This window comes from Microcaecilia unicolor, chromosome 6 (assembly GCF_901765095.1).
Source record: "Microcaecilia unicolor chromosome 6, aMicUni1.1, whole genome shotgun sequence".
NCBI classification, from domain to species: Eukaryota; Metazoa; Chordata; class Amphibia; order Gymnophiona; family Siphonopidae; genus Microcaecilia; species Microcaecilia unicolor.
Genome location: NC_044036.1, coordinates 45,707,524 through 45,995,881, shown reverse-complemented (window position 1 = coordinate 45,995,881; position 288,358 = coordinate 45,707,524). Strand labels below are relative to the sequence as shown.

The 288,358-nt window shown below is 44.3% G+C and overlaps 2 protein-coding genes across 2 annotated transcripts; both read left to right on the top strand.

The window, feature by feature from the left end:
* The first annotated feature begins 98,386 nt into the window (after positions 1-98,386).
* On the top strand, positions 98,387-200,214 carry DEPDC1 (DEP domain containing 1). The gene is made up of 11 exons (XM_030206014.1): positions 98,387-98,644; positions 101,720-101,985; positions 120,406-120,562; positions 137,829-137,944; positions 144,794-144,921; positions 150,163-150,210; positions 155,299-155,439; positions 167,411-167,583; positions 180,017-180,193; positions 195,677-195,862; positions 199,742-200,214. The coding sequence occupies exons 1-11, from the start codon at positions 98,513-98,515 to the stop codon at positions 199,880-199,882; spliced, it is 1,665 nt and encodes a 554-aa protein (XP_030061874.1). The 5' UTR covers positions 98,387-98,512; the 3' UTR covers positions 199,883-200,214.
* Positions 200,215-222,367: 22,153 nt separating this feature from the next.
* RPE65 (retinoid isomerohydrolase RPE65) lies at positions 222,368-261,739 on the top strand. Its single transcript, XM_030206409.1, has 14 exons — positions 222,368-222,410; positions 224,106-224,188; positions 231,117-231,267; positions 231,460-231,567; positions 231,675-231,816; positions 236,499-236,646; positions 237,824-237,905; positions 238,965-239,097; positions 239,188-239,327; positions 245,573-245,702; positions 248,501-248,615; positions 248,711-248,805; positions 248,897-249,008; positions 261,587-261,739. Exons 1-14 carry the CDS (start codon positions 222,400-222,402, stop codon positions 261,736-261,738), a joined length of 1,602 nt encoding a protein of 533 aa, XP_030062269.1. The 5' UTR covers positions 222,368-222,399; the 3' UTR covers position 261,739.
* The last annotated feature ends 26,619 nt before the right edge of the window (positions 261,740-288,358 follow it).

Here is a 288,358-nt window from a genome sequence, read left to right as displayed (position 1 = left end):
TTGTATTGATTTGTTTAATATGTTGTATATTTTATCTCATGTATATTACTTTTCTACACCTTTTAGGTATAGGCAGAATAGAAGTAAATAAACCTTAACCTTAAATTATCTTTAAGCTGCAGCATTGGAGAAGAGAGGTGCATCTGGAGACACTGCTCCATCCCGCATTGCAGGACATGTGCTTGTCAATGAGGCTTTTCCATGCGCACATACAAAGGTCAGAACACTGCAAAACACCTGCCATTGGGCTCATTTTCGAAAGAGAAGGACGTCCATCTTGCGACATAAATCGGAAGATGGACGTCCTTCTCCCAGGGACATCCAAATCAGTATAATCGAAACCCGATTTAGGACGTCTCCAACTGCACTCCATCGCAAGGACAGGCAAAGTTCAAGGGGGCGTGCCGGAGGCGTAGCGAAGGCGGGACATGGGCGTGCCTAACACTTGGACAACTTTGGCACATAATCGAAAAATCAAGGACGTCCCTGATGAACACTTGGACATTTTCACCCGGACGTGTTTTTATTACGAATAAGACACAAAAAGGTGCCCAAAATGACCAGATGACCACTGGAGAGAATCGGGGATGACTTCCCGTTACTCCCCAAGTGGTCACTAACCCCCCTCCCACCCTCAAAAAACATCTTTAAAAATATGTCTTGCCAGCCTCTATGCCAGACTCAGATGTCATACTCAGGTCCACAACAGCGAATGCAGGTCCCTGGAGCAGTTTTAGTGGGTACTGCAGTGCACTTCAGACAGGCGGACCCAGGCCCATACCCCCCCTACCTGTTACATTTGTGGAGGGAACAGCAAGCTCTCCAAAACCCACCACAAACCCACTGTACCCATATATAGGTGCCCCCTTCACCTATGGCTATGGTAGTGGTAAGGGCTATGGTAGTGGTGTACAGTTGTGGGTAGTGGGTTTTGGGGGGCTCAGCACACAAGGTAAGGGAGCTATGTTCCTGGGAGCAATTTATGAAGTCCACTGCAGTTCCCCCTAGGGTGCCCGTTTGCTGTCTTGGCATGTCAGGGGAATCAGTGCACTACAAATGCTGGCTCCTCCCACGACCAAATGGCTTGCATTTTTGCCGTTTTTGACATGGACGTCTTTGGTTTCAAAAATCGCCGAAAGTCAGAAACGTCCATGTCTAGGGACGACCAAATCTAGGGATGGTCAAATTTAAGGATTTGGATGTCTCAGACGTTATTTTTGAAACGAAAGATGGGCGTCCATCTTGTTTCGAAAATACGGGTTTCCCCGCCCCTGGATTTTGCCGTTTTGCAAGGATGTCCAAATCGCAACTTGGACGTCCCTTTCGAAAATGCCCCTCCATAGCACCGTAAAATAATTCAGGGTGTGTAAAAGTCAAATATAACTAATTTCAGCACATTGCAGAATATGTAGTTTAAAAAAAAAATAACAATCATTGCATGAATACAGCTCAGTTCATGTTTGCATTATTTCACCACAATCTCACCCCCTCACTTGATAGCTCACATGCTAATTGCATATGTCAGTTTACTGCAACTTACTAACTACTCCTCTGAGTCTTTCCTTGCAAGTCTGTGGATAGATTGGAGGGTATTAGGGCACATACCTTCAATATCATTTCTCAGGCTGTAATGATTTTTTTGTGCATGGCTTTTGTCAAATGTCTTTATAACTAATGCTGTTAGGCATTGTTTTCCCACAGATGTCAAAATTATTTTGGGTCAGTTGAGCAGAATGCTAAAATGCCTTCAGTACTGGAGAACTGTACTATAAATTAGGGTCAGTTACTGTACTAAATATCTTTTGATTGTCTTTCATGGTATTTTTTTTTTATTGTTTTATACTTGAAGAATAACCTTTTCCTAGAAAGATTCAAGATTCTTGTTTTTGTTTTTTTGTTTTTTAGTCTGGCGGTATTCTTCCTGTTTCTTTGAGCTTCCAGCTCAAGCAGAAATGGCCTCTTTTTTTTCCTAGGATGCCATATGCCTTCATTGTTGACTCCCTATTTCATATCTCAGCTCCATTTACAACCTGGCTGTGGACTATTAAATCCAGTCACTAGATATCATAGTTGCTGAGCACTGAGGCTCCTGGCCCTAAAGGGGAAGTGAATGCCTCCTCCACAGCTTCCCCAATCCTGACTGGGCCAGGGAGTGGAAGATCTAACCAGGTCCTCTGCATGACAGTTCACAGCACTGCCACCGGTGCAGTCAATAAGACTGACATTTACATATCGTACCATTTTACATTTTTGTCTGGTGAAAAGCAGCTCATAAAAGCTAGTGAGATCATTTTTCTGTGTCTAATTTATCCTTTTTAAAAATGAGAGCCAGTGTTCAAGTTAGCACTGTTGCAGAAAGGGCTTTGAAAAGTTATACCATAACTGTTAGGTAACACTATCTATTTATTTTATTTATTTGTTACATTTATATCCCACATTTCCCCACCTATTTGTAGGCTCAATGTGGCTTACATAGTACCGGAGAGTCATTACGGACTCCGGTGTAAACAAATACAAAGTGATGTTGTGGTAAGATCAAGTTCATGTGGCACAGCCACACTAGGGAATCGTACAACGGAAGTGTTGTGTTATGTCCATTACGTTCTTTAGTTTTGTTGTGTTGCAGAGATCAGGCATTTATGTTGGATTGGTAGGGTATGTCTTTTTAAACAGGTTAGTTTTTAGTGTTTTCCGGAAGTTTAGGTGGTCGTTCGTAGTTTTCAAGGCTTTTGGTAATGCGTTCCACAGACGCTCATAGCACATTTACCCCTAGATTCTATATGGTTGAGTGCTCAAATTTCCAACTTGCATGCAAATTTTTGCAGGCCAGTAATAGAATAGTGCCAGTTGAGCGCCTAGCTTAATTGCTAACTTAGGCAACAACAGGCCTTAAGTGCCAATTATAGATCTTACGTGGCATTAATTGGCACTAATTTGTAGTTAATGTGTAATTGCGCTTAGATATTGTTCAAAAACTATTTAACCATCCAGGAACGGCTCCTGGAAGGTTAAATGGCATTCTAGCACCTAGCTGTGGATTTTCAGCAGGAGATAACCGGTTATCTCCTACTTAATGTCTGTAGTTAGTGGCTAGCCGCTAACTAGCTATATCGTGTGACATAGCTTGCTAGGTGCAGATATTCAGCGCCAAACCAGCTATGTCTAGTGGTTAATTAGGCCTCATAAATAGCAGACTTATCTTTAACCGCTAAGCACTTAACTGGTTAGCACTGAATATTGGCTTAACCAGTTAAGTTGTCGAGTGGAAGTTGAGTGGAACGGTAGACGTAAATTGTTTGTTTAGTCTTTCCAAAATACTAGGACTAGGGGGCATGCAATGAAGCTACAAAGTAGCAAATTTTAAATGAATCAGAGAAAATATTTCTTCACTCAACATGTAATTAAACTCTGGAATTCGTTGCCAGAGAATGTGGCAAAAGCAGTTAGCTTAGCAGGGTTTAACAAAGGTTTGGATAATTTCCCAAAAGAAAAGTCCATAAGCCATTATTAAGATGGACTTGAGGAAAATCCACTGCTTATTTCTAGGACAAGCAGCATAAAATGTATTGTATTGTTTTGGGATCTTGCCAGGTACTTGTAACCTGGATTGGCCACTGTTGGAAACAGGATGCTGGGCTTGATGGACCTTCAGTCTGTCCCAGTATGGCAACACTTAAGTACTTATGTACTTAAGTACTTATGAAATCGGATATTTGATGACAGTCACTGTAAATGGCCCAGCATTGAATATCCAGGTTTAATTCTAGCAGCAGACAACAAAAGCACTTCCTGCTACTGGATGAATTTCATGGGGTTAGTGCCTAAATTTTATAGCACGTAACTACAAAAGGGCATGCACTTGAGTGGGTCAGGGAGGTGTCTTACAGCTGCACGTGTAAGTTTAGAATACTACTACTGTACTTACATGCACAACTGCCAATTTTAAGTGTGAGCATTTACATCAGCCTTAGGTGTGTTGTGTTCTATAACAGCAAATTCAAGCGCAATCGATGTTATAGAATTGGCTTAGTAAATGCTTGATACCTCGCCATTTCAGAATGCACACCATGGCGGCTAACAATAAAAACATTACTAGTTAAAAGTGAAATATGAAAGGAACGCCAAAGGTAAATAGGAAAGGATAGGAAAACACCAGTCAATGAAGAAACAATCATACATATTTAGGGGCCCTATTACAGCGCGGCGGTAAGCCCAACGCTGGCTTACCGCTCGCTGTTCCGGGGCTACTGCCAGCCCAACGTAGCTTTTACAGTGAGCATCCTAACATGGACATAAAACAACAAGAAATGCATGAAACATACAGGCAGATTGTGATGAAATGCACACAAAATGAAACTAGAAGATCATACAATAATTGCAGTTATTTAATGTAGGAACATGTGGAATGCAGAGCAGGAGCAAAAACTGAGTATGCATGGGGTGCCGGTGTCAGCGGATCAGGAATTCTGCTGCCGACTGCCAGGCTTGGCAGAAGGGAGTTTTGGGCACCTTCAAAGGATGGATTCCCACCAGCTATAGCAACGATGTGTCGCTGCTGGATGGATGGGCCTGAGCTCAAAGTGTTTGGGCCCCTGCCCACCCGAGCCCACCTGTGGCTAAGCCACTGCATGTAAGTGGCACTAGTGATTCTGGCGCAGACAAATTTGATGAAGCCCATAGGAACACCGGAATCTAGAGTGGCTTTGTAAAAGGACCCCAATCCAAGGCATGCCCATACCATTCCCCCTCCCCCCACGCCTCCCTGAACTCTCTGTGTGGTGTGGATCTCCACATGTTAATAGCAGCTTTCTGAAATCATCATTTACACATGTATCCAATTTACGGGTGCTAATGCTACTATTTAACTATAGAGATGCTTCTTCCATAACCCCTTTATAACAAAAGGCAGTAGTTCCCAAACCTGATCCCGGAGGCACCCCAGCCAGTCAGGTTTTTGGGATATCCGCAATGAATACTCATGAGAGAGATTTGCAAGCAGTGGAGGCAGTACATGCAAATCTCTCTCATGATTATTCATTGTGGATATTTCGAAAACCTGACTGGCTGGGGAGCCTCCAGGACCAGGTATGGGCACCACTGACAGGGCCTTGAGATATTGTCCTTAAGAAATATGTGACAGTACAGTTCAGTAGCTACCTTTGAATTCTTTCCTCAGATTTTAATTAACACTAGGTCTTTTCTGTTCTAGGTAATTATCATAATTATACGTTGTCAATCCTTTGCAGTTAGTGGTTCAATTTAAAATATTGTCTAATGCATATACAAGTAAATTCTAATCAGCTAGTTCCAATTAAACAGGATTTTTTAAAATACTTTTTTCAGATCATACTTAATTACGATCATTACTTTATTGCATGAGCAAAGAACACAGCCCTGTACAGATAAGGGACAGTCTTTGCAGAATATTTGTTCCAATTAACTGAGAATAACCCTCTGCTGGAAAAAAATAAGTCAGACATAAAATGATTTTAAGTTTCATTTAGAAAAATAACAAGATGTAAAATGGCTCCAAGAAAAAACATGCCTAGAATTAGTGTGCAATATAGGATTGTTAAAGAACCTAATTTTGGTATCAGAGCAATTTGACCCTTTCCCCTCCAATCTGTATGACATTTTGATAACCTGTTAATTTACTTTTTTCAACGTAGTATAAATCATCTGTGTTTTCTGGAAACAAGACAATACTTAGCCACACACTGGATAAGGTAAGTAGTGGAGTGCCTGAAGGGTTAGTCATAAGGCCGGTTCTGTTTAACATCCCCATGAGCAGTATTTCTAAATGGTTAGAAGGAAACATTTTACCAAGCTGCAATAAAAGGGAGCCTGTGATGACATTGGCGCATGGATTTGCCACGTGTTGAGGCTCCCTTTTACTGAAGCAGGTAAAAGGTTGTTTTGGGCCCAAAAAAATAATCACCCTGCGCTAATCATAGGGATTGGCGCACAGCCATTTCCAGAGGGGAGCCCTTACCGCCACCTATTTAAGTAATGGTAAGGGCTCCTGCGCTAACTCGGCGGTACCAAAATAAAAAATATTTTTGTCGAGCCAGAAATGGCATGTGCAGGGGGGGGGGGGTCAGAATTATCGCCAGGCTCCAGTGGTAGCCCAGCGGTAGTCCTTATTTGGCACACAGCACAGTGGTGGTACATTTTCCGCCGCTTTGTAAAAGGGGCCCTAAGATTTGCAACAGAGTGGACACCCTGGAGGGAGTGGGGAAAATATGAGTGACAAAAACTAGAGGACTGGTCGAATGCTTGGCAAGTAAACTTAAATGTGAAGAATTGCAGATTAATGCATTTCTGAAGTACAAAAACCCAAAGGTACTATATGCAATAGAAGGGGAAAGCCTGATGAGCACAGACCAGGAGAGACCTTGGGGTGATTTAAGGATCTCAAGGCAGTGAAACAATTTGACAAGGCTGTTACCAAAGCCAGAAGGTTTCTAGGGTGCCTAATAAGGCATATAACAAGCAGGTAATAAGCTCCCCCCTCCAGATTCTATGAAAAAAGAGTGTGCAAATTGATGCTTAGCACCCAAAATTGCACTCGCTGTTATACAATAAGCTCAGTTGTTTGTGCAAATTTATATAATAATCAGCTGTTAATTGGACTTAGCCAATTATTGGCTATAATCAGAGTTAATAGCACTAATTGGCACCTATTTGCAGTTGCACACACAGTCTGCCTTGTTGGGCAGACTGGATGGACCATACAGGTCTTTATAAGCCGTCATTTACTGTGTTACTATGCCCTTAGTCGCTATTCTATAACATGGGTGTTTAATTTCAAGGGCACGCATCTTCAAAGGGGGTGTGGATGTGGAAGGACCATGGGCAGGTCATGGGCATGCCCAAAATATGCACACATAGGTTACAGAATACCTGCATTTACGGGCGCATTTGGTACGTTTAGGTACCCGCATTTACAAAAGCCTTTGAACTGGCATAAGTGGGGACGCCTGAATGGGTGCCAATAAATGCAAACTTACTCACTATTCTATTGCAGAATGTATGTGCATACTTTCTATTATAGAATAGCCACTTGGCACATATTTTCCCAGGGCCTAAATGTGGGTGCCCTATACAGAATTTTCCCCAATTTGTCTGTACAGGATGTTGATGCAGTCTCACTTGGAGTACTGTCTTCAGTTTTGGAGGCCATATCTCACCAAGTCCAAAATAAGCTACGGTCAATATAGAAGAAATCGACCAAATTGTTAAGAGACCTCCATCAGAAGAAACTGTAGGTCCTACATATAAATACCCCAGAAGAGTGGAGAGACAGAGAGCATATGACTGAGGTCTTTAAATACTTTTGAAAGGAGTTATTGGAGTTACTGAACAAACAAGTCTTTTCCAAATGACAAGAAGCTCTAGATGTAGAGGACAAGATATGAAGCTACAGGGAGAGTCAAAAGCAACCTCAGGAAATACTTTTTCACAGAAAGGATAATGGATTCCTGGAATGCCTCCCAAAAGAGGTGGTGGAAGCAAAAAGGAGTGGGATATACACAGTGGCTGAGTACTTTCATGATAAGGTTCAAAAGATTAACCTTGAATTCTCAATCAGGTCACCTCCACCTCTCCTTCCCTAAGTCCATTTTCTCAACCCTCCAACCCCTGCCTCCTTTTCTGAAATCACTGAAGAGGAAAATACACATTTTATTTCCTCCTCGAAACTAACTACCTGTCCCTCTGATCCTATTCCCACCCATCTACTTAACACTATCTCTCCTATTGTCATCCCTTTTATCTGTCATATCCTCAATCTTTCACTGTCCACTGTGACTGTTCCTGATGCCTTCAAACATGCCATAGTCACACCACTCCTTTAAAAACCTTCATTGGACCCTACCTGTCTTTCCAACTATCGCCCCATCTCCCTCCTCCCTTTCCTATCCAAGATACTTGAACGTGCTGTTCACCGCCGTTGCCTTGACTTTCTTTCATCTCAAGGTATTCTTGATCCACTTCAATCTGGATTTTGCCCCTTCATTCAACTAAACAGCGCTTGCTAAAGTCTCCAATGATCTGTTCCTGGCCAGATCCAAAGGTCTCTATTCTATCCTCATCCTTCTCGATCTATCTGCTGCTTTTGACACTGTTGATCACAGCCTACTCCTTGATACGCTGTCCTCACTTGAATTTCAGGGCTCTGTTCTTTCTTGGTTTTCTTCTTATCTCTCCCAGCATACCTTTAGTGTATACTCTAGTGGATCCTCCTCTACTTCTATCCCACTTCATAGTTGGTGTACCTCAGGGATCTGTCCTGGGACCTCTTCTTTTCTCCATCTATACTTCTTCCCTTGGTACTCTGTGATCTCATCCCATGGTTTTCAGTCATCTTTATGCTGATGACTCCCAGATCTACCTCTCCACACCAGAAATCTCAGCCGAAATCCAGAAGTATCAGCCTGCCTGTCTGACATTGCTGCCTGGATGTCTCAGCGCCACCTGAAACTAAACATGACCAAGACTGAGCTTCTTATCTTTCCCCCTAAACCAACCTCTCCTCCTCCCCCATTCTCTATTTCTATGGATAACACTCTCATCCTTCCAGTCTCATCAGCTCGTAACCTTGGGGGTCATCTTTGACTCCCTCTCCTTCGCTGCACATATTCAGCAGACTGCTAAAACCTGTCGTTTCTTTCTCTATAATATCACCAAAATTCACCCTTTCCTTTCTGAGCACACTATCAGAACCCTCATCCACACTCTTATCACCTCTCACTTAGACTATTGCAACTTGCTTCTCACAGGTCTCCCACTTAGCCATCTCTCTCCTCTTCAATCTGTTCAAAATTCTGCTGCAAGACTAATATTCCACCAGTGCCGTTATGCTCATATTAGCCCTCTCCTCAAGTCACTTCACTGGCTTCCTATCCGTTTCCGCATACAGTTCAAACTCCTCTTATTGACTTAGAAGTGCATTCACTCTGCAGCTCCTCAGTACCTCTCCACTCTCATCTCTCCCTACATTCCTCCCCGGGAACTCCGTTCACTAGGTAAATCTCTCTTATCTGCACCCTTCTCCTCCACCGCTAACTCCAGACTCCGTTCCTTTTATCCTGCTGCACCATATGCCTGGAATAGACTTCCCGAGCCGGTACGTCAAGCTCCATCTCTGGCCGTCTTCAAATCTAAGCTAAAAGCCCACCTTCCTAACCCTTGTTCACTTGTTCAGAACCCTTATTTTATCATCCTCACTTTAATATTCCCTTATCTCTTGTTTGTCCTGTTTGTCCTAATTAGATTGTAAGCTCTGTCGAGCAGGGACTGTCTCTTCATGTTCAAAGTGTACAGCGCTGCGTATGTCTAATAGCGCTTTAGAAATGATAAGTAGTAGTAGCAGTAAAAAATAAGAGGATGTAAACCAAGCACAGAGCACTTCAACTCAAAACAAATACTTTCAGGAGAGTCAATTTAAAATAATGGTGCAGTCAATTATTTTGAGTCAAATGAACTATTGTAGCATTATATAGTTGGGATGTCCAAAACAACTTTTAAGAAGGCTCCAAACTATTCAAAACACAACATTCAATTTCATTTTCTTATTGAAGAAATTTGATAGCTTGTCTCAATACTATATTAAGTTCCACTGGCCACTGATTGATGCCAGAATTTTGTTTAAATTGTCATGTTTTTTTTATAAGGCCTTATATGACCTGGTCCCATTTTATTTCCATGGGCATTTTAAGTTGACAATAAATATTATGGACTCTAGGAAGGGATATGACAAAACAGTGGGGTTCTAAGCCTGAAAACTGTATTTATTTATTTATTTATTTATTTATTTATTTATTTATTTATTTATTTATTTGTTGCATTTGTATCCCACATTTTCCCACCTATTTGCAGGCTCAATGTGGCTTACATTATGCCGTAATGGCGATCGCCATTTCCGGAATGAGAAATACAGAGTGGTAGTGCATTAAAGTTCATAAGTGAAAGAGTAAATTAAGCAGTCATGTATAGAGAGTTCATTACCAGAATGAGAAATAAAGTGGTATTGCGTTAAAGTTCATTAGTGGCAAAGTATATAAGCAGTCAAGTATAGAGAGTTCGATTTTGTTCAGTTCTGGTATCAATTTCGTTGCCTGGTTTTTAGGATGGATCATTGTGGTAAGCCTTTTTGAACAGGTTGGTTTTTAGTGATTATTTCATGAAGTGTATTTCTCCTAATTGGCCAGCAGATGGTGCTTGCTTTGAGTTTTAAAGCTGTTCCAGAACCTGGGGTCTGATTGGCCCTGGATTTCAAATCTAGCCTGAAGGTACTAGATTCCCACCCACCCCACCCCCCACCCCCGTCTCAGCCAGGGAGCAGAGAGAGAAAGATCTCTTTACTGAAACCCTGTGAGCAGTTATATTTTATAACCTGTGAGCAGCTATATTTCCTGAACTCCCCAGGTACTATCCATGTAGTAAACAAATGTTTAGATAGTTTTATAATTGACCCATATTCAGTTACCTGTTATTGTTTGCTGAGTTCACCTTTCTCTGTTCACTGTTCAAGTTCTGTGAGAATAAACCTTTTTTAGTTTATTGACTCTGCTGACTTGAACTGACTAAGAATCCTGGTTTGTGTTTTTGGGTCTGTGGGTGCTTTCTGTGAGCTATGGGACCCCTAGGGTGTGGCCAAGCATACTAGAAATCACCAGTGAATAACTTGAGAGTAGGAGACTCGCCCAGAGGCAAGCGGGACCCAGTCAGTTGGAGGAGGGTGCTAGTATAGAGCACATGCTCAGGTGCAAGTGGGCCTGAGCAGTGTTAGGGAAAGAACCTCCAGGTGGCTGCAGGGTAAACCCCAGGTGGGTGCTAGGCATTTTGTGACACCCCTCCTCTAGAGTTATAAAAAGGCTGAAAATGTTTGAATATTTGTTATCCTTTCAAGCAGCTAGGTTTGGAAAACAAATTTCAAATATAGTCAGATTATCTGGCTCTTACATAGATATTGGCTCTTACATAGATAGTGTAATATTAAAACATTTTTATTTAGGAAATATGTACTGAATTTAATATAGTGTTAATTAGAGAGCTGAAGATTAGGATATATATTTTTATTTTACCACCCAGGAACACTAAAAGATCAGCATGCACATTCCTGAATCTCCATTTCCCCAGCTGCAAAGGACTAAAATACAAATTAACACATGCATCCAACTTTTCCTACATAAGCACGCAGCTATGGAATGCACTACCACTTGGTGTGAAAAATATACCCGACTTAACCAACTTTCGGAAATCACTGAAGACCATCCTCTTCATCAAAGCATACCGCAACGATCCATCATATAAACCCTAATGCACTACAACTTTTTCTCTGGTCCCGAATTGTGATCTCTTCATACTCGTTTGATTAATTTTACTATGTTACTCATGTTATCTATGTATCATCACTTGTATCTCTAACTCTGCAATGGTGATAGCCATGACGGAACAATGTAAGCCACATTGAGCCTGCAAATAGGTGGGAAAATGTGGGATACAAATGCAGCAAATAACTAACTAAATAAATAAATTAAATAATGACTTTAAATGTTAAGTGGAACGTGATGTAGGAAATATTTTTTACAGTTTTTATTATTGTAATTCCTGGATCTTGATAAACTGCTCTGAACTGGAAGGCTAGTATGGATAATAAGTTTTTGTTATTATTATTGGGGGAGGGGCTTCTGTGGATGCAGAATATATGTTCAAAAAGCAATAATGAGAAACAGTGCAGTTTATAACATCAAAATAAAATTAGTTGTAATCATTTTATTTTGGCATTATAAACTGCAATGTGGTTCTCGATTTTTCTTTTTGTACCTTAGTGTATGAGCACCTTGCATCTTCTTTTTTTTTTTTTTTTTTTGCAAAATATATATTTACATTTAATACCATGCCAGTCCACTGTGCAGTGTCAGGAGTAACTATGGGCCCTGTTTACTAAGCAGCATTATAGGCACATTAAAACTTTTAACGCGCATTAACAATGTATACTCAACCATGTACATGCCTACAATATTCCTATAGGCGCCTACATGGTTAGCACGTGCGCTAAGTATAGGCGCGCTAAAAACACTAACACACCTTAGTAAACAGGGCCCTATGTTTTACATTAAATTGCCAGGCTACATAAATAAACTGCTATAATTTTTGTTCTATATAAACAGCATTACAAAAATTTGTTTTGTTTTTTAATTATATGGGGGTCCTTTTACTATACTGCGTTAGGTGCTAATGTGCGCCTAACACAGCTAAAAATGGAGTGCCATGGGATGCACTCAGATGTCCTGTGGGAACTTCCAAATGTATGCATGCTATCCGTGCACTAAATATATATTTTTTTGAGTAGGCGTGTCAGGAGCGGAGTGTAGGTGTTTCTGTGCTAACCAGTTGGTGTAGAGATACCGTGTAAGCCCTTACTGCCTTCCAAATGAGTGGTGGTAAAAGCTCACGTGGTAAGTCTACTAAATGGCCACGCACTAATGGGTATTAAAAATGCAGATCAAATAAAGTAGAAAGAGAAGTGATTTATTAAAAGTTACTCAACGTGGCCACACTTCGCCCTCAAGCTGCATCAGGGGTAAAAACTAAAAAGGGATTATTACGAAGCATTCCTCTAAAAGTTAACTTATAAAAATACTTTGCACACTTCTCAGATCAACTCGCATTACTTGTATCTGTTTACCAGTAGTGTTACAGATAAAACTAATGCAAGTTGATCTGACGCTGCCTGAGGGCGAATCGTGGCCACGTCGGGTAACTGTTTTAATAAACCACTTCTCTTTTTACTTTATTTGATCTGCTTTTTTTATACTTGTATCTGAGCAGACCAATTGGTGCCTCTTCTTCTTTTTGTTTTTTCATGCACTAATGGGAACATTAGCGCATGGTCATTAATGCAAAAAATACAAAAAAAGGAATTTTTATGACTGCGGTAAAAATACTTTAGCATTTGGGACGGACCCTCATAAGGGCACGCTAAGGCCACTTTTTACCACACCTTTGTAAAAGAATCCCGTAGGCTGAAACTACATTGCTTTCTTTTTTCTTGAAACAATCCACCTGACTGGTGCTCTGAGTGAACGGACCCCTGTTTTCCTTGACTAGAGCTTTTTTGGGTGCCGTGGAGGGGCATAATCGAACGAAAACGTCTATCTCCATGGGCGTTTATCTCCGAGAACGGGTCCATGAAGGGGCAGACCGAACCGTATTTTCGAAAAAAATAGACGTCCATGTTTTATTCGACAATTTGTGAGCTGGGCGTTTTTGTTTTTCAGCGATAATGGAAAATGAAAGTGCCCAGCTCAAAAACGAATAAATCCAAGGCATTTGTTCGTGGGAAGGGCCAGGATTCGTAGTGCACTGGTCCCCCTCACATGCCAGGACACCAACCGGGCACCCTAGGGGGCACTTTTACAAAAACAAAAAAAAAAGGTAAAAGAGCTCCCAGGTGCATAGCACCCTTCCCTTGTGTGTTGAGCCCCCCCAAATCCCCCTCAAAACCCACTGCCCACAAGTCTACACCATTACTATAGCCCTAAGGGGTGAAGGGGGGCACCTACTGTACATGTGGGTACAGTGGGTTTGGGGAGGTTGGACGACTAATAAGCATTAAGCAGCACAATTGTAACAGGTAGGGGGGATGGGCCTGGGTCCACCTGCCTGAAGTCCACTGCACCCCCTAACAACTGCTCCAGGGACCTGCATACTGCTGCCAGGGAGGTGGGTATGACATTTGATGGTGAAAATAAAAAGTTGTGAAACATCATTTTTTTTGTGGTGGGAGGGGGTTAGTGACCACTGGGGGAGTCAGGGGAGGTCATCCCCGATTCCCTCTGGGGGTAATCTGGTCATTTAGGGCACTTTTGGGGGCCTTATTCGTGAAAAAACAGGGTCCAGGAAAAGTGCCCTAAATTCTAGCTACAAACGCATACTTTTTTTCCATTATCGGCGAAAGGCGCCCATCTCTGTTCGGGTGATAACCATGCCTCCAACACGCCCCCGTCAACTTTGTACGTTTCCGCGATAGAGTGCAGTTGAAAACGTCCAAGTTCGGCTTTCGATTATACCGCATTATTCGTTTTTGTGAGATAAACGTCCATCTCCCGATTTAGGTCGGAACTTGGGCGTTTTTCTCGTTCGATTATAAGCAGGCAAGCGATGCACTAGTTCTTTTCTCACCTCATGCAGCACATTGCCTTGAGCCATCTCTGATAAAGAATAAAGAAAGATTAAATTACTTTTCTCTGACATACCAGATCTTTAGATGATTACCTTTGATAGAGTGTTTTTTTAATCAGATGAGATGCTCCTTTGTGATAATATCAAGTGATGAAAGGAATAAAAGATAATTTTGCTAACTATACTGGTTGACACTTTTCAAGTAGGAAAGATACTTATCAGTATAAATGATTTCTTATCCTCTTATCAGCCAAATGCTTACGTATTTTAGGCTAAATGCTAGTACGACCTGTTAAGAGATTTATATCCATCCAACCATGCACTTCTCAGGCAGTGCATTCTACTCCAAATGCTACGTCTGTTTGCATGTAGAGGGTAAAAAGGTCATGGATTTGATATACCACATTTCTGTGGTAAAACCAAAGTGGTTTACATTTATTATTATATATATAGGTAGTTTCTCTGTCCTTAATGGGCTAACAATGTAAATTTTTGTATCTGAGCAATGGAGGGTTAAGTGACTTGCCCAGGTTCACAAGCAGCAACAGTGAGAATCTCACCCAAGTAAACTGGAAATCCTACTAAATAGAGGAATTACAACAAATCTGGATCCATAGTCAGCATGTCAAGCAATTTTGTTTTACTTTAGGGAGCAGCGATAGAGTGAGCTATACAAGGATTCATCTGGCCTGATGTTTCTGAACTTTTCATACTTTCAAACAGGGGCGTAGCCAGATACCAGATTTTGGGTGGGCCTAGTTAAGAAGTGGGTGGGCACCAAATGTTCTCTCCCCCCCCCCCCCCCCCCCCCACCACCAAAAAAATATCTCAGCTGGCAGGAAAATGCTTCTTTCCACCTTGGCAGTCTGCAACAGGCATGCGCTGAAAACTGAGTATGCGCAGGTGCCAGTATTGTGGAGAGTAGAATTTTGTTACTATCAGGGGAAAGTCTTCAGCTGACAGAGCTTGGGATCTCCACCAGCTACCGCTAAACATGTGCTACTGTTGGGTGGGCCTGAGCCCTAAGTGGATGGACCATGGCCCACCCAGGCCCACCTGTGGCTACACCACTGCTTTCAAATAAGTAAGGAAAGCATGTAGAGGCATGGCTTTGGGAATGATTTCCAACATATATTTATGGAAGGGGTGTGTGTGGCTATGGATGTGCAATGTGGATGTAGGAATCTGTGGTGATGTGTTTGATGTTGTGTGAGAGTGGGTATGTGTATGAAAGAGAGGGTGAATGGTTGTGTGTGGTAAGTGTAGGACACAGTGTCTTCAAATGGGTTAGTTGTATGCATTCTATGACAGTAATAAACCTCACTCTGAAGCTAGGGTATGTGCAGTATGATCTCAGTCTCTCAAATGTAATGCTAACACTCACCATAGTAGTTGCATAGTGCTAAAGACAGCTTCCTTTTGGAGATCATAATATGTAACATGCAAAGGCAACCTATCAGGATGTCCTTGAAAATTCCTCTTAATCAAGTCTGTTGTTTCCAGTACAATGGGAAACATTTCCGTATCTTTCTACCCCATTTTCTTGATTCCTGACTGCATTTCTTGTTACTACTACTACTACTACTACTATTTACCATTTCTATAGCGCTACAAGGCGTACACAGCGCTGCACAAACATAGAAGACAGTCCCTGCTCAAAGAGCTTACAAATCTAATAGACAAAAAATAAATAAAGTAAGCAAATCAAATCAATTATTGTGAACGGGAAGGAAGAGAGGAGGGTAGGTGGAGGCGAGTGGTTACAAGTGGTTACGAGTCAAAAGCAATGTTAAAGAGGTGGGCTTTCAGTCTAGATTTAAAGGTGGCCAAGGATGGGGCAAGACGTAGGGGCTCAGGAAGTTTATTCCAGGCGTAGGGTGCAGCGAGACAGAAGGCGCGAAGTCTAGAGTTGGCAGTAGTGGAGAAGGGAACAGATAAGAAGGATTTATCCATGGAGCGGAGTGCACGGGAAGGGGTGTAGGGAAGGACGAGTGTGGAGAGATACTGGGGAGCAGCAGAGTGAGTACATTTATAGGTTAGTAGAAGAAGTTTGAACAGGATGCGAAACGGATAGGGAGCCAGTGAAGGGTCTTGAGGAGAGGGGTAGTATGAGTAAAGCGACCCTGGCGGAAGACGAGACGGGTAGCAGAGTTTTGAACCGACTGGAGAGGGGAGAGGTGACTAAGTGGGAGGCCAGCAAGAAGCAGATTACAGTAGTCTAAACGAGAGGTGACAAGGGTGTGGATGAGGGTTTTGGTAGAGTGCTCGGAAAGAAAGGGGCGGATTTTACGGATGTTGTAAAGAAAGAAACGACAGGTCTTGGCAATCTGCTGGATATGAGCAGAGAAGGAGAGAGAAGAGTCAAAGATGACCCCAAGGTTTTGAGCTGAGGAGACAGGGAGAATGAGAGAGCCATCAACAGAAATAGAAAATGGGGGGAGCAGGGAGGTGGGTTTGGGGGGGAAAATGAGAAGCTCGGTTTTGGTCATATTTAATTTCAGGTGGCGTTGAGACATCCAGACAGCAATGTCAGACAAGCACGCTGAAACTTTGGTTTGGATGCAAGGTGAGATATCAGGGGTAGAAAGGTAGATTTGGGCGTCATCAGCATAGAGATGGTAGGAAAAGCCATGGGATGAGATTAATGAACCAAGGGAAGAAGTGTAGATAGAAAAGAGGAGGGGACCAAGAACAGAACCCTGAGGTACACCGACAGGCAGAGGGATAGAAGTAGAAGAGGATCCACCAGAGTGAACACTAAAGGTGCGGAGGGAGAGGTAGGAAGAGAACCTGGAAAGGACAGAGCCCTGGAATCCAAGTGAGGACAGGGTATCGAGAAGTATGCTGTGATTGACAGTGTCAAAAGCAGCGGAAAGATCAAGAAGAATGAGGATGGAATATTGACCTCTGGATTTAGCCAGTAATAGGTCATTGGCGACTTTAGTAAGCGCAGTTTCGGTTGAATGGAGAGGGCGAAAACCAGATTGTAGTGGGTCAAGAATAGCATGTGAGGAGAGAAAATCAAGGCAGCGGCGGTGAACAGCACGCTCAAGTAATTTGGAAAGAAAAGGAAGGAGGGAGATGGGTCGGTAATTAGAGGGACAAGTAGGGTCGAGTGAAGGCTTCTTAAGGAGAGGTGTGACCACAGCATGTTTAAAGGCAGCAGGGACAGTCGCAGTGGAAAGTGAGAGGTTGAGAATGTGACAGATAAAAGGAATAAGAGCAGGAGAGATGGCATTAAGAAGGTGGGTGGGAATGGGATCAGAGGAACAGGTGGTACATTTTGAGGAAGAAAGGAGAAGTGTAGTTACCTCAATAGTAACTTCAGGAAAGGAGGAAAGGGAATGAGGGGAAGGAGAGAGAGGGGAACGGACTAGTGGAGGGAGAGGTGGTGAGGTAGAGAAAGCAAGGTTTATCTTTTGAACCTTGTTGTGAAAGAATTCAGCAAGGGTCTGAGGAGATAATGAAGGGGGAGTTGGGGGAGGGAGCACCTTGAGGAGAGAGTTCAATGTGGTGAAGAGAAGTCGAGGATTAGAGCCAAGAGAGTTGGTCAGTTGGATATAATAATCCTGTTTGGCACGTAAAAGAGCAGATTGGAAGGAGGTCAGCATGAACTTAAAGTGTAAGAAATCAATAAGGGCCCGAGATTTCCACCAGAGGCGTTCGGCGGAGCGGGTACAGGAACATAGGTAGCGGATATTAGAAGTCAGCCAAGGTTGGGGTTTTGTACGCCTTACAGGGCGGGTCATCAAAGGTGCAAGAGTGTCTAAGGCAGAGGATAGAGTATTGTTGTAAGAAGAAACAGCCTTGTTGACAGACGTGTTATTTAAGAATCTCTTCTCTCTTCACCTGATTCACAGAATAATCACTTGGAACTGACATCTCTACAATTTGGAACTGACATCTCTACAATCGATGCCATTCTTGTATTTTTCTCTTTTACCACAATCTTTGCAGAAGGCAAGTAGAGACAGCATCTGGGCCTTCAAAGAGGACCGTCCCAGTTTCCTTGCATCCAGCTTCCTGGTTTCCTTTCTAGTTTCCTTGCATCCAGTTTTCTATAGGTCAGAATGGGGGATATCCCAGTTGGAGAATGAAGAAATAGAGAGTGTGACACAAGCTTCAACACAGGGAGTGTCTATCACAATTCCTTTATTGCACCAAGCAGAGACCCGACACGGGGCCGTGTTTCGACGGTAAGGATCGTCTGCTTCAGAGGTCAAAAATGGCTGTGGAATGGGTAGTGACTAGACCAGAAGTGGACTGACTGCCCCTGACGCTAAGAATTCCGGCCAATGTTGTGAACTTGCAAGGCTGACCTGGGTTACACCCGGAGTCTTTAAAGGGGTGCTGGTTAGGAGAACCAGTGAAGATTTGAAGAACAGCATCTGGATAGAGAGTGGAAGAGCAGCAGGTACCAAACTCCCTATGGTTAACAGGGTAGACCGGTATTTACCCATATGTGCCTCTGGCAGTAATGTGCTTGGTAGATGCCCAGAGAGAGATCTGGGTCAAGGACGAAATCTACTGCAGAATGACTCCTGATCTGACCTATCCAGTGGATTGAGAGGGACCCGCTATGCAGGGACACCTTTTAAGTCAGTATAAAGAATGGACTGTGGGCCAATCCATTCGATTGCATTATATGGAAGTGGTAGACTCTCAGTATACTCCTAAATATTACAGTGTGATCCGACCACTGAGGGGAGGCTTAACTGTTCAGAAACCAGATCCCAAGTGGTATGGTTAAGCTCCGGTCCAATTGAGACAATAATGCAACTATCTGTGTGTTCTGCTAAAATACTATTATGTAAGAAATCTCAAAATATTTGGAATATCATGAGAATGATGTGTTAAATAAAGGTTGGGTAATAGACCCTATGAAACAATGTTATAGAATTATGTTAAAGTAATACAGATAAATGTTAGTATTAATGTTAAGCAAAGATGAAGTATTTCATTAGTTGAAACTTGGTTTAAAAGTAAAGCCATAAAGCAAGAAAAGCATAATATGATAAATAAAAGTTATTACTGTTAAATAAAGCTGATTGCAAGAATTCAGATGTTGAAATGTTGAAACTATTCTGAACAATAATGAACATTAGTCATTGTTAAATGTTGAATACAGTTTGGATCCTTGAGAGCAAGTGGTTTCCGACTGGGGGGGAGACTGTAACTCTGAGTTGTTTAATAGGGTAGCAGGTCATTAGGAGAGTGACCGGAAGACCCAGGAGAGCCCAGAGGTTATAAAAGGGAAGCTCAGAGGAAAAGATTTGTCCCTGGTTCTGCCTCTTGACAGAGTAACTAGGTCCTTGGTTGCCCGAGTTCTGTATTACTTATAGCCCCCTGCCAGGAGGCCCATTGCAATTAAGGGGGGGCCCTGCAATGCTGTAACTGATGGATTGAAGCCATAGAGAGTGAACTGTTACATTGCACCAGCCATTTGAGGAGCCAGAAACTCAGCGGATTGGGGAGTCCAGCCATAACCGGGGCTTGGGTGGTCTACTCCTGGCTGAGGCGAGACTTTCGGGTTGGCAGCCCAAAGGGAGAAGACATTTACAAGGAGTCTAGCCCGGATGGCATTGAAGTATATCGGGAGAGTAAAATCTGTTCTGGGTTCCAATTAGGCCGCAGGACAGGCATGAGGGTTGTGCACATGTGTTATCTCAGTACTGTACTATTGCTGTAACCAGGGCTTTTTTGAGGGGGTACTTGGGGGTACTGAGTACCGGCACCTTTCTCATTGTCTGCTAAAACTGACCCATGGAACCCAAGTTTTAATGATAGAGCTCAGGCTCTACACACCAATTCTGTCTTGTCATAGATTCTGTGACTGGTTGCAGGGGGCCTGGCTATTATAGGGTGGGTCCCTCAGTGATCACCCCAATCCTGAAGGGTGGCCTAGCATTTGAGTACCGGCACCTTTTTTGATAGAAAAAACTCACTGGCTGTAACCATCTTGAAAGCAATTAAGATTTACATCTGAACTGTATGAAGATAAATGCAGTGAAACCATCAGTAAAACAGTTAAACAAATGTTCCAGTTACTTTTAATCCTCTTGTGGTCTTGTGGTTCCTGAGTGGATGAGCTGAAGGGACCTGGACCTAAGTAAGTGACTGCAAGCCTCTCGAGTCCCCCTCTAACCCGGGATAGCAGGACCAGGTTATACTAGGTCTGTTTGTAATAAGGTTCACTTATTAAGAGATCTTATAGATCATTCAGGGGTTGGTTTTACATTTATTTCATGGTTAACAGATTCAGATAGCCTAATCCTCCACAAAATATGTCCTGTCAGCTAAGATATTTGTCACAGCCCAAGATTAACCAAGCAAGGAGGAGGCTTAGCAATGATGTATAGATCATTTGTTAACGTACAGTATGTTGATTCACTTATATCAGAGAGTCTTGAGTTGCTGATATGTAAGCTCTCTGAGGAATCAAAACTTGGTCCTTTAGGGATTATATTGCTCTATCGTGCCCCCTCCCCCCAAGCAATTGTAAAAAAAAATTTGCTAATATACATGAATCAATTTACACACTTCTGCACAATTTTCAAGGTTACTAATACTAGGTGATTTAGACTTGCACATGGAAAATAGTTTTGATCATAATGGTAATGATTTTATTTCTTTGTTGGAATATCTTTATCTTGTACTGTCACCTATTGTGCCAGCCATTTCCCTTTCCATTTATTTAGTCATATATCCCACATTATCCAAATCAAGTTCAGTTCTATGTGGCTTACAGTGTAACAGAATCAGTTAACATGGTTTACATAAAAATAATGAACTGCAATCAACAGGTTTACAGCATAACTAATGATCTCCTGAACAGCCAGATTGCCCAGAACAGACCAACACAAAACATATATTCAAACAACCTACTGAAAACCCTAGATGTAATAGCATCAACTGAAATACCATCCACTGCAGATGAGCTCACACAATACTTTGAACACAAAATAGCGAAAAAAGGTCAAACCTAAAGAAATCACAAATACTCATTATAGACTTTCTACAAGAATGTGAAACAAGCGACGTCCACACCGTGGCACACAGAATATGGGCCTCCTTCAAATTACCCAAAGTAAACACAGTAACGTCCTTGCTGACAAAATATACACATGTACACTGCCTGCTAGACAAATGCCCCAACTACTTGATGAAAGACCCCTGGAATGGTTCAGCAAATGCCTCACCAAACACATCAAATACATGTTCTCAAAGGGACAATTCCCAACAGACAAAGGTGAAATTGTACTCACCCCAATCCCCAAGACCACAACCAGCAAGATCAGCGATATTACAAATTACAGATTGGTGGCCTCAATACCACTACTAACTAAAATGATGGAGAGTCTGGTAGCACAGCAACTCATGGAATACCTAACACAATTCTCGATCCTTCACAACTCCCAATCAGGTTTCAGACCACAACACAGCACTGAGTCAGTCATCATAACCACCCTGATAACAAAATTCAGAAGCCTAATCTACCAAGGACACACTATACTATTATTACAATTCGATATGTCAAGCGCGTTCAACCTTGTAGACCACTCAACACTAATGGCCCTACTTGACAACATGGGAATATGCGGAGAAGTGGCAGCATGGTTCAACAGATTCCTCAAGTCCAGATCCTACACTGTAAAGATGTCACACCAGTTATCAGTCTCTTGGACCCGAAATGTGGGGTACCACAGGGTTCTCCAATATCACCACTACTGTTCAATGTAATGATTGCACCACTCGGGGAAAAAATTGGAAGCACTGGGCTTCAACCCATTTGTATACGCAGATGATGTCACCATATACATCCTTTTAACAACAGCATCACAGAAATATTGGACAAAGTCAAAACAGGCCTGGACCTTATGGAAGACTGGGCAACAACTTTCAAACTAAGAGACAAAACCAAATTCCTGGTCCTATCCAGCCCACACAACCTCTCAGATCACCAAAACTTTACAATCAACAGTCAAACATACCAAATCGAGTCACAACTGAAAATACTAGGAATCATTCTAAATAAACATCTATCACTAGATAATCAAATATCAGCAGTAACATCAAAATGATTCAGAACACTATGGAAACTGAGAAGGATAAAAGATTACTTTCCCAGAAAATCATTCCAGGTAATGGTACAAGCGACCATACTATCACAACTAGAGTACTGTAACTCGGAATATGTAGGATGTAAGAAAAATATACTAAAATCACTACAAACCGTCTAAAACACAGCAGCAAGACTTATATTCAAAATGTTGAAATACGAAACAGCTACCCTACCACTCAAAACACTACACTGGCTAGCATTCAAAACTAAACTACTCTTTAAAGCTAGCACCCTCATCTTCAAGATACTATTTGGAATGGCACCCAAATACATGCAAGACATGATTGAATTATCCCCAAGAAACGCAAGCCCAGAAACCAGAAGCTACCTGCTGCTCCACCTACCCAACTGCAGGAATGTTAATCTGATCGTGAGCCCTTGTGTCTAGACCAAGGCTTAGGAAAGACCTTGGCCAAGGCCTAGGATAGACCAATCAGGCGCTAAGAAATACCACAAGCCACAGAGCCCCGCACACTCAGAACAATCAACAAGCACCTCCAGAAAAGGGAAGTAGACCATTCAGGCGGGCTGCAAGGCCGATCCAGAACTCACTCATACAGAGTCCAAGCGTATGGGCTGCAAGGCCGAACTGGAACCGAATCATACACTAGGGAAGGGAAAAGAACAACAAGGAGCACAAAAAGCGCACACGGCACCAGCCAGTGACACAAAGGGAAGGGCGACAGACAACACTGATGGATACAGACTATGACCAGAGGGAGAGAATACAAACAAAGACTACTCAGTAACTCAGGTAGTGGAGGGCAATGCCCACAGGGAAAAAAGGGAAAGCCGGGGTCAGAATGGGACACTATAAACTCGGAACCTACAAGAGCGAAGCTCCACAGAAATGGCTGCACAGGGAAAAACAGACTAAAGGAAAAGGTTGCTTTCAAATATAAGGACAGGAAAGAAGCAGGCTCACAAGAGTACTGAAAGGGCTAAGGCATAAACCAGAGAAAGGCGAATACCAAGTTCTGCACATAAAGGGTGAACACTGAGTAAAGGGAAACTTAAACAAACAAAGCAGAAATGAGCTTACCAGGGACAGAGCAACAGCACAGCCAGGGAGGGAGAAATGAGGCAGAGGACAGACCCCGCTGCCCTGCAGAGAAGCAATCAAGGAAACCCTGGAACAACCAGCACACACACACACACAGACCACAAACAAAAGGAGAGCAAGCAAACTCCTCAAAATACACACTGTGCCATCAGCATAGACTAAGTAAGAAAACCAGAGCTCAGCTGACAGGAATTAACGCTAGAGCGTTCACTGTAGAGAGAGGTAAGTTTAAATAAGGTCTGACGTCTGCTGCCTCAGACATCAGCTCAAACCCTGACAGGCCAATCAGAAGCGAGTCCCAGTCATTCCCCTGCCTGTCTCAGTAGAATCATAACAAGGAATATAACATAAAAAACCATCTACACAGCAGGTTTCAGCTACCTGGGATTCAAATGGAACTCAGTACCAAAAGCCACAAGAAGCATCACTAACTACCTCCAGTTCACGAAAGAACTGAAAACATAACTGTTCAAAAAATTCTATAGCTAATCACACAAGCCACAAAGGACCTCATTAAGTCACAACTGTAAAACACTACTGCAATTTCAATGTAAACTGTAAGCCACTTTGAACCGAAACTTGTTTTGAGATAACAATGGGATAGAAGAAAGCATAAATAAATAAAACAATCAAATAGAGAACTGCAATCATCAGGGTTACAGAGTAACAGGGGACCTACTATGACAACAAATTTACTGTGTAACAGTTGCATTGTAACAGAAAGGCTGCAATCAACAGGTTAACAGTGAAATTAAGAGCTATTGTAACCAATAGTCTATGGTGTAATAGAGAACAGACCGAATAATAGTGTAGCTGTTTGTTATTATGGAAAGCAAGATTCAAGATCTGGCAAATAGGGAGGTGTCATTGTTGAGTTACTTGTAGAGTGACTAGGAACCGTGGTTGGGTTGTGTGCTCAGTCTTCAGAGGCTTATCCTGTGTCGGTGAAAAATTTGTGAAGAGGTATGATTTTAGTATTTTGCAAAAATGTAAGGTAATCAGTTATCCTCCTAATGTTTGAGGAGAGGGTGTTCCAGGCCTGGGTTGCGAGGTAGGAGAAGCTTCTGTTGTAAAGAGATTTGTATATTACTCTTTTACAGTTTGGGAAGTGGAGTAAAAGGTCATTTCGAGTGTCTGTCAGGGCGTTTCTTGAGTGGGAGGTCGATTAAAGTGATCATGTAGGTGGGGGTTAATCCCTGGAGGATTGTGAAGACAAGCTTTAGGATCTTGAACTTTATTATGATCTTTATGGGGAGCCAATGGAGTGTTTGCTGAAGGGGAGAGACTTTTTGATAGCGGGGAGACCTGAAGATCAAGTGGGCAGCCGTGTTTTGGACAGTTTCTAATTTTTTTCAGGCTCAGATCTATGAATAAACTGTTACAATAGTCCAGTTGGGTTAATATCAGAGTTTGAACTAGGAGATGAAATGTTCATCTCCTAGTTGCGATGTTGCAATTGGGAAGAGATTTCTGATTCTTCTCAGCTTCCAGAGCGTTCTGAAGGCTTTCTTTGTGACTGAGATTATTTGGTTGTCAAGTGTCAGGTTTTGGTCTAGAGTGACTCCCAAGACTTTAAGATTGCTTTCTAGTGGGTAACTTGTTTGGTCAATTGTAAAAATGTGGTAGGGGATAGGACGGAAGGTGTTTGATATAACCAAGAATTTGGTTTTCTCTCTGTTTAGCTTTAACCTGAAGGTGGAGGCCCAAGTCTCCATTGTGTCTAGGCCAATCCAGATCCTATCTGTGATGTCAGTTAGGTCACCTGAGAAGGGTATGTATATTGTCACGTTGTTTGCAAAGATGTGTAATTTCAGCGCTATCTCTTCTAGTTTGCTGCCAAGTGGTGCCATCATGATATTGAACAGTGCTGGGGACAATGGAAAACCTTGTGGTACACCACAGCCTGGGGTCCAGTGGGGTGAGATGTTATGTGCTGATTTGACTTGGTATGATCTGGATTTGAGGAAACCGGTGAACCATCTGAGTGCAGGACCTCCAAGGCTGATGCAGTCCAGTAGGTAGAGAAGTATATCATGGTCAACTATGTCAAAAACACTTGATATGTTGAATTGGAGTATCAGTACTTTTCTTTGCTTGTCTCTACTTTGATGTCATTGACCAGTGATAGAACAGATTCCGTGCTGTGGTGGGGTATGAAACCTGACTGGGAGGGATGGAGGATTGAGTGCTGAGATAGGTAATCCATTGTTTGTTTGGTGACTACCCCTTCTATGACTTTGACTAGGAGTGGGATGAACCCCATCAGTCTGTAATTAACTATGTCATTCTTCTTGGCCGTGTTGTTTTTAGGATTGTGGTAAGCACAATGTTGGGATTAAGCGGTCTATAAGTAAACAGATTATATTTCTTTCCTCTACTCACGCACAAGTCCTGATGATTCAAAATTGAGAGCTAAACCATTTCAACTAGTTTGCATCCTGTAATATTATCCTGGCAACAATATCTATCCAGATGGTCCCAATTAGAGTCCCACCTCTCACCATCCCAGAGCACCAACAGTAGCACAGGCCTAGTGCATGTTCAATATGGACAATACCCTGGATATATTCTCTGAATATGTTCTGTTCTTTTAAATGTCATTATTAAAACTATTTAACTAACAGTTTAGAAAAAAAACCCAGATGATATCTTATTGTGAAATATGGCCTAGTTTACAGTAAGGTCAAAGACCCAGAGATCTGAAGTCACTAACACTGATCACCTGTCTGAAGATCTAGGTCATTATCCAGGCTTTTCATCGCTGTAAGAGTTTCACTACTGTATATCACTACGATAAATTTTCCAAATTCACTGAAAAATAATCAATGCTAGGTCACTGCTATAGTAAGAAATGACATGTTTTCATTTACTGCATTGGCAGCCCTGATGTGCTCTATTATCTCAGTAGAGCACAATGAATCAATTCTTTTAACCACATAAGGTCAAACCCCATTCCCTCCGCCCACACACATGCTCCACAGACACTGGGGGTGCTCTCACTTAAGGTCAATTGTTCAAACAAAATGCTTCTCACTCACCTCCTTGTTTTGGAATCCCACTTGAAACCAAACTTTGATTACAGAGCTGACCTAAAGCTCCAAAGATCAAATATTTACTCATTAGGGACTGCCCCCTCTCCCATTGTCAATGGTAGGACATGACAGTACAGCTCGTTACTAGGGAGAACACATCATCAGTGAATGTCATTCCATTTTTTTATTATTACTTGGCATTCCTCTCGTCTCCATGATAATAAAAATGATTTATATTAGGCATATGTTCTTGGAAACCCTAACCCCTACGAGTGGCATTTCAAAATATTCAAGAGCCGAATATTACTTGGCAGCTTTCTATTTAACTAAACAATTTGTTAGGTCCAAATGATTATAACCTATAATATGGGTTGAGCTTCTCAAACGTATGCTTGTAGGGAATTAATATTTTATAGCTTAGAGGTCCTGTGTGGGCTGGCTGTTCTACTGGAATGCTTGAGCACCATGGAAACACTAGGAGATATTTTCTGTTAATTGCATGAATGCTTGACAGATAACAGTACAGCACCATGGAATTAAACTCCTATAGCCGATGAATTCTGATGAGCTGGGACACTTTTCCCCTTATTTGTGGTTTTTTTGGTTTGTTTTTTTTAAATGCTTCAGCTTGCTTATCCATCATACTCTTAAGGCTCAGTGTATCAAACTCATTTTACTCTCTGGAGTGTGGTACGATTTTGCAGAGTAGCAATGGTTCTAAAAAGAGAAAATCAGCACAACAAAAATATTTTCGTCTTGGCCTGATAACAGAAAAACGTTCTGCATAAGAAGATGCCACTGTACGCAATCTATTCACAGCTGCAACTCAGCTCATCATCCAATCCACAGACACTTAAAGGGCCAGTGCAAAAGAACTGTGCACTCTAGACAAACCTTCAACCTTACACCCCATCAATTAAATTTCTTTGGGCGGGGGCAGTGGCGTAGGAAGGGGGGCGGGAGGGACGGTCCGCCCCGGGTGCACACGCTCGGGGGGTGCCGGCCCCGCTGGTTCCCTGCTCCCTCTGCCCCGGAACAGGTTACTTCCTGTTCTGGGGCAGAGAGAGCAGGGAACCAGCGGGGCCGACGCAACTCCGAGTGATGTGCACTCGGGGCGGATCGGCCCTTCCGCAGGTAAGAATGCGGTCCGGGGGGGATTGCGCTCCGGAGGGGTTTGCTCCAGAGGGGGGCTGCGCTGCAGAGGGGGGTCGTGCCGTGCTGCACCCGGGGGGGGTGCGCAGCGGCGACCCGCCCCGGGTGTCATTAGCCCTCGCTACGGCACTGGGTGGGCGCAATATTCAAAGCATTTTAAACAGCCAGAAATGGCTCCTGGCTGCTTAAATCACCTGTCTGGGGCTAATGGGGCATATTCAGCAGCATTTAACCAGAAAGTGCCGCTGAAAATGCTTGGTTAGCACCTAAGAGAAAACCAGCTACACTGTGGGGGGAGGGGTGGGGGAGGGGCAGAGTCAGCAGTTCGCTGGTTAAGTGCTAATATTCAACCCTTGGACAGCTAGGATAACTACATAAATAGAACTGCATAAAGCCCAGTCCTGTCTTTATACAGTTCGTTGTAGCTGGTTAAGTGCTGAATATCGTATGTAGCCAGCCATGTTTTATCCAGCTGTATATGCCCAGATATTCAATGCTGCTACATGGACATGACTCAGCACTGAATATTTGAGAATGAAGCCAGCGGCAGTCAGCAAAATGCTGACCGTGCCGGCTGAATATCAAGCCCGAGGTTTCTAGAACTGCTTTCTTTCCTCACCCGAGATTTTGATAGTTCAGTTCAACAATCATGATCACACCAACATCCTCTTTCCAGAAAAATATTGCAAACAAATGCATACATATACACAGAATGGGGGTAATTCTCTACAAGGCGCACACAGGATGTTACGTGCCATATGCGGATTCTATATCAGCAATTATGTGCATAATTGCCATTCTAGAATACTAGTGTAAGACCACACTTATGCACCTAACTTTTATGCACAAGCATTTAAGCTAGTTTCAATGGCTGCTATACTGCTCTAGGCAAAGTATAGTATAGCTGAACCAGTCAGCATAAATCATCCCCAAGCAGAAGCTTTTACCAGTAGACTCTCAATTCTTAAGCAAATCTTCTTTATTGCAGTACTCATAATAAACAAAGAAAATCCAACTTATAGTTCAGTTGCTTAGAAGAGAATTGCTGCCTTTTGCACATAGAGTCTGTATCTAGCCATCCCGGAGGCAAGGGGATGGCCAGAACCTCAGCCCAACTGAAAGGAAAAGCTGTAACACTCAAGGAAAATAAATGGGGAATGACTTGGGGAAATGGTGAAAACTCTTGATGGAATTATAGTAGATTAAGACGGGATCAGCCCCTAGAACAGTTGCTGATCACAAAGACATGCTAGGAAGACTGGGCTCTCTCACACAGTCCACAAGGGCAGAGAGAGAGGGCTGGCCCTAGCTCAGAGCTAACAGCCAATAGGGTTTGCAAGGAGTCACTCAGAGGATACTGCAAACTATTGGGAGGAGGGGAAGCCCCAGTACACAGATTAACTATTACACAAACAATACAATTGAATGGTAACAAACAATCAACAATGGTACAAACCAGAGTTCTATAGAACTTACTTGAAAGACTCTGAAAGGATATAGATAGAGAGCTTTATACAATCTCTAATAAACAAGAGTAATAATAAGTGCATATAAATATTTTGTGTGGAAAGGACAAATTCTCAGAGGTAAGACTCACCCAAGCGGACAGCCCAAAGTTTAAGGCTAATCCTAGAGGGTGGATGGGTTTATCTATCATCGAAAATCTCCAATTGTTCTAATGAACATCAGTGAGCAAACATGTGCTCCAAATCCAATAAAGTGATGGCCACAATAAAGACATGCCAAACATATTACCTATAAAGGAAACCCTCTCAATCTATATCCTAAAAGTAAGAAAACTCCCCTACTCACATACATTTACTTAAACATTCGCATCTCATTGAACAATTTTTTTCATTTTTTTCCTCTTTTGTTTGGTCACAGCATTGATACATGACTCACAGTATAGTCACATTTGTTTAACACACTTATAAGAAAAAATACATTTTAGATGTTAAATCTGAACTCATGTATGCCTCAAAGGACACAACTCTAATCCCTATAATGACAATGTGCATTCATTCATCGTGACATATATATAGAGGGGCATAATCAATGGGACGCCCATGTTTTGTTGAGGACGACCTCGCAAAACGTCCTGATAGAGGGGCGGGGAACCCATTTTATCGAAACAAGATGGACATCCATCTTTCGTTTCGATAATACGGTCAGGGATGCCCAAATCTTGAAATTTTGGTCGTCCTTAGAGATGGTCGTCCCTAGACTTGGTCGTTTCTGATTTTCGGTGATAATGGAAACCAAGGATGCCCATCTCAGAAACGACCAAATGCAAGCCCTTTGGTCATGGGTGGAGCCAGCATACGTAGTGCACTGGTCCCCCTGACATGCCAGGACACCAACTGGGCACCCTAGGGGGCACTGCAGTGAACTTCATAAATTGTGTGATAAGTATGAGACTGTCCTATATGGGGTAGGCCACTAGAGGGCGCTAGTAGGAGAATAGGTAGAGGTCGCTAGGACCAGGGAGAGCCCTGGGATGTCCACAGGTGTGGGAGGTTATGGGCTGGGTCCTGTGTAGCTAATTAACCACTTTATACCCCACCTGAGTTGTGAAAGGAAGAGAAGTGAGCTAGCAGCAGAAGAGGAGAGAGCCCCTGGAAGATACTGGCTAACCCTATGGACTTGTGGTGGACTGTGTGTCCAAAGGAGATTAGCAGGCTGAAAATCCTGGGGTAAGAAGTCCCTAAAGCATTAGTGTTTGACTGTGTATCCTCAGTACTTATAGGAACTGTGTGTTCAGTGAAAGGACTGTGTGTCCAAAGAAGAAAGGACTGTGTGTCCAGAACTGTGTGTTCAAAGAGGGGGGACTGTGTGTCCAGAACTGTGTGTTCAAAGAGGGGACTTTGTGTTCAAAGAGGGGACTGTGTGTCCAGGACTGTATGTCCAAAGTACTGAGAGAAGCAGGCTGCAAAGCCTGGGGTTAGAAGTCCCCAAAGTATTGAAGCTAGTACTGAGCCCATGTATCTGGGTGGGGAGGCTCAGTGTGAAGATCTATGAAAGCCTAAAGTATTAAGCTAGAAGAAGTGTGCCCAGGGGCTGGAATAAAGAGTTGCCTGAGAAAGATGCAGTTGGTGAGACCTGTTTAATTTGCTTAGTGGGAACCAGGTCACCCTGAGCGAGAAGGGGGATATCACAATTGCTCCCAGGTACATAGCACTGAATATTGGGGGGAGGAGGGAGGGGGGGTTAAATATCCTGCAGTCATTTTTTTAAACGGCCACGCGCTAATGCTAGCATTAACACATGGCCAGAAATAAAACAAATTGAGAAAAGCCCTTTTTGACAGCCACACTAAAAATGGGCTTAGCGCCTAGGAAAGGCCTATGTAAGGGATGGCTAAGCCCATTTCTTAGCACAACTTTTGTAAAAGGGCCTCTTAAGTGGCAAGATGGAGAGAGGAACAAGAAATAAGAGAGAGAAATGAAAAAATAGAGAATAGAACAGTAGGAAGTGTGACTGAAAGAGAAAAAGAGAGGGGACAAAAAAGCAGGGAAAAGAGAGTCTTGCCAGATGTCTGAGTGACCACAGCCTGTCGTTTTCACTTTGAAAGTAAAACTGCTAGCAAACATTTTTATTTATTCTTCCTAAATAGGCTTACTAAAGACAACCTTCCCTAAAGATTTCCTGCATAATTAAAACTCAAACAATCAAGGCTTATGGTACTAAAAAGCTTGACTCACTGGAGAAATTGCACAGTTCTTGGCAAACCAGGAAAACATTGTAGGGTACGACCTCATCCTCCTTTACAGAATTTCAATTCCCATTTAAAAGTCAAGAAATGATCTTGATAACGGGTTATGACCACAGCCCCCACGCTCCAGTGGCAGCTTAAGAGTAGTTTTTGCAGTAAGTGGAGTACTAGCATAGTGGTTAAAGCAGTCAACTGAGATCCAGCAAAGCCTGAATTCTACTGATGCCCCTTGAGTCCTTGGGTAAGTCACTTAGGGGGTCTTTTACAAAGCCGCATTAGCGTTTGTAGCTCGCAGTAAAAATCAACTGGTGGTAAACGCTGAGACACCCATAGGAATATAATGGGCATCTCAGTGTCCAGCTGATTTTTACCGTGAGCTAAAAATGCTAGAGCAGCTTTTACAACCCCTTTAATCCTCTATCGCCTCAGGTACAACAAATGTAAGCCCTCCAGGGACAGGGAAATGTTTACTGTACTTGAATATAACTCAATGATCTAAATAAAAATAAATCGATATTCTACAAAACCTCCATGGCAAATCTGCACATCAAATAATGTAAATTTTGTTTTCCTTTGTAAGAATCAAATTATTTTTAATCCTTTCTTATCAGATCAAAAACACTGGATAGCATGATTTTTTTTCCCATAATAAGATGTGCTTCTTATAGACTTTTGGAAGCTGATCACAGAAATGGTATCAACATTTTTCATAACATATGGTTTTCCAGAAATTTGTTATGACACATGTGCATCAACATAACATCCAGGGGTGTATCTACTATTGAGCGATCCTGGCAAAATGCTCAGGATTGCCCAATGGTAGTGGCAACCTGCATTTGAACCCTCATCCTCCCCTGCAAGTCTGGCATCCCTCCCCTCCTCTGCCTCCCCACCTCCATATGAATCGAGCATTCATCACCCCCCCCCCCCCACACACACACACACACACACACACATACTCACAAGGAGCTGACACCTATCCAGCGCTACCACTTGCAGTCCTTGAAACGCACAGCAGGTCGCCAGCAGAGGCAGCACTGATAACAGGCTGGCTCTGCCAGGGCCTTTCCTCTGCCATGTCCCACCACTCTGATGTAACTTCCTGTGGGAAGGATGTGGTAGAGAAAAGGCCCCGGGGGGGGGGGGGGCTGTCCAGGCACAGCCTTTCTTCAGCGCTACCTCTACTGGTGACCCGCCACATGTTTTGAGGACCAGTGGGGGAGGGGTTGGAGAGGTGTCAGACCTGCACGAAGGTTGGGGGTGATGAAGAGATACTGAGCTTGTGGGGAGGGGAGATGCTAGACCTGAGAGGGGAAGCAGAGGGAAGAGACCGGAAGAAAGAAAAGGAGATAGACAGACTGGATCAATTCATGGAGGGAGAAAGAGATCCTGGACCATGGTGTGGGAGGGGTGCAAGAGGAAGGGAAGAGAGAGGGGAGAAGCTGGACATGGAGAAGGACAGGAACACAGAGAAGAGATGCTGGGCACTGAGCAAGCATAGGGACAGGGACACAGAGGAGCAATGCTGGACACAAGGTGATGCATAGGGACATGGAGAGGAAATAGTGGACAGAGTAAGATAGAGATGTAGAGGACAGATATTGAATATGGAAAGAGGATAGCGACACTGAGAGGGCAGATGTTAAATATGGGAGGAGGATAGGGACAGGAACACAAAGGAGGAGACCCTAGACACGACGGATAGGGATGCAGGAGAAAGATGGATGTTGGATATAAATAGAGAAGAAAAGTTAAAAGGACAGGAGACCCTGGAAACAGAGTTAATAAAAAAAACAGACAAATGCAGACAAGAGACACAGGGACCAAAGCAATGCTCAAAGAACAAAGGTAGAAAATAGTAATTTTTCTGAATTTATTAATTGTAATATGTTGGCTTTGGGAAATGTGTATCTTTGATATTTTTCATTTCAATTTCTATTACAATGACAGGTTTTCTATATAGGTCTGGAATGTGATTATTGTTTTGCAGGATTTGTTTACTGGAACTCTGAAGGGATTCCTTCTCCTCCCCTCCCAACCCTTCCCACTGTCCCCACTGCCTTGAGAGCGATGATGTTCAAGGGGGTCCAGCTTAATTCCCCCCCCCCCCCCCCCCCCCCCCCGTATCAATTCAGTCCTAGCTACACCACTGATAACATCACTAGTAAATGAACACCATTCGGTTTAAATATATTATGATGTCATTTAGTCCTGTTTTTATATCTTGCTTGTATGAGAAGATGAGTAGCTAGTTACTGCATGACCTGATAGTTAAGTAAATTGAAAATGTCACAGGAGTTCTGTCTGAAGTTGCAAAGAAGAACCATGACTGTGTTGCTGAAGTAGGCCTATGAGCTATGTTTTGGATATAAAATGGATGTTGAAGACAAAAGCTGGGTTTGGATCGAGGGGGTGTTAGGGAGGATCAGTTGTCAGGATGGTGTTGGGAGATCAGATGTTGGAGGGAGCGCCACCGCAGAACCTCCATTAACAACACACGTACTACCTCCTCTTGAGTTGGTGGTAAGTGCTGATGTACATAATACTGCTCTGTGGGCTACCTGTCATCAATGGCCACTCATCTACTTTGCCCCTATCATGCTCACTCATTGCCCCTGCCCTTTAAGCAGCTAACGCAGGGGTTTTTCTTACCACTCTGGTTGGTTTTAGCACTTGTTAATGCAGACTTGTGCTAATGCCTACCATCACCAGCTGCTTAACGCAGCTTAGAAAAGAACCCCTAAGTTTGGTTTAGTGTAGTTAACTGTCATATTTGATGGTTCATTTATAATCAATGATCTCAAAGCAAGTTACAGTAAGTGCTTGTATACCACAGATACCTATAAATTTCACTGCGGATAATATTAGAAGAAATTAGGACATAACCTAAGCATTACAACGTATTACATGTGGAGGGGCATTTTCGATATGACGTCTAAAATCCAATTTTGAGTGTCCCTAGCATTAGCGCGTGCTAATTTTTAGCACATTAAAAACAATAATGCACATTAGTAAACAGGGCCCTTAGAGTTAACAGAGGAGCATTTAGCACTTCCTAAATAGAAGAAAGAAAGTGCTCCTGAGTTGGTTTTTGCAGGTTCTGTGAGCTGATGGGAAAATTAGTGCATGACCTGCAAAAAAAAAAAAAAAAGGAACGCCCCCCTCCCCCCCCCCCCCCCCCCCCCCCCCCCCCGCAAAAAATGTTGCATTAAATCTGAACTTAGTGCATGGAAAAATCCCTCATTACAGTGCTAAACCCACATTTTAGCACACATTAGTAAAAGGGCCCCAAGTGAAGCAGGACAGAAGCTGTTGAATGATGCTGGCAAAATTCATACTGGTCAATGCAAAGCAAAATGCTATTATCCAAAGAAAAGGTGAGCTGTTGCAACACTACTTTCTCAAGCAAAAAGAGATTATCTACCGGACAGTAACTCTCCACTAAGGACGGATCCAAAGGTTCTTTTTTTTTCAAAATATATTTTAAAGCTGCCATCTTTGTGAAAACGGAAAGACATCAGTATTTAGGGCAGCATCAGCATTAGGGGATTGAAACAAAAGGAGACAAACAGACCGTGCTGAATAAGGAGACATCTTGCAGGTGGTCATGCCCTGGCTAGCAGCTGAGAGATATGCTTATTGATGGGGGACAGAATAACTGAGCAGTCTGGATGCCGGATGGGTCTCTGTTCCATCCTTTACTATGTTACATAGTTCCCTCTGTTTTCTAGTGCATGGGAAAATATATTTGAAATTATTTTCCTCTTATGAAAAATCATGGTAAGCATTACTGTGCCACTTTCTTTTTTTTGTTGGTTTTGTGTTTTTACTTGTATCATATTCCATTTGCAATGCTTGGAATATCTAAAAAGCATGAGAACAAAGATCAAAGAAGTTCCTATTTAAGCAGCCTTCCTTCATGCAAATAAGCATTCAATACTCTCTCGTTGTTGTCCTTGAGTTTTGTTTTTTTTACAAGCACTTTGGCAAACTCTTTGAACAAAAAATGTGTATAACATATTCAGTAACCATACCAGCCCTTCCCTGTCAGTCCTATCTCTTCCTCTTCTCTTACAAGTATACACTACCGATACTGTACACACGCACTCAGATGCCTACACTTATAAACATTAATCAAGGTCACACACCATTACATTTTTAAAAACAAAACAAGAAAATGAAAGTTACTAAAAATAATACATTTCTTGGAATTGAAAGCAGAGGCGGACCGACCATTGGGACAGTAGGGCAGTGCCCATGGGCCCACGACTCATAGGAAGCCCAATCTCCCCTAGCTTCCATCTAGTTTAATCATTTTTAATAGGTGTTTAGGGGCCCATGACCCTTAGTGCCTGGAGGCCCAGATCACTGTCAGTGTGCCTCTGATTGAAAGCATTATGTTTTACCAGGGGCAGCCCAAAACAATCTGCTGCCTGAGGCGAGGGGATGAACTGTCGCCCCAGCTCAGCTTCCCTTAGGCTCTGCTCCACACCCCCCCCCCCCTCCCAGTCTAATGTCCCCCCTTCCTTCCTTCCTTCCCCCAAATTACCTTCTTTTCTGGTTTTCCCAACGTTGGGGCAGCAGCGGTTCCCATACGCTGCCCTGCCATCAGCTATAAATCACACTCACCCTGTAGATTTAGGCACAGTTTATAGAATACGCCTAGCAGATATGCCTGTGCCTAAATCTAGGTGCATCCATTTACGCCCATCAACAGTGTATAAGAACCGTCACTTCATGTACCCAAAGATAAAGATCTTAAAAGACAAAGGAGGCCATTCCAGGGGTAGAGATTAGGGCTCCAATATATTGGTCTAGAGAAGAATACTGGGGGTAGCCTGCACAGAATAGCAGCTGTAATCTTGAACAGCATTTAGAGTTGCCTGGGACTTCCAAGAAAACTGAGAGATGAAAACACAAACTTCAGTTAGTAAGGGGAGGTTGAATTTTAACTTGGAAGTGGGCTGGAGTGCCGCCAAGAGACAAAGTTAGAACTGGGGCAATCTTCGGGGCCCCGGCACCACTGCAACCCCCTCATCACTACTGTGCCGCCACCACTACTCCCCACCCCCCATTGCTACCATCATCTCCCCCCCCCCCCCCCCCACACACACACACACACACACAGCAGCAGCAAACAAGAGAGTGACAGTCTATTGTCTGGAATTTCTTTGAGACTAGAAAAAAAAGATGGCCAATGGATGGTTCTTTTCAGTCTGTGTCTTGGAAATCCTCCAAAGGATGGTAGCACGGTCTTGGAGATTTTTTGTTTGCTTGTTTGTTTCCTTAGATATCTTCTTTTTGCATCAGACACTTTCAGATTCTTTGGCATCACATCTTCTTAGCGGCTGAAGATGTGATGTGAACATTCCTGTTAACCTACTAGATGTGGGCAGGTCACAGTTGACTACTGGAATGTGGAAAAGACTCAACAAGGCTGCTTCAGGAGCTACAAAATGAATAATATAACATTGAAAAATATTAGTATAACATTAAAAATTAATAATAGACATGGTATGAATGCATATATTATATTGTGTGTATATTAGTTAAATATAAAGATATTACATATATATGTGTATATATTCATATTATGCATTAAAATATACATAAATACATATAAAATATAAGTGACACCAATATCCCAAAGATCATAACTTCTATAAATGACTTTTAGAGTAACAATAAATAAATAAATATGACACAAATCTCACAGTACTATTAAAATAGTCAAATGATAAAAAAGACATAACCATAGGAACTGCTACATGTATTAATTAATTTAGAATTAATGAACATATATCATAGAGGCATAGCCATGTGGAAAAACATATAACTCATATGCATGAAACCAATATTGTATTATGTTACATTATATTACAGGAATCAAATATATCTATGTTAATATGTCTAATTAAAAGACAGAAGATACCCACCTACATGATAATCCTTTACTGTCACAATATAATGGATATATATCAAAGAAAGCAACTGAAACAGACTGAAAAAAACCAAAAGTAAATATAAAAATATAAAAAAATACACGTATGAAAATATGAAATATGAAAATTAAAAACAGAAAAAATAGAAAAATATAGAAAAATATTAACTATATTTTGTCTCTTAACGTGTTTTTAATAATAAATTATATTTTGTCACTTAACGCATATCATGTCTATTATTAATTTTTAATGTTATACTAATATTTTTCACTGTTATATTATTTATTTTGTAGCCCCTGAAGCAGCCCTGCTGGGCGAAACACGGCCTGTGTCGGGCTGATTTGTACAAAGGTTTTTTAATAATAAATTATATTTTGTCTCTTAACGATCTGCTCTGATCATTTTCCGTCTTGGAGTTTGCAGATCGTCTGCCTTTCTGCTTTCTTAAAGACTCAACAATGCTGGGTTAAACTTAGTGACACGAAATTATAGCTCAGATGTTGGTGCAACTTCCTGCCAGGAGTTTATTCGTTAGTGCAAAAAGCATGCCCATGGGTGGAGAGTAGGTGTGCCTGTGCAAATCGGGTAGAACAAGCACATTACCACATTCTTTTTACCAACATCTACAAACGCTGAAGTTCTTTGATATTTTGAATTCGCTACTCAGCTGTTTTATTTGTACCCTCAAATTAGACTGTGTCCCGAGCATGGGAGAATGCTCCGCCCTTCCTGCTCTTTAACATCCAGCTTTGGGCATGGGAGCAAGCTCTGCCTTTAGTCTTTGGACACAAGCAGGGAGGGACCTTTAAATTGCTGCGCCTAGCGGCGCAAGTCGAAGGTGCACACTTTAGCACACACCTTTGCATGGCATCTGAAGTGGCGTCTGATATTGATACTTGATCTTTTACTGAGTAAGTTTTGATTTTACAATGAGTTGATTGTTGTTTTTATTTGTTTATACTTCTTATATTGGGAGGAAGCTATGAAAATGTAAATGTATGGGTGTGGGGTTTACCTACCCCATTGCATTTTAATTCACACTTATCCAATTTTATGGTTAGGCAATTGGGCATGTTAGACTGTTCTTACTATATGTCTAGATCTATTGATGTGTTAATAAGAACTAGAAAACAATGTCCATAGAGACAACGAATGAGGCACATTAATGAAAAGGAGAATGGTAGATATCTTAAACAGGTCTCCCTAGAAAAATATTCAAAATCCTGATTTTGTTCCTATCCCTGCTTTTTATGTGAATGCTCGCTCCTTGAGGAACAAGAATGATGTTATTAGAGACTGGGTAGTTGAGACTCAACTGGGTCTCATGTTTTTTACCGAAACATGGTTGTTATTGGATAATGATCCTATATCGAATGACCTATGTCCACTAGGGTATAAATTTTTGTCTTTAGTTCAGCAGGGGCAGAGGGGAGATGGGATTGGCATATTGTATTGAGACTTCTTCAGTGTTTCTTTGGAAAAATCCTTTACCTCTCCATCCTTAGAGGTCTTCTGTTGTAAAATTTATGACTCATCTTTAATAGTAGGTTCGCTATCCTGTATACTGTTCTACTGCCTCCCCCCCAGGTAAATGGCCAAGTGCTAAAGATGATTTTTATGATTTTATAGTGGAAAATCCACTTAATTCATAGTAACATAGTAGATGACGGCAGAAAAAGACCTGCACGGTCCATCCAGTCTGCCCAACAAGATAACTCATATGTGCTAATTTTTGTGTATACCCTACTTTGATTTGTACCTGTGTTCTTCAGGGCACAGACCGTATAAGTCTGCCCAGCACTATCCCCGCCTCCCAACCACCAGCCCTGCCTCCCAACCACCGGCTCTGGCACAGACCGTATAAGTCTGCCCAGCACTATCCCCGCCTCCCAACCACAAGCCCCGCCTCCCACCACCGGCTCTGGCACAGACCGTATAAGTCTGCCCAGCACTATCCCTGCCTCCCAACCACCAGTCCCGCTTCCTACCACCGGCTCAGGCACAGACCGTATAAGTCTGCCCAGCACTATCGCCGCCACCCAACCACCAGCCCCGCCTCCCGATCTTGACTAAGCTCCTGAGGATCCATTCCTTCTGCACAAGATTCCCCTTATAATTTACATTTGGGAAATGTAAATATACATTTTGAGCAACTGGAGAATACTAATGTGAGAGAATTGAGGGTTTTTAGATAACCTGAATCTTGTATTACCTACTACAATCTACTCACGAAAAAGGACACCAATTAGATTTGATAACTTACTTTCCAGATATTCTTGGGGAAATTACTTTTTCTAGGCAAATTTGGTCACAAATTATTTGGTCTGACCATTTTTTGGCATCTTTTAATATTAATCGATGGCCTTCATTGAGAAGTTTGAAGAGGTCTAGGCCAGTTTAAGGTCTTGCAGGCGAAAAATTGATCAGATTCAACTTTGGAACATTCTTGCACCCCAGATTCCTTCATTGAAAGATGAACAAAATATGTGGTTGAATAGGTGGAATAGGAATTGTTTGGTTGTGTTAGATGAAATAGTACCTATGTATGAGAAGAAAATTAAGAAATTGGGTAATAAGTGGTGTTCAGCAAAGTTGCTAAAATTAAAGCATGAATGTAGAATATTGGAGAGAATATGGAGAAAAGAGAAATCATCTTTGATTATGGTTAATTGGAGGAAGGCAATAAATATATATAAGAACGCTAAAGTCCTTGCTAAGAAGGAGTATTTTTCTACTATTATTGCTAAACATGTCTCCAATGTGAGTAAAATTTTCACATAGGGAATAACCTGACTGATACAACACACATTTATAAGAAGTCTGGAGAGGTATTACCTTGTGCTGATCAGCTGGCTGATTATTTTCAAACAGAAATTGAGACTTTTGCTTCATTGCATAATGATACTTTTATTAAAAGTAGAGCAAACTATATTTGTGATTATGGGGATAATTGGCAACCAGATCACTCTTGGAGTGTTTTCTCTAGTGTTTTGGTGGAGGAATTGAATTTTTTATGTATAAAGTTTGCTAAATCACACTGAGGGGCATAATCGAAAGGGACACCCAATTTTTGTTGAAGACGTCCTCACAAAACATCCCGATGGAGAGGCGGGGAAACCCGTATTATTGAAAGATGGATGTCCATCTTTCGTTTCGATAATACTGTCGGGGACGCCCAAATCTTGAAATTTTGGTCGTCCTTAGAGATGGTCGTCCCTAGACTTGGTCGTTTCTGATTTTCGGCGATAATGGAAACCAAGGACGCCCATCTCAGAAATGACCAAATGCAAGCCCTTTGGTCGTGGGATGAGCCAGCATTTCTAGTGCACTGGTCCCCCTGACATGCCAGAACACCAACCAGGCACCCTAGGGGGCACTGCAGTGGACTTCATAAATTGCTCCCAGGAACATAGCTCCCTTACCTTGTGTGCTGAGCCCCCCAAACCCCCCCCAAAACCCACTACCCACAACTGTACACCACTTCCATAGCCCTTATGGGTGAAGGAGACACCTACATGTGGATACAGTGGGTTTGTGGTGGGTTTTGGAGGGCTCGCTGTTTCCTTCACACACGTAACAGGTACGGGGGGATGGGCCTGGGTCCACCTGCCTGAAGTGCACTGCACCCACAAAAACTGCTCCAGGGACCTACAGTACATACTACTGTCACGGACCTCAGTATGACATCTGAGGCTGGCATAGAGGCTGGTTAAAAAATATTTTGAAAGATATTTTTTGAGGGTGGGAGGGCGTTAGTGACCACTGGGAGAGTAAGGGGAGGTCATCCCTGAATCTCTCTGGTGGTCATCTGGTCAGTTCGGGCACCTTTTTGTGTGTTGTAAGAAAAACAGGACCAGGTAAAGTCGTCCAAGTGCTCGTCAGGGACGCCCTTTTTTTTTCCATTATGGGTCGAGGTCGTCCATATGTTAGACATGCCCAAGTCCCGCCTTCGCTATGCCCGCAACAGAAAGCAGTTGGGGATGCCCAAAATCGGCTTTTAATTATAACGATTTAGACGACTCTGTGAGAAGGACGCCCATCTTCCGATTTGTGTCAAAAGATGGGCGTCCTTCTCTTTCGAAAATGAGTGTCATTTTACTAATTGTCCTACTTAATAAAAACAGCACCAAAAACTTTTAAGGAGGCCCTGCTCTACTGGATTGAAGATTTGTTTGCTTCTGGTACTTTTCCAAAAGATTTCTCTGAGATTATTCTTACTCCAGTATTGAAAAACGCTTTAAACTCTAAAGGTGATCTAGCCAATTATAGACCAGTGGCTTCAATACTCTATTTTGTTAAAATGGAGGCTTTGGAGACTAGACTGTTGGCGAGTTATCTGAAACAGTTTGAGTTACTACATGTATCCCAGTCCGGGTTTCGGGTTAACTATAATACAGAAACTCTAATGATCACACTCTTGAACCATGCTAGACATCTTTTGAGTAAAGGTCACAAAGCACTTATTATGCAACTAGACCTTTCTAGTGCATTTGATTTGGTTCATCATGAGGTACTACTTGAGGTCTTATATGGTTTTGGTATTAATGGTAAGGTGCTATCATGGATCGGAAGTTTTTGGAGTGGCCTAGTGGTTAGGGTGGTGGACTTTGGTCCTGAAGACCTGAGTTCAATTCCTGGCACAGGCAGCTCCTTGTGACTCTGGGCAAGTCACTTAACCCTCCATTGCCTGCTGCATTGAGCCTGCCATGAGTGGGAAAGCGTGGGGTACAAATGTAAAAAAAATTTAAAAAATATAGATCTTATAGAGTGAAGATACAAGGCCTGCTTTCAAAAAGTTGGGCTTTACCATCAGGGGTTCCACAAGGATCTCCCCTATCTCATGTTTTGTTTAATGTGCTTATGTCCTTGGGTAACTATCTGGAAAAGGAAGGTTATCAAGTTTATATTTATGCAGATGACATAACAATAGTTTTTCCTATTGTGGTAGATCTTAAGGAAGTATATAATACAATTTCTCGTTGCTATACAATCATCATTGACTGGATGGGAGCACACTATCTTAAATTAAATAAGGAAAAAATTACACTTCTGTTGTTGGGGACCAAGCAGAGTTTAATTTCCAATTTAAAATTCAGTACTGATGGCAATTCATATTGTTTAGAACACTCAATTAAGGTTCTGGGTATCTTGTTGGACGAGAACTTAAGAATGGAAAATCAGGTTAATTCCTTAGTACAAAGCTTTTTTTCACATGATGAGAAAGTTGAGGAATATTAGAAAATATTTATCAGAAGATTTGTTTAGATTGGTGGTACAGTCACTTATTCTCAGTAAATTGGATTACTGTAATATTGTCTTCCTGGGTTTATCAAAACAGATTCTTAGAAAAATCCTAGGCATGCAAAATGTGGTTGTTCATCTGATTTTCTGTCTCAAAAAATATGATCATGTTACTTCATTTTTTATTAAGTTGCATTGGCTTCCAGTTGAAGCTAGGGTACTTTTTAAACTGAGTTGCTTACTATATAAGATTGTTTTTGGTTTAAGCCCTCGATATATGCTCTCTTTAGTATGTTATTCAGATTCAGCTTTATGATATAATATTCACAAACAATCTTTTTTCTCCTTCCCTAATTCTCGGGGAATTATTTCAAAGACAGTGTTTACTAGACTATTTTCTTATCAGGCTGCCTCTCTATGGCCATTTTTGAATGCCTAGTTATGCTACCTTTAAGAAAGATTTAAAGACACTATTGTTTTATAAACATGTAGTGGGCAAGCAATTATAGTGCAATGTATACTGTTATGTTATGATTATGTACTGTTACATCCTAGATTATTTTTGGTTGTAACCCACTTTGAACTATTTTTTGGTATTAGCGGGCTATAAATGAGCTAACTATATAGGTCTTTCTTCCTGACGTGTCCTGACTCCTGTGAAGTAACTTCCTGTTTCCACATAGACAGGACGCAGCAGGAAGAAGGATCTGTGGCTGGCACAGCAGTCTCTTTTGATCGCCAGCACCGGGCCCTCCTTGGAGGCTGGGCCCAGGGAATCTTGCCTCCTCCCTCTTTGTGGCCCTGGCGGACTGAGGTGTTAATCTCATATAAAATTAAACTGAACCTAGCAAAACCTGAAGTTCCCTATGAGCAGGAGATGGAGATCATTATGGAAACAATTTTGAGCATGCTGCAGGAATATGGAAAAGTTGGATACAAAATATGGGAAGAAGTTGAGTTAGGCTCTATACAGGAACTTGTATGTGCCTCTACACAAGTGACGAATCTGAACTGGGCAGAGTGAATAAGCCATTTTGGTCTTTATCTGTCATCATCCATTCACTTATTATGATACATTTTACATAATGTTAGCCCTGAAAGATTGCAACACATCAGGCATAACTTGGCAGAAATAGTGGATGCATTGTGAAAACTACATGATACACGTGGAGGGGCATAATCGAACGGGCGCCCAAGTTTTCATGAGGGCGTCCTCACAGGACGGCCCCGTGAAGGGGCGGAGAAACCCGTATTATCGAAACAAGATGGGCGTCCATCTTTCGTTTCGATAATACGGTCGAGGACGCCCAAATCTCAACATTTAGGTCAAGCTTAGAGATGCTCGACCTAAATGTTGAGATGGTCAACCTTAGAGATGGTCGTCCCCGGTTTTCGGCCATAATGGAAACCGAGGACGCTCATCTCAAAAATGACCAAATCCAAGCCCTTTGGCCATGGGAGAAGCCAGAATTTCTGGTGCACTGGTCCCCCTGACATGCCAGGACACCAACCTGGCACCCTAGGGGGCACTGCAGTGGACTTCACAAATTGCTCCCAGGTGCATAGTTCCCTTACCTTGGGTGCTGAGCCCCCCAAACCACCACCAAAACCCACTCCCCACAACTGTACACCACTACCATAGCCCTAAGGGGTGAAGGGGAGCACCTACATGTGGGTACAGTGGATTTCGGGTGGGTTTTGGAGGGCTCACATTTACCATCACAAGTGTAACAGGTAGGGGGGATGGGCCTGGGTCCGCCTAGCTGAAGTGCACTGCACCCACTAAAACTGCTCAAGGGACCTGCATACTGCTGTCATGGAGCTGGGTATGACATTTGAGGCTGGCAAAAAAAAAAATTATTTTTTTTTTTTAGGGTGGGAGGGGGTTAGTGACCACTGGAGGAATAAGGAGAGGTCATACCTGATTCCCTTCGGTGGTCATCTGGTCAGTTCGGGCACCTTTTTGAGGTTTGATCATAAGAAAAAATGGACCAAGTAAAGCCGCCAAGTGTTCATCAGGGACGCCCTTCTTTTTTCCATTATCGGCCGTGGACGCCCATCTCTTAATCACGCCCCAGTCCCGCCTTCACTACGGTGCCGACATGTCCCTGTGAACTTTGGTCGTCCCCGCGACGGGAAGCAGTTGATGCCCAAAATCGGCTTTCGATTATGCCGATTTGGGCGACCCTGAGAGAAGGACTCCCATCTCCCGATTTGTGGTGGAAGATGGGCGCCCTTCTCTTTCGAAAATAAGCCTCATAATGAAATATACAGTTTCAGAATATTATGTTCCCTAGTGTTTTATGATCATTGGAATCCAGCATAATTATAACTTTTGTTTTTTGTTTTCTTCCAATGACCCCTCAAGCTGAAAGTGCAATTACAATAAATACAAGATACTGTTTGTCTGTCCTAATTAGACTGTAAGCTCTGTCGTTGCAGGGACTGTCTCTTCATGTTCAAGTGTACAGCGCTGCATATGGCTAGTAGCACTATAGAAATGATAAGTAGTAGTAGTAGTAATTAGACATCTGACTGTATAATTGTAAAGAAAAGTGGCAGAACACTTTAAAATGACAAACGCTAGGTTGAAAAAGGTATGAGTTGTTCTAAGCTGTGTATTGAGTTTTTCCAGGAGCTACAAGACCTGAATGCAGAATTTTAAACAGTTGAAAAGAATCATATCTCTCATTGAAAAATAAAGAAATAATTAAGTATCAGTGCTCCTAATGTGACATTGCTTTAAGGAAGGTAAATATGACAAATGGGTTGCCACCACCAACTGCCCTAGAAACTGAGGGACCTGTTTACTAAAGTGCGGTAATTCTTGGCATTTACCACACTTTAATAGCAAACATTAATCTGTGGTAAGTACAAAGTCTGTGCAATAATTGTTGGGATCATGCCCAGTAGGTTCTCTGCCATTGCCACACTGACATGTTCTTTACCACATGTTAAGACTAAAGATAACCAGCTATAATTAGCCAGTTATCTTATCCATTCAAGGGATTTTTGAATACTATTTTCCAAATATTCTAGCATCTAATTACTACTACTACTACTACTTATCATTTCTAAAGCGCTACTAGATGTACGCAGTGCTGTACACTTGAACATGAAGAGACAGCCCCTGCTTGACAGAGCTTACAATCTAATTAGGACAGACAAACAGGACAAACAAGAGATAAGGGAATATTAAAGCGAGGATGATAAAATAAGAGTTCTGAACAAGTGAATAAGGGTTAGGAGTTAAAAGCAGTATCAAAAAGGTGGGGTTTTAGCTTAGATTTGAAAAAACACACCCATCCAAGGTAGGAAATAACTTATTTTAGCCTCCATCTAAGCAGAACCAGGCTAATATTTAAAACATGTGCAGATTGGTGGAATATGTAGATGGAAGGAGAGATCCTTTACATTTGCATTATTTTTCTTTTAATGTAAGTGCAAAACCTTACCACAGTTTAGTTAAAGGGCCCCTTTAAGTTGTGATCCACATTGTATTGTTGTAATGATTGAAAACAGCAGAGTATAAGTTGTAATATTAAATTCAATGTTATGTATATCTACTTATTATAGTACATATTGAGTATTTTTTTTGTTTTGACGTCTAAACTAGTACTAAATTTGCTTTTAATTATACATTGTGATGCTGTCTCCATGTTTGTGCTGTGTACCTCATTGGGTAAAGCTTCTCCAAAAAGGCAGGAAGCAAACTGTAATAATAAATAAAAGTGAATACATTTTTTAAAAAAACACTCTATAATTCAGCGTTAACTGTGTACATTCATAAAACTTATATTTATCTTCTCTTGTCATTTCTGTAAAGGTAACTTCATTTACTTTTCAGCAGAGGCGAGGAAACAAAAGAAGATTAATGTAAAGAGGCAGCAGGTTACTGTAACAATTATTATTATCAAATATAAATTCTTTCCATACTCATTTGTACAAACATTAGCCACGATGAACTCATTTGCTGTTATTGTGGATGTAATAAAAGTACAGCACAGTATGTTAGTACTATAATCAACCTAACAATGTAAAGCCTTTGTTATAATTTTTATGCTCCCAATTCTCTTCAGCTAGCGCCATGTCATGCTGTCAAGAAAGCTTTTCGGCAAAATAGAGAAGCTCTATTATTAAAACAAAAATTAAGGGAAAAAATTTGTTTAATTTTGAATCCTAGTGTTCTCCTCCTACTCGTAAAAAGAGCTATAGAGTGTCAGAATAGGAAAGGAACAGTTTGGTTCTGGAGGGCAGGAACTAAGAGATTGCTTTACCGTACGCTTAGTGGATCAACACCAGAACAGATCATGCCAGCCAGACCAGAGTGTTTAAAGAAAGCTATTCAGAGGAATGGAACATTGGCAACCACAGCGCCCGTACACACGCTCAAAAAGTTTTATATCTCCTTTTCAACTGAAACAGAGTAAGCTAAAGAAATCCAGAGGCTACCATTTTCTGCACTTAGCTGGTCTTTTACAAAGGCGCGGTCATGTTTTTTTCTGTGCACTAATGATTAGCGTGCGCTAAACGCTAGAGACACCCACAGGAATCAAATGAGACTACCACCAGGCTAGCGCACCCTCCTGGCAGTAATTTCAGATTTGGCATGTGCCCATAACACCTGGATGAATCACTTATTTCCTCCTATGCCCGCCAGTTCCAGATCGGCACTTGGCGCACACCAACTGGTCACCGTGCGTGTAGCGCATGAGCTTTTACTGCTAGATCAATGGGTAGCATTAAGGGCTTAGGCCTTTTTTTGGGTGCATGCTGGTTTCATTTTTACTGCAGGCCCTTTTCCCGTCCCATTTTTTAAAAAACAGGGCGTGCGCTGGTTTCATTTTTACCGCGGACCCTTTTCCAGTCCCATTTTTTTTTTAAACTTTTTTTGTAGATGTGGTAAAAACTGGCCCGGCGCATGCCCAATACACACGCCTACACTACCGCAGGTCACTTTTTACTGCAGCTTAGTAACAGGACCCCTTAGCGGTACTTAGATGGCAACTCCAGTAATTGGGAAGCAAAGCCAGTGCCGGGTCAACTTCTTTGGTCTGTACCCTGTTCATGGCAGGACAGGTTTGGATGGGCTGAAGTGAGGCTTCGATGACAGCTTCAGTGGTTGGAGAACAAGGCCAGCACTGAGCAGGCTTCCATGGTCTTGACCCACCCCAATCTGGCTTTCGCCCTCTTCATTCAACTGAAACTGCACTTACTAAAGTTTCCAACAACCTGTTCCTGGCCAAATTCAAAGGTCTCTATTCTATCCTCATCCTTCTCGATCTATCCGCCGCTTTTGACACTGTTGATCACAGCCTACTCCTTGATACGCTGTCTTCATTTGGATTCCAGGGCTCTGTTCTTTCCTGGTTCTCCTCCTACCTCTCGCTTCGCACCTTTAGTGTACACTCTGGTGGATCCTCTTCCACTTCTACTTCTCTACCAATCGGTGTACCTCAGGGTTCTGTTCTCGGTCCTCTCCTGTTCTCCATCTATACTTCCTCCCTTGGCTCTCTAATATCATCCCATGGCTTTCAATACCATCTCTATGCTGATGACTCCCAAATCTACCTCTCTACCCCCGAAATCTCTACCACCATCCAGACCAATATCTCAGCCTGTCTGTCTGATATTGCTGCCTGGATGTCTCAGCATCATCTGAAACTCAACATGGCCAAAACCGAGCTTCTCATCTTTCCCCCTAAACCTACCTCCCCTCTCCCCCCTTTCTCTATTTCGGTGGATGGCACTCTCATTCTCCCTGTCTCATCTGCTCATAACCTTGGGGTCATCTTTGACTCCTCTCTCTCCTTCTCTGCTCACATTCAGCAGATTGCCAAAACCTGTCGTTTCTTTCTTTACAACATTAGCAAAATCCGTCCCTTCATCTCTGAGCACTCTTCCAGAACCCTTATCCACACTCTTATCACCTCTCATCTTGATTATTGTAACCTACTACTCACCAGCCTCCCTCTTAGCCATCTCTCTCCTCTTCAATCCAAAACTCTGCTGCACGACTCATTTTCCGCCAAAGTCGCCATGCCCACATTAGCCCTCTCCTTAAGTCACTTCACTGGCTCCCCATCCGTTTCCGTATTCAGTTCAAGCTTCTATTGACCTATAAGTGTATTCACTCTGCTGCTCCCCAGTACCTCTCCACCCTCATCTCTCCCTTTGCCCCCCCTTGGGTTCTCCGTTCTGTAGATAAATCTCTCTTATCTGTCCCCTTCTCCTCTACTGCTAATTCTAGACTCTGTTCCTTTTGTCTTGCTGCACCTCACGCCTGGAATAGACTTCCAGAGCCTGTGCGTCTTGCCCCATCTTTGGCCGTTTTCAAGTCCAAACTTAAAGCCCACCTCTTTACCACTGCTTTTGACTCCTAACCTCTACTCACTTGCCCTGTCCTTTATCCTCACCTATTTATTCCCTTACCCTTAATTGTTCTGTCTGTTTACTTGTCTTTCTAGATTGTAAGCTCTGTGAGCAGAGACTGTCTTTTTTATGTTTGGTGTACAGCGCTGCGTATGCCTTTTAGCGCTATAGAAATGTTAAATAGTAGTAGTAGTAGTCTATACCCTGAAAATGGCAAGGACAAATCAAGATCAAGTATGTATATTGTGACAAGGCTACAGCCCAGAGGTACAAAATGAAACAACAAAATCCTGAACTACGTCTCCCAGAATGCATTGCCCGTCCCAGCAAGGGGAGCCCCAGGGATAGACAAGATGGGTATATACCAACTCTGACCACAAGAGGGAGGGAGAAGGAAGAAGCCCAGTTTCCTGGCTCCGTAATCAATACATGATGCCTCCCACCTGTAGAGGGTGGGGTGAGAAGCAGGTGAAGGAGGGGGTTAAGGAGGCTGAGCAAGAAGCAGAAGGCAGGATGGAATGGGAGCTGGAGAGCCCTGAGGAAGGTAGCACCTGAAGGTGGAAAGTTATGTGTTTAAAAGTTTTTTTTGATTTAAAACCTGTTGTAAGGAAGAAGCCTGTTTTGATTAGAACTGTTTGCTGGGGGGGGGCAGAGGGCTGGAAGAGTTATAAGCCTGGCTCCCCAGCTGCTCCTGATTGTTGTGTAAGGACTGTGGGAGCTGGAAACCCTGGTTGGACAGGAGGGAACAATCCTGCTGAAAGGCCAGCACTGCTTGTGATACGTACTTTGAAAAGGAAGTATTTCCAAAGGGGACTAGGGCAGCCCTCAAGAAAGGGCAGAGACTTTGGATTGCTGGGTGAGGGGCAGCACTACCCTGCCTGGGGCAGCCCTAACCCAGGGCTGGACTGAAGCTTTTGTTTGTAACTTGGAAACAAAATAAAAAGAAAAGAATATTTGAAAGTATCTGCTGGTGGCAATTTGTGGGGCTTGGATTAATCCTGGGGAGGGGACTTCCTTCCTCCCTCCCCCTACTGGTGCAGCGGTCCCGTTTACAATATGTAGTACCACATTATACCTTAGGCTATGAATTTATCTTGTGTGCAAACTGGTTGGATCATACAAGTCTTTATCTGCCATCATCTACTACGTTACCACATATTCTAGATATTTACATATGCAAGGGGTGTGTAAATGTGGGTACCTAAATTATAGAGCTGCCCATTTAGTGAATACCCTACACACTGTCTTGCTACTTATGAGAAAATGTCCTATTCTCAACTGATATAATATTGAGTTCTTATAGTAATATGGGTCGTGAATTAAACTGAATATTTTGTAGGTTGTGAGAGTTTATTGGATAAGCACATGAATTATCCTAAGATGTTGCCGTACATAAGCTTTTGAGAAAGCACAAATTGTTCTTCAGATGAATATGAAGAGGGGACCCAGGTGGCTTAGAAAGCTCACGTACAACATAATCTTCAAATAATTATCAGATGATGACTGGGAAAAAAACACATCCATGCTCCCAGATGACCTCATTCTATTCTTTCATAGGAAAAGACTACAGTGTTTTATGGCAAGAGAAACAGAATATTCACTTTGGCTTTAAACTATCTGATTCTTAGGAACACAGGGTAATAATCCACATAAAATGTCCTGGTGAATATTTAGCTGGTGGTGGTTAATGTTCCTTTAAACGCTGGCCACTGTTGAATTATGTCCTGATATTCACTTCTGACCTGTACCTGGAATCAGCACTGACTATCCAGGTATTTGGCAGCTTGCAAGAAGTTACCTGGGAATCGCCAATATTCAGAGGCAGCTTTCCAGTTAGCGTATGACATCCTTTTTGAGGTCCAGTGATCACTGGATGGTGTGGTTCAATATTAAAATACTTAACGAAAAATGTCAAAATGTTTTCCACAAATAATATTACAAAAACTGCAACCCCAAGAGTGGACTACAGTTCACTAAAATAGCTCAATCAAAGTAAATGATGACAAGCAGTATGGCAGGAGGAGAAGACCTCAGAGATCGCAAAGAGTTTTCAGCCACGAACTCAAACGTGGCCCAACAGAACTACTTTTAGGGATAAATCAATCACAGGTCAGAAAAACCTCCTTACCACCAGCTCTACAAACTAATCTTGCTGGTTAGTCTAAAATCTACATTTCATTTCATTGAGACATTTTAATGTATTCATTTTTTCAAAAAACATTTTCAGAATTTTTTAAACTTTTAAATGCTTCAACACTCCATTTGTGTGCTTGATAAACTTCAATTGAAAGCATCAAAAATAGGCTAAGAACCCTGTTTACTAAGCCGCACTGTAGACGCGCAAACTTTTAACACATGCTAATGCTAGAGACACCCATAGGAATATAATGGGTGTCTCTATCATTAGCACATGCTAATTTTTAGCACACGCTAAAAAGGTAGTGCGACTTAGGAAATGGGGCCCTAAGATTTACATAGACAATTACCTTATGGGTATGAGCGAGCTGGATCTCAACAGGCACCCATTTTACTGAGGCTTCCTCAGGAGATCCTGTCCAGATGTCATGTTAATATTCAGCATCTACACAAACTGCCTTCTGAAGTGGAGCTTTGCTGTTTTCATGCCTACATGATTACATGCCCACCACTATCTTGTTACCCCTACAACTAAGTAGAGGAGTGTGGTAGCCGTGTTAGTCCACTCTTAAGGTTATCAATAGAAATCAAACAAAATAAAACATGGAAAAGAAAATAAGATGATACCTTTTTTATTGGACATAACTTAATACATTTCTTGATTAACTTTCGAAGGTTGCCCTTCTTCCTCAGATCGGAAATAAGCAAATGTGCTAGCTGACAGTGTATATAAGTGAAAACATTCAAGCATTACTGTGACAGTCTGACAGGGTGGGAGGATGGGGGTGGGTCGGAGGTATGCATGGGGACATCAAAAGGTATCATCTTATTTTGTTTGATTTCTATTGATAACCCTACAACTAATAACCACTACTTGGAAACTTGGGCATAATAAATGCCAGGTCAGCCAATAAAAAATGTGTTATGATTAATGATAAGTAAGTACATAAGTAATGCCATACTGGGAAAAGACCAAAGGTCCATCGAGCCCAGCATCCTGTCCCCAACAGCGGCCAATCCAGGTCAAGGGCACCTGGCAAGCTACCTAAACGTACAAACATTTTATATTAATGTTATTCCCGAAATTGTGAATTTTTCCCAAGTCCATTTAGTAGCGGTCTATGGACTTGTCTTAATTAAATAGCAACTAGACATCTTGGGAATAACTGAGACCTGGCTGGATAAAAGTGGAGGAGTCCAAACTATGCCCCACAGGATTCACCACTGAGCATTAACCAAGACTAGGAAGTGAGGTAGAGGAGTAACACTCCTGATCTGAGACACAAACTGCACAGAGTCTCTTTCTCCCACCTGTCTGAGTCGGAATGCCTCCTAATCCTGCTAGGAGATAAGGAACCAACGTGGCTGCTCATAGATTATACAACACCTCAGAACAACACATCCTCTGTGCAAGAACTCCTGGATCTAGTGACAAAGGTAACCCTGAGCTTCCCTAGGTTAGTGATCATGGGAGATTTTAACCTACAAAATGAAAATCCAGACACCACCACCATTGCTTTCTTGATACAATTGCAGCTCTAGGATTCACAAAGGTGATCAAAATCTCCAAACCATGAAAAGGGCCATATGCTAGACTTACTCCCCTGTTTACTAAGCTGAGCAGCAGTGCTGACACAGCCTATTCAAAGTGAATGGGCTGGGTTGGCATTATCGCACAGCAACTCTAGAGTGGCTTAGTAAACAGGGGGATTAGTGTTCTGCAAAGGGGTTGACATGTTTAAACACAAGGCTGGTGGCATCCAGATTAGAGAATAACACGGGGACAAAGTTTGTCCCCGTCCTATCCCCATGGGTTCTGTCTCCATCCCCGCCCCATCCTTGCAGGCCCTGTCTCCTTCCCAAAAGATTGGAAAAGGGGTCATACATGGGGGGGGGGGGGGAGGGGAAAATACAGCATATGGATAGAAGAAGATTGAGAAGAGATGTGAGGGGGATATGTTGCTCATGGATGGGAGGGAAAGGAAAAGGGGACATGCTCATGCATATTTGCTTTTTTGGAATTTATACCTGAGTCCTATTGTTTAAAAGCCACTGTACTGAGCACTAGACTGCTCTGCAGGGACGTCTGTGTGGCCATTTTTGTACAAATTATGCCAGACAGTTTTTGTGCCTGCTTTTTTGGCATTCATTTTGGACGTTTATTAGGATTTATTAACCGCCTTTAAGTTATCAATAGAAATCAAACAAAATAAAACATGGAAAAGAACATAAGATGATACCTTTTTTATTGGACATAACTTAATACATTTCTTGATTAGCTTTCGAAGGTTGCCCTTCTTCGTCAGATCAGAAATAAGCAAATGTGGTAGCAGATAGTATACATAAGAGAAACATCAAAGCATTACTTTGACAGTCTGACAGAGTGGGAAGGTGGGGGTATGCATGGGGACATCAAAGCATTTCATTGATATTCTAACAGGATGGGTGTTGGTAGGTGAGAGGAGGGTAATAGAGAAATAAACAGAGAAATACAGCTTTATGGTGTATAATGGGTTAGAAAACCCAGATCCTTATTAAGTCCTGTTTGTTGATCATTCTTATTTCAAAGGTCTTACGTTCCTGTGTTGTTTTAAAATTACCTTTCAGTATTCTTACTGTGAAATCACTGGTGCAGTGTTCTGGTCTTGTAAAGTGTTGTCCCCATGCATACCCCCACCCTCCCACTCTGTCAGACTGTCAAAGTAATGCTTTGATGTTTCTCTTATATGTACTATCTGCTACCACATTTGCTTATTTCGGATCTGACGAAGAAGGGCAACCTTCGAAAGCTAATCAAGAAATGTATTAAGTTATGTCCAATAAAAAAGGTATCATCTTATTTTCTTTTCCATGTTTTATTTTGTTTGATTTCTATTGATAACTTTAAGAGTGGACTAACACGGCTATCACACCTCTCTACTTAACCGCCTTTATTAACAGATTCACCCAAGGTGCTGTACAGCAGGTACAGCTTTACATAAAATTTACAAATTTGTTAACACCATAACAATAGTAAAATGATCAAACACAAGTATAAATACAATCAATGAATTAAATTTGGAGATGGCAAATTGTGTAGCACATAAATTACATTACAGAAAGATAAGCATTATGGGTTAATATTTAAAAAGGGTTTAACTGGGCACTATATGCCCAGACATATCCCGGCACTCAAATCTGGAGTTAACTCAGCCCCCACCTCTGTGTGAACTACAAGCCACTTACTGCCACGAACTGAATATCGACCCCTATATAGATGATAAATCAATATGTACAATTAACACAACAGAAAACATATTATGTACTGTGCATTGGGCAAGGATCCTTGGCCACTCACCTCCCCCCTCCCACCCACCCCCCAGGGATGTTCAGAGAGGCATTCATGTCTGGTGCAGTGACAGTAATACCTGGCTTGGCCACCATGGCTACATCTTGTTATGGAATTTGTCATGTAACTATGCTTCTTTGTGCTTTGTGAGTGTTTCTTCTGAGGCTTGTTGCTACAGACTTCAGTACATCCTGTTCACTGTAGCCAGAGGCCTGATAATGGTTATCTCTACAAACCAGTTTTAACTGGACTTATAAGAATAACGGTTGGTAAAACATGAGGTAATGACCAAGCACATGGGTGGAGCCCTGTGTATGTGCAGGATTCCTCATTGGGTAATTTATGTGGTGGTGCTCTGTGATGGAAGGTGTATATAAGTGACTGCAGACCTAGGGAATGCTGGAATATATCCTTCTGGTAGGTAGGGCATATTTCCTGGGGGGGGGGGGTGCGTGTGCTTTCCTCCCCCTGTAACTCTGGGTGGGGACTTGGTCTTTGCAGCTAAGAATCTTTCTTTCTTTCTTTCGTTTATTTCTCTCTCCTTTCTCTCAGCTTTGTGTCCTTCATATGATAGTTTCTATGTATCATACTCTGAAGAACTGCTGAATCTCAGAGCCAGTGATATGTCCTGGTGAGGAACAAACTTTGCTTCCTCTTTTTCCCTTTCTCTGAGTTCAGACTGATTCATTTACAACTACCAAAGTAACTGATGTTAGGTTTTGTGAGATTACTAATGTTTGCTACAGATACCAACTCCTGTTGTAGTGAGTAATAAAACCTCCCTTTTCCTGACTTTTGGTCTCTGTCTGACTTTTTCTGAGAATAGCATAAACCACGCAGCAGTACAATCTTAATTTCCCCACAGCTCTTTGAACCTCACATTTACTCTTCAGATTTCTGATGTGAAGTCTTATACATCTGTGTGTTTACGCACATGGAAACAATCAGATGTGTATGGGCAAACAGATGAGCCCTCCCAAGTAAGTGCTCCTGCTTAAGTAATGCACACCTTGAAATAGAAATGTATTTAGTATAATGAAATTTTGAGAGAGAAAACGGCTGAAAAGGATTTTTAAAAAAGAGCTGATATTCAGACCACGGGAGGCAGCCCTGCTAACTCCCGCGGTCGGTGGGTGAGACTGAAAATTCAATGATGGGCCATATCCAGTGACCTTGAATTGAATATCCGATTTATTTTTGGCCAGTTTAAACTTAATTGGCCAAGCCAATACTCAGCGCTGACCTGTTAAGTTTAAACCGACCAAAGATAGGCCTGCTATTTTAGTGGCCCAATTTGGCCGCCAACCTTAGCTGGTTATGCACTGAATATTAAAGGATAGCTGGATATATCACGTGATAGAACTGGTTAGCTGCTAACCCCTGGATTCTATATAGTGCAACTGAAATTGTGCATGCAAATCCAATCGTATTCTGAATTTACACACATAATTTAATTACTTGACAAGCCAATCAGTGCTGATAATTGCCACTTAACAAGCATTTATTGCCACTAATTGGCATTACATAGTAACATAGTAAATGACAGCAAATAATGACCTGTAGGGTCCATCCAGTCTGCCCAACAAGATACTTTATATGTATACCCGAGTTTGATTTGTCCTTGCCTTTCTCAGGGCACAGACTGTAGAAGTCTACCCAGCACTGTTCTAAGTTCTGGAGCTAACGTCGAAGCCCCTTAAACTTTACACTCCAGCCCATCCCTATCTATTCAGTCATTAATTAAAATTTACATGCACAACCTGATAGGCATATTCCATAAAGTAGTGCACGTAAATTCTAATGCGTACTGCCAAAAGGGGGCATGGCCATGGGTGTAGAATGGGCAGACTGTGGGCATTCTGAAAATCAATACACACGGTTATAGAATACACTTGCTCCATGCCTAAATTCAGCGCCAGAATTTACACCGTTTTGCTTGGCATAAATGGATGTGCCTAGATTTAGGTGCAGGCATGGCTGCTAGGCATATTCTATAAACCACACCTAAATCTAGGCACGGTTTACAGAATACACCTAGGCAGAAATATTTTTGGTGCAGATTTTTCACGCACCATATATAGAATCTAGTCCTAACGGCTGACCAGGAATGTTCAGCAGGAGATAACCAGGTAACTCCAGCTAAATATTCGTGCCAGCTAAATATTCGCTATTTAACTAGCCAGGAGATGTTCCTGGTTGGTTAAATATCACTGAATTTTGGGGGCAAAGTCAAAAGGTGACTTCTGCAGAAACAGCCTCAGACCAGTCTAGCCTTAATGTATATAGGCTGAACAGGCAGATGAATAATGATCTTCTTAAAAGAACTAGCCTTGAGAAATTTAGCACACTTAAATGCCTGGAAAGGAAGTACATGAAGGTTTATGGTTTATTTCAACATACTATATCCACCTTATAATTGAAAGAGAAAAATGCCTAGATTTCGACCCAAATCGGGAGATAGACGTTTATCTCACAAAAACGAATAAATCGGTATAATGGAAAGCCAATTTTGGACGTTTTCAACTGCACTCCATCGCGGAAGCGTACAAAGTTGACGGGGGTGTGTTGGAGGCGTGGCGAAGGTGGAACTGGGGCGTGGTTATCGGCCAAGGAGAGATGGGCGCCTTTCGCCGATAATGGAAAAAAAGTATGCGTTTGTAGCTAGAATTTAGGGCACTTTTCCTGGACCCTGTTTTTTCACGAATAAGGCCCCAAAAAGTGCCCTAAATGACCAGATTACCACCAGAGGGAATCGGGGATGACCTCCCCTGACTCCCCCAGTGGTCACTAACCCCCTCCCACCACAAAAAAAAATGATGTTTCACAACTTTTTATTTTCACCCTCAAATGTCATACCCACCTCCCTGGCAGCAGTATGCAGGTCCCTGGAGCAGTTGTTAGGGGGTGCAGTGGACTTCAGGCAGGTGGACCCAGGCCCATCCCCCCCTTACCTGTTACAATTGTGCTGCTTAATGCTTAGTCGTCCAACCCCCCCAAACCCACTGTACCCACATGTAGGTGCCCCCCTTCATCCCTTAGGTCTATAGTAATAGTGTAGACTTGTGGGCAGTGGGTTTTGAGGGGGATTTGGGGGGCTCAACACACAAGGGAAGGGTGCTATGCACCTGGGAGCTCTTTTACCTTTTTTTTTGTTTTTGTAAAAGTGCCCCTAGGGTGTCCGGTTGGTGTCCTGGCATGTGAGGGGGACCAGTGCACTACGACTCCTGGCCCCTCCCATGAACAAATGCCTTGGATTTATTCGTTTTTGAGCTGGGCGCTTTCATTTTCCATTATCACTGAAAAACAAAAACGCCCAGCTCACAAATTGTCGAATAAAACATGGACGTCTATTTTTTTTCGAAAATACGGTTCGGTCCGCCCCTTCACGGACCCGTTCTCGGAGATAAACGCCCATGGAGATAGACGTTTTCATTCAATTATGCCCCTCCACACCACCCTTCCTACATTTATCACATGGCGGAGCACCGTCATATAAAATCAATTAAATACAGTATCAATAATCATAGAGCAACCAACACTCATTCAAAGAGAAAAAAGAAAGAGGAAAGGGGGGGAAAAGGAGAAAATAGAGGGTCAGTGGACTGTCAGTACATGCTGCAATCTATGGAAGTATCGCCAAACGCTCTCTGAAAGAGATGTGTTTTTAGGGCTGTACAAAATGTTTCAAGACACATTTGAGGTGGTTAAGCATTACATAAGGATGGCGCTACTACTACTACTATTACTACTATTTAGCATTTCTATAGCGCTACAAGGCATACGCAGCGCTGCACAAACATACAAGAAAGACAGTTCCTGCTCAAAGAGCTTACAATCTAATAGACAAAAAATAAATAAAGTAAGCAAATCAAATCAATTAATGTGAACGGGAAGGAAGAGAGGAGGGTAGGTGGAGGCGAGTGGTTACAAGTGGTTACGAGTCAAAAGCAATGTTAAAGAGGTGGGCTTTCAGTCTAGATTTAAAGGTGGCCAAGGATGGGGCAAGACGTAGGGGCTCAGGAAGTTTATTCCAGGCGTAGGGTGCAGCGAGACAGAAGGCGCGAAGTCTGGAGTTGGCAGTAGTGGAGAAGGTAACAGATAAGAAGGATTTATCCATGGAGCGGAGTGCACGGGAAGGGGTGTAGGGAAGGACGAGTGTGGAGAGATACTGGGGAGCAGCAGAGTGAATACATTTATAGGTTAGTAGAAGAAGTTTGAACAGGATGCGAAAACGGATAGGGAGCCAGTGAAGGGTCTTGAGGAGAGGGGTAGTATGAGTAAAGCGACCCTGGCGGAAGATGAGACGGGCAGCAGAGTTTTGAACCGACTGGAGAGGGGAGAGGTGACTAAGTGGGAGGCCAGCAAGAAGCAGATTGCAGTAGTCTAAACGAGAGGTGACAAGGGTGTGGATGAGGGTTTTGGTAGAGTGCTCGGAAAGAAAGGGGCGGATTTTACAGATGTTGTAAAGAAAGAAACGACAGGTCTTGGCGGTCTGCTGGATATGAGCAGAGAAGGAGAGAGAAGAGTCAAAGATGACCCCAAGGTTTCGAGCTGAGGAGACAGGGAGAATGAGAGAGCCATCAACAGAAATAGAAAGCGGGGGGAGCGGGGAGGTGGGTTTTGGGGGGGGAAATGAGAAGCTCAGTTTTGGTCATATTTAATTTCAGGTGGCGTTGAGACATCCAGGCAGCAATGTCAGACAAGCACGCTGAAACTTTGGTTTGGATGCAAGGTGAGATATCAGGGGTAGAAAGGTAGATTTGGGAGTCATCAGCATAGAGATGGTAGGAAAAGCCATGGGATGAGATTAATGAACCAAGGGAAGAAGTGTAGATAGAAAAGAGGAGGGGACCAAGAACAAAACCCTGAGGTACGCCGACAGGCAGAGGGATAGAAGTAGAAGAGGATCCACCAGAGTGAACACTAAAGGTGCGGAGGGAGAGGTAGGAAGAGAACCAGGAAAGGACAGAGCCCTGGAATCCAAGTGAGGACAGGGTATCGAGAAGTATGCTGTGATCGAAATACACAAAATGCACCAGTTCTGGTTAAATCAAGCCACGCAGCTCTAGAGATGAAATATGAAGAATGTGAAGGAAAGATAGAACGTAAACCATTTTAATTATATGCATTCTACATAAGTACTGAATTTTTATCAGTGAACAAACATATGCAGACCAAAGTCATCTGCTCCATTTGTGGATGTTTTTATTTCAATAATATGATAAGAATTTTCTCTCACTAACATCATATCAGGGATATTTAAAGAACATCAATGACGCTTTGACTTGATTGCGTATAAATAATTAAGTAGCTGCAATAATATGGTTTTCAATATTTAATTAGTAAATGAAACAATATGCAATCAATTTTCATTATTTTATAACAATAGATGGGCTTTGTTTACACTGTAATACTGCAGCAGAACTACTGTATAATAAGATTTTGGATGCAAAATTCTACACATGTTTTTGAAGACTTCTTAAGACTAGGACATTCCCGTCCACTGATACCTCTTTAGGTTAAAAAGCCTTGGTTTCAGGTCCAGCCCAGTGCTGCACACTACTGTACTGGCAACCCAGTTTCATTCTTACACCCTGCTTCCTAGGACAGGCCATCGCACAACAACAATACATAGTAGTCAGACAAGGGCATGCATGCAAAATATGTTTAATTTGTATTGCTTTTTATGTATCTTTTTATTTCTTTTTGCTTGTTTGTAGTACATGCTATTTGCAAGTGAACTTACCCCTGGATTCTGTATAGGTTGCCCAAAGCTGGGAGCACAGTGTTTTGTGTGGATCACAGATCCACACGTACACTAACTGGCTAAATAGGTGATAACTACTGCAATGCACTTTACACTGGCTGCAAAGAGCAAATAATCAAGAAACTTCAAACAGCTCAGAACATTGCAGCTAGACTCATATTCGGTAAAACAAAATACGAAAGCGTTAAACCCCTATGAGAAAAGCTGCACTGGCTCCCACTCAAAGAACGTTTCACATTCAAAATATGCACCCTAGTTCATAAAATTATTCACGGAGACGCACCAGCCTACATGTCAGACCTGATAGACCTACCACCCAGGAATGCTAAAAAATCATCCCGTACATTCCTTAATCTTCACTTCCCAAATTGTAAAGGTCTTAAATACAAACTAACGCACGCGTCAACCTTTTCATACCTGAGTACACAATTCTGGAATGCGCTGCCGCGCAACTTAAAAACGATCTATGAACTAGCTAACTTCCGAAGCCTACTGAAGACCCATCTCTTTAACAAGACATACAACAATGATCAACAAATATGAACTCCTGTACACATACCCAGAACTGCTGCTACAATATTTGTTTGCCAAACTACTATCATGTTTTCGTTATTATGTTACCCAAAATCCTTCTGATATTACCAAATGTATATTTTCTTATATAATTCTTATATATTTCTTAAATATTTCTTACTATGTTTGCTTGTTGAAATACTATCATGTTTTATCATTACCATCTTACCCCAAATCCATCTGTTATTACTAAATGTATACTTTCTCATATATTTCCACTATTCATGATGTATTGTAAGCCACATTGAGCCTGCAAAGAGGTGGGAAAATGTGGGATACAAATGCAACAAATAAATAAATAAAAATAAATAAATTATTGGTATTAACGAGCACAAATTGGCAGTCATTAGTACGCACAAATCTGCCTTATGCTCCTATTCTATAACCTGCGTGCCTGACTTATCTCATGCACATCTCCAAAGGGGGTGTGGCCAGGGAAGGGGCATGGATGGGTCAGGGGCGTTCCCAGGATTTAGGTGTGCAATTATAGAATATATGCATTTCTGCACCTAATTGACAGTAGGGCATGAAATTGTGCGCTAAGCAAGTATTCTATAAAGACAGTTCTGCACAGAACTGCGTTTATAGCCAGTAACGATCCTAGGTCGGCTAACACCCAGAGCGGAATGCCGATGCGCACCCCCCCCCTCCCCGGTTGCATTTTTAGCTGCTGGGAGCAGCCGCGCAGCTCTCGGCTCCGCTAGCTCCCTGCTCCCTCTGCCCCGGAACAGGAAGTAACCTGTTCCGGGGCAGAGGGAGCAGGGAACCAGCAGAGCTGACAGGCGCGCAGCTGCTCTCTGCACCCCTCCAGCAGCGTACAGCCGTGGAGGACCGCCCCTACCACCCCGCCCTTGGTACACCGCTGTTTATAGAATTCACATTTAGCATGCATCATTCCGGCGACCTTTACTGAATTCTCCCTTTAGACCCAGATTCTATATATGGCACATAAAAAATCCACACAGTAAAGATTTCCGCCTAAGTGTATTCTATAAGCGGCATCAAGATCTAGGTGTGGTATATAGAATACGATCAGGCAGAAATCCTAGCACCTAAAACAATGTGCTTCCATGTAGGCCAACAAAAATGTGGCCTAAAACCCTGCATGTAGATTTATGCACACTGGGCCATATTCTATGACTGTGCGTGTAAATTTTGAAATGCCCACAAAATGCCCATTTCCCTGTCCATAGCCATGCTCCTTTTGAACTGTGCACATTAGAATTTAGGCACAGTTCATTACAGCATAGGCTTAAAGAGTTGTGCGCATAACTTCTAATTATTGCTCATTATTGATAAGTGCTGTTATCAATGTTGATTAGCTTGTTAAACCAATTAAATTATGCGCATTGTTATAGAATATGCCTAGATTTCGGCACGGAACTCTAGGCACACTATATAGAATCCAGAGGTTAGCACATGCATTTTGCAAATAGTGCATACTAAATTATCTTATTTTTTATTTTTATTTATATGAGCTTGATATACTGCTTATGCCAAGGACTGGTTTTTAAGCAATTTACTTAAAAACAATAGGCTGCTAGAAAGAAAGAGAAATATTAGGAGTGGGCAGGGTAAACAAGGTTGAAAAGGTGGGTCTTCAAGGACGATTTAAACATAATATAGAAGGGATCAGATCAGAGGTGAGCAGGCAGCGTGTTTCAGATTCTGGGACCACCATAGCAGAGGCACAGGGAGAGGCAGGATGGGCAACTGAAGTGTAGGGGAGGGGGGAGTTGGAGGAGACCAGCAGTTGCAGAGCGAAGTGAGCGAGATGAAGTGTAAGGGATAAGCAGATGGGCTAGGTAACCTGGAGCTGAGGGAAGGTGAGATTTGATGAAACAAGAGTTAAGAGTTTAAACTGAATGCGGGCTGAAAGAGGTAGCCAGTGTTCAAGACGGAGCAGGGGCATGACATGATCGAAAGGTTTAGAATGTGCATATATGTGCCAATGCCAAAATTCTATCCAAGCACCATTCTGTAAATATGCACAAATCTTACATACAGTACCGTGTATTTGACACTAGGTGTTCACATAGCCTGCCTGAGCAGGACTCACAAATGCCTAACTCATACAGTACTGTAACTGCACATATCTCTGGCATTTAGGTGCAGGCTCTTAAACCAACTCTATGGCTGGCCTAAGGGCTCATGACTAAGTTATAGGCATGTATTTCTCCTGTTAGGCTAGTATTTAAAAACAGAGTCATGGGTGCCTACTTTCCTTTATAGAATGGGTACCTATATGTAGGCACTCTGATATAGAATTACCCTCTAACCCCCTAATTCTATAAACGTCATTAAAAATTGAACACACAAATTTGGGTGTCTGACCAATTTGCGTGCCTAGTTTAATTGAATAACAAGCTAATTAGCGCAGATAAGTCACTTGTTAACAAGCAATTATTGGCACTAATTAGATTTAATTGGAATAGACATGCATAAATTTAGGTGCAGGATCCGCAGCTAAATTTTATGTGCAAGTTCAAATAGGGGACGTAGAAATAGGAGGGTCATGGGCGAAACAGAGGCGTTCCTAAAATTAACATGCATAGTTATAGAATATGTTAATTTTAGGAATGCCCCTATTCCGCCCATGACCCTCCCATTTCCACGCCCCCTATTTGAACTCACATATAAGGGGAAACGTGCCTAATTTAGGTGTGAAGATTTTCACCAAATTTCAGTTGGTGCAAATGGCTATGCCTAAAGTTAGGTTTAATTCCCGGGTGTAAGCGCTGTTTTATAAACCGCTCTTAACTTAAGTGCAGCTTATAGAATAGCACTTTTTCTGGTGCCATATATAGAATTCACTCCTAAATGCTTTGCTCGGTTTCAAAAATGCCATAACTTGAGGCTATAAAGATCCTAAATAATCAAATGACCTGAAAATAAATATGAGGACAATATTCATTGGCTGCCACTGTATTAATTTACTGCCAGTGCATGCATTTAAATTAATTTGTATATTCAGTCCTGCTACATATAGAATCAGCAGCATTTAATGTATGAATTATGTGGTCACTGTAGAAAAAAGGAAGAACCAAAAGAAATCCCACGTGGAACGTAGTCAGCAGACAAAGTGGGAAGTTGAAGAAAGCTTGAGAAAGATCAAGGACACGGGATGTTCATCAATGAAAAATCATTTTATTGCTGATACATGCAAGATCATGCAAGGTCCAACACGACACTGTGTTTCCGCACTATGTGCCTACCTAAGGGCCTTTTTACTAACGCGCGTAGGCACCCACGTGCATCCAATGTGCCAAATTGGAACTACCACCCAGCTACCGCATGCCCCGGGCGGTAATTCCATTTTTGACACATGTCCAAAACACGCAGTAGAAAATATTTTCTATTTTCTACCATGTGACGCTTACCCGGTGGTAATCAGCAGTTTACGCACGCTGGCCACCTACCACCCGGTTAGCGCGTGAGACCTTACCACTAAGTCAATGGGTGGTGGAAAAGTCTCAGGCTGAAAATGGACCCGCGCTAGTTTTCATTTTGCCACACATCCATTTTCGGCCACAAAAAAAATGCCTTTTTTTCCAGGCGCGCTGAAAAAATAACCTACACACGTCCAAAACACGCACCTACACCAGCGCAGGCCACTTTTAGGTGTGCCTTAGTAAAAATAGTAGTAGTAGTCTGAACTTGTTTAGGGTGAGACTAGGGCAGACCAGAAAAAATAGATATGTATTCCCCATTTCAGAAGGGGAATGCACATCGATGTCCAAAATCTTAAACATTATAATTTACACCTGCTCCCAGGAATGTGTACAGTATGTTCTAGAAAAGTGCTCTTTTTGTGCAGCACTCCACTGAAAGGATTATGAAGTTGCCTCCACTGTTCCCTCTACGCTGAGCGGGACTCCTCCAACAGCATTGCTGTCGGGTGAGGGTGGTTTTTCAATATTGTGTTTTTAGTCACTAGGGACAGGCAGGTTTCCCTGGAGTCCTGCAGAGCCTGTCTGTCCTTCACAATTGAAAATGTGATAGTGAAACAGCACCCCCCACTGGCAGGACTGTAGGTGGAGGACTCTCGCTCAGCTTAGAGGGAACAGTGGTTCCTCAATCCCCCAGTGCTTCTTCCCCCCGCCCCCCCCCCCCCCCCCCCCCCCCCCCCCAGAAAGTAGTATCAGCAAAAGATATCAGGCTATGACAGTTTTGGCAAGATAGATGGGTATGTTTGTAAAATTTTTATTTATTTTTTTGTTACATTTGTACCCCGCGCTTTCCTACTCATGGCAGGCTCAATGCGGCGGGCAGTGGAGGGTTAAGTGACTTGCCCAGAGTCACAAGGAGCTGCCTGTGCCGGGAATCGAACTCAGTTCCTCAGTTCCCCAGGACCAAAGTCCACCACCCTAACCACTAGGCCACTAAAATGGCTAACATACACGCGTGTGCCAGCACATAAACATATGTTCTGAAACACGAGCACATGTTTATGTTGCTGTGTTGTACCCGTTGGTATTGTTAGTGTTCATACATGTGAAATAAATGTTCTGGCCTCATGTAACCACAGCATACACATCTTTATTTTAGAACAGACCCTATGTTGGCAGATCCTGTTCTGGAACACCAGCAGAACTTGAGATGTCTGGACCTCTTGGTTCTTCTTTATACAACCTTTCCTAAATGCTGCTCTGCATGTTTAAAGTGACAAACCACAAAACACACAGATCCAAAAAAAAGATGCCTTCTGTTCCCTTTTCTTTTTCTACATTTTAATCGTTGAAAAAGAAAAGTAAATCATAAAGCACAGAGATCAATAACCCAAACAATCCATTTGTAGGCCATTTCTGCATCAGACAATGTTAAGGAATCATGCATTTATCACACTATACATGACAGTAATACAACCAAGATAGGTTGGCAGTAAAAAAAAAAAAAAAGGTCAATATACAAAGCAATTTAATCAAACAGAAACGGCTCCTGGCTGGTTAAATCTCTTGTTTGGGACTGACCCATCATATTCAGCAGCACTTAACCAGATAGAGCCAATGAAAATGTCTGGTTAGGGCTAGATTCTATATATGGCACCAAAAAAAGAAATATTCTGTACACTGTGCTTAAAATTAGGTGCAGCTTATAGAATAGTGTTTATGCCCAGGAATCACACCTAACTTTAGGCGCAGTCATTTGCACCAGCTGAAATGTAGTGTAAACGTACGCACCTAAATTAGGTGTGTACCCTCATTATTCTACAACAGCGTGTATTAATTTTAGAAACGCCCCCGTTCTGCCCATGCCCCTCCCATATCTGTGCCCTCTTTTTCAGATTGCGCATAAATTTACATAAGTAAGCATCAATTAAATCTAATTAGTGCCAATAACCAGAGGCAGAGTAGTAGCCTAATGGATAGTGCAGTGGGCTGAGAACCTGGGGAACTGGGTTCAATTCCTACCTTAGCACCCTTGATCCTGGGCAAATCACCCAACCCTCAATTGCCCCAGGTACAAACTCAGATTGTGAGCCCATTAGGGACAAAAAAAACCACCTGCACATAATATATGTAAACCTCTTTGGTTGTACCCACAGAAAGGCAATATATCAAATCCATGACCCTTTACCCTTTTACCTTTAAAAAGTCAATTACTGGCACTAATTAGCTCATTATTAAATTGTGCATGCAAATTGGGCACACGCCCAAACTTGCACACACAATTGTTGGTGACTTGTATAGAATTAGGATGTTACAGCCCAACTCGAAACCAGCTATTTTGGGGACATTCCAGGGGCAGAATCAACACTTGGCCAGTTATGTGCCAATATTCAGCACTTAACCAGCCAAGGTCACTGCTTACATAGGACTGCATAAAAGTCAGTCCTATCTTTATGTGACTCACCATAGCCCATTAAGTGCTGAAGCACTTAATTGGCTATGTTTTCACCAGCTCTATATACCCAGAAATTCAATGCTGGAACATGGACATGACCCGGTATTGAATTTCCAGGGCTAACGCCAGCGGTGCTCAGCAAAACGCTGATCGCCGCCAGCTGAATATCAGGCCTGAAACTTATCATAAGACCTTTGTTTATCAATAGCATCCAAAGTTTCCACAATCAATCCGAAACACAATTGCAAGACCCCACTTCACAATCAAACCTAGTACATTCACAGAAGCATGCATTAACTCTTTCTATTGTCTGTTACTGAACAACATGCCTGCTGCCTGTTCCTTCTCCTTCACCGACTCAATATCCTGAACCGTATGTCATTACATATTACTGACCTATTCCTTAATGAGCTGTCAGTTGTCAAAATAATTCAGATCATGGCCATGAGTACCAGGTACATATTTCTGACTCAGTCATTGTAACTATATTTGTCCAAACACTAACCTATTCATTTGACTTAAAAGCATTTTCTACTGATTCTGCTGGGATCTAGTAAAGTTTTCTCCTTAAATAGAAAAACAACATTGCCATCAAGTGGCAGGCAGTTGCTTCTATCTCCACCTACAAGGAGACAGAATTCTTCGATTATTAATTACAGCTAATTACATTAAGATACAACAAAATAAATCCAGGTTCTGGAAAAGCATGTTTTCAAAAATAAATTTAAAAATTAGATTGAACACTATTAGTTAATAAATAAAAATCATTGTTTTAAAAATAAAATAAGAAGCTACGTTAAATAAAAATCTATTTGTAAACGTGCTTTCTAGCTTTCATCTGAAATTTGGGCTCTGTTTGCCCAAAATTGTGTTAGTTTCCGGACAGCAAATAGCAATATACATTTAACTTTTGTCAATTAGCAACTGTTATTAATAAAAAAAAAAGCTATTGATGAGATATTGTTCTTAGTTTCAGGTAGGGACTGGTTCAGACTGATGATGGCTGTCGTACGAGGCAACTGATCACCCTTTCCTCTTTCCATGGTCATCCTTAGGCTAAGCTGCTCTGTATGGTGCTATTCTGGCCTGTCATACTATCCTAAGTTACAATGGGTTGAGTGGAGAATAAATCTTTGCAGTAGAAATTGGCAGATGTGTGTTGTTTATGAAAGGAATTTTCCTTCTTGATATGCTGCTGTTACGGCAATCAGGGCAAGCCAAAACAAACAGAGTGAGATTTGTACATAGGCGAGCCTTCCATAACTTCTGTATAGCTTTGTCTTTAACTTTCTTCTAATCATAACAGTATTTTTCTGTTTTCCTACTGAATTATACGGAGGTAGACCACAAGAGGAGACTCTATATATGGCGCCTAAAAAATTGGTGCTGAAATCAGTTCCAACTAAGTGTATTCTATAATCGGTGCCTAGATTTAGGCGCCGATTAAAGAATATGCTTAGTTCATATTTCAGCGCCTAAATCTACGTGCATCCATTTACACCAATGAAAACTTGGTGTAAATCCCTACGCATAGATTTAGGTGCTCTAGGCCATATTCTATAACTGGGCACCTAAATTTTGGAACTCCCATGAAACACCCATTTCCCCGCCCATAACCATGCCTTTTTTTGCCTGCGTGTGTTAGAAGTTCAGCGCACATCGTTACAGAATACGCTTAGCGAGTTGTGCACCTAAATACTAATCAGTGCCAATTAATGCTCATTATTACTTAAGTGCTGTGCTTATTAGCTTAAGATTATTAAGTTACTAGTAAAAAAGGCCCGTTTCGTAAACAAATCAAACGGGCGCTAGCAAGGCTATAGAGAGAGTGAGAGTGTGTATATGTATGTGTGTCTGTGTGTGTGTGTGTGACACAGAGAAAGTGTGTGTGTGTGTGTGTCTCTGTATGAAAGAGAGTGTGCACAGGTAGGGTGAAAATTAAGAGACAGCAGTGTAATTTTACTTAGGACAGCTGAACCATTTGAGGTGTGTCTGTGTGAGAGAGTGTGTATATGTGTGTGGGTGCGTGTGGGTGTGAGATACAGACAGTGTAAGTGTGTGTGTGTGTGTGTGTGTGCGTGTGTGTGAAAGTGAGTGTGAAAGGGTAGGGTCAAAATGAAGAGACAGCATTATAATTGTACATAGAACAGCACAAACATTTGAGGCAGTTCTTGCCTTATCTCCCCTGCCGCCCCCTCCATACCCAACGATTCGTTCCTTGTCTTCCATCCCCTCTGTGTCCCGTGTGTATGTGTGTGTGTGAGAGAGAGAGAGGTGCTAGCAGTCCCTGTGATAGTGACAGGTCAGTTGCTCCTTATAGCCAGTTAAGAGTAAGAGTGTGTGTGTATGTGCTGGTTTTTTTCCTTCCTTCATATGCCCTCCGTGTCCGTTGTTTGTGTGGAGAGCAGAGATCTATATGGTCCTTTTAGCATTGCTGTTGACGTCGCGTAGCAACTGTTGCTGCTGGTTTTCATTGTTCCGCGATGTGTCTTATGTCATGTTCCATCGCTTAGTAACGGGTTCACGATGCGATTGGTTGAGTGTCATTGATCCGCCCTCGACGTCATGACGTTTTATGTGGGGGCGGGGCCAACACTCATGGGTGAATTCCTGGTTTCACCACCATGCATTTGGAACTTTGGGACTTGTGGAGGCTTCAGAACGTTGGAGGTGTGTTTTATATAGAGAGAAGATGCGCATTGTTATAGAATCCACGCTGATTTCGGCATGGGTCTCTAAGGAGCTCATTTTCAAAGCACTTAGACTTACAAAGTTCCATAGATTCATAGGTAGCTTTGTAAGTCTAAGTGCTTTGAAAATACACCTCCACGTGCACTATATAGAATCCAGGGGAAAGTGGTTTGTTTTCAACATATTGAAATGAGGCAGCATAGTGATTCAAGGGTTGGCACATGCTCTTGACTTATTGCTCTTGTTTGAAATTACATTTCACAACCATGCTTCACAGGCTTTCTTGACCCAATTTCAGATATTGGTAACAGCAGCTCAGTGGTTAAGGTGTGTTATATATGCTGTAATGATGCTGTTAATAGTAATATAGCAAAATAAATAACAACAAACAAAGATCAAATTGGTTCATCCAGTCTGACCAGTAATGTGGTTAGGGTTGTAACTGCTAATCCATGCAAGTTACCTATTCCCCACCCCCCATGCCTTCTTGGAAGTGAAAAAAGTAATCTCTCATGTTTTCAGCTGACGCATTCAATGCTTGGCTTCCATACTCTTGCTGTTCCAAAGGACGGTCAACCTAAAAGAGGATTTATTCAGTTTTCCCAAAATATATAGGGCTGACCAACCATATATTTTAAACATAGGATCTTATTTTTTTAGGAACCCTTTTACTAAGCTGCATTATGTGCAATGATAAAGTGGATCAAAATTGGAGGGGAGGGTTGCGCTATATGTTAAAGAAGGAACTGAGTCAAACAAAATAAACGGCCTACATGAAACAGATAGCAGTGTGGAATCCTTATGGATTGAAATTCCATGTGTGAAGGGAAGGAGTATTCTGGTAGGGATGTACTACCATCCACCAGGACAGAACGAAAAGACAGATGAAGAAATGTTTACAGAAATTAGGAAAGCTTGCAAATTGGGCAACAGTATAATAATGGGTGATTTCATTTGAAAATTTGTCATAGCAGCATTGACACAGTTCTCCAGTCATTCCCTGAAGCAGTGGCAACAAAACAGGATATTTCTGTTGGGATTCTACAAGTTTGGTGCGATTTTTGGAAGTGCAGTTGATGGACAATTAACAGATAAGTAATTTTCACACTTTTTTAATGCACGAATTATGAAATGGACTGGTGACACTATCATAAGACTTTTCTTATTCTGTGGACAATGTTTTATAACCAAAGTGTTGGATTGAAGATCACCGGACTGTATTATTTCTAAGTTCTTCATTTTAATGGGGAGTTTTTTTTTCTTGCAACCAAAACCACAGGAACTGGAAAGAACACGAATGTCCCACAAAGAGTAACAGGAGAAGGCAAGGACTGGGAACAGGGTTAGGCTCTTCAAAACAGACCAGAGACGCTAGATGTAATTCAAAAGCATTATTGGAGGATGACTCAACAGGGTACCATGCAGTGGCGTAGCCAAGGGTGGGCTTGGGTGGGCCCAGGCCCACCCACTTTGGGCTCAGGCCCACCCAGTACCAGCATAGCTATAATGTGGCTGGCAGGGATCCCCAAGCCCCACCAGCCGAAAACTCCCAACAACTGTCCCTCCTGCATACCTTGTAAATAGCAGATCTTCATCTGCAGTGAGCAGTGACTGATGCATACTGCTCACACCGGCCCCATAGCCTTCGCTCTGATGTATTCTTGCCTAGGCAGAAACAGAAAGTTGCATCGGAGGGAAGGGTATGGAGCCAACATCAGCAGTGTGTATTAGTTGCTGCCTGTTGCCGGTGAAAATCTGCTATTTAAAAGGTATGTGGGGGGGGGGGGGGGAGAATGTTTGACAGACCATATGTATGCAGGTGAGAGAAGGAGAGACCACATCATCTGTGGGATGAGGCGGGGTTCTTCTGCCCACCCATCTTGAGCCCAGGCCCACCCAAAATTGGGTGTCTAGCTACGCCCCTGGTACCATGTTTCGGCACACATGGTGCCTTCCTCAGGAGCCTTGTTGTCTGTATATGGAGAAAAAGATCCTTGGTGTGTAGTCTCTAAAGGAAAGTGGTCTTTAAAAAGACCTTTATAATGCAGATTTTATGTAGCTTATGGACGTTGCTAAAAAGCAATTTTAGAGACATCCATAAGCAACATAAAGTCTGTATCATAAAGGTCTTTCTAAAGACCACTTTCCTTAAAACTACACACCAAGGATCTTTTTCTCCGTATATAGACAAGACTCCTGAGGAAGGCACCGCGTGTGCCGAAACATGGTACCTTGCTGAGTCATCCTCCAATAAAGAATTACATCTAGCATCTCTGGTCTGTTTTGAAGAGTTTTTTTCTTGACCAGTGATGACGGTGAGAGAGTCCCATGGTATTGCTGGCTTGTGTAACTGGCTCTTGTATCGAAGTCTTTTTTTTTTCTCCATGTTTTTTTAAGTTCAGATTTAAACTTTGATTAGATTCATCACTTCTGTGGGATGGGATTTTTTGGATGGTAGCTTTATGATTTCAATTACCCCAATATTGACTAGATAAATGTTACATCGGTGGGCACTAGGGAAGGAAAAATTCCTAGACATAATAAATGACTGCTTCTTGAAGCAACTGGTCCAGGAGCCAGCAAAAGGGTTCAGTCATGAGCAGGGCATAGTATGAGAGGTAACGGTGTATGGTCTTCCTGGAAACAGTGATCTTAACATGATCAAATCTGAGCTAATATCTGGACTGAATTCACAAAGGAAATCTACTGTTGCAGGCAGCATTTCATTTTCAAAAGCATGACCAATGAGGAAAATGGTTAAAAAGAAGTTAAAAGGATAAGCTGCAAACGTTAGGACTTTAAATCAGGCATGGACATTGTTTAAAAATACCATCTTGGAAGCCCAGACCAGATACAAAGTAACATAGTAGATGACGGCAGAGAAAGACCTGCATGGTCCATCCAGTCTGCCCAACAAGATAAACTCATATGTGCTACTTTTTGTGTATACCTGACCTTGGTTTGTATCAGCCATTTTCAGGTCACAGCACTAGCCCCGCCTCCCAACCACTAGCTCCGCCTCCCACCGGCTCTGCCACCCAATCTCCGCTAAGCTTCTGAGGATCCATTCCTTCTGAACAGGATTCCTTTATGTTTATCCCACGCATTTTTGAATTCCATTACCGTTTTCATCTCCAACATTCCACGTATTTACAAAGGTAGAAAGAAGAGCAACTGTGTTTTCCCATTCCCTTTGCCCCCCCAGGGAGAGGAAACACTTCAGCCCCATGGGCTGAAAAAATAAGAGAGACAATTTGGACTCAGTTGTTGGCGCAACCAGTAAAAGCTTTATTGGAGAGGGGGAGGAAGTGACGTCGCGGACCTGAATGGCTGCCTAGGTTCGTTGCTCCACTGCACCCCACTCCTTTAGTAGCTAAAATAAGCGTTATTTTGATCCTTTATCGGGATACTATTGATCGCATTGAGTAACACTTACTGTGCTGAAGCAGACGAGGCCATTCTTTACAACGGATATGGCGGCTGCGAGGAAGGAGAGTGAAAGACTTTCCAGTCGGCAAACCGCCAAAAATTTGCGCCGCCATGTGCTCGCATCTGATCCTGCTTCGCATTCCGACTCCGATTCGGCCCCGTCGCTGTCTGAGGCTGGTGCAGTTTCGGCGAAGCGTGGGCTTGCTAAGGACTTGACACAGTGTCTGAAGGAAATTCGGGAGGAAATTAAAAGCTCAAAAGATGAGATCCTGGAGAAAATGGACGCCCTGAGAGCGGACCTCCGAGAGTTGGGAGGCAGGGTAGAAGAGCTCGAGGCCCGAACGGATGAGCATGAGGCAAAGTTTGGCGAAGCAGAGGCGCGCAGCACGAAAATATTTGATCTATATACTGACTTGCAGTACAAAATAGACGATCTGGAGAATCGTGGGCGACGGAACAACCTGAGATTTCGGGGGGTCCCGGAAGTAGGGGACAAAGAAGATGCGGTTGCGATTGCGAAAACCCTGTGTAGCAAGCTGTTGGGAACGGAGGAGATTGCTATTGAAAGAGCCCACAGAGCACTGGGGAAAAAACTAGAAAATAGACCCAGAGACATTGTCGTCTGTTTTGCCTCCTTTATTGTAAAAGAGCAGGTGTTGCAGCATGCAAGACAGACCCAGCATATAGACTTTAATGAAGCACAAGTGAAAGTCTTCCAGGACTTGTCTGCCCATACTCTGTTTTTGAGGCAAGAAATGAAGCCAGCCCTGGAGATACTAATTAAGCACAAGATCCCCTATCGTTGGGCATTTCCATTTGCCCTTTGCTTCTTGGCTGGAGGGAAAATGCATCGAGCTCGTACTACGGCGGAGGCCTGGCAGATTTTGAAAAATGAGGGATTGGTGACAACAGAAGCACCTGTAGCGGAGTTGGCTGCTTCAACGCGCACCAGACTGCAGCAATGGCAGAGAGTGCCAAACAAATCCAAGAGCACCAGAGCTGTTTCTTGAATGGATTATAAACTTACGAGACCTTGTATCGCAGTTAACACAGCTGCTTGGGTACCTAAGGGAGCGCCTATACACTGTTACATGTTTCTGTTTACAGCATTATTTTTTCTCAGCAAGGATTGTTTTATATGCATGCATGGGAGACGGGATTAGTGAAGGCGTAGAAGGGTGAGTGTGTAAGAGGAGTACAGGGGGATGAGAGATCAAAATAGATCTGTTTGAAAACGAAGGGTTAGGAGTGGGGGTGGTGGACGGGGGGAACCGGGGGTAGTCTTTGGGGTGTGTGTTCTTTCTCTCTTTTCTCCTAGCTTAGGAGTGATGTCCTGGGCTAGTGGTGGGAGTCAGGGGGGGATGGGGATAGAGATGGCTAAAAAGCCGTCAGTAGGGGAGAGAGTTTTCCGAGGGAGGAGGGGGGGGAGGGGGGATTTGGTTGAGAGTCAGTTCCTTCTGTTATTCATGTTTGCTTACCGGGAAAAACCAAATGACAAACTTTAAGATACTTACATACAATGTTAAAGGGCTGAATTCTCCACATAAAAGACATGCTCTGTGGCGTGAACTCAGTTTGTTGCACCCACAAGTGGTTTTTGTGCAGGAGACTCATCTGTTAAAAAGGCATGAGGGGGTGGTATCCTCTAGACAATACCCGAAAATGTATTTTGCTTCTGATGTAAAGGGGGCCAAGAAAAGAGGGGTGGCCATTATGTTTCACAAGAATGTACAGGTGCAAATCCTGCACCAAAAGAGGGATTCTGAGGGCCGATTTCTCTTCTTGCATGTCATGCTGGAACAGGAAGAATATACCCTAGCTTGTGTGTATGCCCCAAATGAGAGGCAGGAAAAATTCTTTGTTCATCTTCAAAAGGAGTTACAGATTTTTGCTCGAGGCAAATTGCTGGTGGCAGGAGATTTCAATGCCACCATGCGGCCGGGGGTAGATAGATCGGCCTCTCCGACCCCTCTTGACTATAAAATTGCTCAGGCTTTAAGGAACTTTGTGGATGTTATGGGTTTGTTTGATTGTTGGAGGCTGGGGCACCCCAGGGGAAGAGATTACACTTTCTATTCACATGTTCATCTCTCCTACTCTAGACTTGACTATGTCTTTCTGGATAAAACTTTGACAGATGGGGGAGGTGATACTAGCATAGGCTCTATCACAATATCTGACCATGCTCCGGTCTGGGCAATTCTTCCTTCCCTGAGGGAGGAACACAGGGACTGCAGATGGACATTTAACAACTGTTTGTTGCAGGACCCAGACATTGTAGCCAATTTTATACCAGTCTTGAAGGAGTATTTTGCTAATAATTTGGACTCTGGGCCGCCTCTTGGCATTGTCTGGGATGCCTTTAAAGCAGTTTCGAGAGGATATTTTATTAAGTGTGCTAGTCAGAAATCCAGAGTGCATAAAGAAAGTTTGAAACAGTGTATGGAGAGAGTATCTGTCTTGGAGCAGGCCTACAGGGCCTCTGGCTCAGTGTCTGCCTATCGAAAGCTTCAAACGGGGCGATTGGAGTTGAATGCGTTACATGAAGACAGTTTGAAATTTGTGAATGCACGTTTGAGGCAAGCGCATTATGAATGTTCTAACAAGCCGGGGAGAGTGCTTGCGGCAAAACTTAGAAAGTTGAGAGTAGATAGACAAATATTGCGAGTGAAGGACGAGAGGGGCGTCATGTTGCATAGCTCTGCCCAGATTAGGGATCGTTTTGCCAAATTTTATGAGACTCTTTATGAGGAGGATGCCGATGTACAGACGGGGGAAATTGATGGATATTTGAAGGATAGGAAATTACCAGTTTTGTCTGCAAAACAGAAGTTAGAGCTGGATGCCCCTGTGACGAAGGACGAGGTGTTGCAGGTAATTAAAGCATTACCGACGGGGAAGGCGCCGGGCTTAGATGGCTTCACGAATGAGTTCTTTAAGATCTTTGCAGATGTGTTGGTACCCTATTTGGTGTTGATACTTAATTCGGTTAGGGAGGGAGTATCCTTCCCTAGGACGATGATGGAAGCTTGGGTGGCGGTTATCCCGAAACCTGATAAAGACAAAACGGACTGTGCTTCTTATCGTCCTATTTCTATATTAAATACAGACATAAAAATTTTAGCTAAGGTGCTCGCCAATCGTCTGGGGAGGGTTCTTCCTGAGTTAATCCACCCGGATCAGGTAGGCTTTGTTCCGCAAAGACAGGCAATGGATAATATACGCAGAACTATAGACCTGCTCTATGCGGCTCAGAGGAAGGCCTGTCCGATGGTGTTGTTAGGCCTGGATGCTGAAAAGGCCTTCGATCGGGTTCATTGGGGGTACTTAGACTCTGTCCTGAATAGATTTGGGATAGGTCCCTTCTATCGGGCCTGGATTCAGGCTTTATATACTTCGCCGCAGGCTTGTGTTAAAATTAATGGGGGGCTTTCAGGTGCGTTTACCTTGGGAAGAGGAACTAGACAGGGTTGTCCGCTTTCCCCATTGCTCTTCGCTATGGCTATGGAGCCGTTAGCGGCGGCTATACGAGAAAATGTGGACATTAGTGGTATACCTGTGGGAGCTCATGAGTATAAAATCGCATTATTTGCTGACGACGTGCTCATGTCTCTGACCAAACCACTGATCTCCTTACCCAATTTGATTAAAGAAATAGAGCGATATTCTCAGATATCTGGCTACAAATTGAATGCATCTAAGTCCATGGGATTAGAGGTGGGGATACCGCCACAGATGAAAGCAGTGTTGAAAACTTCATTTGCATTTAAATGGTCAGACAGAGACATACGCTATTTGGGGGTTAGGATCCCTAGGGATCTCTCGGAATTATTTGCACTCAATTACCTGGACCTTCAGAGGGCTCTACGTACAGATTTGGATAGGTGGGCTAACATAGGCTTGTCTTGGTTGGGCCGTATTGCGGCAATTAAAATGAATATTCTGCCGCGCCTCTTGTACTTATTTCAGGTTTTACCATTGCGGGTTTCTCGGTCCTTTTTGTCTAGCTTACAGGATATGTTGATTAGATTTACGTGGAATCAGAAGAAGCCGAGATTACCACGGGCCCTACTATACAAGAGTACACAGGTTGGAGGGCTGGGGGTGCCTAACCTATATTGGTACTACGGTGCTGCACAGGCCAGGTCAGCTGTTGAATGGTTCAGGTGTGAGGACCACAAGCTGTGGGTACACATAGAGCAGTCTTTGATAGGGTCTCGTAAGTTGGGGCATTTAATGTGGCTCGCGGATAAATACCGAGGACAGGTTGCTAGATTTCCTCCGCCGGTGCAGGCCACCTTTTACTACTGGGATCTTATGTTTCCAGAGCGATGCCCTCCTGTTTCGGGACTGGCGCCAATAGTGGACAATCCTCTATTCGAGCCGGGAGTGGGGAGCACGCCATTTAGCAAATGGGTGAAAGTAGGTCTTGATATGCTAGGGCAGCTTCATAGTGGAGAGAATTTGATCCCTTTCGCGACATTACAGGAAGATTATAAACTTAACCCTAACGACCAATATGGCTACTTGCAGTTGCAACACTTCCTGAAGGGGCCTATATATGGTAAGTGCTTAGGGAGGGAAGTGCACTCGATGGAGGAAATCTGTGTGACCCCTAGGAGTACACGTGGGATGATAACTTATCTCTATCGAGTGCTGGCGTCGCGACAAATTCCATCCTTGGTTCATAGGAGGAAGTGGGAGCAGGAATTGCATTTTGTCCTCTCGGATGGGGAGTGGTTGAAAATAGAGAGGGGGATACTGCGATCAGCCTCTGCTGTGTATATGAAGGAAAATGCCATTAAAGTGTTTTACAGATGGTATCTTACTCCGGCTCGCCTGAGTCATATGTTTCCTACAATGCCAAAAACATGTTGGAGACAATGCGGTGAAGTGGGGACTATGGGACACATTTGGTGGACTTGCTCTAAGGCAAAGGCCTATTGGAAGGGCGTGCAGTCACGTCTTCAGGTGTGGGTGGGAAAATCTGTGCATTGGCATCCGCTGGTCTTTATACTGGGGCAGAGGCCCGAGGGGTTGTTATCTCACCAATGGTTGCTAGTGAGGGGGTCCTTACATGCAGCTCGACTTAATTTAGCTCAACATTGGAAATCTCCAGTGGTTCCCTCTCTAGTAAAGTGGATCACCAAGGTACGCTATATCTGTGAGATGGAGAGACTGATGGCTGCTAAAAACAGAATGTTGCCGAAATGGGAAAAGATATGGACTCCCTTTTTGAATGCACGTTCTGGTTGACGGAGGTGTGGATGAGCGATGGAAGGAACAGACGGGGGGGGGGGGGGGGGGTTAGGGGGGTACACACGGGGGGGGGACATGACAAAAGTAGGGTGGGTTTGGGTTGGAGAGGGTAGGACCTAATCTGTAAAAATAAAAAATACTTGGAGTCAAAATGATAGTAGTTCTAGAGCGGACACAAATAATGTTCATGTTGACCTGTTTGTTTATTAGTTCCTGTTAGATACGCCATGCTTTGTACAAAATAGTACTGTATGGAACTGCATACGCTTTATTATGTGTTAACAATATCCAATAAAGACTTCTATAAAATAAAATAAAAAAAAGCTTTATTGGAATGTCATTAAGCCAAAATACAAAGGAATTGTTCTCTCTGGAGCAGGCTGTCAGACAGCAAAGCAAGACGCAAATCCTGAATAACAAAAACTGCTCAGCTAACACTGTCCCAGCTATCACATATATACCTGTTGTAAGTTTCGTTTCTCCTAAATCATGTGATTTCCCCTAAACTAGAAGCAGCAAAGCAGAAAGTAGCCTGTGCCATATATGGATTTTCCTGTATTATACCAATCTCTCCTGATGTGTGTTCACGTGAACACTCAGTGGCCATTGGCTAATTAGCTATCAGTTCTGCGTGTCTGTAGTCACAGAGCAAAAAATACATATAACAATGCCCTTTTGTCCTCTCACCCCAAGACTGAAACATTAGGCTCACTGTATCCTCAGTCTCTCAGCACGTCCCAAGGTTATATCCAAATTATATGAAAGGCATACTCAGCTCCAGCCAAATGTGCATCTTTGAAGTGTCTGTTCTCAGGTCCTGAGAAAGCACTGATTGTTAAAAAGATGCTGAGTTATTAGGCTAACATGTGAGAACCAAACAAAGCAATGTCAGGTGTAGGCCTTAGTAACAGGCCTAGCATAGGAAGGAATATACACAAGAAACAGCCAGCACGGTTAAAAGATGAAGTGAAAGAGGCTATTAGAGCCAAAAGAACATCCTTCAAAGAATGGGAAAAGGGCCCGAATGAAGAAAATAAGAATAAACATAAGCACTGGCAAGTTAGAAGCTACACTTTGATAAAGAAGGCTAAAAAAGAATATGAAGACAAATTTGCCACATAGGCAAAAACTCACAGTAACAACTTTTTCAGGTACACCAGAGGCAGAAAGCCTGTTAGATCATGGACTGTTAGATCATGCAGGAGCAACAGGGGTACTCAGGGAGGACAAGGCCATAGCAGAGATACTGATTCAATTCTTTGCTTCGGTCTTTACGGAAGAAGATGTAACAGATCTACCTGTACCAGAAATGGTTTTCAAGAGTGATGATGTAGAGGAACTGAAAGAAATTTTGGTGAACCTGGAAAACATGCTGAGCCAAATCAACAAATTAAAGAGCAGTAAATCACCTGGACCAAATGGCATGCACCTTAGGGTACTGAAATAACTCAAACATGAAATTGCTGATCTGCTGTTAGTGATCTGTAACCTGTCATTAAATCATCCATAGAACCTGAAGATTGGAGGATGGCCATTGTAATGCTGATGTTTTAAAAGGGTTCCAGGGGTGATCCAGGAAATTACAGACCAGTAAGCCGTGCTGGGCAAAATAGTGGAAACTATTATAAAGAATAAAATTATGAAAAACATAAACAAACTTTGTTTAATGGGCAGAGTCAGCATGGATTCAGCCAAGGGAAGCCTTGCCTCACCAATTTGCTTCATTTCTTTGAAAGTATGAATACATTTGTCGATAAATGTGAGCCGGTTGATGTAGTGTATCTAGCTTTTCAGAAAGTGTTTGATAAAGTTCCTCATGAGAGAATTCTGAGAAAATTAGATTGGAGGGAATGTTCTGTTGTGGATTAGGAATTGGTTATTGTACAGAAAACAGAGGGTAGGGTTAAATGGCCATTTTTCTCAATGGAGAAGAGTGAATAGTGCAGTGCCACAGGGATCTGTACTGGGGCTGGTGCTATTTAACATATTTATAAATGATGTGGTGATTAAAGGCTTCTTTTTCAAAGCCATGTTAGCGATTCCTCTGTGACAAATGAGAGGAAGTTTATTCAAGTCCTGTGGGCTTCCTCTCATTTGCCACATGGGAATTGCTAACAAAGCTTTGTAAAAGAAGCCCTAATTTGTAGATGACACAAAATTATCATTATTATTCAAAGTTGTTAAAACACTGTGTAAAATCGCAGGAAAACCTTAGGAAATTGGAAGATTGGGCATCCAAATGGCAGATGAAATTAATCTGGACAAATGCAAAGTGATGCACATTGGGAAGAATAATCCATAACATAGTTACCTGATGCTAGAGTCCACTTTGAGAGTCAGCGCCCAAAAAAAAGATCTAGGTGTCATTGCAGACAATACACCAAAATCTTCTACCCAGTGTGTGGCGCAGGGGCGTATCTGCGTGGGGCCACAGGGGCCTGGGCCCCCGCAGATTTCGCCCTGGACCCCCTACCGCCGTCACCTACCCCCGCCGAGGTCCGCTTCCTCCTGCCTGCCGGTGCCTTTTACTTCAGCTGGCGGGGGACCCCAACCCCCGCCAGCCCAGCCGAGGTCTTGTTTAAGTTTTCTTCCTCGTGCTGTGCTGTTAAAAGCTGCATCCCTTCCCTTCCAGTTTCGGATGGAGTCTGACGTCGCAGCACGTTGATGTCCTGCGACGTCAGACTCTGTCCGAAACTGGAAGGGAAGGGATGCAGCTTTTACAGTGCAGCACGAGGAAGAAAACTTAAACAAGACTTCGGCTGGGCTGGCAGGGGTTGGGGTCCCCCGCCAGCTGAAGTAAAAGGCACCGGCAGGCAGGAAGCGGACCTCGGCGGGGGTAGGTGACGGCGGGGGGGGGGGGGGGTTGACAGCGGTGGGGGGGGGGGTCGGCGGCGGGGGGGTGTTATAATGTGCCCCCTCACTCTAGCCCCTGCCCCCCCTACCGCTGAACCTCAGATACGCCCCTGGTGTGGTGGTGGCCAAAACATCAAACAGGATGCTGGGACTTATTAGGAAAGGGATGGTAAGTAAGACTAAGAAACTATAATGCCTCTGTAACGCTCCATGATGCGACCTCACCTTGAGTATTGTATTCAATTCTGGTTGTCATATCTCATAAAAGATATAGCGACTAAAATGATAAAGGGGATAGAAATCCTCTCATAGGAGGAAAGGTTAAAGAGGTTAGGGCTATTCCGCTGTGAAAAGAGACGGCTGAGGGGAGACATGATTGAGGTCTACAAAATCCTGGGTGGTGTAGAATGGGTAAAAGTGAAGCGGTTTTTTACTGTTTCAAAGAGTATAAAGACTAGGGGGCACTTAATGAAGTTACACAGAAATACTTTTAAAACAAATAGGAGGAAATATTTTTTTCACTCAATGAATAGTTAAGCTCTGGAACTTGATGCTAGAGGATGTGGTAACAGCGGTTAGCATATCTGGATTTACAAAAGGTTTGGACAAATTCCTGGAGGAAAAGTCCATATTGAGATGGACATGGGGAAGCCACTACTGTCCCTGGGATTGGTAACATAAAATGTGGCTACTTTTGGGGTTTTCTGCCAGGTACTTGTGACCTGAATTGGCCACTGTTGGAAACAGGATTCTGGGCTAGATGGACCATTGGTCTGACCCAGTATGGTTATTCTTATGTTCTTATGTGCTAATGCATGCCTAACACAGCAAAAACGGCAGAGAATGGGTGGAGAGTTGGTTTGGAAGCATTAACCAGCTAGGGCTTTGACATTACCACATGCTAACTAGTTAATGTGGACTTAACAAGGGAGTCCTTACTGCCTCAGGGCTCCTGCATTAATTTTTTTGCATGGCTAAAGTTAACATTTAGTGTGTGCAAAACACAAACAGCAAAGGTGACAAAAAAAAGTCCCAAAACAGTGGTGTGGTGCAGAATTTATTGATAGGTATCAGTGACTCAACACGAACTGTGTTTCGGCCATAAGGCCTGCCTCAGGAGTCAATACCAGAAAATTACACAATGGTCTAACAGCGTGTAATGCGATTAACTAACTGCACCCAAAGCACACATCAATGTAGCGCTGCAGGACAGCTTTGCAGTCATTGGTGTGTGGCCAGAAATGAAACAAATAGAGAAAAGACTATTTTACAGCTGCACTAGAAATGGACTTAGCACAAGGATAAGACCCATGTGAGAGCTCACTAAGCCCATTTACTAATGCAACGTAGTAAAAGGCCTATTAATTTGCCAAACTTGGTACATCTCTATTTTTGTTTTTCATGTCTTGTCACTATTCATCCAACCTATCTTCATCTTCTTTGCATAATCAAGCAAGCTATTCTAATGTATACTGGGCTCCACACCTGTTCTTCCCCACCAGTCACAGCAATGGGCATATCTTTGTCCAGCTGCTAGAACAGCATTTGTGTGTAGGGCCTTCTCTGTGCACACATTTATACTGCCAGAAGGGCCGGTGGTATACAGGTTGGGCTCAGGGCAGAAATTTGGGAGGGGGCTCCAAAGCTCACTGACAGGCTCTGTCTTGCTCGGTTTTGAGCAGGCTCGGGGCCCCCTGTTTGTACAACCCTAATGTCAACCATGACTGCCAGGGTCTTTCAGATGTACCTAGCACCTTACATGCTGTACTCCAATCACCTCTGCTTTAAAATGTGTAGATTACATATTACTGCCATGAATATAACAGTGATACATAAATCACAGACACTTTAATCAGATGTATTACTACTCATTACTGAACCCATAGCCAGTGGTAGAAGTGGATATTATAATAAGATGTATGTCTGTAGAGAAAGTTAGATAGTCTCTCTAATTCCCAAGGATTTCTGTCTCTCTCTCTCTCTCTCTCTCTCTCTCTCTCTCTCTCTCAAGTCCTGCATGTTTCCCTGGCAGATGGTGAATCATTCATACCAAAATACTGACTACATAACATCCACCAATGATATTCCCTAAAATTAATTTTCAACAACCATTTGAAACAATGATTAATAACTGTGGGTACTATTTTGAATTAAAGCAGCCTCAAAATCTTTCTGACAAAAGGTCTCCAAGCTACAGTACCATCTGTTACAACCCATTCAGCTGTTACTAAGTTAAATGTAATTTTTAGTACATACAGTGGGGGAAATAAGTATTTGATCCCTTGCTGATTTTGTAAGTTTGCCCACTGACAAAGACATGAGCAGCCCATAATTGAAGGGTAGGTTATTGGTAACAGTGAGAGATAGCACATCACAAATTAAATCCGGAAAATCACATTGTGGAAAGTATATGAATTTATTTGCATTCTGCAGAGGGAAATAAGTATTTGATCCCTCTGGCAAACAAGACCTAATACTTGGTGGCAAAACCCTTGTTGGCAAGCACAGCGGTCAGACGTCTTCTGTAGTTGATGATGAGGTTTGCACACATGTCAGGAGGAATTTTGGTCCACTCCTCTTTGCAGATCATCTCTAAATCATTAAGAGTTCTGGGCTGTCGCTTGGCAACTCGCAGCTTCAGCTCCCTCCATAAGTTTTCAATGGGATTAAGGTCTGGTGACTGGCTAGGCCACTCCATGACCCTAATGTGCTTCTTCCTGAGCCACTCCTTTGTTGCCTTGGCTGTATGTTTTGGGTCATTGTCGTGCTGGAAGACCTAGCCACGACCCATTTTTAAGGCCCTGGCGGAGGGAAGGAGGTTGTCACTCAGAATTGTACGGTACATGGCCCCATCCATTCTCCCATTGATGCGGTGAAGTAGTCCTGTGCCCTTAGCAGAGAAACACCCCCAAAACATAACATTTCCACCTCCATGCTTGACAGTGGGGACGGTGTTCTTTGGGTCATAGGCAGCATTTCTCTTCCTCCAAACACGGCGAGTTGAGTTCATGCCAAAGAGCTCATTTTTGTCTCATCTGACCACAGCACCTTCTCCCAATCACTCTCGGCATCATCCAGGTGTTCACTGGCAAACTTCAGACGGGCCGTCACATGTGCCTTCCGGAGCAGGGGGACCTTGCGGGCACTGCAGGATTGCAATCCGTTATGTCGTAATGTGTTACCAATGGTTTTCGTGGTGACAGTGGTCCCAGCTGCCTTGAGATCATTGACAAGTTCCCCCCTTGTAGTTGTAGGCTGATTTCTAACCTTCCTCATGATCAAGGATACCCCACGAGGTGAGATTTTGCGTGGAGCCCCAGATCTTTGTCGATTGACAGTCATTTTGTACTTCTTCCATTTTCTTACTATGGCACCAACAGTTGTCTCCTTCTCGCCCAGCGTCTTACTGATGGTTTTGTAGCCCATTCCAGCCTTGTGCAGGTGTATGATCTTGTCCCTGACATCCTTAGACAGCTCCTTGCTCTTGGCCATTTTGTAGAGGTTAGAGTCTGACTGATTCACTGAGTCTGTGGACAGGTGTCTTTCATACAGGTGACCATTGCCGACAGCTGTCTGTCATGCAGGTAACGAGTTGATTTGGAGCATCTACCTGGTCTGTAGGGGCCAGATCTCTTACTGGTTGGTGGGGGATCAAATACTTATTTCCCTCTGCAGAATGCAAATAAATTCATATACTTTCCACAATGTGATTTTCCGGATTTAATTTGTGATGTGCTATCTCTCACTGTTACCAATAACCTACCCTTCAATTATGGGCTGCTCATGTCTTTGTCAGTGGGCAAACTTACAAAATCAGCAAGGGATCAAATACTTATTTCCCCCACTGTATAAGTACATAAGTAATACTGGGAAAAGACCAAAGGTCCATCGAGCCCAGCATCCTGTCCCTGACAGCGGCCAATCCAGGTCAAGGGCACCTGGCAAGCTCCCCAAACATACAAACATTTTATACAAGTTATTCCCAAAATTGTGGATTTTTCCCAAGTCCATTTAGTAGCGGTCTATGGACTTGTCCTTTAGGAAACTGTCCAACCCCCTTTTAAACTCTGCCAAGCTAACCACTACGTTCTCCGGCAACGAATTCCAGAGTTTAATTACACGTTGGGTGAAGAAACATTTTCTCCTATTTGTTTTAAATTTACTATATTGTACTTTCATTGCATGCCCCCTAGTCCTAGTATTTTTGGAAAGCGTGAACAGACACTTCACATCCGCCTGTTCCACTCCACTCATTATTTTATATACCTCTATCATGTCTCCCCTCAGCCGTCTCTTCTCCAAGCTGAAAAGCCCTAGCTTCCTTAGTCTTTCCTCATAGGGAAGTCGTCCCATCCCCGCTATCATTTTTGTCACCATTCGCTGCACCTTTTCCAGTTCTACTATATCTTTCTTGAGATGTGGCGACCAGAATTGAACACAATACTCAAGGTGCGGTCGCACCATGGAGGGATGCAATGGCATTATAACATCCTCACATCTGTTCTCCATACCTTTCCTAATAATACCCAACATTCTATTTGCTTTCCTAGCCACAGCAGCACACTGAGCAGAAGGTTTCAGTGTATTATCGATGACAACACCCAGATTCCTTTCTTGGTCCGTAACTCCTAGTGTGGAACCTTGCATGATGTAGCTATAATTCAGGTTCTTTTTTCCCACGTGTCTGGTTTTTATTTATTCTAATCTGTGTTATTCTTCTCAGCTGAGGTTAAATGTGACTAGATCCCATCGAATATAAATGCCAACAAATAAACAAAGATTGAGAACCACTGATTGAGAAAAGACTATATAACCTGCCCGGGGAGCTCCTCCCCAGCGAGTCAGGTTTTCAGGATATCCAAATGAATGAGATTTGCATGCAATGCCGCCACTGCATGCAAATCTCTCTCATGAATATTCCTTGTGGATATCCTGAAAACCTGGCTCACTGGGGAGCCCCCAGGACAGGTTTGGAAGCCACTGCTCTTAGAAATGTGTAGTAAGATATGCTTAACGTTGGCAAAAGCACAGAGCAATCGACAACCAAAGTGAATAATAACATAAAGAACATAAGAATAGCTATACTGGGTCAAGCCAATGAACCATCTAGCCCAGTAACTTGCTTCCAACAGTGGGCAATCTAGGTCACAAGTGCCTGGCAGAATCCTAGCTTATATATCGTACATTATTATGTAACTTCACTGCAGTGCTATCATTTGGTCTAATTATCCATTCTATGTATATTTGTTCCAGTTGCGTATAAAAAGGACTTCTCTTTCTGATGTGAACCATTCATATTCTGTTTTCATTGGGAACTCCCAACCACACCTGACAATGGCTTTGTTTAGCAAAACCGATTCATCATAATGCAAAACTTTATTTTAAAAATTAAATTAGCTCTAGGCTGGTTCTGTGGTTCAATAAGCTGTACTCTGCAGGGTAGTGAATCCTAGTTTTGGATTTCATGGGCCTGATATTCAGACCGCGGGAGGTAGCCAGGCTGCCTCCCGCAGTCAGTGCCATGACCGGATATTCAATGCCACAATGCCGGGCTGTTTCCGGAGACTGGCATTGAATATCCAGTTTATTGAATATCCCTGGTGGTCTAGTGGTCAGGATTTGGCGCTCTGATTACCATGGCCTGGGAATTCCTGGCTAGGGAAGACAGCTGCTGCCTCTTCTTTGGAGTGGAGGAGTAGCCTAATGGTTAGAGCAGCAGGCTTTGATCCTGGCAATCTGTGTTTGATTCCCACTGCAGCTCCCTGTGACCTAACCCTAACCCTCCATTGCCCCAGGTATAAAAACTTAGATTGTGAGCCCTTTAGAGACAGAGAAAGTACCGTCATATAATGTGTACAGCACTGTATACATCTAATAGCACTCTACAAATTAGTAGCAATAGTTTATTTTTGGCCATTAAGAACATGGCTGGCCAAGCTGATATTCAACATTGGCCAGTTAAGTTCACAAACTGCTATTGACGTGGCCAGATTTGGCCTGCAATGTGCTGCAATCAGCAGATAGCTTGTTATATTGTGCGATATAACTGGCTATCTGCTAAGCACTAACCAGGGATATTCAGCAGGAGATAGCCAGCTAAATACCTTTTAGCAGGAAAGGGGAAGGGATTTGATACATCCCCTTTCTGTGGCTACAATCAAGGCAGTTTGTACATTATATACAGGTACTTATTTTGTACCTGGGCAATGCATGGAGAGTTAAGTGACTTGACCAGAGTCACAAGCTGCTGCTGCAGTGGGAATTGAACTCAGTTCCCCAAGATCAAAGCCCACTGCACTAACCACTAGGCATACTCCTCCTGACTGGTTAAATGGTTTTGAATATTGGCTGGCATGTTTATTGGGATATATCAGTCATCTGGCTGTGCCATCCAGGAAGCAATGGATAGAAGATGGGGAATAATCAAAAGAGGCAAAGGTGGGGAAAAAAAGCACGTCATTTTTCTGAGATCTTATATTTTTCTTTATTTCCCATGTGTCCCCTCTATTATTTAAGAACTAGAGGGTAAAGCATTATAGCCTTGCTCTCCCTTTAATACTTTATTGTAAGACATGTTATTGATTTGAATATTAATCATCAGCTGGGCTTAATTTCTGGGCAAAGGCCTGGAATGTAGTTTCACTTCTTTTCAGACTCCAGAGCAACAAGGAAGTTCTTCTGCTCCATCCAGCTCCGCCCTTCCAGAAGGCTTTACAGGAGCAGGAGGGGAGGAGGTGAGCCTGGGGAAGACCTGAGAACAATTCTGCTCCCTAAACCAGCCCCTGTTTTCCTTCTGTTCCTGGCCCTGGCCCTTCCCAGCACCACACTTCCACTTTCTTTATGGCTGTAAATTAATCCCTGATTATCAGTCAGAAAGGAGGTCAATCAACCATCATTAGGTCTCTTCATATGGATTCCCCACAAATGTCATCTCCTTCCCTAGAGGATAAAAGATTTTTTAAAAAAATCCTTGCTTGTAGGGAAGAAACAAGTTTCCATGGGAACAAGAAAGAACAGCTTGTGCTCATGGAAACAAAACTCAAGTTAAAGTGGCTTTTTATTCTCCAGCTAAATTCTTAAATATTTTAAATACAGGCAATTAATTAAAAAAAATCTTTGGCTTGCTTTTGTTCATTATAACCACTTCTGGTAGATCACTAGCTGCTTAATCCATACTTGATCCATACAGGCGTCTAGGTATAGGTGACACTTAGGGAGCAATTCAATAACCTAGGTGTCGATTACACGCAAAAATGTTTAGAATGTGTGTGAACACCTATATGTTAGCATGCAGCCTAAGTGCTATTCTGTAAAATACCCGCTTAACTTCCACAGTCCATATTTGAGGTATGAATCGTTGTTCGCTGTCAGAGAAGAATTTAAGGACATAAAAGGTACCGGAGGGAAGGGGGTTGGGGGAGTGCAGTTAAGAGTGCACCTGATCACCTTGAGGGGGGTGAGGGAGGGGAGGGAGAGATGCTAGATTAGGGGCGGGGTTCTTGTGCTCACATTTTGGCCTCAGACCCACCCAAAATTGCGTGTCTGGTTACACCCCTGCCTTTGCTGCACCTGTGGTCCGCCTAGGTGGAAACAGGAAGTTGCATCAGAGGTGGGGGCGGACCGCAGCAGAGGGAGAGTGTGCCAAGGAGACTGAAGGCAACATGATTGCATTGCTCCCATGCCGGAAATCCTCTGCGAAGAAAAATAACATTTTAAAGTTCTATGGACCGGGAAGATGAGAAAGACACTGGATGGGGGTGGAGAGAAGGGAAAGACATGCTGGCCCACAGGGGCCCCCTGGAGCTGTGGGGCCCAAAGCAGCTGCCCATTTGCCTCCCTCTAACACTGGCCCTGGGCAGAGGGAGAGTGTGCTGAGGAGGCCGAAGGCAGCATGATTGAATTGCTCCCGCATCAGAAATCCTCTGCGGAGAAAAGTAACATTTTAAAGTTAGACGGACCGGGAAGGTGAGGAAGATGCCGAATGGGGGTGAAGAGAAGGGGAAGACATGCCGGCCCACAGGGTTGCCCTGGAGCAGCTATTTTTTAATTACACCGGGGGGGGGGGGGGGGGTTTCAAAGAGAGGGTGGGGGGAAGGTGAAGGGGAAGAATTAATGGGCTTGGAAACAGAAGAGAATGAGTGAGATGGTGGACAGTAGGATGGAGGGAGGAAAGAGAAAGGGGGAGAAGTTGGACCCCACGGGGTGTGGAGGGAGGGGGGCAGAGATACTGGATGGGAGAGCAGCTGGGAAGAGAAAGGAAGAGATGGTGGATCTGGGGGTGGTGTAGAGGGAGGGAGGGAGAGTTACTAGATGGGAGAGCAGTTGTGAAGAGAAAGGGAGAGATGGTGGATTCGGGTGGTGGGGAAGGAGGGAGAGAAGTTGGGAAGAGAAACAGAGAGATAGTGGGGAATGAGGGAGAGATGCTGGATGGGAGAGCATTCTGGAAGAAATAAAGAAGCTGGAACTGGGGATAGGAGGGAGGGAAGACAGAGAGAAATGTTGAGTCTGGGGTGGAAGGGAGGGATACATGCTGAACAATGGGATGGAGGGAGGAAAGAGATGCTACATCAAGAGGGAGGGAAGAAGAACAGAAAGTGAAGGAGTAATGTTGGGCCATGGGGTGAGGAGAGAGAGGAAGAGAGATGGACTCATGGGGGGGGGGGGGGGGTCAGGAGGGAAGAGAGATGAGAGAGAAATATGCTAGAGGGTGGAGGGAAAGGGGCAGGGAGATATAGCCGACCCCAGTCTCATTGCCTGACAAGAGTGGAGAGAGAGAGAGGAGATTCTGGAAATGGTGGAACCATGTGGGAGAAGTCAAAGTAGGGTGGCAAGAAGATGAGTGAGAGGTGAATAGTGAGTACAGAGGTAGAAATGTGGTAATAGGGAGTAGATAGAAGGAAATAGAAGGCTGGGGAAAGAGTGAGATGGGAAGTAGGAGAGCAAGGGACTGAGAGGAGATGGAAAATTGATAGGTAGCTGAAAATTAAAAAGAAGAAGGTGTGAGGGAGAATGAAATTTGAGTGGACAGAGGCAGAAAAGGAAAAAAAAGAGCAAATGGCTGAAAGGGAAAAATCAATATGTTAGAGACAGATGTAATGAGGGAATGGAACAAGAGAGAAGAGAGAAGAAAATAAAAATGGACAGTGGACACTGGAAAGAGAATTTGCAGAAGACAGACAAGAAAGCAGAAAAAAGAGAAACTGGAACCAAGATGATGGAAAAACAAAATGTCCAGACAATAAAGGTAGAAAAAAGTGTTTTATTTTGAATTTATTAACTGGAATATGTTAGCTTGCATCACAGATGGTTTTTGTATTGTATAGCATAGCCAGATGGCTGATTTGGGAGAGGGAGGGGGCTTGAGCCCAAAATAGGTGGGCACCAAATTTTCTCCCCATCTGAATGCAAAATATAAATACTTGAGCTAGCGGGGGTCCCCAAAGCCCTACCAACTTAAGACCTCCTTCTCCAGTCTGGCAGCCACAAATTTCCAAGCTCTGCAGCTGATGGCAGTATCTCCAAATTGCCACTGCCCCACCACCATGTGTGTTTGGATTTCATGAATGTGTGAAAGATGAGCAGGTGGGGGGGAGGCGGCAACAGCTCTGAAATACTGCTGCTAGCTATAGAGCTTGGAGAGTTCTGGTTGCTGGATCTGAGGAGGGGAAGGAGGTGGTCATCAGCTGGTGAGGCTTAGGGAGCCACACCAGCCACAGCAAAGGAGATGTTAAATTTTTTTTTTTGGGGGGGGGGGTCTAGTCCACCCCCCCCCCCCCCTGTGGTTATCCCACGGATTGTGTACAGTACAAAATGAAATGCATTTCTATTTTTATTTCTCCAGCGTTGCAGTACTTGGTGATAAGGAAGGCTAAGAGGGACTTCGAAAAAAAGATTGCGTTGGAGGCAAAAACACATAGTAAAATGTTTTTAGGTATATTAAAAGCAGGAAGCCGGCAAAAGAATCGGTTGGACCGCTAGATGACTGAGGAGTAAAGGGGGCGATCAGGGAAGACTTTTCTTTAGACAACACTAGTGTAATAGGTCAAAAAACACCCCTATGTTTTAGGCACAATCACTTGCACCAGCCATAGAGCTGGTGGAAATCCTCCTAGCTAGAATGTTATATCTTGTGTGTGTGTGTTATAGTACTTTATAATGTATGTGTGTAAATGTACGCCCTGCCCTCCTGCAAAGTACATACCATTGAATACTGGCACATACTTCATAGCTGGAAAATGGTCATTTACACACATATGTGCAGAGCAGAGGAGTAGCCTACAGGCTGGAACCCCAAGCTTGACATCCAGGAGTGCCTGGTTCAAATCCTTCAGCTGTTCTTTATCATCTTGGGCAAGTCACTTAACCCTCCTTTACTATAGTTTGCCAATTGAGAACTCAAGATTGGTTGATTTTGCACTATACTTGTCTCCAGCTATCCATTTTGAGAGCTTTGATGACCCCTGACGCAGGCATCTTTGTTGCCGAAACACGTCCATGTCGGATCTTGCACGCAAGTTATATTATGGTGATTTGAATAAAGCCTGATTTTTGGAAACCGTCAGCATCTCCTCACTTCGTATATTTCTACTGAATATCCAGCATCACTATCCGCCGTAACACTGTCCAGGCAGTGCCATGATGGTCTGAGGGTAGATTCTGGATGAAATTTGGGTGGAGCCAGGACTTAAGCAGGCACCAGTAATATTTAGTTGCTGGTGCCCATGTGGAGGGGCATAATCGAACGGGGCGCCCAGGTTTTCCTGAGGACATCCTCGCAGGATGTCCCCCACGAAGGGGTGGGGAAACCCGTATTATCGAAACAAGATGGGCATCCATCTGTCGTTTCGATAATACGGTCGGGGACGCCAGGTCGACCTTAGAGATGGTCGTCCCCGAATTTTGGCGATAATGGAAACTAAGGACACCCATCTCAGAAACGACCAAATCCAAGCCATTTGGTCATAGGAGGAGCCAGCATTCGTAGTGCACTGGTGCCCCTCACATGCCAGGATACCAACCGGGCACCCTAGGGGGCACTGCAGTGGATTTCAGAAAACGCTCCCAGGTGCATAGCTCCCTTACCTTGTGTGCTGAGCCCCCAAAACCCACTCCCCACAACTGTACACCACTACCTTAGCCCTTAGGGATGAAGAGGGGCACCTAGATGTGGGTACAGTGGATTTGTGGTGGGTTTTGGAGGGCTGCCATTTACCACCACAAGTGTAACAGGTGGGGGGGGGGGGGTTGGCCTGGGTTCGCCTGCCTGAAGTGCACTGCAGTACCCACTAAAACTGCTCCAGGGACCTGCATACTGCTGTCATGGAGCTGGGTATGATGTTTGAGGCTGGCATAGAAGATGGAAAAAATATTTTAATTTTTTTTTTTTAGGGTGGAAGGGGGTTAGTGACCACTGGGGGAGTAAGGGGAGGTGATCCCGTCATCTGGTCATTTAGGGCACATTTTTGTGGCTTGGTCGTAAAAAAAAAAGGACCAAGTAAAGTCGTCCAAGTGTTCATCAGGGACGCCCTTCTTTTTTCCATTATCGGCCGAGGATGCCCACGTGTTAAGCATGCCCCAGTCCCGCCTTCGCTATGCTTCCGACACGCCCCCGTGAACTTTGGTTGTCCTTGCATTGGAAAGCAGTTGAGGACGCCCAAAACCGGCTTTCGATTATGCTGATTTGGGCGACCCTGTGAAAAGGACACCCATCTTCCGATTTGTGTTGAAAGATGGGCACCCTTCTCTTTTGAAAATAAGCCTGATAGCTAACCAGGCAAGCAGAACCACATAAATAGCCGTCCTATCTTTGCCCAGTTAGCTAAGCAGGAATGACACTGAAAAACATCTGTATTTGCATAATTTCCAGGTACCTCCATTAACCTGGATATTTAATGCAAGTGCCTGGATATGACCTAGCATTGAAAATCCAGGTCTAAATTAGCCAGCAGCAGTTAGCAATTATAAAAATGCTCAATATTGACTCAAGTAAGTCCCTTGTTGGTTTATTTGTATAATAAATAGTTGGAAGTTAAGAAAACAAGTCTTCTCTTTGGATGTCGAACTAGTTTAGCTCACTGTTGAGTAGTGCACTGGGATACGCATTATGAGAACAGTACAATGTCTACCACTGATCTGAACAAAGCAAATGCTCAAATCCTGTCTGCATGGCTCCTGCTCTGTGCTTATTGAAGCTTTTCCAGAGCAAAGTCTGAGATTTGTACAAGAGTGTGTGTGTCTCTCAACACTGCTACTGATAGAAACTGACTGCACCAGCACTAGATGAAATACGTTTTAACTAGTAAACTGTCAGTTCACAATGCAGAAATCATACAAAGTCAACAGAGCGTCTTCTTTATTTCAGATTTATTTATTTTAACAGGAACTGTGCATTCAGAGTTTCATCACATTCCATAAGTAGAGATGATTCCAATAACCAAATAACACACCCGGGTTTATCTGCACCTCCAGACACACAAGTGGTGGCCTAGATCATCATACATCAAGCAATGCCATCTGTATTCTGTACACACCAAACAAAGCATCTTTATTACATGACTCTCACCGGTTACTTTGGTACACCTACTGAATCTAATATCATGACCTGTAATAAGTAACATTAATAACAATAATTCAGGATTTCTAAAATATCTGTCATGTTTCACAAGAAACAAATATGTGGCTGCCCCTGAAATGGATAGTTAACCAACAGTACTCATGCCCAGGTCACACAGAGGTTTCCAAATGAGGGGCAAAAGGAGAGAGTGGGGATCACTCCTGCCCATTTGACCACAAGGGATTGTAAGGTAGGCTTTGGGGAGGGAGGAGGCATACAGATGGGTGGATTAGGGGAGATTCAGGAAGGGGTATCTTGTCTCTGGGGGAGACCTTGAGAGGTGTGTCTGATCTCTGGAGAGGGGGTGGGGTTTCAGTAGGGGTATCAGAATCTGCATGGGGGGGGGGGGAGAAAATAACAGATCCAATTCTGCGGGTCAAAGCCAATGTTCAATCAGGAGCCACCTTAATATCTTATTAATGGAGTGGAGGAGTAGCATAGTGGTTAGTACAGTGGACTTTGATCCTGGGGAAGTGGGTTCGATTCCCATAGCAGTTCCTTTTGATTCTGGGCAAGTCACTTAATCCTCCATTGCGCCAGATAAACCGCCTTGATTGTAGTTGCAAAAACCACAGAAAGGTAGAATATCAAGTCCCATTCCCTTTCCTTTCCTTTATGAGAGCCCCGGCTGAATATCAGTTGGGACCTACATGAGTTTGGGCGGCCAACAGCAGTCCAGTCAGACATGGATATTCAATGTTGGTGCCCAGACATGGACCGCATTCATTCAGGTCAGCAGACCACTGCCGGCTAAATATTGGCCGGTAAGAGTTTGAGTCTAGTCTATGAATATTAAAGCAGAGAAAAATATTGGCAGATAAAGACCTTATGGCCTATCCAATTTGCCCATCCATGCCATCTACTCTCCCTATCACTCCCTTAGAGATCCTATGTACTTGTCCCAAGCTTTCTTGAACTGATACTGTTTTGATCTCCTCCACTTCAACCAAGAGGCTGTTCCATGAATTCACCACCCTTTCTGTGAAGAAGTATTTCCTCAGGTTACTTCTGAATCTATCCCCTTTCACCTTCATTCTATGCCCCCTAGTTCCAGAGCTTCCTTTCAATTGAAAGAGACTCACCTCCTGTGCATTTATGCCACATAGGTATTTAAATATCTCTATCATATCTCCCCTCTCCCACCTTTCTTCCAAAGTATACATACTTAGATCTTTAAGTCTGTACCCATACGCTTTATGAGGAAGACAACTGACCATTTTATTAACTGCCCTCTGGACTGACTCCATCCTGTTCAATCTCCAGAACTGTACACGATATTCTGAATGAGGTTTCACCAGAGTCTTACACAGGGGCATTATTACCTCCTTTCTCCTACTGGCCATTCCTCTCCCTTTACACCCAAGCATACTCCTAGCTCTCACTGTCACCTCTTCTACCTGTTTAGCCACCTTAAGATCATCACATACGATCACACCCAAGTCTTGCTCCTCTTTTGTACACAAAAGTTCTTCACCCCCTAAACAGTACCATTTCCTCAGGTTTTTGCAGGCCAAATGCATGACCCTGCATTTTTCAGCATTAAATCTTTGATGCCAAATACCAGAACAGTGAACCAAGCCAATTCTGTTCCAGTTACACCGAAGGAAGAGAGATGAGAGAGTACAAGTGAATGGTTAACCAAATCAAAGGCGGCAGAAAGGTACAGTGAAAGCTAGGACAACATTATGTTGATCTAAATGGGAATAAATTTTGCTTAAAAGAGCCATTAAGACTGTTTCTGTATTAAAATGGGTTCTGAAACCAGATTGTTTGGAGTGAAGAGTCAGACTTACCGGCCTGTAGTTCCCAGCTTCTTCCTAACTTCTGCTTTTGTGGAGAGGATTCCACATCTGTTCTTCTCCAGTCCTCCGGGACCACTCCTGACTCTAGAAAAGCACTGAAAAGGTCAGCCAGCAGGAGCCACTAGAACTTCCCTAAGTTCCTTCAGTACCCTCAGATATATGCCATCTGGCCCCATTGCTTTGTCCACCTTTAGTTTAGCCAGTTCCTCAAGAACACAGTCCTCTGAAAATCGTTCAGGGACTGCCACCCCTAGTTGTGCTTGTCTTCTGTGGTCCTGCTTCCAGGCCCTTCAGCTGTGAACACAGAACAGAAACATTTGTTAAGCAATTCCGCCTTATCTTTATCATTTTCTATATATCCCCCTCCCTTCACTTTTGAGGAGGTTAGATCAGTTCACTGGAAGAGCTGAAGCCAAAAGAACAGCAGGCCCAGGCTTCATTCCTGCTCAAAAAACCACAGCAGCCAAAGTCCAGGAGCTCCACTGGAAACTCAAATATTTATGTATTTAAGGGTTTCATAGTGAGCCTATTTTTAATTAGCACTCTGACCCCTGTCCTTCAGTACTGTATAGACCAGATGGGGGGGAAATAACACCTGGTATAGTCAGGAGAAAGCAGGCTAGCAGAAGATGCCCTATAAAACCATCTTTATGATCTCTCGGTTTATGGCCTTCGATATTAGACGTTGGCTACTCGATGATTTTCCTGGACTGTGGCTGAAGGCACTGAAATCTTGGGCTTGAAGTGTCCTCAGAATATGGCAGTGCAAATCAGATGAGAGTTTCTGTTCTGGACCCGGGTGCTACCAGCTATATTAGGAATGGGCCACGGAAAAAGCGCTGCAAACTATTTTTTTACACACTTTCTTCTCCATTCGTGTAACCTGTAACGCAGCATTTAAAAATTATGCGCATCGATTTATTGGATTGATTTTTCCAATGGCCACAATTCCCTTGCTCTTCGGTGCACTATAATTTAAAAGTTGTCACCCAGGAGCATGTATGATGATGATCCCTAGTGAACTACTGAGAAAGGCGAGAGCTAAATACAAATTTAAAATCCCACTTCCAATGGGGTAATCCATACATACAGAGTGGCAGAATAAAGTTAGTTCTATGATTTCTTTAGGAGGAAGTTTTACAAATATGTTGATACAAAAGGATAAACTATTTGTTTTTAGTTCTCTATCTCTAAAACTGCTTAAAAAATTATTGTAGCTGGTAGCAGAACTAGTTATAAACTCTGTATTGTGTGCTCATTTTTATACACTGTTCTCTATACAATACAGATTACAGTTTCAGTGAGGATATCCTAATTCATGGTGGGTTCATCTTTACTGTTGTTGGGAAGCCTGGTGTTATAAAGATGGAAATATATTGAAATTAAATACCGTATTTTTCGGACTATAAGACGCACTGGACCATAAGACGCACCTAGGTGCTCCGGTGCGTCTTGTCCGAGTTTTGGACCGCCGTCCCGTACTTACACGGCGGCCATTTTGAATATCGCCGAGACCGTCAGAAAGCAGTGAGGAGCATGGAGAGCAGCGCGATGGGCAGGAAAGAGGGGGCTCTTTCCTGCCCCGACGTCACTAGACCACCAGGGAACATGGAATCGTGTAAGTACGGGACGGCGGTCCAAAAACGCTACCTTCGGACTATAAGACGCACCCCCCATTTTCCTCCCAAATTTTGGGGGAAAAAAGTGCGTCTTATAGTCCGAAAAATACGGTAGATTGAAAGTAAATTAAAGTAAAATTAAACTCTCCTTTCATTGAGGCACATGGAATCATATCTTTATCTGTTTTGTACTAGTTTACCTTTTAGATACACAAATGGATTATTCTGTTTTGTACATGTTTCAGGGGCAAGTGGTTTATAAGTCAAAATAAAAATAAATAATTTGTTTCATGCAGATCTTTTTTGTTTAAACATAACTAAATGGGCTATAAGCCCCTAATGCAGTCCATTGGTTTTTTTTCATGTGTTCTTCGAGGGCCTGAAATGTGCTTATGTTTCTTCATTCAGGACAAAGTTTAGCATTTTCTTTTTGTTTCATTAATTTTTATTACATTTTTAACTTCAAAAAATAGTTAACTTATCTTCTATCTCAAATCAAATCCACAATCGGCAAAAACCTCTTGAAGTATTGGAAATGTATGTTTTTGATAAATGTTTACTTGCTTTTCATGTCACATTTTTATTAATGTAAAAATGCAGCGTTTTTACAAGAAAATATTAACATGGAAGTAGTCTCTTTACAGCAGTAGATTATTTCCATATGAATTTTTATATGTGCAGAGTCAGGAAACCAGGGACTGTAATTATATAGTTACTTCAATAATGAAATGGTTTGAAAACTGCTGTTTAAAGAGTCGCAGTCCACTAAATCTGGAGCCGAGAGAGAAAATAATTTGATGCATGGAATAGAGAATGACGGGACGGTGACAGGGGACAAACTTTGTCCCCATGTCATTTTCTACTTTAAAGCCTAAATTCTACAGCCCTTGTCATTCACCTTTTATGGTAATGGGCTGAAAAAGGAGGCAGGGTGGGAGAAGGGAGAAAGGCATGCCACATGGGGGGGGGGGGGGGGGGGCGCCAACTGATAGTCTGCAGGGGGGCGCCAGAGACCCTAGGCACGGCCCTGAAGACCCTGCCAACGATAAAGAACGAGCGAGTGGGTCATCAGGTCAGGTGGGGTGGAGAAATTCCATTACCCCTAATACCCAAATATCATCGATATAAAACTATAATAACAACAGTTATCATATAAGGAAAATATTTCAGACCACAAATAAGATCTACGCTCCTTATTTAGATCAAAATATTAAATTATAATACAACAATATTCTGGGATACAAATGTGTTGAAGCGAATGAGATTGACTACGGTTTTTTACAGGGATATATTCTCTCTGCCTATCCCAACCGGGAGGTTAAAGACAGGGCTCTGAAAGACGCAGAGAAGAGAGAGCACAAACAACATCAGCCTGACCCCGGCCTTCATTCCATGCTCCTCCCTGCAAAACTACTAAAATGGAATTTCTCCTCCTGTGATGACCCACTCAGGCGCTTGGCTACGAGTCGACCGAGGAATGCGGGGGCGTGGTCCTCTGACGTAAGCCGCCTCAGTGCCGCCCATACAGTAGCCCGGGTGCCTGGTCACGTGCCCTTTCTCTTCTCCAATCACCTCCACCTGCATGCTCGAGCTCCCCGTTCAAATAGGCAGGAAGTTGGTGAAAAGTCTGACGGACGGTTATTAGCGAGTCGAATGGGAAGGTTCGTTGCTGCCGCTGTGCGGCATTAAACCCGTGGGTCCTGGATGGTGCTGGCGCTAAGCGCGCGGGGCTGCTGCGTCTCCTCTGCCCGGTTTCTTTTACTTCGGCAGGGATGGAAAGTCGCGTTCCTCCGGGACCCTACCGAGCTACGAGGCTGGTAAGAGACGATTGGTGTCTCACGCCCCCGGCTCTGGCTGTGGCTTTACAAGAACTGAGGTTGAACGAAGGAGACCCGCACTGCCAGGTCAGTCCCCGAGAGTGGCCGGGCTTACTCCCGTGGGCTGTGCCGGGGATGGCTTCATTCTCCCATATCGTTCTGTGCTACTAGGGCTTTGACCCACCCTCTCCTCCCTAGCAAAACTGAGATGATCTGTGACCTCCTTATATGAGAATATATGATGCAGCTATGACGAGGATCGTAGTTGGCACCAAACCATTTGTCGTGTGTTTTCTTTCAGTAATGTAGCTGAGGTGTAAAAGCCAGATCTGCGGGTTCCCCGGGATTTTCCGGATCTGTTAAATACTACCTTTCGAACTGGAGCGCTTCTTTGTTTTGACGGCCGCCACTGCTTTATGCAGCGATCAGTAGTTATAACCCAGCGCTTTGGTTCTCTAGTCCTCTTATTTCCAGGTTCTCCTGGGCCCTTTGTCGTGCACTATCAAGGAGGTGTAATAGACTGGAGTGGAAGTGAGCTATCGAATCCACTGTAAGCCTTTTGGTTAATCTCTGTTTCCACTCCCCCACGCAGTCGTCTATGCTTTCCCTTAAAGCTCTTCTTTTTCCCTTTACTTAACCTGTTTACATCACTAATTGTATCTGATATCCTGGAATGACATTGCCATAACAGGACTCTGTAAGCCACATTGAGCCTGCAAATAGGTGGGAAAATGTGGGATACAAATGCAATAAATAAAAATACAATCAAAACAAAGCAAGCAAACCTATGAGTTTGATCCAGGTTGTTCTTTATTGTTGGTCCATTTGTAACAAGTCTAAAGCTGTTTCAGTTGGATAGGCATGCCTTACAAGGGTGGAAGATAAGACATAACAGAATATCATTTAAAAAGCTTCAAAATGTATTGTAACTGGTAGAAACAGGAATTATAAACTCTGTAGTTTGTAGTCATTTTTCTTCACTGTTATTCTGTCCAATATAGATGGACAGATTTTAGTGAGGATAGCTTGTTTCCTAATGGGTTCATCTTAACTGTTGTTGCAATCTGTCTTGTGAAGTCTGGTGTTATAAAGATGATGGAATATATTGAAATTAAATGGAAGTAGAATTAAACTCTCCTTTCATTGGGGCACATGGAATCACAATCTGTTTTGTGGAAGATTACCTTGGTAGATACACAAATGGATTATTTTGATCATGTCAGGGGCAAGTGGTTTTATAAGTCCAAATAAATATTTTGTTTCATGCAGATCTCTTTTGTTTAAACATAACTACATGGGCTATAAGCCCCTAATGCAGTCCAGTGGTTTTCTTATATTTTGTTCTTGTGATGTCTTATACTATGCCAAAACTGAAAACTCTTATCTCCTTGAGGGGAAATGGAATAAGTATGAGACAGTATGACTATAAAGTTGAAGCCTGTCTCCTACAGCAGCCATCTCCGTTTGCCAAAAAGAATAGCAAAGTAGATTTGCATTCTGTCTTGTAAGGGGATGGGGGGGGGGGGGGGGGGGAAAGAACTAAGAGGAGTTGTAGGGGGCTGGTGGAATTTTCAAGGGTCTGTGAAGGGGGGGAGGGTTATTTTCAAAATATATTTGTCAGTACTGCAGAAGCTGCTTTATTTCCAGTGCTGCATTGTGGTTTTCATTGGAGCACTAGATGCCTGTTTTTTTCATCATGATGACAATAAAGATAGTCCTCTATAAAAATACTTGCAAAAGATTTAATGCCTGTCATTTTTTAAAATTTGACAAAAATGTCATTTATTTTAAAGCTTCCCCTATGAACATATAACATAAAATTTTAAATCAGCAAAACAGCATTAAAAATTATTGTACCTGCTAGACACAGCAGAAACTCTCTTTGCATATGTCCAAAACTTTCTGGAAGGGCTGCTCACACCTAAATCCAGCTGTATTCGTTGTCTGAGGGGCAGCAAACACCTAAGTTCAGCTCTTTATCATCAGAAGGGCCACATACACCAGGATCCTGGTGTATTCATCCCTTCTGATCCGAAAATACACCAGGATCCTGGTGTATTCATCCCTTCTGATCCGAAAATACACCAGGATCCTGGTGTATTCATCCCTTCTGATCCGAAAATACACCAGGATCCTGGTGTATTCATCCCTTCTGATCCGAAAATACACCAGGATCCTGGTGTATTCATCCCTTCTGATCCGAAAATACACCAGGATCCTGGTGTATGCGGCCCTTCTGATGAGAAACAGCTGGATGAATAGAGTCTTCTGTCTCTAATTAGAAAATGAATGGTATTTTTTTTTTAATTAAATGGTTGCATGTGTCTGCATGTCGAGTGGCACTTAGGTGGTGACTCTCGCTGTAAAGAACTAAGGCTGGTGCTGGGCAAACTTGTATGGTCTGGGTCCTGTATGTGGCAATCCAGTTTAGGATGGGCTGCAGAGGGCTTTGACAAACTCCAGTAATTTGGAATGAGGACAGTGCCACCCATACTTTATGGTCTGTATTCTACAAATGAGAGAGACTGATTTTGGACAGGCTAGAGTAGGCTTTGAAGGCAACTTCAGTAGTTGGAACTACAGGGCCAGGTGGACTTCCTGCAGTCTGTATTCTACAAATGACAATGATCAAGTATTTTATATCCTATTCATTGTTGCTTTAATCATGACTTGATAAATGTGTGACTGTTGGTAAGCTGGATAGATCATTCAAGTTTTTATGTGCTGTGATTTACTATGTTACTTTCTCCATCTGCTAGTCGATGGACATAACACCCCAAGGTGTGAATTGGTGTATGGCAAGACTAAAGGAAATTATTGCGTAAAACAATTTTTCCTTCTTAGCAATAAGACTCAGTATAAATGAGTCCATCAGTTTGCTCTTCCACATCTGCTTAGTTACCTAATCCACTCATACACTGGATTATGACTTATCTGGCAACTTCAGTGATTTAAAATGTCTGCTATTTTTTTTGTGTGGAAAGATAATGACGTATATAATAGCAGGAAGTTTAGAAATATTACCAACAAAAAAGGTTTAAAAAAAATGTGTAAACTTGGAATAAATGTTTGGTTTTTTGTGTGTGTGTAGATTCAGTTGCACTGATTTTGTACTGAGGACTGACACAAAAGTTTTTTTGTTTTTTTTTCTTGTTTTTATAGTGGAATGAAATAACAAAACATTTCAGGGCAGGAATGCCGCTAAGGAAACACAGACAACACTTCAGACTCTATGGAAATTGTTTTACTGCCTGTGAAGCTATTGACTGTCTTCACGAGTTACTGAGGAACAATAGCAATTTTGGCCCAGAAGTTACTAGACAGCAAACTATACAACTACTACGAAAGTTTTTGAAGAACCATGTCATTGAAGATGTGAAAGGTAGATGGGGGTCAGAAAATCTTGAAGATAGTACTCAGCTATACAGGTATTGTACATAGTATGTCCCAGCACACAATTTATTCCTATTGAGGTTCTTTTAATAAGCTGCTTTAGTAAATGGGCTTAGCACGCAGGAAAGTTCCATGTTAGGGCATGCTAAGTCCATTTCTAGCATGGCCATGCACTAATATTGGCATTAGCATGCAGCCATTTTAACAAAATTAATGCGGGAGCACTTACCACCTCCTATTTAGGAGGCATTAAGGACTTCTGTGGGTGCCAGTGAGGTATGCTAATTTTGTATTAGGAATAACTGTATTTTGCTTCATGAGTAACACAGTGGTGTTTAAAACTGGAGGAGAGCTGCCAATTATCTTCCCATGCAGGGCCACAGCACTGCTGACCAGTGTGTAGCTAACATCTATCCCTACCAGCCTAACTTCAAAACTCATTGCAGGTTATCCTTAAGGTTGTGAGCATTTCCAAATATATTCTCTTTTGTCTAATTGAGAAATGCCTTGTCCTTCAAGCATGTGCCTCTTTCCTCCCCCAATCCATTTTCCCTTTTCTGTCCTGAGCCTGGGTAGAGAGGCAGTGAAGGTGAAAAACAAATACAATGAGGGGCATTGGCGCTGGGCCTTGCATTGAAGAACACTGGTCTAACATTTCATTCCTTAGTGTCCCTCCGGACCAGCCCGGCCCAGAATGTGACTGATGGGTTGTGCATGCCTTCCAGCAGGTGAATACTGAACTCTCTAGAGAGAGCCAATAAGAGCCCATGCCAGCTACAGACAGATCTAGTATTCAGTCTCCAGAAGGTGGTGAGCCCTTCAGTCTCCTTATTTTCTGCTTTCTTTTAATATCTTTCTGTGTTAGAACAGCTAATACTTTAAGGCTAGCAGAATTGTATTGATCTCTGGAGTATTTTCTTCTCGTTCTGTGCATCCGCTGTCTTAGCCTGAGTGTGGAGGCTGAGGCCCATGGGGGTGTCGCACTCAAGTGGTAGGGGTCCTTTCCTCCCTGTTGTCAGCCAGGTACTGTGATGTAATATTAGCAGAGGTGTGAGCAAGCAAGGCAGCTCCCTTTTGTTGTGGCTGGCCTCTGTTTCTAATTTTGTTGGGAATGAGTCGATGCTGTAAATATTGCACTGCATTAGGAGTTTCACCAGAGGCAGGTCCTTCTCTTTTTTGGTCTCAGCAGCGGCAGCCTTGGGTAGTAAAGGATTCGGACAGTGGGAAGGATAAACTGCGGGCTCCAGTTTGGCGGGAAATGCCGCCATCTTCCCGTCTGTCAGCAGATTGGCCTCCCTCTCTGCCAATTCTTTCGGCAGAGCAGGACCAGGGAGTAAACCTACTGTACCAGCAGGGGCGGAAGGGGGGTTTCCTCCTGAATTTGTCCTGCCGATGTACAAAGATTTTCTTTTACACAAATCAGGCCCTCCTTCAGCTCCTTTGAGAGAGTCTGTGGAGGGTCAGCTTGTCTCTGCTAAGCAACCTAGGGAGTCTGGGACTTAGAGGAAGACCAGATTCTGATCCCAGACCAGGAGATGCCTTCTCGAGGAACAAGATTGTGTGGTGTTAAGCAAAGGACAGGTTCCTGTAGACTCGAGTGCTGAGCCTCTCCTCCCTGGGACTCTTCGGTGGTTTATAATTTTTCACAAAGAGAATTTCTTTGGTGTCTACTACGTTACGTTTTGAGGGAGAGCAGCCCCAGTTGGATCTCCTAGTGAAGGGCATTCGTTCTTATGCACCAGGATACCATGGCTGACATTCAGGCACAGTGGGACATGTCTGATTCTTCTTTAGACTCGCTAAGTCTATGGTTCGTTTCTATCCGGTCCCTGATTCAGACAAATTTTTTCTTAGCCTCTGGTTGTAGACACTGAATTGATGTACCGTAGACTGTCCATAAAGTCCCTGGTGTTGAGGGGACATATGACCAGTCAGCGGTAGGATTGACTAGAAAGCTTTTGTCTATAAGGTACCTTATGGCCATCTGACTCCTTATCACTGATGGGCTATCTGGACTCTTACTAGTACTCATGTCTGTCATAGGGTTACCGTAAAATCTTAGATTTTCTACAGGAATGAGAGAAGACAGATGGTAAAGTGATATATATTATTTATGCTTACCAATACAAGGCAATGCAATCAGAGACATCAATTGACTTCAGGACAGAGCAACAGCACCTCTGGCAGCATCTGGGTCTTCTGCCAGCCACTCCCAGATTTAGCCCTGCTGTTATACCCTCTCTCTCCATTGAAAGTAATGAGGCCCATAGACTGCTATGATAAACTTGTTTTTCAAAAACCTAGTCCACCACAAATCCCCCTCTCACCTGCCTTTCTTCTATTTCAAGTTCCTTAATTTTGCACCTGGCATGATAAACAATTTTTTCTAACTGACACGTAGCCTTACAGTTTCCATTTCATAACTCATGTTGCAATTCATCTTCCATTTTGTATCTTCAGACTACAACTGAACTTCCATTCTGATTAGTCTCCTTGGCCTAACTTTTCCATTTCCAGTCATCTAGACCTCCTTTTAAGCTTAATTACTAGGCCATGCTTTTCCAACAAGGCCTCAATTATACCAGCCATTGATTTTTAATATTACCTGTTGTTTTTAAGAGTCTAAACTCCAAGGTTTTGCCTTCCACCATTCCAGTGGAGGCCCAAGAAGGGCTCCTAGCTGTACCATATCTCTACAACACTGTAGTCTCGGTGTTACTAAGAGGAATACTGTTCTGTGGATGATGGCACTGCTGTTAATGTTCAGGATTGCTGTATGGAAGCTTTGTTTAAAGAGTAGTTTTGATTTAGTAGTACAGGCAGCTATTTGTAGCTCCTTGGTAGCTAGAGCTTGCTTTTGCAGGTCTGAGAAGGTCTTGGATAGAATTTTCAGATGATCCAGATGACGTGGCAAAGTTTCTGCACAGATTAGTGCCGGATGCAAGGGACTCCAAGTGTTGGGCTCCATGGCAATGACGATAGAGGCAGTGCCTTGGGCCAGAACACACGTGAGATCTCTTCAGGAGTCCCTTCTCTCCAGGTGGTTGCCACAGAGGGATTCCCTGCAGAGAAAATTGCCAGTAGGGGAGCACAGCAGCCTCCGCTGGTGGCTTTGGATGACCAACCTGTCCAAGGGGATGCCTCTGGATCCACCGTGCTGCATAGTAGTCGACAGATGCCAGCCTCAAGGGCTGAGGAGTGCACTATCATGGCCAGTATGCACATGGTCTTTGGTCTCGGCCAGAGATGTCATGTTTGATTAACCTGGGCATTATTAAATAGCCATAAAGGCTTTGCCATAACTACAGGGTTCAATTCCAAGTCAAGCGAGCATGATCGGACACTAGAATATTGTCAGTAGTTGCATCCTAAAGTACAAATTAAATCTTTTAGTAATTAAAAAAATAATTTATGCTAGAGAATGATTGGTTCTGCACCTGGGAGCAGAAAGTAAATTCTTGTCCCTGAGGATTTAATTTTCTCCTTATATGATAATCTTTGCCACTATTAGGTTCCCCATGAGATGTCAAAGGTGGGGGTCCTGTCCATTTTGTGTGGGGAAATCTTGCCTGACCCATTTACTTCAATTCTTTGAAGGAGTAAACAAACGTGGACAAAGGGGAGCCGGTTGATATTGTGTATCTGGATTTTCAAAAAGCGTTTGACAAGGTACCTCATGAAAGGCTACAGAGGAAATTGGAGGTTTATGGGATAGGAGGAAATGTCCTATTGTGGATTAAAAACTGGTTGAAGGATAGGAAACGGAGAGCGGGGTTAAATGGGCAGTATTCACAATGGAGAAGGGTAGTTAGTGGGGTTCCTCAGGGGTCTGTGCTAGGACTACTGCTTTTTAATATATTTATAAATGATTTAGAGATGGGAGTAACTAGCGAGGTAATTAAATTTGCTGATGACACAAAGTTATTCAAAGTCGCTAACTCGCGACAGGATTGTGAAAAATTACAAGAGGACCTTACGAGATTGGGAGACTGGGCGGCTAAATGGCAGATGACGTTTAATGTGAGCAAGTGCAAGGAGATGCATGTGGGAAAAAAGAACCCGAATTATAGCTACGTCATGCAAGGTTCCACGTTAGGAGTTACGGACCAAGAAAGGGATCTGGGTGTCGTCGTCGATAACACACTGAAACCTTCTGCTCAGTGTGCTGCTGCGGCTAAGAAAGCGAATAGAATGTTGGGTATTATTAGGAAAGGTATGGAAAACAGGTGTGAGGATGTTATAATGCCGTTGTATCGCTCCATGGTGCGACCGCACCTTGAGTATTGTGTTCAGTTCTGGTCGCCGCATCTCAAGAAAGATATAGTAGAATTGGAAAAGGTGCAGCGAAGGGCGACTAAAATGATAGCGGGGATGGGATGACTTCCCTATGAAGAAAGACTAAGGAGGCTAGGGCTAGTCAGCTTGGAGAAGAGACGGCTGAGGGGAGACATGATAGAGGTATATAAAATAATGAGTGGAGTGGAACAGGTGGATGTGAAGCGTCTGTTCACGCTTTCCAAAAATACTAGGACTAGGGGGCATGCAATTAAACTACAGTGTAGTAAATTTAAAACAAATCAGAGAGACTTTTTCTTCACCCAACGTGTAATTAAACTCTGGAATTCATTGCCGGAAAATGTGGTGAAGGCGGTTAGCTTAGCTGAAAAAGGGGTTGGTCGGTTTCCTAAAGGACAAGTCCATAAACCGCTACTAAACGGACTTGGAAAAATCCAAAATCCCAGGAATAACATGTATAGAATGTTTGTACGTTTGGGAAGCTTGCCAGGTGCCCTTGGCCTGGATTGGCCGCTGTCGTGGACAAGATGCTGGGCTCGATGGACCCTTGGTCTTTTCCCAGTATGGCATTACTTATGTACTTATTCTCTGAGGCCAAGAAGGCACCTTAGAGAATATATAGCCTGGTCTCCTCGGGGAAATACCTGCTACAGGTAAGTATCTTTGCTAAATTGGGCCAGTCACAAGCAACAATCATGGGCAGGTTACCACACACTCATGAATCAGGATCTGCAAATTTTAGAGAAAGATGGTCACTCCCTGTGATAAAGCATATTCGTTAACATTTAAGGAACCCATAGTAATATGTAATTGAATTCATCTACCATAAGGGTCTGTACACTATTACAGCGCTGTCGAGTTACCGGTTCCAGGAGAGAGATGTTTTGGCCAGTCCTGGATTTCTGCCAACCTCGTCCTGGTGCATTATGGGACCTGCAGCACTGATGTCAATGGATAGAATCATGGACTACAAGTCCCACACTGCTTTGGAATGTGTTTAAAACCAGGACTGGACAAAGTCTCCCTCCTGGAATGGGTAACTTGGCAGCTCTGCTATTATTTCACTACAGGGTTAGTAGTGTGATTAATCTTCTTCTTTCCTCCACCCTCACAGAGTACATTCATCAATGTATGGCTCTTTAGCTAGCTGCGTTTAATTGCCAGACTTTAGTTGATTGAGTGCAGGTAATTTTTTAGTGAAAGACTTCTGCTTATGAGATGGTTTCTAAATGGACAGAGCTTATCTTAAGTTGTAGACAGAGTCCACCTGAACTTGTTTTCACACCAGCACTAGGCTCAGCCTCACTCTGCATGTGAAGAGTCTACTTGCGATTGTTTTCACACCGGCACAGACAGAGCTTACGTTGGTGGGAATAGTTTTCAAGCGAACACAAGCATTATTGCTGACAGAGGAAATGTAAGTTAAAATAAAAGGGAGGTGAGACTTGATCGTATTATAAGCAGATTTGTGTTATTGTGGGGTGTGTTATAACGGGGGTTCCACTGTACACTATATAGCAAACTTACTAAGACCAAAACAGCCCTATCCCACCTTTGAAAGACACGGCTATAAATATTGCACTGGGCCCTAGAGCATCAATATACTCTGGGAAACTGGAACAAGCTGGACTGTTACAGATTGCTACAGTCAATACATTCAAGCAGAATCTTTCACCTCAGTTGCAGATGCAGAACATGATTCTAACCTGTTAAAAAAAACAAAAAAAAACATGCAAAGCAAAACTGAAATGTAGGTACAAACTGCAACCGGAGCTACCAGCCTCCAGAAAGAAATGCATGTCCTCCTACAGTGCAAAATAAAGCAGATAGCTGTCAATTGTCGGCATTGGTATAATTCAGTCACTAAACTGCCCAATATAATCGGGTTTTTTATACCTTTTGTTGGCTGATGATTTTTAAGTTTTCAAATAATCTTGTTCCTAGTCTCTGGGTCTGTCTCACTTAACTCTGTTTCCATGGTCGTCCATTTGCTATTACTTTTCTTACTTCCTGTACTAAGTCTGTTTGGCACTGATCTGTCACGTTCATCTTTCTCCCATTTTTCTGATTTCTTCTCAAATCTATCTTCCCATCCCTTCTCTTCATGTGCATCAATTCCCTCTTTCCATTCTATCCCTTCCCGTGCAGACTCTTCCCCCTCTTTCCCGCTCCTGTGGGCCAATGATCAGAAGCAAACGCAGGTGCTAAAGGCTATTAGCACCATACTAGTGCTCATGTTTGCTCCTGCCCCATAATCAGTCAGTGAGGGTCTGAAACAATGCGCTTGCCAGCTCTGACCGTAAGTAGCTCCAGGGGGAGAAGGCCACTAGACTGCCAGAGAAACTTGTTGAGGGGGGGGAGGGGGGCTACAGATCACCAGAATCTTTCTCCCTGTATTACATCTGGGTCATAGGATACACAAAGTTGTTTTGTAAAATTCTTTTAAGAATTGGAGGACTGACTTATCTATACAGTGTACTTGCCAGCAGTATTCCAGAGCTACACAACCACAACAGCACCAGAAGACACAGCTATCTTCATAGCAGAAGATGTCCTCCTCCTCTTGAACATGAACAGCATCAGTCCATATCATCTACCATCCAGTTGTCCAATATGGAGGACATTTCAGCTGTTCAGTGAAGCCTATCCTTTGCTAATGGATGGGTGATTTTTATTAATAATAAAGGTAGGGCTACTGCTTGAATTTCTCTGAAGTCTCTCTGAGCCTGTTCTCTTTTTCTCTGCTGGGTTACTTGTATAGAGCTGTTCCTTGTAGCAAGAAGTGGGTGCTTTATTAAAGAGAGAAAGCAATACCTTCTAAGCCCCCAAACCCAACAGGCTATTAATTCCAAAGCAAGCTGGACCAGCCACACCAATGTTGAATTTTGGGGACCTCAACAGCTTTGTTGTTTTGGTCCTTTGGGAAAAGTTCAAGATGAGTTCTTCCTGTGCTGGACAGAAATGTCTAATTATGCATTCTTGAACTTGTGGATGCATACTAATTCAACCCAGCTACAGGAAATTTATGAACTACTTTAATTCAAGAAACACAATAACCAGTACCATGCCCTCCCACGTAAGTTCTCAATGATGTGGATCAGAGAACAGGGCATATGCCACTTCAGTTCAACTAGTATTCAGGCTGTACAATTTAGCTTAGAATCTGTGGAGTTTATCAATGTTGCAACTAATGTAGTAAATAAATTACACTGGAGCCTTAATAGACATGCAGTTGGGAAGAATTTGTCTCCCTCAAGACAGGCCAGATGCTCTAATAAAGATTATTGTTAACTGATGCAAATAAAAAGTTATTCAGTTCATTCTCTTCTTTGATACTTACTAGGCCACATGGCAACTACTGTAGCTCAACTTTATTTTACTGAAAGTCACAATTAATTGAATGTAGTATGTGAAGTTTCATTGACATCAGCTGAGACCTTTGTCATTTCCAAAAGATAAATATGTACATTCTCTGTGCGCTTGTATAAAGGGAAAACAAAAGTGTTCCTCGGAGTAGCATTTCAGCATCAGATAATCTTAATAACAGATGTGCCAAAGGGCGGTGGACCTATACCTTGTCCCATCATTCTTAAGGGGCTTGGAACAAGGTAAAAATAATAAATCTTGTAAAATGAAGTCCTTATTCAGTGCCTAAAAATATTTGCCAGAGTTGTCTGGGAAGAGAAGACCAAGTACAATTCATAAATGAAGAGGTATAGGTTCTTATAGTCTATGCAAAGAGACTTTAGAAGGCTGCAGCTGGGCTTTGGCTTCGGGAATATGGCTAGAAACTTTAGCTCTGCCAAGTTTCCAAAACATAAATACATTTGAGCTTGCTCATTTTCTTTAGTTTCACAAAAGAATGCTAAATGGTCAGAGTTCCCTTCTTCCAGGATCTCTTCTGGCAATAGGGAACTGACAGTAGACCTTTTTACACCAGGAGGAAAAAACAGGAAACCACCTCTTTTCTTCTACAGATCTCTTTGGATGCTTTTTAATATATAGTGGGGGACAGATCTTGTTTATGCTTGCTTTCCTGTTTCATTAATATCTAGAAATTTTTGTAAAAGATAAAACCGGACAAGACTGCAGTAAATGTTATTGCTCCTACGTGGTCTTTTCAAATCTGGTTTCCACCCAAATCCCTGATTTGATTGATTGACTGACACTCTTTTTATCATTGATTTATTTTATTTAGATTTTGCTCAAACCTTTTTCAGTAGTAGCTCAAGGTGAGTTACATGCAGGTACTCTGGATATTTCTCTGTCCTGGGAGGGCTCACAATCTAAGTTTGTACCTGAGGCAATGGAGGGTTAAGTGACTTGCCCAAAATCACAAGGAGCAGCAGTGGGATTTGAACCGGCCACCTCTGGATTGCAAGACCAGTGCTCTATAACAAGATTAGGGCAGGATTCTTCACCTGAACATTCATTCACTAGCATAGATACTGAATATGTGGTGATTGCACCCCTCCTTTTTATCTACAGAATTACACAATATTTATGTTGGCATCTAGAAAACAGCCCCAGGGGGTAAACATCCATCTTTTAAATGAAAGAGAGGGTCACATTCTTTGGTATGCAAGATCTAGATAACTGCTTAACTGTTTTTTTTGTTGTTGTTGTTGTTTAATTGTAAACTGGCATGTTTGGTTGACAAGTGCTAAATAAAGGGTCATTCCATGCCAAGTGGTCTAAAATTAAAAAAAAAATGTTCCCACCATCATGTTCTCCAATTTTGTTCAAATTTTATCTGTTGTGCGAGTCAGGTGTTAAACGAAGTTTCCCAAAATTTGAGGTCTCTAACTGCAATAGTTGCAGATCTAGACCCCCTTTTCTGAAAGGTTGTCAGTCCATGAGCGTGCGCCATTTACCAAAATGCCATTTTTGGGGTCTAATAAAAGCCAAACACATTTATAAGAATGGCTAAAAAATTCAAAGCCTGTACAGTTTTTGATGCTAATTCTGATGAAATACATTTTAACATTATGGATGCAAAATCCAGTCAAACAAGTTGACTCAAAGTGTGCATCAGAATTGGTCGCGACTCATCAGAACATATTTGGACCAATATTCAGACCGCAACAACTTCCATGCAAACAAAGATACGGGCTTGAAATTTTGAACAAGCATTATGCTTGTGCTGGACATAATACTGCCAGATTTGCAACTAACCAGCATCTATAATCGCCCTGCAGGATCTCTTAAGTTGGCACCGTCAGCGCAAATGGTAAAATGTACCAAAGTTCAAAGCCAATTATTAAAAAAGAGTCTGCCTGAATCAGCTTGTGAACAGTATCATCTGAAAGAGAAAATTGTGCTCTAAAACACTGATATGTTTTTGTTTTGCAATGCCACCATTAAGTAGCCATTTACTCAGGTCAAAGTATGTTATATTTTGTGTGCGCGATGTATTGCTTTGGTCCATGATGGCTGAGCCATTACTGGTTATCACATTGAAACCAGCATCCCATAGGGGCCACGCCCGATAGCCATGCAGTAACAGCCATGGGTGGGTATCTTTACTGGAGGATCCCAAGCCTAATTATGGTTTTCTTTACTGCAGGTTCCCAAGCCTGCCTTCTTCAGTTACTTCACTGCAGGTTCCCAAGCCTACCTTCTTCAATTACTTCATCATTCTGAAAGCATCATTGATCTGCAAGAGAACGTTTTCAGGGAAACTATATTGCCGACCAGATGATGTCACTGATGGAGCTGGAATAATAGCAATGATAAGTTCTGGGATCCAGCAAGTATCGTGCCTTACCAGCCAATAAAATGAAGTAGCGGGACCATGAGGATACATAAAGCTTATGAAAGCATCCTTCTGTTCAACTGACGTTTCACAAACATTTCCAATCCACCATAACAGCGCACAATAAACGATTGGACAATCAACGAATAAAATACGAATGAATAAATATATCAATACTTTTAAGCGACTATTAAGACTCAATTTCCTAGAAATGAAGAAAAATTAGCGCATCAAGCGTACTAAATATACTTTGACCTAAGTAAATGACTACTTAATGGTGGCATTGCAAAACAAAAACATATCAGTGTTTTAGAGCACAATTTTCTTTTTCAGATGATACTGTTCACATGCTGATTCAGGCAGACTTTTAATAATTGGCTTTGAACTTTGGTACATTTTACCATTTGCGCTGACGGTGCCAACTTAAGAGATCCTGCAGGGCGATTATAGATGCTGGTTAGTTGCAAATCTGGCAGTATTACGTCCAGCACAAGCATAATGCTTGTTCAAAATTTCAAGTCCGTATCTTTGTTTGCATGGAAGTTGTTGCGGTCTGAATATTGGTCCAAATATGTTTCGATGAGTCGCGACCAATTTTGATGCACTCTTTGAGTCAACTTGTTTGACTGGATTTTGCATCCGTAATGTTAAAATGTATTTCATCAGAATTTGCATCAAAAACTGTACAGGCTTTGAATTTTTTAGTCATTCTTATAAATGTTTGGATTTTATTAGACCCCAAAAATGGCAAATCTCGTGTGCTCATGGACTGACAACCTTTCAGAAAAGGGGGTCTAGATTTGCAATTATTGCAGTTAGAGACTCAAATTTTGGGAAACTTCGTTTAACACCTGACTTGCGCAACAGATAAAATTTGAACAAAATCGGAGACATGATGGTGGGAAGGTTTAGATCACTTGGCATTGTGCCTCTTCATCAGCAATAAGCACTTCATCTAAAGTGTGTTTAAATGCACTAGCAGCATTCCAATCACAAATTCACTGAAGCCCTGTTTCTCTATATCCATTGATCTTGAGGTTTATGAAGAGGTTGTGATATTAAATCCCTTGTCAAGAAATTATCAGTACCATGGAACCTCTAATGTAGTCTTTGTTCAACTCATGGAACCACCTTTGGAGTCTATTCACCTGAAGATCCTGACATGGAAAATTGTCATCCTAAAAGCAATCATCTCAGCTAAGAACAAGTATACTTCAGGCACTTGTGTTCTCTCCATACCTCCAATTTTTCCATAATGGAGGACTCAGAATTTATCTGTAGTTTTATACAGAAAGCAAAAGCTGCTTACCTGTAATTGGTAGTGTGGGGGGGGGGGGGGGGGGGTCCTCTGTAGATAATGGGCTAATCTAGACACCACATATCTACCCACCATCCTGGGAAATTGACTCCTAAGCTATGAAAGAGAAGGAGCACGTGAGGTAGTGGTTGTACTGGAAGTCCTGTGCATCCTCCAGAAAAATCTTCTAATTTACTTTTCCTTGCCACAAACAGCAGATGAATCCAGTTGTGTCCATCTGTCAGCAGGTGGAGATAGAGATAACAGAACTCTTGGGAGTTATAGCAGACGGCCAGCCCCTCTATCAGTATATCTCTAGCTCCAGCAGGTGGATGGAGGGCTTCTCTCCAGCTCCTAGATTCAAGGCCACTGAGAGTACTCCTGGGCCGCTGGCCAGTTGAGCTGGGAGGAGGTGTGTGACTGAAGGTGACAGCTTTACTGCGAGGTCCCTGCCTCACCCTGTACGCTCTGCTGACAGGCTTCAATTCTCTCTTGTTCTGCTCTCTCTTTCCCTCCTCACTGAAAAAAAAGAGAACCATAGAATTTATTTAAATAAAACAAAAAAAGGAAACTTGTTGAGAGCTGCGAGGAATTGCTTCTGTCTACTATAACTACTACTATAAATCACTTCTGTAGCGCTACCAGTTGTACACAGCGCTTTACAATTGAACATGAAGAAAGACAGCCCCTGCTGAAAAGAGCTTACAATCTAAATCAGGACAAACAGACAGGATCAATAAGGATAAGGGAAGGACAGACAGAAGGACACATGGATAAGATAAAAGTGACAAGTCAGGAGTCGAAAGCAGCATCAAACAAGTAGGCCTTTAGCCCGGATTTGAAGGCAGCCAGGGATGGAGCTAGACGTAATGGCTCAGAAAGCCTATTCCAGGCATAAGGTGCGGCGAGATAGAAGGAGCGGAGTCTGGAGTTAGCGATGGAGGAGAAGGATGCAATTAGAGATTTGCCTAATGAACGGAGTTCTAGGGAAGGAGTGTAGGGAGAGATGAGGGCGGAGAGAGGTAGTGAGGGGCTGCAGAGTGAATGCACTTATAGGTCAATAAGAGGAGCTTGAATTGTATACGGAAACGGATAGGGAGCCAGTGAAGCGATTTCAGGAGAGGGCTGATATGGGCATAACGACGTTGGCGAAATATTAGTCGTGCGGCAGAGTTTTGAACAGATTGAAGAGGAGAGAGATGGCTGAGCGGAAGTCCTGTGAGAAGCAAGTTGCAGTAGTCTAAGCGAGAGGTGATGTGAGTGTGAATGAGGGTTCTGATAGTGTGTTCAGAAAGGAAAGGGCGAATTCTGGCGACGTTATAAAGGAAAAACAACAGGTTTTAGCAATCTGCCTGATTTCTGCTGCTGTTAGAGCCAGAGCGATTTCCCTTGGCTTCTGCTGCTTGATTCAGTGATGCAGGGGGGATCAGCTAGTAAGTGCTAGCTTCGGGTTCTTTTCCTTGTGGCATGGTGGCGGAAATGGTCAAAAGCTGTTCCCGCTGTGGGAAGCTGCGTTCAGTGGCGGGAAATTGCAGCGCTAAGGTGTCTGGGGCAGAGGGCTTTTCCTCCATTAGGGAGACGGCATTTTCCCGCACTGAGGTGCATGGTTCGTGCGCCATTTTGCCTAGCGCTACAGAAGCGGTTCCAGTAGCGCTTCCTGCTCTCCTGCCTTCTCCTTCAGTTGGGGCATTGTCGGGGGGGGGGGGGGGGGGGTCGGAAATGCGGACCGGTACCAGTCCTGCAGGGGAATTTTTTTTCTCCAGAATTTGTTTTATTGATGCATCAGGCATTTGTTATGAAGCGGGCCCTCCCCCTTTCTTGCTCAGGTCTCTCCTCTGAATTCTTGACAGTGCTTGGGACCGAGAACGGTAAATTGGGGCCCCTGACTGATGATGAGGCGGCGTTTAAGAAGAGAAGGATCTCTCCTGGTACTGAGGAGGGGTCCTTGGCCCCAGGATCGGCAGCTTCGTCGGTTGTGGCCCCCTCTGAGGGGTCCTGGAGACAGGCGGTGGGGGAGGAGATTGAGGAGCTCGATATTCCTCAGGATCAGGCGGATGATTCATCTTTGGTGCCGCTTTTCCACAAAGATGAGTTATCATCCTTAATTTTGCAAGCTTTAGTAACTTTAAATATTGAAGACCCAGATGTTGCAGCTGCACAGTCTGTGAATCCTAAGATGGCCAGCACTAGACGTCCAGCTAGGGCTTTCCCAGTGCATGAGGCCATTGATGAGTTGATTTCTGCTCAGTAGGCAGATCCAGATAGCGCTCTGAGGGTTTCCAAGGCCATGTCTTGTCTTTATCTGGTCACGTCGGGGCGATTAGAGCAGTTTGCCCTACCGAAGGTGGATGCCCTTGTGACTTCGGTCACTAAAAAGACTACTCTGCCAGTTGAGGGTGGAGTAGCACTCAAGGACATGCAAGATAGACGTCTGGAAGCATTGTTGAAGCGTTCCTTTGAAGTAACTTCATTGGCTCTTCAGGCTTCCATTTGTAGTTCCTATGTGGCTAGAGTTTGTCTGAGTTGGCTCCACTCCAGACAAGAGTCTCTTCAGGAGCCAGAGGGTTCCGGGGCTCCAGCTTTTGCTCAAATGGAGGTAGGGCTGGCTTATTTAGCGGATGCCCTTTATGACTTGGTTCATTTTTCAGCCAAGCTTATGGCTTTGGCTGTCTCCTCTCGGAGGATGTTATGGCTTCGTCATCGGTCAGCTGACATGGCTTCCAAACAGCGACTTATCCGTCTGCCTTTTCAAGGTAAACTCTTGTTTGGAGAAGACTTAGAAAAAATTGTTAAGGATTTGGGGGAGTCCAAATCCCAGCGCCTCCCTGAGGATAAGCCTAGGACGGCTTTCAAACAGGAACCCACTAAATCCCGTTTTCGGGATGCGCGCCGTTAGCGCCCAGATCGAACTTCTGGCTCCATTCAGCATCCCCGTTTCCAGCAAAGATCTTCCTTTCACAGTGAAAAGCGAGCTGCGGGAGCCCCCGGTCAACAGGGTCTGCTTCTCGCACCTCACAATGATGGGGCGCTGGCCTATTCTGGGGCGCAACAGATGGGGAGGCGCCTTTCTCTCTTTCTTTCAGAGTGGGTCAAGATAACTTCAGACCAATGGGTACTAGACGTAGTGCGAGATGGCTACAAACTGGAATTCAGTGCACCTGTCGCTGAATTTTTTTTCTGGAGTCTCAATGCGGAACACAGTCAAAGCGGGTAGCGGTTCTAGCTACATTGTGAGAACTTCTAAGGTTAGGACCCATAGTGCCCGTCTCACCTCCCGAATTGTGCAAAGGCCGCTATTCCATTTACTTTGTAGTACCAAAAACAGGCGGATCTTTCCAACCGGTTCTCGATTTAAGGGTCGTGAACAAGTTTCTGCAAGTTCGTCATTTTCGCATGGAGACATTGTGAGCTGTTATTGCAGCAGTTCAGCCGGGAGAGTTCTTGACGGCACTAGACCTCAAAGAAGCTTACCTGCACATTCCAATTTGGCAACTGCATCAGAGGTTCCTCAGGTTTGCGATTTTAGGTCTTCACTTCCAGTTTCGAGCTCTTCCCTTTGGCCTGGCCACGGCGCCATGCACCTTTTCAAAGGTCGTGTTGGTGGCGGCCTTCTTACGGAAGGAGGGAATTCGGGTTCATCCTTATCTTGACAACTGGTTGATTCGGGCCTCCTCTCCTCAGGAGAGTCGGAATGCCACCTCCAGGGTGATCTCTCTTCTTCAGTATGGGATGGATTGTCAACTTGGACAAGTCAACTGTGTCCGACTCAGACCTTGGAATACTTGGGGGTGCTCTTCGACACGAAGGTAGGGAAGGTCTTCCTTCCCAATGGCCGGAGAATAAAACTGATGGCACAGGTACACGCCTTGCTGTGTGTGCCTCGCCCTCGCGTTTGAGACTATGTGTATGGACTATCAATGGCGTCTGCCCTGGACGGATGCGGCCAGGGACAGCATGTATTGGTGGATCTGCCCGACCACTTTGCAGAAGGGCATGCCGTTAGCCTCCCTGAATTGGGTGGTGGTCGTGATGGATGCCAGTCTGGCCGTTTGGGGAGCTCATTGTCTACACAGAGTGACTCAGGGGACTTGGACCCCTCTCGAGGCGGCGTGGTCCATAAATCGTTTGGAGTTGAGAGCGGTGGTGAATGCCTTGGCTGATTTTCAAGATCTGCAAGGGAGACCTGTTCGGGTATTGTCTTACAATTCGACGACGGTAGCTTACATCAATCGACAAGGAGGTACTCGCAGTGGGTCTCTAGCGGTGGAGGCATCCTGTCTCATGGAGTGGGTGGAGACTCATGTTCTTTGCCTATCAGCGGCTCACATTGCGGGCCAGTCCTGTGTCCAGGCGGATTTCCTCAGTCGAACTCTGTGGGATGTGACGGAGTGAATGCTATCGGCGGCTGCATTCAGACTGGTTTCTTGTCGTTGGGGAACTCCGGTGATGGACCTCATGGCCACGGTGCCCAGATTCTTCTCCCGGAAAAGACAGCCCGAGTCTGCAGGACTCGATGCCCTACTGCAGCCATGGCCAAAGCAGGGGCTACTCTATGTGTTTCCTCCTTGGCCTCTGATAGGAAGAGTTCTTAATCGCATCAGTCGTCATCGCGGGCTCGTGGTCCTGGTGGCTCCAGACTGGGCCCGAAGGCCGTGGTACACAGACCTTGTTCGCTTACTGCACGACACTCCACTGCGGCTTCCGGTAACACCGGATCTACTGTGCCAGGGCTCTGTTCAGATGGAAAATCCCTCCCGCTTTGGTCTTATGGCCTGGCTATTGAAAGGAATCAATTGAGAAATAATGGGTTTTCGGAACCTGTGATTACCACGCTTCTACAAGCATGGAAACTGTCCACTTCGTACGCTTATGCCCGAGTATGGAAAATCTTTTCTTCGTGGCGTTGATTTCAGTGATAATGGATTTCCTCCAGGAAGGTCTTTCTAAGGGTCTCGCGTATAATTGTCTGCGAGTACAAGTAGCGGCTCTTGCTTGCTTTCGAGGTCGAATAGCCGGATTCTCCTTTAGCAGCTCACCTGGATGTGGTTCATTTTTTATAAGGAGTCCTTCATCTCGGCAGCCTTGTCCTTGGCGGCTAAACCTGGTGCTGAATGCTTTGAAAGTGCCTCCGTTTGAGCCTTTACAAAAGGCAATGGATAAGGATCTTGCACGTAAGGCGGTTTTTTTGGTGGCGATTACCTCAGCTCGGCGCATTTCTGAGCTACAGGCCTTGTCTTGTAGGGAATCCCTTATTACAGTTTTCAGATTCGGGGGTCTCTATTCGGACGGTTTCTTCCGAAGGTAGTTTCAGAATTCCATCTCAATCAGACTCTGTTTCTCCCATTGTTTCAGAAAGAGGATTTTCCAGGGGAGTTTGCATCCCTTCAACTATTGGATGTCCAGAGGGTGCTTTTATGTTACCCTCAAGTCACCAATGAATTTTGGTGATCAGACCACCTCTTTGTCCTTCTTTTGGGGCCGCGGAGAGGTGAGGCAGCCTCCAAAGCCTCTATAGCGCGTTGGATTAAGGAGGCCATTGGGTCAGCGTATCTGTCACAAGGTCGAGAGCCACCTTTGGCTCTACAAGCTCATTCTACTCGGGCATAGGTGACGTCCTGGGCGGAGACCTCTACTCTTCGTGTGGATGAAATTTGTCGAGCAGCAACTTGGGCGTCTCAACATACTTTTGTCAAACACTATCAGTTGGATGTCGCCTCAGCAGAAGATGCGCGTTTCGGGGCTCAGGTGTTGGTACGGGGGATGTCGGTTTCACACCCTTCTTAGGCTGGCCGTCTGCTATAACTTCCAAGAGTTCTGTTATCTCTATTTCCACCTGCTGGTAGATGGACATAATCCACCAGTTCCTGGATTCATCTACTGTTTCTAAAGGAAAGAAAATTATCAGGTAAGACCTAATTTTACCTTACTGATTGTTAATAGCACTTCATTAGATGACAGCACTACTTGTGCGTTTGATTTATTCTACTTCTCTGCAGAGAACTACAGTTACAAGCAAGCAGCTTCACTTTTGGAATTTTAGACACTACTTGAAAATGTAGTAATTCTGTAGCATTAGTTATTTTATTATAGCTGCTGTTTCCAGACATGTGTAATGTCTGTTTTCAGTAATTTATCAGAAAACCTCTGATACCACAGAGCTGTAAAGAAGAATTAGAATGTTGATTTATAAAGCCAATTGTTCTCTTGATCTACTATTTTGTGCATAATTAGCAATGAGGGAAGGCTTCAAAGGACGTGAGAGAATGTTGAATGCACTGTGAAATCACCAAAGTCACTAACTTCTATCTGCTCCATAGGATAATGATTTTGATGTTCCAGATCAATTCAGTACCACTTTAAAATTCACTTCTTATTAGAAATGTTACTACTTAAGTTCCTTGGTCTTTGTTACATATAAATCAGGATTTTGCCAGAAATCTCATTACCAAGGGAACATGAAAATGGCTTTAGCTTCTAATTCTATTCAGTGAGTGGCCAGATGACCATGAAACTCATGTTTCCACTTAACAGTTATCTTCTGAGCTAATTATGGGGTCCATTTACTAAGGTGCACTAACAGATGAGACACCCATAGGAACATAATGGGCTTCTTATCATTTAGTGCACGATAAATCCATTAGCATATCTTAGGCTACAATTATAGGAGTCCTTTTACTATCACATTTAAGATGTTGCTCACTTATCTGGACTGTCAGGTTAACTAGTTAGGGTTTAATATGTTTTTTTGTTTTTTCTTTAGTAAAGATGCTCAGGACCCTATTTACTAAGCCACGCTGTAGGCAGGCTAACTTTTTAGCGCACGTTAACGATAAGAGATACCCATAGAAATATATTGGGTGTCTATCATTAGTGCGTGCTAAAAAGTTAACACGCCTAGTAAACAGGGCCCTCAGTATTTTAATTGTTGGTACCACAACTTCCTGCTTGGAAAGCCTAATTGTAGTGTCTTTACACTACTTAGAAATTCAAGGGAGGGAAAGGAAATGGCTAGGATCTGTGTACTTGAAACGGTTATAGAGTCAGTAGTTTCTAATAGAAGGAATGCACTTTTTACACCGACACATGTAGCTTTTTTTTTTAATACAGATTTCCTTCAAATTCTCCACTCAAAACTGTGCCAAGTCGGCATCCACTGTGGAAAAAGAACAGCAATGAAAATGTTTCTAAAGAGAGAGAGAGCCTTTTTAAATTGACACCCTTCTCCAAAAGGATGCCAAAAAAACAAGGCCTTTCTGCATCAAAGGTAATAAGTATTTGATGATGGTGTTTATTTCTTCTTATTTCTCTCTCATATTTGGGTGGATTGTTCTACACCTTCAGTATTATATCTCCAATTCTAGCACTAACTACTCGTGAGAGGTTTTACCATTTTGGGAGTAATTTTAGCGTTTTACTACTCATCTTGCATGGAGAAGAGGGCTCTCTTATAAAATATGCAGGGGTATGCCCATGGAAAATATAGGTTAGAACAGGTATAAAAATGTGAGGCTGGTCTGGATAAGCCTGTATTTTAAAGGCACATAGGACCTCTTTTACATAGCTGCACTGCCGATTCTCACTGTGCAAATGAGAAGAAGCCCATTCAATTCCTGCGGGCTTCCTCTCATTTGTCGTGCGGGAATTGCTAGCGTGGCTTTATAAAAGAAGCCCATAGGCTCCTATGTTGCCTTTATAAATTAGGTGCCTTGTTGGACTTCTCATGTAGGAGCTGTCTTATAAAAGTACTCCCCATGTGTCTGACAAAAATGCTTAGTATATCTGGCCCTATATGTGTTTTTTCTGAATTTCACTCGTGACTGCCTGTATTAAGTAAAATGAACTTTTTAAATATAAGGTGGACTTAATGTTTTTTATTCAGAAAGTATGTTATTCAATAGATGCAATGATATTGTTGAAATTAATGTCCTGGGGATGCCTGGCCCCCTTATTTTGTAAGCCGCACTGAACTCAAGAGGCTAGTGTGGGATTCACATGTAATGTAATTCTCCGAGGACAAGCAGGCTGCTTGTTCTCACTGATGGGTGACGTCCTCGGCAGCCCCTCCAATCGGAATCTTCCTAGCAAAGTCCTTTGCTAGCTCTCGCGCGCACCGCGCATGCGCGGCCGTCTTCCCGCCCGAAACCGGCTCGAGCCGGCCAGTCTTCTTTCGTCCGCACTTGGTACGGCTGTGTTTTTGTCGTGTCGAGCCCCGGAGAGTCGACCTCGCGCGTCCGTTATCTAAATCGACGTGTTTTTCTTCGGAAAAGTTTCTTTTTCGTTCGGAAAGTGCTCCGGAAACCCCCTTGGGTTTCGTTTGCCCCTTCCCGTATTTCCAGTTTTGCCCCGGTAAGTTTTCTTTCGTTGTCGGGGTAGGCCTCTTTCGGCCTCGGTCGAGATTTTTTCTCCCTTAAAGTTTTGGTGCTCCAAATTCGTCATTTCGGATTTTGACTTCGCCGGCGTGATTTTTCCGCCCATGACATCGAAGCCTTCCAGCGGCTTCAAGAAGTGCACCCAGTGCGCCCGGGTAATCTCGCTCACTGATAGGCACTCTTCGTGTCTTCAGTGTCTGGGGGCCGAGCACCGTCCCCAGAACTGTAGTCTGTGTTCCCTCTTACAAAGGCGGACTCAAGTAGCGAGATTAGCCCAGTGGAACGTTTTGTTCTCGGGCTCTTCGTCGGCATCGGCACCGGGGTCATCGTGTGCATCGACGTCATCAGCGTCCAGACCTTCTTCCTTGGCTGCCAGTGCATCGAGTGCATCGAGGCATCGGCCCTCTGCATCGGCGCCGAGACATCGGATAGCTGCATCGACGTCGGTGGTACCGGGACCTCGTCTCCTGATGTCGTCGGACGGTGGTGCATCGAGTGGAGTGCAGGTGAGGGCTGTCCATTCCCCTGCTGGTGGCGGTGAGCCCTCGGGTGGGTCTCCTCCTACCCTGAGGGCTCCTGCGGTACAGCCCCCCCCCGAGATCGACCCCCTTCGGTCTCGGCCCCGAGGAAGCGACGGATGGATTCTACGTCCTCCTCGTCGGTGCCAGGGAGCTCCGGTGACATGCTTCGGAAGAAGTCGAAGAAGCATCGACACCGGTCCCCTCCCCGCGTCGGCACCGAGAGCTCTGGGTCGCCGAGGGAGTCGGCACCCAGCAGGCATCGGCACCGAGAGGACCGCTCACCCTCTGTTCAGGAGGTGTCGATGCGCTCCACTCTGGACAGCCCGGAACAGCCTCCATGCCCGGAACAGGTTCTGACGTCGACGCCTGCATCGACCTCCATGCCTTTCTCTGCAGCCGCTCTGAACGAGAGCCTCCGGGCCGTTCTCCCAGAGATTCTGGGAGAGCTGTTGCGCCCTACCCCTCCGGTACCGGCGGTGCTTGCGCCTCTGGTACCGTCGAGCGTGGCGCCGGCTGGCCCATCGCCCGGGGTGAGGTCCCCGACGTCGGTACCGCGTGCGGTGCCGACTGTGGCCACCTCCCAGGAGGGCTCCCCGACTACGTCGGCGGAGGGAGCTTCGCCGATGCGGGCGAGGGAGTCTACCTCTCGACGCCCCCATCGTGGACGTGGCTCCACGGAGTCGAGCCGGGCACGGTTGCAGACGCAGGTCCGTGAACTTGTGTCTGACACCGAGGGTGAGGCCTCGTGGGAAGAAGAAGAAGATCCCAGATATTTCTCTGACGAGGAGTCTGAGGGTCTTCCTTCTGATCCCACTCCCTCTCCTGAAAGGCAGCTTTCTCCTCCCGAGAGTCTGTCTTTTGCTTCCTTTGTCCGGGAGATGTCTACGGCCATCCCCTTCCCGGTGGTTGTGGAGGACGAGCCCAGGGCTGAAATGTTTGAGCTCCTGGACTATCCTTCTCCACCTAAGGAAGCGTCCACTGTTCCCTTGCACCATGTCCTGAAAAAGACATTGCTTGCGAACTGGACAAAACCATTAACTAATCCCCACATCCCCAAGAAGATCGAGTCCCAGTACCGGATCCATGGGGACCCAGAGCTGATGCGCACCCAGTTGCCTCACGACTCTGGAGTTGTGGATCTGGCCCTAAAGAAGGCTAAGAGTTCTAGGGAGCATGCTTCGGCGCCCCCGGGCAAGGACTCTAGAACCTTAGACTCCTTTGGGAGGAAGGCCTACCATTCTTCTATGCTCGTGGCCAAAATTCAGTCTTACCAGCTCTACACGAGCATACACATGCGGAATAATGTGCGGCAGTTGGCGGGCTTGGTTGATGCTCTTCCCCCTGAGCAAGCCAAGCCTTTTCAGGAGGTGGTCAGGCAGCTGAAGGCGTGCAGAAAATTCCTGGCCAGAGGAGTTTATGACACTTTTGATGTTGCGTCCAGGGCCGCTGCGCAAGGTGTGGTGATGCGCAGGCTCTCATGGCTGCGTGCCGCCGACCTGGAGAATAGACTCCAGCAGCGGATTGCGGACTCGCCTTGCCGTGCGGACAATATTTTTGGAGAAAAAGTCGAGCAGGTGGTAGAGTCTCTCCACCAGCGGGACACCGCATTCGACAAGTTCTCCCGCCGGCAGCCTTCAGCTTCTACCTCTACAGGTAGACGATTTTTCGGGGGAAGGAAGACTGTTCCCTATACTTCTGGTAAGCGTAGGTACAATCCTCCTTCCCGACAGCCTGCGGCCCAGGCTAAGCCCCAGCGCGCTCGCTCTCGTCAGCAGCGTGCGCCTCAGCAAGGCCCCGCGGCTCCCCAGCAAAAGCAAGGGGCGAGCTTTTGACTGGCTCCAGCAGAGCATAGCCGACATCCAAGTGTCAGTGCCGGGCGACCTGCCAGTCGGAGGGAGGTTGAAAGCTTTTCACCAAAGGTGGCCTCTCATAACCTCCGATCAGTGGGTTCTGCAAATAGTCCGGCAAGGATACACCCTCAATTTGGCCTCAAAACCTCCAAATTGTCCACCGGGAGCTCAGTCTTACAGCTTCCAGCACAAGCAGGTACTTGCAGAGGAACTCTCCGCCCTTCTCAGCGCCAATGCGGTCGAGCCCGTGCCATCCGGGCAAGAAGGGCTGGGATTCTATTCCAGGTACTTCCTTGTGGAAAAGAAAACAGGGGGGATGCGTCCCATCCTAGACCTAAGGGCCCTGAACAAATATCTCGTAAAAGAAAAGTTCAGGATGCTTTCCCTGGGCACCCTTCTCCCCATGATTCAGGAAAACGATTGGCTATGCTCTCTGGACTTGAAGGATGCCTACACACACATCCCGATTCTGCCAGCTCACAGGCAGTATCTGCGATTTCAGTTGGGCACACGTCACTTCCAGTACTGTGTGCTACCCTTTGGGCTCGCCTCTGCGCCCAGGGTGTTCACAAAGTGCCTAGCTGTGGTAGCAGCGGCGCTTCGCAGGCTGGGGGTGCACGTGTTCCCGTATCTCGACGATTGGCTGGTGAAGAACACATCCGAGGCAGGAGCCCTGCAGTCCATGCAGATGACTATTCGCCTCCTGGAGCTACTGGGGTTTGTGATAAATTACCCAAAGTCCCATCTTCTACCAGCGCAGAAACTCGAATTCATAGGAGCTCTGCTGGATTCTCGGACGGCTCGTGCCTATCTTCCAGAGACGAGGGCCAGCAACTTGTTGTCCCTCGTTTCGCGGGTGCGAGCGTCCCAGCAGATCACAGCTCGGCAGATGTTGAGATTGCTAGGCCACATGGCCTCCACAGTTCATGTGACTCCCATGGCCCGTCTTCACATGAGATCTGCTCAATGGACCCTAGCCTCCCAGTGGTATCAGGCTGCTGGGAGTCTAGAAGACGTGATCCACCTGTCCACGAGTTTTCTCGAATCCCTGTATTGGTGGACGATTTGGTCCAATTTGACTCTGGGACGCCCTTTCCAAATTCCTCAGCCACAAAAAGTGCTGACCACGGATGCGTCTCTCCTGGGATGGGGAGCTCATGTCGATGGGCTTCACACCCAAGGAAGCTGGTCCCTCCAGGAACGCGGTCTACAGATCAATCTCCTGGAGTTGCGAGCGATCTGGAACGCTCTGAAGGCTTTCAGAGATTGGCTGTCCCATCAAATTATCCAAATTCAGACGGACAACCAGGTTGCCATGTACTATGTCAACAAGCAGGGGGGCACCGGATCTCGCCCCCTGTGTCAGGAAGCCGTCAGCATGTGGCTCTGGGCTCGCCGTCTCGGCATGGTGCTCCAAGCCACATATCTGGCAGGCGTAAACAACAGTCTGGCCGACAGACTGAGCCGGATTATGCAACCTCACGAGTGGTCGCTCAACTCCAGAGTGGTGCGCCAGATCTTCCAAGCGTGGGGCACCCCCTTGGTGGATCTCTTCGCATCTCGAGTGAACCACAAAGTCCCTCAGTTCTGTTCCAGGCTTCAGGCCCCCGGCAGACTGGCATCGGATGCCTTCCTCCTGGGTTGGGGGGAGGGCCTGCTGTATGCTTATCCTCCCATTCCTCTGGTGGGGAAGACTTTGTTGAAACTCAAGCAAGACCGAGGCACCATGACTCTGATTGCTCCCTTTTGGCCGCGTCAGATCTGGTTCCCTCTTCTTCTGGAGTTATCCTCCGAAGAACCGTGGAGATTGGAGTGTTTTCCGACCCTCATCACGCAGAACGAAGGGGCTCTTCTGCATCCCAGCCTCCGGTCCCTGGCTCTCACGGCCTAGATGTTGAGAGCGTAGACTTTGCCTCTTTGGGTCTGTCAGAGGGTGTCTCCCGCGTCTTGCTTGCTTCCAGGAAAGATTCCACTAAGAGGAGTTACTTCTTTCTGTGGAGGAGGTTTGCCGTCTGGTGTGACAGCAAGGCCCTAGCTCCTCGCTCTTGTCCTACACAGACCCTGCTTGAATACCTTCTGCACTTGTCTGAGTCTGGTCTCAAGACCAACTCTGTAAGAGTTCACCTTAGCGCAATCAGTGCATACCATTACCATGTGGAAGGTAAGACGATCTCGGGACAGCCTTTAGTTGTTCGCTTCATGAGAGGTTTGCTTTTGTCAAAGCCCCCTGTCAAGCCTCCTACAGTGTCATGGGATCTCAACGTCGTCCTCACCCAGCTGATGAAACCTCCTTTTGAGCCACTGAATTCCTGCCATCTGAAGTACTTGACCTGGAAGGTCATTTTCTTGGTGGCAGTTACTTCAGCTCGTAGAGTCAGTGAGCTTCAGGCCCTGGTAGCCCAGGCCCCTTACACCAAATTTCATCATAACAGAGTAGTCCTCCGCACTCACCCTAAGTTCTTGCCAAAGGTTGTGTCGGAGTTCCATCTGAACCAGTCAATTGTCTTGCCAACATTCTTTCCCCGTCCTCATTCCTGCCCTGCTGAACGTCAGCTGCACACATTGGACTGCAAGAGAGCATTGGCCTTCTATCTGGAGCGGACACAGCCCCACAGACAGTCCGCCCAATTGTTTGTTTCTTTTGATCCCAATAGGAGGGGAGTGGCTGTAGGGAAACGCACCATTTCCAATTGGCTAGCAGATTGCATTTCCTTCACTTACGCCCAGGCGGGGCTGGCTCTTGAGGGTCACGTCACGGCTCATAATGTTAGAGCCATGGCTGCGTCGGTAGCCCACTTGAAGTCAGCCTCCATTGAAGAAATTTGCAAAGCTGCGACGTGGTCATCTGTCCACACATTCACATCTCATTACTGCCTGCAGCAGGATACCTGACGCGACAGTCGGTTCGGGCAGTCAGTTCTTCAGAACCTGTTTGGGCTTTAGGATCCAACTCCACCCCCCGAGGGCCCTGTTTGTTCTGTTCCAGGCTACACTCTCAGTTAGTTGGTAAATTTTTTAGGTCAATCTCAGTTATGTCCTCGCCGTTGCGAGGCCCAATTGACCATGGTTGTTGTTTTGAGTGAGCCTGGGGGCTAGGGATACCCCATCAGTGAGAACAAGCAGCCTGCTTGTCCTCGGAGAAAGCGAATGCTACATACCTGTAGAAGGTATTCTCCGAGGACAGCAGGCTGATTGTTCTCACAAACCCGCCCGCCTCCCCTTTGGAGTTGTGTCTTCCCTTGAAGTGTATTGTCTTGCTACATACTGGACTGGCCGGCTCGAGCCGGTTTCGGGCGGGAAGACGGCCGCGCATGCGCGGTGCGCGCGGGCGCGCGAGAGCTAGCAAAGGACTTTGCTAGGAAGATTCCGATTGGAGGGGCTGCCGAGGACGTCACCCATCAGTGAGAACAATCAGCCTGCTGTCCTCGGAGAATACCTTCTACAGGTATGTAGCATTCGCTGTATTGTAGGTCATAAGAACAAAGGGCTCCTACAAGATAATGTTCACATTAAAAACTTGTGTTTCTTTCTGGAGGTGGGGAGGTTTGGAGTGGGGCTACTATAAAAAAATCTTTTCTATGGAAATTTGAATGTAAAGAGGTGTTTGTTTTATAATGTTCTATACTTCTATCTGTTAACGTTTTGATTTAAGGTAAAACGTTTTATTGTGTAATTGATATATTACCTTTTCATCATAATCAAAGTAGTGTACAAATTAAAAACAAACAAATGGACACACAGAAGGAAAAGAACTACAATATGTAATAAGACAGTGAAGGAAAAACAAAAGAGGATAAAGGAGAGAGGAAAGAGCTCAGTACTGACTGAGGCCTATAAGCCGTCACTGAAAGCCAAAACAAAAGGGTGGGTTTTCAGAGCGACCTTAAATTTTAGTAAAGATTGTTCTGATAGAATGTCTAAGAGTAAAGAATTCCAAAAAGAGGATGCAGTGTAAAAAGAAAGCAGAACAGCACATTTCATTGCATCCCACAGATCAATCCAGAGACCGAGTGGGTTATGTCCCTCTACCAGCAGGTGGAGATAGAAAGAACTTCAGAGGTTTACTATATGTGGACGTGTGCAGCCACCTTAATCTAAGTATTCTCTCTATCTCATCAGGTGGATGGACATATCCTGTGCAGTTCTGAGGATCGACTTGCTCCTTGTCTGTGTCCTCACGCCTAGTTGAGTTGCCTTATTTGGCAGTCTATTAGGGGTACACTTGGTGGGGCCAAGTCTCTTCCCCCCCCCACCACCCCCGGTTCCCTCTTCTCTGGTACCACTCTGACTACAGTCTCCATTGGCCCTGGTTGTGTATTCTCCTGCCTCAAAAAAGAAAAAGCAAAGGACGAAATTTACAGTGAATGACCGGGTGCCTGGAAAATTTGATGCATGCACTAGCAATTTTATGACTCTATTACTTCTCCTAAGGTAAGCAAATTTGGCTCTTTTCCTGCCTTGCCAGTGTGGCGGTTGGGGTCTGCTCCCATTGCATGCCTGGTGAGCTTTGTTACAGCCTTGTGCGGCTCTTTTACCTGCTTCATTAGAACCCTGGCTCTTCCCGTGGACTGCAGGAAAGGTTATGGCGGATCTTTGGCAGGCCTTCCGCCTAGCGGTCATTTCGTGATGTTGGTGCCAAATTTTTTTTGTGGAGTGTGGTTAGGACAATGGGAACGCGGGCAGGCGAGCTTCAGATTCTTCTGTCTGCCCAGCTCCTGACTCGTTTCAGTGGCGCTCCAGTTTTTTTTTGCGTTACTGCACTTGTTTGATAGCAGAGTTCTCCTGGGGAGTGACTGGTTGTCCTTCCTGCCGTCTCTCAGATTTATGGTGAGCCAGACTTCCAGTTACTACCAGTCATTGCAGGCGGTCCGAGGCTACATGGTATTCGAACACTCGATGCGCTGGTCCGGGAGGCTTGACTGTACCAGTCTGTGGGGGGAGCTCACTTGTCTTTTGGCAGGCTCTGCGGTTGTGGTTTGCTGGCAGCCGCCACCCTTTTTTCTTTTTTCCTTGCATGCTATGGCTCTGTTTCTAAAAGATGGTAATCCCAGCCAGGGTCCCTCCGGCTCGCATCTTTTTCTACCCTCTGGTTAGGGCCTCATGGCTTTGAGCTATGGCCAGTACACTTGTTCTGCACTGGGTCCCGCCTTTTTTGTTCCTCTTGCCTTTCAGAGGGCACTTCTGCTAGTGCAGTAGTGGCCTAATAGATGTTGGAGATAGGACTCCAAGCGTTCCCTGTCTAGGGGGGCTGTGCTACCCTGTCCCTGGCTAGATCTGCAGGCAGTGGTGCTTTGCGGTATGCATCCTTTTTCAGTGCTTCTCTACCCTTGCCCCTGCCCTGTTCGGAACATTTTCCTCAGAGTGTCAGCTTGAGGCCCAAGCTTCTCTACTGGTTCAGGTGTTTTATTGTATTTTCCTTGTCCCCTTGGGCTCAAGGGCAGTCGTCCTCTCTTATCTTGGGGCAGGTAGCACTGACCATTCTGTTGTTTTGCCGGTACTGATGTGGTGACACTGATTACCAGGGGCATTCAGCCCCTTGGATTCTTCTCCCGGAAATTCTTGTGGCATTTTGTTTCTTTCCTCGGTGCTGTGGAATTTGCTAAGGCTTACACGTGCAGTTTCCCAATGTCCATGAGATCATTACTGGTTTCTGGCTCATGGATGACACAATAGAGTGTCAACCATGCGGTGGGCGAGTTGGTGGTGTTGGTTCAGTGGTTTTTCTCAGGGAACTATTTTACCTACCTGTTGTCACTGTGGAGTCTCAGTATCCGAATTGTCTTTGCTTTGCATAATATTGGGTATTGGCACATCTTCCTATGTTTACCATAGGGTCCATCTTCAGGTGTCCTAAGCTACCTACCCTGTCTCTCCTACATGGTGTTTCCGGCTTGAAGCAGTACCTTGGTGCCTCGGTGGTACCAGCATCTTCAGGACTGTGAGTGCCAACCTTTGGAGGACTCTGTTCTGGCAACGCAATTTACAGCTCAGGGTTATGGCATTCTTAGGGATGCATGGTAGCATTCCTGTAGCTGCAGTTGGCAGCGTCTTGGTTCCCTGGATGACAGCAGCACCTTCTATGCGGTGAGAGCCTGATTTGTGCGGGCTTTGTTCTGGTGGTGCACTTTATATCCTGGTACAGGGCATCCCTGTAGCGGCATTTGCCAGCTTTCTGGTAGGCTGTTTCATGCAAGATTCCTGGTATGCTACAGATAAGTTTCTACCTCCGGGAGCTTCCAGCTTCCTTGGTTGCCACTTTATGGTGGCGTCCTGGTGCACTACGCAGGGGCAGCATTGTTTTGGGTGGCATGGTAGCTCTATCTGTTTCTCTGTTCACCGCAGTGTGCCTGGGTTGCTCTGCCTGGTTCTGTCTTTGGACGTGGAGGCTTGCACCATCTTGGACATGTGGAGGGACATAATCGAAAGGGACGCCCAAGTTTTGCTGAGGGGCGTGGAAACCCGTATTATCGAAACAAGATGGGTGTCCATCTTTCATTTCGATAATACAGTTGAGGACGCCCAAATCTTGACATTTAGGTCATCCCTAGAGATGGTCATCCTTAGACTTGGTCGTTTCAGATTTTTGGCGATAATGGAAAATAAGGATGCCCATCTCAGAAACAACCAAATGCAAGCCCTTTGGTCGTGGGAGGAGCCAGCATTCATAGTGCACTGGTCCCCCTGACATGCCAGGACAGCAACCGGGCACCCTAGGGGGCACTGCAGTGGACTTCATAAATTACTCCCAGGTACATAGCTTCCTTACCTTGTATGCTGAGCCCCCCCCCCCCCAAAACCCACTACCCCCAACTGTACACCACTACCATAGCCCTTACAGAGGAAGGGGGGCACCTAGATGTGGGTACAGTGGGTTTCTGGTGGGTTTTGAAAGGCTCACATTTACCACCACAAGTTTAACAGGTGGTGGGGGTGGGCCTGGGTCCGCCTGCCTGACGTGCACTGCACCCACTACAACTGCTCCAGGTACCTGCATACTGCTGTGATGGACCTGAGTATGACATTTTAGGCTGGCATAAAGGCTGACACAACATATTTTTAAAGTGGTTTAAAAACTATGTTGTTTGTTGAGGGTGGGAGGGGGTTAGTGACCACTGGGAGAGTAAGAGGAGGTCATCCCCGATTCTCTCCGGTGGTCATCTGGTCAGTTCGGGCACCTTTTTGTGCCTTGGTCGTAAGAAAAACAGGACCAGGTAAAGTCATCCAAATGCTCGTTGGGGATGCCCTTTTTTTTCCATTATGGGTCGAGGATGCCCATGTGTTAGGCACGCCCAAGTCCCGCCTTCGCTATGCCTCCGACATGCCCCCGTGAACTTTGGTCATCCCCGCGATGGAAAGCAGTTGGGGACACCCAAAATCGGCTTCAATTATGCCGATTTGGGCGACCCTGTGAGAAGGGCGCCCATCTTCTGATTTGTGTCGAAAGACGGGCGTCCTTCTCTTTCGAAAATAAGCCTGTAAGCCATGCTCCATCTTTGAACGTCAAACCTTGCTCCGTCTTTGGCTGTCAGACCTTGCCCAGTCTTTGGACGACGGGCTTTCTCCGTCTTTGGATGTCAGGCTTCTCCCTGCCTTTCGGCATCGGTCTAGTTTTGACTTTGGGCAATGAGCGAGACAGGTTGTATTCAATCTCTAGTCCTCAATATTGGCTCCATCTCGGAATGGCACATTTTGTTCTGTCTCTGGACATCAAGCCTTGCTGCGACTCGGAGCATTGAATCTGGCCCCCATCGCTAAACATTGCACCTTGCTACATCTTGGGATGCTGAGACTTGCTGCTGTTCAAGACATTGAACCTTGCTCTGGCTGAGGCCGTTGAGCCTTGCTGCAATCGTCCACCTTTCTCCATCTCTGGACATAGAACCATACTCCCTCCCTGGACGTCGGTCCTTGTTCCATCTCTGGCTGGTGGACCTTACTTCATCTCTGGATATAGAGCAGTGCTCCATCCCTGGGATGTCGGGCTTTTTCCATCTCTGTCTTTGGACGTCAAGCCTTGCTTCATCTCTGTAAGTCACTCAATTTACCACTCCCATCGCTGGCACAGCATTCCTCTGTTTCTGAGTGGTGGGTCTGGCGCCGTCTGTGCTGGTAGTAGTGGCGCTGGCACCATCTCTAGGTGTCGAGGCAAGTGCAGCCGTATGAGGTCAGCTCTTCCCGTCTCTGGTTGACGAGTTGGACTATGTCTCTGGATATCGAGCATCATTCTGTTTCGGCTGGCTACTGGGCTGGTCCGGTTCCCAGCGGTATATCTTCTGCTGTTCTTGGCTGCCACTGTCTTCTCTGCTGGGCACATGGTCTCACTCCATCTTACACGTCGAGTCTGGCCCCGTCTTGGAGGTAGGCTTTGGCTCTGTCTACGGAAGCTTCCATCCTTCCGGCTCTAGAGACCAAGCCTTACCCTGTGTCTGGGGTTCAGCTTGCTCAGCTGTTCCAGGTGTACCCGACCCATATTGGCAGGTTGAAAATTGGTCTGATTCCTGGGAGTCCAGCTTTGCTCTGTCTCTAGTTCTCGGCCCTCCCCGGTTTCTGTTCTTCAGTTTCTGCCAGTTTACCTGGGCTTTGTCTCTGTCGCTCGAGCGTGCCTCTTTCTCTCACAATGAGCCGAGCTCCCTTTTTTCCTTTTGCACCTTGCTTCATTGTTGGCTGTTGATCATGACTCCTCTGTCGAGCCTAGCTCTGTCTGGCAGGCGAGCCTAGCCTTCTTGCCAGACGTTGCGCAGGAAGCCATCTGTGGCTGTGGTTCTGATGTTGGCTGTTGGGCCTTGGATCCTTACGGAAAGTCGAGCTGTGAGTTCTCCCTCACTTTGATATGGCTGACTGATAACCTTTGTTTTACCTCTGGTGAGTGAGCCAGGCATCTTCTCAGACTCTCGAGCATGATGTCCTTTCTGCCAGTCTGGCTCTGCAGTTCTAGCCGCTGTTCCTTCCCTTTTAGCGGATTAGCGCATCAGTGATCGCCCCTATCTTTCAGGCTTGACCGGTCTCTGGCTCTCGGGCCATCCCAATCTCTACTCTTTCGCAGTCTGTCAAAGCTTCCTCATATGTGGGATGATGCAACGGCTTTAGCTGTCAGAGGCCAGACTTTCTTCTGCAGTTTGGTGATCTGCGGTGGTTCTGGCTCGGGAGTTCGGGACTTCCTTCTCGCTGAGTGTTGTCCTTTCTCGGTCTTTTGGCTTCAGGATTCGAGCCTGTTTTACTTATCTAGCCTTCTTACATCCGGTGGCTGGATCTGACTCCTTTCTCATGGCTAGTTGGGCAATCCCTTTTTCTTCGCCCTAGAGGGAGTGTTTTGGCTCCATTTGGAGACGGTGAGTCCTCTTGGGGGTCTCATGACTACTCCAGTACTCGTCTTGGGGTCCGGCTCCAGCATTGGCAATCGGGCCTTGGCCTGTCTCAGAGATCCCACCCTCCTTGGGGACTGCTTTTGTACATCCCACTCGTCTCTGGATTGATCTGTGGGAGACTATGGAAGGTAAAATTAGTCCCTACCTGATAATTTTCTTTCCATTAGTCCCAGCAGATCAATCCAGAGGCCTGCCCTTTGCTGTTCTTGGCTTAGTATCTCTCCCTGTTTATGGGATCTCTGGAAGGCATGGACGGGTACTGGTACTGGTGGATGCTCTTGTCACAGTGGTCACCAAAAAGACTTCCATACTGGTGCAAGGGGGGCTTGGCTCTCAAGGAAGTGCACAAGAAGAAGGTAGAGCAACAGTTTTCTGGGTTTCTCCTCGGGCACAGTAGGAGTTCAGGCCACCGTTGTGGCAGGTACATTGCTAGGGCCATGTTGCACAGAGTCTCTAGATACCACCTAAATGGAGTCGGGGTCAGCTTAGTTGGCCAATGTACTTTATGATCTGCTACGCATTTCCTCTTATTCGTTGGGTTCCATCATAGTGGACTAGAGGTGGCTTTGGCTGTGTCATCAGGCTGTGAATGCTGCCTTTGAGAAGCTTCTTAGTCAGCTTCCCTTTAGGGACCAGTTGCTCTTTGGAGAAGCCAGTTAAGGACATGAGAGAGGCCTTTCTTCTTAGACTTCCTGAACTGACCAAAGCAACCAGGGCCTGCTGGGACCCAAGGAGTAGAGTTAATTCTGTTCTTTTCATGCCAGGGTCTTTTTGAGGCCCTAAAAGAACCAGGGACTCTGAGCCTTTCAGCTCAGCCAGTGAGGGTGCACTGGACCCCTTAGTGGCTCAATAGGGAACCAACTCCCTCTACTATCATAAGTGGTCCTGCATCACCTCAAATGTTGGTCAAGCAGGGTTACTCCCTAGAGTTGGCGCATCCTATTCCTGATGCCTTCATGGTGTTGCCCTGTGCTTCAGCGCCTCCTAGGCCGGGGGTGGTGGAGCCTGTTCTGTTCACAGAGCAAGCGTGGGGCATTACTCCATTTATTTCATTGTCTTGAAGAAAGGAGGCTCCTTTTGACTTACTTTAGACCTCTAAAGAGTAAATGCTTGCCTCAGGGTGCAGCATTTTAAAATGGAGACACTTTGCTCTGTCATTGCCATAGGCCTCTGAAGATCCAGAGAGGTCAAGAGCTTGTCCAGAGGGACCATCTCCACATTCTAATCCAAGAGGACCACGAGTGCTCCCTCCTGCTTTTGTGTTCTGGGCTGCCATCTTCAGTTTTGGGCTCTGCTCCAGTCTGTCTACTGTCCCTGCACCTTTTCCAAAGTGATGGTGGCTGCTCACCTATGCTGCTAGGGCATCCGGTTCATCCTTACTTGGACAATTGACTAATTCATGCTCACTTGGCTGAGGATTCCATGGTGGCTACTTCTCAGGTCATTCTCCTCTTGGAATGCTTGGGTTGGTTGTTGATCAAAGTGAAGTCTTTTGTCTTCCTCACAGACTTTGGAATACCTAGGGCTGCACTTCAGTACATCACTGGAAGCAGTCTCTTATGTGGGAGCATATGGCCAAATTGCAAGTCCAGAAGTGTGGCTTGTGCAGCCTACAGGCTCCTTGGGCCTGGGATTATCTCGAGCTGTTGAACTTCGTGGCACCAATCCTGGAAATGGTGCCCTGGGCTTGGGCTCATATGCATCCTCTGCAGATGGCCCTTCTGTCTCAGTGGGCACCAGTTTGCCAGGATTTTGACTACTGGATTCCGCACCATGCTAGAAAGCAATGAAGCCTGGATAGGTGGGACTGTCTCAGTCATGGTCTGGAGGTTATTATGGATCTGCCTGATTTTGGGTGGCTTTAAACACAGATGTGAGTCTCCTCGTTTATGGATGCACTGCTTGGGCAGAGTGGAGCAGGGGTGTTGGTGCCTCCTGGTCCATCAACCACCTGGATACCAGGACAGTAAAACTAGCACTAGAGGAGTTCCTCCTACTGATTCTCCTGTGTTATGGTGGGCAATGCAACAGTGGTGGCCTACATCAATAAACAAGAGGCACAGGGAGCCACACAGTAGCCTTGGAAGCAGCAGCCCTTTGTCGCTGGGTTAAAATGAATCTTCTGGCATGGTTGATGATTCACATAGTTGCAGACTTTCTCAGTCAGTTTCTACTGGACCAGGGAAAGTGTGAGCTAGGACAGGTGTCCTTTCAGCTTCTCTTAGCTCATTGGGGGGGAGTCAGTCTTCGTTCTCATGACCTTGAGATGTAATGCCAATACAAAATGCTTGTTCGGTCACAAGAAGGGCCTTGATGGGCATAGATGCCTTGGTACAGCAGTGGCCCCAGGGAGGGGCGCCTCTGTCATTCCACCATGGTCTCTGATTGGCTGGGTGCTATGCAGGATAGCATAGCCTTCCTTTCTGGCCCTTCTGGTTGCTCCCAATTGCCCCTGGAAATCATGATAAGCAGATCTGGTCTGTCAACTGGTGGATAATCACTTCTCCTTCCCAGTGGTGACAGCTTGCTCAAGCAGGGTCAGTAGAAATGGACAGTTCTGATCCCTTTTTGCTTACAGTTTGGCCCTTCAGAGGCGGCAATTTGCATGGATGGGATTCTCGCCTGCTATGATTGCCACCTTACTGAAGGCCTCCAAGTCTTCCACTCCATGGCTTATGTCTGGGTTTGGAAGGCCTTTGAGAGCTCGTGCAATCAGCGCTCCCTTTCTCCTTGAAAAGTGCAGGTTCCCTAGGTTCTTGGCTTTCTGCAGCAGAGTCTGATGCTGAGTTGTCTTAAAGTCCAAATGGAAGCCCTCTTTTTTTTTTTCCAGGGTCTCTCCCTAGCTGCTCATGGGCCCATTGCTCAGTTTTTGAAGGGAGTTACTCACTTGTGTCTCCCTGTCCATCTGTTCCCTCTCCCCCACCCCCCCCCCACCCCATTTGAATCTTGTGCTGAATGTCCTCACTGAAGCCTCTTTTGAGTCTGTGAGGTTGGTTTTGATTGAAGACCTAACCCCGAGGACTGTGTTCTTGGTGGCGGTTTCATCAGCCAGGAGGGTGTCGAAGTTTCATGCTGTATCGTATAGGAGGATTTTATGTCTATCCTTCCTGTTCCTCTCCTTTCGATGTGAACCAGTAGGTTTGTCTGCCCTTCTTTTGTGGATTGGAGTTCAATCTTGGCAGACAGGAGGCTTCACAAGCTGGATGTCCACGGAATGCCGTTCAAGTATTTCCTGGAGACCAATGAGTTTCAACTCTCGGATCATCTTTTTGTTTTCTTTCATTTCTTTAGAAAGACCAGGTGGCGTCCAAGACCTCCATTGAGCATTGGATCAAGGCGGCCATCAAGGTCACCTATATCTTCAGGAACAAATGAATGCCTCGCTGAGGGCACAATCAACTCAGGCACAAGTGACCTATCTTGAGATAGTGATTAGGAACCACTGCTCCTGCATTTTCTTTTATATAAAATATATTGCTTGTGTTGCTTTAAATTCCCAGTTTCAGAAAAGGAAAAAAAAAATATCTCATTTCTCTGAGCTGCTTAAGTTGTTTTTCTGTTGACAGATTTTTTTTTTTTTGTTTTGTATTGGTCTTTTGCCTTCTTATACTAAAATAAATAGTAAAACAAAAAAGATCCTATGGGCACACTTTAGTTTTGTATTTTTAGTTATATATCTGGCTGTTTTTGCTTGCTCTAGCTGTTTGTTGGAAATTTATTACTCTTATTTCCATATTTTAGCTGTCTCTCCAGAACTCTGAATTTTTTTTAAATTGGCCATGGTTTTTACCCTGAGCTATTATTAAAAAGGCCTGTCTCCAAAGGAGTAGCCATTGCATCAGCAGTACTTGAAATTCAGAAAGCACATGTGAACCTTGTTTTATTTCTGCCTGAAATAAATCCAGATGTTTTATACTGGAGTGACCACCAGTGCTTTCCAGATAGCTATGATGTTTAGCCTGCTAACCATATAGCAGGTAACACGTGTTTATGATTAGTGAAAGACCCCTTTTGTGTTTAACATGTAAGTTGTGTGCTTAAGTTAATTACACATGTAATGGACTAACCCCCCCCCCCCTTTACAAAGCCACGCTAGCAGCTGCCGGTGCAGTAACACCGACACAGTCCATTCAAATGAATGGACTGTGCTAGCATTGCAATGCGGCTTTGTAAAAGGGGAGGGGGGAATGATTAATTACATGATCTGGTAGACTTTGTAGCCCTGAAGGCATATTTGTCTCCATGAAAATATGTTTGCTTGTTTTTTTAATAAACTTACTGAATAAGCCATGCTCAAAATCACAATAGAGCATTCTCTGTATATTTGGAAGCAAAATGTTTTAGGGTATTAGTTATTTTCTGTGTTCCAGGTTCTCGTTGATGATTAGTTCAAGTGAAACCTAATACATACATAATCATTTCTAGGAGAACATAGAGTACATGAACACTGACAGAAGAGAGGAAAAAGAGCAGAATATACACTGTAGGGATGTGAGCCAAGAAGATGTGGAAGAAATCTGGAGAAACATTATTTTGATCCAGTAAGTCTTCATTGAGTTTGGATTCATAAGGGTTAGTTTTTTTTGTTTTGTTTTAATTTGAAAACTTTTAAAAATGTAATAGGCTCCAATGTGTATTTGAATAGACATCTAGAACTTTTATAGAATTCTTTTTTCAAAGTCAAATTCGAACACCTCAAAAAGGGTGATTAGCCAGATCAAAGATAGGTCAGTAGGTAGCTGATCAAGCAATAAAACATTTCTTCGCAAATGATTTCATGCCTACCATCTGCACTAGTCTGGATCAGCAAGAGGAGAATATTGTTGTATTGGGTTTTGTCCTCATCTACTACTAGAATTCAATTAGAGCTCTGAAATGCATAGCTCTCTGTGTCCTATGCAGTTCATAGTGCAACATTCTGGATTCCAATTGCAAGGAGAAAGAAACAGCCTGAATTACTGCATCTTACTTTTTCTGTTGGCCTAATCAGTGCAGAGGAAATTCATGAGTGTTGAAGAGGGGTTGTATTGTGAAAGGATTCAACTAGGGAATGTTAGAGAGAGTAGGGGCCTGAGAAATGTGTGATATTACTGGCTTGGGAGAGGGTAGGTGAAAGGAGACTTTTGGAGGAAGTTATAAGAGGATTCACATTGAGGGGGGGAGGTGAGAAACAGGGTTGGAGGAGGCACACTGAGGAGGAGGGGGGGAAGGGAGAGGAGGATCATAGCCAAGGGAGGGTCATCTCTTTACCACACCATAGACCATATTCATCTTTTCCTATCACTGAATTGCTGTTCCATTTCCAATCACTGAGATCCTGTCCTCTCCGAGGACAAACAGCATACATATATCCTCACATGTGGGCTGACGTCATCCAACGGAGCCTTTTGTTGGAACATCCTTCCATATTTATTCAATCTTTTGAGAGCTCTACTGCACATGTACTTGCCTTCCCGCCTGCTGCTGTCACATGCGACCTCACCAGTCGCCATTTTTCCAAAGAGCTCAACTATTGCACTTTCTTCTGCTCCTCCATAGCTCGTGTCTGCTATTTTTTGCAGTTTTTTACTGATATTTTCTCGTATTTATATTGTGTACCTGTCACTGTTGTGTAATTATTTTTTCCCGATAGCCACCTTTGGTTAAGGTTTTCAGTTGTTTCAGTTTTCTTTTATTTTTCGTCACCTTGGTTATTGCCATGGTAGGCTTTGAGCACCCAGTTGTGTACCTTTTCATCATCAAGTCGTTTGATTTCACTGCCGTTATTTTTCCAGATGTCCTAGTGACTTTAAAAAGTATTCCTGGTGCCTGCAATTCTTGGGATCTGATCATGGTCCCACTTACTGTATTCTTTGTTAACAGATGTGAAAGAGAGGAATCCTTAGTTGTGAGAAGCAACCCAACAAACGTTTGGCACCGATAGAACAGTCCATCGGCTTCGGAAGCATCACTCTCTCCATGGCCTCCTGGAACTGCAAAAATAAACTGATTGGCCAATCTAATACCATTCACTTAAAAAATTAACCCTATATTCAATTTCTTTCCAAAACACAGCAATATATACTGCGTAGAAATCTAATTACTAAATGAATCCTGCTTATCCTCAAAAAAAAAAAAAAAGGGCCCCTTTTACCAAGCTGCAGCAAAGGGGAGCCTGTGCCAGCATTGGTACGTGTTTTTTACACACACCGAGGCCCGCTTTTACCACAGCAGGTAAAAGGTAGGTCCTTTTATTCAGGAAATGGCCATGTGGCACATGAAGTACTTGCCGTGTGGCCATTTTGAGGAGGAACCCTTACCGCCACCCATTGAGGTGGCGGTAAGTGCTCCTGCACTAACCTTACAGTAACTGGGCAGCATACAGCACCGCCCAATTATTGCCAAATATTTTTGTAGCGCTGGTTATGATGCGCGCTGGGGGTGGGAACTACTGCTGGGCGGCTGCGGTGGCCCAGTGGTACTGTGTGGGGTCTGATTACACGTTAGACAATCACACTGCCTACAGCTGGAGCGCTCATGTCCCTGGATTTCTTACACTAATAAGACAAATAATACTGCTCAGAAGTGAAATAAAAGTCTATTCTGGAGACAAGTAAAATAGTGGCTCAAGCAGAGGCTTATTGCAAGTCTGAAATACAAAAAAGAAATGATTAGAGTAGCCATTTTTCTCCAAGCCTGTTCACTGCCTTGAGAACAAAGAAGCTCCCCGAACCCTTTCTTATTTATACAATAATCTGGAAATTAATTACCATCTAGCACATCCCACTACCCAATCATCTGATCACACATGCTTATGTCACCCAACTGCTAAAAACTTCTCTCTCACCTATACCTTTGTCACAATTTCCATGCCCCCCTCTTCATTCTACTTCAGCAGTTTTTGTATCACATATCTAAACTGTAAAAAAGTTTTTACTGTACAAGCTGACCATGTGGTTGGCTAGCAGACTTTTTCCAGCTTCCCATTTTCACTATCTAAATATAACGTGGTTTCAAACTGTATAAAACATAGGAAATCTGACCCAAAGATTAATATAAAATCTAAATATCCTTTAAGGTTATCTTAATTACATTGGACCACTCTATATACATGTTCTTATCTTCTAAAAGCGTGTAACAAAGTTCACAATCAATAAATTCTTAAGCTGTCTTGTACAGTATGTTGTGCTAGACATGACCTTAGCATTGGTCAGCAAAAATATAGAAAATAAAACAGGTTTTTTGTTCCATTCTCAAGATGCACCTCCCTCCCCATGATCTTCTATAACCGTCTCCATCTCCACACACATCTGTCTTCCATCGCTTGCCCAACAAATCACACTAAATGAATAAACATGTTTTTGGGTCCAGTCGAGTCAGGAAGAGTGTGAGTCCCAGCTGTCCTTTCACAATTTCATAAGGTCACCGTGCAGCCTGGTCTAGTTAGCAAGAATTGAAAACAGCACACAGAATAATTAGGGAGGAGGATGAAATAAATCTTACAGGTAATCCTTGTTTCATTATTTAGAGGGATGCTCTAAAAATACAAACATTAGGGGTCCGAGCCTTCCTCCTCCAGTTCCCTACAATACCTACTGTACACCACCTTGGCTGAATCTCTTCATAAAAGCAGTTAATAAGTCCCAATAAATAAATAAATAACCGCCACTTTCTAAAAGGAGCCCACAGTTTCTTGTAGCAGATGTTTGCCAAGGACAACAAGATACATGTCTTCACATAGCCTTCTTCTTTTCCTTGGAGTTTAATTCCATTAGAGACTTACGTAAGGCAGGTCCTGTGGTATGCCCAGCTACTGTGTGGGGGACCACTCACATAACATATAATTGATTGGAATAAAGGCTGGGACCAGTAAAAACCAGAAAGCCAAAGGCACATATTCCTGGCACGCTGCATACTTCACTGTCAGTAAGTCAGACTACTTCAGAGATGGTGTTCTGAACTAACTAGTTTACTTAAGAGTCTGTTAACAAACAACTGGGATAATAATAACAACAGAGGCAGTCACTTTGGTAGGGGCAGTACACAAAACAATATTTAGGGTCTTCCATTACACAGTGAAACAGGGTGAACCCCTGGTGTGAGTTTACCACTGGGATGGAGTCCAGGCTACATAATCTCTTCTGAAAGATAAGTGGCATTTAATTGTGTTGGAAACATTTGAGTGCTCTCCTGTTCAAGTAAGAGGTTTTCTTTTTGTGTGGAGTTTTTTTTTTTTTTTTTTAATGGCCGGTTGATTGAAATTTCCAACTATTGAGCCTTGTATCTGGGGTGGTGGTGAATTTTTTTTTTTTTTTTTTTTTTTTTTAAATTAAGGTCTTATTTTTTTTTTTCTCCACAGATTCTTCTTTTGAACGATTGATGATTTTTTTATTTCATATAAGAACAGGAGCATACCTAATATAACCAGTTTTTGAGACCCATCTTTGCAATTGCCATGGTGGTATTTCATGTTGTGTGAGGCCTAATGTCATGTTGCACAAAAATTTGCTTGTGCTTCCAGATTCTTCACAGGATTGCAGTATAATGCTTTGAGTGATCTTCCGATTGTCCTTTACAAGTTTGTCAGCCTTTCGCATGTGAGACTTGTCTGTTGCTGTTACAGGTCATACATTCATTTTTTATCACACAAATCAGCCCTTCTCAGTGCACAGTCTTTATAGTGGTTAGAGCACCAGTCTAGACATCCAGAGGTAGCCGGTTCAAATCCCACTGCTGCTCCTTGTGATCTTGGGCAAGTCACTTTACCCTCCATTGCCTCAGGTACAAACTTAGATTGTGAGCCCTCCGGGGACAGAGAAATACCTGAATGTAACTCACCTAGAGCTACAACTGAAAAAGGTGTGAGCAAAATCCAAATAAATATATATATAATTTTTTTTGCCCAGCAATGCACACTACTCACATAAACACAGTTATCACCATAAACAACCTGCATGCAGCAGTGAATTTCAATTGGAGGGACTCTACAGTCAGAATTTCTGTCACTGCACATTGTTTAAATTGCACTGACAAGTGCTAACTACATTTCACAAGCAATAACAAAACAGCCTCACTTGTTCTTTGAAATCTCTTTCTTCACCTCATTTGGTGAGCAGTGTCTGTGTGAACATGTGTAGCACATCAGTGGTGCCATCTGTTAATGATTTAAGGAGGTAGAGGCACTACTTTTCATTGAACCCTCGTAGTATAATTGTTTCAAAGATTACCACTTAGGGGCCCTTTTACTAAGCCACGGTGGGCTCTACGTGCGTGCAGCACACGTCCAAATGAGACTACCGCCAGGCCAGGTCACCCTTCTGGTGGTAATTTTAGATTTGGCACATGCCCATAACGCGTGGATGAATTATTTATTTATTTCCTCATACATGTACTGGTTCTGGCGGTAATCGGCTCTTGGCGCGCACCGACTGTCACCGCATGTGTAGCGTGTGAGCTTTAACTGCTAGATCAATGGGTGGCGTTAAGGGCTCAAGTCGGTTTTGGGCGCGCGCTGGTTTCATTTTTACCGCAGGCCCTTTTCCTGTTCTTTTAAAAAAAGGCCATTTTTTGTAGATGCAGTAAAAACTTGCCCAGCGCGCACCCAATGCACGCATCTACACTACCGGAGGCCACTTTTTACCGCGGCTTAGTAAAAGGACCCCTTAGACTCTTTGATAAGCTGTCTGGAGGACTCGGGTTCTGAAAATCTAGAATAGGGGTGGGCATCCTTTCTACACACAATGTCAGTACTGTCCCTTGCAGTTCGCAACATTACATAGTCAGAAGTGAAAATGCACAGCGCTCATAGACCACCTGTGATAAATAAAAATTTAACTAAGAACAATGACAACAAACTTCCAAAGTAGCTATTCTGAAAATATTTGCAAAATACACTATTTAAAGTTGCAAAACTCTGGTTAATAATATTTTCTGTGTATACATCTCACGGTCTCGCAGGCCGTACAAAATTCTATGGTGGGCTGCAAATTGCCTACCCCTCCTCTAGCGTTGTGCTCAAGCAGCTGGTCCTGGTTGGATGGTGTGTTGATCTCCAGAAAACTGGATGCTGTATGTGGTTTGTTTCTTCAACCTCAGGAGCTGAGCCAGAAACCTGTATGGACAGGTGATCTTGGTTATCCTGTTGGAAATACACAACTATACCCTGTTTCTCCTTTATTCCTTAGTGCTAAGAGTGGTGCAGCAGGTTCCTCATTCCCACTGGTCTGCTTTACAACACAGAGCTTAAACAGCTACTGTCGCTGTCCTTGACTTTTCCTTGTACACGGCCCTGACTGGGTTAGCCAGGTATCTCTAAACTTCTATAACTATTTGAGCTTAGATGGCTAGGGCCTTTAGGCTGGCTGACCCTCCCCTCACATGCAGGTCAATGGCCCAAAGAGGCAAGAAGCCAAAGACAAGAATCTGAATTGTGCACAAAATCATATCCTCCTGGGCAGTTCCCTCCAAAACCAATCTCCTCTCCTAATTACCATACTGGACACAGGGGTAATTCTTACTTTATAAAAACTGGAAATGCTGGGTCAAAAGTGTATTAACTGAGGGCGTCTTTTACTAAGGTGCGCTCAAGTTTTCAGCACGTGCTAAAATTGTGGGCGCGCTAAATGATAGACGCCCTTAGGAATGCATTGGCGTCTCTAACTATTAGCGCGCCCATAATTTTAACGCATGCTAAAAACGTGAGCGCGCCTTAGTAAAAGGAGGCCTAAGTTCTCCCAGCAGCTAATGATGTCACCAATAAAGTTAAACACCATACTGCTTTTATTAAGGCCTCTAGAAATCTTTGCAGGATTCCAAGGTCTCTACACGAGACTGGCAAGGTCCTATATGACAGCAGCATGCAGGAGGAAGGTGCGCGCATGTGTGGTAGAACTTTCTCAAAAGTTTAAGGAAAGTTGGAGAGCTGTTTTTGCACAGAGTTACATCAGGTGACATCATCCACATGTGAGGATATGTTTCTTGCTGGCCTCAGAACACCTGCCATAGGTAGGTAACTTTGTTTTCCATGCATAAAAGCAAAATACATTATTCAGACACAAATGTAAGGTTTTAAACCTACTTTAAATTTCTTAATGTAAAACAAAAGTTGTAATATTAGAAAATTCTGAAGCACATTTGCATATTTAATTCTTGCTGCAGCAGTCACTTCTGATTTACTGCAGGTTATCAATAGAAATCAAACAAAATAAAACATGGAAAAGAAAATATGATACCTTTTTTTTATTGGACATAACTTAATACATTTCTTGATTAGCTTTCGAAGGTTGCCCATGTTTTATTTTGTTTGATTTCTATTGATAACCTTTAAGAGTGGACTAACACAGCTACCACACCTCCCGATTTAGTGCAGGAAATTAGACTGTGATTACAGCCCTTTGTGTGTTTTCTTCTAGCTTGCAGAAGATTTTAGGGCTACCATCATTGGAAGTTTTGGATCCTGTGCAAATAAACCCTCGCTATGCAATGTACAGCATGACACACACAAGTAAACATGGAGTTGTCACACTGCAGAACAAATCAGGTTAGTTTTTTCAGTGTTCAATATGTGTACTGCTAGATTTTCACATGTTGTAAACAGATGGCAAATAGTAAGTATAAACCAAACACCCTTAATCTTCCAGTGTCAAAACAGATGCCAGTCAAAATTCACATATCAAATGGTATAAAATAAAATACTTATCTAAAACCATCATAGGTATTCATAGTACAAAAGGGCCACCATGTGGTCTTATAAAATAATGTTTTTATATAGTTTTTAATGTGTCTGTTTATGCTTTTCTTTAAAGTCCTGTGGACAAATGAAAAAAAAATATTAACAAGAAATATATACTTAAATTAAAATAATGCAAAAAATACAAAACCAAAAATACTTTGTCCAATACAAATGTTTCAGTAGAGAGACTAACCCTAATTAAATATATAATATTCTATTGAGTTGGGTTCTCAGTGTAGAAATCAAAATACTGAGATAACAGAAATACTGCTCTCAGAAGACTGGCCAGCCCTATCCCCGCCTCCCAACCACCAGCTCTGGCACAGACCGTATAAGTCTGCCCCGCACTATCCCTGCCGCCCAACCACCAGCCCCGGCACAGACCGTATAAGTCTGCCCAGCACTAGTCCCGCCTCCCAACCACCAGCCCCAGCACAGACCGTACATGTCTGCCCAGCACTAGCCCCGCCTCCCAACCACCAATCCCGCCTCCCACCCACCAGCTCTGGCACAGACCGTATAAGTCTGCCCAGCACTATCCCCGCCGCCCAACCACCAGCCCCGGCACAGACCGTATAAGTGTGCCCAGCACTAGTCCCGCCTCCCAGCCCCAGCACAGACCGTATATGTCTGCCCAGCACTAGCCCCGCCTCCCAACCACCAGCTCTGCCACCCATTCTAGGCTAAGCTCCTGAGGATCCCTTCCTTCTGCACAGGATTCCTTTGTTTATCCCACGCATGTTTGAATTCCGTTACCGTTTTCATCACCACCACCTCCCGCGGGAGGGCATTCCAAGCATCCACCACCCTCTCCACGTTAAATGACTACAGAAAAACTATTTTTTCTGTAGTCAGTCCAGGGTTGTAGAATGATCTACCTTTGAGGCTTAGAAAGATTCAAGAGGTTGGAACGTTTAAACGAGAATTGAAAACACATCTTTTTACTATAGTATATGGCACAGATAGTTTTAGCCGCTTCATATTGGGGATTTTACTGTATGGGAAGCCTGCTTGTTAGGATTAAGATTGTCTTTGTGTTTGTTTATGGTTGTTTTTGTTGATTTTTATATATGTTTCAATTCTAAACCGCTGAGAACATTGAGATTATGCGGTATATAAACTTTTAAATAAATACGAATCCATTCTCTTGATTTTGTTTAACAATTGCAAAGAGGTCTCCTAAGGGCCCTTTAACACACCTTTCTTTATACCTTCTTCAACACGCTACCTTTTCAGTTCCATCAGAGCTTGATAAGAACTTAGGGCCCTTTTACCAAGCTGCGGCACAAGGGGGGCCTGCGCTGGCGTTGGCATGTGTTTTTCACACGTGCCGAGGCCCCCTTTTACCGCAGCGGGTAAAAGGGAAGTCTCTCCTGCCTTCCGTGCCACAAGTAAAGCACTTGCCGCATGGCCATTTCAGGGGGAGCCCTTACCGTCACCCGGTAAGGGCTCCCGCACTAACCTTGCGGAAACTGGGCAGTGATTACCGTCGGGTACACTTCAGTGTTACAAAAATAAATATATTTTTGTAGCGCCGGATATGATGGTACGCTAAGGTTGGGAAGTACCGCCGGGCTGCTGTGGTAGCCTGGCAGAACTTCCTGTTAGTGAACGGTAAGTCCGTGTTGGGCTTAGTAAAGGGGGCCCTTAATGAGACAGTGGTCTGACCAAATAGCTGGAAGAGCCTCCAGCACTTGCATAGCCCCCTTCATTTAGTATTCAGAACTAGAAATGTGCAGTAAAGGTCTGGGTTACCTGGCAAAGCCCAGTCTACCAGCCCCCAAAGTCAGGAATGCTATCAGTTGCTCTTTGGTAGGATCAACTAGACTATTAGATGCCCCCAAATATTTGTCCTAATTGTATTAATTTGTAAACCACAATGAGCCTTGAAGTCTAGTGTTTCAGTAGCTTGATAAATGTTATATGTACCGAATATGATGTGAATTGCAGTGAGGTCAATAAGGGGCCCTTTTACAAAGGTGCAGGAGGTCTAATGCGTGAGTATCGAGTCCCCAATCAGAACTACCGCCAGGGTAGCGCGTGTGCCCGGTGGTAATTACAATTTTGGCATGCACCAAATCACGTGGTAGAAAATTAATTTTCAATTTTCTACCACAGAGGGCCCAACGGTAACTGGCCTCGTGCCCACGTTGGTAGCACGTGGATCCTTACCACTAGGTCAGTGGGTGGCGGTAAGAGCTCAGTCCATAAATAGGCGCACACTAGTTTTAATATTAGCACAGGCCCATTTCCCAGCCCATTAAAAAATTGCCTTTCTCCCAGCCATGGTAAAAAAAAATGACCCAGCGCACGCCTAAACGACGTGCCCTCACTACCGCAGGACACTTTTTGCTGCAGCTTTGTAAGTTCATGTATGCCAAAGAAAGTTTTAATGGTGTAAGCTGTAAACCTTTTTTTATTTGGTGAGTGGCTGGCAATAGAAATTCCATTATTTAAGATTAGAAAAGTGTCTTTTTCGAAGCAACTCTGTAGTTGGAACAAATTAGCTATATATGTGACTGAAAATACGATTGTCCAATTGGTTTAGTAAGCTTGATATCTGCCTGTACTCTTTGGAAGATATCCATGAAATTGCTACTGAAGGAAAAAGAAAATCATGTGATAGTGTATCTGAGAAGGGAGAAATTCTGCATTTATCAAATTATAGTGTAGTTTTTTTATACCGTAAAATTGAGACTATTTTAGCTATTATTGCAATAGGTACCCTTTTAATTTGTATCTTTATTAATAAATTCAATTTTCACAACAAAGTGTAAATATGCAATCGGCATTATTCTACAAATGAAATTCAAAATACAATTAAATAATTGAAAGAAAAATGTAAGTGCCTATTTGTCCACTAACAAAGAAATTTGGTACCAAGATAAAGGAATTAAAAAAGAAATTAAAGCATATTAGCGGCTGCTGCCTCGGGTTATCGACCCTAGCCTGCTTGTTAGGGTGGGCATACTACATTCACATCGGCTCTAGCATCAAGAAATTCTTTAAACTGTTTTGGGTCTACAAACTGAAACTGTTTACCCTCAAGCAGTACATTACAAATACAAGGAAAACATAATACAAAATTAACTCCCAGTGCCAACGCTCTAGGGCGCTGCTCCAAAAAAGCCTTGCGCCTTATCTGTGTAGGCCTCGAGAGGTCTGGAAAAATTCGAACCTTTGAGCCCAGAAACAAGTTTTCTAAATGTCTTAAGGAAAGTCTTAAAACAGCATTGCGGTCAGGCTCCAGTGCAAAAGTGACCAGCATAGTTGACCTCTGTGTAATTATTTCCAATGAATTTTCCAGGAAGGAGGTAAGATTCATCCCATCCCCCACCACTAGGGGATTTCCAACAGTCCCCTTCGGATTCCAGATGTAATAGGCCCGAGTAATGGGAGGTAGTGAGTCTCTATCCATTCCGAGAATTTCAACCATATATTTTTTTGCCATCTCAATAGGAGAAATTAAAGGAGATTTGGGGAAATTTAGAAACCTAAGGTTAAGTTTCCTAACCTGGTTCTCCAGGTACTCCATTCGTTTATGCATGAAATTATTGTCTTTAACCAATGCAGTTTCCAAATTCCCCATTTCTTGAAGCTCATTATTCACTTTATCTAGTTTCAAGGTCTGCTGTGCAGTCACTTGTGCTTGGAGCAGCGCAGCTTCAGACAAAACTTTAATGTCACCAGTATGTTCTTTCAAAGTATACTGCATAGAAACCTGAATGTTGTACACCATGTCCCACAGTGACTCAAGTGTCACTACTGCTGGTCTAACCACGCCACTGAGAGCTGGGAGAGATTGAGATTGGGCTTCAGTTCGAGATAGTTTTAAAACAATATCTTGAGGTAATACCTGTAAGGCTGATTGAATTAACTGCTCTCGTTCATGAGCTCCATTCTCTATGGCTGCAGACCTTCCCTCAGACAGGTTCGGTTGAGCCCCTTCGGCTTCAGTCGCTGTTCGGGCTGCAAACGCCTCTCTCCCAGGCTGAGGCGGAGCAATACGATCCACAGGGCTCAAGGAAGCCCTGTTAGGACTCTCGATCGGCGGCAAAGCGTCGAGAGTTGCAGTAGGGGTCGAAGTGCCCCGAGGCCCCGATTGTTGCTTGGAGAATTGCAGGGTCGTCTGCTTCAACGTTGGGATGGTCTCTGGAACCGAGGGAAGTTCCCTGACCTTTCCCTCCGCTTCCCCATCCGAAAAAACGAGGAGACAGAAGCACCAACGGAGCTGAAGACCGGAGCTTCCTCGAGAGCAACTTCAGGTGCGTCCGTTTAAAACGCCATCTTGGCACCGTATATAGGTACCCTTTTAAAATGTGAATTACTTTTATCTAAATTACTTTTTATTATAAAAATGGATTAGTTTTAAATGGGATATCTGCCAAGTTAATTTAGAACATGGAACATAATTATCCACTGACGAAAAGATAGGTGCCAATCAAAATTTTAAGAACCCAAATAAGTTCTCTTTATAAATTTATGCTTTATTCTTGTTTTTATGATCTCATATTATACCTTATTTCTGTACTTGGACTTACACCACTTTGAACTGGACATATCCTCGAAAATGTGGTGTATAAACCTGCTAGATTGCATTGTTTTTTGTTTAGTTTTTTTTTTTTTTTTTTTTGCTACTTTTTTGCCTTTGCTACTTCTCTCAGGCTATTCCAGTTCTTACTCCAGCTCCTTCCTCTCCCAGCCATATTCTTTAATTCAGGAAGTCTGATAGGGCTTGCATGAATCGAGAATCACTTTTGACATACCTTTGAACTGATGGCCAGGAAGGATTTCACCATGGTCGTCTGTCCTAGCAGGGGTATACCAGGCCACGCCTCTACGCTCATCTCCTTTGGCAGCTCCAGGTTGACACACATTCAGTACAGCATAACAGACTATATAGGGAAGGTGTGAGATGAAATTTTAATTGCCTAGGTGCCCAGGACTTTCCAGCTTTTAATATAACCTATTCAAATTATTTATTGTTGATATACAGATAATAGAAATATTGCGATATTAAGAAATCTGAAAATTTTTGTTTTTCTATAGATGATCTTCCTCATTGGGTTTTATCTGCTATGAAGTGCCTAGCAAATTGTAAGTGTCATGTAAAATTTAATTCAGATGTATACTTAATCACAGCAATGTTATTAGTTTTTCTGCATGTGAAACTGGCTTTATGTACAGAAAAGGTCTTCTTTTATAAAATGGTAGTGTTATTTATACCATTTTGTATGTGTGCAAACAAAGGACTCTGTTCCATAGCTTCCCACAGATCAATCCAGAGACTTGTGGGTTATGTCCCCCTACCAGCAGGTGGAGATAGAGAGAACTTCAGAGGTCTGCTATATATAGTCATGTGCAGCCATTTCAACCTCCATATTCTCTCTATCTAGCAGGTGGAGGGTCATAACTGTAAGCTCTGGAGTTCCAGCCCTGGTATCCTTGTGGGTCCAGTTGAGCCTGGAGAGGGGTCCCTGAGTGAGAATTTGTGGTACACATCTGGTGGTGCCCTGTGGGGTGAGCCTGCTGACTGTTCTCTTCTGCCTCAGAAAAAAAAAAGCGCAGCCGGCACAGTTCCTCAGCTGCGGAGGTAAGCCTTTCTATTTTTTAAAAATAGATCAGGAGGATCCCTGTTTTTAACCACAGTTTGGCATAGGGGAGGCTGTTAGGAGCAACTGAGCGATGCCAGCTCCTTCTGAAGCTGCGAAGCGCTGCTCCTGGTGTGGGAACCAGCACGCAGCGTCGGGGGGACTGTGAGACATGTAAGCGGCAGGCCGATCTGATAGGCAGCGCACTCCCAGTTCGTCGCGGTCAGGTAGCAGCGGGCCAGCTCCGGGGAATCCATTGGCAGGAAGCACGGGTTTTGTGGTGCCGCGGACACCATTTTTTTCTTCACCTTTGTGCATGGAATTGCATGTGGCGTTGGGGCAGCCGTCTGCAACCAGCCCAGCGGGACTGGCTGCTTTTTCTGGCAAGACAGTCTCTCCCAGCGCCTCTGAGCAGGCAGCTGAGCCTTTTTCCCCCAGAGTTTGTGCTGTTATTGCACAAAGCGTTTTTTCTGAAGCGAGTGGTGGGAGGGGGGTCCGGGGTCTTCTCCCTCCCTATGCCAGTCTTCCGCGGTTTTTTCTCCCCCTCAGCCCTTACCTAAACGGCCCCGCATGGATCATTAGTCCTCCATGGGTTTTGAACTGGAGGATGGGTCAGATGGGGTGGAGCTCCCTTTCCTTCCAGATTCTCCCGCCAGATTAGTGGATTTTGCGGATGACTCAGGCCTTTCTTCGGCTGAAGATTGGGATGATCTGATAGCGGCGTGGTTGTTCTGTAGGGATGAATTGCCCACTCTCATTATCAGGGCGCTGGAAATTTTGGACATTTCCTCGCCCAAAACCTCATCTGTCCCAGCTCCTCCTCCTTCCATCATGTCAGGTATTAAATGTCCGGCCAGGTCCTTTCATATCCATGAGGCTATGAAGGTCCTTATTGCAGTGCTGTGGGACTCTCCTGACGGGAGTCTCAAGGTAGCACGAGCTAGGAGTCGCTTGTATTTGCTTCCGGCGTTGGACTTAGAGGCCCTTAGGTTCCCCGCAGTGGACTCTTTGATTACGACAGTCACCAAAAAGACTAAGTTCCTGGTGGAAGGGGGCACAGCTCTTAAGGATCCACAGGACCGCAAGTTGGAGTCTGCTGTTAAGCTATCCTTCGAGGTAGCGGCCCTTAGTCTGCAGGCCTCAGTGAGTGGCTCCTACGTGACATGGGCGTGCCTGTCGTGGGTACAGAAGACCTGTTCATCAGAGGAGCTGGTGGGTTGTTTGCCAACACTGGAGTTGGGTCTCACCTATTTGGTGGACCTCCTGTATGACTTCTTGCGGGTCTCGGCAAAGGAGGTTTCCCTCACGGTCACAGCACAGTGGTGGTTATGGTTACGTCATTGGGCGGTGGACCTTGCCTCCAAATCTCACTTAGCCAGACTTCCTTTCAGGGGTAAGCTCCTGTTCGGGGAGGACCTGGAAAAGATCATAAAAGATCTAGGGAACTCCAAGGGGCAGTGACCCCAGAGGATAGACCTAAGTCTTCAAGGGCCAGTCTGCCAAGGCTAGGTTTAGGGAGTCTAGGCGTTACAGGCCGCGTTGGGACTTTTCAAAAGTCCCGCTTTGTTCCGAAGCCTCAGCCCTTTCGTGGGGAGCGCCAAGCCCCGGCCTCAGGCCCAAACAGCAACCGGCAGCTAGATCTTCACAATGATGGGGCCCTGGTCCATCCCCTGCCTGTAATCGGGGGACGATTGTCCCTTTTCCTCGGGGAGTGGGCCATGGAACTTCCGATCAATGGGTCTTGGAAGTCGTCTGAGACGGTTACAAACTCGAATTCGCTCATCCTTTGATGGACTTTTTTCTCGAATCACCTTGCCAATGTCCGACCAAGATGAGAGCAGTTCGTCAGACCCTGGATGGGTTGCTGCAGCTGAGGGCAGTCTGCCCAGTTCCTCAGTCAGAGGTTGGTCAGGGCCGTTATTCCATCTACTTTGTCGTTCCCAAGAAAGGCGGCTCCTTCTGACCAGTACTGGACCTCAAGTGCATAGACAGGGCACTGCGAGTCGCTATTTTCGCATGGAGACCTTGCGATTTTTTGTTTTAAAAGTATTTCCATGTAACTTCTGTCTTTGTACTTTTGGAACGAGTAAAAAATCGATTTACTTCGGCTTGTGCTACACTACTCAGGATTTTGTAGACCTCAATCATATCTCCCTTATCTGTCTCTTTTTCTAAGCTGAAGAGCCCTAACCTCTTTAGCATTCCTCATACGAGAGGAGTTCCATCCCCTTTATCATTTTAGTCGTACTTCTTTGAACCTTTTCTAATTCCGCTATATCTTTTTGAGATATGGCAACCAGAACTGAACGCAATACTCAAGGTGCGGATGCACCATGGAGCGATACAAGGCATTATAGTATTTTCGGTCTTATTCACCATCCCTTTCCTAATAATTCCTAGCATCCTGTTTTTGTTTTTGGCCACCACTGCACACTGAGCAGAAGATTTCAGCGTATTATCTATAACGACAACCAGATCTTTCTCTTGAACGCTGACACCCCAACCCCCAAGGTGGACCCTAGCATCACGTAACTGTGATTCGGATTATTCTTTCCAATGTGCATCAGCTTGCATTTGTTCACATTAAATTTCATCTGCCATTTGGACACCCAGTTTTCCAGTTTCCTACGGTCTTCCTGCAATATTTCACAGTCCACACGTGTTTTAACAACCTTGAATTTTTTCGTATCATCTGCAGGTTTGATCACCTCTCTCGTCGTCCCAATTTCCACTAGTACAGGTCCCAGTACAGATCCCTGCAGCACTCTACTGTTCACTTTCCTCCATTGAGAGAAATGACCATTTAATCTTACCCTCTGTTTTCTGTCTAATAACCAATTCCTAATCCACACCAGAACCTTGCTTCCTATCCCATTCTTTAATTTTCGCAGGAGTCTCTCATGAGGAACTTTATCAGAAGTTTTCTGAAAATCTAGATACACTACATCAACCAGCTCACCTTTATCCACATGTTTATTTACGCCTTCAAAGGATGAAGCAAATTGGTGAGACAAGATTTCCCTTGGTTGAACCCATGCTGACTCTGTCCCATTAAACCACGTTTGTCTACGTGTTCTATAATTTTATTCTTTATAATTGCCAGCACTGACGTCAGGCTTACCAGTCTATAATTTCCCGGATCACCCCTAGAACCCTTTTTAAAAATCGGCGTCACATTGGCCACCCTCCAGTCTTCAGGTACTATGGACAATTTTAATGACAGGTTACATATTGCTAACAGCAGATCAGCAATTTCATGCTTCAGTTCTTTGAGTACCCTTGGATGTATGCCATCCAGTCCAGGTGATTTACTACTCTTTAAGTTGTCAGTTTGATTCAGGGTATCTTCCAGGTTCACCGAGATTTCTTTCAATTCCTCCGCATCATCACCCTTGAAAACCATTTCCTGTACAGTCAGAACTCTTACATCTTTTTCTGTAAAGACAAAAGATGTACAGTATCTGAGAAATTCCGCCCTAACCAAACCAAAAATTTCCCATTGTTTTGGGTACCACAGGCTTGATCAAAAAGAATTTCCAAGCACACTTGGATACATTGCCTATATAGGTTGTGTCTTAGAATTCCAGAGGGAAACTGTCTTTGGCAGAATGCAAGTTCTATGGTGAGCATTAGAAGTAAATCTGAGAGCCCGAGCATATTTTACATACCCTGGCTTAGGAGTGAAGGTCATTCCTGTCATAAACTAAACTATTTGATGAGCATTTTTCAGAATACTGAGAGAATTTTAAAATAATCCAGAAATTTAATTTTGGCACCAACAAGAAAGGACTTAAAGATCTGGGTTGCCTATCACTTTATAAACTACAGAATTATTCCGCTTTGTTGCCTTCTAATCACCCACCTATCTCTCCCTGTTTCTCTCCCTCGCCCCATCCTTTCTCCTTGAGACTGTCATTGGAATGCTTTTATGTTCCACTTACATATTCTGATATTGTCATCTTTTGCTTGTACTGTTCTGACCTGAGGAAGAGGTTTCTGGCCTGTCAAAAAATGTGTCAAGTCAGTACAATAAAAAGGTATATTTTTTTTAACCTTTAAAATGGACTAACATGGCAACCACATTACTTTATCCAATGCCATGTAATGTAATATTAATTTTCTAAAGCATTCTACAGCATAAATGTACCATACTGGAAGTACCTTCTCCCAAAAGAATAATCTTATCAGTAGGAGAGCAGCAATTATAGGCAACCATGTGTATAAAATTGTGTGTATGTTATGATAAAAATTCATTACCATTTTATGGTTGTTCTCACTAATGACTTCATTATTTCATTTGTGGAAGCATTTATTGGCAAGAAAATGTAGCAAAATATTTACATAGTATATTCCTAAATACAGCTTATTCTGGAATTCATTTCAGGATTAATGTACATAATTACACTGTTGTCATTGGTACTATTAGATTTTGTCTGCAAAATAAATTGGATTGCCTTATCAGAAATATTAGACTGACAAAGTTCTTATTTTAACAGTGCCCTTAATCTTGTAGTGGCTATTTAAGTTGTTGAGGTCTGTGAAATGATTGCAGAAAAGGCTCATATTAAAATGCCTCTTTTTCCTCACCATTTAGGGCCTAGAAGTAATGACATGAGCCAGCCAACATATGCTGGTTTTGAACGGGATGTATTCAGGACAGTTGCAGATTATTTTCTTGGCCTTCCTGAGCCATTGCTTACCTTTGAGTATTATGAACTTTTTGTGAATGTCTTAGGTATGTACATAATATTTTGTTTTGAATTTCAAAAAAGAGTATTAGAAAGTTGCTCAGTTGCTATCAAAATATACTGCTTTATAGTCATTTACTGTGTGTTACTATACAAAATTCAGCTTCTTTTCCAGAAGGAAGGAATTCATGAGCCCTTTTTCCCTCTCCCCTCGCCAGTAACTTTTCTATTAGTGTCATGTCTACAACAGTGTTTTAGCACATGTCTGGGATCCAAGAGGATTCTGACGGGGTGGAGATTTTATTTTTTTTATTCATATATGGGCGACACATGAAGGGCAATTCTATAGTAGGTTACCTGATAAGAGCCTATTTTATAAAGAAATGGTGCTTAATTTCTCTTATAGAACGTTAATCTAAACAGGTATATATGCACCTGGCATTTAGGCTCAAGCACTTAGGCCTGCCACAGAGCTAATGTAAGTGTTTAACGCATAAGTACTGCAGATAATCATGTAATGTCACATGGATAGGCTTGAGCTCCACTCATATGCACAACCCCTTGCAATTAAGCGCTTTGTAAGTGATGCAGGTATTTACAGAATGGCGCTTAGGTGGAATTTTGGCAGTTAACATGCATATGTACACATACGCACATAAATGCCATTATTCTAAGCCCCTGATGGCGAACCTATGACACGCGTGTCAGTACTGACATGCGTAGCCATTTTCGGTGACACGCGGCCGCATGTGGCCGCATACAGAGAAGCAGTGGAGTTCCTTGCTGACACCCGGGGCGGATCGCCGATGCGCCCCCCCCCCCCCCCCAGGTGCAGCGTGACCTCCCCCCCCCCCCCCCCACCCCCCCCCCCCCCCGGTGCATGTTTACCCGCTGGGGGGGGTGCCGTGTGCGCTCCTATTGGTTCCCTCCGAGTCCTCCGCTTGTTCCCTCCCTGCTGCTCCCTCTGCCCCGGCCGTTAGGGGATCTTTGACCTCACTTCCAGCCGGCGGAGCAGAGAGCAGCGGAATGCCGTGGGGGACGCATCTCTGAGGGCCCTGTGATCACCATTACCAGCAACCATCATCCAAACTACTGTTCTGGGGTGTCGTGGATTTGTAATTGACCATCATTACTGAGATAGGTGAGGGGGAGGCTGGGAGAGGCGAGGGCATGTGCTATGGGTGCCGTTTCCCGCCATTAGAAATAGCGGCAGCCATCTTAATTTACATAAGGTGGTCAGTTAGGCTAGTTAACCCCTAATTGCCTGCAGGGCTAACAGGCTATCTATAATTCTATCTTCTGTCACTGCCCCCCTGATGGAGAACCCAAAAAATAAAAAACAAGGTTAAGTAAAGGAAGTGGTAGTAGCAGTAGCCGACCCTTTCAAGAGACATGGACCGAGATGTATGGCATTATAGAAAAAAATGGCAGATCATTTTGCGTTCTATGTACTGAAACGGTAGTAAGCAGAACTTGGAATATAAATAGACATTTTGAAACTAATCATTCCCAGCTCTTAAAAAAAAGTGAGGATGAAAAGAAGGAATACATTTCCAGGCAGCTACACTTTTATAAGAGCCAAACTAATTCCATCCTTACATTTGTAAAAGGTTCTACAAATTTAACATCTGCAAGTTTGAGCATTGCTCACTCCATAGCTCAGCATGGAAAAGCACTCAGTGAGGGAGGATTTATTAAAGAAACTCTCCTAAGATGTGCACCAGTTCTATTTCACGATATGCAGAATAAAGATGCAATTATTAAGAGAATATCTGAGTTACCAGGAAATTTGGAGTGCCTGGATCCGATTACCAGACACTTTTAGCACCCTGAAAAATATAGCAATGGCTTGCTTGGGCTTGAAGTGTACAAAATACCAACCTTCAATTGAAGATTTAGCCAATGAAATTCAGCAACAAAAAAGTCACTAATAGGCAGATTAGTTAAAGAATTCCCCCTCCCCCTCACTTATCTTAGTTCACGGCACCCCACACAAGTTAAATAATATCAAGACCAACAAAAGAAACCGACTGACAGATGAACAAAGAAGTCACTAAGTAGGTAAGTTAAATAATTAGTTTTTGGTTTATTAAATACAGTTATATATTACAATTATACATTTTTGTTATTTAAACTATGAATATCGCGAAATTATGGTTTTTTTCTCGAAGTGACACACCACCCGAGTTATGCTCGGTTTTTTGGCGAATTTTGACACACCAAGCTCAAAAGGTTGCCCATCACTGTTCTAAGCATTACTCATGTATTAGGGCCTATATTATAGAATCCCTCCTTGGAGCCTACTTTCTAGGATGCATTAGCACTATGTGGCACTTCTTGCATAAACTATAGGCCAGTGTTGTGGACATGAAACATTACATGACCAGAAACTGTTGCACTAAACCTAGCAATAAAAATCTGGAGCTTTTAACCTTTCCAAGTTCGCAGTGTGTGTCATAGAGGTTGGCCAAACCTGTTTCTGGAAGGGAAATAAAGCTATAACTTGTTAGTGTAGTTCATTATGGTCTCCCTTCTGCAGATTTCATGAAATAACGTAACTGATCAAGTTTATGAAGCATATTCTACAATAATTTTCTCCTGTTTCTCAACCCTCTCTTGGAGGCACACCGAAGCCAGTTTTCAGAATTATCACAACCAATATGCATGTAATAAATTTGTTTTCATATCCTGCTAGACCAGTCCAGACAAGTCAGTTTATGCTCCCCAGCCAGCAGATGGAGGCAGAGACCACCAACAGGTGTCATCCCTAATATAAGAAATACTACAGCCCTAAAACTTGCCAGTATTCTCTTCCTCCAGCAAATGATTGTGCAGGGGTTTCAGGAGACATTATATACAGACAAATGTACAGCTAATAAGTATATGTGGCCATCTCGCTAGGGATGTATTATATCCATTTGCTGACCAAGTTCACTACAACCCCCTATCTGCTGATAACAAGGACTAACCATTAGAATTCCATAAAGTATAATGGTTTATTTAGCAAAATAATTTAGAGACAGACAACAAGTATCAGAAATAGTTTCTTATAATTCTTATAACAGTGTCAAATAGTATAACTCGTACCCCCTTCTGGCATTATCTATCCCTTATTATTTGAGTGATCACAGAACTTAAACCGTATGACCTGTTGGTGTCAGCACTGCTGTCAGGGTGGTTTTTAGCCAGATGCTTAGGTGAGTTGCTTTGGTTTAACCCTGGGTCCATCAACTATATACTGAGGGAGGCAGAGATAAGAACAGCCATTCTGGGTCAGACCAACGGTCCATCTAGACCAGTATCCTGTCTTCAGCAGTGGCCAATCTAGGTCACAAGTACCTGGCAGAAACCCAAATAGAAGCAACATTTCCATACTACCAATCCCAGTGGCTTCCCCATGTCTGTCTCAATAGCAGACTATGGACCTTTCCTCCAAGAACTTGTCCAAACCTGTTTTAAACCCAGACACACTAACCACTGTTACCACATCCTCTGGCAACAAGTTCCAGAGCTTAACTACTCATTGAGTGAAATTATTTCCTCCTATTTGTTTTAAAACTATTTCCATTTAACTTCATTGAGTCACCCCCTAGACTTTGTACTTTTTGCAAGCGTAAAAAATTGATTCATTTCTACTTGTTCTACACCACTCCAGATTTTGTAGACCTCAATCATATCTCTCCTCACTAGTCTCTTTTCCAAGTTGAAGAGCCCTTAACCTCTTTAGCCTTTCCTCATATGAAAGGAGTTCCATCCCCTTTTTCATTTTTGATCACTCTTCTTTGAATCTTTTCTAATTCTGCTATATCTTTTTTGAGATGGCTGTAATCTCTTGATAGGTCAGCTGTTTTGCCTTCCAGGCCCTTCTTTGGTGCATGTTTCATTTGAGGAACTCTGAGGAAATGAATTCAGACTTTGAGTCAGGTGCTGTGAGGCCCCTGAGATTTATCTCCATCCATGGGAGGAGTAATAGGTTGCTCTCATTTAGTGGTGCAAGGATGTTTTGTAAGGCAAGAATACCGTTAATGTAGTTCATAATCCCTGGGTTGGCTTACAGTCAGACTTTGGAGTGGCCATAAGTTCTATGATGAGGTGCAGGGACCAGTAAATTATATGGAACCCGAGCTGCAGCAGGCAGGTTGTCAACTCTAATCTTCTCTAGCGGTGAGTAAGCGAGATGGCACTCTACCGTTGCAGAGCCCATGTCTGCCAGCTTCTGGGTTCTAGGGAGTAGTTGTCTCTTTTTTTTTTTTTTTTAAGAAGGTCACTAGGGAGATCTCCGCTTTAGCCCACTCAGCACTACTAGAGTCCTTCCCTTCAGGTTTTGAGTGGACTTTGAGCCTTAATACATTTCAGAATGGTGGCTGGGCTGAAAATAGAGGGAATTTGTTTTGATGTGAGGCTATTCGGTTCCAGGAAGAGAACGTCAATGCAGGTGTGTGCAGAGTGCTTTTAGGGTTAGAGCACCCTGGATGGTAGCGCTGAAAGTCCTGTTTACTTCTGTTTCCATCTCTTGGGGTTCCAGATGGAAAGGCCCAGCACATTTTGGCACAGGCTAAATTGTTTGGTGTGATACAAGTTGAGCAAGCTGCCTTTACTGCTTCAGGCTATTAATTTCACCAAAAACTGCAGACAATTTCTTCAGCTCATTGGCTCCATACCAGTGCCCCGGAAGTGGATCCCTGCCCCAAGACCTACATGAAATACAATACCTTAAGCAGTGCTCGCTGTCCTGTTGGTTGCCTTGAGCATTGTGGCAGGATATTTGGTTATCCCAAGCCTGCCTAGAGGACCCTCCATCAAAATGATAGATTCTGATTAGCATAAGGGCATAGTCTTGTTGCCATTCTATTGGGTAGTGCATACACTGTGGAACTTCCTGGCCGGTTGGCTAGTGTGAACAGGAGTGTCCTCCCCTTACATCAGGAGTGGCAATCTGTCTGTAAAATCTTACATTAACTCACAAAATGCTTTATACTGAATCTCCTGCCTACCTCTCTTCTTTGGTAATCCCTTATACACCTTCTCGAACATTGTGCTCTCTAAACGATAACAAACTGGTTCTCCCCCATCCCTCTAAGATGGGAATCAACAAGATCAAGTACATTTTACTTCTTATCCCCAGCACTTTGGAACTCCTTACCGCAGGATCTCTGCCTTGAAACTTCCTACACCACTTTCCGCACCCTTCTAAAGACTTATCTTTTTCAACAGACTTTTTAAATATAACTATAAATGATCCTGTGATGAGAGATTCAGGAATTGCTAGAATGTTGGATGTAATTATTTGGCTGGCTGTCTTTTTAGCATTACTTATGTATTTAGCTTGTTAATTCTTTCACGTCCTGTATGAGTGAAAGTAGTTAGCTCTTTCCTATCATAATTTGGTGTTCTTTTCTAGCTGTATGCATTATTTTTAATTTAATTTTTTATTAATTGTAAACTGCTTTGATTTGGTCACAACTAAGCGGTATATAGCAAACTTGATAAATGATAAATACATGCCACCTTGAGGACATCCAATAAAAGGTGGAAGTTTTAGTGTTCTGTGGTAGTACCAGAAAACAATAGGCTGTACCCAGAGACACATTACCATTTTAAGGTCCATATTGATGGCTATTTTAAATAGTGTGGGCGAATGAAAGCCTGCTTTCCTCAGTCAGTTTCCTGGAGCTAAGAGAATGAGAGTTGAGATTCCGAGAATGCCGGGGAACACTGAAGTGACAAGGTGGCCTGGCCTCCTCTTTGAGCATGATATATGGTAGCCTGAGAATCACCCAAATCTGCATTCACAAAAGATGGTCTGAAGGCATGAATCCCTGTGTTTCACTGTAGCCTTGGAAGTTTTGCCTTTTTCTTCCCCATGCCATGCTTGGCTCGAGTTTTCCATAGGGGAGTGCTGTCTTCCCCCTCCTCCGCGGCAGGTTTAGTCTAGTTAAGTGCTGCTATGGACCTCAACTTCAGGGGATGCTGGTCTTATTTTTTTTTGTGGGGGGGGGGGGGGGGGGATTGCAGCCTGGCCCTGGAGAGGGGAAGGCTTTTGTGCAAAGGCTGGGTACCAGGACTTGGATGGGCATAAGCCATTCTTTACTCTGGATAGTGTGTGTGTCTGGCATGCTTGGGGTAAGTCGCAGTGAGCATCGTGACTTGTTCAGTAAGCAGATCCTCCTTTAGTCTGGACTTTTTATCAGAGATTACACAACAGTGTCTTGGTCTTCAATTCTCTCTTGGTCTTCAGTTCTCTCAAGTAGTGCAAGCTACCACTTGCTGATTATAGGAGCTGCAGAACAGGTTTCTTTCTGGCAGTGCCCCAGGGGAGGCCTGCTGTATGTATTTTCCTATGTAGTTCTCCCCCTCCCCAGTTGCTCAGTGGGGGAATTTGTCTGGGTCCTTGTCACCTTGGTACAACCACCCTTGGCACCATCTTCCCCAGATTGATCTCGATGGTTTGCACTGATGGAAATTTCTAGGTAACTATCTGTCCTGTGGGCCTTCAACCCCAAGAAGATCCCCTTGTGTGCAGGTTCTTCTTTTTTTGTTGCCCCCCCCCCCCCCCCCCCCCCCCCCCCATACACACACACACAAACGTCTCCCTGAACAGTCCATTTTGTGGTCTAGGAATGTATATTCGTTGTGCTCTTTGAGCAAATCCCATCTCTCAAGCTTACCCGCATGGGGCAGGTTAGTTCTATGGATAGTCACATTTTGGTTGCTCTTGGGCCTTTATTCCAGTGTCTAATGTTAACAGTTCTTTTCTTTTGTAAGGGGAACTAGCTCCAAATCTGTAATATTTGGTGACTTTGTATGAATCCACAAAAACACTAATAGTCTCTCAAAGAACTCTTTCAGGTGCTTGGTCCTCTCCTCCCTGCCATGAAGAAGTAGGTGATTTCCTGAGCAAAATACAGGGTGTTAACTGGTGCATAGTTGCTCTCCTGCTTGACCTCAGTAAGTTAGATTTTGAGTTGAGAGAGATGGCAACTTGGAAAGGTGCTGTTCATGAGTGCCTTGTCTTCCTCCCAACCAGGGGCCCTAAAGCTTTGGTACTTCCTACCTATCTGGACTGGTCTAGCAGGATGATAAGGAAGGTAAACTTGTTCTTGCCTGCTAATTTCCTTTCCTTGGTTCCTGCCTGACCAGTCCTGGAAGGCTGTAACTTCAGGGCATTCTCACGATATCCATCGGTGCCTGTGTTGGGCCTTCACAGTTTTATTCTTTACGGGGGTTCCAGTAAATTGTATTCCTTGTCCTAGGAGGTTTAGATTCCTGATGGTTAGTCTATAAAGTTGCTCTACAATGGCGACATCTAATGTTGTGCAAGTGTTTGAGATTTGCAGTGGTAATGGTGCGTAACCCTAGCAGCGCTAGTAGTAGTAGTATATTGGCAAATTCCAGGGCTTCATCGTTCCTTATACTGAAAATCAGTGTTCTCTGTCTCCATCTTCTGGTTGAGGAGCATAAACACATTGGTCTAGCAGGAATCAAGGATAGGAAATTAGCAGGTAAGAACAAATTTCACCATTTATTGAGAGATCCACTGTATGCAAATCTATTATGCATGTTCTTTGTGGTAATCTTGAAAACCTAACTGGCTAGATGTGCTCCAGGAGAAACTTGAAAAAATATGGCCGGCCTTCCTACCAGCTTGCTGTGGTTTAGATTTCAAGGTGTCACCAGATTAGCAGAGGATGCCAAGCTGGTAGGAGGTAAAGGACTGTCCTGCTATTTTTAGCAGGGGGAGCCTTTCCAAGAGAGTCTTGGGGGGAAGAAGATTGCATGTTTTTGAGGGGTAGAGTCAGGGAAATCTTTCTGGGGGGGGGGGGGGGGGGGCTGGTGGTACTTAGAACTTTTTTTTAAATTGGAGTTTGAGGCCGAGTATATGGCCTCCCCCATTAGTTGTGGATCCAATTAGCATACTAGCAGTTTACTTCTACTCTCTCTAACAGGAACTGCATTTTAATATGCTAAATAGGTCTATTGCATGTTAATAAAGTCATACGCTTGCAAATAGACCTGTTTAAATTTTAAATGCACTTTCATGGGCTAAATAGTCACATTCCTTATTCTGCTAGAAGTTGTTCCACCCTACCAGCAGATGGAGGCAGAGAACCTGAGCTTTCCAGTGACATCTGTAGTATAAGGAGTGGTGCAGCCTGGAAATTGCTAGTATTTCTCTGCCTCCAGCAGATGGAACAGATTGGACTGATGCAGCAGGGTTGTTTTGGAGGCTTAACTTCCTTGGGCACAATCTGCAGCCTGTGTCCTATAGATGAGTCCTTAGCTGCATGGTATATTAAGGGATTGGTCCAGAAGCATTGCCATGAGGAAGGGGGGGGACCTGGGCCCCCTCACCTTCGGCTCGGGCCCCATCTGCTGTAATGGCTGGCGGGGTTGCCAAGCCCTGCCAGCCGAAGACGATATCTGTGCAAGTCCTGCCTGTGCCGTCTGAACAGCACTTAAGTCAGCAGGCACAGTGACTGAACTGATCATGTGCAGGAGTGCCAACATTGGCAGATGAAGTGTGCCGCTGACTCGAGCATTGTTCTGGCAGCACAGGCTGGATGTGCAGGAGACGTCAACTGGCAGGGCTTCGGTGGGAGGGGGGTAGAATTTCTGGCTCCCTCAGTCCATCTTTGGGACCCCCCCAAAAATGGACTCTTGGCTATGCCCCTGGATCGATCTACAGACCTTTGTCCGATTGAGCTTATTTTCCTCCTCAGCCCAAGCCGTGCACAAATTAAGGAACATTTTTTGAACATAAATGTCTTTGAAAGAAGGGTGTGATTAAATTACATATCATATTTATATTGCATATCTAGCAAAATAAATTTAGGATGAAACCACTTCGGAATCTTAAGAGGGGGTTTTTAAAGACATATTTTAATATGTTATTTTGCACAGAGATTGCACTGAGTTGGTCTAGATTATTAGCAAAATACTTATGCTATAGAGACAATATAGAGAATTTAAGATCCACTTTGCACCTTGCATGGCTGAGGACTTCTGTCCATTCTTACTTGTAATTCTGAGGTTTTTATCAACATAATCCTCACTGTTGAATAGTTGAATTTTGCTTTACATTGCTAATACACAGCCAGATCTTAAACACATACTGTATTTTAAGATCAGTGTGTTGGGATTGGATATTGCTAGGATCAGTGTGTTGTTTGAAAATTGTATATTGCTAAGCATGCACGTGGTCTTGAATGTCAGCCATTGTTTTTTTTGTTTTGAATTAATGCTTTTGTATGCTGCTAACCAATTTACTGCAGTAATGTCTGATGCTTGTTACACTCTTTACTTCTTTTGTATTTCCTTCTTGAGCACTTTCACACCTCTTTCAACTCAGTTGTTTTGTTTCATTTTCTGATAGTTTATGTGTGGCTACATACAGTTCCAAATAGATGCAAAGGGAAACGTAAATTCAGAGGAGGCTTTGGTCCACAGCCTACAAAGCACTACAACATGAGCAATACAAACGTTTCAGTCTACAGAATGCCTTCTACTTAGTTTAGTTCACAGAGAGAAAAAAGAAGAAATGACAGATAGATGCTGTTTTTTCAGAAAATCTAACAAATGATCATGAACTTCAAAAAGGATACAGCAGAAAAATACAGCAGTTATAATTCTGGGTGTAGAAGGGTCAGTGCTAATGACATAATGGGAGGAAGCTGTGAAAATCTTTCAGTCACAAGTGGCAACTGTAAATCACATCTCAAATTTAGACCAAGGTGCTACTCATCGAAAGGAATTGCAGAAGATAATTTGAACTTTCGTAAAACAAGAAGTCTAAATATTCTCTGTCAGTCTGAACCATAATAGCCATCAAATCAAGGTAATGAAGACCAATCTGGATGTAAGTCGAATTGGTTCTTGACCTTTGTTTAGACAGACAGAGGCCATAAATTGTCCAGTGCTTATACCAGTAGAGCCTTTAGAAGGAGTGTACATGATCCAGAATTATAGAATGGACAACATGAATTCAATCAGCGACGTAGGTCACAAACGTAGAAAGAGTGTTTGTAGAATAAATACACCAGTTGCAGAAATCACCGTAAAACCAAATGATATAGTTCAGCCTGAACAGAGGAAACTGGATGGGACAATGCAACTTCTATAGATGAAGACAGCTGCTGAAGTCTGATATAGCAGTTCTCAAAAAACATTACCCAAGCACTGTGAACTTTCGAAAATCTTGTGCCCCAGTTTCTTACTGCCAACTACCACACAAAGCTGCCATGTCACACAAAGTAAGGTTGATGCATGTTTGCATGGAGTTACTGGCTTGTTGTACTAACTATGTGCTGTGCTTCCCAGTTTCATTTGCTAACTGTTAGTTTTTAAATTGTTTTAAGTGGGGTAGCGTGTTAAGGTTAGGAATAAGTCAGATATTATTTAACACTAGGAAAGAGGGCCCGTTCTCAGAGCAATGACACAGCGCTAGCTTTTTTTGGGGTGGGGGGGTGACTCACATACAGAGACAGTGGTGATTTTCCTGGGCTGCCCTGTGGCTCGTCGCCGTTGTAGCTGTTCGTGCGCCGCCGCTGTTGTGAGCGTTGTCGTAGCTCTGTGTGGGTGGCGATTTTCCTGGGCCGCCCTCAATGTCATCGCGTTTGGCGCGGGGCGGAGCACAGGTACAGTAATAAACTCACCCTCGTTTGCTCCGCCCTCGATGTCATGACGTTTGACACGAGGGCGGGGCCCGGTGGCTTCACCACCACGAACCTGAAGGAACTGAAGTCAGTGGCTTGGCTTCACTGACGTCAGTGTCCTCAGAACGTTGAGGGTGAGTTTTATTATAGTAGATGGGCAGCTTTTTATTTTCTGCCCCATAAATTAAAGATGCTAGAAATCTTACCTAACTAATATTGTTTTTGTTTCCACATCTTTTCCCTATTAGAGCAGTAGTTCCCAATCCTGGTCCTGGAGGCATCCCAGCCAGTCAGATTTTCAGCATATCCACAATGAATATTCATGAGATAGATTTGCATGCAGTGGAGGGCATGCATGTAAATCTCTCTCCTGAATATCCTGTGGATATTCCTAAAAATCTGACTGGCTGGGGTGCCTCCAGGACCAAGTTTGATACCACTGTATTAGAGGGCAATTTCCAAAGCCATTTTCTGAACATAACAGAATCTTGTGGCAGTAATGGTGGTCTTGAAAAGAGTCTACCCCCATCTGTGCCATACCTAGGCATGTAGTAGTTCTACAAGATGCATAAATTTTACTTGGCAGATGCTTGGGGGAGGGGGCAGGAGCACACTTAATTGCCTACGCTTTTGGTTTTTTTTTCCAAAGTATGTGCTTAAGTTTACATGAGAGAATATGCACACAAATAATAAGAGCAGATTTCCAAATATAGTTATTTCTGAAAATTCAGAAGAAAACTGTTCCTATTGAAAACTGATGTAAAGTCTGCAGATAAAAATTACATCCAGTCTTATAAATAGCACACTTTTTTTATTGTCGAGTAAGGTAGGTTTTTGCCCTTTTTGCAGATTTTATGCATTTTTAGAAAATAAAGAAATTTGTAAACCTTACCTTAACAAATGCAGTTTTAAAGTACACAGACTAATTTTCTTTCTTTTTTTTTAACAGATCTTCTCGAGTAGCTTTTTATAGCACTACCGCTACAGTGCCATATTCTGTGTGCACTAAGTGCAAAAGATACATTTTAAATAAAAATTTCTTAAATGCTAACACATTTCAGTACATCAAAAGATACTTTTGGATTGATAACAGTGGTTAACTAAAGTTTAACTTATTGAGCTGGTAATTTTAACCATTTTTTTAAAAACTTGCCTCTCTTAAAATGTTGAAACCAATATTCTTGACATGAGTCTGAGAATCCAGCCTTCTCTCCCAAGTTTAAAAAGAGCATTTTGGCAAAACACTGAGTTGTTATAACCATAATGTTAGATTTATATATCTTAGTATATAGCAAATCTAACATAATTTAGTATAAAAAATATATTAAAATTATTTATATACTGTACTGAATTCTCTAACTTCTAGGTCTACTACAGCCTCACTTAGAGAGAGTTGCTATAGAAGCATTGCAGCTGTGCTGTTTGTTGCTTCCACCACCAAATCGTAGAAAGCTTCAACTTCTAATGCGCATGATTGCTCGAATCAGCCAAAATGTTGATATGCCACGACTTCATGATGCAATGGGAACTAGATCTCTGGTAAGGAATTTTCTTTACTAAAATCTATGTATAAATCAAATGTCTAATGCTTGTTGGTATGAAATATGACTTTAGGGGGAGGGGTCTCAATAATTGAACTCCTATTAATCCTTAAAGTTTAAGAGGGTCTTTTACTAAGGCGTACTCACGTTTTTGGGGGGCACTAAAATTGGGGTGAGCTAAACGTTAGAGATGCCAATGCATTCCTATGGGCATCTCTAAGGTTTAGCATGCCCAAATTTAGCGCGTGCTAAAAACATGAGTGCGCCTTAGTAAAATACACCCTCAGTTTGTAAGACGCATCAACAGCAATGTGGACTTCATACAGGAATCAGAATTTGATTCCCAGAACCAATTATTTAAGATCTAACCAGACGATGCTAGAGACACTACATGGGTACTATGTACAGCCCCTGGAAAAGAAAGTAGTAAACTCTGTCGGTCAAGCGTGACACCTATTAATTGGCTTAAGAACATACGTGTACTATTTTCTGTGGGTCAGAGCACTGTTATATAATGGAATGGGAATAAAAAATGTAGATGGATTTGGAGAAAAACCTTGGGTAGCTATAAATAGTTTTTTTACCATGCCTTATACCCAGTTAGGGGCAGGTTTTTTTTTAAGCTGAAAATCCAAAGCAGAGAGAGAAGCTACTCGGGCACATGAAACAATGTGATGTACTCTTTCAACTAAATAGATTTGGAAGTTTAGATTAGATAAAAACATAAGAAAAGCCCAGTTGGTCAGACCAAAGTCTGTTGAGCCCAGCATCCTGTTTCCAACAGTGGCCAGTCTGGCCACAATTCATTTCTCAAAGCTTTTTCCAGGGATGGAGCAATGGCTCTCCCAAGTCTGTACTGGTTAATAATTTGTTTGGAGGTTTTCCTTCAGAAGTTTTTCAAAGCCTCTCTTGACCTTGCTGTGCTTAGTTGCCTTGACCACCTCCTCTGGCAACAAATTCCACAGCTAAACTATATGCTTCATTAAAAAAAATTTTAACTAATGTGCTTGCTATCATGCAACTGCTTCCTTTTACTTTATTTTTCTAACTGATTTCCTCATTTTATCATAGCCTCACTTCTTAAGTGGCAGGGGAAAGGAAGAAACAGCACCAAAACTCAAAAACGTATAAAATCAGGTGTTAACTATATATGTTTGTAAATAAGATGTCAGATTACAACCCAATATGGCCATGTTTGCGCCCAAGGCTGCATCAGGACTGGAAAACAAAAATGCAAAATGATAACTGGAATAATTACATAGAAACATAAAAACTCAATTTATGAAATCTCAATAGATAACTCAGTACAAAATGGCTAACAAAAACTCATACATAAAGGGGCTCATTTTCAAAACAGAAAAAATGTCCAAAAAGTGAACTTTTTTAAAATGATTTTATTTTTTTTTGCCAAAACATCCAATCACTATTTTCGAAACCCATTTTTAAGACATTTTTCTATGCAGTTCGTCTGCAGTGCATCCAAATCACAAGGGAGCATGTTGGGGGCAGGATTTGGGCATTCCCAAAAATTGGATGTTTTTCTGCCATAATGGAACACAACAAAAACATCCAGGGCTAAAAGTTAGCTGGTTTGGTCTAGAACTGTTTCAATCACGCCTAAGTCGCAGAAAGCTGCCCTAAATAAACAGATGACCAATGGAGGGATTAAGGCATGACCCCTCCCACACCCCAAATATTTGAAAGAAACAGTATATACCAGCCTCTATGACAGCTTCAGATGTTATGGCCAGTCCTATTAGAACAGCAAGCAGGTCCCTGGAGTAGCCAAGTGGACAGTGCAGTGCACTGTAGAGATGGGAACCTAGGCCCTATCCCACTCATACACTTGTGATGGAAGGTTGAGCCCTCGAAAACCCACCAAAAACCTACTGTAACCACATATAAGTGACACCTGCAGGCGTGCTATTGTAGTGGTGTACAGTTGGGTAAAGTGGGTGTTTGGTGGGTTTGGAGGGCTTACCATACAATATAAGAGGTAATGGTGAGATGTGTACCTGGGACCTTGTTTATATGAAGTCCACTGCACTACTCTACTGGGATATCTGTGTGACCAGTCTACTAGGAATGCTGCCCCCCCCCCCCCCCCCCAATACATCCCAATGACTAGGTTTTATGCATTTTTCCCTTTTTCTTTTTTTTTTAATGGTAACAAAAGAAAAATGCACTAAGCCAGTGGTTCCCAAACCTGGCTCTGAAGGCACCCCAGCCAGTCAGGTTTTCAGGATGTCCACAATGATTCTCCAAGGACAAGCAGGCTGCTTGTTCTCACATGTGGGTCGACGTCCGCGTCTGCCCAGGAAATGGCAAATTTTTCCCAGCAAATTAAAAAGTTTTGCCAGAGTCTTCTGGCGCACATGCACGGAACGACTTCCCGCCCGTCACGTGAGCGTGCCTCTTCAGTTTTCTTTTCTCCGAGTTGAGGTGCGGTAGTTTTTTTTTCTGCGCTCCTCTCAGGCCCAGGAAAGGGTCCGCAAGTATTCACTATTTGCTCCTAAGTTTTTCTTTATTTTATTTATCACTTTAAAAAAAAAAAAACAGTTCCCATAGTATATTTTTAGTTTTGTCCCTTTTTAAAGTTTCCTTTGTTTTTTCGACGCGGCCGAGTTATTCCCTTATATTTTGTGCCCTTTTTCTTTTAACAGGCACAATCGCGTCTTTTGATTTCGCCGAAGCAGTTTCCCTTCATGTCATCGAAGACACCCAGCAGCTTCAAATGTACTCGTTGCAACCGGATCATCTCAGATACCAATACCCATGCCTGGTGTATGCAGTGCCTTGGCCTGACCATAGCCCAACCGCTTGTAGTCTGTGTCTTCATATGAAGAAATGGACCCAAGCGTCTTGAGAAGCCCAACAAGAAAAGCTTTTTGGGGCTCGGTCCGGTCCTTCGACATCGACTTCAGTACTGAGGTCGGCATCGACGTCTGGAGGAGAGGTAATGGCTGCTGAGAGACCAGCTCGTGCTGGGAGCAGTGCCAGTGCCATCTCATTCCATCTGAGTCTCTAGAGTACCTGGGGGTGATTTTCAACACCGGGCTGGGACTGTGTCCCTGACAGAGGCACATAGGCTACGTCTCCACATGAAGGTGGAGAGTAGTTGGAATCCGGCGCCACAAGCATGGGATTATGTGCAGGTGTTGGGGTCTATGGAGGCCACATCGGATGTGGTTTTGTGGGCCAGGAGTCACATGCGGCTCCTTCAATTGTCCCTGCTCAAGCAGTGGTCTCCACTGTACGGAGATTACCAAACCCGCATGCCGTGGTTGCTAAAGGCCAATTAGCAGTGCAGTGGTGATTGACGCCAGAATGTCTCTGGAGGGGTTTTCCCTGGGCAGCGCCAGAATGGATGGTAGTGAAGACAGATGTTTGCCTCACTGGTTGGGGAGGCCATTGTCAGGGGCATGTGACCCAGGGATCTTGGTCCCCAGTGGAGGCGTCTTGGTCGATCAACCACTTGGATATGTCTGGCTCTCAGGGAATTTCTGGGCATCCTGTGAGGGTGCCCTGTGAGAGTGCTCTCAGACAATGTGACAGCAGTAGCATATGTGAACAGACGGGGAATGAAGAGCAACTCTCTGGCGAGAGAGGCAGAATTGCTATGCCTCTGGGTAGATAGGAATCTCACTCTACTTTCAGCGCCTCATATTTCGGGATCAACCGATTTGCAGGCGGATTTTCTCAGTTGCCACGACTTGGATCTGGGCGAGTGGCAACTCTCACACTTGGCGTTTGAGCAGATCACAGCCCAGGGACCTGTTACTGGCTACTGATAAAACATGCAAGTCGTTTGGAATATTGAGCTCCTCCACTCCATGGAGTGGAGGAGTGGCCTAGTGGTTAGGGTGGTGGACTCTGGTCCTGGGGAACTGAGGAACTGAGTTTGATTCTCACTTCAGGCACAGCTCCTTGTGACTCTGGGCAAGTCACTGAACCCTCCATTGCCCCAGGTACAAATAAGTACCTGTATATGTAAGCCGCATTGAGCCTGCCATGAGTGGGAAAGCGCGGGGTACAAATGTAACTAAAATAAAATAAATGTTTAAGAAACCATTAAAAAGGATTGAGGGATCCAAGATAGCGGCAGACACACCTTTGAGCACGTCATAAATAAATATTTTGTTTCCTCCACACTTCCATTTTTAGCCTTCCTTCTTTCACTAGTTACCAGACTAGACTGACAAAACTTGTTTGGCTCCAGTGTCAGTAGGATACAGTTGTCCCGTTAGGTGATGATGGTCAGCTATTAAAGCCAAGAAGTCAAGACTACTGTAGCAATTCCCCTGAAAGAGGCAAAATATTAGATCAGATGAATAGAAAGGTTTCTATAGTGATTCTGGTTGCTAGAATAGTGGCACTCCATATGTATCATAGTAAGTGAGGGCAGAGGAAGACCTGTATGGTCCATTCAATTTGTTCAATAAGTTGACCATGGCATAGCTTACTCATACAATGTTGCGTTATGTTTTTTTCCAATATTCTAGCAACCAGAATATCATTATGGAATACTTTTCTATTCATCCAACTATTGCCAATTGGCTAGCAGACTATGCTCATACTGGTCTTATGTGGCAAGATAAAAAGCAAAGCTTGCAAAGTCAGAGCCATGGCAATATCAATGCCCCACCTAAAATTTGCTTATAGAGATCTGTAAAGCAGTAATTTGATCTTGTATTCTTATTTTTCATATCCCACTATTCCCTAGGTAATGTATTTCAGAAAAGACAATTTAGTCAAGCAGTTTTAAAAAGTCTATTTGTATAGGTGTTTCAGCTTTCACACCAATTATGAGCACAGTTTGCCATCAGCTTGGTTCTAAGTCATTAAATGGATCCCTTGTTCTCTTGAATACTACTTTAATCCCAGTTTTCTCATGTGTGTTTCTCAGCAGCCCTCAGCTTGGGAGTCCCCCAACTTGTGTGACTGATTCATCCTGGTCCATAGAGAAAGTAAAATGTGCTTGCCTGTAACGGGTTCTCTGTAGACAGCAGGCTAAAATGGCCACACAATCCATCTTACCTCTTTGCGAAAGAGTCTATAGGACACTGCCCTTCCCCTTAAGAATACTCCCTCACTGAGTCAAAACTACCTTAAGCCCCATAGTCCCAAAGAGGAAGTAGCACAGGAGGGGTGGAACCAGGAGGACAGCTGCCAGGAAGTATAAAAGGCAGGATCAGAGTTGAGTTATAGAGGCCCAGAAGGAAGCAGCAACATCCCAAATCTACCTTTCTACCCCTGATATCTCACCTTGCATCCAAACCAAAGTTTCAGCGTGCTTGTCTGACATTGCTGCCTGGATGTCTCAACGCCACCTGAAATTAAATATGACCAAAACCGAGCTTCTCATTTTCCCCCCCTAACCCACCTCCCCGCTCCCCCCGTTTTCTATTTCTGTTGATGGCTCTCTCATTCTCCCTGTCTCCTCAGCTCGAAACCTTGGGGTCATCTTTGACTCTTCTCTCTCCTTCTCTGCTCATATCCAGCAGACCGCCAAGACCTGTCGTTTCTTTCTTTACAACATCCGTAAAATCCGCCCCTTTCTTTCCGAGCACTCTACCAAAACCCTCATCCACACCCTTGTCACCTCTCGTTTAGACTACTGCAATCTGCTTCTTGCTGGCCTCCCACTTAGTCACCTCTCCCCTCTCCAGTCAGTTCAAAACTCTGCTGCCCGTCTCATCTTCCGCCAGGGTCGCTTTACTCATACTACCCCTCTCCTCAAGACCCTTCACTGGCTCCCTATCCGTTTTCGCATCCTGTTCAAACTTCTTCTACTAACCTATAAATGTATTCACTATGCTGCTCCCCAGTATCTCTCCACACTCGTCCTTCCCTACACCCCTTCCCGTGCACTCCGCTCCATGGATAAATCCTTCTTATCTGTTCCCTTCTCCACTACTGCCAACTCCAGACTTCGCGCCTTCTATCTCGCTGCACCCTACGCCTGGAATAAACTTCCTGAGCCCCTACGTCTTGCCCCATCCTTGGCCACCTTTAAATCTAGACTGAAAACCCACCTCTTTAACATTGCTTTTGACTCGTAACCACTTGTAACCACTCGCCTCCACCTACCCTCCTCTCTTCCTTCCCGTTCACATTAATTGATTTGATTTGCTTACTTTATTTATTTTTTGTCTATTAGATTGTAAGCTCTTTGAGCAGGGACTGTCTTTCTTCTATGTTTGTACAGCGCTGCGTATGCCTTGTAGCGCTATAGAAATGCTAAATAGTAGTAGTAGTAGTAATCCCATGGCATGCAACTTCATTACCTATGTGTAAACTACAGTCAGGTAGGCTAAGTCCAGTTTGGAACCTTGCAGACTTGTATTTTGACCAGGATACTTGATAGACTGCACTGGTAACTTGAGAATCAAGCCAGGGAAGTAGAATGTTCTATTGTGCCAAGAGACAGGAATGTATGTTGTGTCCCTGCAGGAGCAGGCCTCCTGAGGACATTGTCACATTCAAGGATTTTGCTTTGAGTTTACCTTCTTCCTCCCTATGACTTTAAACAGGATCCCTTCCTTGTCATCAACAACAGATGAATCCATTAACTGATGGGTTGTATCCGCCTACCAGCAGGTGGAGATATAGAACACTGAAAGACACAGTGACTCAGGACAGCCAGCCCCTTCTGCCTCAGTATATCTGTATCTCCCAGCAGGTGTGGACGTCCCTTTAGCAGCTCCTGGATTTCTGCCTGGGGAGGCTCCTGTGCTTTGCCAGTAGAGCGAGGGTGTTGTGGCTGGTGGTGCCCACTCTAAAGGCATACTTGGTTTTGTTCCCTGTCCCTGCCTTACCCCATACCCCCATCCTTCCGGAGTCCCTCTGTTGCTGCCTGCCTCCAACTTTCCTCACAGTGTAAAAAAAAAAGTGCACGCTTGTACAGCGTAGCTATTCTGTGGCTTTCTCCAGAGATTCTGGTACTGTGCAGCATGACCGGAGCTCGTTCACTCTGTCTTCTGAGGTGAGAGTGGTGCCCAGCTCCTCTGGGGAGGTTCCCGCGGACAGCGTCCTGTGCGGGGTAAGTTTTGGCGCGAATACGCCATTTTATTTCTATATTCTGTCCAGTCGGGCGATGGCTGCTGAAGGAGTTAAGCGCTGCTTCCGCTGTGGTAAACGCAGGTCAGCAGCGGGGCTTTGAAGTAAGTGCTCCTTAGACGCTCGTACTAGTACAGGCATGGCAAGCGGTGATTCTTCCCGCTCAATGGAGCTGGCAGCGAGCGCCATTTTGGAAGCGCTGCATGACTCGACCCTCGCGGTTGTGGAGGAGTCTGAGTGCAGGGGGATGCCTCGTTCCGAGGCTACTAGAGGAGCTCCTTTCTCTGCTTCGCCTAATTTGGGGCGGAGAGCCAGGGTGAGTTCTTCTCCCCGGAATTTGTGCTGCTAATTCACAAGGCCTTTATTTTAAAAAGAGCTCTGCCGGAGGTGGCTGACGCTTCGTTGCGGACTGGATTCCCGCCCGGTTTTGATAGCCCTGTGGTGGCTGCTGATGTTACTTCTTCCCCCGAGGGTTGGACTGACGCTAAACGTAGACGGTTAAATTCCCTGTCTGAGAGTGGCGTTCATCTCTTTCCTCCTCCTCTCCCCCCCCCCCCCCCCCCCCCCCCCGCGTGGTCTGGCTGTGGGGAGTCTGAGGGATCTGGCAGGCCCTCATGGACGGATGATTCAGTCAAGGATACTTGTTTGCCACAGGATTTGGATGATCCTAAAGCGGTTCGGATTTTCCACCACGACGAGCTACCAGCGCTCATTTCTGATGCCTTGCATGCCCTTTCTATTGAAGATCCGGCCAAGGGTGATGCCTCCTCTGTTAATCCTAGGATGGCTAGTACTAAGAAGCCTGCTAGGGCTTCTCCTGTGCATGACTCCATCCAAGAGCTTATTTCTGCTCAATGGGCTGACCCTGATGGGCCTTTGAAGGTGGCCAGGGCTATGGGTCAGCTTTACCCTCTGTGTGAAAATCACTTGGCCCCTTTTGGGATGCCTAAAGTAGATGCGTTGGTCACGGCCGTGACTAAAAAGACCACTCTCCCGGTGGAGGGAGGAGTCGCTTTGAAGGATATGCAGGACCAGCGGCTAGAATCCACGCTGAAGTGGTCCTTTGAAATCTCAAGCCTTTCCTTACGGGCGGCTATTTGCAGTTCCTATGCAGCCCGGGCCTGCCTTTCCTGGTTACAGCAGGCGGTTGATCAGCCCGAGGATGGTGCGAGGTCCCTCTCTGAGGTTGGCCCGCAGATGGAGTCTGCCCTGTCCTTTTTGGCTGATGCCCTTTATGATCTGGTCAGAGCTCCAGCTTAACAGATGTCTGTGGTGGTTTCAGCCTGCCGCCTTCTTTGGCTACAGCATTGAGCAACTGACATGGCCTTGAAACAAAGGCTGGTGAGGTTACCCTTTCAGGACCTTCTGCTATTTGGAGAGGAGTTGGAAAAGATTGTTAAAGACCTAGGGGACTCTAAATCCCAGCGGTTACCTGAGGATAGGCAGAGGCCTTCTTCCAAAAGTCCCGGTTTTCCCTCCTCTTCCAGGCCACGTTTCCGCAAAGCTCGCAGGTATCGCCCGGGCGCTCTGCTGGGTTTTCTCAACGTGCTTGTTTTCAGTGTTCCGCGGCGGCCAGGCCAGGAGTTCAGGGGCATCCTCCACAATGATGGGACGCTGGTCCACTCTTCAATTCCTGCAGTAGGAGGGTGTCTTTCCCTCTTCCTCGAGGAGTGGACCAAGATTTCTTCGGATCAGTGGGTCCTGGACCTGATCAGAGAAGGTTACCGATTGGAATTCGGTGCCCCGGTGAGAGGCGCATTCGTGGAGTCCCGATGCGGCACTGCCATCAAACGGGCGGCGGTAGAGGAGATCTTGCAAGTCTTGCTGCAACTTGGAGCGGTGATTCCGCTGCCTTCCGCCAAACACTGCTGCGATCGCTACTCCTCTATTTCGTGGTGCCTCGAAAAGGCGGTTCCTTCAGACCGATCCTCGACTTACGCAGAGTCAACGAGGCCCTAAGAGTGCGACACTTTCGCATGGAAACCCTGCGCTCCGTCATTGCGGCGGTACAACCAGGAGAGTTTCTCACATCTGGACCTCAAAGAAGCGTATTTACACATTCCTATTTGGCCCCCGCATCAGCGATTTCTCCGGTTTGCTGTTTTGGGCCAACATTTCCAGTTGGGCCTTGCCTTTCGGTCTTGCCACAGCTCCACGTACCTTTTCCAAGGTGATGGTGGTGGTAGCTGCTTTTCTCAGGAGAGAGTGTATCAGAGTTCACCCTTATCTCGACGACTGGCTCATCAGAGCGGATTCGGCAGTCGAAAGCCGCCTTGCCACAACCAGAGTTGTTACAGTTCTGCAGACTCTGGTCTGGGTGGTCAATATACCCAAAAGTCACCTGACCCCCTCTCAGTCTCTCGAGTATTTGGGGGTCCGCTTTGACACGGCCTCGGGGTTCATCTTTCTCCCCGACCACAGGCGATGCAAGCTTCAGAATCAGGTCCGTCTGCTCCTGTGGATGCCTCGTCCTCGAGCTTGGGACTTTCTCCAGCTTCTGGGGTCGATGACGGCCACCTTGGAGGTGGTTCCCTGGGCGAGAGCTCATATGAGGCTGCTGCAGATTGCTCTGCTTCAGCAATTGTCTCCGATTTCCCAGGAATACCAACGCAGGCTAATGTGGCTCCCTGCGGCCCGGCACAGTTTGGATTGGTGGCTCTCCGACAGGATGTTGCGACAGGGAATGCCGCTTGAGCTCCCTTCTTGGTGCCTGGTGATTACAGATGCCAGCCTTTTAGGCTGGGGAGCGCATTGCCAGGGAAGCTATACTCAGGGTCAGTGGTCACCCGTGGAAGCGGGGTGGTCCATCAATCGCTTGGAACTGAGAGCAATAGTCTAGGCTCTTTTGGCCTTCCACAAGACTCTGAAGGGGCTTTCTGTCCGTGTTCTGTCAGACAGTTCGACAGCGGTGGCCTACATCAATCGCCAGGGTGGCACTCAGTGCAGGGCACTGGCCGCAGAGGCCGCTCAGATTTTCCACTGGGCTGAGCTCCACTTGCAGCTGCTGCTGGCAGCGCACAAAGCAAGTCAGAGCAACATGCAGGCTGATTTCCTCAGCAGACATCAAATTGACCCGGCGGAATGGGAACTGGCAGAAAACGTTTTTCTTCAGATTTGTGTCGGATTGCATCTAATGGCGTCGTTCAAATGCCAAAGTCCCTCGTTTTTTCAGCAGAAGGAGAGATCCTTGCTCGGCGGGGTTGGATGCTCTGGCTCAACCCTGGCCCCCGGGCCTCCTGTATGTGTTCCCTCCTTGGCCCTTGATAGGCCGAATCCTTCTGCGGATTCGACAACACCAAGGTTTAGTGATTCTCATCGCTCCGGATTGGCCAAGGCGCCCGTGGTATGCGGACCTCCAGTGGATGCTGGTAGAAGCTCCACTTCCTTTGCCTCTGGTGCCGAACCTGTTGATTCAGGGTCCGGTGTCCATGGAGGATCCCTGCCGGTTTGGTCTTATGGCCTGGCTCTTGAGAGGGCGCAATTGAGAGGCAAAGGCTACTCTAACAAGGTCGTCTCTACTCTCTTGCAGGCCCGCAAACAGTCTACCTCTGCAGCTTATGCTCGGATCTGGCACAAGTTTGAGGCGTGGTGTGTTTCAAAGGCGATCACACCCACGCGGGCTTCAGTCTCACCAGTACTGGACTTTTTGCAGGACGGCTTACAAAAAGGTCTGGCTTACAATTCCCTGCCAAGTTCAAGTGGCAGCATTGGCATGCTTTAGAGGGAAGGTCTCTGGCTTGTCCCTTGCGGCACATCCGGACATTGTCCGATTTCTCAGAGGGGCGCTTCGGCTCCGGCCTCCTGTGCGTTTGCCGTGTCCGGCCTGGAACCTGGGGCTGGTGTGAAGGCTCTCCAGCGTTCGCCTTTTGAGCCGCTTAGGCGGGCTTCTGAGAAGGATGTGACTCTCAAGACAGTCTTTTTGGTGACCATGACATCGGCTAGACGTGTGTCTGAGCTTCAGGCACTTTCTTGTCAGGATACTCTTCTGCAGTTTTCGGAGTCCGGGCTAATGGTACGGACAGTGCCTTCCTTCCTGCCTAAGGTGGTTTCAGCGTTTCACCTGAACCAGCCCATTTTTCTACCTTCCTTTTCTCGGGAGGACTTTCCGAATTCCTTTGGGCAATTGCGTCTTTTGGATATACACAGGGCTCTGTTGCAATATCTACATATGTCAAATGACTTCAGGACATCTGATCACTTTTTGTATTGTTAACAGGTCCTCGGCGCAGGGGTCCGGCGTCTAAGGCCACTATAGCCCGTTGGCTCAGGGAAGTCATTTTTTCTGCATATCTGCTTTCAGGGCCGTCTCCTCCTGAAGCGTTTAAAGCGCATTCCATGAGAGCGGTTTCCTCCTCGTGGGCTGAGATGGGTGTTCTTTCTCTTCACGAGATCTGTCGTGCAGCTACTTGGGCTTCTCAGCTCTCGTTTGTGCGGCATTACAGGCTAGATGTTGCAGCGAAGCAGGACGCGCATTCTGATGTGCACGGAGTTGCCTGTTCCCACCCTACGTAGGGAGTGCTTTTGTACATCCCATCAGTTAATGGATTCATCTGCTGTTGATGACAAGGAAGGGAAAATTAGGTTCTTACCTTGGTAATCTTCTTTCCTTTAGTCACAGCAGATGAATCCATAATCCCTCCCTATATGACTTTGTTTTTTGTTCAGATCTTTCATGCAGATATTGTAGCTCCTCGGGAGGCGTTGAAGACAAGTTCTCAGAGTTTCTACATGCTGTTCTATTGCAGGAGGTTGAGATCGTCCCTCCTTTGTTTGGTTATTGCTCCGGTTCTGGGACATTTGTTCACTGTGAGGAAAGTTTGTGTTTTGATGTTTTATTTTTCACTCTGCTTTGGAAATTTCATATACTGAGGCAGAAGGGACTGGCCGTCCTGAGTCACTGTGTCTTTCAGTGTTCTCTATCTCCACCTGCTGGTAGGTGGATACAACCCATCAGTTAATGGATTCATCTGCTGTGACTAAAGGAAAGAAAATTACCAAGGTAAGAACCTAATTTTCCCTTGGCCAACACCTTCAATAAATATTTTTTTTACCTGCAACCGAGGTGGTTTGGCTTACCTGGGCTCCGGGCCCTCCCTCACGATACCACAGCTTCTGCAGTTGAAGCTAAAAGCATTTTACAAACTGAGTATTGATTACTTGAAAACTCCTGCAAATGCTCAAAGTTGGTTTTGTGCATGAGCATTTCTAGTACTCTCTAGTTCTGAGAGAGCTATGCTGTCAGTACAATCAGTTGTCACCCACTTGTTTGGCTAACTTATTCTGCTAGCTGCTGAGAACCTATTTTTACAGATAAACAAAGTTTGTGGTGTGCTTGATTTTTCATTTTGACCATTTTATTAACATATTTTCAGATGATACAGACGTTTTCTCGATGTGTGTTATGCTGTGCAGAAGAAGTAGATCTTGATGAGCTGCTTGCCACACGATTAGTTTCTTTCTTAATGGATCATCATCAGGAAATTCTACAAGTACCAGTTTATTTGGCTAATGCAGTACAAGATCATATAGAGTATCTTAAAAAAGTTCAGGTAAGACATGGTACAGTATTAAGAAATTAAATGGGTTATCATTGTAATACTCAAATACTGTGCAATATCCAAACACTTTAGAAAGGTTGCAGTTGGTTGTGGGATCTGAGATAGCATGAGTTTAATGGTAGATCATGTCAGATAAATCTGATTTCTTTGAGTGATTAGAAAATTAGTCAAAGGATTTTGTACTGGATATAGTTTGGTTTTCAGAAAAGCTTTTGGTTCATAAACTGAGCAATCTGGGAATGGACCTGAAGTTGAGGAAACAAATGAAAACCTGGTTGAGTAATAACAGAGGATAGTGGTAAATGGAATTCATTCTGAGAAAGAAAGTGATCATATCAGTCATATTCAGTGTCTTCATGTGAAGTTGCAGAGAGATTAGGGAATAATGCCACCTCTTTCTGAACGATGCTATTCAACATAGTGGACATGCCTGAGGGAAAAGTGTTGACCATTTGGCAGCTAAATTTCAGAACAAAAACATACAAAGCCATGTATTCTGGATGCAAAAATCCAAGAAAGTGATACATAAAAGGTGAGTTGCTAATATCCACAAAGCAGTAAATTGACTGGCTATATTTAGCTGCAATTCTGGCAAATTCTATGAGGCTATTTTATAAAAACAGAGACACATATATGTGTCTTATAATATAGCCTCAAAGTAAATAACTACTTGATCTCCTACCTCGGTGACCTGTTATAAAATTCCCTCCGCAAGGTAAGCCCTCAGCTATGGGATTACCCACTTATATGGCTGATTCACCTTACTGTAGGGGGATTTTGGATATAACTCGTGCCTTTCTCAGTAGCTTAAGGTGAGTTACATTCAGTTTGGATGGCTTACAATCTAATTTTGCATCTGAGGCAATGGAAGGTTAAGTGACTTGCCCAAGTTTAATTTAATTTTGGCATTTATAGTCCGCTTAACCTTGTAGTTCTAGACAGATGACAAATCCAAAGAACAGTTGTACATTGAAACTCGATTAAACCAAACTTTGTTACAATGAAAACAAGGTAAGTATTGGTACATAGAACATAAAATAGATGTCGGTACATAAGACATAAGGGAATAATATTATAATTAAGACTAAGCATGTGTGTTTTCATACCAGATAATGAAGGTAGTTCTGAGGTTAGTGCAGAAATTTGTGTCATGATGGGGAGGCGGTAGAAATAGACGACATTAATTGAGGTTGAAGGGAATGGATCAACAGAAGCTTAGTCGAGATTGGGTGGCAACACCAGTAGTTGGGAAGCAAAGCTAGTGCTGGGCAGACTTCTACAGTCTGTGCCCTGAAAATGACAAGGGCAATTCAAGGTCAGGTATACATATAAAGTAGCTCATACAATGAGTTTATCTTGTTGGGCAGACTTACATGTCTTTATCTGACATCATCTACTATGTTACTATGATATGACTGTCTGAGTTCTTATGTTAATATCCTTGGGAGGTCTTTGAATGTGAATTCTATGTTCCTGCGATTAGTGTTTGTGGAAAGGCCAGGTTTTTAATTCTTTACGGAAGGACAGTTTGGTATCTGTCTAAGATTTATTGGGAGTGTGTTTCATAGTTCTGCTCCCTTGTCTATCAGAGTCGAATTGGATGTTCTTTTGAAGTGGCAAGTTTTGTTTGGAGGTACCAGTCTAATATCGGTTAAAAATCTAAGCTTTCTTTTAGGTTGATAAACTTGGACAAACTTTTGGAGTTAGTTTGGGGCTATTCCATACAAGCATTTAAAGATTATGTTTGAACTCTATCCTTGCTTTGCATGGAAGCCAGTGTAGAAACGGAGTGGCGTGGTCTCTCCATTTTCCACTTCCTATTAGTTTGGCTGCTGCATTATGGATTATTTCTAGCTTCCTCAATAGCTTGTCTGGAAGACCTAGGTATATTTGAGAAATCTTGTGCTTTGGGTTAGCATCTTAAGGTGTCTCCTTTGTCCATAAACGATGAAACCTGCTGCAGGAAAACTTAACTTCTTTGAAAAAAGCCTTTGGGAGTCCTATTGTACATGCTCGCACGCCTTCCTGCCCACTGTGACTGCACAGGACCAGCTAGTCTCATCTTTTCTGCAGAGCTGAGAAGACGTTTTATTTGACTCAGATAGAGGACTATTACCCTGAGTCTGAGTCAGACTGCTCCTTGACATCTGAGAAGGAGCCAGAGAGTCCCTGGAACGTCTGTCGGATCCTTCCCCCACTGCATGAGAAGAGGATATCTCCTCCTGAGGAGCTCTCCTTTGCCAGTTTTTTAAGGGAGATGGAGGAGGTTGCCCCATTTAAGTTAGACGGCGAGGATGAGCCCAGAGCTGAAATGTTGGACATCCTTAACTTTGAGGATCCTCCTAAGGAGGCTGTGGCAGTGCCCTTTCACAGCATCCTCAAGGCTATTCAGATGAGATTGTGGGAGAACCTTCCTCTCTGTGTAACCCATACACAAGAAAGCCGACTGTATAGATTCCAAAAGGCTCCCAGATTCAAGAAGCTTCAGCTGCCACAACACTCTATGGTCATCTAATTCACTCTCAAAAGAGCACCAAGTCCCACTCCTCAGCTCCCTGGGGAGCACTGGTTGGACCTTGGATTCTTTTGGGAGGAAAGTTTATCAGAATGCTATGCTGTCCTCCTACATACATTCTTGCCAGCTCTTCATGAGCATGTACTGAAGTCCTTGGTGAACTGTGTGGTGGAATTTGTAGACACCTGAGCAGGCTGCAAACTTCCGCCAGTTATTAGCCAAACAGAAGGAGCATCAGAAGCACATAGCCTGGGCAGCTTATGTTTTTGATATGTCTTCCAGGGCTTTCACTTGGATACTGGAATGTGCAGACTTGCCTGGCTATGTGCTTCTGCCCTGGAACTAGCAGTTCAGTAACAGCTAGCAGTCATCCCTAGCCAGCGACATATTCTTTTTGACAACAAAGTGAAGGAGGTTGCAGACTTCATCAGGAAACGTGTTGATGCCATCAGATCACTTTCCTGGCCCACTCTAGCAGCCGCTCCCTCTTCTTACAGGAGATATCTGGTATAAGCCACAGGAGACCCTACTACTCTCAAAGGCGTAGTCTCCCCTCCCCCATCGTTCAGAGCTTGCACTCTTCCAAAAGCAGCAGAAAGCTCAAAAGACCCAGTCAACTCGCCATTCAAAGCCAGGGGTGAGCTTTTGACTGTCTCCAAGAGCATAGCTGCAGTCACGGTATTCGTCCCAAATGACCTACTGATGGGAGGGAGACTGAATGTTTTTCCAAGAAAGGTAGCCCCTTGTAACCTCAGACCAGTGGGTTCCAAAAAATTGTCCGGATGGTTTGCACACTTCATTGGTGAACACCTTCTCCAAATTGCCCCCTGAGATCATTGAAGCTAAACTCTCAGCACCAGGATCTGCTTTCTTAGGAGCTCTCTTCCTGTTTGTAGGCCAATGCAGTCGAGCCTGTTGCACCAGGGAAAAAAGGGAAAGGATTTTACTCCAAGTACTTCTGATCCCCCCCCCAAAAAACAGGCAAATTCTGTCCCATCCTAGACGTAAGGACCCTAAATAAGTCGGAGACCCAGTCCTCAAGTGGTTCGAGGGAGTCCTCACCACCAGATCCTACCAAGTAATAATAAACGCCGAAAGATCACCTCCATGGATACCAGAATGCGGAGTTCCTCAAGGTTCCCCCCTCACACCAACCATCTTCAGCCTAATGATGATACCTCTAGCCAAACTTCTAGCCGATCAAAACCTCAACCCTTACATATATGCAGACGATGTCACGATCTACATCCCATTCAAACACAATCTTAACGAAATCACCAACGAGATCAACCAAAGCTTCAGAACCATGCACAGTTGGGCAGGTTCATTCCAGCTAAAACTCAACGCAAAAAAGACTCAATGCCTAGTACTCACCTCTCAATACAACACAAACGATTACTCCTGTATAACTACACCATACTGCACCCTTCCCATATCAGAAAACCTGAAGATTCTTGGAGTTACCATCGACCAAAACCTCACTCTCGATACCCACGTGAAGAACACGACAAAAAAGATGTTCTACTCAATGTGGAAACTCAAAAGAGTTAAGCCTTTCTTCCCGAGAAACATTTTTCGTCCCTTGGTACAATCTATGGTAATTAGTCACTTGGATTACTGTAACACTCTGCATGCTGGCTGCAAAGAGCAGACTATTAAGAAGCTCCAAACCGCCCAGAATACCGCAGCCAGACTCATATTTGGAAAGACCAAATACGAGAGTGCGCAACCCTTAAGACAGAAACTCCACTGGCTTCCACTCAAGGAACGTATCGAATTCAAGATCTGCACGATCGTACACAAGATCATTCACGCAGATGCCCCACTGAAAATGTTTAACCTTGTGGACTTACTGCCCAGAAATGCCAAGAGATCAGCCCGCAAATTCCTCAATCTGAACTTCCCCAGTTGTAAAGGACTTAAATATAAGCAGGCATACGCCACTACCTTCTCCTACAGAAGTACACAGATATGGAATGGGTTACCCCCAGCCCTAAAATCTATGGATAATCTAAGCAACTTTCGCAAATCTCTGAAGACACCTCTTTAATAGAGCCTACAAAAAGACCCCTTAAAGACACAAATCACCTCCTAAACTTTTTTTTTGTTACATTTGTACCCCGCGCTTTCCCACTCATGGCAGGCTCAATGCGGCAGGCAATGGAGAGTTAAGTGACTTGCCCAGAGTCACAAGGAGCTGCCTGTGCCAGGAATCGAACTCAGTTCCGCAGGACCAAAGTCCACCACCCTAACCACTAGGCCACTCCTCCACTGCCTATTCTATTCTAACACCATCTTCTCTAACTCCTCATCCATCTTCTGCTTACTTTTGATTGTATCCAATATCCTGTCATGACTCTGTCATAACAACACTCTGTAAGCCACATTGAGCCTGCAAATAGGTGGGAAAATGTGGGGTACAAATGTAACAATAATAATAATAATATTTGGCCAAAGAAAAGTTCAGGATGGTTGCCCTGGGCTACTTACTCCCAATGATTCAGGCACAAGATTGGCTATGCTCTCTGGACTTAAAGGACACATATTCATATTCATTATCATCATCGCCCTCTATTGACTGAGGCAGATATGGTTCGCTCTACTTCTAGAGCTAGCCTTTAAAGAGCCGTGGAGACTAGACTACTTTCTGACACCCATCACTCAGAACAAGGAATTGCTTTTCTATCACAGCTTTCCGTCCCTTACCCTTATGACTTGGATGTTGAGAGGGTAACAATTGATTCACTCAATCTGCATGAGGGTGTTTCCTAGGTCCTGCTTGCTTCCAGGAAAGAGTCCATTAAGAGGTCTTACTACTTAAAATGAAGGAGGCTTTCCGCCTGGTGTGAGGGCAAAGCCTTAGACCCCTTTTCCTGTCCTACACAAAAACTTCTTGAGTGCCTTCTACATTTGTCAGAGTCTGGTCTCAAGATCAACTCAGGGTTCACCTCAGTGTAGTTGGCAATTTTCACCATGTAGAAGGCAAGCCCATCTCTATACAGCCTCTAGTTGTTTAATTAATGAGAGGTTTTACTGTTGCTCAGACCCCAATCAAACCTCCAACAGTATCAAGGGATTTCAATGTCGTTCTCATTCGGCTGATGAAAGGCCCATTTGAGCCACTTGATAGCTGCCAGTTTAAATTTTGACCTGGAAGGTTTTATTCTTGATGACAAGTCATTTCGGCTGGCAGGGACGGTGAGCTTCAGGCCCTAGTAGCTGATCCATCTTACAAAATATTTCATCATGACAGAATAGTTCTGCACATGCATCCTAAGTTCCTTCCAAAGGTTGTGTCAGAATTCCATTTTGATCAGTCGATTTGTTCTGCCAACATTCTTCCCCTAGACCCCATGCCCATTCTGACAAAAGACTGCAAGAGAGCCTTAGCCTTCTATCTGGAGCAGTCAGTCCACCCAGACTTTTATTTCCTTTGACCTGAACATGTTAGGAACAGCCATCGGCAAATGCACTCTATCCAATTGGCTTCTAGATTGCATTTCCTTTGCTGATACTCAGGCAAGACAGAGTTTAAAATGTCCAAGTCACGGCTGCAACAGTAGTCCACTTGAGATCAGCCTGCATTCAGGAGATTTGCAGAGATGCAACGTGGTCAACTGTCCACACATTCATATCTCACTGCTGTTACAACAAGATTCCCGACAGAACAATCAGTTTGGTCAATCAGTCCTACAGAATCCAACTCCACCACCCTAGTCCCATTTTCTTTCTGTTCCAGGCTGTTAAATATTGTATTAAAACAATGGGGGGGGGGGGGGGGCATGTTTATAGGCTTTTATCCTGTTGCAGGCCTCGTTCATTTTATCCCCCCTTTGTTTCAAGTAGCCTAGTAGCTAGGTATTCTCATATGAATTTTGTCCTACTTGTCCTCGGAGAAAACAAAGTTACCTGTAGCAGATGTTCTCCAAGGACAGCAGGACATATATTCACACATATTAGGAAAAGGAAGCATTAGTGGTTGTTGAGGATAGGCAGACTGGGTGGGCCGTTTGGTCCTTATCTGCCCTAATGTTTCTGTTTCTATTGCACCTTCTTTCCCTAGGAGTTGTATTCTATTAGCTTTTTAATAGACTGACTGGTCCCTTGCAGTTACGGGCGGGAAGGCATGTATGTGGAACTTCCAAAAGCTTCTGGAAAAGAAATTGGGAATTTCCATATCATCATGCTGATCAATCCATAGACTGGTGGGTTGTGTCCATCTACCAGCAGGTGGAGATAGAGAGCAATCCTTTTGCCTCCCTATATGTGGTCATGTGCTGCCGGAAACTCCTCAGTATGTTCTCTATCTCAGCAGGTGGTGGTCACACACAGCAGCAGCTCTGGCTAGGTCTCCAAGCCTAATTTTTATGTTTTGTTGAGTACCTGGGGTTGAGGGCTCTTCTTGAGCAAGTGCAAACCTGGTGGCGCCAGGTCCCTCCTTTTCTCCCCCCTCCCGCTGGCTCTGTTAAAAAAAAAAAAAAAATTTTGGACGTCCTTAAGGGCGTTTATTTCAACGTTTATTTAAACGTTTATTGCAGCTACTCACTGGGACACCAGTTCGTTACAGCTCGGAGCGAGAAGCAGGTAATTTTTACCTTTTTATAGCGGGCAGGGGGTTCCCCGATCGATCTCCTCGTGGCCTATGGCGTCGGAGGGCGATGACGCGAAGAATCGCTCCCCGGACCGCGTGTGCGCTTCTAGCGGGGATGCGGGGGTCTTAAAGTCTGATTCGCCCTTGTTGGGTGTCAGTTTGGAGGCCGGTCAGTGTCCCGGGTCTTCCTCCGGTATGGCGGTTTTTCCCGCCATAAACGCCCATCCCCCGCTGCTCGCCTCCGCCATCTTGGCCGGCCACTCTGCTCGGACGGCTTCTTCTTGGGCCGCCCTTGAGCTGGGAGACGTTAATGCCATGGCCGCCCTTGATTTGGGCGACGGCAAAAAAGAGGCTAAAGTTAAGCGCCGTTCTTCCCGCGCGGCTCCTTCGCGGAGTGTCGCGCCGGACGCCATCTTGGATGCGCAGCATGTTTCTCCCCCGCTCTTGCGAGCGCCGGTTGAGGGTGCGTCTAGGGCTGTGGCCCAGGCTGCTGAAGTGCACAGTCTGGGGGGTTTCTCCCCCGAGTTTATTTTGCTGCTGCATCAGGTCTTCCTTATGCAAAACGCTGCCCCTTCTCCCTTGTCCGATAAAGGGGTTGAGGCCCCCGGAAGTAAACGCCCTCGGGTGGATTCCCAGGCCTTAGAGGACTTTGTCTCCTCTGATGTAGATGAGGGCAGCGTATCTGAGTTCTCCCAACGGTCCTTTGGGGATTCCTTGGAGGAGACAGATTCCCGCTCGGATGGAGCGGATGACCCCTCTGCAGCGCGGATCTTTCGCTCAGAGGATTTGCCCAACCTGTTAGTGCAGGCCATGAGCATTTTGAAGATTTCCTCTCCAGAGGACGTCTCTCCCTCAGCCCCTGTTGGCTCCGCCATTATGCTGGGGACGAAGCGCCCGCCTAGAACCTTCCACGTGCATGATGCCATGCACACCTTGATTTCGGCTCAATGGGATGTCCCGGAAGCGAGCCTCAAAGTGGCTAGGGCTATGTCCCGCCTCTATCCTTTGCCTGAAAGTGAACGGGAAGCCTTTCTTTGGCCTACCGTGGATTCTTTAATCACTGCGGTGACTAAGAAGACGGCGTTGCCGGTGGAAGGTGGCACGGCCCTAAAGGACGCCCAAGACAGAAGATTGGAGGCGGCCTTAAGGTCGTCCTTCGAGGTGGCTGCCTTAAGTTTGCAGGCCTCAGTTTGCGGCTCCTATGTGGCCAGGGCGTGCCTGACGATTGTGCAGCGGGCTTCCCCCTCGGATCCTTCCTTGAGGGCTGATTGGCTGGCCCTGGAATCGGGCTTGGCTTATTTGGCAGACTTACTGTATGATGTCTTGAGAGCCTCGGCTAAAGGTATGGCTCAGACAGTCTCTGCGCGGCGGTGGCTTTGGCTGAAACATTGGTCTGCTGACCACGCCTCTAAGTCCCGCCTGGCTAAGTTGCCTTTTAAAGGCAAGCTGCTCTTTGGGGTCGAGCTGGACAAAATTGTGACCGATCTCGGCAAGTCTAAGGGCAAGAGGTTACCAGAGGTCAGGGCTCGGGCCAGTGCTCGCCCCGGTAACTCCAGAGGACGGTTTCAGGAAGCCCGTCGGTACCGCCCGGGCAAGTCGGGCTCCTCTGCCCCCTCTTCCTTCAAGAGGAACTTCTCCCCCAAGCAGCATTCCTTTCGCAGAGACCGCCGTCCCGGAGGTGCGCCCTCCGGTCCTCCCCCAGGGTCTCGTACCCAATGACGGGGCCCTGGTCCATGGCCCAGTGCAGATTGGAGGACGCCTGTCCTCGTTTCTGGGCGAGTGGACCAGGGTAACTTCAGACGCTTGGGTGCTGGAAGTCATCAGAGACGGCTACAAGCTAGAGTTCTGCCAACCCTTAAGAGACGGGTTTGTACTCTCTCCCTGCAAGTCTCCGGTCAAAGCTGTGGCAGTGCAACAGACCTTGGACAATCTGATCCGCCTGGGTGCGGTCGTTCCGGTGCCAGAAAATCAGCTTGGCAAGGGACGTTACTCCATTTACTTTGTGGTACCAAAGAAAGGAGGTTCTGTACGGACTATCCTCGACCTCAAAGGGGTCAATCGGGCCTTGAAAGTTCGGCACTTTCGCATGGAGACTCTCCGCTCTGTTATAGCGGCAGTGAAGGCAGGGGAGTTCCTGGCATCCTTGGACATCAAGGAAGCGTACCTGCATATTCCCATCTGGCCTCCTCATCAACGCTTTCTGCGTTTTGCAGTCCTGGGCCGACACTTCCAGTTCAGAGCCCTCCCGTTCGGGTTGGCTACTGCTCCGTGGACCTTCTCCAAAGTAATGGTGGTCATCGCGGCCTTCCTGCGAAAGGAAGGAGTACAAGTCCAGAGGACGTCTCTCCCTCAGCCCCTGTTGGCTCCGCCATTATGCTGGGGACGAAGCGCCCGCCTAGAACCTTCCACGTGCATGATGCCATGCACACCTTGATTTCGGCTCAATGGGATGTCCCGGAAGCGAGCCTCAAAGTGGCTAGGGCTATGTCCCGCCTCTATCCTTTGCCTGAAAGTGAACGGGAAGCCTTTCTTTGGCCTACCGTGGATTCTTTAATCACTGCGGTGACTAAGAAGACGGCGTTGCCGGTGGAAGGTGGCACGGCCCTAAAGGACGCCCAAGACAGAAGATTGGAGGCGGCCTTAAGGTCGTCCTTCGAGGTGGCTGCCTTAAGTTTGCAGGCCTCAGTTTGCGGCTCCTATGTGGCCAGGGCGTGCCTGACGATTGTGCAGCGGGCTTCCCCCTCGGATCCTTCCTTGAGGGCTGATTGGCTGGCCCTGGAATCGGGCTTGGCTTATTTGGCAGACTTACTGTATGATGTCTTGAGAGCCTCGGCTAAAGGTATGGCTCAGACAGTCTCTGCGCGGCGGTGGCTTTGGCTGAAACATTGGTCTGCTGACCACGCCTCTAAGTCCCGCCTGGCTAAGTTGCCTTTTAAAGGCAAGCTGCTCTTTGGGGTCGAGCTGGACAAAATTGTGACCGATCTCGGCAAGTCTAAGGGCAAGAGGTTACCAGAGGTCAGGGCTCGGGCCAGTGCTCGCCCCGGTAACTCCAGAGGACGGTTTCAGGAAGCCCGTCGGTACCGCCCGGGCAAGTCGGGCTCCTCTGCCCCCTCTTCCTTCAAGAGGAACTTCTCCCCCAAGCAGCATTCCTTTCGCAGAGACCGCCGTCCCGGAGGTGCGCCCTCCGGTCCTCCCCCAGGGTCTCGTACCCAATGACGGGGCCCTGGTCCATGGCCCAGTGCAGATTGGAGGACGCCTGTCCTCGTTTCTGGGCGAGTGGACCAGGGTAACTTCAGACGCTTGGGTGCTGGAAGTCATCAGAGACGGCTACAAGCTAGAGTTCTGCCAACCCTTAAGAGACGGGTTTGTACTCTCTCCCTGCAAGTCTCCGGTCAAAGCTGTGGCAGTGCAACAGACCTTGGACAATCTGATCCGCCTGGGTGCGGTCGTTCCGGTGCCAGAAAATCAGCTTGGCAAGGGACGTTACTCCATTTACTTTGTGGTACCAAAGAAAGGAGGTTCTGTACGGACTATCCTCGACCTCAAAGGGGTCAATCGGGCCTTGAAAGTTCGGCACTTTCGCATGGAGACTCTCCGCTCTGTTATAGCGGCAGTGAAGGCAGGGGAGTTCCTGGCATCCTTGGACATCAAGGAAGCGTACCTGCATATTCCCATCTGGCCTCCTCATCAACGCTTTCTGCGTTTTGCAGTCCTGGGCCGACACTTCCAGTTCAGAGCCCTCCCGTTCGGGTTGGCTACTGCTCCGTGGACCTTCTCCAAAGTAATGGTGGTCATCGCGGCCTTCCTGCGAAAGGAAGGAGTACAAGTCCATCCTTATCTGGACGACTGGTTGATCCGAGCCCCCTCTTATGCAGAGTGCGGCAAAGCTGTGGACCGGGTGATTGCTCTTTTGAGCTCCCTGGGGTGGATCATCAACTGGGAAAAAAGCCAGCTGCGCCCGACTCAGTCCCTGGAGTATCTGGGAGTTTGATTCGACACCCAAGTGGGCAGAGTGTTCCTGCCGGACAATCGGATTGTCAAACTTCAGGCTCAGGTGGACCAGTTCCTAGTAGCCTCTCCGCTTCGGGCTTGGGACTATGTGCAGCTGTTGGGCTCTATGACGGCTACGATGGAAGTAGTGCCCTGGGCCAGGGCTCATATGAGACCACTACAACACTCTCTGCTGCAGCGCTGGACTCCGGTGTCGGAGGATTATGCTGTGCGCCTTCCCTTGGACCCAGCAGTGCGCAAGGCGCTGAGCTGGTGGCTGAAGACAGACAAGATGTCTGCAGGGATGCCTCTTGTGACCCCGAAGTGGATTGTCGTCACGACGGACGCCTCTTTGACGGGCTGGGGAGCCCACTGCTTGGGAAGGACAGCGCAGGGGCTCTGGTCTCCTGCAGAGGCAAAGTGGTCTATCAACCTCCTGGAACTCAGAGCCATTCGGTTGGCGCTTTTGGAGTTCCTCCCGGTACTGGCGTTGAAGCCAGTACGGGTCCTGTCGGACAATGCCACGGCTGTGGCCTATGTCAACCGCCAGGGAGGTACCAAGAGCGCCCCTCTAGCCAAGGAAGCCATGAATCTTTGCCAGTGGGCGGAAGCGAACCTGGAACAGCTGTCAGCGGCCCACATTGCCGGAGTCATGAATGTCAAGGCGGACTTTCTCAGTCGCCATACCTTGGATCCCGGAGAGTGGCACTTATCGGCTCAGGCGTTCTTGGACATCACGAAGCGCTGGGGCCAGCCGAGCCTAGATCTGATGGCGTCATCGGCCAATTGCCAAGTGCCGCGCTTTTTCAGCAGAGGACGGGACCCTCAATCTCTGGGAGTAGATGCTCTTCTCCAACAGTGGCCGACACAGGAGCTTCTCTATGTGTTCCCGCCCTGGCCCATGTTGGGCAGGATACTAGACCGGGTGGCAAAGCATCCGGGCCGGATAATCCTGGTGGGTCCGGACTGGCCCAGACGTCCCTGGTATGCGGAGTTGATCAGGCTCTCAGTGGACGACCCTCTGCGGCTGCCAGTGGAGCAGGGCCTGTTGCATCAGGGTCCCGTGGTGATGGAGGATCCCTCCCCCTTTGGTCTTACGGCCTGGCTATTGAGCGGCAGCGTCTGAGGAAGAAGGGCTTCTCAGACAAGGTCATCGCCACTATGCTGAGAGCGAGGAAGCGCTCTACTTCTACTGCTTACGCCAGGGTTTGGCGTACCTTTGCAGCGTGGTGTGAAGCAGGCTCACTTTCTCCCTTCACTGCTCCAATTTCTTCAGTGCTAGCGTTCCTGCAAGAAGGTCTGGAGAAAGGCCTGTCGCTCAGTTCCCTTAAAGTCCAGGTAGCGGCTCTGGCTTGCTTCAGGGGCCGCCTGAAGGGTGCTTCCCTGGCTTCGCAGCCAGATGTGGTACGTTTTCTCAAGGGAGTTAATCACCTGCGCCCTCCTCTGCACTCAGTGGTGCCTGCGTGGAATCTCAACCTGGTGCTAAGAGCCTTGCAGAAGCCGCCTTTTGAACCCTTGTCGAGGGCATCTCTGAAAGACCTGACGTTGAAAGCAGTCTTTTTGGTGGCTATCACTTCAGCCAGAAGAGTTTCCGAGCTCCAGGCACTCTCATGTCGAGGGCCTTTTCTGCAGTTCACTGAGGCAGGAGTGACTATTCGCACAGTGCCTTCCTTCCTGCCCAAGATTGTTTCTCGCTTCCATGTGAATCAGCAGCTCTGTCTCCCTTCCTTTTCGTAGGAAGGACTACCCAGAGGAATACTCTGCGCTCAAATATCTGGATGTGAGACGAGTCATCATCAGATACTTGGAAGTGACCAATGATTTCCGGAAATCAGATCATCTGTTTGTCCTGTTTGCAGGTCCTCGTAAGGGTCTGCAGGCTGCTAAGCCTACAGTGGCAAGATGGGTCAAGGAAGCCATTGCAGCGGCTTATGTGGCCGCGGGGAAGGTGCTGCCTATTCAGCTGAAGGCTCACTCCACTAGAGCTCAGGCAGCCTCGATGGCAGAGGCCGGGTCCGTCTCCTTGGAAGAGATATGCAAGGCGGCAACTTGGGCATCGGCCCATACCTTCTCCAGGCATTACCGCTTGACTGTGGCTGCTCGGGCGGAGGCCCGGTTTGGAGCTTCAGTGTTGCGGTCAGGGATTTCAATGTCCCGCCCTGGGTGAGTACTGCTTCGGTACATCCCACCAGTCTATGGATTGATCAGCATGATGATATGGAAGGTAAAATTATGTATCCTACCTGATAATTTTCTTTCCATTAATCATAGCTGATCAATCCATAGCCCCTCCCAGATATCTGTACTGTTTATATTCTGGTTGCATTTCAGGTTCAAGTTTAGTCTTCAGTTCCTGTTCAGGAGGACTTCGTGTTCAAGTTTTTTCAATGGATTCTTCAAGAGTTGAGACGAGTTTGTGTTACAGTGAGCTGCTGCATTCCTCTCCCCTCCGTTTTACGGAGCTGGATTGAGACATAAATTCTGCCGGCGCTCCCTCCCGCTTCGTGCAGCTGTAGGGCAGCTTTGTACCCCTCCTGCTTCGGCGGTGTTAGGGTCAGTCAGCTCCTCCCGCGGTTGCAGGATAAGCCAGATCCCCCCGCATCGGCGGGGTGGTGTCCCTCCCCCGCTCCGCGGGGATGAGCTGGACGGATTCCCCTCCCCCACTTGTGTGGGGATGAGCTGGGTTAATTCCCCTCCCCCGTTTCAGCGGTGGTGAGCTGAGCAGAGTGTCCCTTTGTGGGTGTAATTCTCTAAGTGCTGAGTCCTGTGGATGGAGCTTGGATATCGACATACTGAGGAGTTTCCGGCAGCACATGACCACATATAGGGAGGCAAAAGGATTGCTCTCTATCTCCACCTGCTGGTAGATGGACACAACCCACCAGTCTATGGATTGATCAGCTATGATTAATGGAAAGAAAATTATCAGGTATGATACATAATTTTACCTTTCCTGTGCTAGGCTCAGTCAGATGATGTCACTGATGTGTGAATGTGTCCTGCTCCTAAATATAGAACAGGAAAAGTTCTCTACGATGACGAATCACAGAAGGCAAAAGTAGAGACTAATAGACGATTCACCACTGGAGACGTGAGTCCAACAGTCTTTATTATATCAAAGATAACGACCCGACACAGGCCGTGTTTCGACGCTAAAAAAGCGTCTGCATCAGGGGTCAATAAATACACCAAGTAGTGAATGCAAAACGAGGAGTCCTACTTGTATGTGTGTTGTCAACTCACTAAAAACATAGCACTAAACAGAAAATGCTGGACACAAACTATCAGAGCAAAAGTCATAAGAATGTGTCCTGCTGTCATTAGAGAATACCTGCTACGAGTAACTTTGGTGTATGTGCATATGTGGTCATTCTGCGTATAAAAAGAGCTTTACACCCAGAAAAACTTTATAAAATTACTCTCAATATGCATAATCTGAAGTTTAATCCCTCTGATTTAGTTTATGCCTTTTCAGTAGTAACTCAAGGTGATTTCCTTTCCCCAGAGAGTTTACCATCATGTATTAAACCTCTCCCCCTTCTCCTGGCCCTGAGTCTTTGGAATCCCAACTTCTAGAGGCCAAAAGACTGACATTCACTCATTTACAATATTCTGTGATCTACCAGTAAGATTCAAACAAATTTAATAATGTCATCTTCACCTATTCCCCATGAGCAGTTTTAACAAGCTATTATAATCATCAAATTGAAGGCTTCAGTTAAGTTTTAAAGACTCCCTTATATGGTCTGTAGCCCTGCCCAGCGCATGCCAGGATGCACTGGGAGGGGCTGGGCGCCGCCATTTTGCGGCGGCGTCAACCCAAGGAAGAGGAGGGAGGCAGGCTACCTCCCTCCTCCAACTAAGGTAGGGGGGCCGGGAGGGGATTCTTTTTAACGGCCACTTTTTAAGCGGCCACTGGACCACCAGGGACCATTTTCTGGTGGTTTGGGGGGGCTGGAGACCCACCGGATCTCCAGCCCTCCCTGAACCTGGGAGGATGGGATCATCGGGGGGACCGGAGGTCCGCCGGACCTCCAGCCCCCGTTGCTCGGGGCAGGGGTTGTCAGGGCCTGGTGGTCCCATGGACCTCCAGCCCATGTATTTGACAGGTTTGAGCTTTTGACAGCCCAGACCTGTCAAACAAGAGCGGAAAGATTGCGCTGAGCGCATGCTCTGCACAATTCACCCGCACTTCTACCCCATGATCAGAGATAATTGCGCTGCTTAAATTTGCATGCATTATCTCTGATCATAGTTCTAATAGCGCCCCGCGCTGTTCCAGGGCTAGTTTAGAGCGCTGTTTGGAACAGCGCAGGGCTTTTGATCATCTGCCTGTAATGAAGCATTCATAACAATGAAACTGTTTTCTTTGTTTCAGATTAAGTATCCTGAGACAGAACTGGGTGCCACATTGCCAGTTTACTCATTCTGTAAACAGATAAGCCCTCAGGAATTTGAAGAACAAAAGGTTTCTACTTCCCAAGCTGCAATTGTAGAACTGTTGGAAAGTATTATTAAGGACACAACTTTACCTCTTAAAGACAAAAGGAGAAAGCTTAAGCAGGTAAGAGGTGCTATATAATTGAACCTGGTGAATTATCTAACTTGTGAAAAGGAAGCCAACGATAACACTTGCATAGCAGTACCTATCAGAAATAAATAAAAGACTCCCAAAACAGAAAATATATTACTTAAGAAGCTAGCAACAATCCAGTTTTAAGACTGCACCGTAGTTGACCGTAGGAGTCAATAACCTGCAGTACATGAATAATGCAACCTGCAATCAACCTCGCAAGCTGCATTATCCTCCCCAGGAGCACTGGGCCACCAACTCGCAGCCTAATACTGCGAGGAAGAGTTCATAAAGCGGAACCCCCTAGACCACCAGGGATTGCAAAAGATCTCTACTTGGGGTGGGGGGGGGGGGGGGGAGTGTTCCCTGCTATCATTTTCCTTTCACTTGTGGCCCCAGTCTGCCAGTGCAACTATCCCCTCCCTGGCTGTACTTTGCAATGGCAACAATAAAATTGGGTTCTTACCCATTGGTTCATTGTAATTTTTATTTTGTGTGTAACTGTACAATGCCTACATAAGGTTTAGATAAGTAGATTCAGATGCTATGTTGATATTTAGGAGCACACATCATTGTGAGTATAAGAAGAATTTTCAAATACATTAAACATTAACTTCTTGGTAAGAAAAACAATCTCAGTCAACTAAAGTTGCTTTTCTGCTAGTATTGCTTTTGTTCTCCGAGGACAAGCAGGCCTATAATTCTCACATGTGAGTAACGCGAGTGTGCGTTGCCGGTCCAGGGCTTGTAACAAGCTTTAAACAGGTCTGTGAGCGCGAGATGTGCTCCACTGTGCATGTGCAAGTGCCATCCCGCCTTTTTTTTCCACTGTGAGGAGAGGACGCATTTTTCCCCTCTCCTATTAGATGGTTCCAGGGCCACCAAGAAACAAAGTCGGGCCTGGCGCAAACATCTCCCCTCCAGGCACTCGCAATATCATCATCACACCCCCGACCTGGGTCTGCTTACTTGCTTGTCTTTTCTCCTGCTAGCTCCACTGTGCTGCAAAATTGGCTGGCAGATTGCATTTCTTTCACTTATGCCCAGGCTGGGCTGACCATTGCTAAAACCTGTCGTTTCTTTCTCTATTATATCAGCAAAATTCGCCCTTTCCTTTCTGAGCACACTACTAGAACCCTCATTCACACTCTTATCACCTCTCGCTTAGACTATTGCAACTTGCTTCTCACAGGCCTCCCACTTAGCCATCTCTCTCCTCTTCAATCTGTTCAAAATTCTGCTGCACGACTAATATTCCGCCAGTGTCTTTACATAGTAACATAGTAGATGACGGCAGAAAAAGACCTCATGGTCCATCCAGTCTGCCCAACAAGATAACTCATATTTGCTGCTTTTTGTGTATACCCTACTTTGATTTGTACCTGTGCTCTTCAGGGCACAGACCGTATAAGTCTGCCCAGCACTATCCCCGCCTCCCAACCCCAGCCCCTCCTCCCAACCACCGGCTCTGGCACAGACCGTATAAGTCTGCCCAGCACTATCCTCACCTCCCAACCACCAGCCCTGCCTCCCAACCACCGGCTCTGGCACAGACCGTACAAGTCTATCCAGCACTATCCCTGCCTCCCAACCACCAGCCCTGCCTCCCAACCACCGGCTCTGGCACAGACCGTACAAGTATGTCCAGCACTATCCCTGCCTCCCAACCACCAGTCCCGCTGCCCACCACCGGCTCTGGCACAGACCGTATAAGTCTGCCCAGCACTATCCTCACCTCCCAACCACCAGCCCTGCCTCCCAACCACCGGCTCTGGCACAGACCGTACAAGTCTATCCAGCACTATCCCTGCCTCCCAACCACCAGCCCTGCCTCCCAACCACCGGCTCTGGCACAGACCGTACAAGTATGTCCAGCACTATCCCTGCCTCCCAACCACCAGTCCCGCTGCCCACCACCGGCTCTGGCACAGACCGTATAAGTCTGCCCAGCACTATCCCCGCCTCCCAACTACCAGCCTCGCCTCCCGATCTTGACTAAGCTCCTGAGGATACATTCCTTCGGCACAGGATTCCTTTATGCTTATCCCACGCATGTTTGAATTCTGTTACCGTTTTCATTTCCACCACCTCCCACGGGAGGGCATTCCAAGCATCCACTACTCTCTCCGTGAAAAAATACTTCCTGACATTTTTCTTGAGTCTGCCCCCCTTCAATCTCATTTCATGTCCTCTCGTTCTACCACCTTCCCATCTCCGGAAAAGGTTCGTTTGCGGATTAATACCTTTCAAATATTTGAACGTCTGTATCATATCACCCCTGTTTCTCCTTTCCTCCAGAGTATACATGTTTAGTTCAGCAAGTCTCTCCTCATACGTCTTGTAACGCAAATCCCATACCATTCTCGTAGCTTTTCTTTGCACCGCTTCAATTCTTTTTACATCCTTAACAAGATACTGCCTCCAAAACTGAACACAACACTCCAGGTGGGGCCTCACCAACGACTTATACAGGGGCATCAACACCCCCTTTCTTCTGCTGGTCACACCTCTCTCTATACAGCCTAACAACCTTCTAGCTACGGCCACTGCCTTGTCACACTGTTTCGTCGCCTTCAAATCCTCAGATACTATCAGATACTATTACGCTCATATTAGCCCTCTCCTCAAGTCACTTCACTGGCTTCCTATCCGTTTCCGCATACAGTTCAAACTCCTCTTATTGACCTATAAGTGCATTCACTCTGCAGCTCCTCAGTACCTGTCACTCTCATCTCTCCCTACATTCCTCCCCGGGAACTCCGTTCACTGGGTAAATCTCTCTTATCTGCACCCTTCTCCTCCACTGCTAACTCCAGACTCCGTTCCTTTTATCTTGCTGCACCTTACGCCTGGAATAGACTTCCTGAGCCAGTACGTCAAGCTCCATCTCTGGCCGTCTTCAAATCTAAGCTAAAAGCCCACCTTTTTGATGCTGCTTTTAACTCCTAACCCTTATTCACTTGTTCAGAACCCTTATGTTATCATCCTCACCCTAATATTCCCTTATCTCTTGTTTCTCCTGTTTGTCTGTCCTAATTAGATTGTAAGCTCTACACTTCATGTTCAAGTGTACAGCGCTGCATACGTCTAGTAGCGCTATAGAAATGATAAGTAGTAGTAGTATGTCAGGGCTTACAATGTCAGAGCCATGGCTGCGTTAGTAACCCACTTGAGATTAGCCTCCATTGAAGAAATTTACAAGGCTGCAACATGGTCTTGAGTCCACATATTCACATCTCATTACTGCCTTGAGCAGGATACCTGACGCAACAGTCAGTTTGGACAGACAGTTCTGCAGAATTTATTTGGGGTCTAGAGTCTAACTCCACCCTCCTAGGCCTATTTTGTTCTGTTCCAGACTGCACTCTCACTCAGGTTGTATACGGTTTCAGGTTAATTTATTTTTTTGCCCTCACCGATGCGAGGTCCACTTGACCACTGGTTGTTTTTCGATGAGCCTGTTAGCTAGGGATTCCCACAAGTAAGAATTATAGGCCTGCTTGTCCTCGGAGAAAGCGAAGATACTTACCTGTAGCAGGTATTCTTTGAGGATAGCAGGCCTATTCTCACTTACCCTCCCACCTCCTCTTGGAGTTGTCTCCTTTTTTTTCTTAGACTTTATATTGTACTGCTGGTCCTGTGCTCTCGCAGCAGGTGGGAAGTCACTTGCGCATGTGCAATGGAGCACCTCTCACGCTCAAAAACCTGTTTAAAGCTTGCTACAAGCTCTGGATCATAAATGCGGACCCATGTTACCCACATGTGAGAATTGAAGGCCTGCTGTCCTCGGAGAATACTTGCTACAGGTAAGTATCTTCGCTTTATTGAAAATTTAAACATCTTTGCTTCTATTTATTTTCATTTGTTTAGTTTCAGAAAGAATATCCAGAAATCTACAAGAGTCGATTTCCAACAACTGAAAGTGAAGCAAAATTGTTTGGAGACAAACCCACAATTAAGCAACCAATGCTGATCTTGCGTAAACCAAAGTTTCATAGTCTGAGATATTAACGATTTGATTCTTGATTTTTGTTTGACTATAACCGATATTGGTAGTTATTTTAGAAGCTCTATTCTTGTTTCGGACATTGGAAAACTGGCATTTAGACGTCCATATTACATGAATGTCCAAATCCCAATTTTACAAAGGCAGAATATGGATGTCTAACACTGCAGCAATAAGGGAGAAACCCACCTAATACTCAATGTCTAAAGACTATCCATAAAGCTAAGCCAGCATGAGTATGTCAAAATTAAATGCTGTGGTAAAACAGAGGAAAATAGACCTCAGACATCTTAAATCAATGTGTCTTACTGGGGCATATGTTTCATGGGTCAGAAACCTCTTCTTCCCCCCCTCCCCCCCCCCCCCCCCCCCCCCCCCCCCCCCCCCCCCCCCAATTTTTAAATTATTTACTTGCTGTGCTCTCAATGCTATCCATGTGTCTTTAAACTCAAAACTGCAACCTGTTGCAAAAAATTTCAATATGAAAACACTTTTCTGAACCCAATGATGACCATGCTGTTTCACTCAGCTGGCTTCTTCAGGGGTTGTTGTTCCCCACCCCCATTCATAGTGTTGCACTTCACATCACTTTTCAGGCTGGGTACAAAGTCCCGATCCTTCACAGGGATACAACGATATTAGTTCAGTTACTTTTACCAATTCTTGCCCGCTGTTGTGTCTCCTTGAAGAAGACAACTGAGTGAAACGACATGGCCACCACTGGGTTCAGATAAGTGTGTTTCATATTCGAATTGTTTTGCAATAGATTGCAGTTTTGAGTTTAAAGACTCATGAATGGCTGAGAGCACAGCAAGTAAATAGTTTTAAAAACTAAAAAAGAGGGTTTTGACTCATGAAATATACAAGTGCTCCAGTAAGACACATTGATTTGTATTTGGGTGACTGAGGTCTTGTTTCTTCTATTTTTAAGTTTACCACAGTATTTAATTTTGTCATGCTTACTCTGGCTCAGGTTTATGGATTATCTAACACTTCACTACATCCATATGGCAAGGGATGTGTTTTGGGCAGGACTAGGGAGTGCCCAAAATATGGACGTTCAACTCAATCACAAAAGGGGAAGAGACACCCGTGTCTAAAACATAGATGTTGTTATTAGACCTGGTACTTGTCACATCCAGATTACTGATATATGCTCTAATTGAACAGCAGTCCACTGGAGGGATTAAGGCACAACACCTCTATCCCCCAATGGTTTCTGTACCCCTTTCTCTCCCCTTAATGTGAAACCTGCAAGGGATACTAGGCTCTGACAGCTTTGGACATTCTTAAAAGAGCAGCATGCAGGTCTGAGGAGTAGCCTAATGGTTAGTACAGTGGACTGAGAACCAAGGAACCCAAGTTCAAATATCACTTCAGCTCTCTTTTTATTTATTTAATTGTGTGCTGTCTAAGATCACAAAAATACCTACTGTATCTGAATATATAAAACGCAAGCCTGAAGGACTATTGAAGTGGTGTACATTAGGTATTTATCTTTTCCTGGAGGGTTCACAATTTAAAAATTTGCAAACAACTGAAGTGGGATTTGAACCTGGGTTCCCTGATTTTCAATCCACTGCTCTAATCATTAGGCTACCCCTCTGCTCTGCGTGGACACTGTATGACCATTTAATAAGATGGATATTCCTATGCTGCCATACAGGTGTCCATGTCCCTTGTTTTCCTCATCCATAATTTGGACGTTTCAGTTGTAAAATGGATGTTCTGCTGGACATTTCCAGCACATGGACGTCCACCTCACATATATTTTAGAACAGGCTGTATCCTATTCTAAAATACATGGGAAATGGATGTACATTTGTGACATTCTAACTTGGACGTCCTTTCTAAAATGCCACTCATTTTTTCTACAGATTACAAAAACATCACGGGGGTCCTTTTGCTAAGCTGCATTAGGCACTAATGCACACCTAACACAGCAAAAATGGCCAATATGGGATGCAATAAAAAACATTGCTCATTAGATTTTTGCATGTACCTATGCAAACCACGTAGTATGGGGGTGGAGGGATTTTTTTAGGGGATGTGTCAGGAGCAAAGAGTGAGCGTTCCTGCACTAACCAGTTACTGCCTGCTAACTGGTTAGCGTACAGATATTGCAGGAATCTGTAGCATCTATAGAATAGATGGAGGTAACATTAGCACACAGCCATTAATGAAAGAAATAGAAAAATTGAAGTTTTTATGGCTGCAATAAAAATGCCTTAGTGCATGGAAATGATCCGCGTAAGGGTGTACTAGAGCTATTTGTCACCACAGCTTAGTAAAGGACTCCTTGGTTTGCTACATATTGGGAATTGCAGCATTTTAGGGTCCTGTTCTTTGCCAAAGTATCTGTTTTTGGACATCACTTTTCATCTAGTCAAGTGTTGACTGCAGTATTAAATTTACAGATACTGGTCACTCTGTTGTTTTTCAAGTAAAAATCAACTGAAGGGTAAAAAGAGGATGTATTGACTATAATAGCCAAAGAATAGTGTTTATATTTGAAAGTCTTATAAGCCATAGTAGCAAGCTAGTGCCTATTTCTACTTTGAATTTTAAAACTGTTTAGTTTTAAGTGGTTTATTCATAGATATTTTATAAGGGTACAGGAACTGTTTTACCTCAATTTAATTGAGGTAAAACAGTTCAGTGTACCTAATCTAAGTTATCTTCTAAACTTACAAATTGATATATCTGCTGTATTTTGCACTCATGTAAATACTCTTTATTTATACTGTAAATGATTTCCATTTGTAACTTCTATTTTGTGCTTTAGAAGTACTTGAAGCCTTATTTTTTTTTTCCCCCAAATTGAACTGGTGCAATTGTACTAACCAATTTCCTCCGTTTCAGGAGAGGGGTTTTTTGTTTTTTTGTTTTGTAAAACAGTTATTATGTTACATAGTCAGAACATTCTCATACTATTGAAATGAAGATCCTGTATATTAAGAAAAGAAAATATCTTCTATATCCTTGTGATATTTAATGTTCGTTTTGTGCTTGACTCCATTAAAAACTGAAAACAGCAGCTTATAATTTCAAGAGGTCAAAACAGTAAAACATGTCAGTTTTAAATGTAAGTTTAACTATTGATGTACTTATTTGGAAAAATGAATATTGTGCATAATTAGACATTGAAGATGTTATAATACTTTTGGAGCATCACTTACACCAAAAAGTTAAAATAGATATCTTGCTGTGACAAGAAAGCAAGAGGTCAATTGGTTTATGACTTTGTACAGGGACGTAATGGCTCAAAATATTGCTATTTCTGAAATATTAAAATTTGTGTTTTTTATTTGACTTTTTAAATATTCACTATTAATTTTGAGCATCCACTCATTTTCCAGAAGCTTTTAGTTAATATATACCTCTCAAAAGTTGATTCCATTTCTTTATTTTAAAACTGCTGACAGGCTCTAAAGTAAGTTTAGTGTAGGTTACATACTTGTTTTTTAACCTTGAAAATGGTTCATACAACCAACTGATAATTTTCTATTCCTTATCGTCCATGCCAGTCAGTCCAGATGAGTGGGTTATGTCCTTCTGCTAACAGGTGGTGCCAGAGAAAAACAGCTTGAGCTGAATTTACTTCCCTTTATAGGGGGCTGGTGCTGCCTTCAGTTCCCCAGTATTTCTCTGGCTCCAGCGGATGGTACAGATATGTGGCCTAATGCAGCAACTACAAGTAGGCTGCTCCTAGTACAGCACAAACCAAGTCTGGGGAGAGGGGGGTGCTACAGGTAACAGTCCTTTGAACTGATTTCCCTCCCCCTTGATAGTCAGATTTTCAGGATATCCACAATGAATATGCATGAACTTGATTTGCATACACTGCCTCTATTATATGCAAATCTCTTTCGTGCATATTCATTGTAGATATCCTGAAAACCTGACTGGCAAGGGGTACTCCAGGACTGGACTTGGGAAACACTGGGTTAGAGGGCTAGGATTAGTGGAGACCAATCCATAGACCCCAGTGGTGCCAAGTCTCTCTTGTTGCCCTACCCTCTGAACCTTTTTGTGGTTGTGGTTACAGTGTTTACTGTCCTCATACCCTACTCTTAGGAGGGGGCTAGAGGTACATTCCCTGAGTTCAGACTGATTGAGATTTTGGAAGAAGAGGAAGAAAAAAATGTTTTAAAGCCTTCAGTGAAACCTCTTTCATAGCCTGCCTCCTGGGCTGGTATGGTTTTGTGTCAGATTGGTATAGTCGGGGAATCTGAAGTGCTCACATGCTCCCTCTTTCCCTCCACTTGTTTCTAGTATGGCTGGAGGGTGGGAAAGGAGGTAATACGCTGCCGGTAAGATATGGCAGTTTAGTGTGTCTGCTGGTGGGAGCAGCAGGTGGACAGGTGCTATCTATGGAAGTTTAGCACCCAACCAAAAGTGAAGCTGAAGAGGTTCCCCAGACTAAACTGTGCCCTGTGTGGATTAAGACTTGGTCAACACTCCTGTTTTGATGGGACTACCAGCCTTTTCTTTACCGTTGTCCCAAAAATACATAAGTAAAGCATGTTGGGCCTTTTCTCCCTCTTTCCCTGAGATACAGATGGGGAAGCTCAAGACTACATATCTACCCTCAGGCATGGAAGAACCTGCATAAGCTCCAGTTCTCTGAATTAATGTTTCAGTAAGTAGTGCTACATGTATATCAAAGTTCCTGTCTTCCCTGCTGCCTCCCAACTTGGGGAGCAATAATGGGAACAGTCTATAGAACCTGCTGTCTGCCCCTCTACACAAGTGAAGACTCTCAGAGTGCCTTTAAGACTAAATCTATGCTTACGAGTCATGAAAAAACCCTGCAACCTGAAAATAATTTTTTTTTTTTTTTTTTTTTTAATCCTGGGTGACCTTTTTGAGCCTTTCCTAATCTGTTCCCCACATGGAAGGAAACACGGGTTTATGTGCTTTGTTTTACTTCAGGTCCTATGCTTGGGATGCTAGAGCATTTGGCTGACTCGGGCAAGGGAAAGAAGAGAGCTGGTTCAGCAAAGGGAGAGTATCCCTTTCAGAGCCGACTTTAACCATTGGACCAGATGAGGCAGTGGCTCAAGGTTTCGGCCGTAAAAGGCATCAAAATTCCCAGCCACTGAGGTCACTGCCAGTACCTCACCTTGTGCAATGGTTAAGCATTTCTGCCCCTCCCCTTCCAGCAAGTTCAGAATCTCTGGTCTCTCTTCACCCTACATGCCAGCATTGCTCCCTCTCCCCCTACAAACTTGCTGCGAGCAGCAATGTAAAAAGTGGCAGCTTCTTCTGCCCAGCCCCTGGTTTGTCACCTCAGCATCCCTTCCATAAGCAATTGCATCAGAGAAGGCAGGACTGACAAAGGGAACCATCCAGGATCTGGCCAGAGGCTGCCTCTTTTCACGATGCTGCCGCTAGCAAGACTGTGGTGGGGAGGGAACAATACCAAACCATAAGGAGAGGGGTGCCAGAGTGGGTAGAAGGGGATGGGGCACCAAAAGAAGTTGGCTAAAGGCTCCATGATCCCTTGAGCCAGCCCTGCTCACTTTCTGAGAAGGCAGTTCCTCCATTGGGAGGTTGTTTGGAAGAGAGAAGCTGATGACCCTTAAGACTTCCAGAGAGGGAGAGATCTTCATTTTAAAGAATTTGCTTAATGAAGCCTTCCTTTTGTTCTTCCTTCTCTTCTAAAACCTCTTAAGCCTTCATTTTCAACTGAGCCTAGCTGCCACACCATGTCTGCACTCAATTTGTTTTTTTTTATAAACTGCCTTTCCATGTGCACAAGACAGCAGACAACAAACAGAAACAAGATGTTAAAAAATAATGGTATTTTACTGTATGGCATTTGAGTCCTTGGACCTGCCCTCGTTCAGCAGCATGGGAGTGGAGGAGTGGCCTAGTGGTTAGAGCACAGGTCTTGCAATCCAGAGGTGGCCAGTTCAAATTCTGCTGCTGTTTCTTGTGATCTTGGGCAAGTCACTTAACCCTCCATTGCCTCAGGTAGCCTAGTGGTTAGGGTGGTGGACTTTGGTCCTGGGGAACTGAGGAACTGAGTTTGATTCCCAGCACAGGCAGCTCCTTGTGACTCTGGGCAAGTCACTTAACCCTCTCCATTGCCCCATGTAAGCCGCATTGAGCCTGCCATGAGTGGGAAAGCGCGGGGTACAAATGTAACAACAAACAAACAAACTTAGATTGTGAGCCCTCCTGGGACAGAGAAATATCCAGAGTACCTCAATGTAACTCACCTTGAGCTACTACTGAAAAAGGTGTGAGCAAAATCCAAATAAATAAATAAATGGTCTGATGCATCTAACTAACTATGCAACTGATAGGAATATAATGGGCCACATTTCATTGATCATGTGCTAAATCCATTAGTGCACCTTAGTAGCATAGTAAATGACAATAGATGAAGATCTGAAAGGTCCATCCAGTCTGCCCAACAAGATAAACTCTTTACATGGTATTTGATACTTTACATGTATACTCGAGTTTGATTCGTCTTTAAAAGGACCCCTTAACCTTGTAAGGCTATTTGACTGATTGGTATGATTGAAATTTGTCAGCAACTTATTCCATGAGCAACTTGCTCATATTGTCAACTTTCTGTCAATGTATTCATTAAAACAGGGGTGGGCAACCACACCTCGTGGGCCACAACCCAATCGAATTTTCAAGATTCTTTTGGGAGGAAGATGTATCAGGCCTCTATGCTTATCACCCGTATCCAGTCATACCAGCTCTTCATGAGCATCTACTTGTGGAACTCAGTGAGGCAACTGTCAGACTTGGGCCAATGCAGCCAAACCGTTTTGCCAGTTGGTCAAGCACCAGAAGGCATGTCACAAGTTCTTGGCCGGGGCACTTACAACACTTTTGACATAACATCCAGGATCTTTGCCTAACGTACAGCGATGCGCAGACTCTCATGGCTGCATGTTTCTGACCTGGAACATTCTGTTCATCAGAGGTTGGCGGATGCTTCTTGCCAGGGGGATAACCTTTTTGGAGAGAAGGTTAAAACTATATCTTCTCTGTCCTGCCAGGCTTCTGCATCTGGCTCCTCATCCAGGAGGTATTTTGGCAAGTCACGGGGTGCTCCCTATTACTATTCTAGGCGTAGATACACTCTGGCTCGCCAGCCTGTGCTCAGGCTCAGCCCCAGTGTGCTCATTCTTGTCAACAACGTGCACCTGAGGCCCTTGCTGTTCCAGCAAAAGCAAGGGACAAGCTTTTGATTGGCTCCAGCAGAGCATAGCCACAGTCCAAGTGTCTGTGCCGGATGACTTGCCGGTCGGGGGAAGGTTAAAAGTTTTTTACCAAAGGTGTCCTCATAACCTCCGGCCGGTGAATTCTTCAAATAGTCTGGCTCGGATATGCCCTCAATTTGATTTCCAGACCTCCAAATTGTCCGCCAAGAGCTTATTCATTAAGTTGCCATCACAAGCAGCCACTTGCAGAGGAACTCTCTGCCCTTCTCAAGGCCCATGCGGTTGAACCCGTTCCACCAGGGGAAGAAGGGCAGGGATTCTATCCAGGTACTTCTGCAAAAAAAGACAGGGGGGGATGCATCCCATCCTAGACCTAAGGGCCCTGACCAAATTCCTAGTATGAGAAAAGTTCAAGATGGTTTCCCTAGGCACCCTTCTTTCCATGATTCAGGAAAACGATTGGCTATGCTCTCTGGACTTGATGGATGCATATACTCACATCCCGATACTTTCAGCCCACCGGAAGTTTGTTCGATTTCGGCTGAGAACACATCACTTTCAGTACCACGTGTTGCCTTTTAGCCTCGCGTCAGCTCCCAGGGTCTTTACCAAGTGTCTAGCAGTAGTTGCAGCGTCACTACACAGACTGGGAGTTCATGTTCCCTTATTTCAACGATTGGCTGGTGGAGAGCACCTTGGAGGATGGTGCTTGGGAGTCCATGCGAATGACTTCGGGTGCTGGAACTACTAGGGTTTGTTTTAAACTACCCCAAGTCCCATCTTCACCCTGCTGAACAACTGGAATTCATTGGAGCCCTGCTCGATACACAGCAGGTTTGAGCCTTTCTCCCGGAACAGAGAGCAGACACTCTAGTTGCACTGGCTTCTTAGGTTCGGATTATTCTTTCCAATGTGTATCACCTTGCATTTGTCCACATTAAATTTCATCTGCCACTTGGATGTCCAGTCTTCCAATTTCCTAAGGTCTTCCTGCAATATTTCACAGTCCACATGTGTTTTAACAACCTTGAATAGTTTTGTATCATCTGCAAATTTAGTTACCTCACTTGTTCCGATTTCCATATCATTTATAAATATGTTAAATAGCACCGGTCCCAGTACAGATCCCTGCGGCACGCCACTGTTCACCCTCCTCCATTGAGAGAAATGACCATTTAAACCTACCCTCTGTTTTCTGTCCAATTATCAATTCCTAATCCACACCAGAACCTTACCTTACCTCCTATTCCATTTCATTTTCTCAGGAATCTCTAGTGAAGAATTTTATCAAAAGCTGTCTGAAAATCTAGATACACTACATTAACCGACTCCACATGTTTATTCACGCCTTCAAAGAAATGAAGCAAATTGGTGAGCCATGACTTCCCTTGGCTGAACCCATGCTGACTCTGTCCCATTAAACCATGTTTGTCTACATGTTCTATAATTTTATTCTTTATAATATTTTGCCCAGCACCGACATCAGGCTTACCGGTCTGTAATTTCCTGGATCACCCTTAGAACTGTTTTTAAAAATACACAAGAATATACTCAAGCAGAATATAAAAAGATCTTAACAAGCATTCCAGTCTGCCCCAAACAAGTATAAAGCAGGGTCCATCAAGCAACGCAAGAGGAAAATCCAAATTACAAGCTTATAATAGAGGATCAACATAGGAAAAGCTACTATATTTTGACCTTCCAGAAATCTAATCCTTGAGGGTCATCAAGCAATTTGGATCTTATGCGCACAATACATATTAAATTAGAGGAGCATCCATTTGCTTTACATCTGTATAAATAGGATTGTAAGAGATCTATTGGAGAGTAATAAGACTTACTGAGGGAGATACATTCAGAGAAGTCTTGTCCTTCCAGCAGGATTTCACAAGCTCTGTGACCCTTGTAATGATGTGGTCTGGCAGGGAGGCATGGGACCAGGGGTGTGCTGGGGAAGGACCGAGAGGGACTGGCAAAAGTACACCTGAGAATGAGGTGGATAGAGCGCCGTTCACAGAAGAGAGTGTGTATCAACAACTTGGAAAGCTAAAGGTGGACAAAGCCATGGGGCCGGACGGGATCCACCCCAGAATACTGAGGGAGCTCAGAGAGGTTCTGGCGGGTCCTCTTAAAGACTTGTTTAATAAATCCTTGGAGACGGGAGAGGTTCCGAGGGATTGGAGAACGGCGGAGGTGGTCCCTCTTCACAAAAGTGGGGATAGGGAAGAAGCTGGAAACTACAGGCCGGTAAGCCTCACTTCGGTTATTGGAAAAGTAATGGAAGCCATGCTGAAGGAAAGGATAGTGAATTTCCTGGAAGCCAATAAGTTGCAAGATCCGAGACAACATGGTTTCACCAAAGGGAAATCGTGCCAAACGAATCTCATTGAATTCTTTGACTGGGTGACAGGAGAATTAAATCAAGGACGTGCTATGGACGTCATCTACTTAGATTTCAGCAAGGCTTTTGACATGGTTCCCCACAGGAGGCTCTTAAATAAACTAGACGGCCTGAAGATAGGACCCGAAGTGGTGAACTGGATTAGGAACTGGTTGACGGACAGACGCCAGAGGGTGGTGGTGAATGGAGTTCGCTCGGAGGAGGGAAAGGTGAGTAGTGGAGTGCCTCAGGGATCGGTGCTGGGGCCGATTCTGTTCAATATATTTGTGAGTGACATTGCCGAAGGGTTACAAAGTAAAGTTTGCCTTTTTGCGGATGACACCAAGATTTGCAACAGAGTGGACACCCCGGAGGGAGTGGAAAACATGAAAAAAGATCTGAAGAAGCTAGAAGAATGGTCTAACGTTTGGCAATTAAAATTCAATGCAAAGAAATGCAAAGTGATGCACTTAGGGAGTAGAAATCCAAGGGAGACGTATGTGTTAGGCGGGGAGAGTCTGATAGGCACGGACGGGGAGAGGGATCTTGGGGTGATAGTATCTGAGGACCTGAAGGCGACGAAACAGTGCGACAAGGCGGTGGCCGTAGCTAGAAGATTGCTAGGCTGTATAGAGAGAGGAGTGACCAGCAGAAGAAAGGAGGTTTTAATGCCCCTGTATAAGACGTTTGTGAGGCCCCACCTGGAGTATTGTGTTCAGTTTTGGAGGCCGTATCTTGCGAAGGATGTTAAAAAAAATGGAAGCGGTGCAAAGAAAAGCTACGAGGATGGTATGGGATTTACGTTCCAAGACGTATGAAGAGAGGCTTGCTGACCTGAACATGTACACCCTGGAGGAAAGGAGGAACAGGGGTGATATGATACAGACGTTCAAATATTTGAAAGGTATTAATCCGCAAACGAATCTTTTCCGGAGATGGGAAGGCGGTAGAACGAGAGGACATGAAATGAGATTGAAGGGGGGCAGACTCAGGAAAGATGTCAGGAAGTATTTTTTCACGGAGAGGGTGGTAGACGCTTGGAATGCCCTCCCGCGGGAGGTGGGGGAGATGAAAACGGTAACGGAGTTCAAACATGCGTGGGATATGCATAGAGGAATCCTGTGCAGAAGGAATGGATCCTCAGAAGCTTAGCTGAAATTGGGTGGCGGAGCAGGTGGGGGGAAGAGGGGGTGGTGGTTGGGAGGCGAGGATAGGAGAGGGCAGACTTATACGGTCTGTACCAGAGCCGGTGATGGGAGGCTGGACTGTTGGTTGGGAGGCGGGAAATACTGCTGGGCAGACTTATATGGTCTGTGCCCTGAAAAGGACAGGTACAAATTCAAGGTAAGGTACACACATATGTGTTTGTCTTGGGCAGACTGGATGGACCATGCAGGTCTTTTTCTGCCGTCATCTACTATGTTACTATGTAACAGGGGGCTCTCTCTCGCCAGCAAAGTAAAAGAGAATTCAGGAGGGGCCCAAGCCCACATTTTGGGATCCATTTGTTAAAGTAGCCATGGAGAATCGGCTCCCAAAATTCTTAAAAACTTAACAAACGGCTCGTGAGAGCCTGCTCCAGCACACCACTGCATGGGACCCTCAGAAAACACACCAGAGGGCAGTTTAAAGTCAAAAGGAAAATTTTATTACTATGTGCATGGGAAATAAGCAAACCTGTTTCCTCACAGGTTCAATGCTCTTCATTACTCATAGCCATACTTCAGCCACCAAGGGATTCTGAGCCTACTTTGGCATCCATCTCTCTTACAAGCACTTAGCCCTGGATTTCCTTCATGCATAAACTCTAGACTCATTCAACATATAAGGTCTGGGCTAGGGTCACTCTTCCCTGAAACTCCACCAGGTACTTTAACCTAAGCCAGATTATCTTGTGAGGTTCCTTGCCCTCAGGACCTCTACAGGAGACCTCTTGCCTCAGGGCCACCCTGATCCACTCTGCTCCAGGGCATTTAATCTCATCCCTGCTTGAGCCCTGCCCCCTTGACTCAGCAGGGTTGTCCCACCTACCCTAAGTTGGCTTACTGTTTGCACCAGTGAGCTAGCGCTCCCTTCTGCAAGGTTACTTAATTGCAATATCCTTGAGGGAGTGCTCTCCACTATACCACTGTGACCAAAGGTTTTTGTAATAGCGGTATATCAAATAAACTATAACTATATACCACCTATTCCCTCATACTCCATAACAACTCAACTTTTTAACAATCTGCAATGAGTATGCATAAAATGTACTGGAGACCTAGTATATTGTGTGAACTTGTTTTATGCATATTTGTTGTGGATACGCTAAACATATGTTCTAGGATTGCCAGAATAGGTTAGGGATACCCTACTTTACAGACCTTTTCATAGGGGACTAAAGAGGTTTAATTTCAAACCCTGCTTGAACTCCCAATCTTATTGCTCCCTACTGTTTCAAGAGTCAAGGGACAGGAATTGGACTGCAGTAAGAAAAGCTCTTTTCAAACAGCATTTTTGGAACACATATCCCCAGGCAAAAGCAGGGTTTGGGAGACTTGAGAGGAATTCATCAATGAAAGAGAAGTGGGTGTTAAGTGTTGTAAAAGAATGTTACAGAATAGTTTATCTTCCACCACATTAAAATGTTCTTTTTGCCTTTTCACTTCAAAGTCCTAAGATACTAGAAGAAGGGAGAAGCCTGAGGGAGACAATAAAGCATCTGTTTCATTTACAATTGTAGACGAACTGATTTCCTGCATCAAAAGTAGATACATTTTCTAGTTCTATTTAAATTAATTTATGTTACTGAAAACTTCCTTGCACCACTAAGATAGACCAATGGATTTTCTGTGTCCCTTATATGTTAGGATGCTTTATCTCTGCATTTTCATTGTTCAAGTGTCACCAGAAGCATGGCCATGTTATGGTGAACAAAAAGTATTTTCAACTGCTTCTTCCGTTCAGCCTGCCATGAGTTCCAAGAATGCTCAGAAAGGAACTATCTGCCCTATTATTAATGCTTCAGCACAAGCAATTTTCAGTTTTCATCTGGATGATATGCTGATAAAATTCACATTCTTTTTTGTGGCAATAGGGATGAGAGGAATTGTGAAATCCCTAAATGGCTACCATTGTGGAAACTCCCCAGCTAACTCAGAATTCGTGTTGTCTGGGAGAAAAGTTTACTACTCAAAACAATATGGATAAAGAAGTATTGTTACTATGTTAATCCATTTTAAAAGTTAATGAAAATAAAACAAGAGAATACAAGGTGATACTTTCTGTTTTTCTGGACTCTTTTACCATCCCTAAACTATTATATACCAGCCACCCACAATTTGGAGTGATACAAGACCAGTTATATTTAGTCTGTTACTACCTCTCCAAACTACCCAGGTAAATTCTTGCTTGGAGAGATAAAAGACAAGGCTACGTGTATGAGAAAGCAATTAAATTCGTTCCTTATAAGAAAAACAGTTATTTTATTATTACTTGCCAATGCAGATACAATTGATTAGTTTCTCATGGGAGAGCAGCCCTGCTTGCACAAAGGTGCTGGCTGTGACTGTCTCCCATTCAATGATCCAATACCATTACTTTTATACATTTACTCTTGATTAACAGTTCATAGGCAGTTAATATGATAAATAGATGGTTAATACTTCTTGGAAAACCTAGTCACCTTACTCAGGAATTATCTTGTTCTCCTTTTGGCCATCTGTTTTGTTTTGAGCATGTTTCAAGGGCAAGTGGTTTTCATAAGTCAAATAATAAAATATTTATTTTTATTATTTGACTTATGAAAACCACTTGCCCCTGAAACATGCTCAAAACAAAATAATCCATTTGTGCAAAAGAGATTAGGTGAAGATGTGATTCCATGTGCCCCAACAAAAGGAGAGTTTAATTTTATTTCCAATCGTTATAATACCAGGCTTCCCAAAGCAGATTGCAACAGTTAAGATGAACCCATCAGTAAACAGGATATTCTCATTGAAATTTGGCCATGTATTACTGTATTGTATAGAAAAATGAGCACAAAATTCAGCCTTTATTAATGCTGTTTCAACCAGCTACAATCATTTTTGAAGCTGTTTTAGTGATATATCTACATATGGGATGCTGTCAAATAAATGTAAAAAGCTGTCATATACATAAAATATATATATATATAGTCCTCCACCTTTTAAGGCACTGCCTATCCAACTGGAACAGCTTTACACTTTTTACAGATGGACCACACATAGGTAGTCCCTTATTTCTTATAATTTTTTGCTATTTGTTTTCAATAGCATTTGCCATTTTTTTGTGTAAACTAAAATGGCAGCAAGCTTCACCTACTGCTTGGAAACTCCGCCTACTGGCTTAAGCTCATATAATGGACTGGATAGGTTCACGTGTGTCCCCTGGTCATCCAACCACCTTGACCAAGCCCGCCCTCGCAGAAATAGGATATTACATCAGACGAGGGAAGAGAAATAGTGGCAGCAGGGAAGGTAAAGTGGCAACAAAGCACATAGGCACCATTTTTGTTTAAAATCTGTTTGGGGGAGCAGTCACTCCCCTTGCATCCCCCCCCCCCCCCCCCCACACATACACACACAGCTATGCCTCTTGGTTACCTGCCCCTTGTACATGTAAATGCACCGTAAAATGACCACTTATGCGCATATGCACCCTCAGTGCTATTCAGTGGCACAGCTAGGATTGAATGGGTCCTGGGAAAAGAATTGAGATGAGTCCCCCATAACACCATCCCTAAGTTAGTGGGGACCAGAGAGAGGAAGGATGCACATTTCCCAAAGCTGACATATTACAATTAATAAATTCAGAAAAATAATACTTATTTTCTACTTTTGTTGTCTCAGGGTTGCTTTGGTCCTAGTGTCTCATCTGCTTTTCTGGTTTGTTTTTTTCCTTTTGCTCTCTCCAGGGTCTCCTTTTGATTTCTCTATTTGCACCATCCATCATTCTTATGTGTCTCTATCCGTCCTGTCTAGCGTCTCCCCTCTGTGTCCCTGTCCCTGTGCTTTCTCCGGAGCCAGCCTCTCTTTTGTGTCCCTGTCTCTCCTCATGACTGGCTTCTCACCTCTTTCCTTCCTCCTATGCCCCCCAACCCCCCACCCTCCTTCTGTAGTATGGCATCTCTCTCTCTCCTTCCATTGGGCCAGCATCTCTCCCCCCAGTCTAGCCTCTGTCTGTCTGTCTTTTTTCCTCTCCCTCTGTCCAGCATCTGCTTCTTCTCATTCGTCTCCACTTATTCTCCAGATCTCTCTCTCTCTCTCTCTTCCTTCCCTCAGGTCCCATAGCCCCAGGTCCAGCAACTCTCTCCCTCTCTTCTCCTTTGCACCAGGCCTCTATTTTCTCTGCTTCCCTTCCCCCCCCCCCCCCCCCACCATGCCCAGGTCTGGGTCCTGTCTACCCTTGGCCCCTCCCCCCGATCCTCCAAATCCTGTGGCAGAGATAGCGCTGAAAGCTGCTTTCTCTCTGGCAGAGCCTTTCCCCTGTCATATCCCACCCACAGGAAGTTGCATCAGAGAGGTGGGATGTGGCAGAGGGAAGGCATCGTAGGACAGAGAGCAGCTTTCAGCGCTGCCTCTGCCGTGACCCACTGTAGTGTTTGGAGGACCGGCGGGGGGAGGGGGAGGCAGATGTCGGACCTGCAAGAACACATGGAAGGGGGAAAGAGGAGAGGAATATCAGGTTACACTATTGTATGATGAAACTGGTGCCCAGGTGTTATAGAATACGCACTTATCATCCATTAATGGGACACCTAACTTGGAGTGCCCTATTGTACAACTGCCCCTTAAGTTTGTACCTGAGGCAACAAAGGATTTATTTATTTAAAATTCTTATGCACCACGACTTATCCAACAGAAACCGTTGAAGCAGTGTACAGTAAAACAATTAGATAATCCCATTACAAAACTAAAACCCTTCCCCATCCCATGCTTCCAAGATCACATTCATTCTTTCCAACACACATCTATTCTCTCATTCTTCAGCTGCATGCATGTGCACACACACGCGCTTTCATTCTTCACACATGCTACAGGCACACATGTACATGCATGCACTTTATCATTCAGAAACACTCTTGTGGTTCTGTGCAGCTGCCTTCACAGGCTCAGTCTGTACCCCACCCCACCCCACCCCCACCAATTAGCTCTACCCACCGTTTTGCATTTGCTGGCAGCAATTTTTCTCAGCCTGCAGCAGCCCCCTCACACTTCTCCATCCCTCTCCCATTCTTACTCCTTCTCAGCAACCCCCTTGTCTGTCAAAGGACAGGGTGGACTGCCCCACACAGGGGGAGGATTGGAGAGCTGAAAAATGTCCAGATACGTTTAGCCATTCTGGCATCTAAAGAGTTCATGGAAAAAATCTGTACAGTCCTGAAAAAAACCTAGACAGTTGGCAATCCTGGCCTCCTGTGTCATGAGCACTTCTGACAGGGCCTCCCTAAATTTTAGGGATCTAGGCACGTACCTAGTTCGCTTATGCCTTCATCTGACCCTGTTCTTATGCCTACTACATATGGTTTAAGGTGGTGGTGTTGATGATGATGACGATACTATGAGCCAGTTTATGACACTTGTACCCCGCATTATCCCAAACATGTTCAACGGGTTCAATGCGGCTTACATCAAACAAATTAAAACAGTAAGAAAACTAAAATTAAAATACAACCAGCAATAGGCATAATATCAGATTCACCAAAAGATTAACAATTGCCAGCAATGGTAAGGGATTCACTAAACAAGAATGCTTTCAGTAGTTTACGAAATTTCAAGTAATCTGTAACATATCTTATTGACTATGGTAGTCAATAGAAATAAAACAGGGAAAAGAAAATAAGATGATACCTTTTTTATTGGACATAACTTAATACATTTCTTGATTAGCTTTCGAAGGTTGCTCTTCTTCATCAGATCGGAAATAAAAAAATTGTACTGCTTTGTCCCCCTCCTGTCTCCATGCATATCTCACCTGTCCCTCTTCCTGTCTCTCACCTATCCACCCCCCATCCTGTTAGACTGTCTCTGGAATGCTTTGATGTTTCACTTATATATACTGTCATCTACCAACATCTACTTATTTCCGATCTGACAAAGAAGGGCAACCTTCGAAAGCTAATCAAGAAATGTATTAAGTTATGTCCATTAAAAAAGGTATCATCTTATTTTCTTTTCCATGTTTTATTTTTATTGATTACCTTTAAAAGTGGACTAACACGGCTACCACACCTCTCTACTGACTATGATAGAGAATTCCATTCTCTTAGTAGCTTGATAAGAAAAGCTAGCATCATGAATTGACTTGTAATACAGATTTTTGCAACACGGAAAATGGAGAAGAAGATCATTTCTCAATGTAGGATGGATATTACGTCAAGGCAATTCCAACAAGCTTTGCTTTACAATACACTAAGCCATGACACTATACTGAGTTGGAGAGAGAATTTAGAGAAAGGAAGAATGCTTGTTGAGCAAAACACGGGGGGGGGGGGGGGGTCGATATTCAAAGTGAATAAACCAACAAGAAACGGTTCCTGGCCGGTTAAATTATCTGTTTGGAGCTAACTGCTAATTTTCAGTGGCACTTAACTGGTTAGTGCTGCACTAAAAACCAGCTATTTTGAGGGCGTTCCAGGAGTGGAGTTGGCACTTAACCAGTTAAGTGCCGATATTCAGCACTTAAGCAGCCAGGGTAACCACATAACTAGGATCGCATAAAAGTCAGTCCTATCTTTATGTGTTAACCTATAGCTGGTTAGGTGCTGAATATTGCACTTAACCAGCTATGCGTTAACCAGCTCCAGAAACGCAGAAATTCAATGCCGGTGCTTGGACGTGGCCTGGCATTGAATATCAGGGTTTAACGCCAGTGGCAGGAAAATGTTGATTGCCACTGGCTGAATATTAGGCCCTGGGTACTCATTTTAATAAATGCAAGTTTGCCCAGATAGGGAGCCAGCATGTTAGAAATTGCAGCTCAAGGTCATTGGTCTTAGAACGAAAGCCTCCCAAACAAATAGGAATTTCTATTCCATAAGCTACTGGCAATCCAATATGGACTACAAAAGAATAACATTGAGCCTGCAAAGAGGTGGGAAAATGTGGGATACAAATGCAGCAAATAAATACATAAACTAGTAGACTTGCTTTTCTGAAGTAGGCTGTGAAAACCGTAGGACTGTTTATAGCTATTCTGCATGTTATTTTAGATTCTTTAATTTACTTTTTTTTATTTTTTAATTAACATTGCCTGAATCCAAGTAAATCCGAGCTTCTCAGGGTCTGTGACACAAGTGGATACATACCTGACAGCAAAATCTCTTTTGGGAAGTATGAGCTCCCCCTCAAATCACAAGTCAGGAACCTTGGAATACAGTTAGATTCAACACTTACTCTGATTCCCCAAATCCAAGCAACCTTCAAGAGCTGCTTCTGCTATTTGCGACAGCTACGCTGCCTCTCTCCTTACATCGAGAAGGTAAATCTTATCCCAGTTGTGCATGCCATGATAATATCAAGACTGGATTACTGTAATGCACTCTACAATGGTCTGACTACAAAGGGCCTGCACCAGCTCCAGTTGATTCAGAATGCTGCAGCAAGACTAATAGAAGGTTGCAAGCGATGTGACCACATCACACCATTTTTGCAAAAAACTTCACTGGCTACCAGTACAATCCAGGGCTAAATTTAAAACTCTATGTCTGATCTTCAAGACCCTTAAAGGAAATGGCCCCGAGTACCTGAATAATAGGATGATCCTCTACACACCTCCAAGAACATTAAGGTCCTCTCAAGGACTTTCACTAACCATACCTTCTCCAAAAGGCATTACATGATGTGATATCCACAAGCGAACCTTCTCCGGAGTAGCCCCCACACTATGGAATGCACTCCATGAAAGGCTCCGCTTAATACAAGCCTATCTCTACTACAGGAAGCAGGTGAAAAGCTTGGCTCTTCAACCAGGCCTTTAATGGAAGAAGTAACTAACTTGTTAGTCTCACTCACTCACTGACACACACACACACAGGGAATGACACGGGCTGCACATACTGCAGCAGGATATGATTATCCACTCTTACCCTAGCTGAGATAATGTTTAACCATTTCTTTCTGATGCATGTGTAACTTTCTTTAAATTAGTCACCTTATTTTCTAACTCCTCTTATTCTCTGAGTGGAGGAGTGGCCTAGTAGTTAGGGTGGTGGACTTTGGTTCTGAGGAACTGAGTTTAATTCCCACTTCAGGCACAGGCAGCTCTTTGTGACTCTGGGCAAGTCACTTAACCCTCCATAGCCACATTGAGCCTGCCATGAGTGGGAAACACGGCATATAAATAAAATAAATCTATATGTTCCATCTTTGCTTATACCCTACACTGTCAATTAAAATGTTTTATTACATATTATGTTGACATTGTAAGTAGTATACTATGTTACACTTTGTATTGTTATTTGAATATTTTTACTGATATTAATTGTCTATTGTTCATGTTTGATTTATTCTTACTGTGCGCCGCCTTGAGTGAATTCCTTCCGAAAGGCGGTAAATAAATCCTAATAAATAATTAATGTTGTAATTTTTCAATTTGCAGTTTGTATTTCTTATCTTTTCATTGATTAATCATGATTATAAATTTTAATCACCCAATTAATGGAATTAAAGGTATGTTAAGGTTTTTTCCCCCCACTGCAGATCATTGTGACTCAGGACAATAGAGGGTTAAATGACTTGCCCGAAGTCACAAAGAGCTCAGTGAGAAATAAATAACATACCTAATGGTGTGATTAATCACGAGTAAAATTTTAATTGAAATTCAGCCCTAATAACTAGAATAGTTCTAAGAATGTACAATATCCTCACTACTCACTCAAAATGCAAGTCACTAAAAAGAAGAATCAGTGAGACAAAATATCACACATCAAGGACTCTAAAATTTCCTAAATAACAGTGTTCTCAACTCCTTCCTAAAACTCCTTTAATCAGTTTCCAGTCTCAAAGAAGGTGGCAAAGAATTCCACACAAAAGCAGGGGAAGGGACTGTACCAAGTGTGATTGACACCTCGAAAGCACAACATTAAGATACTGAAAGGCCCTTAGTTGCATACGAAGAGGGCAATTATATAAAACATTGCTTATGTATTGCTTGTAATTTTTCCTTAATATTTTCTCTATATTTTTCTATATTTTCATGCTTGGCTGAATTTCTGTACAAGTAAGTTTTGCTTGGATTTATGTAAAATTTTAATAAAGAAAGTTTTTTTAAAAATCCATAAAGTTCTTGAGATGTCATATGTTCATGGTGATTTCTATAGATGTTAGTTGTATCTTGTATTAATGCTTCTAGATCCATTTAACTAACCATAGTTTTTCAGCAAACTATTTTCTGTATTTTCTTTATTTTCTCTCAGTTCCTTGATTTGTTTCTTCTCAGACAAATCATTTTTGCAAATACAAATTTTTCATTATAAATTAACAGGTAAGAAGTACATAATGTACACCTTAGATTACACTAATACACTCACAGTGCCAACAGGCAAGAAGAGGCAGCATGAGATTCAGAACAGTCCAGTGATGGAAGTCCTTCACCATCCAGCATGTTAACAACCCTAAAGGGAATGCTACACTTTGCTGCTGTTGTGAAAATGTAAAATTTAACTGGTTATACTAATTTGTATTTTAGATTTCTATACTTGCCTTTCCAAATTGAAGCTCAAAGAGAGCTATATTCATGTACTGTAGGTATTTCCCTGTCCCCAGAGGACTTTTGATCTAAGTTTTGTACCTGAGGCACTACAGGGATAAGGGGCCCTTTTACTAAGCCTCGTAGGTGCCTACACTCACCCAACGTACATCAGTTTTGAGTTACTGCCCAGCTACCACGTGGCCCTTGCGGTAATTTCATTTTTGACACGTGTCCACTAGGTGCACCGGAAAATATTTTTATTTTCTGGCGCGCAGGCGGTAATCGAGCCATAATCATCATTCTACACACGTAGAACATTACCACCCAGTTACTACACGAGACCTTACCACTAGGTCAATGGCTGGCAGTAAGGTCTTAGACCCAAAATGGACACGCAGTAATTTTCATTTTGCCGCAAATCCATTTTCAGCAAAAATTTTAAAAAGGCATTTTGTACAGGTGCACTGAAAAATTATTCTGCGCACACCCAAAACATATATCTATAATACCGCAGGCCATTTTTTAGTGCGCCTTTGTAAAACGGCCCCTAAATGACTTATGCAAGATCACAGGTAGCATCAGTGGGAGATTTGAACCTCTGGCTTCCTTCATTCTCAGCTCATTGCTCTATCCTCTAGGCTACTCCTCATCAAGTGATTGATAAATGTCATAGAGTTGAGTCCAACTGATAGCTACTCTCTGGATTGTTCTACCATACAGCATTTGATTTTCTACGATCTACTTGATTGCTCTTACGGTGCTTTTCATCACTGTTGTTAAATTAGTCAATTATACTCAAAATATAGAAATTAAAGAGATAACAAACAACAGCAGCGCCTGCTTCCTGAGGAAAAAGGCCTCGAGAGGCCCCCAGCCTACGTGTGGCTCCGGGGACTGGACTTCATCATCATTGGCCAATGATGATGAAGTCCAGTCCCCGGAGCCACACGTAGGCTGGGGGCCTCTCGAGGCCTTTTTCCTCAGGAAGCAGGCGCTGCTGCTGTTGTTTGTTATCTCCTTAATTTCTATATTTTGAGTATAATTTACAAATAAAAAGAGATAAACCTCGCCATACATATCTTTAGGTTAAATTAGTCAATGCCATTTTGCTGCTGTTCTTCCTCTTTTATGTTGTCCTTCCATCTTTCCCAGCATAATATCCTTGTACAGTGAGCCTTTTCTTCTCTTAATAGGAGCAAAATATGAAGGTCTACGTTTATTCATATGGGCCTCTAAGGAGCATTTCAGTTGTATTTCATCCCAAATCAACTGATTTGACCTTTATTCAGTCCACGTAATCTTCTCCCGCATCATCATTCAAAGGCATCAACCCTTTTCCTGTCCTGCCTCTTCACTGATTAGCTGTCACATCCGTATGATGTGATTGAGAAAAACATGGATTGAACAAGTCGTATCTTTGTGTTTAATGTCACTTTCTTGCATTTGAATAACCTGTCCATGTCTTTCAGAGTGAGTCATAAAAAAAGAAAGCATGTATTATATTACAAAGTTTAACCGTATCATGCTTGTAATCATAATTTAATACATCGAATATTTTACTATTTACAGTTTGAAAATTGTATAGGTCTTGCTTAAGTTGTCAATTATTTTAATTAGTATGATTATCAGATACATCATAGAAAAAAAAAAAGAAATATATAGCTAGATATATTTTAGTCAAATAAACTCTTTCATTACTTAGAACACATGATATGGTTTAATTTCTTCATGTGATCCTGTCCCTAGAAATACCACAGTACTAATAATTTAATAGCTTATTTCCAAAAATCCACTAAATTCATATTAGTTGCATTGGACTTAGAGGGTTTTGGAAATAAGTCTTTCAATTGCTTTATCACTTCATAAACCTTCTCCTTTTTCTCTTATCCTACCTATGACCTGTTCCCGTTTACAAGCATGGTATATGTTATGTAACTAAAATCTCTCTCTTTCCTTCTTTGTTTCCATTTTTCTAATCCACTTTGAGTTGGAAAGGATTTAGCATGCAAAAGAATGCTCAAAAGCCTTTGCCTTGTGAAAGAGGATGGTAATAAAAAGTTGGTAAAGAAAGAGCCAAGCAAATCCTGTCACTGAAAGCAACTTCTGTTCCTCTTTTCCAGGCTGATTGGCTGATGTTCTGATAAGGCTTTTATTCTTTTAGAAGGATTTAGAATCCTTATAAATACTGAACACACAGTTCCAGTTCCCACACTTTGAAAATCAGTTTGAAAAGCTCAAATTCTTCACAAGGGAGAAAATGTCAAACGTGTAAGTATCTCGTAAAAATATCAACATTCTGGAGGCTGGAAATTCTTCTTTCATTAGTGTAAATAGATTTACAGAATATTCCAAGAAGCTAATTTCCTAGGCTGATTCCCTAAAATTTTAGTGTGTTCCATACCACTGTGTCTCTACTGAGTGGAGCTTTATTCTAATTCAAATGCATTGATGCTTATATCCTGCCGCTGTTTTCTTTTGTACTTAATGCACTACCAAATTCTTTGAAATGCCAACTTTGCCTGTCTCTTGACTGTTGAATAGTGGCGAGTCAAAATGGGGGAGATGATTTAAAAAAGGGGAAGGAGGTCTCCTCTGTGGTACTGTTTTTCTTAAAATGTATAGGGGTCCTTTTACAAAGGCGCGCTGAAAAGTGGCTTGCGGTAGTGTAGGCGTGGGTTTTGGGTGCACGTAGAATCATTTTTCAGTGCGCCTGTAAAAAAGGCCTCTTTTTTCCCCAAAAAAATGGACAAGCAGCAAAATCAAAATTGCCGCGCTTCCATTTTGATTCTCTGACCTTACCGCCAGCCATAGACCTAGCGGTAAAGAATTTGGGCGGTAAGGACCTACACCTGTCAGATGCCACTTGGCGCGCATCAGCTACATCCGTCTGAAAATAAAAATGATTTTTCAGATGCGCGTAGCGGATGTGAGCCAAAAATGAAATTACCACAAGAGCCACGTGGTAGTCGGGCAGTAAGTCCATTTTGGCAAGCGTTGGGCGCGCATAGGCACCTATGCGGCTTAGTAAAAGGGGCCCTCAGTTTGTATGACTAACTTTCTCCTCTTTTAAAAATATCCCTATCCTCCAGGTCTACCTATTGTTAATGTGACAGCTGCATGGGGTAATGTTTAGGATCAACTTGGTAGAACCCCATACTGGCCGACCTCATAAGAGTGGGAGGCAATAATTCTAAAGAATTTTCAGAATCTACAACACTAATAGCTCAGTCAAGAGGAAAACAAGATGAATGAACAAAAAATGTGTAGGGAGGGGGGATGAAGAAATTCATTATCACTTTATTGTAGCTCACCTCGAGTTGTTTAGGTGAGGATGGCTTATCACTACTACTACTACTACTTATCATTTCTATAGTGCTACAAGGCATAGGCAGCGCTGTACACCATACACAAAAAGACAGTCCCTGCTCAAAGAGCTTAGGATCTAGATAAGACAGGCAGACAGACAGAACAATTAAGGGTAAGGGAATAAAGAGGTGAGGATAAAAGGACAGGGCAAGTGAGCAGTGGTTAGGAGTCAAAAGCAGTAATAAAGAGGTGGGCTTTAAGTTTGGACTTGAAAATAGCCAAAGAGGGGGCTAGACGTACAGGCAAACCTTGAAAATAAATAACTGAAAATGACAAAATTAATTTTTCAAATTTTGTTGTGTGTTTTGCTTTTGCTAATCCTGATGCTTTAAGACTGTTTTTCTTATTGGACAGAGGATTAGAGCATATAGGATAATGATATTGTCCAATGTACAAACCTGCTGCTAAGCCTGACCCCTACTACTTTCCAAAAGTACAATAGGAGGTAATTGGAATCCTTACAAAGTAAATGTTGCAATATTTCTTTTCACGTATTTTTTCCTACAGATACACGCATTTCTACCCATGTGTTACAAAAAGAAAAAAACCTACCTTTCAAACAATATATTAAACTTTTTTTTTCTTTGCATCTTTCAGTGTAGAGCATCCAGCCAGTGGTTACAAGAAGTTATATGACACAGTAGAGGAGTTTTCTTCACCCATAATTGCTCATGTGACAGGTTCGTTCACCTTTAATACTTGCCACATATTAGATACTAATGGGAATGGGGAATGGGACTTATATACTGCCTTTCTGAGGTTTTTCCAACTACATTCAAAGCGGTTTACATATATTCAGGTACTTATTTTGTAGCAGGGGCAATGGAGGGGTTAAGTGACTTGCCCAGAGTCACAAGGAGCTGAAGTGGGAATTGAACTCAGTTCCCCAGGATCAAAGTCCACTGCACTAGCCACTAAGCTACTCCTCCACTAGCAACATGCCATGTAGAAGCCTGCCCTTGCAGATCAGCAATGCGGCCGCACAGGGTTCTGTTGCTAGTGGAATAGCAACATTCCATGTCGAATCTCAAATAGAGAAAGGGAAATGGGACTTGATATACTGCCTTTCTGAGGTTTTTGCAACTACATTCAAAGCGGCTTACATATATTCAGGTACTTATTTTGTACCAGGGGCAATGGAGGATTAAGTGACTTGCCCAGAGTCACAAGGAGATGCAGTGGGAATTGAACTCAGTTCCCCAGGATCAGAGTCCACTGCACTAACCACTAGGCTACTAATGAAAAGGCCCATTTGTGACTCTAATGTCCTTTGATGGAGGGGCCTGGCCTCTTCACTAGTGCCACAGCCTCAGTCTTCCTTCGCTATTTGCCCCCTCATTCTATAATCTTAAGTACATCTTTTTGTGTATAGTATGCAAAATTGCACACCCAGGTTATAGAATAGTGCCAGTTACATGTGTAAGTTATTTGCCAAATTAGCTGCCAATTGCTACGAACAACCAAATAATTACTGACTGGAGTTAATTGGTACTAGAAACTTGGAAGCCTTTTTATCAAAGGGTGTTAAGCCCTTAATGCACAGTTATCCCCGAATTCTATAAAAGTCACTAACAATTGGGTGCACAAATTGGGGCAAGCACCCAATTTGCGTGTGCAATTTAATTGAATAACAAGCTAATTAGCACCAATAATTGGCTTCTTAACAAGCAATTATTGGCCCTAATTAGATTTAATTTGAATATACGTGCATAAATTTAGGCATGACTTCAAAAAGGAGGTGCGGAAATGGTTGGGTCAAGGGTGGAATGGGAACATTCCTAAAATTAACACGCGTAGTTATAGAATAAGGGGGAAATGTACCTAATTTACGCACAAAGATTTCTACCATGTTTCAGTTGGTGCACATGGCCACTCCTAAAAGGTGCAATTCCCAGGCGTAAGCGCTATTCTATAAACCATGTCTAACTTTGAGCACTGCTTATAGAATAGCACTTTTTTCAGCACCATATATAGAACACACCCCTTAATGTGCGGAAACAAACAACCATGCAACCACAAAGGGGCTTTGCAGTAGTTTCTCTATTTCCATGCATTAAAGCACAAGTTGCTGAATTTTTCAGTAATTTCTATTAGGAGGTGTGGCATGGGCGTGGAAGCACTAACCACCTATCATGAGGAGTGGCCTAGTGGTTAGAGCACCGGTCTTGACATCCAGAGGTGGCTGGTTCAAATCCCAATGCTTCTCCTTGCGATCTTGGGCAAGTCACTTAACCCACCATTGCCTCAGGTACAAATTAGATTATGAGCCCTCCAGGGCCAGAGAAATACCCAGTGTACCTGAATGTAACTCACCTTGAGCTACTACTGAGGAGCCTATGAGGAAAGGCTAAAGCAGCTAGGGCTGTTCAGCTTGGAGAAAAGGCGGCTGAGGGGAGATATGATAGAGGTCTATAAAATAATGAGTGGAGTTGAACTGGTAGATGTGAAGCATCTAGTCACGCTTTCCAAAAATACTAGGACTAGGGGGCATGCAATGAAGCTACAATGTAGTAAATTTAAAACGAATCAGAGAAAATTTTTCTTCACTCAACATGTAATTAAACTCTGGAATTCGTTGCCAGAGAATGTGGTAAAGGCACTTAGCTTAGCGGAGTTTTAAAAAGGTGTGGACGGCTTCCTAAAGGAAAAGTCCATAGACCGTTATTAAATGGACTTGGGGAAAATCCACTATTTCTGGGATAAGCAGTATAAAATGTTTTGTACATTTTGGGAATCTTGCCAGGTATTTGTGACCTGGATTGGCCACTGTTGGAAACAGGATGCTGGGCTCGATGGACCTTTGGTCTTTCCCAGTATGGCAATACTTCTGTACTGAAAGGTGTGAGCAAAATCCAAATAAATAAATAAAAAATAAATACTTACTATATGCTAACTGGCTAATGCACAGTTAATGTGAGAGCACTTAGTGCCTCCTAAATAAGAGCGATAAGTGTTTCTACCTTAAGTCTCTGCAGTTTCAGCACTCTAATGGCATCATTAATGCACGACCTGCAATAAAATATAGAGGGGACATCCCTAAAAGATGCCATATTAAATGTTGGCTTATTGCACAGAGAAAAATCCTACATTACAAGGCATTAAGCTCCAATTCTAGCATACTTTGGTAAAAGGACCCCTTAGCACAGAAAAGCTATAGTGGGTAACTGCAAGGGGATGTAGATGTGGGAGGGAGAAAGGTGGGTCAGGTGCATGTCCAGCACTTACGTGCTAAGATTCTAGAATACTGTCAGTTACATGCACAACTGCAACATTTGGTCACAGTCATTTGCAATAAGTGACCATACCTAAATGTTGGTGTGTAAAGGCCCATTTACACTAGTATTCTATAATGGCAGTTATGTGTGTAATTTCTAATACAGAATTCATGCTTACAGCTAGATTCTATATATTGCGCCTGAAAAATCCGTGTGGAATAAATTTCCGCCTAAGCATATTTTATAAGCGGCACCTAGATGCGGTATATAGGTGCGGTATATAGAAGACAGCTGATATTCCAGCACCTAGAAATACACGCAAGGGAAATGTGGTGTATAATACCGGCATGTAGATTTAGGCACAGAAGGTCATATTCTATAACAGTCAGGGGCGTACTTACGTGGGGCCACGGGGCATGGGCCCCCGTAGATTTGGCCCTGGCCCCCTCCCACCGCCAACCCCTTCGACCCCCCCCCCTCCCGCCACCAACCCTCCCCGCCCCTGCCGCCATCGAGTACCTTTGCTGGCCGGGGTCCCGAACCCCCGCCAGCCGAAATCCTCTTCTCAGGCGCAGATGCGTTGCTGATCTGCAAGGGCAGGCTTCTGTTTCTGTGAGTGACGTCCTGCACATTGTACGTTGTACATGCAGGACATCAGATTCACAGAAACAGAAGCCTGTGCGGCCGCGTTGCTGATCTGCAGGGGCATGCTTCTGTTTTTGTGAGTCTGATGTCCTGCGTTTGTGAGTCTGACGTCCTGCGTGTACAATGTACAACGTGCAGGACATCACTCAAAGAAACAGAAGCCTGCGCGGCTGCATTGCTGATCTGCAGGGGCAGCTTCTGTTTCTGTGAGTCTGACGTCCTGCACGTACGTGCAGGACATCAGACTCACAGAAACAGAAGCCTGCCTTGCAGATCAGCAACACAGCCACGCCTGAGGACTTCAGCTGGCGAGGGTTGGGGACCCCCGCCAGCAAAGGTACCCGACGGTGGTGACGGGGGAGGGTTGGCGGCGGCAGGAAGAGGGGGTCAAAAGGGTTGGCGCCAGGGGGATCAAAGGTGGTGGTGGTGGCGGCAGGGGGCTGTGATGCTGGGGGGGGCTAAAATGTGCCCCCTCGGGCTCTGGACCCCCCTGCCGCCGAAGTCTGGCTATGCCCCTGATAACAGTGCATGTAACTTTTGGAATGCTCATGAAACACCCAGTTCTCCGCCCATAACTACGCACCTTTTTGGCTCCGCGCATTAGAATTTTGGTGCTGTGCATTACAGAATATGCTTAGCGAGTTATGCGCATAAATTCTAATTATTGCAAATTAGTGCTCATTATTGCTTGTTAAGTGCTTTTAAAAAAGCTGATTAGCTTGTTAAGTCAATTAAGTTATGCATGTTTTTATAGAACACGCTTGGATTTCAGCACGGAAAGCTAGGCGTGATCTTTAGAATCCGGCGGTTAGTGTGCAGCAACTTAGCACCTAAATTTTGACAACCTTTTCAGAATAACCCCCATGGTATATGCCTTACAGTTAAAACAAAAAAGTGGAGGCAATAAGGTCATGTAGGAACCAGGTGATTCTTTACTGTCAGCAGCGGTAACATTAGAAGAAGATAAAAGTTCAAGTTTTCAGTTGTTAAGAGAGACTCTAAGTAGGTCCCACCTGGAGATATGGATCTTTTGATATATGCCTTTAAGAGTTGTGTCCTTCAAGATGTTAAGAGATTGGAAGTGAATAAGAGAAAAGATATTTTTTTAACACCACTAGAGAAGAGAACAATGCGATACACAAACTTTAGCTAGAAACCATCAAATAGTTATCAAACCTGCAGATAAAGGTGGTGGGATTGTCATTATGAATAGAGCAGTGGCGTACCAAGGGGGGGACGGTGGGGGCGGTCTGCCCCGGGTGCACGCCGCTGGGGGGGTGCCACGGCGCGCGCCTGTTGCCCTGTTTCAGTCCGATTTCGCAATTCGCATGTGTTCACTGCTCCCTCTGAGTCTGCCCCGGAACAGAGGGAGCAGTGAACACATGCGAATTGCGAAATCGGACTGAAACAGGACAACAGGCGCGCGCCGCGGCACCCCCCCCCCCCAGCGGCATGCACCCGGGGGGGTGTCATTTCGCTGGGGGGGGGGAAAGAGGTGTCATTTCGCCGGGGGGGGGGAGCATCGGCGATCCGCCCCGGGTGTCAGCTAGGGTCGGAACACCACTGGAATAGAGATGCATTTGTCAGAGAAATAGAGAGGCAGATTTTTGGATTGTGAATATTATGTGTCACTTCGTAGCGACCCCACTAAAGAATTGAAACATGAGATTAAAGCGGTTGTGGAATTCGCCTCCGAAGCAGAGTACATAACAATGAAAGATAAATCTTATCTGATAGTAGAATCTCCTGTCATTCCTACTATTTACACCCTTCCAAAAATTCCCAAGTACCTCATCAATCCTCCAGGCAGACCTATCATCTCTGCAAATGGCTCCCTTTTAAAACCACTCCGATTTTGTGGATTTCTTTTTGAAACCATTCGCTCCTAAAATTGAGTCCTATGTTCGAGATGCTGCACATATCATAAATTTAGTTGAAGGTTTTGGTGGAGATTTGTCTAACATTTATTTGGTTACTTTGGATATAGAGTCGCTTTATACTAAAATGCCACAAATGGAAGCTCTTGAGATAACTGAAAAATATTTGAGACATGAATCACATCATAGGATCCCCAACCATTTTATTATCATGCTTACTACCATTGCTCTCACAAAAAAATATTTCTGTTTTGAGAATAGATTTTTGCAGTGCTGACCAGGATGTCACCTCTCTGGCACAGCACTTTACAAAACCAAAACACTGTATCAATGATTTTATGGTTTGAATACTAAGGACAAGATGCATCAACCAAACGTAAAAGAATCTAAAACGTAAAAGTGCTTACCGAATTTGAAAAAACAAAGAATGCACTAAAAACACACCTCAGAAATGTTCGGTGCGGTATTCAAAAGTCTGATGCATGAAAGTTTCGCTAATCTGGTGCAATCCCCCGTAGCGGAGTAGGAAACGCATGCGCACAGAAAGCACACGTTATCGACATGGCTAATGTGCGTAAGAATTAAAAAACAAACAAACATGTCCTTTATGGATGTCCTTGCCCCTGCCCACCCGCCCGAGGTCGCCGCTGCTCCCTGCTTCCCAAAAATCAAAACTTTAAGCTGCCCTGGCCCCCCCCCCTTTCTCTCTTCTCCTTTCTTTCTCCCCAGCTCCGCCTCCCGCCATCCTCCGCCCCCGTGCCACGCCCCCGCTGCCCCCGCTGCCCCCCCTGAGGTCGTCGCCGCCACTCCCCCCCCTCCACCGGGCCCCCCTCCGTCTTACCAGGCCCGCGCAGCACCTCTCACTTCTGTGAGAAGGCGCTGCACGGGCAAGAAGAACAGCTGATCGCCTCTTCACTGAGTCTTCGGACGTCCCTCCTTTCCTCCTGGGCCCGCCCTCGTCTGACGTAAGTAGCCTACGTTTAGGGGGGTGGGAGTGGGTCAGTGCCCACTGGGGGGAGTAAAGGAGGTCAAGCCTTACTCTCTCCAGTGATCATTTAGGGCACTTTTATGATTTAGTCTTTATTGAACAGGTCCAGACCAAACATCTAACTTTTAGCCCTGGACACTTTTGCTCTGTTCCATTATGGCAGAAAAATGTTCAGTCTTTGGGAACACCCAAATCCTTCCCCCAACATGCCCATTGTGATTTGGACACACTGCAGACTGCACAGAAAAACATCTTTAAAATGGGTTTTAAAAATAGCGATTTGGGCGTTTTGGCAAAAAATATAATATCTACCTGCCGCTTTGTGCTGCTTTTTGGACATTTTTCTGTTTCAAAAATGAGCCCCATAGTGTCCAAATGAAGAGACCTAAAACTATCTACTTCACCTGAACGTACACCACTTTGATAGCTTTCAGGCTTGCAAGTGGAATATAAGAAACTAAATTAATGGTTCTTCTTTTTTTTTATTTTTTTTTTTATTTATAACCATTTACATGTTTACAAGCGATAAAACAACTTGTTGGAAATACAGAGAAAGTAATATATAGGAATTATTTCAGTCAGGTAATTCTATTCTCTTCCTTAGACCACTAAATAGGGAGAGTGAAACATGACAAGGAGATCAATTAAACAGTAAACAGAAAAACAAATGTGGTATTAACCTGATTATCCCCAGATATTACTCACCTAATTCATTATTCCACATTGATCATCTGGTTGGCTTCTTCAAGGCCAATACGGTGTATAGTCAAATCATTTCATTGAAAACATTATGGTTCTTCTTTTATATGAATGATGATAATCATGCAGTAAAGGCTGCTTTGGTGTTATCCGATGTCTACTCAGACATATCCTGTTCTGTTAGGCAGGATTCCCATTTGGCTGACTGGCAGTTTGCTGAGATGCGGACCTGGTTTGTTCGAAGTGGGGTCCGAGCAGTATTACCATTTGTTTGATGGCCAAGCACTTCTACATAAGTTTGACTTTATAGAAGGACAAGTCACGTACCATAGAAGGTAAGTTTAAAAGAAGACACTGAAAGCTTATACTCAGTGTGGCTTTGTTTCATAGGTAATACAACCAAGTGATGTCTATTTGCTCCTCACTGACAACCCCACCAAATACTCCTAAGTATCATGGATTTAATAACTTTTTACAGTTCAATGAAGTCACTGGAACATGACTATCTATTGAATATTGTTTTTTAGGTTCATTCAGACGGATGCGTACGTAAGAGCTATGACTGAAAAAAGGATCGTGATTACAGAATTTGGGACTTTTGCTTACCCGGATCCCTGCAAAAACATATTTTCCAGGTTACAGGATTTCACTAAATTTCATGCTGACATTACATATTATTGAGTCAATGATGACGGGTGTTTTACTTGGTGGTAACAACCTTTTGCTAACATTGATTTCACAGGTTCTTTTCCTACTTCAAAGGTGTGGAAGTCACTGATAATGCTTTGGTTAATGTGTACCCTGTGGGAGAGGATTTTTATGCTTGCACAGAAACCAATTACATCACAAAAGTCAATCCAGACACCTTGGAGACAGTCAAGAAGGTAAAAACATTTCTTTTTGCATTTAGTTATATTGTATATTTAAATATTTAGGAAATAAGTGCATCTTTGTAGAAAAGAACTGGTATTATGCAAACTACTTGTGAGGTTTTCTACAGCTAAGACAAAAGCAAACATCTTGCTTAGGGGATCTTTTACTAAAGGTTAGCTCAAGTTATCTGCAGCAGGGCCCATAGGAATAAAATGGCACCTGCTGCAGATAACTCGAGGAGTGGAGGAGTGGCCTAGTGGTTGGAGCACCGGTCTTGCAGGTCTTGCAATCCAGAGGTGGCCGGTTCATCCTGGGACAGAGAAATACCCAGTGTATCTGAATAAGGTGTGAGCAAAATCAAAATAAATAAATAACCTTTAGTTTTAAAAAAAAAAAAACCCTTAATTTGTTCAGTGGCCACAGGCTTTGAGGCAAGTAGGGACAAGAGATTTCTTCCACAGAATTTTAGGACACCCTCCTTCCCTTCCTTAAAATTTTGGACTCCCTTTGCAGTTTTACTGGATTTCCTGACTCCCAAAGACATTTTTGGTACCTGGAACTTCAAATGCTTAAATCTCTCCTCCGTTGATCCTTTTCTCCTTTCCACCTCTGGCAAAGGAGAGATTTTACCAGCAACTAGATTTAACATCGGTTGGGCATCTTCCTGTTTTTTGGGGGGGTTTTTTTGCTGCTTTTCAGTCTCCACACTTGTGGCTCCCTCAGGAAAGCTGATCCTCTGGACTGCAAAAAACATCACCACAGGAACTCCTCTGCATCCACCACAGGACGTAAGGAGGCAGGTTTCCTCCTCCTCTAGCTCCAAGACAATCTGAAACAGAAGACTGGACAATTTTTCCCCAACCTAAAACTTTTCAAAAAGACAGGAGGTGCCATATATAGAATCTCACCCTTAATGGGCCAAAGTAACCACATAAATAGGACCACGTAAAAGCCAGTACTATGTTTATGTGGTGCCCCATAGCCAGTTAAGTGCTGAATATCACACTTAACCAGCTCTGCCATAGCCAGCTCTGCAAACCTGGAAATTCAATGCTGAAGCCTGGACATGGCCTGGCACTGAATTTCCAGTCATAACGCCAGTGATGGTCAGCAAAATGCTGTGCACCACCAGCCAAATGTCAGGACAATTAGGTTTTCTGCATTATAGTTCAGATCAGTGCCTTTGTCCTCCTGCCCTGGTAGCAATAATGGTGAGGATATGGAGAACACTTCAGAAACATGAAGTCTACTATGAATGTTTGATGGGAAGGGCTCAGTGCAGAGATGGAGTGGAAGATTGTTCCAGAGTGATGGGCCTATGACATTAAAGAGGTACTCACAAGTAAAATCAAGGAAAATTTGGTGAAAAGAGGGGACCGCTATGAAATGTTGATCTAATGAACGTAGAGTACATTTTATCTTGTGTATTAAGCTTAACATTTTGAAGGGGATCCTAGATGCTATTGGTAACCAGTGTTCCTCTTTAAGTAATGGGGTCATATGGTCTCATTTCTTCACTCCAGTGATAAGCCCAGCTGCATTAATTAATTGTGTTTAAGGTCGGTAATGCAGAGACCTTGGAAAAGGGTATTGTAGAAGTTAAGATAGCATAGCACAAAAGAGTGACTGCAGAATGATTTATGTTCAAAGGCAATGGCCATGGCAGTGGCGTTCCTAGGGCGGCTGACACCCGGGGCGGATCGCCGATGCTTCCCCCTCCCCCCCGGGTGCAGTGCCCCCCCCTGGCAAAACAACACCTTCTCCCCCCCCCCCCCCCCGGCGAAACGACACCTCCCCCCAGTGAAGCGACACCCCCCCCCCGGGTGCATTTTTACGTGCTGGGAGGGGGGGTGCCGCGAGCCTGTCAGCATCGCTCGTTCCATGCTCCCTCTTTCCTGGAACAGGAAGCAACCTGTTCCGGGGCAGAGGGAGCACAGAACGAGCGGCTCCGACAGGTGTGTGGCACCCCCCCAGCGGCGTGCACCTGGGGCGGACCGCACCCACCACCCCCCCTAGGAATGCCACTGGGCCATGGCCAGAAGGATGCTAGGCTGCATAGAGAGGGGTATAACCATCAGAAGAAAAGAGGTGTTGATGCCCCTCTGCAAGTCGTTGATGAGGCCCCACTTGGAGTATTGTGTTCAGTTTTGGAGGCCATATCTTGCTAAAGACGTAAAACGACTGGAACTGGTACAAAGAAAAGCTACAAAAATGGTATGGGATTTGCGTTGCAAACCATACAACAAGAGACTTGCCGACCTGAACATGTATACCTTGGAGGAAAGAAGAAACAGGGGTGACTTGGTACAGATGTTCAAATATTTGAAAGGTATTAATCCACAAACGAACCTCTTCCGGAGACAGGAAGGTGGTAGAACTAGAGGGCATGAATTAAGGCTGAAGGGGGGCAGACTCAGGAGTAATGTCTGGAAGTATTTTTTCACAGAAAGGGTGGTAGATACGTGGAATGCACTCCCGCGGGATGTGGTGGAATCCTGTTTAGAAGGAATGGATCTATGGAATCTTAGCAGAGATTGGGTGGCGACGCCAGTAATTGGAAAGTAAAACCAATGCTGGACGGACTTCTAAGGTCTGCACCCTGATCGTGGCTGAATAGATATGGATGGGCTGGAGTTTAAATTTTAAGGGGGTTTGGCGTTAGCTTCAGAACTTTTAGTACAGGAACAGTGCTGGGCAGACTTTTACGGTCTGTGCCCTGAGAAAGGCTGGAGCAAATCAAACTCGGGTATACATTTAAAGTATCACAAATCATGTAAAATGAGTGTATTTTGTCGGGCAGACTGGATGGATCATTCAGGTCTTTATCTGCCGTCATTTACTATGTTACTACCTTACTATGAGAGACCTAATAGAAGGAATCATTTTAAGCTTGGACAAAGCATTTCTTAATTAGTAGGGAAATGTGAGACTGGTAAGTTAGTTTATTGTCTATGGTGATCCCAAGGATTTTCAGAGTCAACTAACTCAATCTTAATGCCTCCTAATGATATGAGATAAGAAAAGGTAATGCCTGGTTTCTGTGAAAACATAAGAGCTTTGGTCTTTTCTGGGTTAAGTTTTTATTTGTGGGAGTATATATAAAAGATGCACATTCCCAAAATTGACGTAGTCCAGTCAATAACATGAAAATAAAAAGGCTTTTTTTTCCCCACTTATGTTATCTGGACATTTTATTTCTCCAATATGTGGTCATTTTCCTCTTATCAGCCGTTACCCCTCCACCCAATCCCACAGTACCTAGTCATCCCCTCCAAATTTTTTTTCCTTCTTTCTTTCCTTCTACAATCGCAACTCCCCCATCCAAATTCTTATTCCTCTACTCAATCCCTCAGTTACCTGTCACACTCCACCCTCCCCACACCTCCAGAAGCTACCTAAGGTACCATCTATGTAATACCTATATGAATAAATGTGCTTTGTGTTATAACATTTTTAATCTCAAAACGTCCAATTCGGTATTTTCAAAACCTTTTTGGCAGACATTTATCTATGTAATTCATCTTCAGTGCATCCAAATCACAAGGGGGTGTGTCCTAGGTGTTTCAAAGGCGGGATTAGGGTGTGCCTAACACTTGGACGTTTTACAAAACCAAAACGTCTAGGGCTGAAACGTCAATGTTTTGGTGTAGACCTATTTTCAGAACAAATAAGGCACAAAAAATTGCCCTAAATGACCAGGTGACCACTGGAGGGAATCAAGGGTGAATCCTCAACACCCCCCAGTGGTCACTGATTCCCTCCCACCCCCCAAAAATGTGAATAAAAATATGATTTACCATCCTCTATGACAGACTCAGATGTTAAAGTCCTGCTTGACTCAGTTGTCCCAGTCTCTGGAGTTATTGGTCCACTTCCCACTTTTTCTTCCGATTGGTCTATTAGAGTAGCATACAGGTCCCTGGAGTAGTGTAGTGGTCGATGCAGTGCACGATAGAGTGGGGGATTCAGGTCCCTATCTCCCTCTACCTGTCACACTTATGGTGAAAACTGTAACCCCTCCCAAAGACACCAAAACTCTACTGTACCCATAAATAGGTGCCCCCTTCACCTACAAAGGCTATTGTAGTGGTGTACAGTGGGGAACAGTGTGTTTTGGTAGGTTTTGGAAAGCTCAGGGAACAAGATAAAGGAGCAAAGGTAAGATATGTACCTGGGAGCATTTTTATGAAGTCCACAGAGGTGCCATCTAGGGTGCCCCATTGCTTTCCTGGGATGTCTGGAGGACCAGTCTAATAAAAATGTTGGCTCCTCCTACATCTCAATGCTATGAATCTCAACGTTTTGCACTTTTTGGGGTTTTTTTTGAAAATGGACCAAAAAACAAAACATCCAAAGCAGAAAACCTTGTTCAAAACAGTATTTTTGATTTTAAAAAAATAATGTTTTTCTTTTTCGAAAATTACCTATTCGGAATTTGGATGTTTTGTGCAAAACATCCAAAGTCGGACTTAGACACCACAATGAGAATGCCCCTCTTTGCGTCATAACAGATTGCAGGCATTTTGTAATCCACATACAGATATGATGAATTTTGCAGCTAGTGACAGAATTCTTTAAATGTAACAGGGAGTAGTCTAATACAGATACGTTAAAATAGCTTTAAAAAATCAGTTTATTTCTGCTTTGTGAGCCTCTGATTCTTAGTATGATACCTATCTGTTTTCTTCCTTAGGTGGATCTCTCTAACTACATTTCTGTCAATGGAGTAACAGCTCATCCTCACATTGAAAACGATGGGACTCTATACAACATTGGCAACAGTTTTGGGAAGGCCTTTTCATTTGCCTACAATATTATAAAAATCCCTCCACTACAAGCAGGTCTGTTCACATAGGTTTTCATTTTTCCCTATGTCCCCTTTTGAGCTGGTTAGGTACGAAGAGAATTCAAGTTTTTAGTTCATTGAGGGGCCCTTTTACCAAGCTGCAGTAAAAAGGGCCCTGCTATAACGGCAGCGGCTATTTTTGCCATTCACTGAGGCCCTTTTTACTGCAGCGGATAAAAAGGCTGCAAAAATACATGATCTATATAATGGGGTGAGTTACCAAGATCAGTCAGTTGAGAGTCAAAAATTAATGAGGTACTCAAAAAATCTATTACTTCAAGCAAGCACTCTTATCTTAAAGAGGAAAAGACCTCGAGAAACCCCTTGACAGCTGAAAAAGTCAAACTGGGGTTGGACTTCCTCATCATCGGCCCAAAAACCTCTATATGCAGACTTTAAATTGGCTAAAGCGTATTTAAACAGAATTAGCTGAAGAGCAAATCAGTCAGTCTCTGTGCTCCCTTGTTGATTAAGACCGTGATCAACGGCGGCCAGCGTTTCGAATTCGCGGTTTCTTCTTCAGGATCACTGGACAAATTTCGGCCGTGAGGATCGAGCGGAAATTTGTCCAGTGATCATTCTGCTGTAATCTGAAAACCTGGCTTTTTACAAAATATGATTCGATTCGATTGTTTAGAATTACTTTTTTTTCTTATATGATTCAATATTGTATGTTGTTTGAAATTTTATTTATTTGTTTTTTGTAATCCGTTCTGAACTGGCTGTTCAAGCAGAATATAAATATGCTGATTAAATTAAATTAACTTCTACGTGACCATCTCATTTAATTTCTGTGCAGACTCCCTCCTGTAGGCCGGCCATGGCCTTCCATGTGAATCACGGAATACTTGTTACCACACTCCCCCACATTCCTTCACTGACTGACTGTACAGTTCATAACAGCAGAAAACATAGGCCTATGATTTCCTTCACCTGTCAGGAATTTCTGATACAGCAGGATAGAAGTGTTTTAAATCTCATAATGATGAGGCTTCTTGAAGGTGTGGGTGTGTGATCTGGAAAGTTACTTTTTGCAAATTAACAGGCGCTCTTTGCCCATATTAGGGAACTAGAAACTTCTTTTTCTTTTCCTATTTAAGTTTTAGAAGATGTTATGAAAAGTTGAGTCATGAAGCAGCGTGTAAGTTTTCCTAACGTTTCCTTTATTTCAGATAAAGAAGACCCAATAACCAAGGCAGAAATTGTTGTGCAGTTCCCCTGCAGTGACAGGTTCAAGCCTTCCTATGTTCACAGGTAACAAAGAAACTTGCCACACTTTCTCAGTGACTGCCATGGAGAGCTCTGCCATTTCATTTCACTTCTACTCAGGCAGAATTTGATCTGAAAAACTCTGAGGTGTGTTAAGAATTAACTCACGGGATATTCAGGAGGACCTCTGAAAACACATTCTGAATCCAAAACCTCAGCCTTTTCACACAACTGGGTTTTTCATGACATCTAAGCCCTGTCTTTGTTCTTGCTAAAGATAATTTATTTATTTATTACATTTGTATCCCACATTTTCCCACATATTTGCAGGCTCAATGTGGCTTACATAATATTGTGAAGGCATTCACCAAATCCGGTACGGGATAGGCACAAAATGTTGTATTGGGATAAGGAAGACAAGATTCAATCAAGTTGGGTTGAGGTAAAAGAGTTCATCAATGTCCAATACGATCTTTAATAGTGAAGTGTTGCAGGGTTGAGTCATTTAAGTTGGGTCATTCGGATATGCCCTTCGAATAGGTGGGTCTTTAATGACTTTCTGAATTTTAGGTAATCATAAGTTGTTTTCACCACTTGTGGCAATGCGTTCCACAGACGCGTACCTATGTAAGAGAAGTTGGACGCATGGGTTGTCTTGTATTTTAGTCCTTTGCAATTTGGGTAATGGAGATTCAGGTAAGACCGTGATGAACTGGTACTATTTCTGATTGGGAGATTGATTAGGTCAATCATGTAATCTGGGACTACTCCATAGATGATCTTATTCTACTCATTCCTTTTTGGATATGTGTCACCCTTCTGTGTGATGGTTGCATACATATCTGGAAAAGGTATAGGGTAGCTGTGGTGCACGTACCAGTTGCTGATGTCACCATGGAGGAAAAATGTACTATCAGCTCTTAACAAAGAGGTTTATGAAACACTGCCTTGAAAGGTAGCCCTATCTCAGATCTTGTGATTTAATAAATTCACAGAATGATAGCAAAGCTTCACATTTTAATAAATGTGTAAAGGACATATTTTATTGTGTTGAAGATTTAGCATATTTAACCTTACACAAGTAACTTTTTTCTGTCTTTACAGTTTTGGTTTGAGTCCCAATTATATAGTATTTGTGGAACAACCAGTGAAAATTAATTTGATCAAGTTCCTTTCTTCGTGGACTATTTGGGGAAACAACTACATGGGTTGCTTTGAATCCAATGAAACAATGGGAGTAAGTACAAAGGACATTAGAAAATGCAGCTTGTATTTATTTTTTGCACTCTTTTTTTAACTGCATCCAAAATTACCTTCTGTTTTCAAGGTCTGGATTCATGTAGCAGAAAAACAAACTGGAGAATACCTTAATCTCAAATACAGGACCTCTGCTTTTAACATTTTCCATCACATCAACACTTTTGAAGACAATGGCTACCTTGTCGCGGATCTCTGCTGCTGGAAAGGGTAATGCTATAACAATAAATAGGAAAATGACATGTCCATTGCAGCTTTGAACTGGAGATGAACCAGAAAATTTGTGAAGGAATCTTAGCAAATGTCCAAATCTTATTCTATGATAGGATAAATATTCAGAAAATAATACACAGCACTAATATATTCACAGCCACTCCCCTAGCAAACTTTTTTTTTTTTAAATTTGCATTTACAAATTAGCAGTGCGTTTTTTCTAACGTAAAAGGTGCCGGTACTCAAATGCCAGGCCACCCTTCAGGGGTGAGGTGATCACCCCACAATGGTTAAGCCCCCTGCAACTAGTCACAGAATCTATGACAAGGCAGAATTGGTGTGTAGAGACTGAGCTCTTTCACATAAACTTGGGGACCATGGGTCAATTTTAGTAGACAATGAAAAAGGTGCCGGTACTCAGTACTCCCAAGTACTCCCACAAAAAAAGTCCTGCAAATCAGTGGCGTAGCTACGTGGGGCCTGAGGGGGCCGGGGCCCCCGCAGATTCACCCCAGGACCCCCCTCCCGGCGAACCCGCCCCCGCCGCCGCCTACCTTTACTTTTGCTGGCGGGGGATCCCACTCCCCGCCAGCCGACGTCTTCTCAGTCCTTCCTGCACTTCAATTTGTTTGCTGACGTCCTGCACGTAATTATACGTGCAGGACGTCAGACTCAGAGAACAGTTCTGTTCTCTGAGTCTGACGTACTGCACGTACAACGTGCAGGACGTCAGCAAACAAATTGAAGAGCGGGAAGCGACTAAGAAGAAGACGTCGGCTGGCGGGGAGTGGGATCCCCCGCCAGCAAAAGTAAAGGTAGGATGCAGCGGAGGCGGGTTCGCGGCGGGAGGGGGGGGCGGCAATGTCGGCGGTGGGGGGGCGGCGCCGGGGGGAGGGCTAAAATGTGCCCCCTCCCCCCGGGCTCGGACCCCTCTCCCACGGAAGGCTGGCTACGCCCCTGCTGCAAATTAGTATACAAGCAAAACACTTGACAGCAAAGCACAAAAAGCAATACAATATAGGAAAAGCATTTGGGGGCCCTTTCACTAAGCTGTGGTAGGCTGTACACGTGCGCAGCGCGCCCAAATGAGACTGCCGCCAGGCCAGTGCATCCCCCTGGCGGTAATTTCAGATTTGGCATGTGCCCATAATACCTGGATGAATTATTTACTTATTTCCTCCCACGTGCACTGTTTCTGGCGGTAATTAGCAGTTGGCGCGTGCCGAGAAGTCACCGTGCGTGTAGCACGTGAGCCCTTCACGCTAGATCAATGGGTGGCGTAAAGGGCTCAGGCCAGTTTTAGATGCGCGCTACTTTCAGTTTTACCGCATGTCCTTTTCCCATCACATTTTTTTTTTTAAACTTTTTTGTGGACGTGATAAAAATTGGCCCGGCGCACACCTAATACATGCGCCTACACTGCCGCAGGCCACTTTTTACCGTGACTTAGTAAAAGGGCCCCTAAGTGCATTTTAAACCACCTGAAACTTGTGCTACTTAGTCCACAATTGGGAGATCCAAGATAAGTACTACTACTACTACTTATCATTTCTATAGCGCTACTAGACGTGCGCAGCGCTGTACACTTGAACATGAAGAGACAGTCCCTGCTCGACAGAGCTTATAATCTATAAGAAATATACCCTTGAAGCAACAGGGACTAATAAAGAAATATTAAGGTAAATATGAGAGGTTAAGCTGGATCATACTGCATATCTTCTTCAGGAGTTATTATCCTCTACCCAAAGAAAATACATGTCTACATTAACAAATACTTCAATTATTTCACTTCTACCAAAAACCTCAAATGGTCTGGATCAAAAAATACATATCTAATAGTTGCCAAAACAACCACATATTTACATGGATATCAAAGCCGAAAAGTGCCCCCCTTGGACTGGACTGGTCTAAATGCCAAAATCTTCTTCCATCTCTCTCTTGAGTTGATTTAGTAAGATCTAGAAAAACCCAGACCTTATGTCCCATAAAGTTATCATTTTTTTAACTTAAAGGATAATCTCAAAACATGGTCATGATCTTGAGGAAACACAAAGGTGGCAATAAGGGTAGCACGTCTGACTGCTTCAGAATCAGAACTTTCCAAAAAACCTGTTAAGTCCAAACTAAAGTTAGCCGCACCCATGGAAGCATCCCTTTTCTTCTATGGTAAAGTTTTAGAGGAAATAAAATAAACTTTAGCCAAAGGTAGTTAGCGCAGCGGACTTTGATCCTGGGGAACTGGGTCCAATTCCCACTGCAACTCCTTGTGACTCTGGGCAAGTCACTTAACCCTCCATTGTCCCAGGTACAAAATAAGTACCTGTATATATGTAAACTGCTTTGAATGTAGTTGCAAAATACCACAGAAAGGCAGTATATCAAGTCCCATTTCCCTTCCCTTCCCTTCCTTGGGAATATGTAATATTTCTTCCAGATATTTTTTAAGAACTTCTCCAGGTGACAGTATAGGGTGTTTTGGAAAGTTTAAAAAAACGTAAATTCAAATAACGAAAGGAATTTTCCAAAATCTCCAAGCGTCTATCAGTAAACATTTTTTACAACAGCAGATTGAACCTTTTGCAAGTCAGCAACTTGATTCTCTACTTTTTCCAGTCTCACTTGAGCACTCTTCACATTTTCGATGACAGTTTTAGAGGTATCTTGTTCTGTCAAAACAACAGACGTTAAGGTAGCAATAGAATTATGCATTGCTATTATAGCATCCCAAAGCGACTCCAACGTAACCGTCTGTGGTTTCTCCAGGGAAGGAAAAACTACCTTGGGTTTTTGAGCATCCACTACTGGATCTGAGACCTATGTAACCACCATTACAGATAGAACTGATGTCTCAAAGGCCTTCTCTCCAACTGCTGATTTTCCAGATGGCGTCACCACAATCAGTGAGGAACTGCCCTCTGCAGTTGGTACACCATTCTGTGGCTCTTCTGACCGCTACACCCTGCTTGATGATGACATAGAAGGAGAAGAAGTAAGAAGCTGCGGATCAGGGCTCAGCATTGCATTGAGCATTGCAAGAAGCACCGCTTCTAGTGTTTCAGCAGAACTGGTCCACGGTAGAGCCAACTTGGAGGTAAGGAGCTCCAGAATGGTGGATTGGTGATATGGGAGAGTTGCCTGGTCCTCGGAGGGGAACTTCCTGGTCTTCCCCTTACACTTTTTCCCCATAATTGGGGAAATCATCAGCGCTGTCCTTGCCACATCCTCCCATCAAGTTGCCATCTTGCATACTAGAAATCTGAAAGTCAATTTAGTTGTGAGCTACGAAGGAGTCTTGTTTGTTGTCAATGTTTCAAAAGCTGAACAGCCTTGGGGTACCTAAATGGAGGTTCCTAGATGCAGAACTGCCCCCTTAGTATTTTGACCTAAGTGCCACATTAAACACCTAATATGAAAATTCATACCACAGGGCAGGAAAGGGATGGTGAGTAGTGCACCTCACAATTAAAATGGATGCTGATACTATGCATTAATTCTTAAAGATAACAACGCAGAACAGTTAACTAGTCTCCAGAAGTGTAGATACCACATTCTGCATTAGTGATCATGCCATCAATGCGTGGTAACAACCATTGCCCCATGTTCACTGCATGGCTGCCTTCTCTTTAGGGCCAGGAACCTCCATGTACTGCAGAGGTTTTGCAGTTTCCATGAGTAATGTTTACAGTTAGTGTGCATTAACTGCAAAACTTGTATATTGGTATATTGTCTTTGAGTGTCAGGGCATTGCAAGTGGTTCAAAATGCAGCAATGAGAACGATAATGGAGGTGGCAAAGTTTTCCCATGTAAAACCAATGCTCAGACAACTACATTGGCTTCCTGTCCTTCAAAGGATTCAATTTAAAAAGTGTTGACAGTTCTATATCAGGTTTTGTTCACTGTTGCTCCATTTTACCTGAAACACATGTTGACTGTGTACCATCCAAGATGTGCACTGCAGTCGGAAACTACTATGAGACTCCAGTATGTAGACCATGAGCTACAGCCTTTGTTCCTGCAAGGATAACACTGTGGAATGCATTGCCTGGTCAACTTCGGAATTATAGCAGTGTAACACAATTTAGAAAGTTGTTGAAGACAAAATTATTTGTATTGGGTTTTTTTTTTTAATTTGAAGATTGATTTGTCTTCATGGTTTGCTTTGTTTTATGTTTTGTGATATGCATAATATGAATGTTTTCTTGTACACCACCTAGTTGTATGTGGTATAGCAATTTGTAAAATAAAAATAAATAAATATATAAACGGGGACTAATGTTTGTTGCCCACTGGCATTTTTTTTTCTTTTTCTTTTTATTGTTGAAAGCATTCTCTAGGGATTCCCACATGTGAGGATTACTATCCTGTTTGTCTTTAGAGAAAGGGAAGTTGCTTACCTGTAGGAAGTGTTCTCCAAGGGCAACAGAATTGTCAGTCCTCATAAAACCTACTCATCTCCGTTAGGAGCTGGCTTCCCTGTTAGTAGCTTTGAAGATAGTAAAGATAGTTATGAAACACAAGAATGGTGATAATCCCTTTACTGAAGCTGGTAACAGTCATTGGATACAAGGTCACTTGAAGCAACCACATTTCAGCATGCACCTGCATCAGGGGCATAAGTTCTTTTCTGAAGGGGAAATTCAGCCCAGTTTCATCATGTCAATCAATACCTTTTTGAAGAAACTCAAATCCAAGTATAAAAGTAGAGACGAAGCAACTTGGGTTTGGTGTACAATTCGCAGTTAACTTTTTTCTGCCATCAGTTTTAGTCGTCTCCATTGTGTCATTTAAGATTTTAGAGGTTTCATTCTCTGCTTTATGAGTTATTATTTAATTAGTGTACGTGTTTTGTAATTGTCATAACATTTTAAGAGTTGCATCGGATGTGTTATTTTTGAATGTTCTGATCTCTGCTTATTTGAATGTCCTGATTTTATTACTAATTCATTACGATTTTATGGTACAGCTCTTGATGGGGAGAAACATGGCTATGTCGAGTTATGTTTTTAACCAGTTTTTATGAGGTCCTTTTACTAAGATGCGCTAATGTTGGCAGAGCCGGTGGGGGGAGGCGGGACTGGTGGTTGGGAGGCGGGGCTAGTGCTGGGCAAGACGTCTACGATCTGTGCCCTGAAAATGGCAGATACAAATCAAGGTAAGGTATACACAAAAAGTAGCACATATGAGTTTATCTTGTTGGGCAGACTAGATGGACCGTGCAGGTCTTTTTCTGCCATCATCTACTATGTATGTTACTATGTATAAGACACCTATAGGAATATAATAGGCATCTTATCATTTAGCATGTGCTAAATCCATTAGTGCACCTTAGTAAAAGGTCCCCTATGTGTTGTGGTTGACATATTAAACCTATTATAATAGGCTTTATCTGCTTGGACAGTTGATCTGCTGTGATATTCTGAGCTTAGGCTTGGGGAGATCTTGGTCTCTTTCTTTATTTCTTGTTTGTTTTATGTTTTATGTGGGGGGTTCCCATTTTAATTAGTGTCGTACATTTTCTTTGAACTTCCAGAACTATGGAACATGTTGACTAAGTGCAGCAAGTTTTTGCACATACTGCACTTTAAGTATGTAAATACAAGGGACAGGCCAGCATCTACCCTTCATTTACCACACAGAGCAGACATATATCACATAGGCCTGCATTCCATACCTTGACAAGTGTACCAAGCCCCAGTGCAAAATTCAAAATAAATGATGCAACTCCAGCAACACAACTCAAGCTCCCCCATACAGAATCTCCCCCAGATAGTAGTTTCCCCAATCATGACCCTTCCCAATAACCCCCCCCCCCAAGATCATCCTTCCTAATCCAGACACCCCCAATTCAGACTCCCCCAGACAGTAAACCCTCCCACAATCATCCCTCACATTAAGCTCAGACACCCCAACAGATACCCCCTCCAGAGCAGACCCATCTTCAACAATACCCCCCCTCCCAATACCATACCCTGACTTTCCTCAGCCCACCCCCCTTGAGACAAACCTGGTATTTTCTCTGATAGTTGTTATCCAGGACAGGAGCGGTCCCCCTCCACGCCCATTCCAGAATTGCCAGGAATTAAACTGGCCACTGTGACCCCAAGTGGCAATACTGTCCTGACCTGAGGAATATTTTAAGTTAGTCTGATACAAAGATATCACCTTATTTTACATGTTGTGTTTTTATTATGGCTCTGAATAGGTACCTTGAAGTAATCATGTTTGATTCTCTGTCCTGCAGGTTTGAGTTTATTTATAATTACTTATATTTGTCCAATTTGCGTGGTAACTGGGAAGAAGTGAAGAAACATGCTGAAAAGGCTCCTCAGCCAGAAGTCCGAAGATATGTCCTTCCTCTAAATATCGATAAGGTAATGTGCTAGCAAAGTAGACCTGTGTTTACAGAGCACCTTTGGTGGTTCTGTGCTCTGCTCATGTATGACCCTAAGCACATCACAGCCTTTAAAGAATTCAGGTGTCCTTTTACTACGGCGCGTCAAAAAAATGGGCTGCGCTAGTTTAGGCGCGTGTTTTGGGCGTGCACAGATGCATTTTTCAGCAAGCCTGTAAAAAAGGCCTTTTTAAAATTTTTGCCGAAAATGGACATGTGGCAAAATAAAAATTGGATTTGTGCTGTGCACCAGAAAATAAAAAATTATCTTCCGGCACGCACAGCAGACGCATGTCAAAAATTAAATTACAAGCAGAAAAAACAGCACAAAGGGCCTTTAAAAACACAGGGAACACAATTCTTTCCTAAAAAAAAACCTTTAATAATGAAATTTGATTGGAGGAAGACCCGACACAGGCCGTGTTTCGGTGCTACCGCACCTGTGTCAGGGGTCACACCAATGACTAAAAAATCTTTCAACAGACTAGTTTCAACTGTCTGATGTTTTTCCAGAGTTTTCCCTCCAAACGACATGCAGTAAAGGACTCACGCACACCACTGCTTACCCTACCTTAATGGGTGGTGGTAAGGGATCCCCCCCCCCCTGAAATGGCTGCATGGCAAGGGTAGGAAGGAACTACATAGAATAAGGCACCATGTTGCATAGAGTTCAGCAGGCAATTGACATATATATATATATATGGTATGGCTATTTGGAGCTCATGGGATGAATGTGAGACTGAGCCTTGGTCACAGGGATTACATTGAACAATTTTGGTGTGACTATTATTTAATATACACAGGATGAATGTGAACATGGATACTTTCAAATACATTGCAGTAAGATATGTTACCTATAAAAGATGTGAGTCACTATTCTATAACCTAGACATATAAATTCTAGGGCACACATCTTCAAAGGGGGCCTGGATATTGGAGGGGCATGGGCCCAAAATATGCACACATAGATTACAGATTACTTGTATTTATGGGCACATTTATGTGCCCGCATTTACAGAAGCCTTTGAGCTGGCATAAGTGGGTGCACATAGATGCAAACGTAGTCACTATTCTATTGCAGAAAGTAAGCACATAGTTTCCAACATAGAAAAGTTGCATAGCGCTTACTTTCCTGGAGCCTAAATGTGGGTGCCCTACCCAGAATCTACCCCCTACTGTGCAGGAGGAGGCTCTGGAGGAACAACTTTTCTTTAAGTGCTGTTAGAATGGGCCTCACCAGGCCACACTCATTCTCCACATCCTTCCAACGCTGAAGAAGGGTGGAACATTTTCTATGCACCCTGTTCAACCAGGAGCCCGGGCTGTGTGCATGCCTAATCTGCTGGCACAGTTTTCCTTCCCTCGTCTAACAGTACCATAAGTTTCCTCATTATTCCTCATATCAAGTAACAACATACGCAGGCAGATCACCCCCATGGACACCTGAATGTGGAGTTCCCCAAGGATCCCCCCTCTCACCAACCTTATTCAATCTAATGATGATACCTTTAGCCAAACTTCTAGCCAAACTTCTAGCCAATCAAGGCCTCAATCCTTACATATACGCAGACGACATCACAATTACATCCCGTTCAAGCATGATTTAAATGAAATCACCAACGAAATCAACCAAAGCCTCCATATCATGCACACCTGGGCGGATGCATTCCAACTAAAACTTAATGCAGATAAAACACAATGTCTTGTACTCACCTCCCAACATAACACAAAAAACTTCTCCACCATAACCACACCATACTGCTCTCTTCCTGTCTCACAAAACTTGAAAATTCTTGGAGTTACTATTGATCAAAACCTCACGCTTGACACACACGTGAAAAACACGACAAAAAAGATGTTCTATACCATGCGGAAACTCAAAAGAGTAAAACCTTTCTTCCCGAGATACATCTTCCATACCCTGGTACAGTCAATGGTAATAAGCCATCTGGACTACTGTAACGCACTATACGCCGGATGCAAAGAACAGACCATCAAAAAACTCCAAACAGCCCAGAATACTGCCGCCAGACTGATTTTTGGAAAACCCAAATATGAAAGTGCAAAACCCCTAAGAGAGAAACTTCACTGGCTCCCACTCAAGGAACGCATTGCATTCAAGATCTGCACGATTGTACACAAATTCCTTCACGCAGACGCCCCAATCTACATGCTAAACCTCGTGGACCTACCTCCAAGAAATGCCAAAAGAACATCCCGCCAATTTCTCAACTTGCACTTCCCCAGCTGTAAAGGACTAAAATACAAGCTGATGCATGCCACCTCCTTCTCTTATATGAGCACACAACTATGGAATGCATTACCTACAGACCTGAAATCAATTGACGAAACAAATAACTTCCGCAAATCTCTAAAGACTTGTTTCTTCAACAAGGCCTACAAAGAGAACCCATAGCTGTACTAACCCACATCATCATCCCACTCAACTATGAAAGTCCACCTTTTATAGCTACCCGCCTAATCACTTCCCTCTTTTCCCCCTTACACAAGCTCTACACATCACTAATTGTATCTGATATCCTGTAATGTTATTGTCATCATAAAACTATGTAAGCCACATTGAGCCTGCAAATAGGTGGGATAATGTGGGATACAAATGCTATAAATAATAATAATTATTATTATTACATTGCTCGCAAAGTAAACATACTTTACATCAGCTAATATAACATCACAATTTACTGTCAATTTATGAACTCTTTTAAATCAAATTGCATAGTTGGTTGCAATGGCATTTTTGTACTTTTATCCTCCTAGCACGATGCAGGCAAAAACGTAGTCACTTTGCCGTACACAACAGCCACCGCAGTGCTGCGCAGTGATGAAATTATCTGGCTAGAACCAGAAGTGCTTTTCTCAGGGCCTCGCCTAGGTAAGATGTCTATGTTACACTTCATAGGGAGGCAACAAAGGACATTGAAAATCCACACGTTAATCCTTGTGCTGTACCTATGCTTTATTTTACAGCCTTTGAGTTTCCACAGATTAATTATAAGAAATATTCTGGAAAGCCTTACGCATACGCGTACGGGCTTGGACTGAACCACTTCGTTCCAGACAGGGTAAAAGCAAAACAACAACAAAAAACCTGAAAAGTTATTCGGTCCTTCTGTCAGCTGATGAATTAATGAAGCCACTCTGTCATCTTTGCAGCTTTCTAAACTCAGCGTTAAAACGAAGGAGATGTGGGTATGGCAGGAAGCGGGCAGCTACCCTTCAGAGCCTATATTTGTTTCGCAGCCAGATGCTGTGGATGAGGATGATGGTAAGAAACTTCAGACATTCATGTCATTGCACTTTTATTTATTTATTTATTTATACTTTTAAAAAGTTTGATGGCATCAGAAAATAAAAACGAAGAATGAAAGCTGGTGTGGGAGCAGCTTCGCTCACCACAGCTGAACTTCTCTCTTCTCAACATATTCCAACAGAGATGCAAATGTTTTTTTAAAAAGTACATTTCTGTGCCTTTTGGGGGTTTGTATCTTACACCTAAGGATCGGCTCTCCCAAAGTTATTTTGGCTTCAGGAGGGCGAATGGCAACTGTTGTAAAAGCAGCAAAGAAGGGAGGGTCCAATAGTACACAAAATACAAAAACGAAAAGAATCAGAAAAGGGCCTTCAGAACTGGAACAATGGTACAGTCTTTATTGTGACTGACCCGACAGGGGCCGTGTTTTGGTGCTCAACTGTGCCTGCCTCAGGGGCCTGGAACACATACAAAAATCAATTTTGACAAACATGATAAAATCATATTAAAAAAACAATTATAAATTCAACATCAAAAAAATACATCAAAAAATTAAAAAGGACATATATTTGTGAATAAAAATCTAAAGTATGAAATATAAATGTTCAAGTTGAAAACGTAGTACTTTGATTAGGATATTATCACAAAATAATTGTGAAGGAGGTGACCATGTACGTGTAATAATAGTTGGTGAAATAAATAAGTGCATATTGGTGTTAACATGTGAGATCAAAATGTATTCATAAAAACATGAATGTAAGGAAAGGGACCATGCATATACGATAATGGTAAGTGAGCTACATCTATCAATAAATATGTGATACCGTTAAGTATGATAAATACATCCAACGTGGAAAAAAAAAGGTGATATAAATCGTGTCCACATACACAGAGACTGGGGATTGTATTTATTGTAAGATTTATTCTTCACTGGGATTTTTTGGTTTTGACTACAGCAGTTTAGATATTCTCTTGAGCAATATGACAGTTGTAGTCCTTTACTGATTTTAATACAAAAATGACATTAAAAGTCATCTAGTATACATATAAGTATATTCTTTTCTCTTCAGGGTTCTCTTGGAACGTTCATATTGAAACCAATAGAAACATCCACTTTAGTAAGAGATACAGAATCCAAAACTTTACCTCCTTTTTCTGTTTGTTTTCTCCCATTTTCTCTCCTTCTGATCGATTCAAAACCACTCACCAAGAATGAGTACTTTAATTCAATATGTATTATGCACATTTCACATGGATATAAGCAAAAGAAAGGGAAGGAATATGGACACACTCTCACAATATAAATTTTGACACTAAGTGATGGACACGATTTATATCACCTTTTTCCACGTTTGGATGTATTTATCATACTTAATGGTATCACATATTTATTGATAGATGTAGCTCACTTACCATTATCGTATATACATGGTCCCTTTCCTTACATTCATGTTTTTATGAATACATTTTGATCTCACATGTTAACACCAATATGCACTTATTTATTTCACCAACTATTATTACACGTACATGGTCACCTCCTTCACAATTATTTTGTGATAATATCCTAATCAAAGTACTACGTTTTCAACTTGAACATTTATATTTCATACTTTAGATTTTTATTCACAAATATATGTCCTTTTTATTTTTTGATGTTTTTTTTATGTTGAATTTATAATTGTATTTTAATATGATTTTATCATATTTGTCAAAGTTGGTTTTTGTGTGTGTTCCAGGCCCCTGAGGCAGGCGCAGTTGAGCGCCGAAACATGGCCCATGTTGGGTCATTCACAATAAAGCCTGTACCATTGTTCTAGTTCTGGAGGCCCTTTTGTGCTTCTTTTCGTTATCGTAACTGTTGTGAAAGGCAATATTCAAGATACAGCATCCAAAATGTAAAGCACTATCTAGTTTGGTAATATGCCATCAATTTCAAAAAAAGAAATCTTTACACATAAGGGAATTTATCAATTGATGCAAGAACTGTGGAAAAGCTCACCTGGAAGCAATCTGAGACCAAGAAATCGGGGAAACACCTGTTCATAATAGTACTAGTACATCAAGAAATCACTTGATTTATACAAAAGAATAAGAATCACAGAAAATGCAGTCTGGAAGCAAACCCCCAATAAATAAAACGAGTGAGGTTTTCAAAAAGACTTGTGCGCGCCTTGTCATCTTGACTTACCTCATCGGTGTTACGGCGGCCGGCAGCAACGGTAAAAAGCGTGCAGGCTCGGCCCTTATCTCTCTCTCAGCTCTGGTCCTGCCCTTGCGGAAACAGGAAATGAGGGTGGGACCAGAGCTGAGAGAGACAGAAGGGCCTAGCCTGCACTCTTTTTACCTCTGCTGCCGGCCGCTGTAACCCCGACGAGGTATGTCAAGATGACTTTTAAAATTCGGAGGGAGGGGGCCTGGAACTGGAAGGGAGGGAGGGAGGGACGGAGGGGATGACCCTGGAACTCGGAGGGACAGAGGAAGGGAGGGAGGGAGGGGGGACCCTGGAACTCGGAGAGAGGGGGAGGGAAAGGAGAGAGAGAGGGGAGGGAAAGGAGAGAGAGGGGAGGGAGGGGCCTGGAACTGAGGGAGAGGGAGGGGGGACAGGGAAGGGGGGACAGGGGGAGAGGGAGGGGGATGAGGGGGAGGGGGAAATGCACCGCCTGTAAAAAAAAAAAAAATTCAGCACCCCCAATCATTTTAAAAAGTTGGCTCTTATGGCACAGGGTCACCTACTTTGGACTCAGGCCCACCTATCAGCAGCACAGCAACAATGTGGCTGGCAGGATTCCCAAGCCCCACCAGCTGAAGACTCCCGGCATCTCTCCCTCCAGGAGATGGGGGGTTCACTTAACACAATTCCCCCTCCCCCAGTCCTTTAAATCCTTTAGTTCTTTACCGGCAGCAAACAACAACACATTGCTCCTGCTCATGCCAGCCCAAGCCTTCCCTCTGATGCAACTTCCTATTCACAGGGCCAGGAAGTTGGGTCAGAGGGAAGGAGCAGAACCAGCACGAGCAAGGGGAATGAGTTGCCGTTCGCTCCCAACGAAGACCAAAAGGATATATCGTTTATCATTTATTATTTATTTTACTTGATATACCGTTTCCCTTATAGTCAAACCAAAACGGTTTACAATATAAAAATAAAACAAATCAAAACAACAAAACATAAAACAAAAGGAATACCACAGTTCGATAGTAAAGCTCAGGCACTCAAGACCAGTCAATAATGGCACAAACATTCTCCAGATTCAAACCAATCACAAACATTTATCTAAAATCCAAATTCAACTATAAAGGCGTCAGGAGGGTTGGGAGAGCGGAGTTACACCCCACCCCCACCCCACCCCACCCCGATCGCTTGGGGGGAGAGATGCCAGGTGGGGGCGTCGTTATCGCCCCTACCTACTTTGGGCTCAGGCCCCCAAAAAGTGGGTGCCTGGCTATGTCCCTGATACTGTCTAAGGGCAGTTGTGCACGTAACTGCCCAATTAGCACCAGTTAATACCAATGATAGCCAATAATTGGTTGTTAATAGCAATTAGTAGCTAATTATTCTATTAAGTTATAAGGGCAACTGACACTATTCTATAACTTGGTTGTGTAACTTTGAATGCTAAGTGCAAATTTGGTGCACAAGTTTCTAGAATTAGGTTAGAAGATTGGCTTATATAGGATTAGCCAGTGTCTATTCATTTTCCTTTTTGTCATTTCTATTTGCTTTTTTGCGAGGTGAGATTGCCTAGTCTTTTTTTTCTTGACATTTACCCCCATCTGATGCTCTTATAAATGTTTTTTTAGTCACCATAATAATTAGTAAGACACATTTTCTTATGTACTAGCTCTTTCACTAAAGCCCATTTCAATAAATTATAAATAAAAAAAAACTTTTCTAGGGCTTTAAGCACACATGTCCTCAAACGTCATTTATGTTTATGTTTATTGGGATTTACTATATCAGTTTTTGCAGCAGGTACAACAAATTGATTTACAGACTAAGGGGTCCTTTTACTAAGCTGCATTAGGTGGTAACGTGCGCATAGGAGTCCTTTTACTAAGCTGCACTAAAAAGTGGCCAGCGCTGCTGTCAATATGTGGGTTTCCCACGCACTCAGTCACTTTTAGCACAGCAGTAAAATAGCCACGTTCATTTTTTTTTGTGTGTGTGAAATTGCCACGCACTAATTTCTCCACTAACACATGGCTCTTACTACCAGAATCCCTTACCACCACCTATTTAGGAGGCGGTGAGGCCTCCCGCGCTAAACAGGTAGCACACGGTAATATACCCTCATTACCCAATTAGTGCATGCACGCCTACTCTCCGCCCTCCAGACACGCCTCCCCTGGCAAAATATAAACTACCGTGAGATGCCTCAGTATGTCCCGTAGTTGTGCTCTTTTACCACGCATTAGTGGGGCTGCCGAGGGGGAGGCAGGGGGGGCAAAATTCCCCGGGTCTGGGCCTCCAAAGGGGGGCCCAGTGCCGGGGTCAGGCCGCCGGCTCTGCAGTCCCCGGTCTCACCTGCCTGCCTCCATGGCTCCGGGCCCCCTTTATTCAAAGCAGCAGTCGCAGATTGCCTCTCTTCTGGCCTTCTCTCCCTATGTCCCGCCCTCGCGGAAACTGGAAGTTACATCAGACGAAGGTGGGACACAGGGAAGGAAGGCCAGAAGAGAGGCAATCTGCGACTGCCGCTTTGAATGAAGGGGACCCAGAGCCGTGAAGGAAGGCAGGTGAGACCGTGGACTGCAGCGGCGGGGGGGAGCAACGTGGGGCAGCAGCGGCGGGGGGGGGGGGGGGGGAAGCAGAGGTGGGGTGGCCTAGCCCCGGGTCCGACCTAGTCTCTCAGCGGCCCTGCGCATTAGGCTTACTGTGCCTTAGTAAAAGAACCCCTAAGTGCAGCAAAAATAGCTTCATGCAACACATGCCAAAACTTTCAACGTTCATTTTGGCATCTGCACACACTTAGCATGTGATAATTTATATTTTTTTTGAGGGGTCGTGTCAGGGGTGGAGAATGGCTGTGGATGTGCTAATCATAAAGTGGACTGACATTGTTACCGTTGTGCTAACTGCTTAGCGTGTCTCCTAAATAACCTCCAACAGTAATTTTTTTAAATGGCTAAGCACTAATTCTGACATTAGTGAATGGCCATCAATAAAACAAATAGATAAAAGCCCTTTTTAACAGCTGTGCTAGAAATGGGCTTAGCCAGTGGGAAAGGCCTGCCTAAGGGCACATTAAGTCCTTTCTTAGCACAGCTTAATGAAAGGGCCCCGAAAATATCAGAAATGAAAATGATTGCCAAAAAAATGTAATAGGACAGAGAAAAGACAAGGGAGACCCCCAAACACAAGCGAGGTCAGAATCCTTGATACAAGAAGGCTATGTTTGGGTGGGTGGGGGGGATTTCAGATTTGGAAGCGAGGGGAGAATACATAGCCACAAATACCTGATCTCCTGTGCCCACTCAGTACCACACCCACTCTGAAAATGCTTGGCCAAATAGGTGAACTTTGAGGCTTCTGCCCAAAGGGAGAATGGTAAGGCATTCCCAAGGGTAGGCACTAACCACGTTGCATAGAGTTTAGCAGGCGCATGATATATATGGTATGGCTAGTCGAAGCTCATGGGATGAGTGTGAGACTGAGCCTTCGGTACATGGATTGCATTGAACAATTTTGGTGTGACTACTGTTTAGTATATGCAGGATAAATGTGGACATGGATACTTTCAAGAAACATTGTGTTAAGATATGTTACCTGTAAAAGACCTGTAAAAGATGTGAGTATTATTTATTTTATTTATTATAGCCTGCTGGTCCATGAGTGGGCTCCAGTAGCGTAGCCAAGGGTGGGCCTAAGTGGGCCCAGGCCCACCCACTTTGGGCTCAGGCCCACCCAGTAGCAGCACACCTATGATGTGGCTAACAGGGATGCCCCATCAGCCGAAAACTCCCAACAGCTGTCCCTCCTGCATACCTTGTAAATAGCAGAACTTTGCCTGCAGCGAGCAGCAACTGATACATGCTGTGGGGCCAACTTGAGCAGTGTGTATTGGTTGCTGCTTGCTGCTGGTGAAAATCTGCTATTTAAAAGGTATGTGGGGGGGGAGGGCGGGTTGTTTGAGAGACCATATAGTATGCAGGCGAGAGAGAGGGAGAGACCAAACTGTAGAACAAGACAGAGTTCTTCTGCCCACCCATCTTGGGACCAGGCCCACCCAAAACTGGGTGTCTGGCTACGCCCCTGGTGGGCTCTACATTGTAAAAGTTAGGAAACTGCTTCTTCTCCGAGGACAAGCAGGCTGCTTGTTCTCACTGATGGGTGACGTCCACGGCAGCCCCTCCAATCGGAAACTTCACTAGCAAAGTCCTTTGCTAGCCCTCGCACGCCCGCGCGCACCGCGCATGCGCGGCCGTCTTCCCGCCCGAAACCGGCTCGAGCCGGCCAGTCCAGTCTTCTTTTGTCCGCACTCGGTACGGTCGTGTTTTCGCCGTGTCGAGCCCCGGAAAGTCGACCTCGCGCCTCCAATTTATTTTGAGCGTGTTTTTTTCCTTCGGGAAAGTTTCTCTTAGTCGGGAAGTGCTCCGGAAACCCCCCGCCGGGTTTCGTGTAAATCCTCCCCGTACTTCCAGCTTTTTGCCCCGGTAAGTTTTCTTTCGTCGTCGGGGTAGGCCTCTTTTTGGCCTCGGTCGAGATTTTTCTCCCTCTAAATTTTGGTGCTTCAAATTTCGCCATTTCGGCTTTTGATTTCGCCGGCGTGATTTTTCCGCCCATGACATCGAAGCCTTCCAGCGGCTTCAAGAAGTGCACCCAGTGCGCCCGGGTTATCTCGCTCACTGATCGACACTCGTCGTGTCTTCAGTGTCTGGGGGCCGAGCACCGCCCTCAGAACTGCAGTCTGTGTTCCCTGCTTCAAAGGCGGACTCAGGTAGCGAGACTAGCCCAGTGGAACGTGTTGTTCTCGGGCTCTTCGTCGGCATCGGCACCGGGATCTTCGAGTGCATCGACGTCGTCAGCGTCCAGACCATCTTCCTCGGCCGCCCCTGCATCGAGTGCATCGAGGCATCGGGCCTCTGCATCGGCGCCGAGACATCGGATAGCTGCATCGACGTCGGTGGTACCAGGACCTCGTCTGCTGATGTCGTCGGACGGTGGTGCATCGGGTGGAGTGCAGGTGAGGGCTGTCCATTCCCCTGCTGGTGGCGGTGAGCCCTCGGGTGGGTCTCCGCCTACCCTGAGGGCTCCTGCGGTACAGCCCCCCCCGAGATCGACCTTCTTCAGTCTCGGCCCCGAGGAAGCGACGGATGGATTCGACGTCCTCCTCGTCGGTGCCGGGGAGCTCCGGTGACATGCTTCGGAAGAAATCGAAGAAGCATCGACACCGGTCTCCTCCCCGTGTCGGCACCGAGAGCTCTGGGTCGCCGAGGGATTCGGCACCCAGCAGGCATCGGCACCGAGAGGACCGCTCACCCTCTGTTCAAGAGGTGTCGATGCGCTCCGCTCTGGACAGCCCGGAACAGCCTCCACGCCCGGAACAGGTACTGACGTCGATGCCTGCATCGACCTCTCAGCCTTTCTCTGCAGCCACTCTAAACGAGAGCCTCCGGGCCGTTCTCCCAGAGATTCTGGGAGAGCTGTTGCGCCCTACCCCTCCGGTACCGGCGGTGCTTGCGCCTCCGGTACCGTCGAGCGTGGCGCCGGCTGGCCCATCGCCCAGGTTGAGGTCCCCGACGTCGGTACCGCGTGCGGTGCCGACCGCGGCCACCTCCCAGGAAGGCTCCCCGACCACGTCGGCGGAGGGAGCTTCGCCGATGCGGGCAAGGGAGTCTACCTCTCGACGCCCCCATCGTGGACGGGGTTCCACGGAGTCGAGCAGGGCGAGGTTGCAGACACAGGTCCGGGAACTCGTGTCTGACACCGAGGGTGAGGCCTCGTGGGAGGAAGAGGAAGATCCCAGATATTTCTCTGACGAGGAGTCTGAGGGTCTTCCGTCTGATCCCACTCCCTCTCCTGAGAGACAGCTTTCTCCTCCCGAGAGTCTGTCTTTCGCTTCCTTTGTCCGGGAGATGTCTACGGCCATCCCCTTCCCGGTGGTTGTGGAGGACGAGCCCAGGGCTGAAATGTTTGAGCTCCTGGACTATCCTTCTCCACCTAAGGAAGCGTCCACTGTTCCCTTGCACCATGTCCTGAAGAAGACATTGCTTGCGAACTGGACCAAGCCATTAACTAATCCCCACATTCCCAAGAAGATCGAGTCCCAGTACCGGATCCATGGGGACCCAGAGCTGATGCGCACTCAGTTGCCTCATGACTCTGGAGTTGTGGATTTGGCCCTAAAGAAGGCTAAGAGTTCTAGGGAACATGCTTCGGCGCCCCCGGGCAAGGACGCTAGAACCTTAGACTCCTTTGGGAGGAAGGCCTACCATTCCTCTATGCTCGTGTCCAAGATCCAGTCCTACCAGCTCTACACGAGCATACACATGCGGAACAATGTGCGGCAGTTGGCGGGCTTGGTTGATGCTCTTCCCCCTGAGCAAGCCAAGCCTTTTCAGGAGGTGGTCAGGCAGCTGAAGGCGTGCAGAAAATTCCTGGCCAGAGGAGTTTATGACACTTTTGATGTTGCGTCCAGGGCCGCTGCTCAAGGTGTGGTGATGCGCAGGCTCTCATGGCTGCGTGCCGCCGACCTGGAGAATAGAATCCAGCAGCGGATTGCGGACTCGCCTTGCCGTGCGGATAACATTTTTGGCGAAAAAGTCGAACAGGTGGTAGAGTCTCTCCACCAGCGGGACACCGCATTCGACAAGTTCGCCCGCCGGCAGCCTTCAGCTTCTACCTCTACAGGTAGACGATTTTTCGGGGGAAGGAAGACTGTTCCCTATACTTCTGGCAAGCGTAGGTACAATCCTCCTTCCCGACAGCCTGCGGCCCAGGCTAAGCCCCAGCGCGCTCGCTCTCGTCAGCAGCGTGCGACTCAGCAAGGCCCCGCGGCTCCCCAGCAAAAGCAAGGGGCGAGCTTTTGACTGGCTCCAGCAGAGCATAGCCGACATCCAAGTGTCAGTGCCGGGCGACCTGCCTGTCGGAGGGAGGTTGAAAGCTTTTCACCAAAGGTGGCCTCTCATAACCTCCGATCAGTGGGTTCTCCAAATAGTCCGGCAAGGATACACCCTCAATTTGGCCTCAAAACCTCCAAATTGTCCTCCGGGAGCTCAGTCCTACAGCTTCCAGCACAAGCAGGTACTTGCAGAGGAACTCTCCGCCCTTCTCAGCGCCAATGCGGTCGAGCCCGTGCCATCCGGGCAAGAAGGGCTGGGATTCTATTCCAGGTACTTCCTTGTGGAAAAGAAAACAGGGGGGATGCGTCCCATCCTAGACCTAAGGGCCCTGAACAAATATCTCGTAAAAGAAAAGTTCAGGATGCTTTCCCTGGGCACCCTTCTCCCCATGATTCAGCAAAACGATTGGCTATGCTCTCTGGACTTGAAGGATGCCTACACACACATCCCGATACTGCCAGCTCACAGACAGTATCTGCGATTTCAGCTGGGCACACGCCACTTCCAGTACTGTGTGCTACCCTTTGGGCTCGCCTCCGCGCCCAGGGTGTTCACAAAGTGCCTAGCTGTGGTAGCAGCGGCGCTTCGCAGGCTGGGGGTGCACGTGTTCCCATATCTCGACGATTGGCTGGTGAAGAACACATCCGAGGCAGGAGCCCTGCAGTCCATGCAGATGACTATTCGCCTCCTGGAGCTACTGGGGTTTGTGATAAATTACCCAAAGTCCCATCTTCTCCCAGTGCAGAAACTCGAATTCATCGGAGCCCTGCTGGATTCTCGGACGGCTCGCGCCTATCTCCCAGAGGCGAGGGCCAACAACTTGTTGTCCCTCGTCTCGCGGGTGCGAGCGTCCCAGCAGATCACAGCTCGGCAGATGTTGAGATTGTTGGGCCACATGGCCTCCACAGTTCATGTGACTCCCATGGCCCGCCTTCACATGAGATCTGCTCAATGGACCCTAGCCTCCCAGTGGTATCAGGCCGCTGGGGGACTAGAGGACGTGATCCACCTGTCCACGAGTTTTCTCGAATCCCTGTATTGGTGGACGATTTGCTCCAATTTGACTCTGGGACGTCCCTTCCAAATTCCTCAGCCACAAAAAGTGCTGACCACGGATGCGTCTCTCCTGGGATGGGGAGCTCATGTCGATGGGCTTCACACCCAAGGAAGGTGGTCCCTCCAAGAAAGCGATCTACAGATCAATCTTCTGGAGTTGCGAGCGATCTGGAACGCTCTGAAGGCTTTCAGAGATCGGCTGTCCCACCAAATTATCCAAATTCAGACAGACAATCAGGTTGCCATGTACTATGTCAACAAGCAGGGGGGCACCGGATCTCTCCCCCTGTGTCAGGAAGCCGTCAGCATGTGGCTCTGGGCTCGCCGTCAAGGCATGGTGCTCCAAGCCACATATCTGGCAGGCGTAAACAACAGTCTGGCCGACAGGTTGAGCAGGATTATGCAACCTCACGAGTGGTCGCTCAATTCCAGTGTGGTGCGACAGATCTTCCAGGCGTGGGGCACCCCCCTGGTGGATCTCTTCGCATCTCAAGTAAACCACAAGGTCCCTCAGTTCTGTTCCAGACTTCAGGCCCACGGCAGACTGGCGTCGGATGCCTTCCTCCTGGATTGGGGGGAGGGACTGCTGTATGCTTATCCTCCCATCCCTCTGGTGGGGAAGACTTTGTTGAAACTCAAGCAAGACCGAGGCACCATGATTCTGATCGCTCCTTTTTGGCCGCGTCAGATCTGGTTCCCTCTTCTTCTGGAGTTATCCTCCGAAGAACCGTGGAGATTGGAGTGTTTTCCGACCCTCATCACGCAGGACGAAGGGGCCCTTCTGCATCCCAACCTCCAGTCTCTGGCTCTCACGGCCTGGATGTTGAGGGCGTAGATTTTGCCTCTTTGGGTCTGCCAGAGGGTGTCTCCCGTATCTTGCTTGCTTCCAGAAAAGACTCCACCAAGAGAAGTTACTTCTTTCATTGGAGGAGGTTTGCCGTCTGGTGTGACAGCAAGGCCCTAGATCCTCGCTCTTGTCCTACACAGACCCTGCTTGAATACCTTCTGCACTTGTCTGAGTCTGGTCTTAAGACTAACTCCGTAAGGGTTCACCTTAGTGCAATCAGTGCATACCATTACCAAGTGGAAGGTAAGCCGATCTCAGGACAGCCTTTAGTTGTTCGCTTCATGAGAGGTTTGCTTTTGTCAAAGCCCCCTGTCAAGCCTCCTACAGTGTCATGGGATCTCAATGTCGTTCTCACCCAGCTGATGAAACCTCCTTTCGAGCCACTGAATTCCTGCCATCCGAAATACTTGACCTGGAAGGTCATTTTCTTGGTGGCAGTTACTTCGGCTCGTAGGGTCAGTGAGCTTCAGGCCCTGGTAGCCCAGGCCCCTTACACCAAATTTCATCACAACAGAGTAGTCCTCCGCACTCACCCTAAGTTTCTGCCAAAGGTCGTGTCGGAGTTCCATCTGAACCAGTCAATTGTCTTGCCAACATTTTTTCCCCGTCCTCATTCCTGCCCTGCTGAACGTCAGCTGCACACTTTGGACTGCAAGAGAGCATTGGCCTTCTACCTGGAGCGGACACAGCCCCACAGACAGTCCGCCCAATTGTTTGTTTCTTTTGATCCCAATAGGAGGGGAGTGGCTGTAGGGAAACGCACCATATCCAATTGGCTAGCAGATTGCATTTCCTTCACTTACGCCCAGGCGGGGCTGGCTCTTGAGGGTCATGTCACGGCTCATAATGTTAGAGCCATGGCTGCGTCGGTAGCCCACTTGAAGTCAGCCTCCATTGAAGAAATTTGCAAAGCTGCGACGTGGTCATCTGTCCACACATTCACATCTCATTACTGCCTGCAGCAGGATACCCGACGCGACAGTCGGTTCGGGCAGTCAGTTCTTCAGAACCTGTTTGGGCTTTAGGATCCAACTCCACCCCCCGAGGGCCCTGTTTGTTCTGTTCCAGGCTACACTCTCAGTTAGTTGGTAAATTTTTTAGGTCAATCTCAGTTATGTCCTCGCCGTTGCGAGGCCCAATTGACCAATGTTGTTGTTTTGAGTGAGCCTGGGGGCTAGGGATACCCCATCAGTGAGAACAAGCAGCCTGCTTGTCCTCGGAGAAAGCGAATGCTACATACCTGTAGAAGGTATTCTCCGAGGACAGCAGGCTGATTGTTCTCACCAACCCGCCCGCCTCCCCTTTGGAGTTGTGTCTTCCCTTGAAGTGTATTGTCTTGCTACATACTGGACTGGCCGGCTCGAGCCGGTTTCGGGCGGGAAGACGGCCGCGCATGCGCGGTGCGCGCGGGCGCGCGAGGGCTAGCAAAGGACTTTGCTAGTGAAGTTTCCGATTGGAGGGGCTGCCGTGGACGTCACCCATCAGTGAGAACAATCAGCCTGCTGTCCTCGGAGAATACCTTCTACAGGTATGTAGCATTCGCTTGCTGTTCTGATCCCAACTCTAAGGTCACCTAGGGCTGTGTACACCTTGCAGAAGTTCTTCACTGTGTATTTCTATCCCCTAGGAGTGCTACTGAGTGTTGTCGTAAGCCCTGGTACAGGACAGAAGCCGGCTTTCCTTCTTGTGCTGAACGCCAAGGATATGAGTGAAATAGCCAGGGCTGAGGTGGACACGAATATTCCAGTTACATTTCATGGACTTTTCAAAAAGGCCTGAGTACCAGCTGCATAATGTCAGCTTTGGACATTCCTCCCCCCCCCCCCCCCCCCCCCCACCACCCAGGTGTCACATAGGATCAGGGACCCTTTCCTGGTCTCTCATTCTGGAACATGTTTTAAACTAAAGAGAAAGTGTCTCCCTCTGCATCTTTCATAGGCATGCTTGCAAGCCTGTCTTTTTAGTATAGGAACTGTACATCTAATTGGTTTTGTTACTGAAAGTCCTCGGATTCCTTTGATAAGAGAGCTTCAGCTGCATTGTTCATATCTTATTAGTCATGAAAGTAAGTGGCAAAAGCCTAACAAAATATGGATTTTTGTTATATTCCATTCTATATCTGATCGTGTCATCACATACTAGAGAACAACACGGGGATGGGGGACACGTGGTTACCCACGGGGAATGGGAACAGGAAGGGACAGAGCCCATGGGGACAGGACAGGGACAGAGACAGAGCCTGCAGGGACAGGCTGGGAATGGGGACAGAGCCTGTGGGGACAGGAAAGGATATGAGACAGAGCCGATGGGGATGGGGTGGTGACAGGGACAGATCCGACAGGGATGGGAACAGAGTCCGTCCACGGGGAAGGAACAGGGCCAGAGCTCATGGAGATGGGGTAGGGACAGGGACAGAGCCTGCAGGGATGGGGCAGAGATGGGGACAGAGCTCATGGAGATGGGACAGGGACAGAGCCTGCAGGGATGAGGACAGAGCCCAAGGTTATGGGACAGGGATGGGGACAGAGCCCATGGGTATGGGAGAGGGATAGGGATAGAGCCCACAAGGACAGGGACAAACTTTGTCCCCTGTGGAGGAGTAGCCTAGTGGTTAGTGCAGTGGACTTTGATCCTGGGGAATTGAGTTCAATTCCCACTGCAGCTTCTTGTGACTGTGGGCAAGTCACTTAACCCTCCATTGCCCCAGGTACAAAATAAGTACCTGAATATATGTAAACCACTTTGAATGTAGTTGCAAAAACCTCAGAAAGGTGGTATATCAAGTCCCATTTCCCTTCCTGTGTCATTCTCTATCATATACATAAGAATATGGGGGGAGATTTCCTTGTAAATGTTATCAATAGAAATCAAACAAAATAAAACATGGAAAAGAAAATAAGATGATACCTTTTTTATTGGACATAACTTAATACATTTCTTGATTAGCTTTCGAAGGTTGCCCTTCTTTGTCAGATTGGAAATAAGCAAATGTGCTAGCTGACAGTGTATATAAGTGAAAACATTCAAGCATTACTATGACAGTCTGACAGGGTGGGAGGATGGGGGTGGGTAGGAGGTATGCATGGGGACATCAAAGCATATCATTGATATTCTAACAGGATGGGTGTGGATAGGTGAGGGGAGGGTGATCCACAGAGACATACAGCTTTATGGTTTATAATGGGCTAGGAACCCCAGATCCTTGTTAAGTCCTTTCTGTTGGGTGTTAAAATATTCAATCATTCTGACTTCAAAGGTCTTACGTTCTTGTATGGTTTTAAAGTTACCTTTCAGTATTTGTAAATGTTGTATTTCAATTGATCTGGTGAACTATGTTTTCTTTACTCCCAAGAAGTTATTAGAGTTTATTGAATCAAGGGAAAAGGCTGTTCCTACCATGGAGGTACTCCCTTAGTTTAAATATGCTGAATATCGGTTGTGTACATTCGTTTCTCCCATCTGTTTGTAAATTGTTAATTTACTATAATTTTCCACTTGAACTATTTCTTAGTATCTTGACCAAATAATTGTGGACAAATTATATAACAAATATTTCCTTATTTTATTTGAATGATATAAAGTATTATGTCATATGTTTTATTATATTTCCGATATTTCAATACATTTATGTTTGTTGATATAAATGTTAAAATCTATAAATAAAGAATTTTAAAAAAAATAAGAATATGGGGGGTGATATTGAGTAACACCAGTCACCAGAGTCAGCCACTAATTTTCATCACCATTATCTAGATAATGCTACTGAAAGTGAGCATGAAGACCTCATTTTCTGCTCCCCAGTATCTCTCCACACTCGTCCTTCCCTACACCCCTTCCCGTGCACTCCGCTCCATGGATAAATCCTTCTTATCTGTTCCCTTCTCCACTACTGCCAACTCCAGACTTTGCGCCTTCTGTCTCGCTGCACCCTACGCCTGGAATAAACTTCCTGAGCCCCTACGTCTTGCTCCATCCTTGGCCACCTTTAAATCTAGACTGAAAGCCCACCTCTTTAACATTGCTTTTGACTCGTAACCACTTGTAACCACTTGCCTCCACCTACCCTCCTCTCTTCCTTCCCGTTCACATTAATTGATTTGATTTGCTTACTTTATTTATTTTTTGTCTATTAGATTGTAAGCTCTTTGAGCAGGGACTGTCTTTCTTCTATGTTTGTGCAGCGCTGCGTACACCTTGTAGCGCTATAGAAATGCTAAATAGTAGTAGTAGTAGTAGTAGGTCTATCCAGATAATGCTGGGGTGATCCAGGGTGAAGCTAAGGTGGTACCAGGAGTTACACAGACGGTTAGTGGTGATATTCAGTCTGCTGAATAAAGTTAGGACAACAAATAAGCTGTCCTAACTTTATCCAGTTAATTATCTGAATACCGCCAATACCCAGAAAAGTGCTGGCAGCCACTTTATAGCCCGATATTTAACTCCTATCTGGCTACAACTCAGCACTGAATATCCAGTCATAAAAAACTTGTGGGTTTAAAAAATACTGACCACTGGGGGCTGGATACTGTGGGGCGGGGGGGGGGAGGGGAACATCTTATCAACAAAATGTATAAGTGGCTGAAGACCTGAGGGTGGCCGATGCTTTTCCCCTGTGATCTATAGTTTTAGAAAAGTGCTAAAAATAACTGCTTCTACTATGTTTGACTTGCTCATTTGTAAACCAATTCCCCACCAAGATTAACCAAGACAATGTTATTTCTTATGAGATGAGAGCTAATTACAATCCATATCAGTGGCATAGCCACAGGTGGGCCAGGGCCCACCCACTTGGCTCAGGCCCACCCAACAGTAGCACACATTTAGCGGTAGCTGGTGGGGATCCAAAGCTCCATCAGCTGAAGACTTCTGCCTAATGGTAACAAAAACGCTACTCTCAACGATACCGGAACTGCGCATGCTCAGTTTTCAGCGCATGCCTTCTGTAGACTGCCAAGGTGGAAAGAAGCGTTTTCCTGCCAGCTTAGATATTTTTTTTGGTGGTGGTGGTGTGGAGAACACTTGGAGGGGCATAATCGAACGTGAACGCCCATTTGTAAAAACATCCATCTCCGAGAACGGGTCCGTGAAGGGGCGGGCCAAACTGTATTTTCAAAAAAAATGGACGTCCATCTTTTTTTTCGAAAATACATTGGATTAGGGCGTTTTTTGAGCTGGGCGTTTTTGTTTTTTAGCGATAATCGAAACCGAAGCATCCCAGCTCAAAAACGACCAAATCCAAGGCATTTGGTCGTGGGAGGGGCCAGCATTCGTAGTGCACTGGTCCCCCTGAGATGCCTCTATGCCAGCCTCAAATATCATACCTAGCTCCATGACAGTAGTATGCAGGTCCCCAGAGCAATTTTACTTTAGTTGGTGCTGCGTGGGACCCATGCAGAGAGGAAAAATTGGAAGAAAAAAAAAAACAAGCAAGCAAGTGCAGTCAGGGACGTCCAAATTAAAAGATAGTAAAAGGGGAAATTGAACCAGCAACCTTTTGATTACAAGCTCAGTGCCCTAGCCAGTGCACCACTGATTAGACGTCCTTCCCTTTCCATTAAGTCCCTCCAAGTTTCTGTCAGCCAATCACAGCTCATTTAGCTGACATCTGTGTGCACTTGCTTGTTTTTTTTTTTTCTTCCGATTTTTCCTCTCTGCATGGGTCCCGCACAGCACTAACTAAACTAAAATTACTTCGGGGACCTGCATACTGCTGTCATGGAGCTGGGGATGACATTTGAGGCTGGCTTACAAGTTGGGAAAAAAGTGTTTAACATTTGTTTTTTTTTGGTGGGAGGGGGTTAGTGACTACTGGGGGAGTCAGGGGAGGTCATCCCCGGTTCCCTCCGGTGGTCATCTGGTCATTTAGGGCACTTTTTTGGGACCTGTTCGTGAAAAAAACGGGTCCAACAAAAGTGACCTAAATTCTCTCTGAAAACGCCCTTCTTTTTTCCATTATCGGCCGAGCACGCACATCTCTGCTCAGCCGATAACCACGCCTCAGTCCCGCCTTCACCACGCCTCCGACACGCCCCTGTCAACTTTATGCGTTCCCGCGACGGAGTGCAGTTGGAAACGCCCAAAATCGGCTTTCGATTATACCGATTTGGGCACCCACAAGAGAAAGACGTCCATCTCCCGATTTAGGTCAGAATTTGGGCGTTTTTCTCTTTCGAAAATAAGCCTCTTGGTGCCCACCCACTTCTTGCCTAGGCCCACCCAAAATCTGTTGTCTGGCTACGCCCCTGATCCATATTGTTGCAAACTGAAAATGTGAAAATAAGGATCAATGGCCTAGTTGTAGGTGATACCTTTTTACTGAACTAACTTAATGGATCTTTGACAAGCTTTTGGAGAGTTACTCTCTCTTTATCAGATCAGTGGAGAAACACGGCAGTTATACTGGGTTTAAATAATACAAAGCCATCTACGTTTTAGGTTGTCTGCATGTAAAGCTGAGTGAAAGGGAGTGGGGGAAACAGAGGTGAACAACCATTTGTGTAGTCAAGTGGACCTGGGTACATGACAATCAGTTCTCTGAACAAACAAAGAATCTCCTTACTGATATAGTGAGACTATCACAAAACATGCAGTGTTTGTATGGAAATATTTGCTTAACCACAGGCAATTAGATATTTGTATTATATTGGTCTTTCGTAATATATTTTTGCTTCCTGGACACTCTTTTTTATTTCATGTATATGCATAGATGAAAGTATTAAGGACAGCATGTAATTTCATGTTGGAAGAAAGTTCTGGTTTTAGAAACAAAATCCAAATCTATAAATAACAGATCTGGTTCTGCCTCTCCCTTCTGACATTGAGTTACAATGGTTACCCTAGAAAGGATGTTCTTGCTGTGTACCGAGGCCCCCTTTACTGGAGAGGGTAAACAGGTTGAAAAAAAAATAGCCATGTGTTAACTTTGAACTTGCCGTGCAGCCATTTTGGGAAGGGGGGGGGGCTCCTGTGCTAACCCAGCAGTATCCCCGGTGGTAAAAATCTGGAAATAAATTTCCTTAGCACTGGAACTGGTGCGTGGTTGGGGCAGTAGCCCCTAATTGCCTAGTTTTCTTTATAAAAACAGCATTGTTATGGCGCCTACCCATGACACCCTATTATAAAATGACCTTCGATGTGACTGTGGGAAGATGCCCACGATAATGCTGTTTTATAAAGAACGGTAGGCAATTAAGGGCCCTTTTACCGAAAGGTTGGCGCAGCAATAGGCTTGCCATACATCAATCCAGGATTACTGCCCCCCCCCCCCCCACCACCACCACCACGTGCCAGTTCCAGTGCTAAGGACATTTTTTTCCGTATTTTTACCACCGGGGTTACCGCCGGGTTAGCACGAGAACCCTTACCGCCACCTCAGTGGGTGGCGGTAAGTGCTCCCCCTCCACCAAAATGGCCGCATGGCAAATGCAAACTTACCACACGGCCATTTCTTTTTTCAACCTTTTTACCCTCTGCAATAAAAGAGGCCTCAGCGTGCGGCATGAACACGCGCTGTCACTGCCACGGTGCCCCTTTTTACTACAGTTTGATAAAAGGGCCCCTTAATTTTTTTCGTAAAATACTAACGTAGTCACCTCACATGCGCCTATTGTTCAAAGAAAGGCAGTATATTAATTCCAGTAAACCATAACCCATATGTAGTAGGCACAGACATTTACACCAGCCTTCAAGCTGATCTGTATCTGTGTATTATAACATTTTATAATAACCTGTGAGGACATTTCTGTAAAGTGGTGCCTAGAGGTAGGTGCCATCAAATTAACAGTCGCCTATGTACCGCCTAACTGCAAGGGGGCGTACACATGAGCAGAGCATGGGCATGTCTCCTAAGTAGGGGTGTAGCTTATAGAACACTATAAATTATGGCTATCGCATGGTGCACCAACTTAGGCCTGTCATTATTATGTCTACACATGGGTGCCAATGCCGAATCTTGGTGCTAAGTGCGTACTTGAGTGCAGCACCTATGCTCTGCCCAAGTACGCACTTAGCATCCAAGTACAAGATGTGATGCCAAAGTACATACTTTTCATGCTGTTGATGTTCTAGAGGTCATTTACATGCATATGTGACCATATACAGGCGGGAACTCCCTGTGTCCCGCCCTCACGGAAACCAGAAGCTACATCAGATGAGGGCGGGACACAGGGAGGGAAGGCCAGAAGAGACACGATCTGTGACTGCCGCTTTGAATGAAGGGGGCCCGGAGCCGTGGAGGCAGGCAGGTGAGACCACGGACTGCAGCGGCGGGGGGAGCGATGGGGGGCGGCAGCGGTAGGGGTGGAGGCGGGGCAGCGGGGGGCGGAGGCGGGGCAGCCTTGCCCCGGGCCCGGCCTAGTCTCTTGGCTGCTCTGCTGGCATCTATGTATGATTATAGTGTAGCAAAGAGAGGGAACCAAGTACAAAAAGACCAAACAAAAAAAAAAAAAAGACCAAACAAAAAAAAAGAGCACAAAGGGCCTTTAAAAACAGCAAGGAACACAGTTTTTTTTCATTAAAATAGGATTAGTCTATGTATGATTAAAATGCTCACTGCCTCCACTGCATGCAAATTTCTCTCATTAATATTCATTGTGGATATCCTGAAAACCTGACTGGCCGGGGGTGCCTCCAGGACCAGTTTTGGGAACCACTGCCTACCAGAATAAGTCTGGCTTCGGTCTGTGCCCAGGTCAGTAGTTGAGAGAAACTGGCCTCGGGTGCTGTGAGTGTGGTGAGACCAGGGTTATACTAGCATACATGCTTTTACATTGACTTTAACAGATTTTAGGACAATACAAATCCGTGATATTTTAGTCTGAAAAATAATTTTAGTTCTAGTTTTTATTCATTTGCAAAACATGTAATTTTTATTCTTATTTTATTTAGCTCTTGGCACCAATGATAATTTTATCAGTCCTCTCCCAAAAAGTTTCGTTCTTACTGAGTTCAAGAATCTCACAACAGATCATTTTAATCCTAGTCTCTTTTTTTTTTTTAATTGAGAACAGTCCAGATACATCAAGAACTGTCTTCAGAAAGAATATCAGATGACTATAAAACTGTTTTATTGTAGCATTCAGTTTCAGAAGTACTCTCATTTCCAGGAACCTTAAAACCTATATGTACAACAACTAACTCACACACTTTAGTGGCCAGAAAACATGGTTATTATAGTAGCTGACAATGTGAGACCGACCGAATGCTGACTTGCTGAGCTGAACTATTGCCATGGCATTGTTCAACTAACACTACGAGACAGAAAACAGGTCATTCACTCTTGCATTGTGATGCGGTACTGAAACAAATGCTGCTCTTCTACAGCTCGGCAGACAGATTGAGTGGGCCTAGGTGGGCCAGCAGGCACGCAGTCTGCACTTGGGCCTGAGTGGGCCAGCAGGAACAGGCCTAAAGACAGCAGATTGGGTGGGCCTGGGTGGACGGGCAGGCATACAGATGGCAGATCAGATGAGCCAACACTGCAGGCACGCAGACGGCAGAATGGGTGGGCCCGGGTGGGCCAGCACTGCAGGCACACAGATGGCACATTGGGTGGGCCAGGCTCAGCACTGCATGCAGACAACAGATTGGGTGGGCCAGTAGGCACACAGTCCACAGATCATAGCTCTGCAGTCTGCTGCATCTCCTTGACCTGTGCCAACTATTAATGTGTGTGGTTGCCGGTGTCAGGGAGATGCAGTAGACTGCAGAGCAAAAGAGCAGCATTTTTTCGGGGTCAGCAGCAGGAACACAGCCCCGGCTCAGGTTTGAGGGGAAGATACTGTGGACAGCACTGTGCACTGATAATTTTTATTCTACTTTAAAGAATTTTAATTAAGGGGAATTAATAATTTTAGTTCTTATTCCATTCAGGTGTGTAATTTTTTATACTTATTCAATTTTCATTCTTACAAAAATGATCATTTTCCTTCTAGTTCTCCAGAAATAATGATCTAAAATTTTTGTTCTCATTCTTATCATTAACAAAAATATCCCTGATACAAATACAGTTGTTAAACCTCTGCCCAAACAAACTAGGACGCAATGTTCTGGAAGCTGTATTATTTCCCTTCTGGTGCTTGTTGAGCTCACTATGGGCCAGATGTGCAAAGCTTTTCCTGCAACCAAAATGGGAAAGAGCCTTTAGTGCATCTGGCCCTCTGCTTAGTAGAGAAAGTTCAGCAAGGTCCATCTGTAGGAGTGTGATCATTATCAGTGTAAATCTGTCCAAGAATGTGTTCTCAATAGGAGTAAACACAAGGTTGAGACTGATGGGGTACCTTTATTCTCCCACTTACAGATTTATTTCTCCATGTACCCCTTCCACCTCCCCTTTTTTTAAAAAATCTTTTCTTTCCTCCTTTCTTCCCCTTCCTGGGTTGGTTGTTTGTAATATTAAAAACCTTAAATGGCTCGAGTTTCCATTTGCTTAGTTACTTTTGAGACCAATGTTTGCTGTTGTTGCTCACAATGATGTATCTTGTACATTGTGTCAATTTTTTGCTTCAGTCAAAATTAAAAAAGCCCTTGTATCAAATCGGGGGGGGGGGGGGGCGAAGGGGGTTGACAGTGGGGAGGGCCAGGGCCATATCTACGGGGGCCCATGCCCCCATGGCCCCACGTAGCTACGCCCCTGGCATGGCTGACAGTGATCCCAGACCCCACCAGCCAAGACAGAGGAGTAGACAGTGGTTTGGTATTTCTTAGAACTGAGAGGAGGAGCCCATGTCTGCACAGTTAGATGATATCATCCTCTAGTGCAGTGGTCTCTAAACTGTGGTTCAGGACCCAAATGAGGCCATACCCCTGACTCAGCGGACACGAAATAAGGGGCACATGTTGGGTGCAAGTTTGGAGACAATGGGTAAACTGGATTATTTTGGGAAACTGAGATAAGTACTCATGTTTTTTTTTTGTTTTGTTTTTTTAGTTTTTTAGGGTTGTGCTTTTTTTTTTTAAGTTTTTTTAAGGGTTTTTTTTTTTTTTGCATTTGACCATGGATTGAGCCGTTGACTACCAGCTCATATGATTATATTTTGATTGCATTATTCTATTCTATTCTATGTAGGGTATTTATATCCCGCTAATATCAATGTAGTTCAAAACATATACTGAAAAAGATTAATCATCCAAATACTTATTGAAAAGATAAGTTTTCAATGCTTTACGAAATTGTAGCTAACTAGAAAACACAAGAACTTGTGTAGGTATAGAATTCCATAATTTACTGGCTAGAAAAGAAAAAGAACCATGATGAATTCTCTTATAACAAACTTTCTTAACATATGGGTATCCCAACAATAGAGTACAGTGAAAATGAGAATTCATTCAGAAAGTTGGATAAGCTATTAGCTGTGGAAAAAGGGAAGAGCAGTTCCCCTGTAGTGTATTAAATACAATAAAAGCAACCTTAAAAACTATCTGAGCAGAGATTGGTAACCAATGTAGCCTTCTGAGCAATGGTGTTACATGATCATTGCGTGAACAGCCATAAATCATTTTGTCTGCAGTGTTGTAGTAACTGCAACTTATTAATTAATATCTTAAATTTAATCCACCATATAAAGCACTACAATAATCCAACTGAGGCAAAACAATAGCCTGAGCTATATGGAAGTGTTCAGTAAAAAAACAGATCTTATCGCCCTTAGTTGTCGAAGTTTAAAAAATAGCTTCGTACACAGTTTATCTGCAGATCCATCGTCAATTGGGAATCCAGAATAATTCCCAAAACCTTAGAAGATGTTTCAAACTTTAGCTGTTCTCCAGAGGCTATAGTCACATCACTAGGCTCTAGAGAAACGTCACTACAGTCAGAGGCTTTGTGGACTTTACATCATTTCTCTATTTATGATAGAAGTAGTGGAGACTTTTCAGCCTAGGAGCTTTTTCTCTCAACTAACTGAAGGCTACAGATTCATTGAGGCAGTTGAACCAATGACTATTTCGCTGTAGCCCCACATTTGAGCAGTGTGCTCTGTTGGAAGCGTTTAGCATCGAGGTTCTGCATCAAGTTTCAAATAAATTCTTTTGACTGAATATTGTATTTAAAAATGTTGTTATCACAGGATTATTTACTGTGGTATTGTGTATTTGTTGAAATCCTGCACCCTTAAATATTATAGTAATTAGAAGTCAGTAAACATTCACAGGTTCTGACCCCTCCTCCTGTGTGGTCTTCGGAAACCCATGCAGAGTACTGGGGCTGTGAGGGTCCAGTGATACAAAGTGCCCTGTGCTGATTGCTGCTCCTGCTGTCTTCATGATTTCGATAAGTGAAGGAGGAGGAATTGAATGAGCCAGGGCACAGGCGTGGTCATCCACTATTTTGTTTTCATCATTATGGGGTCCTTTTACTAAGCAGCGGCAAAATGTGGCTTGCAGTAGTGTAGGCGTGGGTTTTGTCTGTGCACGTGCAAAAAAAAAAGCCTTTTTTGCCGAAAATGGGTATGCAGCAAAATCAAAATTGCGTCCATTTTGGGTGTCTGACCTTACCGCCAGCCATAGACCTAGTGCTAAATAATCTGTGTGGTAATGACCTACGCGCATCAGATGCACATAGCGGACGCGCACCAAAAATGCAATTACCGCAACAGGCACATGGTAGTCGGGCAGTAAGTTCATTTTGGCGTGCGTAGATGCTTATGCGACTTAGTAAAAGGGGCCTTATCTGGGGTCACAGAAATTTTTAATTGTTAAAAAGGGGTCACATTGGCTAAAAGTTTGGGAAGCACTGCTCTAGTGTCTGATTTATCCTGCTGACTATGGAGAACTCTCGTGACACAGTTGTACCTCTCACGATACATTTGTAACCTTGCTCTCCTTGGTCCACTCTGGAATAGGAGTGTGGCAGGTACTGTACTGACAGCCCCTGGTGAGTGGGTATAACAGGTTCCCTTGTGTATAGGGAAGGGCAGTATGCCAGGGGAGAACAATGGGAGGGGGAAGCAAAGACATGCCAGGCAAGATTGCCAAACACCCAGAATTTTACAGACTGCTGTAAAAAGAGCAGAAAAATGCACCTGTCTGTAAATGTCTTTACACTGCCTGTAATTTTCCAAGTAGTTGGCATGCTGCCTGGCATGCTCTCCTTCTTTTCCTACTTCTGTTTTACATAATTGGACCTGTCTTCAGTTCTCTCTGGAGCTCTCTGGTTGCAACATCACTACAGCAATGTCAACATTTGCATTCCATTCAGGTCATCTGTCTGTATTAGGTGATTTCTGAGCCCAGTCTCTCAGTAAATGGTTATGGTTTTAAGTTGGCATAGCAGCATTTATTCTGTGTTACAAAGGCTTAAGAAAACAGTCTATGATCAGTGTCAAGCCAGCTAGCCAACTTAAATGTTTGCTCTGCAATAAAGCTTTTCAGCTGTATGCAATTGTTTGCTTGTCATTAAAACTGCAACTGAGAATGCTATAAACCTTGCCATTTTAATTTAATAGAAAGCTAACATTGACACTGAGGCAGCTCAGCTTCAGAGAGGAAGGCATTCTGTACACAGAAAATAGAAAGCTAGAGCAATGAAAAGCCAGACTTGAGTTCACCTTTTCGATGCGTATGTGATAGCAATTTCTATAGTTTGCTGGAACACTACAACAATTAGCAGACACATATCCTTGTTTAAGTTCCTTATTGGAAAACTGCATAGAAAGCCAAAGGAAAACACCAACTTTTATCAATTTCTTACATGGAGCATTCATTTAAATGACAATAAGCAGATACTTTTGCTTGCTGTAACCCCACCTACAGATATTTGCTTTTCAAACATTTATATATATATTTTTTTCAGTAGCCTTCAACCACCTGCAAGGCTTAATATACTTCCAATCACACAGGGTGCAGCTAAGCGGTTTATTTTTATTTTTGTTACATTTGTACCCCACACTTTCCCACTCATGGCAGGCTCAATGTGGCTTACATATACAGGTACTTATTTGTACCTGGGGCAATGGAGGGTTAAGTGACTTGCCCAGAGTCACAAGGAGCTGCCTGTGCCTGAAGTGGGAATTGAACTCAGTTCCTCAGGACCAAAGTCCACCACCCTAACCACTAGGCCACTCCTCCACAATTATAGGGACTTTTTACTATAGTGTGGCAGTTTTTCTACTTATTGCATATTTAATGCAAAACTTAATGTGTGGTAAGTGCAAAGCCTGTGTGCCCCTCATCTGCCCTGCATTTACTACAGGACACACAGCGCATGGCCACCACATTAAATGCCTAGGCCAATAGCATGGGCTCTCTGCACTATTGGCCCAGGCATGCAACATAGTGATTAAAAGACATGACAGATATGACCAGTGGCAGTGCTAACAGTCCGTGACACTCCCTCCTGAGAACAACCCGACACCACCCTCCCCCAATGTCACAACATATTCTGGCACAAAATCCTGAACTCCCCCCCCCCCCCCAAGCAACAAACCCCTTCCTCTATCATTAAGTAACGCTCACTCTGACAGAAAAGGCCAAGGCCTAACCTCTGCCTGCCCACCTCCCAGGGGGGTTGGGATGACATGTGGGGGGGGGGGGGGTTGTGCCAATGGGGTGGTCAGAATTTTCAGCGGGTGATAGGAGTTGCCCTGCCGCACCACCCTTACAACTGTGCAGTGCTACTGGTAGCACATCTGCACTTACCACCTCCACTCGAGGTGGCAGTAAGTTTGGCTGCACAAATCGGCAGTCAAGACAGCTAGCAAATGGTAAAGACCCACACACCAGCTATCTGTTACAGTCTTTGCAAAAGTGCTGTCACAAAACACTAAGCTTGACTGTCAGTTAAACCAGAGTATAGAACATCACTGTGAAAACTGAGAACTCTTGAACCAAAATCATCTTTAATGCAAAATCAGACAAAAGAAATGACTTACAGTTCTGAAGTGTTGAACAAGAGTTTCTATCCAGCATACTAGGGAGTCTATTCTCAACTAGCTCAGTCTGAGCCAGATGCACTACGGTCCCCATAAAGAATCGCTCTGTATTTCCACCTCGGTAAAATTTACCGATTTGGAAATACAGAGGGATTCCCAAAGTGAATCACATGCAAATGAGCTGCCTGCTGTTTTTCAGAACAGCTCATTTGCATGCAATATGGGGGAAGCTAGTTGGTCAGCTAAGCCTGCGCAGAACAGCCAATCACTAGGCGTGGCTGCTATGCCAAATTCAAACAAGAAATTGCAACAGGCAAAAACGTACTTCTCCTACAATCCGACATGTCTAGTGCGTTCGACATGGTGAACCATAACATACTACTAAACATCCTAGAATACTTCGGGATTGGTGGAAGTGTACTTAACTGGATCAAGGGCTTCCTAACGACTAGAACATACCAAGTGAAATCGAAATCAACCATATCATCACCATGGAAAGCAGACTGTGGAGTACCTCAAGGATCACCACTATCATCGCTCCTATTCAACCTAATAATGACCCCACTGGCCAAGTCCCTATTCAATCAAGGCCTCAACCCTTTCATATACGCTGACGATGTCACATTGTACATCCCTTACAAAAATGATCTAACAGAAATCATCACAGAAATTAAACTCAGCTTGAACATCATGAACTCATGGGCGAATGCATTTCAACTAAAACTTAACCCAGAAAAAACACACTGTCTCATCCTCTCATCCCAATATAACACAATCAAACCCACCAACATTACCACCCCAGATTACACCCTCCCTATCTCAGACAACCTGAAAATTCTCAGAATTACAATCGACCGAAATCTCACACTAGAGAGTCAAGTGAAAGCTACAACAAAGAATATGTTTCACTCAATGTGGAAGCTCAAACGAGTGAAACGTTTTTTGCCCGAGGGAAATATTTCGCAACTTGGTACAAAGCCATCTAGATTACTATAATGGAATCTATGCGGGATGTAAAGAACAAATCATAAAGAAACTCCAAACTGCTCACTACTACTACTACTATTTAACATTTCTAAAGCGCTACCAGGGTTACCAGGGTTACACAGCGCTGTACAGTTTAACAAAGAAGGACAGTCCCTGCTCAAGGAGCTTACAATCTAAAGGACAAAAAGAGTAGTCAATGAAATTAGGGCAGTCTAGATTTCCTGGATAGAGGTACAATGGTTAGGTACCGAAAGCAACATTGAAGAGGTGCTCAAAACACAGCAGCCAGGCTTATATTCGGAAAAACAAGATTTGAAAGTGCCAAACCTCTACGAGAAAAATTACACTGGCTCCCAATTAAAGAACATATTGCGTTCAAAATCTGCACCCTGGTTCATAAAATCATCTACGGCAATGCCCCGGGATACATGACAGACCTCATAGACCTACCAACCAGAAACACAACAAGATCAACACGAACATACCTAAATCTCCACCACCCAAGCTGCAAAGGACTCAGATACAAATCAACCTATGCATCCAGCTTCTCTTATATAAGCACGCAACTAAGGAACGAGCTACCAATCACCGTGAAAACAACATACGACCACCTAAACTTCCAGAAACTCCTAAAGACTAACCTGTTCGAAAAGGCATACCCTAACGATCCAACCTAAATGCCTTTACTCCGCAACATAACAATATAAAAGTTCATACTGGACATAACCTAACTTATGACCCCCCCAATGTGTTTATCACACTTGATCATTACTTTACCATAACCCCACTTTGTATTTGTTCATACTGGTATTGGCAATCACCTCTACTGTACTATGTAAGCCACATTGAGCCTGCAAATAGGTGGGAAAATGTGGGATACAAATATAACAAATAAATAAAATAAAAATATGCGCATACTACAAACGGCTTTTTTTTTCTTTTACATATATAAATATTTTGTAATGATCTTTTCAGCCACAGCCGGCTTGAGAATCCGTAGATTAACCTGATTTAAACATGAACAGAAATGTTTCTGCTACAGCTGATGATTTCTTTTTGCAGCAGCACAGTTAAGTTTTGCTGCCCTAGGGAAGGGTTGATGAAATGGCACTTCCTTCTTCAGTTTTCCTTCTGCTGGGGAGGGAGAGAGCCGGCTGCGCTCCCTGGGAGTGGAGGAAATTAATACGTCGCTGCTGCTAGAGACGGGTTACCAGCTCTGGGAGGCATATCCAGCAGGTAAAGACAATGAAGACCTGTCAAGACCGACAGCTCCAGACCTCTTATGGGAGGGTCATAAGCTTGGTGGGGAAGTAGTGTGCTGGTCAAGGCCTGAGTGTGCACATCATACATCGACTATTCGGCATGTGATTCCAAGCTTCTACCTGAGTCTCAATCCCTCTTGCTAACAGGTCTGCATCCTCAAGATTACATAAGAACATAAGCATTGCTATACTGGGAAAGAACAAAGATCCATCAAGCTAACTATCTTACGTCTAACATTGGTCAATCCTAGGGGTTCTTTTACTAAGGCATGCTAAGGCTATGCTGCACATCCCTCTTCACCCATACAAATAGGAATGGGATGTCCTCATACCACCCACATATACACAACCACTGACACTTTCCATAGAAAAACATAATAAAACAAAGAAACACCTCTCCCCCAATCCATATCTTCTAAAACCTTATTAAGAATTACTATAAACAAAGATTCACAGCCCACACAAACAGCCCTTTGGTGTGGCCGTTTAGCATGAAGGTCTATCTATAGGCCTGTCATCTTATAGGGGCAGCATCAGCTCAATGCAGTAGCATCCCTTGGTAAGGGGGCAAGGCCTAGGGAATCTCCATCAAACAACTCCTGAGTCATGGCACCATTTTCATGCAATTCTATTTCCAGGCAGGTTTAGGAAAAGACTAAAAACCCAGCTCTTCACTTAGGCCTTTTGAAGCTAATCTTTATTCAGGGTTCTTACTTTGATTTATTATGTTGGTGTGTTATTTTGTGAACGTGTTTATTGTGGCTGACATTTTGGCTTTTAGCAATTTTTTCCTGATTCATGATAATATTGGTCTTTTATATACCATTTTAATATTACATAACTGATTTGAGTAGACTAACCTAGAGTTACCACACCACTTTACTCAAAAAAGTTCAAAACCCTGCTCTTTAAATAAGTGTATCTATAAGTTATATCATAGTAACATAGTAGATGATGGCAGATAAAGACCTGTACAGTCCATCCAGTCTGCCCAACAAGATAAACTCATTACATATGGTATGTGATACTTCATATGTATACCTGATCCTGATTTATCCTTGCCATTTTCAGGGCATAGACCATAGAAGTCTGCCCAGCACTGTCCTTGTTCTAAAATTTCTGAAGTTAGAGTTGAAGCCCCTGAATGGCTCTACTCCATCCCATCCAAATCTATTCAGCCACGATCAGGGCACAGACCTTAGAAGTTTGCCCAGCGCTGGCTTTGTTCTCCAACTTCTGAAGCTGAAGCTGATCAGAGCACAGGTGGTAGAAGTCTGCCCAGTACTGGTTTTGCTTCCCAATTACCGAGTTTTGCTTCCTGATCTGCACTAAGCTTCTTTGGATCCATTCCTTCTAAACAGGATTCCTTTATATCATTGAAGTAGTTATATTTTTACACTTTTTTATGGGTTATGTTTAGTATTGGTAATTTTATTGTGTGTTGATTGTATTTTGGTGTTTGTTACATATAGGTGTATAGTGGATGATGGCAAATAAAGACCAAAGGACATAGTTATCAAATTGGGCTATGAAAAAAAGATATGTTATTTTACAAATGAGACCTATCTACTGACAACTGGGATTAACAGTAAAATAACCCATCTTAATGGTAGCCTACATTGATAACTCCCCTTCCCTCCCCCCCAAAGTAACCCTTCCCATCTGCTCAGCGAGGTAGTTAGAGTTCAGCCCACAGCACAGTGTGGTTATTTCCCCGTGCCTATGTTTTTAGGGTTGTGCCCACCATGTAGTGTGGGTTATTTGTATTGGTTGTAAACCACCCAGTTTGTTAGACGAGTGATATGTAAATATTTTTCAATAAATACTGCTACTACTTATCATTTCTCTAGTGCTACTAGATGTACGCAGCACTGTACACTTGAACATGAAGAGGCAGTCCCTGCTCGACAGAGCTTACTATCTACTTAGGACAGACAAACAGGACAAATAAGAGACAAATAAACACATTGTTTATCAAACTTAAATTTTGCATTTAAATTGAGACTGTAAATTCCTTTGCTGTGTTGAAGGAAAGGTAGTTTAGCAAGTTAATTAATTAACAAGATAAATTAATAAACGTGGTTGTAGAATTTAATTATCAAATCTTGGAGGGAGTGCCTAAGGGCCTGAAAGTGAATTTAGGAGGTGAGGGGACAAGTGCTTAATGCATTTGTACTGGCCTAGGAAGAGAATGAACAGAGCTGGGGGAAACAATTTTATTCTAATGGTGTGTAAAAGGGCAAATGACATTGAGATGATGAGAAAGACCTTGCTCACAAATGGAATGTTGAAGAAATAGCTGCTTTATTGTTTCTGGAATCGATTGAAATTATTCATGCAGATGATATGTGGCTATATATTTTGACTTTATTCACTAGGACAGGCAGAGCCAGCAGGGTTTCAATCAGCCTTATAATGATTTTCTGCTTTATAAATTGGGTTTTGTTATGGATTTTAAAAAAACACATTTGTCATAATAATGCACGGTCTGCAGATAGCAAAGGCATTTCATATCTAACATTATGATCTTGTTATAGAATCGCCTTTCCTCCATCCAGCTGTCTGCTACACAGGCAGAGCAATATAAAAGTTCATATAAACAGATTTATGGACAAAGCTGTTCAAAACAGTCTAAAGAGTCCTTTCTGGTTTTGATTACAGAATTTCAGTGGTATGCTTTGATAAATAGCATTCGTAGCACTGCACACCATTCTTTAGAAAGAAAAAGAAAAAGGGTAAAACAAGTTTTCATAAATCTTTCCCAAAACAATACAGAACATTTCTATACTACCAAACAACCTGCAATATTTCAGCTGTTGTCGAGCTCAGGTAGACATACTTTAATTTCACTATAGCTTATAACTGCGTTTCTCAAGCTGATCCTGGAATACCCCCTACTCAGTCTGATTTGTGGAATGTCCACAATGGATATGCATGAAAAAGGTTTGCATACAATGGAGACAAGTTTGTGTGCACTATCTTGTACATATTCATTATGAATATCCTAAAGTCCAGGATCTGCTTGAGCATCGCATCCAACCACTTTGCAAGGTGCTGCGAAATAAATGGTCAACAGGCAAAGGCAGAGTTAGACACAGTGGGACTCCGGGCAGGAATTGAGGGGCCACCAGTGCCAAACACCCTGAAGTTCTACCTCAGTGACAACACTTAGCTTCACCAAGAAGATCCTTTCTAGTAGCTGGACTCCAGGCAATTGCCCTGCTTGCCTCCCTCTCTAAACTCCTGGAGTGTTGACCATCACCCATGAATAGCTTATCATAGAAAAATACAAAATGATGGCAGATAAAGACCACACAACTTATCAAGATATCTATCCATACAAACTATTGCTCTACAATCCCTTCCTCTCCCTCAGAGATCCTCTGTGCTTGTCCCATGCTTTCTTGAATTCAGATACAGTCCACCTCGCAAGCTGTTTCTCTGGGAGGCCACTCCATGAATCCACCACCCTTGCTTGTATTCATGTAATATAAATTCTCAATTCACAAATTCACCCTCTCTTCTAGGGGAAGGCAATTGGATATTTTCTCGTCAAGACTCAGCAAGCCCAAGCAGTTGGACTATAAGATAAGTGCATGTGAATTCAGCCACAGTGTTATCATTTATATGGGCTATTGGTTATACGTTGACATCACTTTAAGCACAGGTGCAAAGGGTGAATTTGTGAATTGAGAATTTATATTACATGAATACAAGCACACAAAAAATGTAAAAAGAGTTACCCGATGAACAAAGTGCTGGACCACTAGGCAGTTATATTATTATCTGCCATTTTGAGTGGGAACTCTGAGGGTACACTCAAAAAACTGAAAATACATTTATATATAAAAATTCTTGGTAGCCAACACTGTGACTTTTTGATTTTGGATTTGGTAATTCTTAGTCCTGGTTTGGATAGCAGTTATATTATTATGTATTAGTAACTTCAGGTGCGGCCATTTACACCATGAAAACTTGGTGTAAATACCAGCGCCTAAGTTAGGTGCAGAGCAGGTGCATTCTGTAAACCTGTGCGTAGTTTCCTGCAATGCCCATTGTTAGGATTGCTGGACATACTTAGATTAATATGAAACCAGCTTCTGATAACTCCCCCCTCCCTCAGGAAGCCCTGAGGATGGCAATTGGACCAAATGTTGCCCAGCTGCCTGCTAGCCCTTTGTTTTCACAAGTACCCCTAATTAACATACCTTTGTCCTCTCTGGGCATCTGGGAGCATGGCTCTCTGAGAATAATGAATGCCAGACAGAGAGGCTCCAAAACTAGGGACTTCAAAGACTAAAACCTGTGAAAATGCTCACCTTCCTTGCATCAGGAAATTAAACTGGAGTTTGCAAAGGAAAGAGCTGATAACAAAGGCTGTGAAAGAAAGACGTTATTTGATCCCTCTCTGTTCCTGTTAGATATATATAAGTCAGAGCACATGGCTCTGTTCTTCTCTGCTCTCTCTCTCTCTTTCTCTGCACACCCACATCTTTAGCTGCTCTCCCCCTCTCTTTTCCCATGAACACCCCTACCCTTACTTTTCTCTCATTGATTCTCATCTAAACACACACCCAGATACAGCATTGCAATATTTATCTGTACTAAGTGCTGTGAGCCTATATATATGCAAATATACTATACTTTCTATCCAAACCCGTGTGGATTGTGCATTATTGAGAACCCACTGCCTCTACGGACTAGACCCGGGACCATACCTAGACAACGAATGCTGACACCCATGATCCGCCCATTCCACACCCATAGCCACACCCCCTTTTCAGCAGCACACATTAGAATTCACATGCACCACTTTGCAGAATATGCTTAGCGGGTAGTGCGTGTAAATTTCAATTAATGCGAATTAGTGCTGATAATTGCTTGTTAACATCCAATTATCAGCGCTCATTAGGTTGTTAACTAATTAAGTTATGTATATTGTTATGGAATATGCTTCGATTTCTGCAAGGAAATCTCAGCGTGATATATACAATCTGGGGGATAGTGCTTCATGGTGCATGTTTTGCTCCTATATATAAACCATATGCATACCTAGGACACATGCCCATGCTCTGCCTATATCTACCCCCCCCCCCCATTTCATGCAGTTAGACACTATCCTGCTTATAATCGAATGAGAAAAACGCCCAAGTTCCGACCTAAATCGGGAGATGGACGTTTATCTCACAAAAACGAATAAAGCGGTATAATCGAAAGCCGATTTTGGACGTTTTCAACTGCAATCCGTCGCGGATGCGGACAAAGTTGATGGGGGCGTGTCAGAGGTGTGGCGAAGGTGGAACTGGGGCGTGGTTATCTGCCGAACAGAGATGGGCGCATTTCACCGATAATGGGAAAAAAGTATGCGTTTTTAGCTAGAATTTAGGACACTTTTCCTGGACCCTGTTTTTTCACGAATAAGGCCCCAAAAAGTGCCCTAAATGACCAGATGACCACTGGAGGGAATCAGGGATGACCTCCCCTGACTCCCCCAGTGGTCACTAACCCCCTCCCACCACAAAAAATGAAGTTTCTCAACTTTTTATTTTCACCCTCAAATGTCATACTCAGCTCCCTGACAGCAGTATGCAGGTCACTGGAGGAGTTGTTAGGGGGTGCAGTGGACTTCAGGCAGGTGGACCCAGGCCCATCCCCCCTACCTGTTACAATTGTGCTGCTTAATGCTTATTAGTTGTCCAACCCCCCCAAACCCACTGTACCCACATGTAGGTGCCCCCCTTCACCCCTTAGGGCTATAGTAATGGTGTAGACTTGTGGGCAGTGGGGTTTGAGGGGGATTTGGGGGGGATTTGGGGGGCTCAACACACAAGGGAAGGGTGCTATGCACCTGGGAGCTCTTTTACCTTTTTGTTTGGTTTTGTAAAAGTGCCCCCTAGGGTGCCCGGTTGATGTCCTGGCATGTGAGGGGGACCAGTGCACTACGAATCCTGGCCCCTCCCACGAACAAATGCCTTGGATTTATTCGTTTTTGAGCTGGGCGCTTTCATTTTCCATTATCGCTGAAAAACAAAAACGCCCAGCTCACACATTGTTGAATAAAACATGGGCGTCTATTTTTTCCCAAAATACGGTTCGGTCCGCCCCTTCACGGACCCGTTCTTGGAGATAAACGCCCATGGAGATAGGCGTTTTTGTTCAATTATGCCCCTCCATGGCACTTAGGTGCTATCTTACAAAATAGCACCCAGTGCCCACAGGCAATTAATAAGGCCTTTGATGCCCCTAAGTGGGGCAAACCTCTAGGGGCCACTTTGTAGACTTGCCTTCTTCAAGGAGAGCAGCAATATTCAGCCCCTATCTGTATAGTATGCAGCTGACTTTAGGCCTCCTTTTTGCCACTATCCTTATTGTCCATGCTGTGCCCTAACTTTGCTCAGGCACCAAAGCATTTTGAGAGATTTTAGCTGGCACTATTTATAAACCCTTTCTTTCTATAATGGAAGCACCTAAATGTAAGCACCATTTGCATGCTAAGATTACAGAACACTAGCACTTATGTGCGTGCATGTTACAGATTTGTGGGTGCTAAACGATATTCTATAATCTTAGCACGCAGCTCTTAGCTTGCAAAAGCAAGGGGGTGTTCATGTGGGTGGGATATGGGCAGGTCATGGGTATTCTCACACAAATTACACATTTATGTTACAGAACAGGGTCGTTTATGTATTAAATTGGCGTAAGTAGGCATGCCTAAATGTTGGACAAGTTATGCTAGCATTCTATAATGGAAACTGGGTGCCCAGATGCCATTATAGAATTTGTACTTAGCATCCAGCATTTTGGCACCTAACTTTCAGTGCTTTTTCTAGAAATGCCCCAGCCAGCCAATTTTCATGTTGACCAGATGCTGGTAAAAGTATGTCTTTATGAATTTTTGCCTGCTAGTACCTAATAAATATCCTAAGTAAATCCTAAAAGTAGGTTATTTTCAAACACTGCACCAAAGGTCATTTGCTGAGATGATTTAATTGGTAGGACAAAATAGAGAATATCAATGAGGCCTAAAGACTGCTGCCTGACTGCCCCGGGCCAGAACAGAAGCTTTCCAGGACAAACTGTGAATAAGACAAGCAGATACTGTGCCACACATTGCAATAGTAAAAAAAAAAAATATATATATATATATATATATATATATATATATATATATATATATATATAGGGTTCAGTCTTCTGCATTCTATCTAGTCATTCTATAATCTAAAAGAACTGTACAACAAGTACAGTACACATGTCTAGATAGATTCAGCACTGGGGTGTCCATGAAAGAAAAGCACATCCTGTTGTGTCTTTAAATAAAACTTCTTATATTCCCTGGGAGCAAATACCATGAAAAGGCTTTGATAAGAATAGAACTCAGGAAAAAAAGTGAACTTTATAACAGGTGACAACCACAAGAGGGCATAAGATCTTTATTTTCTAAACTCTTTCCTCCTAAATCTATTCCGGGAAGACCCCCTCTGCTAAATGCACAATGATTTATTAATATGGATTTTATTAATATGTGAAAAAGCATGCAATACATCAGTAAGTATATTAGTAAACCAAAGACATGATGCTTCCAATGTTGTGTTTCCATCAGATAAGCAACTTAGGCAGTGTTGTGCAGTATCGCATTACAAGTAACATGTTATTTATTTATTGCATTTGTATCCCACATTTTCCCACCTATTTGCAGGCTCAATGTGGTTTACATAGTACCGTGGTGGCGATTGCCAGTTCTGGTATAACAGATACAAAGTGATATAGTAGAAGCTTCATGTGTGATAAACACATTAGGGAATAGGGAGGAAGGGTTAAGTTTTGTCCAGGTCGGGTAGTAGTTTCCTTGTGTTGCAGGATCGAGGTATTTAGGTTGGGTCATTGGGGTATGCCTTTTTGAATAGATTAGCTTTAGTGATTTCCGAAATTTTGGTAGATCATGCGTTGTTTTCATGGCGTTTGGTAGTGCGTTCCATAATTGCGTGCTTATGAAGGAGAAGCTGGATACATAGGTTGATTTATATTTAAGTCTTTTGCAGCTTGCAGATTTTAAAAGCAATACGTTCTTTGATGGGGAGCCAGTGTAGTTTTTCACGTAGGGGTTTGGCGCTTTCGTATCTTGTTTTTCCAAAAATAAGTCTGGCTGCAGTGTTCTGAGCAGTTTGGAGTTTCTTTATGATTTGTTATTGTGAAGCGCTGCGTACGACTGGTAGCGCTATAGAAATGATTTGTAGTAGTAGTTGTTCCTTGCATCCCGCGTGGATTGCATTACAATAGTCCAGGTGACTTAGTACCATTGATTGTACCAGGTTGCGGAATATTACTCTCAGGAAGAAAGGTTTTATTTGTTTGAGTTTCCACATTGATTGGAATTGTTATAGTAGTTAACTACTTTTTCCCACTAATTAATCTGTTAACTACTAATTAACCATAGTAGCGGTGTTGCTATAGTTAATTACTTTGGCTTTGGTAATGCTAACGGCATGGAGATTACATTTAACAATACTCCCACAGCTGAGCTCACTCACCTCCTCTGTACCATGTGCTGCACTGGTAACCCATTGTTATAGGGCACCCAAATCTTCTTCAGCAGATTCTGGGTGAACTCTCTGGAAGGAGGTGACCATTCCTGTTGGCTGTGGACATGTGACTCAGCTGAGCAGCTCCCGCGAGCTGCACACCCAGACTCTGCCCCTTGGCCACACAAGGGAGAAAGGTGCCCCAACTTCCAGCACTGATGTAGCTCAGGCTCTGCAAAGAGCTGGAGTCAGGAGTCACAGCCTGGCTTTCACAAAGTTGCTCCAAATCCATGTAATGTCACAATTCCATCCAGGGCCGCCGAGAGACTAAGCCAGGCCCGGGGCAGGACTGCCTCTGCCGCACCCCCCCCCCCCACCCCCAAGGCGCCACGTAACCAGACTTTAAAAATTGAGGGGGCCGGAACCCACATTAGTGAAGGGCACATTTTGCCCCATCTCCCTGCCCCCCTCCCCCGCCGCATCTCCACATACCTTGGCTGGTGGGGTCCCCAAGCCCTGCCAGCAGAAGCCTTCTTCCAGCACTGCCTGCCCTGGGGCTGCTTCCTCTCATGTCGCACATGCTCAATTTCCCTGGGTTAAAGCGATCACCCGGGTCCTGTCAGGAGCAGGAGAGAGACAGACCCTGGCGCCAGGGCCCAGGGGAATCTTGCCCCCCGCCCACCTCTTGGCGGCCCTGATTCCATCAGCGGGGGCGCTCCACTCAGCCTGTCTCCAGGCGACGACCCATGGAGCCTTTCCTTTGCCAGATCCCACCTTTCTGATGCAACTTCCTGTTTTTGGCTGGTGGGATCTGGCAAAGGAAAAGTCCTACGGGTTTCCTGGAGACAGCCCGATGCACCCCCCCCCCCCCGGGTGCAGCGTGACCCCCCCCCACCCCCTGGCAAAAGGACACCTCCCCTCAGCGAAAGGACACCCCCCGGGTGCATTTTTACCTGCTGGGGGGGTGCCGTGCGCCTGTCGGCTTCGCTCGTTCCCTGCTCCCTCTGCCCCGGAACAGGAAGTAACCTGTTCCAGGGCAGAGGGAGCAGAGAACAAGCAGAGCCGACAGGAGCGCGGCACCCCCCAGCGGCGTGCACTCAGGGCGGACCGCCCCCACCGCCCCCCCCCCTTGGTACGCCACTGGGGCAGTTTAAGCACTGAGATTGGAGGCTTAGTAACTTCAACTGGGGTGGGGGGGGGAGGGTGTCTCAGAATCAATTACAGGGCATATTGAACGTTAAGATTCCTTTTTTTTTTTTTTCCATTTTTCTAGCTAAGGCAGTAGTACCCAAGCCTCGTCCTGAAGGCACCCCAGCCAGTTGGGTTTTCAGGATATCCATAATGAATATTCATGACAGAGATTTACATGCACTGCCTCCACTACATGCAAATCTAACTCATGAATATTCATTGTGGGTATCCTGAAAACCTGACTGGCTAGGGTGCCGCCAGGACCAGATTTGGGAGCCACTGAGCTAAGGGATTTTTTGTTGGGTATCCACTCCATTGGAAGTGATTTTGTTTGTAAATTGTATATAAAATCACCTCAATTCATGCTTGAAAGAGGCAGTATATCAAATTAATAAATGATATATATATATTCTCATAAAGGGCTGCTTTCAAAAATATATAAAGCCCTTGACGAAATGAACATTCTTCAAGAATCCCTGCATTAATCTGTGTGGCAACAGTGGTTAGGCATTTTCTGTTATGAGAGCTACCTTACTGATGTTATGCCTTGTATTAATTGTTGCTGCTAAATAGATATGATAAATTAAAAAAAAAAATTAAATAGGGGCAGAGGGAGAGGGATGTTGGACCCAGGGTGGAGGGAGAGGGAGAAAAGAAAAAAGGGAGGAAAGAGATAAAAGGGAAAAATGAGTTTGTTAACAGGTGTAGTGAGGGAATGAATGGAACAAGACAGGAGAAGAGAAGAAATAAGAAATGGACAACAACCAATGGAAAGAGTGCAGAAGGCAGGAAAACAGAAGAAACGGAGACCAGCATGATGGGAAAATAAAATGTCCAGACAACAAAAATAGAAAATAATTATTTGTTTTGAATGTATTTACTTGAATATGTTAGCTTTGGGAAATGTGCATTGCAAATGGCTTTGTATTATTTTCAGTATATGAGAAAAATACATTTCTGTTTTTATTTCTTCACTGTTGCAATACATACCAGGTTTGACTTCTTGGGCTTCCCAGTTCAACTTTTGTCTTCATATTTCTATTTGCTTCCATGTCGTGTTCAAAAGTAAAGGAAAAGTAATTAGTTACTCTAAACTGGTAACTGTAATCAGTAATCAACTTTATGATAATTCTGTGATACCTATCTTTATGTTTCAACTTTTTATTGATGGGTCAAACTGATATACACCACCAGTTAACTTCAAATTCAACAGTGTAATACATTTGTCATACAATGGTACAAAAGAAGTAAGGTTTGCCATCATCATATTTTTCATTTTTTTCTCCCCTCCCCCCTCCCTCCCATGTTTCCCTTCCCCCTCCTATGTCCCAGTTAGAGTTTGAGAAGGTACCCTTATCTTACTAGAGCCAGCACTTGCCTTGTATTTCGCAGTGCTCCTGGTCTATATCTTATGCTTGGCCCGCCTCTATTCAATGTCATTAATGGCAGGTGGGCAGCTACTATCCCAAGGAGGAGCCCTTACTCTTGTGGCTCCTTCACAGCAATTCCATCATTACTGTTAGTAGTTATCTGCACTCCCACCTCCAGTCAGCAGGAGCATTAATTGGGT

Excerpts from the sequence above, each read along its gene's own strand:
- DEPDC1 (XM_030206014.1), top strand. The coding sequence starts at position 98,513 with ATGGAAAGTCGCGTTCCTCCGGGACCCTACCGAGCTACGAGGCTGGTA. Across the intron at positions 120,563-137,828 it reads AAGGCCTTTCTGCATCAAAG|GAGAACATAGAGTACATGAA; the intron begins GTAATAAGTATT and ends AATCATTTCTAG. Across the intron at positions 155,440-167,410 it reads ACTTTTTGTGAATGTCTTAG|GTCTACTACAGCCTCACTTA; the intron begins GTATGTACATAA and ends TCTAACTTCTAG.
- RPE65 (XM_030206409.1), top strand. Across the intron at positions 239,098-239,187 it reads AATCCAATGAAACAATGGGA|GTCTGGATTCATGTAGCAGA; the intron begins GTAAGTACAAAG and ends TCTGTTTTCAAG. Across the intron at positions 248,616-248,710 it reads TTTCTCAGGGCCTCGCCTAG|CCTTTGAGTTTCCACAGATT; the intron begins GTAAGATGTCTA and ends TTTATTTTACAG.